This window comes from Hyperolius riggenbachi, chromosome 1 (assembly GCF_040937935.1).
Source record: "Hyperolius riggenbachi isolate aHypRig1 chromosome 1, aHypRig1.pri, whole genome shotgun sequence".
NCBI lineage: Eukaryota > Metazoa > Chordata > Amphibia > Anura > Hyperoliidae > Hyperolius > Hyperolius riggenbachi.
This window is the reverse complement of record NC_090646.1, coordinates 333,010,624-333,298,981: the sequence shown is the minus strand read 5'-3', so window position 1 is coordinate 333,298,981 and position 288,358 is coordinate 333,010,624. Positions and strand designations below refer to the sequence as shown.

Genomic DNA, 288,358 nt, shown 5'->3' with positions numbered 1-288,358 from the left:
TTATATACACTGACATACAGAGGAGAAATATTCTTTAGCAAAAATAAATGTAATTAGATGCCTCAACTGTTACTGAGGAGGCTTTCCCAGGCATCCTGGCTAAATTGATAAGATCAATATCAACAGGACTCTACTGCTATAACAATGAACCTGGGTACAGTAATATACAGTACTGCTCTGTTCACTGTGTATATAGGTAATGTGAAACAGTCCCACCATAAAACTTTCCTTTATTAAAGCAGACCCAAACTAAAAAAAAATTTAATTCAAAATATTTAGTTGCACCACTCTGACAAATAGAAAGATAAATAAACACTCCTTCAAGCCTATGAGCATTTCAGTGCATGCTTTTCACCCTTCTCTTTCCATAACTAGGGTTATACAGGTGGCAGCCATTAGCAATTCCTCCATTGCCAGATACTACCTACTCCAGCATTTTGCCGGATTCTGTCCCGGCAATTTGAAAGGAAGGGAGGGGTTTCTCCAATAAATGTAAAATATTTTATATTTGTCATCATGCAGCTGAAAAAAGGCTGCTATTTATTATTATAATTTAGAAAATACATTTTATTTCTGAAATCTTGTATTTTTAATTTGGGTCCACTTTACCTGCAAAGCATTCCTTTATTGAAAAAGGTACTGTCTAAATTAAAATCAGATCTAAATCCATAATGCTTGTGTTATGTAAAATAAACAATACAATTTCTCTGCATGGAATTGTTTGTTTACTGTTTTTACAGTGTAATTGGTAAAAAAAACAGTGTAAAGGTGGCCACTAACAGTCCAATTTCTAGCAAAAAAACATTCGAGCGATCATAAATTCTGATCGGATTGGTTGTAAATAATCTCCATTGGTGGACACAATCGATTATGAACGATTGAAAAAAATGTCGCACGAATGAATTTTCATCTAACCAAAATTTGAATTTTCTTGTTGCTTGTGATAGATAGGAAGCAAAGATTGGTTCGTTGATGGTGTAGTGAACGACGTATTACAATATTTCACTTCCTATCAGAATTTCTGATCGCTCTAACTATTTTTCACCAACAATTGGACCGTTAGTGGCCACCTTAAGAGTTGACCTTTTAAAACATATTTTTTATTTCTTCAACCATAGTGGATAGTAATGAGCAAAGAGAAATCCCAAGAATGTAGGGATCCCATCATCCCTGTTTGTGAGCTTGCTATGGCTATCATCAGTGGGTGACAGTCTTGCAAGGAGGGAGGGAGCAAAGTACAGTACCATGCCCTAGTCCTTCAGACACCCAATGTGGTGTTAATGGTGCCCAGTAATGAAATAATGCAGTTTCATGGTGCTGTCTAGCTGTCCCGATAGTAAGGGAATCAGAGGAGCATGCATATCTAAGCTAATGTGTATATGCATTTTCTGCATGTACACATTAGCATAAATCTGCAGTGTTTCTTACTTCCTGATTCATGGAAGCAGACATATTGTTAACATCCTGTGCTTTCAAATGAGCTTATCTGCCACCTTTGCATGGCAGTAATGTGACACGGGGAGAAACAAAATTACAACTTGTGATTAGAAATAAATGAGAGCGAATTAGACAGGCCAAACTCTCTACATACAGGGTGCATTTCTGTATGTTTTCCTTCTCTCCTGTGTAAGAGTTCAGATCCACTTTAATTGCAATCTTAATTAAAGAAATGTAATGACTTGCAGGCATCCTCTTTTGATACTGGGCCTCAGCTGTTGTAATCTTGCCCTCCCTGCCTTTGTTTATACTCTTGGTCAGATGATGATACAACATAATGATTCAACTGGCCTGGCCTTGGCAGGAAAATCAAATAAGCCACACCCAGGGCTGTATCACATTTTATTTGGATTTTACTGGAATAGCGCCACAACGTTTTTTGTTAAATGCACCCCAAACATGACACATTTGAGATTGGAAATATGAAACAGGGCATTGATATGCTCATGATAATTAACTTGATGAAGGGGACAAGCCCATCATGCAATGAGTATTTTACTGGAGTATGTAAATAAATAATTTTGCTGAAAATTGATCAGCATTTTCTTGTGTCTGCCTGGAGACGGTAAGTCCCCCACTACCTCCTCACTTTTAAACGTTTTAGATCTTTTTATCCTTCTGACGCCTCTGTATCCATGCAATGAGCCTTCAGCAGCTAATCAGCGGGCAGTGCCTAATAGGTTTATGGAATCCTATCTAGGAAGAGCCATGTATTTGCACACAGGCTCCATACATCATTTGTGTGGGGAGAGGTGCTCTAAACCAGGGTGTCTCAACTCAGTTTTTGAGTACCACCAGTGCAGGTTTTGCAGAAAACCACAAACATTCACAGGTGAGGTAAATAGTGTATCAGCAGAGGTGATGTATTACCTCCGTGGATTTCCACAAAACATGGACTGTTGGGGTATTTTAGGACTGAGTTGAGAAACCCTGCTCTAAACCACTGTTACGGGTCATTACTGTGTGCTCTGGGGCATATTGTACTGAAGTTAAAACATATTATTAGCTGCATGGAATAGAACATTTAACAGAGTTTGCCTGACACTAACATTGTCACTACGGTGGTCTTAAAAATGTACTACTCTTTTAGTTTTTATAATGTTGTTGTTATTATAGTTTAAATACTAATAATTTAAATACCAAAACTTCCCAATGGTTTCCCATTTTTTAAAAACAGACTGTAGTCACTGTGACAAGTTTGTGTTACTGTGGTATAAACAGGGTCGGATTTCTGGGAAGGTCACAGAGGCCACGGCCTAGGGCGATAAAAATCAGCAGGGCGCAGGACTTGGAGAGATAAGAGGTCACATGTCAAAGTAAATCACCTCTCCTGCTTTGCTTTGGTCTGCCTGAATTCCAGAGATCCCTGCATCTCTCTCACTTGTGCAAAGTGTGTGTTATGCCAGTCACTCAGCATCTGCTGTCGCCTGTATGATGACAGGGGACAAACAATCTGCGGTGAGAAGAAAAATATATGGGCTCAAGTAGCAGAACTCTTGAGTTCCGATTAGTTTTTTTCATGCAGTACGCATTCACGGGCAGGAATTAGCAGCTCTCCCCTCTCCCTGACTGATGGTTTATTACTAGTAGGTCAGTGCTGTTAAAGACCTCAGATCTGTTAATTTTATGGCTTTTTTTTTCTCCTAGAGAATGACAACAACATTATTTGTGTGAGTTTAACTCTTTCCTGGCTTTTTTTTTGCCAGCAAAGTACTGTGTTAGCCATCAATGAAAGTAGGATGTTTTGAAACAGAATGACAACTGTGTTACATTTATTTATATTTACAAAACAATCAATGCATCTCCTGCTGACTGTATTTATAAAGCTGTGTGCCTAACATCTTGTATACAATAACAAAGTCTGAAGATGGCTCATTAACCAAAGGCTCACTGTTTTTCTTTTGGTTAGCCAATAAAAAGTGTTATTCTGATACAAAACTTCCTGCTGACTGATTTTAAGATCTATCTTAAGTGCTAAATTGTCACTGTGTAAAGTACACCTGAGCTTATGCTGGGTACACACAATGCAATTTTCTGACAGATTTACTGTCAGATCGACTATTTCCAACATGTCCGATCTGCTTTCCAATCAATTTTCTGAATGATTTTTCATAGAAGTGAACAGCAAATTGATTGAACAATTGAAATCAGTTCAAACATGATGGAAATAATCGACCTGACAGTAAATCTGTCAGAAAATTGCATCATGTGTATATAGCATTACACTACGTATATGCCAGTGTGTGTAGTGTCGGATCCTTCTACTTACCTGTCTTCTGTTTTGGATGGGCTTCTCTGCATTGTGCTGCACTGTCCCCTATTTGTGGCGCTGACGGCAGCAAGTAGCACAGAGGACAAAGAAGCAGCGATGTCCACTGGGGCTCCCTGTGATTTTGCACTCCTGTATGCATGTGCACAGGAGCCGAGGGAGTGTTATGGGTATGTGTACTTGACAAGTGCTGCTCATACATGAGCATCATTTCTGAAGTATGCAAGCCCAGAACACTATCGCCTGCTGTGCATGCAGACAGGAGAGCAAAATTACATGGAGTGGATAGAGCATGCACTGCTTCTTTGTTGAACAGGGCAAAGCAGCAAAACAGAGGAGGGCCCATTCAAACTAGTCTGAATTGGACAGAATGGGGAGGGCGGTTGGTGACAGCCGGCCTAGGGCGCTGGAAAGTACAAATCCGGCCCTGGGTATAAAAACAAACAAATAACCCCTAGATGTTATGTAACACATTCCTCACTAATTACAAGGGACTGCCAGTTTTCTTGTGACAACAGTCCAGGAGCAATGAGTAGCTAAATGAGATGGCCAATTAGAGGCACTGTTTATCTGAAAGGCAGGGGGAGACTGCTGTGAAACTTGGGATCATAGCAGTCTCCTATGGAGGTTACATTGTACATAAATAGAAGGTTTTTAGACCCCACTACTGATGTATATTTCATAAAGATATCATCAAATTGTAATCCATTAATGTGTCATGAACTATGTCACATGCAGGCCACAGATGATTTCTGGTTGAACTTGATGGACAGATGTATTTTTTCAACCAAACTAATTATGCAACAGCAATCTTGGTTCTAACCCTAAGCTTAGTGACTAAACTTTGTTAAATGTTAACTAACTGAATGGATAACAGGAATGTTTTTTTTGTTTTGTTTGATGGGTAACCTGTGGGGAGACTGACTGAGAGGAGAAGCATTTGAGGGAAAACAAAAGAGTCGAGCAGCTGAGTTCAAGATGGACTCTAATGGTCCAAGTCAATGCAATTGAATACTACAGAGCAGGATGCTGCAATATTCTGATTGGGGAATGGAAAGGATGTGCAATAACATTCTTGTCAGGAAGGTACAGATACATGAGATGTTTTTTAGATGAAGATAATAGTGATTGTAATGTGAGGTTTGAATAAGAGTTACAGTTCTGGTCAAAAGTTTGGCAGTCACAAAATTTTGAGTTTTGCAAACTTTGCTGCTTATAAACATTTCACAAGCTGCAAAGATTTTATTGGCAAATATATTGAATTTATGTAAAGATCCAATATTTATAGCGCTGACCCTTATTCATATCTTCTGAAATTAATTTTGGCATGCTGAATATCAGCTTTGTAATTTGTATAAAATCATTTTGTATAAAATCCTTTGTGGGATTCTGCACGACCCCCCACTTTTTGAGACATGACCACAGGTTTTCAATGGGATTAAAATCTGAGGAGTTTCCTGGCCTCAACTCCAAACTTTTTATGGGGTGGTTAGCACAGTGGGGAATTAGTAATAAAGGATGCAAATTATGATGCACACTATTAAGAGCAAGTTGATGAAGCTAGGTTTTTCAGTTGTGACAAAGTTACCACAGCTGCTGCTATTTGCAGGAACAAAAATTGTGAGTGAGCCCACTCCCTTGGATAAGAAGCACTGGACATACACTGGATCGACTCAGAATGTTTCACTGTTAGCACCACGCAGGATTCATGGTAGTATTTTCCGTTTCTTTTCCAGACAATGATTTTCTTAGATGTCCCAGTCGGAGAGGGGATTCATCAGTGAAGAAAACTGTGCACCAGTCTTGTGCTGTTCAGTTCTTGTACTACCTGCAAAATTGAATTCTGTTAGTTTTCTTTGAAATAAGCAGTTTCTTTTCTGTCCTTGTCCAAAAGCTTTCATTTCACTGTGCATGCAGATGCACTTACACCCACCTGCTGCCAATATTGAGCAATCTTTGCACTGGCGCAAATATTGCACTTTTTGTTTTGTTCATTGAGTTTAAGACAAGGGGCCATATGCAATTCACTTTTTCACTCAGATAATATTTTCACAACTTGTAAATAAAGTGCATTTTACACCACCAGCAAGCACACAAATACTCAAAATCATTTTGCCAGTACTTTTTCACCTCCTTTTTGTACTTTTTTGAAAGCAAAGTGCTAAAGAGTTATTTTAAATTGAAGATGAAAAATTATCTCCTAGGAGAAAGTTCAGGAGAAAAAGTGAACTGCATATGGCCCAATGAGGGAATACGAAAAAGGAGAATTTAGATAGCCAGAGACTCAAAAAGTTAAAACACAGAGGTCAGGAACAAAGATGCTACAGCGTTCTATTGAACTACGTGAGGAGGGGAGAGGCTCTGGCGTGTCCCCCGGCTATCTCCACATCAACTTTTCCCTGTGACAGGGAGACGTCCCTGACAGGGTAGGAAACCAGGTTGCTATCTGGACTCACTTTCTGTGGTGACTCAGCCACCTAGCCCGGATTCTTTGCTGCAACACTACTACAGTGCACCCAGGAGGGTGCTGGTAAGCAATAGCATAACCCCATTTTGGATTACAATCATACCATGTCCATAAATTTGAATCATGAACTGTTACCTGCCGCTTAAGCTGTGCATAGTGATCGTGCTGGATGAGTATTTGTGCCATCATTATTGGAGAGACTGAGAAATTTCATCAGTATCAGTGAATTGAATGATAGCGTTTTGCTTCTTTAGTCTGCATGCAGGAACTGTGCTACACGCCATAATATGAACTTCTCCAGCTAGATGCTATATAGTATGTTGTTTTGCTGACAACACCAAGAACTTCATTAGGCAGGCCTGCCTTATAAGAGCTCTGAGGGTAGAAGGCAGGGAGGTTTACCTGTGGTGGTTTCTCTCCCATGTCAGGGGTATTGCTTGTGGGTAGTGTTGGGGCTTGAGTCCTGGGTCTGTTTATGGGGGGATTGCACTTTGGGGCACACACCGCACTGTCTTTTATAGATTATTTAGTAAAAAATGGATTTATACTTTTGCAATTACGGGTTTTTGAACTTTTTTCATTAGTGTCATAGTGTGCTTAGCACACAATTGTATGTGGATTTTTTAACAAAGATGCATTGTCATGCTTATCAGTACTTATCAGGTGCAGGCAGAGAAAAAGGCCCAATTATTTAGAAACCCCTTTTGTGCAGCCCTGCATAAGCCATGTGTAGTTTGGTTTTTGGAGGGCTTTCAATTTCATTCTTCATGCATTGTTCAAATGTCTATTTTTTGGCACTCTAAACATAAGCTAGCTCCCAAGTTTCATTGTCATTGCATACTGCATACTTTTGTATTTTTCATCCAAGACTGTTGTTTCAGCAGTTAAAGCGGATCTGAGATGAAAAACGAACTATAACAAGTAACTTGTCTATATATCTTATCTAAAGTTTAGATAGTTCACACAGCAAATCTAGCTGCAAACAGCTTTAATAGAATATGATTATTTCTTCCTGTGATACAATGACAATAGCCATGTTGTTTGTAAACATTACACAGAGGCAGCTTATCTGCATCTTGAGCACTCAGCCTGTGAAAAAACCTAATCCCCCCTCCTCCTCCCTCCTCCCCTCTGCCTCTGAAATCTCTGGCTGGTAATACCTCCCCCTCCTCCTGCCCAGACTGAGCTCCCATGAGCCCTTGCTACTGTCTGAAAATGCCTTGGCTCTCTGAAAACCTGTAGGCCTGGCTTGTTTAGTTTATAGGGAATTAGAGTATTAAAACAAAAACAAAATAGTATTTGGCTTGAGGAATGCCCTATAAACAATAGGAAAGGGACACAATTATGCAATGAGTAAAAGTTCATATCGGATCCACTTTAAGTAATTTCACATATATTCAAGGATACAAAGACAGCTCTAACATGAGCTTTATTATTATCTATGTGTATCTATCTGTATATACACTGGGCACCTGGCACTTTCCCCCTGGCAAAGCTCCTTTATAAGGGGTGAAACATGTTGTGTGGGTTTACAGCACTAGCATTTTGCATGCGATAGCAACTTTACCTCTCACCAGAGTCAGGATGTATCACAGCTTGGCTGGGCATACATTCAAACACCACTTTAGCTTGACAGTACCCAGACCCAGTAACAACATTTCCTGTACTATAAAACCATATACTACAATACATTTATAGAACCAAAGATCCAGAGCTAATCAAGTTGTTTATTTCTCAAAAAAAGATCAAAAACTGTGAAATATCATGCAAAGATTACAATAAATTAAAATATTGCTGCAATGGATGACACATTCCTCCATCCACACCAATCGTACCACTGAGCTTGGCTAGACTGATTGTGTGGTATTATATGGGGGGGGGGGGGGGAACCACAGACAACAGTAGGTGTTCCTTATTACTGTCAGTCCCGGTGTCAGTAGATGTACCACTCCAAACAGACCAGTAAGCAACAGTCTTGATTGCGGCTGCAGACCACAATACAGACATTGAATAGAAGCGACCTTGACTAGTGGCATGACACAGCCCAGATTGCACTGGGTTACCTGAGACAATTGCATGAAGTATGGGAAGTTCAATGCGCTTTGATTCCTATGGGAGAAAAGCGCTTTACAAATGTTATTGTATTATTGTATTGTATTCATTGGTTTCTCTATTCATTTACACAAATGCAAAAAACAAATTTTGGACAGAAACGTATGCTCTAAGAATTGCCCCAGAGTGCTTTGCATATGTAAGTATAATACTAATTAGAGATACATCCCAACTTTATAAATTAAATTCCTCCATCACAGATAAAATTATTTTCATATACAGTACAACTAAGTGGAAGGATCTTCTGCTATATTTAGAAGTAAGACGCCATTTAATCAGAATTATTGCTTTTTCTCACCTTGTAACCATTAAAATTACTTTCTTTTTCACTCAAACACAAAGACATTTGCACATTACATGCAGACTTTATTCAGTTCATTAGGAAAGAATTGCCCTGATTTTCCTTAATCAATGAAAACTTAATTGTGGTTATAGTCTTACTAATATTGGATATTTTATTTTAAATTCAGAAGCCAAATTTGTATAACCATGGTGTCAACAGATATTATTCACTTTAACCACTTCCTGCAAAACATCCTATTTGTCCACCTTAAGTGCAAATAGGTGCAACTATTCCGCTAAAGCACATGTGCATGCTCATGCACTAGTGCATGCATCTGAATCCTTCAGCCCATGGCAAGAAGTGGTTAAATATTCACAACTTCCTTCTAATATATGTGTCGGCTGCTGCTCCTCCAGTGTCAGTGGCCTGTCTGCGGCATCCCACTTGCTCACTGCTCCTCCGGTATAGCAGTGGCTATTCTCCGTTTCCAGCTACGTGCACTTCCTCCCAGCAGTAAGCGTAATGATGTCAGACCTGCTAGCTCCATTATTTATTTATGGAAAGTGCAGCAGGATTAACATTGGTGAACTATTACTGAATTTGACTGCAGCGAACTCACTCAGATTTTTTGTTTGGCTATTTGATTTTTTGTTTTTCAATTATCACTGTATTGTTGGCGCGGACATTCTCTATATACAGCTTCTAATATATGATCATATCTTATATTGAGGCATGCATAAATCACATAGTGTGAAAACAGGAAGATTGAGATTCCTAATTTAATCTTGCATTTGATGCCAATTTCATCAACCCTAACTTTTCTCAAGCTATCCAAAACTAATGTTTAAAACACTAGTCATTAAAAGGTTTATATAAATTAGAACATTTGCTGCACAGTGAAGAAAATATTAATTATTTTAAAATAATATGCCAGCAAATGACTTACATCTTTCTACATTCTTGGCATTTGATCAAGATGAGCGTTTAGTCCAAGGTGACTTGAATTTAATAATACTTCTTTTTCAACCAGTACTTGATTTATTAGCTCTTTCTGCACTTATTAAATTATATCTATGAAATAGATACAGTTAAATGAGACTAGACTGCATTGTGCAGAAGAACTATGCTGGAATAATGTTCTACAAAAATGAGTAAAAAATGAATATGAAATTAAAATGTTATTTGAAAGACAGTTACAATTTTTTACATGAGCATATGTCTCATTGAACATAACTGAAATTCTCACCACTAACTGGCTCAACTACTGTCCTAAATGCCACATTACTTTGGGCCTTCATTAGAAGGCCTTTTGACATTTAATACTTTTATTTATTAAAAACATTAGTAAAAGAAAAAGATTCCAGTTTAGTTCAGTTCTGTTCCATTCTTACACTAATAATGAGTATATCAATCATCACTTCCCAGGTGAGAACATATTATTATACTAATGATGACAAATGCATCTTTTTACATTGGCTTTATTTGCACCAACTACTGAGGAAATCCAAATTCCCATTTCCAAAATTATGCTACTAGAGAGAGGTACATATCTAAAAATCTTTAGTTTGGTTGCTCCCTTTACTTAAAGCGGAATATAACCCTGCATTTCAACTTTGCTCTAAAACATTATTTACAGCATATTATATGCAACCAGCATTTTTTTTTACTAGACTAGCATTGGAAGGGTTACACACAGAGCTTTAAAGTTCTGTGGAGAGAACTGCAGACGCATCCGAAAGCTTACATAGATACATTTAACTAAACAGAATGTAACAAGTGAGGAATGTTACATACTCTTTGGCTGTCCTTCAGCTCCCGCACAGTCGGAAAGAGTGAGTCACATTCCACAGTTTTTACATTCTGTTTAGTTACCGTATTTTTCGGACTATAAGACGCACTTTTTCTTCCCCAAAAGAGGGGGGAAAAAGTTGGTGCGTCTTATAGTCCGAATGTACCTGTGCCAAGTGGGGATTTCGTGCTCCATCGATCGGATCTCCATTATGGTGGAGCCGCGGCTTGTCCAGTAAGATGGGGAGGCGTAGGAGTCTCGGCAGACCATCTCATCTGCTGCAGAGACCCAGCAGTTCATTCGGATTTTCATTTTGATGGCCCAGCTTGATGAGCGCTGATGTGTCCCCGCGGCTACTGCAAAAGCACCCCCGCCATTTCAGAATGGTCTCGCTGCGGGTCCGGACTTCCGCAAAAAAGATGTGACACACTTCTGCCCAGCTCCGTGAGGGTCTACACATGCAGCGCTGCGGGTCCGTACTTCCGCAAACAAGATGTGACACACTTCTGCCCAGCCCCGTGAGGGTCTACAGATGCAGCGCTGCGGGTCCGGACTTCTGCAAACACATTGCCACACACTTCTTTCCAGCTCTATGAGTGACTGCACATGCCGCTGATTGGCTTCCGATAGCCCTGCCGGCGGGACGAAGGCACTGCTTTTGAACCAATCACAATCCCCCTTCCACGGAAGGGGGATTGTGATTGGTTCAGGAGCGGTGCCTACGTGACGTCAGCAGGGCTATCAGCGCCAATCAGCGGCATGTGCACTTAGTCATTCATAGAGCTGGAAAGAAGTGTGTGACAATGTGTTTGCGGAAGTCCGGACCCACAGCGCTGCATCTGTAGACCCTCACGGAGCTGGGCAGAAGTGTGTCACATCTTGTTTGCGGAAGTCCGGACCCGCAGCGCTGCATGTGTAGACCCTCATGGAGCTGGGCAGAAGTGTGTCACATCTTGTTTGCGGAAGTCTGGACCCGCAGTGAGACCATTCTGAAATGGCGGGGGTGCTTTTGCAGTGGCCGCAGGGACACATCAGCGCTCATCAAGCCGGACAGACGATCTCAGAGGCTTTTTCCTCCTCCCCTCGTGCAAGACAGAAACTCCATCTCCTGGAGACCCTAAGCACCAGAGAGCAGCATGAAGCACTGCATCATGGGACTGGGCCACCAAGCTGGTGAGGGGGTCTGCACGGGGGTGCTGGGCATATGTCTTGGGGAAGGGGCTGTGCTGCTAATCTGCAAATTTCACTGCTCAGCACAATCTAGAGAGATTTACAGGAGGTGGCAGTGGTACATCAGGAGTTTATATTTAGATTTATATTGTTGCACTGTTCTGTTTTGTTCTGTTTTCACAGTACAAGTTTATCTTTGGTTTTACATTGTTACACCTTATTGGGGTTTTTTCACTTGATGCTGCTATTTGTGTCTGAAGCTCCACAAGGTGCTCCTGGACCATGGACGCACCAGGTTTAGTATATTTTATTTTTCTTTGATTTTGTCCCTCTAAACCTAGGTGCGTCTTATAGTCCGGAGCGTCTTATAGTCCAAAAAATACGGTAAATGTATCTATCTAAGCTTCGGATGCATCTGCAGTTCTCTCCACCAAACTTTAAAACTCTGTGTGTAACCCTTCCAATGCTGGTCTAGTAAAAAAAAAAATGCTGGTTGCATATAATATGCTGTAAATAATGTTTTAGAGCAAAGTTGAAATTCAGGGTTATATTCCGCTTTAATGCAAATATTTTATGGAAACTTGTATTTGTCAATAGGTTTTTAATGGATTTTAAAATAAAAAAACATACAGTAAAGTATTGCATAACATATAAGAAAACATACAATAAAGTATTGCATAACATATAAGAAAACATACAATAAAGTATTGCATAACATATAAGAAAACATACAATAAAGTATTGCATAACATACAGTAAATAACATTTAAGGAAGTCCAACCGACCATAAGATAAATCTTACAACCTTCAAAAACATTAGCGGCCATAATAGAGGCTCAACATAAGTTAATTAGTCTCATATAGTAATACTCAAGCAACATGTGAAATGGTGAAATTGAGTATACATGAGCAGAAAAATAATCCTTAACAAATTAGGATGAATGTTGTGGGTGTAAATGAGTCACCGGCCTGAAAACCAAAGCCAATCCTCTATCCCTATGTGGTTCTATGTGTATTGTGGGGTTGTTAATAGAGGTACAAGGATAATGGTGAATTTTGAACCCTGAATTGAACCACTCGGTTGGACTAGAAAACTGGAACAGAAAAAAAAAAGGAAGCGGGGAATGCACAGGTAGTGCGAATAACCATATTTACATGGGATGTCACATTGAGGTAATATTGGGGTGTTTTTTTAAGCTTAAGTCTCCATGTGGTCTTGGCCAAGAGAAGAGAAAGAAATAAGGAGGAGGGAAGAAAGAAAGGAAATAGATGAAGAGAAGAGGGGGGGGGGGGGGGAGATAGAGCAGTTGCAAATTTCTCTATATTGGTGTAGAGCTATATAGTTTGGGTATGTCAGAAGCACAATGAGGTCATATACTCCACTTGAAAAAACTGGACCCTTCCAATGGGTGCTTTAGGATATTAAGATAGCGAAGGTGAAGAGAGTGTGTGATAGTAATTATCATATAACGGAGACCAACTTTTTTCGAAAAGTTGTCTCTTGTCTTCTAAAATGGCCTTCATTTTGTCGTAGAACATATAGGGCCATATGCAATTCTCTTTTTCACCTGAGTTTTCTCCTAGGAGATAATTTTTCATCTTTGATTTTAAATAACTTTGCAGTACCTTTCAATTAAAAAAGTACCAAAAAGTTGCAGAAAAACTACCATCAAAATTATTTTGAGCATTTTCTTGCCTTCTGGGGGCTTAAAATGCATTTTACTGACTAGTTTAAAAATATCAGCAAGGAGAAAACTCAGGTGAAAAAGTGAATTGCATATGGGCCATAGTGTCCTAATTTTTGTTTGACCATCTCAAAATGTATGGATGGAGAGCCCCAAGCACACGCAATGGTCTGGTGGCAGTGAAAATATAAGAGGTCAGTAGGTATTGTGAGTTAGTGAGGCATGGGGGTTTGTAGTTAAGAAGGGCATATTCTGGGATTTGGGGGTATGTGAGCCAGATACTGTATAAATCATTTGGTACATCCTGTGCCAAAGTCTACGTGCTTTTGGACATATCGTCCACAGCCACGAAAATAATTATCAGATTTTTGGATATTGAATTTAGGTAGCTTATCAGGCGTAAGGTACCAACGCATTCAAATTGTATAGTTTATCTCTACTACGTTAGAGCATAGAAAGCTTTTAGGAATGTGTGACCATATACTTTGAAGATCTTCCAAGTCGAACTCAAGCTTCAAATCCAGTTCCCACTCTTTAACATAACTTGGTTTAGTGAATGTTGTAGGAACTATTATATATCAGGGTGATAGTGCCAGGTCCTAAAGGGTCCCGGTGACATTTATTCTAAAAAAATGGTCTTAGTGAGACAGGAGTCTACCTGTTTCACTAGTTTTTGAACAAAATTTTTAATTTGCAAGTATCAAAATATTTCAGAGGTTGGTAGCGAGCGCATATCTGTATGGAAACTTTTAAATACACTAAATTATATTAAAAAGAAACCATAGAAGGTGTCAAAGTATATTTAAGTCATTTATCTCTTAATTCTCCAAAATTAGATGATTTATATGTAAAAATTACAGCTGAAAATTATACAGTATAGTATGTACATATTTTCCAGTGGTCCATTTACAGTTCATAACTTTAGCAAGCTTAAAGGAAACCAGAGCTGAGATACGGAAAGATACGTAGAGGGCACACTTCTTTTTCACAGACTGGCCGCAACTGGCTGAAGTTACGGTACCCGGTACCGAAGAGGAAGACTGAGGATGGCGGCGTGGCAGTGATCCATGCGCATAGAGCTGGAGGAAGCCCCAGGTAGGTATGTACAAAATATATATATTATATATATTATCTCAGCTCTGGTACACTTTAAGGCATGAATACTTACTTTCAGGTTAATAATGTGCTTTCTGTGTTAGTAATGATAAATGTGTGTCTATGAAATGCTGGTACATAAGCTTATTTAACCACTTCACGACCGCCCCCAGCCGATGGGCGGCGGCAAAGTCCGGGCCCAAACGACCGCAATACGCCCATCGGCAGGGGCGGCTGCGGGAGTGGTTATGCGGCGATCGCGTCATTCGTGACGCGATCAGCCGCCGGGGACTGGCTCCGCCCACCGCTCGTAGTAACCCGCCGGCCGTTCGGAAGCGCCGGCGGGTTACTAGCACCCGGATCGCCGCACTTACATTGTATAATAGGCTTTGTAATGTATACAAAGCCTATTATACTGGCTGCCTCCGGCCCTGGTGGTCCCAGTGTCCGAGGGACCACCATGGCAGGCTGCAGCCACCCTAGTCTGCACCCAAGCACACTGATTTCCCTCCCCCTGCCCCCTGATCGCCCACAGCACCCCTCAGACCCCCCCCTGCCCACCCCCCAGACCACTGTTTGCACCCAGTCACCCCCCTAATCACCCATCAATCACTCCCTGTCACTATCTGTCAACGCTATTTTTTTTTTATCCCCCCCCCTGCCCACTGCCCCCTCCTGATCACCCCCCCACCCCTCAGATTCTCCCCAGACCCCCCCCCAGACCCCTCCCCCCGTGTACTGTATGCATCTATCCCCCCTGATCACCTGTCAATCACCTGTCAATCACCCGTCAATCACCCGTCAATCACCAGTCAATCACCCCCTGTCTCTGCTACCCATCAATCAGCCCCTAACCTGCCCCTTGCGGGCAATCTGATCACCCACCCACACCAATAGATCGCCCGCAGATCCGACATCAGATCACCTCCCAAATCCATTGTTTACATCTATTCTCTACTCTAAACACCCACTAATTACCCATCAATCACCTATCAATCACCCCCTATCACCACCTGTCACTGTTACCCATCAGATTAGACCCTAATCTACCCCTTGCGGGCACCCAATCACCCGCCCACACGCTCAGATTGCCCTCAGACCCCCCTTTATCAATTCGCCAGTGCAATATTTACATCTGTTATTCCCTGTAATAACCCACTGATCACCTGTCAATCACCTATCAATCACCCCCTGTCACTGCCACCCATCAATCACCCCCTGTCACTGCCACCCATCAATCAGCCCCTAACCTGCCCCTTGCGGGCAATCTGATCACCCACCCACACCAATAGATCGCCCGCAGATCCGACATCAGATCACCTCCCAAATCCATTGTTTACATCTATTCTCTCCTCTAAACACCCACTAATTACCCATCAATCACCACCTGTCACTGTTATCCATCAGATTAGACCCTAATCTACCCCTTGCGGGCACCCAATCACCCGCCCACATGCTCAGATTGCCCTCAGACCCCCCTTTATCAATTCGCCAGTGCAATATTTACATCTGTTATTCCCTGTAATAACCCACTGATCACCTGTCAATCACCTATCAATCACCCCCTGTCACTGCCACCCATCAATCACCCCCTGTCACTGCCACCCATCAATCAGCCCCTAACCTGCCCCTTGCGGGCAATCTGATCACCCACCCACACCAATAGATCGCCCGCAGATCCGACATCAGATCACCTCCCAAATCCATTGTTTACATCTATTCTCTCCTCTAAACACCCACTAATTACCCATCAATCACCTATCAATTACCCCCTATCACCACCTGTCACTGTTACCCATCAGATTAGACCCTAATCTACCCCTTGCGGGCACCCAATCACCCGCCCACACGCTCAGATTGCCCTCAGACCCCCCTTTATCAATTCGCCAGTGCAATATTTACATCTGTTATTCCCTGTAATAACCCACTGATCACCTGTCAATCACCTATCAATCACCCCCTGTCACTGCCACCCATCAATCACCCCCTGTCACTGCCACCCATCAATCAGCCCCTAACCTGCCCCTTGCGGGCAATCTGATCACCCACCCACACCAATAGATCGCCCGCAGATCCGACATCAGATCACCTCCCAAGTGCAGTGTTTACATCTCTTCTCTCCTCTAAACACCCACTAATTACCCATCAATCACCCCCTATCACCACCTGTCACGGTTACCCATCAGATTAGACCCTAATCTGCCCCTTGCGGGCACCCAATCACCCGCCCACACCTCAGAACGTCCTCAGACCCCAGCCCTGATCACCTCGCTAGTGCATTGCTTGCATCTATTTCCCCCCTCTAATCACACCTTGAGACACCCATCAATCACCTCCTGTCACCCCCTAGCACACCTACCCATCAGATCAGGCCCTAATTTGCCCCGTGTGGGCTCCTGATCACTCGGCCAAACCCTCAGGTCCCCCTCAGACCCCCTTCCGATCACCTCCCCAGTGCATTGATTGCATCTATTTTCCCCTCTAACCGCCCCCTGAGACACCCATCAATCACCTCCTGTCACCCCCTAGCATTCCTATCCATCAGATCAGGCCCAAAACATCCTGTCATCTAAGAGGCCACCCTGCTTATGACCGGTTCCACAAAATTTGCCCCCTCATAGACCACCTGTCATCAAAATTTGCAGATGCTTATACCCCTGATCAGTCATTTTGAGAAATTTGGTTTCCAGACTACTCACAGTTTTGGGCCCGTAAAATGCCAGGGCAGTATAGGAACCCCACAAGTGACCCCATTTTAGAAAGAAGACACCCCAAGGTATTCTGTTAGGTGTATGATGAGTTCATAGAAGATTTTATTTTTTGTCACAAGTTAGCGGAAATTGATATGTATTGTTTTTTTTTTCACAAAGTGTCATTTTCCGCTAACTTGTGACAAAAAAAAAATCTTCTATGAACTCACCATACTCCTAACAGAATACCTTGGGGTGTCTTCTTTCTAAAATGGGGTCACTTGTGGGGTTCCTATACTGCCCTGGCATTTAAGGGGCCCTAAACCGTGAGCAGTAGTCTAGAATCCAAAGGCCTCAAAATGACCTGTGAATAGGACGTTAGGCCCCTTAGCGCACCTAGGTTGCAAAAAAGTGTCACACATGTGGTATAGCCGTACTCAGAAGAAGTAGTATATTGTGTTTTGGGGTGTATTTTTACACATACCCATGCTGGGTGGGAGAAATCTCTCTGTAAAAGGACAATTGTGTGTAAAAAAAAATCAAACAATTGCCATTTACAGAGATATTTCTCCCACCCAGCATGGGTATGTGTAAAAATACACCCCAAAACACATTATACTACTTCTCCTGAGTACGGCGGTACCACATGTGTGGCACTTTTTTGCACCCTAAGTGCGCTAAGAGGCCCAAAGTCCAATGAGTACCTTTAGGATTTCACAGGTCATTTTGCGACATTTGGTTTCAAGACTACTCCTCACGGTTTAGGGCCCCTAAAATGCCAGGGCAGTATAGGAACCCCACAAATGACCCCATTTTAGAAAGAAGACACCCCAAGGTATTCCGTTAGGAGTATGGTGAGTTCATAGAAGATTTTATGTTTTGTCATAAGTTAGCGGAAAATGACACTTTGTGAAAAAAAACAATTAAAATCAATTTCCGCTAACTTGTGACAAAAAAAAAATCTTCTATGAACTCACCATCCTCCTAACGGAATACCTTGGGGTGTCTTCTTTCTAAAATGGGGTAATTTGTGGGGTTCCTATACTGTCCTGGCATTTTAGGGGCCCTAAACCGCGAGGAGTAGTCTTGAAACGAAATTTCTCAAAATGACCTGTGAAATCCTAAAGGTACTCATTGAACTTTGGGCCCCTTAGCGCAGTTAGGGTGCAAAAAAGTGCCACACATGTGGTATTGCCGTACTCAGGAGAAGTAGTATAATGTGTTTTGGGGTGTATTTTTCCACATACCCATGCTGAGTGGCAGAAATATCTCTATAAATAGACAATTGTGTGTAAAAAAAATAAAACAATTGTCATTTATGGAGATATTTCTCCCACCCAGCATGGGTATGTGTAAAAATACACCCCAAAACACATTATACTACTTCTCCTGAGTACGGCAATACCACATGTGTGGCACTTTTTTGCAGCCTAACTGCGCTAAGGGGCCAAAAGTCCAATGAGCATCTTTAGGCTTTACAGGGGTGCTTACAATTAGGCACCTCCCAAAATGCCAGGACAGTGAACACACCCCACAAATGACCCCATTTTGGAAAGTAGACACTTCAAGGTATTCAGAGAGGAGCATAGTGAGTCTGTGGCAGATTTCATTTTTTTTTGTTGCAAGTTAGAAGAAATGGAAACTTTTTTTTTTTCTTTTTTTTGTCAGAAAGTGTCATTTTCCGCTAACTTGTGACAAAAATAAAATCTTCTATGAACTCACCATGCGTCTCACTGAATACTTTGGGATGTCTTCTTTCCAAAATGGGGTCATTTGGGGGGTATTTGTACTATCCTGGAATTTTAGCCCCTCATGAAACCTGACAGGTGCGCAGAAAAGTCAGAGATGCTTGAAAATGGGAAAATTCACTTTTGGCACCATAGTTTGTAAACGCTATAACTTTTACCCAAACCAATAAATATACACTGAATGGGTTTTTTTTTATCAAAAACATGTTTGTCCACATTTTTCGCGCTGCAAGTATACAGAAATTTTACTTTATTTGAAAAATGTCAGCACAGAAAGTTAAAAAAATCATTTTTTTGCCAAAATTCATGTCTTTTTTGATGAATATAATAAAAAGTAAAACTCGCAGGAGCAATCAAATAGCATCAAAAGAAAGCTGTATTAGTGACAAAAAAAGGAGGTAAAATTCATTTAGGTGGTAGGTTGTATGACCGAGCATTAAACCGTGAAAGCTGCAGTGGTCTGAATAGAGAAAAAGGCTCTGGTCCTTAAGGGGCGAAAAGACTGTGGTCCTCAAGTGGTTAATGCAATCTTCAAAATACAGTCACATTTGGTGTAGATTATGATCTGGTTAGTTTGTTATTTTACATGGTTGCTATTGTGATTATTGTTATTAGTAATATGTGGTTTAAGCAGGAAATTGGTATTTCATGTTTCTCTTTTTCCTTTTGCAATACTGGAAACAGATGATACTGAGGCATTACCCTTACAGAATTGCTAAGAATATAGAATATATGGAAGTACATGTTAAGTGAAACAGTAATATAGGAAATTGCATATTTGAAAGAATATCTAACTTTATTAAGTCAATTTTGTTAACTTTTTTTTGCTACCTAAATCCATTAATTCTGAAAATAAGAAAAATATTTATTTTAAAACTAGGATGATAGGTTCATAATTCATTCAAGGAATTCAGTGACCAGAACAAATGTCCTGTCAAATGTGTATAATGCAACACCAAAAATTTTTTAAAAAAAGGTCAGCCTAAAACATGTAGATCTAAAAAATAACAGCTCTTAAAGGAAACTCCCATGGCTTCCTGACTGGATCCTGTAGGCTTTTGTCTGTAGACAGAGGCAATCAATTACTACCTCATTGGCAAAAGGCCACCTTTTTTTTTTTACTGCAAACAAGGTAAAGAGGAAATATGAGTTCAATAGATGCCATTCTGTCTAGGACAATTACAGATTTCAAGAAGATCAGAGGGATTATGTTTCCATTCTTTGAAGATCTAAAATAAAAGTCCTAGGAAGACAAGAGTTACTTCTTCTGATAAGATGAATGCTAAGCTGCATGTATAAGATGGTATATCCTAACGTCATAAAACCACCTAGGGACCAACGGGTTATATGGACCTTTCCCATCACTCTCTTGGCCCTGGTGTTGCAAATTCACTACAACAACCTGATTCCTAGGACCTTTTGTTCTTTCAGAGGTGAGAGATTTGCTTCTCACAGAAGGTGAGGTACCTCCAAGGATGGCCAAGGGTAAAGCGTATGGGTAAAGTGTATGGAAGTAGTTCAACTCATATTTCCACTCCGATAATACAGGGTTCTTGAAATTAGATATGGAAGAAGTCCAACCCATATTTCCATGCCATTAGAACAGCTTAAGTCATCCAGAGCTGATTCTGTGACAAGTTAGATACAGTCTTTTCTGGTGTGAAGAAACTGTTGGGCTACCTGGTGCATGTATCATTTTATTAACAGTACCTGTAAGTTCCATGGTAATTTGGTTTGATGGTTTGTGTGCCTTGTAGGTGGCCTAACCGATTCCATGCATATTAGGGTCATCCTGTGGACATTATTAAGGGACCTAACTATAGACCAGTGATGAGCGAAAATGCCAATATTCTTTTTGCATTCATTTTCATGAAAATAATATTAAATTAGATTTTTGAGCAAAAGAGCCATTGAAAATAAGGTTTGTTATTTTTTGTGTTTTCACGCTTTTCATGAATTTTCTCAGTAAAAATATAGATTTTTCACAGTAAACATGTTTGCTGTAAAAATATAATTTTTCCACCTTTTTGCAGTAAAATTAAAATTTTTCATACAAGCTACAAGCTATTTTTGTGAAAATGTTCTCAAAATCTAAAATTGCATTTTCGATGCGAACATGGCTTTACTGAAAATTTGCAAGCAACACTGCTATATACCCCCAACTACTAGCCTTCCCTCTCTCCGATACAAAGGTTCATAACCAGATCAGGTGTTTTTGTGGCTACACTTGTTTTGGATTTAAAGAGAACCCGAGGTGGGTTTGAAGAATATTATCTGCATACAGAGGCTGGATCTGCCTATACAGCCCAGCCTCTGTTGCTATCCCAAACCCCCCTAAGGTCCCCCTGCACTCTGCAATCCCTCATAAATCACAGCCACGCTGCTGACAAACAGCTTGTCAGAGCTGGCTATGTTTATCTCTATAGTGTCAGTCTGCTGCTCTCCCCGCCTCCTGCAGAACTCCAGTCCCCGCCTGCATCCCTTCCCTCCCTGCTGATTGGAGGGAAGGGATGGGGCAGGAATCGGAGCTATGCAGGAGGCGGGGAAGCAGCTGAGACTGACACTACAGATGTAAACACAGCCTCACAGCGAGGCTGTGATTTATGAGGGATTGCAGAGTGCAGGGGGACCTTAGGGGGGTTTGGGATAGCAACAGAGGCTGGACTGTATAGGCAGATCCAGCCTCTGTATGCAGATAACATTCTTTAAACACACCTCGGGTTCTCTTTAAAGATCATGATTAATTTTATAGACTAATCATCAAATAGAATTTTCTTACATGCCCCTTCAGACATTTTATTTCTACAAAAATCAATCAAGATTTGTTGGTCAAGATTTTGTTTGCTCTTTCTATACAATCAAACATTTTATTGATTAGTAAAAAAAAAAAAAAAAAACTATTTGGTTGTATCATGCATGGCCTCTTTTAGGGCCCATACACCGACCCATTTCAGCCTTTGATCGATTGATCGATTTAATCAATCAGAAATAGATTGCCGGTTGATCGATCGATTTGCATCCGATTTCGATCGATTTCGATCGATTTGATCTATCTGACAGTATGGAAAATCTAGGTTGATCTGCTGCTGGCAGCAGATCGATGGCCCATAGAGTTGCATTGGATCTATTGGTCCAATAATGCATTTAGATCAATTTTCACTCTGAAATCTATTGGAAATCTCTTCCTAGTGTGTGGCACAAATCAGATAAATTCCTGTCAGATTCGACTTGACAGGCATCTGACAGAAATCTATCTGATGTTCGAATCTGCTGTAAATCTATAAGTGTATGGCCACCTTTAAAGTTGTCTGAAAGAGTTGTATCTGCCTGGCTGTATATTTTGAGCTAGGTTTTAAGCGAGGCTCTATCTAGTGGTGGCTGACAGTATTACATACTGTGATAACTTTTACAAATCTTCTAGTTCCCTAAAAATTCAAGTACATGAGGAGTGACATAATTGGCCAAATTGAATGTGTTTATCCGGGTTTACTATACAAGGCATTACTTCCATATACTTTTAATTTAGCATGGCCAGGATGTTACTATACCCAAAATTGTATTATATCAGAATTTACTATGATAAGATATACCGTGAAAAGAGGAGTCTATTTTTTTCTGAGGAAAAAAACGATGTATATCCAGTATCACTAAGGTGTTATAAATAGTGGTATAGCTAAAATATCAAAACTGTTCTAGTCCATAAGGGGAAAACAGGTCAAGATGAAAAGTGTAGAATGCTAAAAAAAAATTGAGTGGGTTATACTTATTTTGTGTATTCCTATTAGTTACTTAAATTATTGAAGCTTTCAGTCACATTATGGGACCAATAAATGGCTTGAAAAAGACAAAGGGGTGAGTTCTTGCTGGACTGTTAGTGGAAAAGTTACGATCTGCATACGAATAGATGCCTCTGGAGCTAATGATCATCATAACATGGAACTTTTACTGAAGGTAATAGTCAGTATTGCTGCCAGTACAATCGCCTCTCATTACCAGGGCTTTTTGTGTTTTGAATGGTTTAACACTTTCTCCAGTCTTAGGTGTTCTATAGTTTACAGGTCTGACACAAGTCCTTTTTGCTAACTCTTGCATAAGTACTTGGAGGTCTAGAACAACCAAATTTTGCCCAGATGTGTAAGTAATGAGGCACAGGTGGGAGATCATCTAAACAGCTGAACAACTTAATTAGCATGCTTGACAAAACAAGAGTTCTTTCACAACTGGTAATCCATACCATTTCTGAGAAACAGAGCAATGAGCTCTACAATCCTTCACTTTTAGACAGGAAAAGAGCAAGAGTGAGTCTCAACTCAGGCACTAGTGAGATTTTCCCTAACATGTGATAAGTGTTTTGTTCAGTCATCCTGCACATACTGTCATCATGTACTCTGAGACCCAAGTGTCTACATCCAGTCCAGCATGAGATTAACCTCTTGATGACTGCAGTGTTAAACCCCCTAGTGACCAGGCCATTTTTTTTTAAAAACAGGCCACTGCAGCTTTAAGGCCAAGCTGCAGGGCCGCACAACGCAGCACACAAGTGATCCACCCCCCCTCCCTCCCTTTTCTCCCCATATGTTTATTTTTTATTTATTTATTGTTTTTATTTTAATAAATATTACTATTTTTACTATTATTTTTTCCCTTCCCTCCCTCCTTCCCTCCCTGCTGCCGGCCAATCATGGCGATCGGCTGTCATAGGCTTCTGCCTATGAGAGACCATCACTCTCTGGTGTCCTACGGCTGTCCCCAGTACAGCGCTGCTGCAGATCACAGTGCTGTACAATGTAATTAGACGGCTCCGCTCCGCCCACCTACAGGAGATGTGTGCGCAGACTGCGCGTGATCTCCTGCACTGCAAGCCCCAAGGACCTTACGCCGAACGGCTTTAGGCGGTCCTGGGGCTGCCACCGTGGCCACGCCCATCGGCGTGACATGGTCGACAAGCAGTTAAGGGGAAAAAGGAGCAATTAGCTAATACAGGCTGTTTGACTTGTTACTCCAATGTCTCAGAGTTTGGCAATCCCTTTTCCAGTGTCTTTAGGTTGTTGAAGCGCATAGGTCTGGCTCAGCTGAAGAGTACAAGGAGGCCAGGTACACCCTGAAAAGAGAGCTGCGATCAGCAAAGAGGGCCTACTCCGAGAAGCTGGGGCTCTGCCTCCAGTCTAACAACACACGGGAAGTATGGAAGGGCCTGAGGGCAGCCACGAACTTCAAACCAGCTTCTCAGCCGGTGACCCCAAGCCTTCAACTGGCGGAGGAGCTCAATGAGTTCTACTGCAGGTTCGAGCGACAACCTGGCCAGCGCACAGACCAAACAGCCACGGCCAAGGTGACCCCCTCCTCGGGGGAATCCGGCACCCTGGCACCTGCTGCCGTCCATGAAGCTGAGGTACTCCGGCTACTCCGCAAGCTAAATCCCAGGAAGTCTTCTGGCCCCGACGGGGTGTCGTCGATCTGCTTGAGAACTTGTGCTGAACAGCTAGCCCCTGTGCTCTCCTCCTTATACACCCAGTCACTATTGGAGGGCACAGTCCCCTCCTGTTTTAAGCGATCCATAATCGTACCAGTCCCCAAAAAACCAGGCAGCACCGAGCACAACAACTTCCGACCGGTGGCCCTGACCTCTAACATCATGAAGCTCCTCGAGCGGCTGGTCCTTGCTCACCTGAAGAAGTTCACTGACGCCCACCTGGACCCACTCCAATTCGCATATAGGGCAAACAGATCCGTGGAGGACGCCATAAATGCTTGCATGGCATACGTCTCGGAGCACCTAGACAACCCTGCCTCCTACGGTAGGATCCTGTTCCTGGACTTTAGCTCAGCGTTCAACACGATCTGTCCAGATATCCTGCTCTCTAATCTGACACAGCTCGGAGTAGACCCCACCCTTCGGGCATGGATCAAACACTTCCTGACAAACAGAACGCAACAGGTGAGGCTGGGAAACTGCTATTCCAGCGTCAGAACCACCAATACAGGGGCTCCACAAGGCTGCGTCCTGTCACCTCTACTGTTCTCTCTCTATACAAACAATTGTATCTCGTCCGCTGACTCTGTGAAGGTCATCAAATTTGCGGGCGATACCACCATAATCGGCCTAATTGGCAGCAACGGAGAACAGGAATACCGCGGCGAAGTCAAGAGCATCTGCAACTGGTGCGGGGACAACAACCTGGTACTCAACACAGCTAAGACAGTTGAATTAGTCGTTGACTTCAGGAGGAACCCTCCCCCCCCCCACATCCATCCTCATTGGGGGAAATGAAGTCTCCAGGGTGTCATCTGTACGGTTTCTAGGCACGACCCTTACAAACAACCTGAAATGGGGACAAAACACCATCAGAATTCAGAAGAAATCTCAGCAGAGGCTATTCTTCCTGCGCCAACTGAAGCGATTCGGCATGCCCCGGAAACTGCTCACCAGCTTCTATTCCGCCACCATAGAATCCATCCTCTGCTCCTCAGTCATTGTCTGGTACGCGGGTGCAACTGCCAGTGACAAACTCAAACTGCAGAGGGTCATATCTGACGCAGAGAAGATCATCGGGTCTCCTCTTCCACCTCTTGATCTCCTTCACTCCGCCAGGATGATGAAGAGAGCCACAATGATCTCCCGGGACCCCTCCCACCCAGGCAGTCGCTACTTCGAAATCCTCCCGCGGGGCCACCGCTACAGAACATTAACATCCAAAACCACCAGGCGGGAGAACTCCTTCTACCCCCAAGCGGTTCGGCTGCTTAACGCCAACCTTCCCCGTCGAGGCCTGCCTACTAGCATGCCCTAGCGCCAGCATCCGTCGTCTGCCTGCCCTGCTTCCCAATGCTCCTGGGAATGTTATACGTAAAGGACATATCTATACCTCTACTGAAGTTTTTGCTACCTATATAAATTGGTACTTGTATGTGTTTTCGTGTCTGTCCTCATACTATGTCTATGCCATGTGTACCATAAGCAATTCCGAGTATGGCCCTGCCGTACTTGGCGAAATTAAGTGATTCTGATTCTGATTGTACAAACAGGAAACTGGTTCCATGTTCATGCTGTTCACTAGCCATGTGCTGAAGCCTTGGCAGAGATAATCTCCATTTGCACATGCACATCTTGTTTCCTTGTTCCAGAGACTTTAGCTTTGGAAAAGAATTATGCGCAGCTCAACAATTTCTAATAATATAATGCTAATAGTTTCTTTCTGGCCACACAGAAAGACACATGGTCCAATTTTTGTGGCAAGAAACACAAATTAAGAACTTTTTAAGCGTTTATATTATCAGTGAGATGGTGCCAACAAGATATGCCAGTTCCTGAAAATCCTCATTGCAATAACCAACATATAACTTATGTCAAGCAAAAGGAGATCCCCACGATGTCCACAAAAGACAAGTAACTTTATTATGGACGTATTCAAATCACCACATCATGCATGATGTGGTGATTTGGATACGTCCATAATAAAGTGTCTTGTCTTTTGTGGACATCGTGCGGACCTCCTTTTGCTTGACGTTTACCTTTGGATTGGCTGTCCTGGTCTTGGCACTGTCCTGGACGGAGTGAGCGGTTTCTCCCACTTCTTTGCACATATAACTTATGTGTTGAATGAGTTGGAATTAAGCCAATATCGTATGGGGCACTTGCTAGCGACAAATCTCATGCATTCTGCTTCAGTTAGGCCACTTTCACAGTCAGCGGATCTCTTGCATCAGTCATCTGTTACTCACTCTGGGACTCTTTAAGTGTCATGGGTTAAGGATAGGCACCACCATGGGGCGTTAAGGCTAGGTGCCAAGGAGGGGTTAAGGTTAGGGTTAGTATTAGGGTAATGGTTATAGTCTAATAGCAGCTACATCCACTGCATTTTGTAAATCGAATCACACTCATTAGCTACAAACAGGCATCCTTTTATAAACAAAATCACATTTATTGGTCATATCTGGTGCCCTTTTATAAATGAAATCACATTTATTGGCTATATCTGGCTCCCTTTTATAAACAAAATTAAGTTTATCGGCTAAATCACAGGCCCTTTTATAAATGAAATCACATTTATTGGCTATATCTGGTGCCCTTTTATAAACAAAATCACATATATATCGGCTATATCCAGCACCCTTCTATAAACAAAGTCATGTTTATCAGCTACTTCTGGCGCCCTTTTATAAAATAAATCATGTTTATTGGCTATATGCGGCACCCTTTTATAACCAAATTCACATTTATCACCTTTATTTTCCAGGCACCCCTTTCAAATGAATGCGGACAGGCCATGTCTTACAGTGTGCTTCATCTGTTTGTATTCTTTGATTTCGATAAAAGCTTAAATGTAAAAAAAAGAACTCCGCAATGCACTAAATACATAATATATATATATATACTTCAAGTTATATCAGATATCGCAGTTCATTTTAAAATATCTCTTTCACTTCTCAGTTAATTTTAAAAGATTAATAAAAACAGCCTTCCTTTTTCCTAAACAAAACTGAATGCATTGGCCTGAGTGTAAATGTAGTTTCACAAGGTGTTTCTACAGCTCCTAACATATTAACAGAAATAAATAAATGCTGCTATGTAGAAGATACTATTGATACCGAAGGTGACTTTTTATCTAGATCTGTCAGTCAAAAAACCTTCCTCAGTAAGTATCTCTCCAACTACAGCAATTCCTAAGCATACGTTAGCGGACTAGAGAGATTTTGAAAGTCTAATTAAATTCTGATTGGCTGATTAACTATTTGTGTTAACAGGCAATTGAATAGGTGTACCTGTGAAACTTCAGAAGGACACAACATTTTCATAGATATAATTTACAAATGTAATTCTACAGAAAAAGTAAGTAAAAAAAAAACCTGTTGTAATGTTTCCTATTTCTTCTGCATACAGCTCTATATCCATCAAAATGTCAACTGCTATAATGCTTCTAATATATACACTTAGTTACAATCACAGTCCATGCATGATTTAAAAATAATAGTGGCAGGATCCCCAAGATTATAATGTTTTAATGCATGCAAGTTAATAAAATACTGCTCATACATAAAAGAACAGTGGATTCCTACCTTGGATCTGATACAATTCCCACGCACTGTCAAAATCAAAGGATTTCTCAATTGGTTGTCTCAATTGTCACAGCACTGGGAACCCATTTGGACTCCCCACCCACTCCTAGGCTTTTCTCTCTAAATTAGATCATAATTTTAGACGCAGGAATGCAAGGTTTCCAGGCCAAATTCAGGGCATATGAGCGAGTTACTCATTACCTGCTTTACTCAGATGAGAAGTCATCTTACTTATCTTATCTATATCAAGAATGATTCTTAGAATTCCTTTAAAAAAAAAATACTTTTCTTCATAAAATCTAACAAACATGTAGCTTTCTCTCAGCCTCTTTAACCCCTTCACTCCTATGCCAACTGGAATAGCCAGAATGGCTCAGCCAGAAAGTGTGGGGCTCCACCATCTGAACTATACCATCCCACATGATCCTTGATAGGAGGAACACTGCAGGAAAGGGGCATAAATCTTTTGCATATCCTGCAAAGACCCTGACCATGTCGTGGACCAGTGTCTCATATCCACCTCGGTGTTTTAGAGGTGGGGGTAACTACATTACAAAAATGCTTCTGAACAGTGGTCAGTGCATAGACCGATAGGAAACCATGATGGCAAATTCAAAGAGGCTTTTGCAAGGGTTCCTAGAATAGCTGCAATTGTAAACTATAAACAACCCCAATAAAAAGCATCTTTGACTATGACTCCCATTGGTTTGTTTTAATCTGATCAATAGGAATCATCCTCAGGGAGGATTCTCATTGGTTCTGTTTCAAAAATTTTTATTATTTTCAAAATTTTGGAGAGAGACAAAAGTATATACACAGGTATACATGTCAAATTGTACAGTCAAACAGAATCTTCAACAATGTAGGTGCCTATAACAGAATTGTATAGTGAGTATGAAATCGCTTGAGACTTGCCAGTGGCCACACATCAAATATGTAAAAAGTTTAAATTTTTAGTGATTCTATACTCGAGGGGGTGCACCTGCTGTAGGCTAATATCAGACAGCGGGATCCTGGGTTCCCAAGAGTAGACTAGGGTGAACAAGAGAAAAAAAAGGGGCGGGACCAGGAAGAGAAAAGAAGGAAGAAAAGGGAGAAGAAGAAGAGAAGACAGAGAGACTGAGTCTACCAAGGTCTATTCTAAATGATACGGTACAACACCTTAGTTTAATTCCATGTACCTTCTCCAAGGATTCCATGTTTCCTGATATTTGTCCATCTTATCATCTAATATAGCTGCCAGGTGTTCTTGTATCATGAAAGTTGTCACTCTTTGCTTGATTTCTCCAAATGGCACTAATTGAGTTTTCCATGCTCGTGCTATTGTCTGAGTCACGGCCACAAAGATAAAATGGGTCAATACCCTCTGTGGTTTTCGGAGGGAGTCTATTTTACCGTGCAATAAGGCTATCCAAGGGTCTCTAGGGATTGTTTTATGGAACAAGGTCTGAAGCATTCTAAAGACCCTTGACCATAGCCTCGAGAGCATGGTACATGACCAGAACATATGTAACATATCACCCTTATTTCCACATCCTCGGAAGCATGAGCCTCCATTTGTTCCAGGCAGATGGGCCAGTCTTGCTGGTACCCAGTACCACCTTAGAAGGACTTTATAAGATGATTCTATTATTGCTAAATTGAGTGATAGCTTGGGGATTGTATTCCATGCCCCCTCCCACTCTTCTTTTGACCTTTCTCCCTTCAGGTCCGATTCCCATTTATTCATATAACCATGGCGGAAGGATGGTGGTGGGTCTGTTAAAATTGAATAAAGATCCGATATAATCCCTTTCATAAAGGGATTGTGCATACAGAAGTTCTCGAACCTGGTTAATGTTACACGAAATTGAGTCTGAGATGGAAGAAGGGAGGAAAGCCAATGTCTGAGTTGTATGTAGCGAAATTTTTCTACAGGAGGGATCTGGTATCTCTCCTGCAGATCTCCCCAAGAGAGAATTCCTGAGCCTCCTAGTAGTGACCTAACCTGTTCCAGTCCGTGTTCCCTCCACCATTTAAAGCCATATGGATCTTCATAACCAGGAGTGAACAAGGGATTGTTTATGAATGACATCAGGGGCCGAGAAGGTGACATCAGGCCTTTTGAAAAACGTATAGAATCCCATACTGATAGATAGTGTTGTAACACTATTCCAAGAGATTTAGGTCTAGATTGCTTAGGCAGCCATAAGGGGGTTTGGATTGATTGTGGAGATGCTGCCGGGATTTCAAGTAGTATCCAAGCTGGCATTTTAGGGCCTTTGTAAAGGTCAATTAGGTGAGTTAGTTGAGCTGCTTGATAGTAACTGCTTAAGTTGGGAACTCCTAGACCTCCCTTGGTCCTGTGAATATACATAGTAGACTTGGAAATCCTGGAGTGGGAGTTATTCCATATAAATTTAAATAGCTTTGACTGTAACATACGTATAAAGTGGGGGGGGACACGGACTGGTAACATTCTAAAGTAATATAAGATCTTTGGAAGTAGGGTCATTTTAATAGCATTTATCCGGCCCAGCCACGAGAGATTGTAAGAAGACCACTGTGCCAGGTATTGCGAAATTCGTTTGGCAAGGGGGTAATAGTTATGCTGAAATAATGTTTCATAATTGGCCATCAGGTTTATTCCTAAATATTCCATTGAGGTATTGGACCATGTGAATTGGAACTTAGCTTTAATGTGTTGACAAGTATCAAGGCTCAATGTAATATTGAGGAGTTGTGACTTTTGAGAGTTCACCTTCAGGCCTGAGATTTGGGAGAATTTGGACAGTACTGAAAGCAATTCTGGGATGGAGGTGGTGGGTTCCGTGATAAACAAAAGGAGATCATCAGCAAATAAGTTTAGTTTATGCTTGACTCCCGCCATCTCCACCCCTTGAATGTCCTGATTCTGCCGTATGGCTATTGCCAGGGGTTCTATCGCCAAGATAAATAATACAGGTGATAGTGGGCACCCTTGACGGGTTCCTCTTGTTATATTAAAAATAGGAGAGGAGTATCCTGCATACTGTACAGTTGCCTTCGGCTCTGAATATAGAACTTTTATCCAAGTTATGAAAGGGTCACCTAGCCCCCATCTTTCAAGTACTTTGAACAGGTAATTCCAGGACACTGTGTCGAATGCTTTATATATATCTAAGGATAGACACAGGCCTGGAATTTTCCTCCTTTGTAGTAGCTCAATTACCTCAACCGCTCTAAGTGTGGCGTCCGTGGCCTGTCGTCCTGGTACAAAGCCAACTTGGTCGTTATGTATAATATCACCTAAAAACACATTAATTCTGGTAACTAATATTTTCCCAAGAAGCTTATTATCAATGTTAAGGAGGGATATTGGCCTAAATTGTTGGATCTCCAGCCCGTCAGCGTCTGATTTGGGTATCATTGAAATATCTGCTTGGAGGGAGTATGTGTTTGGTATTAGGCCTCTTTTGTATGCATTAAAAAGAGAGACCAATAAAGGGCTCAGGGCAGCCGAGAATTTTTTGTAAAACAATCCCGAGAACCCATCAGGGCCTGGTGTCTTTGAAGGTTTTATAGATTTTATGGCTGTCTGCACCTCCTCCAAGGAGATATCTCTACCTAGCATTTCTGCCAAATCTGAAGAGATACGCGGAAGAGAAATTCCATTTAAAAATGTATCGGTTTCATCTATATTGGGGTCTCCTTGGGTACCATATAGTCCTTTCAAGAAGTCATGAAAGCCTGTCACTATTTTGGAAGGGTCTGAGGAGATCTGTCCATTAGGTAGACGAACTGACAATGTAGGAGGTTTGTATATTTTGTTTTTAAGCTTATTAGCCAGCAGGGTGTGCGATTTATTAGCCCAGCGATAGTATCTGTGCCGTTGCCAGCGTAATTGTTTTTCGGCTGCGTCAGTTAGTTTCAGGTCTAATTGGGTTCTAAGTTGGTCTCTTTCTAGTTTTAATGCTGGGGTCGGGTTGGCTTTCCAGTCAGACTCAGTCGTTTCTAATTTACTGGTTAGTTCTAGGATGTCTTTTTGGCGTTGTCGCTTTTTATGTGAAGCTAGACCAATAACCCGTCCTCTGATTGTTACTTTCAATGCTTCCCATAAAGAAATGGGGGATGTAACCGAGTCCTGGTTGTCGTCTATGTATTCCTGGATATAAGTGTGGAGTTTCTCAAATATGTCTTTATCTGAAAGAAGGGAGTCATTCATACGCCACTTATAACTGGCTCTCTTTGGCACTAGGGACGATAGATGTATTGAGACTGGGTTATGGTCAGACCAGGGTACTGTTAAGATCCTTGCTTTAGACACATTAGGTAGATAATGTTGCTGAAGAAAAAAATGGTCTATTCTACAAAAACTGCCATGAGGATTTGAAAAAAAGGTATAGTCTCGTGTTGTGGGGTTTAGCTCTCTCTATACATCAAAGAGATTTTCCGAACGAAAAAGAGTGTTAATTGCGGAAGGGTTGGGGATCCCTGGCTGTTGTGTGGGGGCAAGACGTTCGTTTGGTTTGGATCTGTCGAGGAGGTCATTCAGAACTGCATTAGTATCTCCGCATAAAATCAACATTCCCTCACGGTGATGTCCTATAACCTGCATGAGATGGGAAAGGAACCTTTCTTGGAAAGTGTTTGGAGCATAATAAGAGGCTATAGTCACCTTAACGTCGTGCAGTGTCCCTACTAACAGTACATATCTTCCAGTTGGGTCGGCTATTTGCTTTATGCATTTAAAGGGCAACCCCCTACGAAAGGCTATTGTGACCCCTCTAACCTTTTCTCTAACGCAGGAGTTAAAAACCAGCGGGTAATGGAAGCTGAGGTAGGAAGGACGGGAGGAAACCGAGAACCTGGTCTCCTGAAGGCAGACTACATCTGCTTTACAGGATTTATAGTATTTGAAGGCCTTAGCTCTTTTCTGAGGGGAGTTGAAGCCTTGGACGTTGTGGGAAATAATTATTAGATTTTCTGCGTTAGTTGTCAAGGCCATGGCAATGGTTAATGATGGGGTATCTTGAGATGCGTACCAGGAATACAGACCATTGCTCCCTTGGGTAGATCAGTCTAAGGACAGAACAAGTGAAAGAGATAGGAAGAAGGAAGAGAAGAAAAGAAAGTAAGAGCCAAGAATGCAAGAAGAGCATTAGAGGTTGTGTCCCCCTGGACGGAGACCAAACAGGGGGAGACAATGTTGGATCTTGTCTCGGTCGGGCCTGTGTTCGATGAACACAAACCGCCGAAAGCGCAGCTGACAAAGTCAGGTGCCAGGCCATCAAAAAGTGGCAGGGGGTCTAGCGGCCCCCTCCGGCCGCTTAGTTTACCGTCTAAGCTTCTAAAATAACTAATTTCTCGTCACAGTTTTAAACCCACATAGTTACAACACAATGGGAGGTTCTCTCCTTTAGTAGTTGGAATAAACTTCAGTCTTCTGTTAGGCCCAAATTCCTGTACTGTGTAAACTATTAAAGTGAAAACATAACCTATAATCATTGTTAAGCAATATGAACTCCAGTATAAGAAAGTCCGTAATTATTTGGTATTTTTCTATTCGCCTGTAGGAAAAAAAGGTTAGTGGAGCTATAAGTAACAGTCCGGGGAGTGTTTATAAACTCGTTTCAACCACAGCCATAAGAGGCAACATTTCACTATCTTAAAATATAAAGGGTCCGTCAGGAACTTAGACCATAGTTTGTTAGACCTTAGCTGCACTGTAAGCAAGAAAAACGTGATAAAAAATAATAAAAAAAGTATTTAACAAGAGCAAGAACAACAGTTGAGCCAAGGTTCTAGAGTGGGACCCAGCAGCATGGGCCCGTTGCAGACAACAAAGGATAGTCCTGAATATCACCCTGGGTCGGACATTCTGGAAGGAGAAGGAGAGCTTCTTCGCCGTCTAGATGTTGTGCGGCGCGCCTTTACAGTTTCCCATATTGGCGCCGAACGTGTGGAATGCTGACTATGGGCAGGAGAACTTGCTGGGGATCCTGCTGGCAGGGCCAGATTCAATAATTCAAATTTCTTTTGGGCTTCCTCCGGGGTAGCAATGGCTATTTGCCTTGAGTTGTGAGTAAATAGCAGCTTAAAGGGGAAGCCCCACTTGTACTTGATGTTGTGCGCCATTAAAATTTGAAGAAAGGGCTTCATAGCTCGACGGCGTTGTACCGTGGCCGGAGCTAAGTCAGTAAAGATCTGGTATTGGTAGTTTTGAAAGGTAAGATCTGGTTTATCTCTTGCTGCCCGTAGGAGAGCTTCCTTAGTATTGTAAAAGGTCAGTTTCACGATAATGTCCCGGGGAGGGCCTTCAGCTTTGACTGAGGTGAGTGCTCTGTGAATGCGATCAAATTCAAGCCTATCAATAGGGATTGCCGGGTCTAACTCCTGAAATAGAGCCGTTATTGTGGATGTGAGGTCGGTAACCGACTCAGGGATACCCCTGATCCTAAGATTGCCACGGCGTGCCCTATTTTCAAAGTCTTCTAGTTTTATTTGCATTGTCTCAAAGTCCTGGTCGTGTGCTTCCAGCGCTACACCCGTTGTGTCCATGCGTTGCTCAAGGTCTGTTATCCGAGAGCCTAGCTCACGGATCTCTTTTTTGAGCTGGGTAGTTATTTTGGTAGAGGCCTCATCCAGCTTGCGGTGGAGGAGTTGCTCTATTTTGCCCAGTAAGGCCTGGTCTCGGGAGTCTGGGTCAGCCATACCTTTATTGGAAGCTGTCTGCCTGCGTTTTCCTTTAGCCGTCGGGCGGAGAGAAGAAGCGCTGCTGTCGTCAGAGGCCGGAGCTGGTGAGGCCTCACGCTGTTTTTCACCCGGCGCCATCTTGGGTTCTCCGCGGCGGTAAGAAGAGGAAAGTGTGGCGTGTGTTCGGTTGGAAGTTCGCCCTCTGCGACCTCCCATGCAGGCTCGGGGGTGTATCGGAGCTCCAGTGAGGCTCGTCTGGTGAGGGTTATTGCACTGCGGCGAGAGGGATCTCGGCTAAAGCGGCCGGAGGGTGCAGAGTGGAGTTAGATAGCGGCCATCTTCCTCGGCTGCTAGCCACGCCCCCGGATTCTCATTGGTTCAATCAAAGCACAAGTGGTGAAAACTGTCTATGTCTGGGATTCCTATAGCCTGTTGTGGCTTTAGTCTAGCGGAGAACAGTGCATTAGCTGAGGTTTCTTCTGTGGTGTCACTAGTGCAGTAGTAACTCCCACTGATGTGAGCAGGTATTGATGGTGGTCAGCTGGTTCTGAAGGTTCAGGGGTATTACACAGTGGGGTGTGGCAGGCAATCTTCCAATCAAGATTGTTGAAGAAAGAAATAAGAAAACAGGAGAAAGTGCTTAGACATAATGTTAAGGTAGTAAAATAAATAACCTTCAAAGTGTCTGTTATCTCATGGAATTGTATTAGACACCTTGTATTACTGCAAATTATAACTCTGGAAATGTAAGGTAAGATCATTCTTAAAGCAGAAGAAATAAAAATAAACAAAAACATGAATTATTGAAATTAATTATCAATACCTAGTCCAAAAAACTACAGTAAATCTGCTGATAGACTGGAGGTCTATCTTCAAAAACGTTCCAAATATATTCCTAACTACCTCATATTATATTATACAGAACTTACTGTATCTTACTCCTAAGAATGTATTTTACACCAAAGCGTGATATGGGGTCTGAGACCTGACCCAAGATGACCTAGATATAATAGGGTAGGATCAGGGTGATCTCCTAAACATGTTGTGGTGACGTCCTATATTATTTAGATACTGGAAATGTATACTTGATTTATTAAATAATGTTTTCTAGGCTAATATTGTTAGAGGTGAACTCACATGTATTTTGGGGCAGGAGTTGCAGTCAGCATCTGATCAATATACTGAAAGGGTTGTAGCTCGACCTCTATTTCAGCCAGAAAATAATTGCTACTGCATTTGAAGGACAATTCTCCACTATCTACCGAAGACTGGATATCTTCTAGAAAGGAAAATCTCAAACATAAATTAATTTAAAACAGATTAATTGGTCATGTGTCCGGTTTCTTTTCTTTTAATTCTTGTTCTGATCTGTTGATATATCATAATCTCTATTTTTGTGATTATGAAATAACTATAAAATGTGTTGTCAAATATGACTGGTAGTCTTATGGTCTGACTCTGCACTATTTATTCACTTCTGGCTACATTACTGTATCGGATTTGATTTTATTGTATCTGACCTCAACAATTTTTTTTAATCTTTCAATAAAAGTGGTTTGATAAAAATAATTAAAAAAAATAAAAACTCTGTTCAATGTGAAAGGTATGTGTTTATGTATACATGTGGAGATGAATTAAAAGATGCCAATTTCCAGCAGCAGTGTCAACTTGGTAGAAACTGTCATATCCCCCTTCTCAAGAGATGCATGTTATCTGAACGTAATGCTGGGAATACACGGTACGTTTGTACTGCTCAATCGAGCCATTAGATGGCTCGATTGATCATTTCCAACATGTCCGATGTCAGACTTAAAGTGACTTTATGGCAATTATAAACTGTTAAATCTAAATTATATAAAATAAAACTCACAAGAAGATACCGGGACTCCAAATCTCAGAACACTCAGTGTGACTCATTTAGGTTGGCAGTTAAGCCCCATCCTTTCTTCGGTTGGTTCCACAACTTGAATCTCAAAAGTTTTGTTGTGGTTTATCACTGTGATGGTTACCAACAAACAATCCAGGATTTCTGGAAGGGGTGAGGATGATTACACAAAGTGTGACCGTTTAGCATCATGCTATACAATTTCTCAGAGTGTCTTGATATTCAGTCCTCCATCACATGCTTTGAGTTATAAATCTAAGTTATGCAAGATGCACTAATGCACAAGAAGCAACTTCTATCAGATTAATGGGTCGAGTCGATAATTTCTGACATGTCCAATCTGCTCCGAGGATGCATTTCCAGATTATGACTGCACAAAATTGAACCTGCTATCAATCAGGAGCAGATCAGTCATGTAAGAAATTATCAATTTGTTCAGTTGATCTGACAGGAAGCTGCATCCGTGTACTGTACCAGCCTTTAGAGGTGATCCAATTAACATGTTGCATACATACATCAAAGGACATTATACAAACTTATCAGATGAACTTTTTGTCCCTAGCTTGTGCAACGAACTATGGGACATGATGTGTGTATGGATGAAAAAGTTTTTGTCATCTATTTAAAAATGTAATCTTTACAGTAAGAGTAGTTAAAATGTGATATAATTTATCACAGAAAGTAGTTATGGCAAATTCAAAATCTGCATTGGAAGGGGTCTTTGCTACTTTCCTTGCATTGAAGGATATCCATGGATATAATTACTAGATAATTCCCTGGGGTGTTGATCCAGGGATCTGCCACCCGGAGTTAGGAAGGGCATTTTTCCCTTTAGATCTAATTGGTCCAAGTCTTGTAAGGATTTTTTACCTTCTGCTGGATCAACTGGGATATGTGATGGTGAGGCAGGTAATTTTGGTTCCAGCGGGCATTCAGTAAAATGGCCGCCGCATAGATAGCAATATTAATTGCAGCTCTAGCGGTGCTGTGTAATTTAGGTGCTGGCATAACCTTGTAAATGGCAATTATAGATGTCACAGATATTGGCAGAGGGAGTGTTTTAGTAGCGGAAAGTGGCACTGATATAGGCGGAGGGATCGGCAGGGGGTAGGTTAGTGTTAGGAAGAGGTGGAGGGAGGGTTACTGTGAAAAGAGATTTAGGTTAGGAGATAATTGAACAGACTCATCAGTTTACCTCACCAGAGTGTGTTTAATAAAAATCACTCTGTACAGCCAGTGCTCAAGTGTTCACAGTATGCACCAATTCACAATAGAACATGACATTCATAGGGCTTCAAGAATATTACTTATGTATCAGGAGCAAGCAAAGTTACAACCAAGACCTGTTTTGGGCAGAGCCCTCCCTCACATCTGAGGAAGGCTCCAGCTGAAACGTGGCGTGGTTGTAACTCTGCTTGCTTCTAATACAGTACATAAGCATTACTGCTGAAGCTCTTTGAATACCATGTTCTTTTTGTGAATTAGGTTTGCTGATTTTAGAATATTAGTAAAAATGACCGATATTCTACCATCGGAATTAGTCACTTCCCAATAGTAGAATATTGGTAACTTTACCAATATTCTACGAGCAGCTTTTTCAGATGCCCAAAGACTGTGTCTTTTTTCAGCCAGACTAACTATATGAGTATCCCTTAAAGAGGAACTGTAACATAAAAAGATCCCCTGGGGGGTACTCACCTCGGGTGGGGGAAGCCTCCGGATCCTAATGAGGCTTCCCACGCCGTCCTCCATCCGTCAGGGGTCTCGCTGCAGCCCTCCGTGGAGTCCGGGCAGCGGTGACGTCAATATTTACCTTCCTGGCTCCTGCGCAGGCGCTCTGACGGCTGTCGGCTCCGAACTACACGGAAATACCCGATCGCCGTCGGGTCCGCTCTACTGCGCAGGCGCAAGTTTCCTGCGCCTGCGCAGTAGAGCGGACCCGAATGAGATCGGGTATTTCCGTGTAGTTCGGAATGGAAAGCCGCCACAGCGCCCCCGCTGGAGCCAGCAAAGGTAAATATTGAAATGACAGTCGGCACAGTCGCCGGCTGTTCGGAGGGCTGCGGAGAGACCCCCGTGGGACAGAGGACGGCGTGGGAAGCCTCATTAGGATCCGGAGGCTTCCCCCACCCGAGGTGAGTACCCCCCAGGGGATCTTTTGAATGTTACAGAGTCTCTTTAAAATGTGGCAATATTTGTAAAATATGTTGATTTGTAGGTTGAGAAACGACTTTTGAAATGGATATTCTGAAAAACTGTCCAGCAAAAATGTAAAAAAAGAAAAAAAGTTAGCCATCAGAAATTCAGGTATGTTGTGCACAAGTATGTGTATGGGACATACATAAATCTCTCCGGCAAATAGTTGATGTCTCCAGACTTCAATCCATTAATAGATTAGCATACAACTGTAAACTGTGCGTTTTGTAGTCGGTTCACAACAATGTGAACCAGAGCCATGTGATCTCAGCAGCCAAAAAGTTACAGTAGATCTCGGCACAGCTGTCATCTATGCTTCCAGCCACCATTGAAAATCTACTGAATGAGCATTTTTAAGCTCTGCCTCTCAGTTGATGTTTTATAAACATCCAAGTTAATCCAAACCATATGGATTTTATTTATAGTTTCCATGCATTCTTCTGGGATAATTAAAACCACAGGTTCAATCAGTCAAATTCTCTTGCACAAATGGGATGGATAAAGAAAATAAGGTTAAAATAAAACAAAATCTTCAGTAAAGTGCATGACAGAAAAGACAATCTGTCCATTCATTTCTGCCTTATGGCTCCACACATATAATGACAGATTATTTTGTTAATCAGCTCATGTGTTAGGCCTAAAAATTGTGAAATACGCCAGGAATTAATTAAATTAACACCTTATTAGGCAAATTCAATTAATCGTGTACTGCAAAATGGTCAAGCCTTTTGTTCTTCCAATAAACTCTCTAGTCACTAAGATCTTTAATGTGATATGAAATACATCCATCTTCAAAGTCACCAACTCACAAGGCATTTTAATTACAATTTCTAGTTCACCGCTACCTCAGGTTTGACAAGGCGAGGATCTTGATTGTGCTTCTCTGCACTGTGATTCGCTGGTGTACATCAATATTTAGTGCACAGGAGGACAAATATCACTACCAGATGTGGGAGGAGCAGATTACACTGTGGAAGTGATGGTAGAGGCCTGAGTAGCTAATCTCTCATACTACATGGGAGATGTAAAATTGAAAGACAATTGGCCAATCCAAATGGAATGTATATACTGTACACCCTAAATTATCTTTTCTTTATTACAGTAGCTCAACAGTAAAATAAACGGTAATTCATTAATAAAATCAGGATTACAGAGTACAACAAGGCTTTTAAGCAGGAAGAACAAATATACTGTACATGCACACCTACTCAGGACTTACCAATCAGAATCAAAGTTAACTGGAGCAGATTTATCACAACCAAAAGAAAATAAAAACCAGCACACATCAATTGTTTCACTTTTGCAATAGATTTCCCTCCATTTTGCATGCACTTGTGTTGATAAATCTGCCTCATTTTCTTGTATCTGTCTGATAAAATCCTGTATTTAATCATTCTTAGCATATGCAGCAAAAACATACCTGTGTGTGTTAGATGGCTGTACATGCAGCTACACTGTCTGCCAGCAGATCTTGTCACATGTGGCATGTGGTTCTCTATCTGCCAGGTGCTTCTCTGCTCCTGTCCTTTCAAATATCCCCAGTCACTAACAGACAGAGCTTTCCTATCACACCTTTTCCTGTAACAGAGCATGCCCCAGTGATTTCTGGCCATCTAGGAAAAACACATCTTCAATCTCACGCTGGCATGTTCCCAGTTATATGCACTTATATGGGGGGGAGGGGAGGTCTCAACTATAGAGCAGGAAGGAGTCTGTTGGCATTAAAGATGAGAAGTAAAAAAAACTCAGCAAGACAGTATTCTGGTGTCAGCATTCATTACACATTTTGGGAAGACAAAAGATACAGAATTATTTTAAGCTTGTTTTGACTACCCGCGACCTGACCTGCACCCGTAGATCCGCTTCCCACATCTGACTCGCACCCGCACACCCGCTACCCGCTAAAGCTTATTGAGATGGGAGGTGCTAAAAGTCTGTATCCACACTGTTCATGTTAACCCTTTGCACACTCAAAACCATACACACAATTACCTTGCTTTATTATTTTATTTTTTTCACAGACATCAGTAAAAACATCCCGGTATTGTAACATATGAATTGCTGGTTTTAAAACAAAAACTACAGTAATTTCCTTATAAAGATCAGCTGCAAAAATTGTTTTCTAACCAGCTCCCAAAATAGGAGCTGATCAGAAGGAAGAGCAGTGACGAAGCTGATGAGCATGATCAAGTTACTGCATGTTTTTTAAAGGACCAATGTGTATTTTAAAGTGCACCAGAGCTGAAGCTCAGGTCAAAAAGGAAAAACTTACCAAAGAAGAGGGAACCCTCTGGATCCTGTAGAGGCTACCTGCAGCATCCTCCAGTCCCCCGTTGCCACTTGTGGACTCCCCAAAGATTTCTGACAAGGGCTTGTCGGAAATCTGATCAGAACCACACTTCTCTTCAAGCATGAGTGCGGCCATACTGCACCTGCACAAGTATGGCCACGCCTGCACAGTAAGCCAGAGCCACTTGTGCATGAGAGGCTCTGTGCTACTCTGCAGTCAAGGCTGTGTTGGCACTTGAAGAGGAGCATGGCCAGGATCTTCTGGAGGGTCCCAGCAAGCGGCGGCAGGAGAGGCCTGAGAAGCCTCTATAGAATCCAGAGGCTTGTATCCTCTTAGGCAAATATTTCCTTTTTGACCTGAGCTTCAGCTTTGGTGTAATTTAAAATGCAAAGCATGGGTTCTCAAACACGTGCAGTAATTTTGATTATGATTATCAGTCTTGTCACTGCTCTTCCTTCCCTTCCATCTAACCAGCTCCTATTTTGTGATGCGGTTGATCATGATAAGCAAATTCGGCTCAGGTTAACATTAACCTCCTGAGCGGTATGGACGAGCTCAGCTCGTCCATCACCGCCGGAGGCTGCCGCTCAGGCCCTGCTGGGCCGATTTTTATCAAATAAAGTGCAGCACACGCAGCCGGCACTTTGCCAGCCGCGTGTGCTGCCTGATCGCCGCCGCTCTGCGGCGATTCGCCACGAGCAGCGGCGAAAGAGGGCCCCCCTAGCCGCCTGAGCCCTGCGCAGCCGGAACAAAAAGTTCCGGCCAGCGCTAAGGGCTGGATCGGAGGCGGCTGACGTCAGGACGTCGGCTGACGTCCATGACGTCACTCCACTCGTCGCCATGGCGACGATCTAAGCAAAACAAGGAAGGCCGCTCATTGCGGCCTTCCTTGTTTATTATGGGCGCCGGAGGCGATCGGAAGAACGCCTCCGGAGCGCCCTCTAGTGGGCTTTCATGCAGCCAACTTTCAGTTGGCTGCATGAAATAGTTTTTTTTTAATTTAAAAAAAACCCTCCCGCAGCCTCCCTGGCGATCTTATCAGAACGCCAGGGTGGTTAAAGACTCTGGGCACTATACAATTCCAGGAGAAATAGACACACTGCATATCTTCTTTCTACCTGACATCACACACATGCAAATGTAATAGCCTCAAACAGACATGGCCTTGGGTGATACAGGGGAGATGCTGGCCAATTTCTGAGCAAGATGCTCTGTGTAGAGCTGTCTTCAGTACCAGACACCACTTCTTCTCTTAGTGTTTTGCTTTTATTTTAGATATTTTAAATATTTATTTTTAAAATTACATATCACCCCACCGTAAGCCTTTTTAGGGTGGGGTGATTTGTTCAGAATTGTGAGGTGGTATGACCAGAATGGCTGAGCTGGATAGAGTGGGACTCTACATGGTCTAATGGTTGGGAACAGCTGTGCAAGATAAGGGCATAAATCCATTCCCTGTCATAAAAATCCCATTTGTTCATATCAAGTACAAGGAACTCATGCTTGGATAGGTAGAAGACAACAACCCACATGCATGTGGATGTAGTTCCCTGGGGGGTGGAATCTGGGGGACCACTTTAATAATGACACCTCCCACTCCCTACATGATTAAAAAGGGAAAGGGGTAATTGTTGACCTCCAACCTATTTAGAACAAAGGGTTAAACGTGTATTAAAAGTGTTTGAACTGAAAGTGATATTGAAGAGAAATAGAAAAAAAACTTGGCTGGGGTCACACATAAAATTAGTACAGTTCCTGTCCTTTCCTGTCAGTTTTCCTCAGTTTGAATCAGTTTTCTATCAGTTTTCTATGGCTGGGTTCACACATGCAATATGTTTAGTTCCAGTCCTGTCAGTTTTGTATCAAATTTTTATGGTTAAGTTCACACATACAATGTATACAGTTCCATTCCTGTCCATTAAAACTGATAGAAAACTGAGGCAAAGTGACAGGACAGGGCAGGACTGGAATCAAACTTTACTCATATGGTGTGAACCCAGTCTGAGAAGAGCTAAAGCCTAGCAAGCAATATGGCAGTGCCATCCTTTTCATATTGTTTTCTGAAATAAGGTTGTAAATTGCAGTTGTTGCTATATTGAAGTAAATATTCCTACACTGCAACAAAATATTCACATATGTAAAATAAATGTAAAAAGTAAGTATTTGCAAATATTTTTGAACTAAGTTTTCTAGTTGGCTTTATGACAAGATGAAAGATTCCATCTAAAAATCCTTGATGAATTTATTTTGAAAATATATTAGTTTTGACTGTTAAATTGCATGATGGGTTCACACAATTTCAGTCATAAAGAAGTGAAAACAAAATATGTTTTTTAAGGTGAAAGGCAACATAATTTCTGATTGCCTCATAGATTTGTATGTGATTGCCCTCTATTGCTAGCAAAATACATGGGATAGAAGAATATTCCAGATATGTGTGGTATTGCTTGAAGAGAAAGTACAAAGTACAAAGTACCTCACCTGAAGTAAATCTCTGTTGCTATGGAAGCACAAGCACACCAATAAGATATGAATTATGATTATTAATAAAATGAGTAAATCTTGCCTGAAGGAGGGTAGCTCTTGATTACAGCAATTACTACAGCTCGTGCAGGGAAGGTGTGTTTCATGATGACAGGCTGTGCAGACTTCATTACTCACGTACAAGCAGCTGCCATTCTATACAGTCATCTCTAGTTGGCACTGAGAGAAGAGGGAACCCACCTTTGATTCATGTCAAGGGCAGAAGTTTTGAAACCTGTGCTTCTGAATGAAAACAAACATGCCTAGAGGTTATTCTTCCATACTAATTTACTATATGTAATGGCATAAAGTGGTTGCAGCCTTGTCTTGGAAAAAAGACAGCAGTAATCTTAGTATTTATGATGTGAGAACTCGCATGAGAACGTATTACGGCCAACACAGTTTTCCAGGAAATATTATTATGCAAAAATGTAATAGGATAGCTGCTGTATCTACAGTAGGGATAAACACATTTGTATTGGCAGCTTTGTTTTGGAAATTAAGATCAAGAGGTAGTTGTTATGGCTTTCCCACATATGTGAGTCATTGCTTAGCAATAGTTTCCTTGTATATCCATCATCCTGTTGCTTTGTAATTTGTCTGATACCGGCAGGAGAAAGTTCAATCAAGCTGGTTTGTTTTTAGCAACATAACATCATGGATAGATCAGTGATGCAAAATGTTACCCAACATGGTCTCCCTATGCCAAAAACACGTTTTGTTCCACTTTGAAGGATTAAGTGTTTAAATCAATAACTGTCATGGTGTAATTATGGTTCTAGCAATTATTGTTATGAGTTTGCACCTATTTCTCTATCGTATGCTACAATCAAAACTTCTATAATAGTACATTCATCTAATGTTAAATACAGATTGTTATTTTTCCAATGCTCATTATTACATGTATTCAAACTATTTGGCTCAAAGTGTTACATGCTTTCCATATTGGTTTAAGCATGCAGCTTTATGGTGTGCCACCAAGGAGAAATATGAGACAGTAATATTTTTCCCAACTATTCAATAAGAAGTCTACGTGAATAAATAATGCAATATTAGGGAAACTGTGTTTACCTGGAGGGAGGTGCATACATTTTCCCAACTCCCATGGTGAATCTTCAAGTACATGGTGCTAAATGGAAATCCAGGATTTCGAATCGCTAGACTCACTTCATGACACTTTTGCATTTTGGGAGGGAAAAGGGGTGGAAAACAAAAGTAGAGAAGGAGGAGCGCTCCATAGTGTAAAACCGCTTTATTAAACAACTTGCGCAAAATAAAAATTCACTTACTAGATGCAAGTGGATACAAGCATGTAATTAGGCTTTGCAGCCTTAAAATCCCTCCTTGGTGGGTGCACTACAAACTGCTGTGGCCATCGGAGTTGTGTGGATTGGATGGAGAGTGACCCTAGTTGCTCCCCCAAGGAATAAATATGGGCTGGTGGCGTTATTACGTGTTTCATAACGAAGGCGTGGAACGCCGAAATGCGTAATAACGCCACCAGCACACGCTTATTCCTTGGGGGAGCAACTAGGGTCGCTCTCCATCCAATCCTCACAACTCCGATGGCCACGGCAGTTTGTAGTGCACCCACCAAGGAAGGATTTTAAGGCTGCAAAGCCTGATTACATGCTTGTATCCACTTGCATCTAGTAAGTGAATTTTTATTTTGCGCAAGTTGTTTTAATAAAGCGGTTTTACACTATGGAGCGCTCCTCCTTCTCTACTTTTGTTTTCCTGACCAAGCCTTTCTGACAGCCGGGCTTCAAAGGATCAGCTAAAGTGTGACCGATCTCAGCCACCCTTGATCACCGCCCTCGCAGCGCAAGATTTCACATCCTTTTCGTTCCAAAAGGGGTGGAAAGCCTAGGCAACCTACTAGACCTTGAACATCAGAGGTGGTACACCCCACAGGAACTTAGGTATAAATATAATATCTCAGCGAAACACTATCTCACGCTGGCCCAGATTAGATCCTATGTACATAGTCATTTACGAGATATTCGCTCCATTGCTAAACTATTAGAATGTGACACCTTTGTTAAACCAGGTCAAGAGAAGAAATCCCTATCTGTGATTCAATCAGACAAGCATGCAGCTAATCTTGCCAGATCTGACAATAATGTCAGAAACACCTGATCTGCTGCATGCTTATTCAGGGTCTATGGCTAAAGGTATTAGAGGCAGAGGATCAGCAGGACAGCCAGGCAACTGCTATTGCTTAAAAGGAAATAAATATATCAGCCTCCATATCCATCTTGCTTCAGTTGCCCTTTAAATATAAGATTAGTCCTACAGGGTATGTGGGGGCATGTCCGAAGTGTGGCCTTCAGGGCGCAGATATATCTGTGAGGGGGTTATTATTGTTGTTCACACAATCAATAATAATCAAATGCAGATGTAAGCTTAGGCCTGTATAATCTGCAAAAATCTATGGAAATCCATGTTTTGCAACCATTTTAAAATTTTAATAAAATTTTGTTAAAAAAATGCAATACTTCCATGGTGTAAGGATTGTAGTGGGCACAGCATGGGATAGTTCCTCAGCTGCCTCCTTTTCTCTGTTTGGTTGTTGGTACAAGGTTGATTTACTAAGGGAAGCAAACAGTAAAGAACATAAATGGCCCAGCAGACCTGCACTGGATTTCTTTTTTGTTTTAATTATCGGCTATCAGGTGGTAAAAGTCAGGAGTCGCCACTACAGTCACATCGTAAGGTTTGTTGCAAATGTCGACACATGACTGGACTGGTTCCACAATATCTTATTTTTAAAAAAACCTTCAGTATCCCCCTACCAGAATCAACACAACCCAGGCAATCATCACAGCTTTCTGTCTAGGGGGCTGTAGCCACAGACAAATCAAAGAGCCACTCTCTCCCCTATGTTGAAGTTAAGTACCTGCAATGGGCATGTGAGTGTCAGAACTGGACCGTGAAGCAATGGAGAATGCGGTCTGGTCTCGTGAATCACATATTCTTTAGCCTCTACATCTTAATCCCATCAGGCATCTTTGGGATGTGGTTGAGAAACAAGTGCCTCCCCCACCCCTCAGAACTTACAGTACTCTTGAGGAACACGGTGTTAAACTCCCCTAGTGACCAGGCCATTTTTACTTAATTGGGCCACTGCAGCTTTAATGCCAAGCTGCAGGGCTGCACAACACAGCACACAAGTGATTCCCCCCTCCTTTCCCCCCCCCCCACCAACAGAGCTCTCTGTTGGTGGGGTCTGATCGCCCCCACATTGTTTTTTATTAAATAAATATTTATGTTATTTATTTTTAATTAAATTTTACTATTTTTTTTTTCCATTCCCGTCCCTTGATCCCCCCGCTCAGCCAGCCAATCACGCAATCGGCTGTCATAGGCTTCAGCCTATGAGAGCCGATCGCTCTCCTGGGGGCCAGGGGAACAGCCGTGTCACACGGTTGTCACCAGTACAGCGCTGCAGATCGCAGTGCTGTACAGAGTAATTAGACGGCGAAACCGCTGTCTAACAGTCTCCCGAGCGGCGATCGCCGCTCGAAGACTGAAGGCGGGGCAGAGCTCCGCCCCCCAACCAGGAGATGCACGCGATCTCCTGCTAGCCCCATAGAAGACCGTTCACGCCAATCGGTGTGAAGCTGTCCTGTGGCTGCCGCTCCGCTCACGCTAATTGGTGTGGAGCAGTCGGCAAGTAGTTTTACAGCTAATGTCTGGGTGCCTGATACCATAAAACAGTAAAATAAACCTTCTAAAGTCTTATGGAGTCCAGGCTTTGACAGGTCAGAGATGTTTTAAAGATTCAAGGGTATATACAAAGTGTCAGTTAGGTGATTATAATGTTTTTGATGGATAATGTATATCAACGTAGATGGGACCAAATTGATAAATGTGTTATAACTAGAGCTGGTGAAATGTTTTCACTTTTATGCATGTATGTTAATGTTTTAGCAAACTTCATTGTCACTATTCAAACACTTTAATGCAGACTGTTTTTGTGGTAGAGAATATTTGTGCTTTCCAGGTATGTTACCGCAGTGTGGATGTAATGTATTGCTACAATGTCAGTGCAAACGGTGTTCAGTGCTGAAGGTAATAGATCTCCACTGACAGTTGTTTTTTCTCCTTTATACAAAAAAACCCAAATTCCCTCATCTTGGCCACAGCATATAAGACCTGGGGGAATTAGGGTTCGTTTTCCCTGTGCAGGCGTGTGTCTTGTGAGATGCACTCCGGCACTTGCTGTATACATCCAGATCCCTCTAGATATGCCATGCATGGGTATAGGGATTAGAGATGGCCCGAACGGTTCACTGGCGAACTTCGGTGGTTCACGATCGCGGAGAACCGCAAACTTTTCCGGAAGTTCGGTTCGCTCCCATAGTGCATCATGAGGGTCAACTTTGACCCTCTACATCACAGTCAGCAGGCACATTGTAGCCAATTAGGCTACACTCCCTCCTGGAACCCCACCCCCCTTATAAAAGGCAGGCAGCAACAGGCATTGGACTCACTCGTGTGCCTGCAGTAATTAGAGAAGGGAGAGCTGCTGCAGATTCTCATAGGGAAAGCTTAGTTAGGCTCTTGTAGGCTTGTTAGCTTGCTTCTTGCTGATTCTTATTGCTAAAAAAGCACCTCTCAACAGCTCTTTTGAGAGCTAATCTTGTTCTTGTGATCTATTTTTTTTTTGTGTGTGTGGCCCACTTGCATTATATACAGCCCTGTCAGTCAGTCGCAGCTGGCCTTTGGCCCCTTGGTGGCATAATTACTACTGTGCCAGGTGCACATTGTAATACCCATCACTGCATATACATACTACCTGTTGTTCACTTCAGTGCACCCACCTACCTACGTGAGCGCACGCAGTGTCACTGTGCCTGTCCGGTACCTGTCTGTGTATGACAGGTGCCCATATAATACCTATCACTGTATATACCTATCTGTTGTCCACAGTGCACCCACCTACCTACGTGAGTGCATGCAGTGTGATATACCAATCCGTGCATACCTGTTAACTGCACCTGTGTGACTGACTGCACATTGTATTAGTCAAGTCAGTGCAGATCTTTCACTTCATCCCCCCCAATATGGACAAAACAAAGGGCAGAGACAGGCCACCTGGCAGGGCTGTTCGAGGTCGCGCTGTCATGATCTCGTGCGGTCCTCGACCAAAGTACAGTGTTCAGAAGAAGGCACGTGCCATCAACCCCCAATATTGTCAGGACGTAGTTGACTATTTAACACAGAACACCACATCTTTCTCAGCTTCCGCACGGAAGCGTGACATATCTTCCTCCTCCTACTCTGATTCTGGCACCCCACTTAACACTCAGTCGGCTGCCACCATCAAAGTGCCATCACCCCAGTGCTCAGCGGTGTGGACATTTTTTTGTATGTCTGCCTCAGATGAGAGCAATGCCATCTGTACTATCTGCCACCAAAAATTATTGAGCTGTTGAAAGGCCAAGACCCGCGTAGCGACAACTACCTTACGAAGGCACCTGATTACAAAGCACAAACTGCAATGGGATGACCACCTGAGAAAAAGCAGCACACAAAAGCAAAGCCACACACCGCAGTGGAAGATACCAGGACACAATTTTTTCTCAAAAAAAGGCGATACCTAAACTGTACCGTAATGTTGAAAGGCAAGTGGTGACATCTCTGGCACACAGCGTTGGGTCAAGGGTCCATCTGACCATGGATGCCTGGTCTGCAAAGTATGCTCAGGCCTGCCCGAAGACTAAGTCAGTTCCCACACACAGCATCTCTGCCTGCATGCCGTGTGACTGCCTGCCCGCCCCAAGACTAAGTCGCTCCCCACACAGCACCTCTGCCCGCAGGCCGATTGACTGCCTTCTCCTCCACCACCAAAAAAGTCCAGGACTCCAGGTGGATTCCTGAATTTTTTTACTAATTTTTCTGGTGCGTGCACATGCCTGCCTAATTTTTCTGGCTGCACTGCAGCTGCAACAACAAAACAAAAGGCATGTACATGTGCCAATTCCCCTTCGTGATCATTACCTTGCCGCGGTGAAGGAGCTTGCGTATCACAATCAAACAAACAACAAACAAACACAGAACATTTATATCGCGCTTTTCTCCTGGCGGACTCAAAGCGCCAGAGCTGCAGCCACTGGGACGCGCTCTATGGGCAGTCGTAGTGTTAGGGAGACTTGCCCAAGGTCTCCTACTGAATAGGTGCTGGCTTACTGAACAGACAGAGCAGAGATTCGAACCCAGGTCGCCTGTATCAGAGGCAGAGCCCTTAACCATTAATCTATCCAGCCACAATGAAGCAATGACCGCCAGCTGTGAGTGTCTCGGGGGGGGGGGGGGGGTGCACATGCCTGCCTAATTTTTCTGGCTGCACTGCAGCTGCAACAACAAAACAAAAGGCATGTACATGTGCCAATTCCCCTTCGTGATCATTACCTTGCCGCGGTGAAGGAGCTTGCGTATCACAATCAAACAAACAACAAACAAACACAGAACATTTATATCGCGCTTTTCTCCTGGCGGACTCAAAGCGCCAGAGCTGCAGCCACTGGGACGCGCTCTATGGGCAGTCGTAGTGTTAGGGAGACTTGCCCAAGGTCTCCTACTGAATAGGTGCTGGCTTACTGAACAGACAGAGCAGAGATTCGAACCCAGGTCGCCTGTATCAGAGGCAGAGCCCTTAACCATTACACTATCCAGCCACAATGAAGCAATGACCGCCAGCTGTGTCTCGGGGGGGGGGGGGGGTGGACATCCAAGTTAATAAGGTCGTTGCTTCATTGTGGACAGACCAAATTTGATCAGCTGGACAGTCACTGTTGTTCTATCATTGAGCTACCACAGCCCGGCGACCATATGGGCTTGAAAACCGACACGGCCTGTACTCTCGCCATGGTGCACACCAGTCCAGCACGGCCGTCGCAACACAAACAGCTGTTTGCGGTGCGTTGCACAGTGAGTTTGGTGTGTCAGTGTGAAGCAGTACTCTAATTACACTCCCTAATTGATGTATACACATGCAAGATGTTTTTAAGCACTTTAGGCCTGCAATTTAGTATTCAATGTGATTTCTGCCCTTAAAACGCTGCTTTGCGTCAAATCCAGATTTTTCCCCGGGACTTTTGGCATCTATCCCACTCCTCCATGCCCCCCTCCAGGTGTTAGACCCCTTGAGACATCTTTTCCATCACTTTTGTGGCCAGCATAAGTGTTTCTAGTTTTCAAAGTTGGCCCCCCTCATTGAAGTCTATTGCGGTTCTCAAAAGTTTGCACAGAATTTCGTGAAAGTCGGAGGTTCGGGCCATCTCTAATAGGGGTTCACATCTCAATCAGATGGCACCCTACTGATTTCAATAGGCTGCATTTCCCCACCTGAATTTGCATGTGAGGAAACACAGTGAATGGCCCCTAGTTTTAATGAGACTTTAAAGAAAGAAGTTGTTGGGTGAGGTCAGCTTTATAGCGTTGTCTTTTAATCCACCTATAAATTAGAGCAATTACATGCAGAAAAAGTAATAAACAAAATTGATAAATTTTGATTTTAATGATCATACCAATTTTCATGAAATAGTTTGCACGTACTAGAAATCATTTCTTTACACAAATATATCAAAGGTGTTTTAGATGCTACCAAATAGCAATTTGTTTTATTTTTTATTAGATAAAATGTAACCTCAAAGAAATGAAGATCACATATTGCTGTTAACACTGGATTTGGTTTTCTTGCTGTGGTCAAATGTTACATCAAATGCTGAAAAGGAAGACAAGTCTCATGATTTATTTTTTTTGGTTGCACTGGACAATGCCACAATGTTTCCTGTTAACCCTGCTGTGGATCATAAATGATTATTATAAACACTATATGGAGATGGGCACAGACAGCCATACTAACCCAAGTATACCACTTTTTCAGTCTATGAATTTTCAGTAAAAAGCATTGAAAGTGGTAAGCAGACCAAAGGCTGTGCATACATGTCACAATTCTGCTACAGGTATAGTGTTAAAACACCGAGCAAAATGATGAAGTGCTTTCAGAGTAAACAGATAGCCAAGGTCAGAAACTATCATTTACTTTTTGTAAAGGTATGGAACTATCTTCCCATCTTCCTTACATTGCTTGAAGGTAATAATAAGATGGTAATGGTAACAGAAGCTGACTAAAAGTAGGCATACAATATGCAAGTTTTATAAAATAGATTAGACATAACATTCAATATAAGCATGATATCTAACGAAAATCTAACACAAAATAGGGCTATATTGATCAATGTTTATATGTTTTATCGATTTAGCATTAACTAAACATTTCCTCTCTTTATTGCACTGAGGGTATCAAGCCATACAAAGTTATTGGCAGTGTGATGAGTAGAGCTACTGGAGCTGAGTGCCGGTGCTGGTCTCTCACAGGTACACCACTCCTGTGTTAAGCAAATGCCAAGAAACACCCACAGAGACCGCACTCAGAAAGCTGTTTAATCACTGTATTGAAAAAATCAGAGCGAAAAGAGGCACACAACGTTTCGGGCGTAGCCCTTTCTCAGGGTCCTCACCTGAGGAAGGGCTACGCCCGAAACGTTGTGTGCCTCTGTTCGCTCTGATTTTTTCAATACAGTGATTGAATAGCTTCCTGAGTGCGGTCTCTGTGTGTGTTTCTGATCAGTAGAGATGGTCAATGAGATGCAAAAAAATCTGAGATGATGCAGGATTATACAAATTTGATGTGCACATTAAGGCAGCTTTAAAATGGAGATTCGACTGATCCATGTTCAAGCTGCAAAAATTTGCATACAGAATGTACCGAATCCTGCATCATCTTGGAACTATTTACATCGCATTGACCATCCCTAGTGATTATTATTCAGAACAAGGTATAAAACAATCAGTATTTCCCGAACAAACTTGGTTCAGGGTTATATCAGTTGTACTTAATGCCAAGTACATGTTGTAAGGATTGTGGCTGGCTTAACATATTACATTGGTGCAGTTAAGGCATACTCCATCAATCTGTTATTGAATGGATTGTGAGCTACAACTGTAATCCAACCACAGGATAAGGACCAAGACTTAAAAGCTGTAAATCAACATATTAAAGATATTCATCAAGCATTGACATAGAAAACAGTCAACCTCAGCTTATTTCCTGATAGTTTAAAGAAAATATCATTTTAATCCTTTGGTTTCATTAAAACATAACAAACTGATAACAAGAACATGTAAACGTATAAAATAAAATCTTAAGATCATAAAAAATTAAAATTCTTTGAGCATGAAAAATAGGGCAAATATACAAACTTAAATAAGCATTAAAATAATTTTCCTAGTGAAAGCAATGCAAACAAACAGTTCTATGAAAGACAGTCTTCTATTAGACTATTTGGTCACGTCCAGCGATAGTTACGGTAGTGGATTGTGACGCAGGCTGTAGGGAATCACATATCTTCATCTTTCCTGGAGTCTCTTCTCTTGGAACAAAGCTCGCCAGCATCAGGATCTCAATAGTAGAAGTTAAAAGTCCTCTTCATAGCGATGCTCAAGTTTCGCTGCTGCTTTGCGTAGAGTCCTCAGCTCTGCTTCCTTTGTGTCCTCCTGCCCGACTAAAATAAGATGCTATAACTTATCACCTGGTAGAACCTGTAAGCATAGAAAATATCTTCAAAGTACTTTTCAGTTTCAAACACAAAAACTACTACTGTCATTGGTGGTGGCCATGCATGAATTGAGCTATGAAACATAATGACCTTACTAAGGTAATCTATCTATCTATCTATCTATCTATCTATCTATCTATCTATCTATCTCTCTGTCTATCTATATATCTATCTATTTTTCTATCTCTCTATCTGTCTGTCTGTCTGTCTGTCTGTCTATTATAATGTATCTCTGTCTGTCTGTCTGTCTATTATAATGTATCTCTGTCTGTCTGTCTGTGGTGTTAAATCATTAATCCTAATTCACCTTACTTATTTTTCACCTGAACTATAAGGCAAGAGAATAAATGTAATACAAAAACAGATAAAGAGAGATAAAGCATAAGTTAAGACATATAAAGAAAGATAAAACAAGAATTAATATGAATAAGTATAGATAAATTATGAATTAAAGGGAACCTGAGGTAAGAGGGATATGGAGGCTGCCATATTTATTTTCTGGTAAACAATGCCAGTTGCCCGGCAGCCGTGTTGATCTTCTGGCATAAGTAGTATCTAAATCAAAACCCTGGAACAAGCATTAGGCTAATCCAGTAAAACCTGAGTCAGCTGAATCAGAGTACCTGATCTGCATATGCTTGTTCAGGTTCTATGGCTAAAAGTATTAGCGACACAGGATCAGGAGGACAGCCAGGCAACTGGTATTGTTTAAAAGGAAATAAATATGGTAGCTTCCATGTTCCTCTCACTTCAGGTTCCCTTTAGGTCAGAGAGGGAGAAATTAATCATGAGTTACAACAGATAAGGAACGATACATCATGGGGTTAACAGATAGGGGAGTATATTACCTATGTACCAGTACAATTAACAGGTAGCACATTGAAACACTTTATGCAATAATGTGCATAATTCCCAATATACAGTTGTTGCTGCACATATAACTCGGTTGAGTATTTAACCCTGTATGGCTAGCACTGCATCTCAACACAGGCTTATCTTCTTGTTTTCTTCCTGCCTACTTAGTGTGTAATAAAGAATTTAACCCATCGCATCCCATGCATGGTGAAAATTATTTCTTACTGCAGGCAAGGCAGGATGATGAGAGGTATGCATGACTTTAAAAAAAATGAAGAATATGTGTGAAGGGTTGAATGCTTTACTACAAACTGGACATGGATGAACTACTTGAGTGCACCCACAGTATTATTCACAAAGAGTTATTCCCTCAGCAGTTAAGCGAGGAGATAGGTGGTGTTGGGTGAGTGGCTGTGTGCTGAGAAGTAAAAGTTGTTCTGTATCTATGGAATGCCCTCCCTGCCAGCTTTTTAAATGAATCATGGATCACATGACTATTTTTCTTTCCATTTCCCTGGAAAGGCTGCATAAAATAGGATAATGGCACAGACCCCTTTTCATCGTTACTATGAAATATCTGGGAGGGTGAACTAGGACTTTAACCCTTTCCCTGCCAGTCAATTTGTCCTAAATACAAATATCTACTAGCGAAGCAGTTTTTAGACATTTTACATGAAATAGGACATATTATATATGTATCGTTTTTTCGGTATTGAATTGGGCTTGGGGGCTGAAACAAAATTGTGTACTTTTTCTGGAGATATAACACATTTTTTATTGAAATATGTAAAAAAAAAGTTCAATAAAAAATAAAATATTTTACTGTTGTGTTTTCTTTTTCAACGAAAAATTCCATGGTGGCTGGATAGTGTAATGGTAAGAGGAAATAGATGCCCCCAGTACAGGTAGCCAGGTATAGGTGCCGCCAATACAGGTAGACAGGTATAGGTACAGTCAGTATAGGTAGCCAGGTATAGGTGCTGCAAGTACAGGTAGCCAGATATAGGTGCAGTCAGTATAGGTAGCCAGGAATAGGTGCCCCAGTTTAGATAACAGGTGTAGGTGCCCCAATATAGGTAGTAGGTATAGGTGCCCCCAGTGTAGGTAACATGTATAGGTGCCACTGTGGGGAGGGGGCCAGCATCATCCTCCTCATGGGCCTCCCCCCTGTGGCTCCCTACAGTGCTAGTGTGCAGCGGTGTGGTGTGTACTTAACTTACCTGCTCGCTCTCTCCATGTGATGTGTCCTTGCCAGCAGCAGGCTCCTCTCTGGCCACCCGATTACGTGTCATGCAGGAAACAGGAAGAAGAGAGGAGACGACTTCTGGCAGGGGGCACATGGCATGGAGCGAGTGATCGGATGAGTAATTACACACTGACTGCTGCTCCAGCTCTGCAGGGAAGCACAGGAGGGGGGCCCATGTGGAGGGAGGAAGGAATTATGTCGGCCCCTCTCCCCACTGCTTCCTGGGGGACAAATTGACAAAAAACATACTAGGTACGTTGTTGGCAGTTGGAGCCCTTGCCTGCCAAAATGTACCTAGTACATTCTTGGCAGGGAAAGGGTTAATAAAAGTTTCCTTCTTAAAACTGAAGCCTAGGCAGACAGATAAATACAAAGCTGACAGTAGATTAGATACATACAGCAGCCATAATAATCAACTCTGTGCCTCCAACAGCTGAGCAGAATGGTTGAAATTAAATCTATAAGCTATTCTGCTGAACACACAGTGTAATTAAGCAGTAAAAAGAGGGGTCATCATTCTTTCTAACTGGGCCATGTGACATTGGTAACTTGCCATTACGGTAGTTGCTGTGACTTGGTGCGATAACATCATAGATGAGACATGGCTGAAGTGGCTGCTGTACAATGAAGGAGATTGTGACCCACATTGCAGCTCTCCTCATCCTAAGTGATCAGGGGATTACATAAACTGATGAAGATAAACATATATGTGTAGGATTTATTTATTGACATAACTGTATGAATTATTTTATATTGCATGGCGTTCTGGAGCTATGTTATTCCAGTGTACAGTTTTCACAAGAAGATCTAAATAAGCCAATGTGGGCCAGCTGTAACTTCTATTCCTGGCACCAATTTTTCACACGCCTCCAAAACTTTCTCCCTGATGCCCAGTAAATCCAGCTGCAAGTTTCTGTTGTCAACTGACTCTTTGTGTAACATGCTCATGGGATCTGTGAAAGATGTACAATGCTTTCAAGTACTCACTAAGCCAAATAGTCCTCTGGACAAGATTGGGGCATCCTCTGGAAAAGGTTGAATGCTTGTGTCTATGACTATATCTATTAATCTGTCATTTATATCCTTTGAATTACTGATTAACATGGAGATTCAAACAAAAATGATTCTTTATTTTTTTTATTAGTACGCCAAAGGTGTGTTGGGCGCTGGGAGAGCCGGACTGCTCTGCTTCTGCCACTAAACCCCCCCAGCAGCATTAAATACTATTCCCCCTCCGAGTCATCACAACTCAGAGGGAGGTGTAATTCGGGGTCCAGCGATTGCTAGAGCCCTGCATTACTCTTAAACACCCTGTGCAGCATACCATTGCTGCTATGGGGCGCCTAGCTTTGGTGCCTGCCCCTGAGCGCCGTGCACCAAAACCACCTGCTTCAAGGGGGGATTCTGAATGGCTAAATGTGTACTTTTTAGGTGGTGTGAATGCAACAAATGAGATAGAAAAGTATTATTAACTGATCGAAAAAAAAACATAACTCAGGATGGACTAAATGGTAGTATTTCCATGTATCAGGGCAGTCCCATATCACATGAAAAAAAAATTGGCAACCATCTATCCAGTCCAAATCAGCTATAGTTTCCAGAGTTTGATGGGTCAAAGTTTTGTTCCTTCATGGGAGAGATGTAGCATCTAAGGAGGCGCATGAGAACCACCAATTTATCCTTTGCAGCTACCAATCTAGAATTTTAGAGTATTTTCCACATGTGTAGGAATGTCTACCTGCCATTTTGCTAAATCCCCTTCAGTTTTCTCAGACCTTGCCCTCCCTGACAGCTTTTTTTTAATGAAAGCTTAACGAAGTGTTTGGTAAAATACCGAAATGATATGTGTAAAGCAATTTCTTCATCAATACAGTGTCACTAGCTAAGTAGAGGGCTATGTTTCAGTTTGGAAGATCAAACTCACGTTTTATATCATTAAATGTTTTTAAAGCATTATTCTAAACTATACTCCATAATATAGTTATACTGTAATCAGCCCATAGTTTTGGATCTGACATTGTAAATAAGTATGGAAAGGTTTAATTGAACCATAAAGGGTTACATGGACCTGACTTCAAATTTACTTTAGTAAATTTTCCCAACACCATCACAGATGGAAGCATTGGAGTCATTGCCCTGGATGGGATAAAGGCAAAGGAATTGCGACACATGTAGGCAGCATGTTCACCTATAAGAGGCAAAGTCAAAGTCTGGCAGGCTATACATTTCTGTTTCAACATTTGAATAATTGGCTCTAGATAAAGTTTGTGCCAATACTAGACCAGAGATTCCATTTCAAATTGCTTTCAAATGTCTCCAAAATCTATCACCTCTGTAATTTGGTCCCCAGGTTCCAGGTATGATCCATCCTGTAATAATTACTCTGCATGTGAAGCTATTCTACCTTCCACTCTCATGTGCAAGTTTTCTCATGGATTCGACCCCTCCTCTAGAACTATCTTTCACACCACGTCCACCATGTCCTGAATCTTGAAACTGTCAATTGTACCTTTTAAATAGCACATCAATAAAATCGCTTTTTGCCCATCTCCAAAATATGATTCTCAATTCTATTTCCAAGCAGCAAAGTCATGATAACATAATATCTAAATAACTATTAAAAAGTAACCCTCATTACCCCCCAGCTAATTACCTTACTTTTAAAAAATACCTCTTCAAACAAACAGTTAATTTCTCATGGTCATTATCCAGATATGTATTAACACAAAATAACCTGTTGCTCCTTCAGCTCCAGTTGTGGTACCTCGCCTAGTGTTTCTAACCCACTCTCCTCCTAAATGTAAGCAAGCATCTAAGCTCAGGACCTCCCATATTATTTCTTGCTGTAATAATAGTTCTACCTAAGCATGTACCAACATTGTTGGATTGCATTATACTATATACCACATATTTATCTTTTTATTCAACTGTATTGCTGGAGGTTCTTTCTTTGTATACATATGGACTATTAGCACTTTATAAATACAAAGTGGTAATAATAATTGTATTGGGGTGGGGGGCTGTTGCGCACCAATGAGAAGTGCTTGCGGCACCCACTTTGAGAAACACTGGCTTTTAAAGGGGAACTATGGTTAAATAGCTGCTTATAATATCATTTAATATAAAATATGTGCAATTGTAGCAATGTTTAAGACGTATATTGTGGCTGAATAAAAGTCTTATTTCAATGTTACATTACCCTTAGTTAGTGATGGAGTCGCGTCAGCAGAGGAAACTATCTGATGCCAAATCAGCACATTCCATTGGGCAGTAGGAGGCAGTGTATCAGCTGTGTGAGCTGCTGTTGTAATCCCCCCATTTGATGTTTCGAGAGAGGATTCCTCCAACTCCTAACGGCTCACTCGAGCAGTTTTACTACTCATCTAAGTCACTGTATGTCTCAGGACATTGACATTGATATTATAAGCAGTTATTTAACCATAGTGCCCCTTTAATCTAGTGTTGTCTACATTGCACATTGTACAGTGCTACTAAATATGATGGTGATTTATAAATAAAAACAAAATAATAATAACAATAGCTCTGAAATGTTCTTGGTACATACAAAAAAAAAACATTCTATCTATGGCTCACTGAAGAAGACACGTTTTAAAGCTCCATATTCTTTAAATTGACTGTCTCGCTGAAACATGCACATCTTATTCACCACGCAATAGTCCAGATGATGTTTCTCTTTTTACTGTTTTCTTTTTTTCCCAGAACTCATGTGGTCTTTACCATCTGTATCCTAGAGTCTGCTTTTCTCTCTCTCTCTTTCCACTTGATACATTTAGCAGTGGAATCCCGGGTGGTGTTAAGCAAGTGTGACATGGTAAGTAAATTAGCCATGTGAAATAAGACATGCTATTAATCACAGGAAATCATTGTCCTTGGAGTCCTCTGAAAAGTATCGAGTATTACTAAATATTATACTAATGTTTCGAGAGTTTCACACTGGAAAACACAGAATACAGAAAACATATGATTGTTTGGAACAGATTTACAATTCTTAATTACAAATAAGTCTGGGGCCACTTTGTTGCTTTTGTAACTGTCAACTGCAAATAGACCTTTTTGAGATAGATTTGTTTTAAAAGAGCAGGTTCACTTAACTCTGTTATAACATTTAATATGACATCACAAGAGACATATAAACACATTAGATACTGTGCAGGGAATGGCTTGTAAAATGCTGTATACATTTCTACTTTCAACAAAGTACATCAAAAACACTTTTTACAGAGATGGAGGAGAGATGGAAATGGACTGCTGGAATGCAGAAATGAGCAGGCTGGTGTAGTAATCTTTGAAAAAAAATAATACAGTAATGCCATACTGTAATAATGTACTATTGCAGTATGCGGTATACTGATCCCTACCTATTTTATTTAAATATTAAAGGAAAACCCGCACCAAAAAAAAAAAAAAAAAAAGTTGCCACTGAGACAAACAGCACTATTGGGTTCCACTAATACTTACCTAGCCTGATGTTCACCACCTCTGTTATGATCTGCTCCAATGCTTCAGTATGCATGTCAGTTTTCACTTACTGGCCCATATGCAATAAACTTTTTCTCCTAGGAGATCATTTTCAACTTCTCTTTAAAATACATTTTCAGTACTTTGTCATTTTAAAAAAGTACCAAAAAGTAGGTTCAAATGTACAATCAAAATTATTTTGAGTATTTTTTGGTTTGCTGGTGGTTTAAAATGCATTATATTGTCAAGGTGTGAAAATAGATGAAAACTCAGAAGAAAAAGTTAATTGCATACTATACTACACTATATGATACTCAACTAATCACTAGGGGCTGATTTAATTACTGGCATTAAAAGTATTGCTGTATCACACAGTTTAACATCACTTTCTTCTGAGCTAAGAGGAAGCCCAGCAAAAGTACAAGAAATTATACACATAGAGCCAGTTTTAGACTTTTTACTGCCTGAGGCAACCACGTGAGGATGCACCCCTCCCCCCCACCCCCGATTTGGAAAGATTGCATGATCGCACAGCACCCAACAATTTGCAAAGCATGTTATAACCGCGGTGCAACCAAACCGCCCTCAGTATAGTTAGGTAGGCAGCCAGCCAGGTAACGGTGCCCCCTGTATAGGAAGCCAGGTATAGTTGCCCCCCAGTATAGGTTAGCCTGGTATAGGTGGCCAGATATTGGTGCCCCCAGTATAGATAACCAGTTATAGTTGCCCCAGTATAGATAGCCAGGTACAGTTGCCCCCAGTATAGGTAGCCATGTATAAGTGCCCCCAGTATAGCTGCCCCAGTATAGATAGCCAGGTATAGTTGCCCCAGTATAGGTAGCCAGGTATAAGTGCCACCAGTATAGCTGCCCCAGTATAGATAGCCAGGTAAAGTTGCCCCCAGTATAGCGGGCCAGGTAGAAGTGTCACCAGTATAAACTGCTCATCTATGCCTTCATCATCTCCCACCTTGATTACTGTAACTCCCTCCTTTCTGGCCTCCCCTTGAAATGCACTGCCCCCTTCAATCAGTGATGAACGTGGCTGCAAGACTCATCAATTTTTCACACTGCTCCACATCCACATCTCCCCTCTGTAACTCCCTGCACTGGCTCCCTATCCGTTTCAGGATAAGTTTCAAGATTCTATGCCTGGCGTATAAATCTGTGCACCAAACCTGCTCTACCTACATCTCGGAGCTTGTTCACAGGTATACACCTGGTCGCCCCCTCTGATCCTCCAATGACATTCACCTCATTGCCCCATGCATTTCCCACTACCATGCCCGCCTGCAGATTTTCTCAAGAGCCGCCCCCACCCTCTGGAATGCCCTTCCACCGCCCATCAGACTTGCTCCCTCCTTCAACACATTCAAGCAAGCCCTCAAAACACACCTCTTTAAGATGGCCTACCCACCCCCTCACAGTAACTCTCTACTGAATATTTATTTCACAGCCCCATCTAGTGTTTCCACCCCACCCCTTTAGATTGGAAGCCTCTGGCAGGGTTCTCCCTTACCTAGTGTAATCTACAGGATCATGTGCTCCTATCCTACAGCCTGTACTTGTATTACTGGGCCTACCTAACCAGTCCATATCGCATGATCATGTATTTTGTACAATTTGCCTTGTACAACTTTGTTTTATGTTGTATAACCTTGTTATGTCTGTCATCCTTGTATCATTGTATATATTTATTGTCCAGTGCTGTGTAATATGTTGGCGCTTTATAAATACAATAAATAATAATAATAGCCAGGTATAGTTGCCTCCAATGTAGGTTAGCCAGGTAGGTGCCCCCAGTATAGGTAATCAGGTATAGGTGCCCACAATATAGGAAGCCAGGTATGGTTACCCCCTGTATAGGTAGCCAGCCTGACCTCCCCTCTCTCTTCCTGGCCAACACTTGTGCGTACCTGATTCTTTTGTAATCGTTGTAGGGGATTTCAATTATGCTAACCTAAATAGACAAAGACAAGACAAATAACATTTATATTGCGCTTTTCTCCTTGCGGACTCAAAGCGCCAGAGCAGAGCAGCAGCCACTAGGGCGCGCTCTATTGGCAGTAGCAGTGTAAGGGAGACTTGCCAAAGGTCTCCTACTGAATTAGTGCTGGCTTACTGAACAGGCAGAGCCGAGATTCGAACCCTGGTCTCCTGTGTCAGAGGCAGAGCCCTTAACCATTACACCATCAGCCAACTAAATAGAGAACTTCCTAAATGTAGACAACACACCACAAGTGCAACTAGAGAAGGTAAAACACTTAATCACTGTTACACAATGACTAAAGTGGTCTGAAAGTCAGCATTTCTACTTTGCTCTAAAAGATTCCTTACAGCTTCAAAGCTACTATCCCAGAAAAAAAATTCTATCAGAAAATCACTGAAATAGTTAAACAAAGCACTTTGTCCTGCTATTCAGCTTCAAATACGCAGTATCTTTGTTTACATTCCAATGTTGTAACATTGTGTGTAAACACAGTGTAATAACTGAAAAGGAGCTCTCTGTGAAGCTCTCTCTCATTAGAAGATTTTAATATATAATAAAAAGCAGTTGGAATAAAATGCAATGACAGCTTTCAGGGCAAGATAAACTACACTTTGGAAACTTGTTATTTGTAGACAGACAATATTACTTGTCCACAAAAGCAAATATGATAACTGTATGAGTAATACAAAGGAGGAAAACACATTTTTATTGAATGTTATGTCAGAGTTTCAGACCACTTTAAGGACTTGTAGGACTCTGATACAGCCCATCCCAACATACAAAGACTAAAAACTGCCAAACCTGTAGTGTCCTTAGTTAAGATATGGACTAGCGAAGCAGTGGAAAAGCTACAGAGCTGCTTTGAGTAAACAGATTGGAACATATTCAGAGAATCCACTACTGATCTAGATGAATACACTGATGCTGTGACATCATATATTACCTTTTGCAAAGAGACCTGCATCCCCACCAAAAAATGTATTAGGTACAACAATGATGAATCCTGATTTACATTGCAACTTAGGAAGCTGTGGCTCGACAAAGAAATGACACCATACAGGTGATAAAGTCCTCTACAAAGCAGCTAGATGCGAACTGCAAAAGGGCATAGGTGAATCTAAAAACACAATTTTAAAAAAGACTTAAAGAAAAATGTACTACAATGGACTCTTCTACAGTATGGAAATCTCTTTAGGAGATCATCAATTACAATCATAAAGTCCCACAATCAGTACACAACCTGCAGCTTGGAAATGAGCTAAATACATTCTACAGTAATTTTTTTTTTCTTTTTCGAACTCAGCTCTGTATCTATGTTACCAGACTCAGCAAATAGGCTTCATCGTAAACCTCTTTATGTCTGGTAAATCAGTTTGCATCATAGTTCGACATTCTTTATATACTTTATTTTATTTTGTCTAAATATGGTAAATGCATATTAAAGTTACAAAAATATAGACAAACCAAAACACAGATATTCTTATTCAACCCAACCCACTTGTACAAACCGACACATAGCCCCCCCTCCCCATACATCCTACTACACATACAAACCCATCTGTACCTTCATATACCCATAAATACAAACTCATATACCCACATTCAAACATACTGTTCAAATCATTCCCCCCTGACACCCAAACTTCACATCATTCACTATACTCCTCGTCAGCCCGTATTACTTATATTCTGTATGGGTACTAATCCCAACAAAAACCCAGTCTGCACGATCCGGCCCCGGCGTAACCCGGCCCCACCCCTATCCACGACCCACCCAGATCCGACACACCCAACCAGGACCCAGTCCTGCGCAAAAGGGCATATGTGAATCTAAAAACACAATTTTAAAAAAGACTTGAAGAAAAATGTACTACAATGGACTCTTCTACAGTATGGAAATCTCTTTAGGAGATCATCAATTACAATCATAAAGTCCCACAATCAGTACACAACCTGCAGCTTGGAAATGAGCTAAATACATTCTACAGTAAATTTGACAATAAATGTCCTACATACCGAGACGACCCACAGGATTTGCATCTCTTTACCAACACGTAGACAACACTTCCTAAATCTGAGCACTCCAGACAGTCAATGTCTCCTCCCCCTGCTATGCCTCAGCACCCTCTATCAGTATGCAAATTAGAGGTAAAGGAAAACAAAAATTAGAAAGGCAGATGGTCCAGACTCTGTGTGTGCAACATGTTTAAAATTATATGCTGACCAGCTAGCCACTGTGTTCACAGACATTTTCGAGACATCTCTGGAACTCTCAATGGTTCCTGCCTGTTTTGAACACTCAACCCTTGTTCAAGTAAAGATCTTAAAAAAAAAATCAAAACTTGCATGTCTCAATGACTATAGGCCAGTTGCCTTTACATCATTGGTCATGCAAGCTTTTGAAAAATGATCATGGCCTATCTGAACTCCATCACAGATCCCCTGCTGGACTCTCTGCAATTTGCTTTTAAATCTAAAAGTTCAGGAGAGGATGCTGTAAACATGTATTATTTACTAGAACATCTGGACTTCCCAGGAAACCATGCCAGGATTTTATTTGTGGATTTCAGCTCTGTGTTTAATACCACAATACCATCGCTGTTATACAGCAAGCTCTTCCATCTAAGCATACCTGATCCCATCTGCAAATGGATAACCATCTTCTTGACCCACAGGAGACAGCAGGTTAGGCTGGTGAAGCATATCTAAAGCTCTTTGACAGTCAGCACTGGAGCACCTCAGGGGTGTGAGCTTTCCCCACTGCTTTATTCACTCTACACCAATGACTGCATCTCCACAGATCCATCTGTTAAGGTTCTGAAGTTTTCAGATTACAAAACAGTAGTTGGCCTCATACAAAATGGGGATGAGTTTGCATACAGGCATGTTGTGGGGCAGCTTTCTTCCTGGTGTAGCAGCAACAAATTAATGCTCTTAAGACCACGGAGATGATAACTGACTAAGAGCCCGTTTCCACTAGAGCGAATTTGCATGTGTTTCCTGCATGCAGATTCGCATAGACAATACAAGTGGATGGGACTGTTTCCACTTGTCAGGATTTCTGAGCGTTTTTCTGTGCAGAAAAAATCTGCACAGCAGAGCCATCAGAATTAGCATACCGCTATGCGATTCGCATACAATGTATTTAATAGGAAATTCGTATGCGGTTTTGGTATGCGAATTTTCATGCGAATTCGCATACGATTTCACATAGAAACAATGGAAAAGCACACAGGCACTGCCATGGTTAAATTCGCATACATAGTCATCCATGCGAAATCGTATGCAAATTCGCATACAACCGCATGCGAAAATTCGCATCCGCATGCAAATTTTTTCCGCAACAACTCCCAACCGCATAAGTGGAAACGGGCCCTAAGACATTTTTATATGTTTATACATAATACATTTTCTTTAATATCATAGTGACCAAAACCTTCTAAATACATTGTGTAGAACTATTTGAACAACAGAGCTGAGTAAAAATAAATATTATAAAAAACTATACAGCTTCATAATCTCCACATGAAGACCATTTCCACATTATGTTACCTCAGTTAAAAAGGACTATAAATGAGTATAGTAGATGTTGGTGGCTATGGCACTTGATAAAATATATACTTAAGCTGTTTATACACCCATTGCACTTGTCATCTGCAGGTATCGGGGTTCAATCTTTTGGGTGACTGTTTGGGGCTGAGTGCCATACAGACATGTTACTAAGCTACAGCCTAATGGTACATTCTGTTGCAAAAGAAGGGCAAGTGGGACTATGGCACAGCTTCCAGCAGCCGGGGCAAGATGTGGAACAATGTGCCTAGTCGAGATAATCTGGCACTCCAGATGTTTCAGCGATGCATCGAGGCAGAGATGCCCTGATGCATCACATTTTTGGCAGATGTCACTGGCCCACCTCCACGGCCAAGAATATGCTAGTGTGTGTACTAGCCGTTTACCTTTTAGGTATTGAGAAAAAAGCTTACACGGACTGCAATTCTGGTAGCATTTTTTTTCAGCTAAACCGATAAAACCACTGTTTCAAGGAAAGCCAATCAATCTATTATGTGACTTTCGCTCCTAAGCATCCCATTAAGGGGAATCTGAAGTGAGAGACATATGGTGGTTGCCATATTTATTTCCTTCTACACAATACCATATGCCTTGACATCCTGCTGATCTCTCTGGCTGTAGTAGTGTCTGAATCAAACACCTGAAACACGCATGCAGCTAATCTTGTCAGACTTCAGTCACAAACATCTGCTCTGCATGCTTGTCACAGTCTAAAAAAAGTATTAGAGGTAGAGGAACAGCAGGACAGCCATGCAATTTGCATTGTTTGATAGAAAACAAAAATATCAGTCTGCATATTGCTCTGACTTAAAATGAGCTTTAAACATAGAGATTTGACGACAGTGGTTGACTTTGTCTAACTACATACTTAAGAGTAAGCCAATATCCAATAGCTTTAGCCTTCCAAAACAGCAAAAAAGTCAAGAATACCAATAAGCTGACCTCATCAATGGCTCCCCCAAAGCCCCCTGTGTTGAGCAACTTTAAGCATTTCTTTAACTACCTAACGACCACGTCATGCCAATGGGCGTAAACACGGCGGCAGCCCCAGGACCACCTAACGGCAATTAGAGTCAGGTCCTGGGGCCGGCTACTGCAGGAGATCGCACGCAGGCTGCACGCGCATTTCCTGCTTGGGGGGCGGATCTCCGTCCCGCCTTCAGTCTCCAAATTGTTAGATGGCAAAACCGCTATCTTTCTAGTAAGTACAGTGCTGCGACCTGCAGCAGTGCTGTACTGGGGACAGCCGTGTGACATGGCTGTCCCCTCCATACACTGGGGAGTGATCAGCTGTCATAGGCTGAAGCCTATGACAGCTGATCATGGTGACTGGTTGGCGGGGGGGGGGGGGGGGAGGGAGCAGGGACACAGAAACGAGAAAATAGTAAATTTTATTTAAAAATCACCCCAAACATTTAAAAATATTTATTTAAAAAAATAGACATGGGGGGGCATCAGACTCAGAGCTCTCTGTTGGTGGGGAGAAAAGGGGGGTGGGAATCACTTGTGTGCTTTGTTGTGCGGCCCTGCAGCTTGGCCTTAAAGCTGCAGTGGCCCATTTAGTTAAAATTGGCCTGGTCTTTAGGGGGTAAGCATGAGGATTAAGAAGCTACAGGGGAAATGTAAGGACTGCAACTGGCATTAGCAGAAGTAACTATACCAGGGGTGGGTAATGTTTTCCTTGATCGAGTCACATTTCTGTAGAATGCGGCACGCTACTACTATATCCCTCTTCCTCACTCCAAAATAGAACTCCAGGGAATGATTGGGTGTAACTCCAAAGGCGAGCTCCATGCTGGTACATACAGATTGCAAATGTTACCCTTTAAAACACGGAAGTGTTGCTTTAGTTCTATGCTTCGGGTTTTGTCCTGCTGGAAGGTGAGCCTCCATCCCAGTCTCAAATCACTGGCAGGTTACACAGGTTTTGCTCAAGAATATCCCTATATTTAGCATGATCTATCTTCCACAGACTCAGACCAGTTTCCCAGTCCCTGCTGCTGAAAAACATCCCCATAGCATGATGCTGCCACCATCATGTTTTACATGTAGCGATGGTGTTCTTGGGGTAATGGGATGTGTTGGGTTTGCGCCATAGAAAGCGTTTTCCTTGGTGGCCAAAATGTTTAATTTTAGCCTCATCTGATCAGAGCACCTTCCTTCGACCATTAGGGGTGTTGCCCAGTTGACCTTTGGCAAACTCAAAATGTGCCTTCTTATTTTTTTTCTTTAACGTTAAGCAATGGCTTACTTCCTAACCACTTTTTCAAAAGGCCGCAGCCCTATGGAGTGTATAGCACAATATGGTCCAATAGACAGATACTCTAGGCTCTGGTGTGGAACTCTGCAACTGTATTAGTAGAGGGAGGGTTCTGTGTGAAAGTAGGGTTAAGTTAACCACTTCCCAACCGCCGTATTGACAATTGGCGGCCGGGAAGTGGACCCCGCAAGGACCGCCGTATTGACAAATGGCGGCGGTCCTTGTAGGGGCATGGGCGGAGCGATCGCGTCATCCGTGACGCGATCCTCCGCCGGCGCCTGTCTCCGCTCACCTGCCGTAACATCCCGCCGGCCATACGGAAGCGCCGGCGGGATGTTAACCCGACGATCGCCGCATACAAAGTGTATAATACACTTTGTAATGTTTACAAAGTGTATTATACAGGCTGCCTCCTGCCCTGGTGGTCCCAGTGTCCGAGGGACCACCAGGGCAGGCTGCAGCCACCCTATGTCGCACCCAAGCACACTGATTTCTCCCCCCCCCCTGCCCCAGATCGCCCACAGCACCCCTCAGACCCCCCTGCCCACCCCCCAGACCCCAGTTTGCACCCAATCACCCCCCTAATCACCCATCAATCACTCCCTGTCACTATCTGTCAACGCTATTTTTTTTACCCCCCCCACCCCTCAGATTCTCCCCAGACCCCCCCCCCAGACCCCCCCTGTGTACTGTATGCATCTATCCCCCCTGATCACCTGTCAATCACCTGTCAATCACCTGTCAATCACCCATCAATCAGCCATCAATCACCCCCTGTCACTGTCACCCATCAATCAGCCCCTAACCTGCCCCTTGCGGGCAATCTGATCACCCACCCACACCGATAGATCGCCCGCAGATCCGACATCAGATCACCACCCAAGCGCAGTGTTTACATCTATTCTCTCCTCTAAACACCCACTAATTACCCATCGATCACCCATCAATCACCCCCTATCACCACCTGTCACTGTTACCCATCAGATCAGACCCTAATCTGCCCCTTGCGGGCACCCAATCACCCGCCTACACGCTCGCCCTCAGACCCCCCCTTATCAATTCGCCAGGGCATTATTTACATCTGTCCTTCCCTGTAATAACCCACTGATCACCTGTCAATCACCCATCAATCGCCCCCTGTCACTGCCACCCATCAATCACCCCCTGTCAATGCCACCCATCAATCAGCCCCTAACCTGCCCCTTGCGGGCAATCTGATCACCCACCCACACCAATAGATCGCCCGCAGATCCGACATCAGATCACCACCCAAGCGCAGTGTTTACATCTATTGTCTCCTCTAAACACCCACTAATTACCCATCAATCACCCCCTATCACCACCTGTCACTGTTACCCATCAGATCAGACCCTAATCTGCCCCTTGCGGGCACCCAATCACCCGCCTACACGCTCAGATTGCCCTCAGACCCCCCCTTATCAATTCGCCAGGGCATTATTTACATCTGTCCTTCCCTGTAATAACCCACTGATCACCTGTCAATCACCTGTCAATCACCCATCAATCACCCCCTGTCACTGCCACCCATCAATCACCCCCTGTCACTGCCACCCATCAATCAGCCCCTAACCTGCCCCTTGCGGGCAATCTGATCACCCACCCACACCAATAGATCGCCCGCAGATCCGACATCAGATCACCTCCTAAGTGCAGTGTTTACATCTGTTCTCTCCTCCAAACACCCACTAATTACCCATCAATCACCCCCTGTCACTGCTACCCATCAGATTAGACCCCTATCTGCCCCTAGGGCACTCAATCACCCGCCCATACCCTCAGAACGCCCTCAGACCCCAGCCCTGATCACCTCGCCAGTGCATTGCTTGCATCTATTCCCCCCTCTAATCACACCTTGAGACACCCATCAATCACCTCCTGTCACCCCCTAGCACACCTACCCATCAGATCAGGCCCTAATTTGCCCCGTGTGGGCTCCTGATCACTCGGCCAAACCCTCAGATCCCCCTCAGACCCCCTTCCGATCACCTCCCCAGTGCATTGATTGCATCTATTTTCCCTTCTAACCACCCCCTGAGACACCCATCAATCACCTCCTGTCACCCCCTAGCACTCCTATCCATCAGATCAGGCGCAATACAACTTGTCATCTAAAAGGCCACCCTGCTTATGACCGGTTCCACAAAATTCGCCCCCTCATAGACCACCTGTCATCAAAATTTTCAGATGCTTATACCCCTGAACAGTCATTTTGAGACATTTGGTTTCCAGACTACTCACCGTTTTGGGCCCGTAAAATGCCAGGGCGGTATAGGAACCCCACAAACTGACCCCATTTTAGAAAAAAGACACCCCAATGTATTCTGTTAGGTGTATGACGAGTTCATAGAAGATTTTATTTTTTGTCAAAAGTTAGCGGAAATTGATTTTTGTTTTTTTTTCACAAAGTGTCATGTTTCACTAACTTGTGACAAAAAATAAAATCTTCTATGAACTCGCCATACACCTAACGGAATACCTTGGGGTGTCTTCTTTCTAAAATGGGGTCACTTGTGGGGTTCCTATACTGCCCTGGCATTTTAGGGGCCCTAAACCGTGAGTAGTAGTCTAGAAAACAAATGCCTCAAAATGACCTGTGATTAGGACGTTGGGCCCCTTAGCGCACCTAGGCTGCAAAAAAGTGTCACACATGTGGTATCGCCGTACTCAGGAGAAGTAGTATAATGTGTTTTGGGGTGTATTTTTACACATACCCATGCTGGGTGGGAGAAATCTCTCTGTAAATGGACAATTGTGTGTAAAAAAATCAAACAATTGTCATTTACAAAGATATTTCTCCCACCCAGCATGGGTATGTGTAAAAATACACCCCAAAACACATTATACTACTTCTCCTGAGTACGGCGGTACCACATATGTGGCACTTTTTTACACCCTAAGTACGCTAAGAGGAAAAGAGCCTAAACCCCTGTGTTGGACAGAGGGAGCGATCTTGACAATACTGTGCAAGTCTGTGTAGTTGTCATCGAAGGGTGCTGCTCTCTTGGGTGCCACTCTAGGTGGTATATAATCTGCAGTAGACAGTGGGATGTGGGGGGATGGGTGGAAAAACAAGGGGTGGGGGAGAGCGCACTCAGGTTGTCATTCAATAAAAATGGCCAGCCGGCCGTGGAATATTCTCACCTGGATCTGTGGCTGACTGTCCCATACGGGGTGGCCAGCAGAAAGGTTTTGTCCCACTTGGACCGGGGACCAAGTCTTGGCAGAAGTCCTCCTCCACAAGGCGTGAAGACGATAGCCTCCTTCAGAGCTGTAGTAGCAGGCTGCTGTTCTGGTATATTTTCCACCTAGCCTGAGTGCTGTGATGCCACTATAGGCGGCTGCACTGTCAGGCAGTCGTGGGTGGATTAAGAAATTTGAGTTTAAGCGATTTGCCAGTGCAAGTGTATGCAAGTAGGAAATAGACGGCGGCTGCCGTGTGAATCAAAAGTAAAAACTTTTATTGTAGCTAAGCAACGCGTTTCAGAGGGCTCAACCCTCTTTCATCAGGCTAAAATATTGTTACAATTGAGATGGGTTTATATACTAAGCACTCTTCATTGATTGGTGTGACATGGAGTGGGAGATTATCCAATCCCACGTCAGTATGCTGATATGCTGGTGGACCATGACGCATTGTAGTTAAAATGAAGTCGCTGTGAGGGCCCTTTTCCACCAGCGCGTTTTACAATAGCTACGGTTTGCTTTTCAACATAGGAATCGCGGTAGGTCATTTCCACTACCGCGATTCGTTTTTGCCGAGGAGGACTTCTACCAAGACTTGGTCCCCGGTCCAAGTGGGACAAAGCCTTTCTGCTGGCCACCCCGTATGGGACAGTCAGCCACAGATCCAGGTGAGAATATTCCACGGCCGGCTGGCCATTTTTATTGAATGACAACCTGAGTGCGCTCTCCCCCACCCCTTGTTTTTCCACCCATCCCCCCACATCCCACTGTCTACTGCTAAGTACGCTAAGGGGCCCAAAGTCCAATGAGTACCTTTAGGATTTCACAGGTCATTTTGCAACATTGTTGGTTTCAAGACTACTCCTCACGGTTTAGGGCCCCTAAAATGCCAGGGCAGTATGGGAACCCCACAAATGACCCCATTCTAGAAAGAAGACACCCAAAGGTATTCCGTTAGGAGTATGGTGAGTTCATAGAAGATTTTATTTTTTGTCACAAGTTAGCGGAAAATGACACTTTGTGAAAAAAAAATTAAAATCAATTTCCGCTAACTTGTGACAAAAAAATAAAAACTTCTATGAACTCACCATACTCTTAACGGAATACCTTGGGGTGTCTTCTTTCTAAAATGGGGTCATTAGTGGGGTTCCAATACTGCCCTGGCATTTTAGGGGCCCTAAACCGTGAGGAGTAGTCTTGAAACAAAAATGACCTGTGAAATCCTAAAGGTACTCAATGGACTTTGGGCCCCTTAGCGCAGTTAGGCTGCAAAAAAATGCCAATCATGTGGTATCGCCATACTCGGGAGAAGTAGTTTAATGTGTTTTGGGGTGTATTTTTATACATACCCATGCTGGGTGGGAGAAATACCTCTGTAAATGACAATCTTTTGATTTTTTTACACACAATTGTCCATTTACAGAGTTATTTCTCCCACCCAGCATGGGTATGTGTAAAAATACACCCCAAAACACATTGTACTACTTCTCCCGAGTACGGCGATACCACATGTGTGGCACTTTTTTGCACCCTAACTGCGCTAAGGGGCCCAAAGTCCAATGAGTACCTTTAGGATTTCACAGGTCATTTTGAGAAATTTCGTTTCAAGACTACTCCTCACGGTTTAGGGCCCCTAAAATGCCAGGACAGTATAGGAACCCCACAAATGACTCCATTTTAGAAAGAAGACACCCCAAGGTATTCTGTTAGTAGTACGGTGAGTTCATAGAAGATTTTATTTTTTGTCACAAGTTAGCGGAAATTGATTTTTATTGTTTTTTTTTTCACAAAGTGTCATTTCCCGCTAACTTGTGACAAAAAATAAAATCTTCTATTAACTCACCGTACTACTAACGGAATACCTTGGGGTGTCTTCTTTCTAAAATGGGGTCATTTGTGGGGTTCCTATACTGTCCTGGCATTTTAGGGGCCCTAAACCGTGAGGAGTAGTCTTGAAACGAAATTTCTCAAGATGACCTGTGAAATCCTAAAGGTACTCCTTGGACTTTGGGCCCCTTAGCGCAGTTAGGGTGCAAAAAAATTCCACACATGTGGTATCGCCGTACTCAGGAGAAGTAGTATAATGTGTTTTGGGGTGTATTTTTACACATACCCATGCTGAGTGGGAGAAAGATCTCTGTAAATGGACAATTGTGTGTAAAAAAAATTAAAAAATTGTCATTTACAGAGATATTTCTCCCACCCAGCATCGGTATGTGTAAAAATACACCCCAAAACACATTATACTACTTGTCCTGAGTATGGCAATACCACATGTGTGGCACTTTTTTGCAGCCTAACTGCGCTAAGGGGCCCAAAGTCCAATGAGCACCTTTAGGCTTTACAGGGGTGCTTACAAATTAGCACCCCCCAAAATGCGAGGACAGTAAACACACCCCACAAATGACCCCATTTTGGAAAGTAGACACTTCAAGGTATTCAGAGAGGGGCATGGTGAGTCCGTGGCAGATTTCATTTTTTTTTGTTGCAAGTTAGAAGAAATGGAAACTTTTTTTTCTTGTCACAAAGTGTCATTTTCCGCTTACTTGTGACAAAAATTAATATCTTCTATGAACTCACTATGCCTCTCGGTGAATACTTTGGGATGTCTTCTTTCCAAAATGGGGTCATTTGGGGGGTATTTATACTATCCTGGAATTCTAGCCCCTCATGAAACATGTCAGGTGGTCAGAAAAGTCATAGATGCTTGAAAATGGGAAAATTCACTTTTTGCACCATAGTTTGTAAACGCTATAACTTTTACCCAAACCAATAAATATACACTGAATGGGTTTTTTTTAATCAAAAACATGTTTGTCCACATTTTTCGCGCTGCATGTATACAGAAATTTTACTTTATTTGCATGTATACAGAAATTTTACTTTATTTGAAAAATGTCAGCACAGAAAGTTAAAAAAATCATTTTTTTGCCAAAATTCATGTCTTTTTTGATGAATATAATAAAAAGTAAAAATCGCAGGAGCAATCAAATAGCACCAAAAGAAAGCTTTATTAGTGACAAGAAAAGGAGCCAAAATTAATTTAGGTGGTAGGTTGTATGAGCGAGCAATAAACCGTGAAAGCTGCAGTGGTCTGAATGGAAAAAAAGTGTCCGGTCTTTAAGGGGGGTAAAGCCCACGGTCCTCAAGTGGTTAAATCATAGTTAAAGAGACACTGAAGCGAAAAAAAATTATGATATTATGATTTGTATGTGTAGTACAGCTGAGAAATAAAACATTAAGATCAGATACATCAGTTTAATTGTTTCCAGTACAGGAAGAGTTAAGAAACTCCAGTTGTTATCTCTATGCAAAAAAGCTATTAAGCTCTACGACTTTCAAAGTCGTGGAGAGGGCTGTTATCTGACTTTTATTATCTCAAGTGTTATTTAACTATTTACTTTTTCTCTGCCAGAGGAGAGGTCATTAGTTCACAGACTGCTCTGAAATAATCATTTTGAATGCTGAGTGTTGTGTAATCTGCACATATTATAGAATGATGCAATGTTAGAAAAAACACTATATACCTGAAAATAAAAATATGAGAATATTTTCTTTGCTGCTAAACTTCTAGTAATTATTCATAGTACACAACCAATTCATTATATCATATTTTTTTCGCTTCAGTGTCTCTTTAAAGATTTTGCTATTGGAAATAAAGTGTAAACGAGGCAGCGCGGGAAGGGAGGGGGGGGGGGGGCAGATGGGAAACAGAGGCATTTTCTCTGGTCCATGACATGCCTCTGTGTCCCCTATGCACCACTCTCTGCCCCCCTTCCTCGTGCCACACTGTTACCCCCGAAATTGCCAGCATGCAGCTTGTTGGAAATTTTGAGAGAGGAAGGTGCGACCCTTGCAGGAGAGGCACTCCTGTAAAATGTCCACTCTGGGCATTGGGAACACCTCCATCCTTAATGGCCTTTCACTGCCTATCCCCTGTCTAACTTCTGCCCATTTCCTGCCTGTCTGAGCTCTGTGCTTCTCAGATGAGAGCACTGAGTTCTGAATGCAGTGTTAAAATCCTTGACCTCTGAAACGAAAAGTAAGCTTTAGGGGAGTTTGCTACATGATCTGGCTTTCCCCCCGGATCAGGTAGTATGTTTTTTATTTTAAAAAAAGCTGGCTTGGGTTCTCTTTAAAGGAAAACGAGGTAAAGAGTTAAATCTGTCTCTACTTACCTGGAGCTTCTTCCAGTTTCTTGAAGTCTTCTGAGTCCCTTGCTGCTGCTTTGGTGCTCCCTGATGTGGCGAGGGCGAGCCTGTATGGCTCGCCCTCACCCGTGCATGCACAGAAGCACCAATATTCTACTAGCGGCATTCCCTTCTGCCCTTTTTCCAGGTGACTTTATTACATGGGTCTGCTGTGGTGCCTCTCTGATTAATGCCCACCTTGTCCGGTCTGTGAGTTTTGGTGGGTGACCCTCTATTGGCAGGTTTGCTGTGATACCATGTTCTTTCCATTTGAAGATGATAGATTTGATGGTCCTCCGGGGGATATCCAAAGCTTTGGAAAGAAAATGTTATAACCCAACTCTGACTTGTACATCAACTTTGTCCCTGACTTGTTTGAAGAGCTTCTTGGTCTTTCATGGTGTGATGCCTCTTGCTTAGGTGTTGAAACCTCTGGGGCATTTCTGAAAAGGTGTGTTTAAACTGACAGATCATGTGACACTTAGATTGCACACAGGTGGACTTCATTTCACTAATTATGTGACTTTTGAAGGTAATTGGTGGCACCAGGACTTTTTAGGGGCTTCATGCCAAAGGGGGTGAATTCATATGCATATGCCAATTTTAAGTTTTTTAATCATTTTATATACTTTTTTTTTATTTCACTTTACCAACTTCCTACTATTTTGTTTATCCATCACATAAACATAAAAAAGTTAAGAAGCATTACAATTATAGGTTAGAATGTAACAAACTAGGTACAAAGCCAAGGGGGTTGAATACATTTGCAAGGCACTGTAGGTCTCCTATAGGTATCAATTCTATCACAAAAAAGAGGTTTATTCTCCATTTAGAGAGCAGGAACATGGATATGCAGTTCATTATGTTATGCTTCTGTGGGCAAATATGCATCTAGTCATGCTCATTTATAGCACATATACAGGCTAAAGACAGAGCTATCCACTCTGCTTTCACACAGCTGTTTTAAACTTGCTAGCGCTTGTCACTACAAGATACAGAAATCATGAGTTTTATAGAGCAAGTCCACTACAGTTATTCTAGCTCAAAAACAGACATTCATATACATTATTTACAGTAATCAGTTACTTTGATATGCTATATCAAACATTAATGTTCACAATCCCTATTTATCTGATGTAATAAGCTGAATTCATAATATAAAAAAGAATACGATAGTCACATCTTGTTATAATTCTTGTTATAATTTTTCCTCATTCAAGGTAACTGAAAGGATAAATTCCCCTCATGTATTGCATAATCATTATTAAAAGTAGATTATTACAAAGGTATTAAAACCTCTGTGGAGGTTGGTAATTAATGTAAAGACCTCTACCAGAAACTACATGGTCATGCACTTTGATCATTAACTGGTGTGCATATACAGTGTAAACTTAAAAATAAAACAATTCCTGTCCCAAAGCATCTTGGTTTGTGTCTGTAACATACACTACACTACACTACATTACATACACTTTCTTCCAATAGTCGACAGCATCCCTAAAACTGAAATATGATCATCCCTCTTTAAAAAAAACTCATACAATAATTCAAAATCATGCAGCAGCAACATTCTGAAAAGATACAAGGGGCTAAATGCATTTGACATTTTTCCTGAGTTTTCTCCTAGGGTATATTCTCACAATAAAATAAAATGCCTTTTAAACCACCAGCAAGCAAAAAAATACTCAAAATAATTTTGGTAGTACTTTTAAACCAACTTTTAGGTTATTTTTAAATTGTAAAATGCTTAATAGTTATTTTAAGAGAATATGAAAATTGTCTCCTAGGAGATAACTCAGGAGAAAAAGTAAATTGCATACGGCCCAAGGTGTTTTTCAAACTGACAAGTGAATGAGTGCTCCAATTTAAAATGGATTTGAACCCCCATTTATTATTGTAATAAAAACATTCTCCAGTCACAACTGTGTTAGCGTATGTTTTTTTTCCAGCTTGCCACAAGGCGGCACTGGTTGCCCTCAAGTTGTACTGTTTTTGTTTTTTTTTCATCTTCCTCACTCTGAAGGCTTGTAAACAGTGTGTTTTTCAGCCATGGAGAACTAAAAGAAGGCATGGCTAAATCTGTAAATTGGATTTCTTTAACAGCTTGCGTATGGGCCGTCTCTGTCGCCTTAACCTCTTGAGGACCACAGTGCTAAACCCCTTTAGTGACCATGGCATTTTTAGTAAAATAGGCCACTGCAGCTTTAAGGCCAAGCTGCAGTGCCGCACAACACAGCACACAAGTGATCCCCCCCCCCCCTTTTCTCCCCACCAACAGAGCTTCCTGTTGGTGGGGTCTGATCGCTCCCCCCCATGGTTATTAATTTTTTTTACAAATATTTTTTTTTTTATAAAAATACCTGTTGCTTTAAATTGTATCCCTCCCTTCCTCCCTCCTCCCAGCCGGCCAATCATGGCAATCGGCTGTCATATGCTTCTGCCTATTAGAGCCGATCGCTCTCTTGTCCCCCAGGGGAACAGCCGTGTCACTCGGCTGTCCCCAGTACAGTGCTGCTGATCGCAGCGCTGTACATGTAAATACACATTGGTTTCGCCATGTAACAGTCTTCCGAGCGGCGATCGCCGCTCGGAGACTGAAGGCGTACCGGAGCTCCGCCCACCAAGCGGGAGATCTCCTGCAAACTGTTGCCACAGGACTTTACGCCAATCAGGGTTAGCATGTCCTGGGGCTGCCGCTGCGGCTACGGCCATTGGCGTGACGCGGTTGGCAAGCGGTTAAGGATCAGAGACTGCTGGTACCAAAAAACGTCTCCTATCGATATATCGCCGTACAGACCCACCACTCTCACCATTCACACCACTCTCCCAGATGGCTTAGTATTAGTAATTTGTGTACCACTATTGCCATTGTTTCTGTAATGCTAACCCCCCCAGCCTATACCCTAACACTTACCCCTCCTACCTATGCCTAACATTAACCACAACAGTACATATAGCACCAACCCCCTCCCCCACCTACACCTAACTCGAACTTCCTCTACCTATGCCTAACTCTAACCCTCCCCTTTTACCTAAACCTAACACTATACACCAGTGCCATAACCAATAACAATAGTTGGCTATACATGTAGTCGATACTGTTAGTTGGCTTTATGTGCAACACAACTATTCTGGAACTTGTCTATGTAACAGATCTTCTTTATGAAAATACTGCGCTCCACTGGAGAAAAAGCTCACACCACCAAAGTCAAGGAATGGCAATTACCAAAGGTTCACTCCACCTTGATCAGTAATACTCAAGTTCAATCACTGCGCATACTTCAATCCCTGTAAGGTCATAAAAACATATAGTGCTTAATATTGTTTGCATCAGGCTATATCTAACACCCCGTGCTGCACACCAGGGGGTAGTGCCACCACCTTACAGGGGAAATGTAACAGGTCCCCCCTCCGTGCCCGCACTCACCGGAAGAGCGTCTTGCTCAATTGCGTGTCAGATCAAACTGCTTTGCCAGCCAAAGAGATTCAAGCAGGTGATAAAAGCACATCCATTTATTGGCTTAAAAGCATCCGCAGGCTTACAGTTGCAAGGACACAAGTTTCGGCTCCACCGCGGAAGATCTAGAGCCACTCGCTCCCACTGCTTGTCCTGCTTCCGGATTACGTCAGTGCCCGGGGCGGAGTTGGAGGAGCGCACTGACGTAATCCGGAAGCAGGACAAGCAGTGGGAGCGAGTGGCTCTAGATCTTCCGCGGTGGAGCCGAAACTTGTGTCCTTGGAACTGTAAGCCTGCGGATGCTTTTAATCCAATAAATGGATGTGCTTTTATCACCTGCTTGAATCTCTTTGGCTGGCAAAGCAGTTTGATCTGATACGCAATTGAGCAAGATGCTCTTCCGGTGAGTGCGGGCACGGAGGGGGGACCTGTTACATTTCCCCTGTAAGGTGGTGGCACTACCCCCTGGTGTGCAGCACGGTGTGTTAGATATAGCCTGATGCAAACAATATTTGGCACTATATGTTTTTATGACCTTACAGGGATTGAAGTATGCGCAGTGATTGAACTTGAGTGTCTATGTAACAGGCAAACTCCAGCAATGATTGTCATCTCCCCTACACAGCCAACCTGGAGTTTAGCTATACAGTATAATCAATTGTGGTCTATTGTGGTGCTTAATTTCCCTAGCACAAGCGGCTCCAAAATTACCCATCCCGCTGCTACGTACCTCTTACCAGGTATGCCATATGACTGCCTATTAGCTGTACTACCCTTTGTACTTTTCAAGTAAATATCTGTATAGTTTGTGTGTGCACTGCATCTGTAAAGTGCTATGGATTATGCAGGCACTATATAAATCTATAAAAATAATACATGACTGTGACCAAAAGCTATTCAAATGCAAATAGAATAGGGGATTCAATTTTTATTTCACTCAGTGGTTTTGTAATGCTGGGGGGGTCATACTTTCTGACCACCCAGCGCAACAAGGCTAAGATCTGGATAATGGAAGAGGCTCCACAGATGGACACCAGAGTAATGAACAAGGGAGCAAGATTGCCCAGAGCAAATGCAGCTCTGGGCCGCCTATCAGGCTAGATGCTATGTGATACAATACACAACAGACGTAGTCGGTAACAGGCTCAGGTCATACATGTTAATTCAGATGTCAGTCGTATTGGAAGGATTAGGCAGATTTGTAGTTGAGAGGCAGGCAAAGGTCGGTACACAATACAATATTACAATAATACAATACTGACTGACTAGAGTACATATATATCGTGCTGATGCGCACTATATGAAATGTAGCTCTCAAATAACTCACTAGCTAAAGCACAAGTAATGATAATTAACAAGACAGACAACAGACAGACAGATGGAATGCTCAGCCAATCTAGTTGCTGTTTCAGCGACGGCAACATTCACACTGAGATAGACAAGACTAACAGGTAGGAGCAAACTAATGGCAACTGCTGCTATAGTTCGTCCTCAAGAACAAGGCTAGAAGGAATACTACCAGTCACCAACGTGGTGCTGGCAGAATCTAAATATCAGGATCAGAAGGACTTCACTGACCCCCGCAGGTCAGCAAACATCCAGCAGACATGACATTACAGAGCAAGGCATTATACATTTACAATAACAACTTTCACAGCATAGACCCAACAACAACTCAGAGAGCTGAACGCTATGTCGGGCGGGGTCAGAAATGGGAGGCAGACTTTTATGCTGGCATCAGCCAATGGATGCAAGCATGCAAATTACCACACAGCTGAATGGTAATCACTCAATCCTGAGCTGGCTTGATTACCATTTGCTAGCTGGCTGTGCATGCAAAGGACTACAATAAGAAATACGTGCAGCATTATGTAACAACATGCATGCAGGAAATCCAGGGCTATCTGGCCGCAGCTCAGCTGCAACAAGCAATTGGTGGAATGGTGACAGCATCCTGAGCTGCCCAGAACTGCAGAGCGATTGCAAATGACAATGAGACTTATTGCGAATGCACAACCGAATGCAAGCAGATAAGCCAGAACTGTCTGTTTGCAGCTCCACTGCAACGGACAGAATACACTACAGGAGGGATCCTTACAGGTTTGCAAATCAATTAATAATTAGTTGTTTTTTATTTCTGGATTTTTGGTTGACATTCTGTCTCTTTTGATTAAAATGAAAATACCATAAAAACTACAAACAGTTTATTTCTTTGTAAGGGTGTAAACTTACAAATTAAGCAGGGGATCAGATAATGATTTCCCCCACTGTAGTAGTGTCTCAGTACACTAATAAGGAACGCAAAGGCTAACAGATACATGTGGTACTCTAAGATGTTTAACAATCTTCAGCTTTCTTCACCAGCATCAAAAGTGGGCATTCAGCACATGTTCCTAACATATACTAGGCATCCCTGTGAATTCAGTACTGGGAAGACTTATTTACGTGAACTATCAGAACACACAAGCACTCAGTAAAGTTTATTGGCTTCTCCTGCCTCAAATTTTGCTTGCAACATCTGTGCCAGATACTGCAGGCCCATTAACTTTCATTGCATCCTCAGACAGACCTTTCTCCCTGCTGAGAAAATATGCTAACGTCTTGTGGAATGCCATCAGAAGTAACACAGGTGCTGGATATGCTTCTGCATCCTGTACACAACAGGCCTAGATGAGATGAACAACACTAGTGGCAAGAAGTTTCATGAATTATTTTTAACTTTCTGCTTTTTGAAATTTTTACACATCACACAGCTGTCACCTATCTGCATGGGGGGAGGGGGCACGAGGAGAAGATGGACAATGCACAGAGGTATGTGAATCCAACATTAACATATTTCTGTGCTTACCTTAGGTATCCTAGCCTCAGTTCAGGAATACTTTAAGGTTCAACACCAGTAGAGAACATGGAAGACCATAACTAATGTCTCAAATTTGAACTGGATTTTGAAAAACATTTTTGCAAAAAATGTGCATTTCACACCTATTTTATATCTGAGCATTAAATGGTTGCTTAAAGGTTAATTAATTAATCATAATACAACCACAGTGAGAACCTTTTCCTTATGAAATCCAGGTTTACCTATAATCATCAGAGATAGGGTATTGCTGTGGGTGCATGCATGAGGCTGCAATAGCTGAAATCTACTTCATGTACCTTTCAGCCGTTCTCACTATGGTCTGATATGACAAACTTTTCCAGCCTAATAGCTGTCACTTTTTAAAAATCCAGTTACTTATGTTCCCCAGTGTCCGCCACGGCTGTCCAATCCTAGTCAAGTGGTATGTGTGATGGCACTGTTATCCGCTGAGAAGAACACTATATAAAGGAGAGTTATTTGTGTAGCTGCCTAACATACCAGTAACTCAAGCCTTTACAATGTTATAAAAGCATGTATATTATGGGGTATTCCTCTCAGAGAAGGCCTTGTGAGTTTATAGGCAGCAATTAAGGCATGGTATGTATCAGAAATCTGAAAGCAAAATATACAAGACATTTTTAAAAGGTGAAATAGCTCTCCCACAACCATAAACGGCACTTCTCACCAGCAATAACTTAGTGAATTTGGCATAACATCAGGTTCCCACAGCAACAAACAGGTACATGAATTGGCTTTCTAAATATGACATTTTATTCATGCAATAAAAGTATATAGTGCTTTAGGTTGTATTCAGAGTATACATGTCCCAGAATGGTCACTAAAGCTTCACATTTCACAATTCAATTTAAGTCTAAGCTGATTTAAAAATAAGTAAAAGATAACAAAGGCTGACAAGGAAAATCTTGCTTATGCATTAACAGCAGTGCAGTATTGAAAACAGTTGTTTCTGAATTAAGTCCATTTAATGAACTTGTTTCAAATGTGTGTACATTCGTTATTTTAATTTTTGCAAAATTACATTTTTATATCTGCTATACATACGATACTAGTCATCAGTAGATGAAGATGTTGCTGGTCTTTCATCGTGATTTGGTCCCTTGATACCAAAGGTACTAAACCTGGTACCTCATCCTGGTTTGGTACCTTTTTACATTGAATCATGAATGATGTCCCTTTTTATTTTATTTTTTTAAATATTCTTTATTTAACAAATTTTGATAACATATAACACACAGTCACATACTATGTATAAAAGCAAGGAACATAGGCAATGGTCAACTGACAGTGCCGACCTGATAATAGTTGCATCACAGTATGGACAAAAGACAGGCATAAGTTTATCCTTATGAAATAGATCAGGCAGAGAGCAAGTGTATTAGCTACACCAGTAACCAAAAAACCACATGGCTGCCCCCATGTGTACTCAGGTGGGACCTCTAACCTATGCTCCCCATAGGGGAAAATTCGAAACTTGGGTGGGTCCGGGGCCCTAAGGGAACACACTCCCAGACCCTGCCTTTTATTAAGAAAAAGTAAGACCTAGAGGTTCAAGCTACATGGTGAAACATTTTAGCCTGAAGGGAGACAGAAGGGATTACATCCCTCTGGCCCGGAGCTTCTCCACTTATACAATACAAGTAACAGAAGAGACGAAGAAAGTCTCTAGAGAGGGGAAGAATAGGAGAAAAAAGAGAAGACAAAGAGAATAAGGAAACAGGAGTGTAAACTCGCAGCCATTTAAAAGTCAGTAGGGTAGTGTGCGAAAACCTCTGTGAAGGGCGGGGAGGGGGGAAGAGAGAGCAGGGCCCATGAAGCTTTTCGTCTGAATACGTCTCAATGCCCACGTATGCCAACCCCCCGATTTTTATTGAATAAAAGGATTAACCAGTCCCTCTAGTGTGTGTGTATTGTGCGAACTCATCTGTTTCCTCGTATTCATGCCAGGGGGCCCATGTACGGCTAAACTGCTCCTCCCTATCATGAATGGACTGGGTAAGGTTCTCCATCCTTTTGAGATGTTGCACCTCCAGTAGCCACTCCTGGACTGAAGGCGCGGATGTAGATTTCCAGTGCCGGGCAATGAGCAGCCTAGCAGCATTTATCAAGTGTTTGGATAATGATTTTTTATATCTGCTCAAGCTTCTGGGGGTGTTGTGTAACAGATAGTATGATGGATCCATAGAGGGTTCTACTCCAGTAATCTTGGACATTATTGTCTTCACAGACTCCCAATATGTGGAGAGGCTTGGGCAGCTCCAAAAAATATGTAGGAACGTCCCCATCTGTAGCCCGCATCTCCAGCAAAGGGGGCTTACTGAGGGAAATATTTTATTGAGTTTATCGGGCGTACGGTACCATTGTGAGAATAGCTTGTAGCCTGATTCCTGTATATGAGCAGCCACAGATGTCTTTTGGGCAAGAATAGTCACCTTTTGCCATTGGGAGCCAGAGAAAACAGTGCCCAATGTCTCCTCCCACCTAGAACGCAAATATAAAGCAGATTCTCCATAGGAGGATAACATCAAATAAATCTGGGATATGCTTCTGGTGATATAGCCTTCACCAGAACATAGTGCCTCGAATTGTGATAGATTACGGGAAAGTTGTTGTCTAGATCCCAGACTCAAGAGGAAGTGTCTAAATTGTAGTAGGGGCCAGCCATCTAGTAAAGGGTTTTTCCTCTGAGCCCTAAGAGGACCCAAATCCAGCCATCTCCCGTCTTTCAGCAATTGACCCGCTCTTAAGGTTTGGCTCCCTCGCCAGTGTAAGTATGCTCTCTTGCACATACCTGGAGGGAATCCAGGATTATCTAATATTGGTATTAAGGGCGAAGGGAACTCAGACAAAAGGCCCTTCTTGTTGTATTTAGTGAATAGGTGCAATGTGTGAGAGACCAAAGGGTATGTGATGCCCAATACAACGGCCCTATCTGGGGCCCATGCCAGATGTTTCAGTGAAGGGTGCGATAGATCATGTTCCATTGTGACCCATTGTTTGAGAGAGTCATGCCTGTGCCAGTCCACAATCCGCACCAGAGTCGCCGCTGCATGGTAGAACTGTAGATTGGGGATGGCCAGTCCTCCTCTCTCCTTGGGGAGAATGGATACGGAGTATCTCAGTCTCGGGGGCTTACTCTGCCAGATGAAACGTTGGAAACATTGTCTAATTTCTTTAAAATAGGTAGCCGGCACTGCCACAGGAAGGGTCTGGAACATGTAAAGGAAACGAGGGAGCAGGTTCATTTTTATTATATTAATACGCCCGAACCAAGAAAATTTAGAGACATCCCATCGCTGTAAGTCTGTTTTTACCCTAGCTAAGAGCGGCTTATAATTAAGCTGTAATATATCGTCGGGGTTACTAGGAATTTTAGTGCCAAGGTATGTTAAGGCCCGGGCTGACCATCTAAATGGAAAGTTCACTTCCAGCCTCTGTTGGAGTTCCGGGTCTATATTGATATTCAGCGCCTCGCACTTGCTGAGATTAATTTTGAAGTTAGACAGTTCACCATATCTATCAAATTCTTTCAGTAGGTTTGGTAGGGAAATATGGGGGCTGGTCACATAAAAAAGCAAATCATCTGCATAGGCAGCGATTTTATGTTCTGCAGATGGCAGATGGAGGCCACAGATATCGCCATTAGCGCGTATAGTCCTTAAAAGAGGTTCTAGGGTGAGGGCAAATATGAAAGGGGAGAGCGGGCAGCCCTGGCGAGTTCCGTTTGTGATAGGGAACGGATCTGACATTTCGCCATTAATTTTGATACGTGCTGAGGGTTTTGAGTATAAGGCCATAATATATGAAAGCATGGATTGGGGTAATCCGATATGCTTTAAGGTGTTCTGGATAAAGTCCCACTGGACCCGGTCAAAGGCCTTCTCCGCATCCGTGGAAAGAAGCATCATCGGTGAGCCCTTTGACCGAGCCCAGTGTATCGCCCCCAGTGTCCGTATCGTGTTATCCCTAGCTTCACGTGTTGGGATGAAACCGACCTGGTCGTAATGGACCAGTTTTCCCATGAAGGGGGACAATCTGTTTGCTATGATCTTCGCGAATAGCTTGAGGTCAATATTCAGCAGGGAGATAGGGCGATAGTTAGAACAAAGCGAGGCGTCTTTACCTGCTTTATGAATGACTGTAATATGTGAGAGCAGCATATCATTCGGGAAGGACGTGGGGTTGGTTTCATCAGAGAGTGAGTTGTAGGCTTTCAGTAGGTATGGGAGTAGTAAGTCCGGGTAATGCTTATAGTAGTCAAGCGGGAACCCATCGGGGCCTGGGGCTTTGCCAGTGGGAGTTTGGGAAATTGCTATTTTTAGCTCTTCAATAGAAATAGGGTCTGCGATTTCCTTAATCTCATCCTCTGACAGTGCCGGCATCTGGGACTGGGTTAAGTAATCTTTTAGTTTGGATAACTGTGTAGCTCGGGGGGACCCGGGGGACTCCACCGAGATATTGTACAGAGTTGCATAGAATTTTTTAAAGATTCTAGCTATAGAGGCTGTCCTATGGTGTTTGACTGAGGCAGAGTCGTTGATATGTGGGATGTAATTTGCAGCTTGTTGCTTTCTCAGGGCCCTAGCCAGTAGGGTACTACATTTATTTCCATACTCGTAGTAATATCTTTTGCAGCGTTGTGCAGCATGTCGTGCCCTGGAGAATAGTAAGCTCTTCAGTTTCTCCCTTTCGGTTTTCAAAGCATCCAAGACTCCACTAGGAGGAGAGTTTCTATGAAGCAGCTCCAACCTACGTAGTTCTAAGAGAGATTTTTCTATTGCTTCATTCTGCGCCCGTTTCTTCCTACTCCCCTCCTGGATAAGGATTCCCCTGATAACACATTTATGTGCTGCCCAAAGTGACATTGGTGACATATCTTCTGTGTTATTGGTATTGAAATACCGCTCAATGGCGCCTCTTACTCTCCCGCTCACCTCCCTATCTTTTAATAGAGATGTGTTTAGGCGCCAATTCATTGGACCCCTCCTCTTCTCCAGAATAGAGAAAGATATTGTTGCAGCCGCATGATCCGAAATTGTTCTCGTACAGATGTCTGCCTCAACAATCTCTGATAGCAGGTTGTGTGAGGAGAAAATGTAATCAATACGCGAATAAAGATTATGGGGATGTGAGAAAAAGGTATATTCGCGACTAGACGGGTTCAGAATACGCCACGGGTCTACTAACTGACGTGCCTGAAGCGCTAATTTACATCTCTGGATGAGTCTATGTGGGATGGTGGATCTACCAGTGGAGGAGTCCAATGAAGGGTCCAGCGCCACATTCAGATCTCCGCCTATGATCACACTGCCTTCAGCGAAAGCGTCAAGTTCAGTTAGGAACTTCTCAAGAAATGTATACTGTCCCGAATTTGGGGCGTAGAAAGTGCCAAGTGTCACTTTTCTTTGATTGAGTATGCCCTTTAATAGGTGGAACCGCCCCCCCGGGTCTGAGAACTGCTGAATTTGGGTTAGGCAGACCTGTCTAGAGAGAATGATTGCCACACCTTTCGTCTTGGTGTCAGGGGAATTACTTAGGAAAACCTGTGGAAATCTTGAATTACCAAATCTGGGGTGATCTGTACCTCTAAAGTGTGTTTCCTGGAGGAACGCTACCTGTATTCTGGACCTGTGTAATTCAGAAAGAAGGGCTGAACGTTTTTCGGGGATGTTTAGCCCATGGACATTGAGCGTCATAGTCTTAAGTGATGCCATAGTCCCCCCATCTCCCCCGCCCCCCCCGCCCAACACTCCACTCCCTGGCAACGAGCACACTCAGAAAAGAAAGGATAGGAAAAAGCACAAAAAAGGAAAAGGAAACATTTTGGGGTAAATGCCCCAACGAGTATGGAACTTGGAGTATAAGCTCCAACAACCATACCACCCATGTTAGGTCAGACCATCGTCCCATCGACAGGGAGGATGACTTTCTGACGCCGACCATAACGGGGAAAGGGAGGAGAAGGTCCATACTCACCCAGACCACTCTTCCCTCACCCCCGGCCACGAGTCATTATAGAGCACAATCAATACTAAACCATATTATTATTCTTATTGTGATAATTAGGAAAAATCCACTCTGCATGTCGGAGCCCCCACAAATGTAGCCGGGCGTCCATCAACAGTACCCGTAACTAACCCGCTTTAGTCTCCCCTGCTCCTCCTTCTCGGATAGCCCCATGTTCCTGATCTCATTTGGTCTTTCTGCCCCCCCGACGCAGATGAGGAGTAAGCTACGTGTATTCTTATGATTTCTCCCTCCCCCAGCAGGAACAAGAGGCAGGTAATTAAGAGGAAGATCTAACCGCCTCCCAAAGCTCCCCAGCTCCCGTTTGCCTGATTAAAACAGACAAACCTGCTAATAGAGAGTGGGAGATATATCGCCACAAGGGGGAGGGTAGTGCGATATGCTATGTGAAAACGTGTAACTCTAAGGCTATGGCACAGGAAAGAAGGCTGTTAGTCGCGACGTGCTCTAATACTCGCTTAGAGTTCTCCCCTGGCTCAGCCCGAGGGACACGTCACATCATCTAATAGCAGTGCATCCCAGTAGGAAGCATACACCCAAGGTAGGACTGTAGCAAATCCCGGCAGAGCTGAGATATTAAACTTTTGCCGACGAGTGCCACAGATATCACCACCCACGTATGCATATATATATATATATATATATATATATATATATATATATACCCCCACTCCCAAACGAAAGCACCCATATATACATACAGACACCATAACTGCAAATATCACCTAAAGTAAAAATACATCTTGAAAGAGCTGTAGCTACTGAGAAGAGCCGCCGACGGGGCTCCTGTGGAAATCCGCTGAGTAATAAGTTCATAGAACCCATGATATAGAGTACACATTCTCTAATGAGGAACAGGGCAAATATAGTCAATATGACTTAAACCTTAGAGGGCTATGGGGAGGCAGTAGCTGCGGGCCCCGTCACAGGGCTACCTCCCACAGAAGGGCATCCCACCATGCGCTCTCCCCACCCAACACCAGCGTAACATTACAGCAATACCCTCCGGGAAAAATATGCTCCATCTAACCGAGATGCATAGGCATGGTAGTAGGGGCACCACGTCCCCCCGGATAAAGCAAAATTGGTCCCAGAGGGCATACCGCAGAACTGTATTGGGTTCAAAAACCTCTGCACGGGGAAAGGGAGGGCCAGCGCAGGGGGCCTGAGAATCGAGTTGTAATATAATAGCGGGGGACCCTCGGGGCACAGTTGCAGAGGGGGGCCTCCTAGGAGGCCTTCGGTGAGATAATGAAGTAGATCCTCGAGGAATTATCCTATGGGAAGGCAACCGCTGGGGGGGAGATCCCCTTAGGGGGAAAGTACTTGCATAGTATCAGGCGAGCCTGTCACGAGGGCTCTGGCTATTGAAGCATATGATGTCCCTTTTTAGATACTGTAGGACTGCTTGCTCAGCCCATACTTCACCTCCCACTGCTGTCCCACTACTTACAGCATAGAAATGTTCTGTGCTCCTGATCCCATCGACACATTAAGCCTACTGTATAGGAAGGAATAGCAACCTCTGAACATGTTTATCTAAATTGCAGCTGATTTCTCCCACATCACACAGCAGCACTGCAGTACACAAATTCGTACCCTGCTATTGTGGCGTGTAGTGAAGGAGTTTCTGCACTGTTGCTGTATTGTGATGTGGAAAGAAGAGGAGAGTGGCCTTCTGAGCTCTAGGAACATAAGTACAGTAATGTGATGTATAAGGTTTATAATGGCTACAATAATTTTTTAAACATACTGCCAGAGTTACACAGGGAAGATGGAAGAAATCCAGGCAGCTTTCACACTGTTTGCAGAAAGAAGAAGCAGGGATGAGGTGATAAAGATAGCACTGGAGAATGGCTGGAGATGACCAGGCAATAGCACTGTACTAGAAACTACAGCTGGAAGGTTTTTCCTTCCCAGCTTTGTACAACTGGAAGTGTTTACATACAGTCATTGCAGCGTTCACTTAAAATGCGGCAAAATGTCTTTGATTTTCGGGATGCAAACATATTTTTACATCCTTTGGTGGCAAATTACACCCGAAACAGACAATATGGGCAAAAAAAATAGCCGTCGCCAGTGGCAACTGTACAAAGTAGCGGTGGCAGAGTTCCACTACAGTTTCACTTTTGTCAAAAACATGGAAAATATGAAAATGGACAAATATTTTTAATTTTAAAGAAATATTAACATTTTTATATGTAATAAGGGTTTTTCACAATATGTAAGTAGAAAAAAAACAAAGTCTTGTTAAAGTAATACCTTTTAATGGCTAACTGATAGAGTTGTATTATGCAAGCTTTCGGGGATCTAGTCCCCTTCTTTAGGCACATTTCCAGATGTTAAAACGTACAGAGAGAAAGATTTCCAGACACCAGTTGAGTTGCAAAGCACACCACACTTTATTTCATCCCACCATAACACAGCTACAGCAAATGGCGGCCTGACAGCTGTTATACAAGAACGCTTGCTTCCTCAGAGACCTTGGTCTCTGAGAAAGCAAGTGTTCTTGCAAAACGTCTGTCAGTCTGCCATTTGCTTTTGCTCTGTCTTTTATGGTGGGATGAAATAAAGTGTGGTGTGCTTTGCAACTCAACTGGTGCCTGGAAATCTTCCTCTCTCTACGTTTGAATGTGACTACTAATCCGGAGGCACAGTGAGTGAACATATACCCCCCCCCCCCCCTGAAGGTCAGCACACCATCTTGTGCCAATCCACTACCCTCTCTACAGTGCTGATTTCCAGATGTTAGCTGAAGTAAAACAATTATGCAGGTAAATAGTAAACACAAAGCTGGCAGTTGTGCTGTCTTTTTACCTGCATCAGTGTATTAGTTTAGCTAACATCTGGAAATATCCCTGAAGAAGGGGACTAGATCCCAGAAAGCTTTCATAATTTAACTTTATCAGTAAGCCATTAAAAGGTATTACTTTTGCAGGACCTTGTTTTTTTCTACCTACATAATTTGTTTGGCTAACACGGTACAGAAACATTTTTACTACTCACAATATGCGGGTGATTTACTAAACAACTGCAAAGAAAAGAAAGTGTATTCACTTTAGTAACGCATTCCCATGTGCGTAATTCAAAAGTAATGAGGACATAGCTGAACATGGCTGGATGTGTGTATTGAACATAACTACTTTGTGCTGCTCTTCATTGTACATCTTATTTAATAGTCATGCCCAGTTTGTGAGTAGAGTCATTTCCAGAGAGAACTAACAAAACTGTTTTATAATATATAACAATAGAAAGGTCCTGACACATCTGTACTAGAGAGATTAACTTGTCTTTTCAGCAAAAATGAGAATATGGGAAAGAGCATCTTGCAAGCCTATGAGGTTTCAGTGCATTTTGTATTTAATCCTCACACTAATCCTTTGAAGCCTTTCAGCAACTCCAAAGATCACATTCCCCTACTAAGGATACTAATAGGTTTTGTCAGCTAAAAGAAACCCAAGTGAATGGCATAACATGAAATATACATTTTGACATACTCTACTTTTTGGATCCTTTTGCCCCGGAGGATTTCAAAACTTTAATAGCTATGGTGTCATTGCATTTTCATTTGCATGACATACTGACTGCTGACTTGAAAACATACAACACAGATAATCACAGTGCCAGCGGCACAGGTAACACAACGCACAGACTCACATTTAGGTGTCATTCATGGCGTGAGAATACAAAATGTCACATTTACATGAACATATCTGCTACATTCAAGAATTAGTGATACACTTGTACAGATGTGGTGCGGTGTGGAGAGTACTGTGGAAAACACCGTGGAGACAAAATGCCAGTCTTTAGCTTTGCATATACTTACAATTGAATATTTTGCAAAAAGTGGCTTTACCTGTACAAAAATCTCTTTTCATGTAGTTCGTCAGTTGTTATTTAAGACCTCACTATCCTTCCACAGTATGCAGTGTTAGGAAATCCAAAACTCTATAGTCTGCTTTGGGATGCACAAATATTACTGCAAACAGGGCCAGTATGCTCAACGTAGACCAAGTGAATGCCGTCTTTCTTTATGCCAGCTTGAAAGCAACTTAGAGACTTGCCTAATCACCAAATATTTGTTGGCAAACATCATAATATTGATGCAAAAGACTCTGACAAGACAGAACTAGTAGCTCCAAGTACCTACTAGTAGCATGGATGCCACTTAAAGTCCCCCTGAACTGAGAGGGGGTCTGATTTCACTAGGTGCCACTGTGTGAATGGTGCTGTGACATATGCCACTCCACCATTTTCTCAGTCCAGTGCCCCCAGGGGTTCCGGTTCTAGTCAGCCAAAATCTTCTACTGACTGGAACATCGAATTTGGGCAGGGAGCAAATGGCAGTTATCCTCCCTAGGAATACCCCCTTGTACCATCATACATTTAAGACCTGTTAAAAAAAAACACTAGAGCATAACCGACCTACTACGGTTTCTGTCACTGTCTTTTCCCTGTCAGCTCTCCCGTTCCGCCGCCGTGTCCTTTCGTATCTGCCAGCATTTTCACACCTATGGCGATGACCCAGAAGAAAACCAGAAGTACTTTCAAGTCAGCACCATAGTAGTGAAAATGCCGACAGATTGGAGAAGACAGGGCAGCAGAACAGGAGAGCTGACAGGGCGGAAAAGACAGTGAAGGAAACCCCGGAGTAGGAGAGTGAGGCTGTATTTTGTTTTTACAGGTCTTAAAAGTACGGTACAGGAGTACTTTAAGGAACAAAATAGTGGAGGGGTAATTTGTCAGGAGGGAAGAACAGGAAGGGGTTGAAGAAAGTGTGAGAAGGGAAGAAAGGATGATGAGAAGGTGGGAAGATGAGAAGATTTAGAGGGAAGGGGAAGGACTCTTGACTCTTGTCTTCTCTGGACTTTGTAGTTGGGTTGGTCAATCAGTTGTGACCATGGGCTTGATTCACAAAGCGGTGCTAACAGTTAGCACGATGGTGTAAAGCCCTTTATCACGCCTAAAATCAGTTTAGGCGTGATAAGTTTAGGTGTGATAAGTTTAGGCGTGATAAGTTTAGGTGTGATAAGTTTAGGCGTGATAACTATAGCACCAACTGGGTTAGCACCACAGTGCACAGCTGATCAAAAGTGTTGTGCTAGCAAAGTCTGGTGCACTTCGCATAGAGTTTAATGGTGCTGCTTTGCATGCAGGACTTTGCGCGCGATCTCAACTTATCTACACTTATCAGGCCTAAACTGGCTTTTCACCAGCATGGTGCAATGGTTATCATGCCTAAAGTCTCTAACTGTGTTAGCACTGCTTTGTGAATCGAACCCATGTGACAGTCAAAGTAGGAAGAACAATAGATTCCAGATTACATTTCCAGCAATGCTGCAGGAGGAGGCAGCAATTTGTAGTTCACAGGAAGTAGGTGGTGAGCAAGTAAGACCTCAGCTCTGCTAATATGAAAAAACAAGATGATAGGTTTTAAGCTTGTATGGATAGATATGTACAGAAAAACACTGGGGTCTATCATCTTCACTGGTTGTCATGATTGCTTTAAGAATTTTCCATGTTCAATTTTGCGTTTAGGTGGGCATTAAAAATGCTGACGCCATCCTCTGGGTCCCGGTTAAATGTCATATCATGTGATCAGGATCCAAAAGTGGATGTCAACACAGCAGAGTAGAGGAAGAAGAGGAGAGCTGACTCAGCGCCCAGAAGAGGTTAGTATGAAAGCGTTCCCTGTGCTTGTTCTACATGGGCTGCCAGGCTGGGAGAGACACAGGAGTAGGAGAAAAAATGTCACAAAGAAGATACAGAGAACATCCGGCACTGTAGCAATAGAGGCTTCATTTATTCCAGACTGTGCTCAAAAAATGGAATGCATACAGCAAACAGTTCAAAATCAAGAACAATACAGTCCTACCATGGGTGTAGAGTTGGCAGTGGGCGCAGGGTGTGATAGGGCAGCCTGACGGCCGTTTCGCACGGCGGTGCTTCTTCTAAGGCTTAACCACGCCGGCACATAGTGTAAACCAGGTTTATATTTCCTGGTTGCAGTGGGCGGTAGGCGGACCAAAGTTTGCGTCACGCGTCCCCGCCTACTGGTGCTCAGCTGGGCCTATGGTTCACGCAGCCGCGACTAGGGGCGTGAATAGGAGGTCGCGTTAACAGGACGCGTTACGCATCAACTGTGGCCAATGGGATTCATGGCCATGCAGAGTCACGCTGCTCGTTCACTGGCTTCCGCCGAATGACGTCGGCGTGACGCACAATGTAAACAAAGGCTGGTGTTTTCCCCAGCCAATCAGCGTGACATCTGATGCGCTAAGCATCATGATAGGCTTGCTAGAAAATGAAGTGATGAAACGTGAATAGTGATAGGTGCCAAGATTGAGTGTTGAATTAAAATAGAAAAGGATGAAAGGAAAATAGTAGATGAAGTTAAAAGATGCAAGAAAAAGAAGCAAGTCTTGCAACATGGATTGGGAGACGTGTCGTCTTCAGCAAAGCCTCTCCATGGAGGCCTTGCATCTGCCGACACTTAATAGATCTGGAGAGAAGGGGAAACGTATGCAAGTATAGCCAACCATCATATGGGTACTACTATTGAAAATCACCTGAATAGATTCATTAGGATGAGTTTTGATTAAGACATATTACATTGCACTATCAATTTCAAGTGAAATAAACAATCTGGTACCATTCATATCATGAAGTAGCTTAACTTAGAAGTCACCCAAACCTATAAATATCACGATTTCCAAGTAAGTGTTTCCATTCAGAAACTAATTCAAGAAGGTCTTTTTTCCCCTGTAGTCCTCATCCAATTAGGGTTCTAGGAAGCATGCAAGATCATTGTGGTCATTAAACCCCAGAGGTCCCATTGCTCCACTTCTTATTATAATTAGGGATTCCCTCTGTAGAAGGAGACGTGCCCGGTCCCCACCCCTTGGTGGGATATTAACCTGAGTGAGTCCACAAAATTTAAGGACTGCAGGGTCACTGCTGGCATGCTCGTTACGTACATGCTCGATTAACCTTGGGGCACCCTTCCCATTATCAATGGAGCGCCAGTGCTCCTGGATTCTTTCTTTTAAAGGACGGGTGGTTTTACCCACATAGAAGCGGCCGCAGGGGCACCACAGAGCGTAGACTACATAGGGAGTAATACAGGTAATAAGTTCCCGTACGGTCCAATCAAATGAACCAAAACGGTATAAAATACCAGTTTTCATATATTGACAATGGGAACAATGTCTACACCTGTGGTTGCCCTTTGGTCGTCCTCTCTGCAGCCAGTTCTCCACCCTTTTGGTTTTGAATTCACTATTTGTGACCGCATCCCCAATAGTGGGTGATCGTCTGAAAGCAATTAACGGGGACGCAGGCAGGATCTCCTTCAAGACCGGGTCCCTAATGAGTAAAGACCAGTTTTTCTCTATGACCCTCCTAACTTGAGGGGCCATGTGTGTGAACGCAAATGTAAATGGAATGGCATTTTCTGACTTAGATTCGCCAGGGCCCCACAAAAGATCCTTTCTTTTTTTGTTCTTTGCCCTATTGAAGGCTTCGTTTACATCTTTTTCAATGTACCCTCTTCTCAGTAACCTCTGTTTCAGCTCCATACCCTGGAGCAAAAAATCTTCATAATTTGTATTGTTTCTCCTTAATCGGAGGAATTGCCCGTAGGGTATGGAGCCTACTACTGGTGTGTTGAGTCATCCTGAGCACGCAGCTAAGAGAATGGGTGTCATATAAGTCCATCCTGTCTTTTCTAGTGGACAATCTCTCCAGGTAGTGCCGACCACTTTGCTGCTTTTCTACATTGTTTTGAGTAGGAGAAAAAATGCAGCACTGCAGCGCGAACAAGAGAATTTAAATGAGAAAGGGAAAAGGTTAAAGATACCCAGTATTCTCATTTCTTTTGTCTCATTGGCTAATAACTTTGCACAAAGTAGGAAATGTTTTGCTCCCTTCTCTACTCTGCAGCATTGTTAGGTTTACTGTAATTAAGCAATTATTCCATGAGTAATATGTTTGCGCTTTATAAATACAAAAAATAAATGAGGAAGAGGAATCCTTACATCCATCTCAGCTACAGATGACAGCAATACAATGTAACTGTAACGATCGGTGTCAGCACGCAGAGAGGATCTCATTATTGGTGATCTGCAGTATCACCAAGAATACAGATCTATACCTGATTATGGATGATCTGCAGAATCACCAATAATACAGATATAGTGCTAACCTCTGGACACCTCTAGATATATATAGTGAGTGTTTGGTGTAACAGTATGAATTTGAGCAACCCACCTGATGAACAGGTGACCCAAAGCAGTACAGAAGACACTGCTATGGAGGGTACAGAAACCTTCCAGCAGCCTGAGACTCTCCAAGGGGTGGAGTCAGGCTGAAGGTAGGAAGGACCAGAGAGTGAGTGACACCTGAAGGTGGATGTCACTGACTGATCTTGGAGACTATCTCTTAAGTGGAGAGAGATAGCTCTCGAGGTCGGGCAAGCCAGGTCGGCAACACACAGACAGATAAAGTACAAAGACAGAAAGCTGATTCGGTATCCAAGTCAGGCAGGGTTTGGCAACCTGATATCAGATATGTGTGGTACCGAATCAGAAAGCAGAGGGATAGTCAGGAAAGCAACAGGTCATAACAAATAGAAAACAATGCCTAGTCTTGGGTGTGAGGTCCGTGGTCTCTACACCCTGGAACTAATCTGATGTATAACAGAATGATAATACAAGTTCCCTAGTCATGGGTGTGAGTTCTGTGGTCTCTACACCCTGGAACTAGTCTGAAGTATAACATAATGATAATACAAGTTCCCTAGTCTTGGGTGTGAGGTCCGTGGTCTCTACACCCTGGAACTAGTCTGAAGAATAACAGAATGATAATACAAGTTCCCTAGTCTTGGGTGTGAGGTCCGTGGTCTCTACACCCTGGAACTAGTCTGACGTATAACAGAATGATAATACAAGAAATCTGGCTCAGTGTGAATTCCCAGGTCCTCCTGGTTCAAACACACTGTTGGATCTGACTAAGGTCTGAGTGCTTCCACGTAGTGATCGCAACGGCAGACAATTTGAGAGTGGCCAGCAGTAACCATATATAGAGCAGTGCTCTCTGGCGCCACCCTGAAGTGATCAACCAATGGTTACCAGCTCTGAGGTCAGCTGACCGGCCTGGTCAGCTGATCCCCCCTTGACCATCATAAAAGTTCTGCCTTTCAGCATGCGCGCGCGTATTCCTAAACCTGTGTGAACTAACAGGCTCAGCCACACTAGCTGCACGCTGCTGCGTGCAAACCGCCGCGCTGGACGCGGAACCAGCCGCCCTGCTGTCAGTACATACGCCGGCTTTTCCGTGTTCTGCCATGTCACTAGATGCACGCTTCCAGAGTAATTAGAGGTATGTCAGTGTACAGCAGCTTATTAAAATACTTGAGGGCCCTTTCACACTGGGCCAATGCAGTACTTTTACCGCACCCCACCACAGCCTAATGTTTGTCTATGGGGTAGTTCATACTACCCATGTTGTGATCCGCTGCGCCAGAAGTGCCCTATCTAAGGCCCACCGATACCTACATTATTGTGCGGATCCTGCGGCGACCTGCGACGGCCTGGAAGTTATGTAAATCTATGGCAACGCATTGTATTTAAAAAATCTGCTGCAGTTTATCGCGAAGCGCATGTGCAAAAGCGTATTTTAGCAATACGCTTCCTTGCATGTCATCGGTTGGCCAACAGGAAGTGTGCCTCACTTCCTGCTTGACCGGATGCCAGACAGGGATTACTGCATACTAACGCGGTAATACCCGAAGGCCTTTTTTGTGCAGTGTGGCCCCGGCACACCGCACCGCTGCCACCAGCCAGTAGTCTGGAGCTGGCCTGAACAATATGTAGATTATGTAATCGGGATTGTTTTTTGTTTTCTTTGTCTTAGGGAAAGTGGAGCTATGCTTTTAGCTAAAATGCCTCATACCATCCAGCACTTTGCTCTGAAACATACATGACACACAGGCTCCCTAAAAGAATACTTAAAATGGCGATTCTCTTTCCCACAACCCATTTATGTTCCCTAAAGATTCTAAGGCAGTGGCAACAAGGATTGTTTTTGGTTTCCGACTGGGATATGCAAATCTGTTTTGATCAGAAGTTGCTGTGTTTTCTCCATTCTGTCTGCCTGCATTGGTTGCCTCTTCTCAACAAACCCACTTTCTAAACCTTAGCCTTAATATCTCCTCATAACAAAATCGTATGTCTTGATGCTTAAAGGTACAGACTAACCAGCAAGGTCATGGTGACCCAGAACTCATTGGAGTGTGTAAGGGACTACAATGGTCCTAAAAGCCCCCTTACTAAGATGTTAAGAAAAACAAAAGTTTGCTTTCCTAAAACAGAAAGAATTTGTGATAATTCAGGTTGGAGTGAGCTTGAGATGTCTCCCAGGGCATCACTGCTGAATATATGCAAATTAACCATTGTACCCTTAGAAGCTAAACACACCTCCAGAACCACTGGAATGCAATTATGTGTCAGCTTGTTAATTTGTTCAGAGCCATAATAATCCAACATGCATACAGATAATAATTCAACATGCATACAAATGTTGTACACAGTTGGATTCCTCATACAAAAGACTGAGCTTGCTGCCTGCATGCAGTTTTGTTCCCTTTCCTTTACCTGGACCACCCTCTTTTGACACCTAGCTAGCCCTGCGACCCTTCCCACTAGCCATCTGATCCCCCGCCCTGTCATGTGCCCTGTCTCCTATGCTATCGCACGGCTCTCGGGGCTTCTTGACCAGGGCAGGGCCCAATCGGGATTGCCTGCCCTTCCATTTTACCAAACCTATGACAAAAAACGCTGTGACACCAGTTGGGGAAAAACGGCCACAACTTTGTTAAATTTTAGTTAACAATTGTATAAAAGCCCGCGCTCTGGAAGTCCCTTGACAAATGCCTCTGATTCTTTCCTTGATGTAATGCTTTCCTTGATTTGATGCTTAAAGATGACCTCTTCTCTAATGAAATATTCCTTTGCAACATCTATCCTTTAGCCTTCTTTAAGAATTCCCCTTTCCTATACCCCAAAAGTTTAATGGACATTCCTCTGAGTATATTGAAATCCCATCAAGACTTGTGTCTTTGCATTTTCCTTACATGAATGTCTGCTCTATCTTACAAGTCAGAACAATACAGAGTGAAGTCACAGCACTATTCTGTCAATTCACAAATGGCCAACACCATGATGATCCCAGAGAATGACTGAAAACAATAACATAAGATTTTTTTGGGAAAAAAAGATAAAGTGTACCTTACCTACCTGGTTCCGTGTTTTGTGTGATTTCTGCAGCCAAACTCTCCACTGGTCGTATAACTTGATGCTTAGGTTAGAGCAGCCATATGCATGTTTCTTGACCCAACCGAAGAATTGTTTCAGCTCCCGTCTTAAGGTAGAATTCTGCTCCCCACTCTTGGGATCACATACTCCAGTGATTCTTTCTGATAATAATCCAAATTATATTATTATCAATACACAATACTACCAAAAAAATTGAAATATGTTTCTTTATTGATGATTTACTCTTCTTCATAGACTGACATATTTTTAAGTACTTTTCATAACTAAGACATGCAAGCTTTAGGTTTAGGTTCCTTTTTCAATAATTTGGACCACGAAGAGAGTGTGGATAGTGATAGTGTAACCAAGTGCAAAATAAAGTGAAATACTTAAAAGAGGTAATGACAGGATTCAGTAAGAGCTTCTGGTGCATTTGCTTATGACCCGCGATTATGCAGCAATTGACAAAGCGCTAGGATGGTGGAATCCTATGGGGTGATTTCATTAATGTGGTGCAATTTTTATGAAATCTCAAACACTGCAGCATTTATTTTAGCAATTGTGCTTGAAAGATTGCAGAAAAAAATAGTTAATGCCTTTAAAATTGCATGCTAAAATGTGAACAAAAATTACAATTGCTAACCCTTTGATTAGTGATTTCTAGTGAAACATGGCACTTATGCTCCATTTCCTGGTTCAGGGGATGATGCACTGATGGGTTCATGTCAACTCTGCTATCAGGGACAGTGTAAGACATTTTTTTTATGTTATTGCAGAGTGCAACACCAAGGGCTGGAAGTGATATGGTGGTGGTGGACCTTACCTTCCCTTGTTTCAGGTTTTCAGTATTTGAACACACTGGATTCCTGGCCATATTGTTGAAGCCATTTCCCAGCAATTCAATGCAAATCCCCAGGTGTATAAGGAGCAGAGTCCTGAACATTTCTCAGTCAGTCCTTGAGGCTGTCATGTGACCTACACGTAATATCCTAAGCAATAGTTAACACTCCCACCCTTAGCCAAAGTCAGATTGGTATCCATGGAAGTGTTTCTCTGTGCAGCTTTCAATGGTGCATTTCTGTGCTAGGTTACTAATGATCAGGATAAAAAAGAAAGAAGGGAAGCTGGAAATTTGGGTGCATACAGCAAATTGAAAATTTGGGTGCCGCCATTGCCACCAACGTTATTTATTGGATGTTGGGCTCCGAAACAGAAATGTGGGCACCCGTAAAAATGCTATCATTTTAAACTATGTGCCTGTAAATTAACAACGGCTCTCTCCAACATTGCCACTTCTTTTTCTGTATGGAAAGTTATCCTATCAAACCTCGGTAAACTGCACCTTTCTCCGTTTTTTCTCCTTTTTCAGTGTAAATGTTCACCACTGCTCCATGTTTTACTTATCCTCTGCTACATTTTCAGTATACAGGAATCAATCTGAAGAAGGCTTCATAGCCAAAAGCTTACTGCTTTTTTTTCTATAAAAATGGTAGCATCCTGATTCAAAATGTCTTACTTTTTCAGTGTAAATAATACAAATAATTCAAATATATGCCATATTTCTGTACTATATGGCTAAATTATTCAGCTATATTACTGGAACATTTTGTTCTTTAATTACCTACTTTTATATCAGCCAAGTGTATTTCTGTATTATATTAAAATTACATTTTGAACACGATAAAACGATACAGACTCCCACATTTCTCAGGTGGGCTCCAACTTTCCCACTGTTTACCAGCTGCAGAATTTGCATAAATGAATCCGTAAAACAAGTGCTTCATTTGCTATGCTTGGAAGACTGGAGGAAACACTGGGCCCCACTGCGAAATTTAGGAGCCTGCATAATTATTTAATTGATGCAATTTTGCAGTATAACCCGAGGCTGTGATAACATTAAAGTAAATGTATTAAGCCTATTCTCGATGTTTAAAGGCCTAAAACATTAATTGTATGACAAACACTGCGTCAAATGTACTGTCACACTATAGTTAATCTGCACCATAATGTACGGTATTGTATATCTCTCACCGTTAAATTATGCCATAAAGCTGCCACACTTTCGGGAAATGTGGGCACATGTTAAACATGATAAAATGATGCAGGCGCTGAAATTTCTCAGGGGGGCACCAGTGACATGTAATTCTTTGGTGCTGATCCAAATTTCAAAGAAATAAGCTGTCTGGCACCACTCCAAATCACAAGAAACCACTTTGTTATCAAGGCTGCTTCAAACTGACATCTCAGTATATATAATTGTTTAGTACAATTAGCGGACAAATACAAGTACTTTGTTGCAGTACTTCAAAACTGTTTAAAGTACTTCAAAAATGTTTAATAAATAACGTACGTATGTAACAATATTAACGACGGATAATAGACTTTTGAAGAAACCTGCAAAATAATGGTTTATGCAGATGTGAGAGTTATCGCCGGCTACATGCGCTCAAATTTCCTTGCGCCTTTTTTTGATGTACACGAAGGAAGGTTATGTTATTTAATGGGGGTTGCAAAAACAATTTTAAGTTAGGGGTACCTATGAAAATATTGCTGCAGAATTGTCATTAATTGCATCGATTTGACACACAATATGGTATTATAATGTTTCTTTAAAAAAATGTGAATGTGTGTGTCTATACGCTGAATTTAAGCAAAAAGAACAGTTACAATATAGCAACAGTTTTAGACATTCCCTTCATAAAGCCAGGGTCAGCAATGCCAAAACTCCATAAAACTGTATTGCATTTAGCTCCTAAGCAGATATTTCATCCCAGTATCTGGACTGGGAACACTAGTCACTTATCTGTATATATATATATATATATATATATATATATATATATATATATATATATATATATATATATACAGGCACACGCACTTTTAATAACTTGTCATGGGATTTAGTAGAGCTATTTTCTTCAAATCCTGTTTATATCTAGGATTATAAAAAACAGAGAATAATAACATGGAGATCAGTTAATAAATAAGAAACAAAGGGCTGTTGAAATCTGCTGGCACCAGATAAGGTATAAAAAACAAGAGGTATTTCCCCACTGGGAAATAATTTTGAAAACTGGCGTTTTTGCAAGAACACCAGGTGTTGGAGCCTAGTTAAGACATTCTTGACTAGGATAAAGAGCAGTCTGTACACTATTAAGTGTTCAGCCAACACAGGCAAAACCCTATCTGCTCCAAATATCGTCATCACTTGACAGTATGTAAGATAACCACATGCCATAAGAGTATGTCAATGTTACTGTCATGAAAAATTCAGCCAGGCTGTCGTCTAGCAAATTAGACTTGTGAACGTAAATATTAATTGGCAGATATAGTAAATGGGTTATTTTTAGGTATGTGCTTGTTGTGAATGTCAAATGAAATTTTAAAATTACAGAAATATTCCTTTAATCCAGTTGGGTATTAGAAATGAATGCCTTTACTCTGGATTAAAAAACATTGAATTTTGTAGTATGTGAAGGGCATGTTTAATAGGAATTTGCTTCCTTTTACTGCTTCCATAAGAAAATGAAGGAAGAATTGTTTTGCTTGTAGGAGGACACGAAAATGGTGAATACTAACCACTTCTTGGTGTAGATGCAGCAGTTGGATTGCTCCAGTCGCTCCAGATGCCTGCCTTTTTAGATCCATAAATCCCAAATGGGTTACATCGGACCTGGACAAAGTATACAGTTCCTGGTTTTAATCCAGCAAGGCGACAGGAAGTCTGGTTGCCCACATCATCTACCACCTGGATAATGTAAACATAGCATGCATTTAAGAAGAAGAAAAAACATGTTTGTCACATAAAATTTAGGGTGCTAAAATAGATGAATGCATAATGGAAAATAATCTAGGTGTCCTTGTATAGATTATAGACTTAAAAAAAACACACAGTGCTAGTTTGCAATTACCATATTGTTGTATGTATTAAAAAAAGACTTGATACAATGGAAATACGTTATTTTGCCCTCATCGAATTCATTACTATAACAACCTACATCTTGAAATCCAGATCGTTTTTCATTCACAAAAAAATAATATTCTGTTGCTGATCTCTTGCTTTGTCTTGACAATCCCAGCTATGTCCTGGCTACTACCTGATACATCTACTGGACTATGTGGTTACCTGTAGCTGACATCTGCCAGTTTGATCTTGCCCACCATGTAAGCCCTGTTGGGAGATGCATCTTGGTACCTGTCAGCAGTGCTAGATCCTCACCTATCAGAGGCTCTGTAAAAGACCTTTCAGGCTCTTAGACTCTGCCACTTAATTAATGCAGTACCAATAACACAGGCTATCTCCTGACAGTATTCTCAGATGAGTTTCCCAGTGTCAGATAGATTTCCAAGAACCTAGGGAGAAAGATTGCTGGTAAACAAGACATTGTAAAATATTTCAAAATGAATTCCAAGACCTTGGGCTTCCTTCAGTCTACATTCAACAACAAATGTCTTAAAATATATGTAGCTGGGGGCATAACAATATGGAAGTCCCTGCAACCACAGAAGGGCCCAGATCTGTGAGAGGGGGTAAGCTACTTATTCTCTCTCGCTCTAATAAAGAGATCTATCCTCCAGATCAGGTGGCCAAACATCTTATGGATGGGGGATCATGATGGCCACCCTTATTTTACCATATAACCCCTGGCAGATGGATCTCTAAGCTATGGGAGTCACCAAGGGTAGATGAGGAAGGGGTAGGGGGTCATCAAAGTTTTGCCAGGGGGTGAACAGTAGTTATGCCCCTGAATGTGGCACTGTTGCTTTTTTTTCTCTACTTTGGCAACTTTGCAGTCCAGTAAAGGGCACGTAGAAGAGTGCTTCAACTAAGGACAAAGAAAAGGGGCAAGTAATGATCTGCATGCTTCTATGTCAATGGATAACACATGAGTTTATGTATCCACTGAAAAAAATTCAAAAGAAATACTTCTGTCTATTTGAAGATTTTACTGGATCTAAGTCTATATGATGACTCACAAAAGTACTGGAAAACATCCTCATCACTAATACAACTTGTAGGCAAATGCACACAACATTTTTTGTGGAGAAGACAAAAAATTACACAGGTTACTTTCAGTCACTAAGGGACCATTAAATTAGTTGGACGAGAAAGTACAAATGCAGCATGTCATTGTACTTTTGATTTAAAAAACATAAATCAACCAGGCAATGGAACATATAGATAAAATTCTGTGGTTTAGGAAGCCATTGTGATTTGAGTGCTGTAACATTAAAATGCTGTAACAGAAACAGGTAACTAGCACAACAGCCTGATAATTTACATTGAAGGAGAGATCAAGTCAGTTTTGTTTCTGAAATAGAGGCAAGGAACAACACCATTAAGGTCCTGTGCCTTGTCAAGTGCCTGAACACCATGAAAGTAGAAGTTTACTAATATCCACATACACAGAAAGGACATTTGCCAGGGTCGCTTGGGGCTATATGAAAGCAGAAAAATGTGTAAAAATATATTGCATAGAATTCTGACTTTATACGTAGAGCCCAAAGCAATAGTGAAGCCAAATTGTTTGGTGTCTGCACCATTCATACTTGGAGATGGTACCCATCAGGTTTGTCCTTTTTCATGATCATACTTATTTTAACTTTAGAACCTTTCATTCGATATATACATCAAAACAATATTATAACATAGATTAAAGTGAGGAATAAGGGGTACACCATTTCTGCAGAAGACAATGTTCTATTCTTTGTCACTGTCGCAATCAACTCCATCCCAAACCTCCAAATCAGAGAATATGAATGTCTCCCTCTTCTCAGACCCAGTTACAACCAGAACACCTTTCATTGGGCTATGAAAGCATTGATGTATGTGGGCATTAAGTTAGCCAAAAGACAACACAAATATATTCAGATTAAACTTTCATGCTATCTTAGAGGAAATTAAAAAGGATTTACAAAAAAAAGGCAAGGCACATTGTATCAATTTCATTTTATGTTTGGGTGGCAGGTATATATTTTAAACACATATGGCATGTATCCTAATAAAAATCTTTGATTGGTGCTGTAAAAGCAAAAATAAACAATGGTTACCCCTGGAAGTAGATAGCATTGGGCAAGGTTGGATAAGCAAGACCAATGTCACAACAGACTAGTGAGAAATGCTTTATAAGCAAAGATACCATACAGGTTTTCAGATAGACTGCAAATAAAACAAAATGTCATCTTTAACCAGCCTACTTAGAGGCTTAAAAGTCTATTTGGACTTTGGATCTAGTCTAGAACCTACATTCTTAAACAATACTCAACATAAAAAAAAACGATTGCTGATATTTTTTTCATGAATAAATAATTTTGGGACACAACTGATATACAAAATATTCCCCTTTGGATCATTTTCAAATTATTTGTCTAGTATTCTAGTATTAAACCAAAGAATATAGTATGTCTTATTTGTGCGCTCTGCACAAATCAGACATACTATATTCTTTATATATAATGCCTTGCACATAGAGCTGAAATCTATATAAGAAAGGGAATACAATACTGAACAGGAGCAAAAACAAATAGAGAATATTCATCATGACGCAAAGGGTCTCTAAACACTAGCATACAGAAAAAAGCTATAAAATATTACCACAATGCTCAGAAGTGTTGGAGATGCAATAATGTTGACCATACTTGGTGAGCCTGTCCCATAATCAAATGATTTTTGGAAAGACATAAACAGATGGTCTAAAAACATAAGCATAAGATATACCGTTTGATAAACTGAAAGTATTTGCTTACCACTGTCGTGCAAATCTTGAATTTTAAAATACTTGTAAACACATACAAATAAGAAGTATGTTTCTTCCAGAGTAAAATGAGCCATACATTATTTTCTCCTATATTGCTTTCACTTCCAGTAAGTAGTAGAAATCTGACATTACTTACAGGTTTTGGGCTAGTTCATCTCTCCATAAGAGATACTCAGCATGGCCTTAATTCTTTATAAAGACAATCCCTGGAAAAGATTTATACAAAGATACTGGCCAGCCTCTCTGCTCACTGTACACTTTTTTGGCAGTTGGACGGAGCGACTGCCTTTCACTAAGTGCTTTTGAAAATAAAGAAAACCCTGAGAATCCCCATGAGGAGATGGTGTAGTCTAAAACCTATTGGTTCTGTCAGATTTCTACTACTTACTGTAAGTGACAGCAACATAGGAGAAAAGTGATTTATGGCATTTTACTCTGTAAGAAATGTACTTCTTATCTGTGTATGCTGTACATACATGTAATCATGTAAGTAAGATGCTGCTTACTGTACACTTTTTTGGCATTTGGAGAGAGAAACTGCCTTACATAATACACATATATTGTATATCTTTTGTTATTTTACTACAAGGTTAATTTGACATAATAAAACACTGTAACAGTTCTGTACTGTAATGAAAAGTTATTTAACTTCAGAATTATACTCCACCTTTTTGCATATATATGAGACATATCAGATGTTGCATTTAAAGGACCACTATCGCAAAAAATAGTAAAATATAAAATACATGTAAACACATACAAATAATATTTTTTGTTTCCAGAGTAAAATGAGCCATATTTTACTTTTCTCCTATGTTGCTGTCACTTACAATAGGTAGTAGAAATCTGACAGAACTGACAAGTTTTAGACTAGTATATCGCCTCATGGGGATTCTAAGCATGGCCTTTATTCTTTACAAACACTTCTTGAAAGGGATTTATACAAAGATGCTGACCAGCCTCCCTGTTCACTGCACATTTCTTTGGCAGTTGGGCAGTGCCAACTGCCATTCACTGAGTGCTTTTGAAATTAAAGATAACCCTCAGAATCCCTTATGAGGAGATTGGCTAGTCCAAAACATGTTTGTTCTGTCAGATTTATTCTGCCTATTGTAAGTGACAGCAGCATAGGAGAAAATTAATTTATGGTTCATTTTACTCTGGAAGAAACCTGCTTCTTATTTGTATGTGTTTACATGTATTATAAATTTGACGATATTCGCGATATTGGTCCTTTACTTAGATGATGAAAACAATGCACATGAAGAAAAGGGTATTATAAAAAGGAATCACCCCCCAAAATTGTTACAATTATACGCTTCTAATTAGCACCTTAAGAAAGTATTCAAATCAATGACAATAACAGAGTTTAAAGTATCTAAATATGAAGGAGTATAGGCTTTGGCTGTAGTATCCAGGCCACCCAACTTTTCCTTTAAAAATTATATGTTGTTTAAAATCCTAAATTTAAAAAAGAATCAGACTGGCCAATATTTGTCACAATTTTTTTCCTTTATTACAAATTTTAAAAAGCTGTTTTGCAGAATAAGTAACCGTTTTATCCACTTTTTGGGACCAGATTAACCTCCCCGGCGTTCTATTGAGATCGCCAGGGAGGCTGCAGGAGGGTTTTTTTTTTATTAAAAAAAAACTATTTCATGCAGCCAACTGAAAGTTGGCTGCATGAAAGCCCACTAGAGGGCGCTCCGGAGGCGTTCTTCCGATCGCCTCCGGCGCCCAGAATAAACAAGGAAGGCCGCAATGAGCAGCCTTCCTTGTTTGGCTTTCCTCGTCGCCATGGCGACGAGCGGAGTGACGTCATGGACGTCAGCCGACGTCCTGACGTCAGCCGCCTCCGATCCAGCCCTTAGCGCTGGCCGGAACTGATTGGTCCGGCTGCGCAGGGCTCGGGCGGCTGGGGGGACCCTCTTTCGCCGCTGCTCGCGGCGGATCGCCGCAGAGCGGCGGCAATCAGGCAGCACACGCGGCTGGCAAAGTGCCGGCTGCGTGTGCTGCTTTTTATTTGAAGAAAATCGGCCCAGCAGGGCCTGAGCGGCAGCCTCCGGCGGTGATGGACGAGCTGAGCTCGTCCATACCGCTCAGGAGGTTAAGAAAGCTGAAGATATCAAACATCGGGGGAAAAAAATCTAAACCGTTGATTTCTAAGCAAAATCTGGCTGTGAGTTTGACAACCTGCAGGACGTATTCACAAAATAAAGGCGCCAGGAAATGGCCAGTAATAGAATATTAGTGACATTTACCAATATTCATCTATTTTACAGTGGTAATTTTGATAGTAAAATATTGGTAAATGTTACCAATGTCTTACTATAGCTAAACCCTACTTTCACACAGAACCCTCCCCTCCAATGCCTAACCCCAACCACCTCCCATGCCGATTTCTAACTCTAACCACTGCCCCTGCCAATGCCTTATCCTAACTCAACTCCACCCTCTCCTAATGCCTAACCTTAAAACCTCCCTTCCTGAACCCTACATTTAGTTGCCTCCTGCAAACCCTCTTCCTGATGCCTAGCCTTAACCTCCCCCCCACACACACACCAAATACAGAGCAAAAAAACCAAAAATATGTAAAACTATTGAAAATCTGTCTAATGTGCACGTCAAGGAAAGGTAACAATTCTCAACCCATGCACTAGGGGTCACGAAGATCCAAGAACAACGTAAGCCATCGTTACTTTTAATCCACAAAAGGGAAGCAGGAAAAAAGGGCACCGATGGCTAGTGGACAAAAAGGGCGCCGCCATAGACTCTAATACATTTTTCGGTAATACGGCGTCCACAGTAGAAAAAAGGACGCCCAATAAATAACGTTAACAGCATTAGAATATTAAAGTTTTTGAAGTATGTTTTTGAAGCTAGTAACATTATAGTTTTGTCATATTAGTTTGTTTGTATGTACAGATTTTACATTATCAAAGATATTATCATTTGTATGTGTGTAAGGGTGTTTCTGCAGGGGGAGTGGTTAAGGTTAGGCACCACTGTGGTTGTGGTTAGGGTTAGGCACCACCTGGAGGTGGTTAGGGGTAAGCACAACCAGGGGGGTGGTTAGGGTTTGGTACCACCGGGGGGGTTAGGGTTAGACACCACTGGGGGGTGGTTAGGGTTAGGCATCACTGGGGGTGGTTAGGGTTATGCACCACCGGGGAGTGGTTAGGATTAGGCACCACCAGGGGAGTGGTTAGGTTTAGGCAACTCCAGAGGAGGGTTCTGTGTGAGAGTAGGGTTTGGTTAAGCTGTATTGCTTAATTACGTACGATGTTTAAGGTAATATTTTTTCGTATCTCGTGTCTGTTTTAAAATGATATTTATCGTTAACCAATTTCATTAACAATGTTTATCCTCATTGAGATTTCGTTATCTAGCCAGGCCCTTTTTTCCTGGCACCCTTTTTTCATGTACGCCACAAAACAGAGTCGGCAGCAGTTAATTAAATGTACATCCAAATGAAAAGGATAAATAGTTAACACATATCAGACCTCAGACATGTCATATATAGCTTTGTACAAGTCAAAGTGTACATTTCACTATTGTGTTTTAATGAGCATATTTTGTACTCTAAATGATGGAAAATGTCTAGAAAACCTGAACAGTACTGCTTATAGAAATACCATGTGGTATGTGGGGTGAAAACTTACAACCATATAAAATGTTGTAAAGGTTAGTAGCTAAGCATGCCATCAAACTTTCCTCACCTTCCACTCTGAACTATCTTCAACTCTGTATCGAATCTGGTATTTTGCTTGAAAAAGAAAGTCCTTCAAAGCAGGAGGTGAACTCCATCGAACACTCAGTTGATCTTCTAAGTCTCCAACACGACTAACATAGACATCTGAAGGTGGATCTGTGGTAACTGCATAAATATTTAGGACACGGTTACATGTCTAACTTGCATCAACTTCTGTAAAGTTCAGTGTTTCATTATTTTACTAAAATGTCCATGTATTGTACAATTAAGTCAAAAGACAAACTTAAATTATACTTAAAGTTGTTTAATAATACTGTATGTTTTCAATTCCAGATCCATTTATTCACGTTGATGTGTAGAAAAAATATACATTCTATATTCTAAATGTCCTTCTTTGCATTGAAGGGCATCTATGGCTATTAGTAGGTAATTTCCTAGGAAGATGACCGAGGGACTTTTATCTGATTGCCATCTGGAGTTGGGAAGGATTTTTTTCCCTAATTGGTGCAAGCCTTGTATTTTTTTTTGTACCTCTCCTGTATCAACTGAGACATGTGAAGGTGCAGGACAATGTTGTACATATAAATATATACAGTAATATATGTAAACTTGCTGAAGTTTTCTTTTAATCAAACTATGTAAGTATGACTTAGGTATACTGGTTGGTAACAAGTTAAGCAACCAACTACAATGCCAAGCAGTAGTTAAAGTTAATAACATTTTAGCATGCATAGCATGGGAAGTAAAATCAAAAGATACTAGTATACTACTCGCTCTGTATAAAACACTTGTGAGGCCACATCTTGAGTGTGGGACATAGTTTTGGGCACCACACTATAGGTAGGACATTGACCTTTTTGGAACAGGTACGAAAACATGCCACTAGATTATTCAGTGAGATAAAACATCTCACCAAGAAAGGTTGGACAAACTGGGCTTATTGAGTTTGGAAAAAGGATGACTGAGAGGTGACCTGATTAACCTGTGTAATACATCCATGGGCAATTTAAAAGCTTGGCAGATTAGCTTTTTATCCCAAAGCATGTACCATGGACTATGCATGAAAAAAAAGATTTTATTGTAGGAATATTGTACCACAGGAATTAGTTATGGCAAATCCTATACTTGCCTTTAAAAAGGGTTTGGGTGCTTTCTTAACATTGAAGGGAATGCAAAGCTATGACTGCTAGATAAAGGAAGATGATACCATGATCCAGTCAGGGGGGTGATTTTTGAGGTTGAACTGGATTGACACATGTCTTTTTCAACCTAGACAACTATGAAAAAAAATTTAGTGGGAAAAATCCTAATATTATGTACATTACCTACCTCTCAAACTTCCAAAAACTAGAATGCTCAAAAAACAATTTTGTATTCTTTGCAATTTCATTAACCTCCCTGGCGGTAAGCCCGAGCTGAGGTCGGGCTATGCCGCGCAGGAGGATTTCTCCGGCTCTATTGGGGCGATTCGCCCCATTCAAAGTGCTGTGCGCGCAGCCAGCACTTTGCTAGCCGCGCGCACAGCTTGATCGCCCGCACGCAGCGGTGAAAGAGGGCCCCCCGCCGCCAGAGCCCTGTGCTGCCCGGACCAATGAGTTCCGGGCAGCGCTATGGGCTGGATCGGGTGCGCCTGACGTCAGGACGTCGGCTGACGTCCATGACGTCATTCCGATCGTCGCCATGGCGACAGGAGAATCCAAACAGGGGAACGCGTTATATACGCGCTCCCCTGTTTGCTATTAGTGCCGGCGACGATTGCACTAGAGGGACACATGCACCCTCTAGTGGTGTTTCATGTAGCGACCACTCTGGTAGCTTTACATGAAACAAAAAAAAAAATTAAAAAAAAAAGGATTTTTGCCCATTTGAAAAAAAAAAATTAACCACCAGGGAGGTTAATTTCATAAATTATTAAATATGTGTACCAAAAGTATTTGTATCTATAAAGTAGTATATATTATTATAGGAACACAATGAAACATGATCTATTACAACCTTATCTATTACAAAACGTATTACTAAATGTTGTCCTACATATTGCTGAGTTCATAGGAGTTGGCCTTATAAGTCACCATTTGCATAAGGGATTGGTTAATTTATTTGCATTCCTGCTTTTATTTTGTTATTTTCTTCTGTTTACTTGCATAATCCTGCATTTGTGGAATAACTCCATGTCTATTTATGTAACCCCTGAGAAAGGCTGAGAAAAGGCAAAGCATAATAAAGACGACTTTATTATAATAGTGTTACATTTCTGAGCAAATTGTGCAATAACAGCAATTCTGGACAAATGCCAACAGTCAGTATGCTTATTAAAGCTTTGGCTGTGATAATAAGCAAAGTCTGTCACTTAGAGTATTTGTGTGTACTTTCTTTTTATGTGTAAATCCAGTGCACCCATATTGCTGGTTTAAAACTTTGCTAGTCCATGAATTGGTTATGTGGCCGCTACAGCATGAAATTTGCTTGAGCTCGTTTCCTTCTTCACTTAGTAAATATATGCATGGAAGGAGAATTTTTTTTTAAGACTTGAGTCTGGTGACTGCCCCAATGAAGAGGACAGGCAGGGCTCACATGGGGGGTGGAGGAGGGCGAGTGAGCAGCTGGAACTAGAGTCAGGTTTTCATCTGACTTATTGGTTGGAAATGCCAAGTAATCAAAATATGACATCTCAGGACATTTGTACAAAAATTCCATTATCTTTCAGATACCAGTATGATTAGGCATGTACACATTGCCAAAGGGACCTTAGAAGTGTCTTCAAACGGAACCTAAGATTGTGGATTACAAATAAAATATACATATGTGTGGCTTCCTCAACCCCCCATGGCCTGATCACTCCCATGCTGTCTTCTTCTGCCTCTCCATTTGCCCACAATAGGCCCCGGAAAGTCCTCTGGTACGGGGCAAACTGCACATGCGCAGCCTTGCTGTGCATGTGCTCCCATTGTGTTCATGTCACCAGGAGTGTGCCTGGCCGGACTGCGCATGCGCCATCTGGGCTCGACTGGAGGATTTTCTGGGGCCAGTTGTGGGCGAATGGAAAGGCAGAAGAGGACTGCATGGAAGCAATCAGGTCAGGGGGAGGGGGCGCGAAGGAAGCCCCAGGTACGTATATTTTCTTTATAATCACCCATCTCAGGTACACTTTAAACAAACTATATCTACTGAAATGAATATAAAAAAGATAATTTTACTTTTAACTAAAGTGAAAATGTCACTGCAAATTTGCTTTCATGTGAAATGCCACTTCAAGTTTTCCACTAAACAAATGCAAGTATTGTTAAATAGAAACCCGAGACTTCTAAAATAAATATAAAAACATAATACATTTTAATGTAGTATATTTTATTTAAATGAAATAAAAATGATGTAAGATTACAAATAGAGCCAGCCTATCCATGCTTTTGAAGGTTTTCTCCCCTCTCCCTCCCATCCTCCCAAGCTTGCCTATACTTGCCCACCCAACCTGAAACTTACCCTTATACCTACCAGGACATCTGCAAGTTTCAGAGGTGAGTATAGAGGGGGTTTGAGGAGGTGACAACACATTGTGACAGTTGTTGGATATAGTTTAAAAGAAATTAATTGAATTGTGCCTAGAGTTGACACTTTTATAAGTATACCTAGTTGTAATCACAAACTGGTAAAACTGTAACAGGGAAAGGATGCATATTTATCAATTTAGAAAGAATTTGTTATGTGAGTAATTTGGGTAAGCAGTATGCTGTGTCAAGAACGTCTGCATATTAGACATTCATTAGACATTAGATTTGTGCTTAATAAAGCAGGGGTGCTCCCCTGGGAAACGCGTCGCAATGAAGTTTTTAAACACAGCCTTTGCATATCATTGCGGCTAACACCACCTTGCTTTGCTAGCTGTTTTTATCTCCTACTACACTCATAGCCAGGGAATCAGGCTCGTACCGGCCGAGGCAGAAAAACGTTTACACGCTCACTGCAGGGTGTTCCAAATAACCACCGTGGAATCCCGATAGGTTCACCATCCAAGACCGTGAGGATATCCATGCAAGCCAGGTCCTCAGCATAAGAGGGACACAAGTGTGACAGCTGGCAAACCTATACAGGTTTCTCCAGCCTCCACAACCAGGTGAGACCTTTCCTAAAGGGCCTAGAGCCCTCACCTACTAGTATCACAGTGTGCATTTTTTCTCCTTTCTGTCTCCATAATTAGACATTAATATTAGATGTCAAGAACATCTGCATACTACTTTGTTTATCAAAGTATAAGCATTATCTGTAATGTATCTTACCCACATCAAGTATGTCCAGGGTTATTATATCAGAGGTGATGGAACCCAGTCTGTTTGAAGCTTCCACCCAGATCTCATAGGGTGTGAAAAGTGCAAGATCCTTAGGGATGTGGCAGGAATACTGGCCCATTGTGTGATACTCCTGACATGTATTATCTCTGCCATACCATCTGGAACATAAACAGTCTGCTAGATTAATCTAGTAACATTTATAATCAACCCTCATATTTACATTTGAATGTCTGACTCCATGTCACTAACATTCATCCTTTAAGTTACAGCTAAATATGAACAACAAAATCGCTTGCTTATGAATATGGATGGATGCATACAGAGTCTGCTATAAACACTACTTGTAATATTCATTATATATAAGATATTATCTTTACATTTACATATGAGATTTTTTCTTTTAGTGTTTCCTATTAGTTAAATATGATGCTGTCAGTGAAAACATCTTAATTACTATAACGCTACACAATGTAAAAACTGATGCATAGTTAAACCTTTCTTTATGGATGTATTATTAGTAAATTGTTATGCTTATAGTCTACAGTATTTATTTCCATGTGAAGTAAATACATGCAAAAAGCTTAAATAAATCTCTCTTCTAAGAAACAACAACATGACAATTTCTTGAGAAAGAATTTCCTAATAACACAGTACCTGAGTTTGTATTTCAGAGTATAGTTAGTATGAAGGTAGGTCTCCCCTTCACTACCCGGAACCCACTTGCAGGTGAGATCTTTCATGTTCTTTGACCAGCAGGTGATATTGGTTGGTTTTTCTGGAGGTACTAAAGCACAGAATAAAAAAAAAAACGAACGCCTTGTTAGAAAGAAAACACGTTCAGTTCCTGTGTACATTATTTTCATAGTAATAAAAAAAGCTAACACAGACAATGAAAAACTGCAAATTAGGTGTTGTGATCTTCTTCTGAAAGGCATGGGGCATGACCTAGGAAATACTATAGCTGCAGGATCAACTTTGCAGTCAAGGAACTACTATCAGAAGAAGAGGAGTAATAGGAATCTGCATATTTCTTTAACCATTTAAGGACAACAAGATGCATTAAAACATCCTTTTTGCCCTTAAAGGAGTCATCAGGGGGCTTTAAGAACAATAAGTGCTACTTACCCGGGGCTTTGTCCAGCCCCAAGCTCCCAGCATGTCCCTCGCTGCAGCTCCGCGGTGAGCCATTCACCTGTAAAGCTTCCTGGTCCCCGGCGATGACGTCAGGCCGACTTGGAGGTCGGCCTGTACTGCACCTGTGCGAGCTGCGCTGTCAATCACCTCCACATGGACCAGAGTGTATTGCGCAGGTGCAGTAGTTCTGCGTCTGCGCAGTACTTTCCGGTCCACATGGCGGTGATTGACAGTGCCGCTTGCGCAAGCGCAGTACAGGCTGACCTCCAAGTCGGCATGACGTCATCGCCAGGAAGCTTCACAGGTGAACGGCTCACAGCGGAGCTGCAGCGAGGGACATGCTGGGAGCTTGGGGCTGGACGAAGCCCCGGGTAAGTAGCACTTATTGTTCTTAAAAGCCCCTGATGACTCCTTTAACGGGAACAGGATATTTTTAGTGTGCCTCTGCCGTGAACCCAAACTGCTGTGATTGGTGAACGGGAACATGTGATTTCCCAGAGCCAATCAGCATGCCTATAAGGGTATGAGTATGGCTTCAAGTAGAAGCCAATGATCATTCTTGTTCCTGTGAGCTTTGAACACTGTACTATTCTGTACACACAGAATAGTGTTTGTGGAAACATCAAGTGGTAAAAAAAAATACATTAAAAATACACATTTTACACTATGGGCTTGATTTACTAAGACAAATAGAGATGGCCTGAACGGTTCGTCTGCGAACGGTTCCAGGCGAACTTTTGGTGGTTCGCGTTTGTTCCCATTCATTGATTCCCAGGCTAACGGGGCTGGCACAGGATCGCGCAGCAGCCCAGCAGCAGCAGAATGGACGTGCAGGGGGTAAGGCTATGGCACAGTGAGGGGGTGGGGCTGGGAAACAGGGGGCTTTAAGAACAATAAGTGCTACTTACCCGGGGCTTTGTACAGCCCCAAGCTCTCAGCATGTCGCTCGCTGCAGCTCCGCGGTGAGCCATTCACCTGTAAAGCTTCCTGGTCCCCGGCGATGACGTCAGGCCGACTTGGAGGTCGGCCTGTACTGCACCTGTGCGAGCTGCGCTGTCAATCACCTCCACATGGACCAGAGTGTATTGCGCAGGTGCAGTAGTTCTGCGTCTGCGCAGTACTTTCCGGTCCACATGGCGGTGATTGACAGTGCCGCTTGCGCAAGCGCAGTACAGGCCGACCTCCAAGTCGGCATGACGTCATCGCCAGGAAGCTTCACAGGTGAACGGCTCACAGCGGAGCTGCAGCGAGGGACATGCTGGGAGCTTGGGGCTGGACGAAGCCCCGGGTAAGTAGCACTTATTGTTCTTAAAAGCCCCTGATGACTCCTTTAACGGGAACAGGATATTTTTAGTGTGCCTCTGCCGTGAACCCAAACTGCTGTGATTGGTGAACGGGAACATGTGATTTCCCAGAGCCAATCAGCATACCTATAAGGGTATGAGTATGGCTTCAAGTAGAAGCCAATGATCATTCTTGTTCCTGTGAGCTTTGAACACTGTACTATTCTGTACACACAGAATAGTGTTTGTGGAAACATCAAGTGGTAAAAAAAAATACATTAAAAATACACATTTTACACTATGGGCTTGATTTACTAAGACAAATAGAGATGGCCTGAACGGTTCGTCTGCGAACGGTTCCAGGCGAACTTTTGGTGGTTCGCGTTTGTTCGCGTATGTTCCCATTCATTGATTCCCAGGCTAACTGGGCTGGCACAGGATCGCGCAGCAGCCCAGCAGCAGCAGAATGGACGTGCAGGGGGTAAGGCTATGGTACAGTGAGGGGGTGGGGCTGGGAAACAGGGGGCTTTAAGAACAATAAGTGCTACTTACCCGGGGCTTTGTCCAGCCCCAAGCTCCCAGCATGTCCCTCGCTGCAGCTCCGCGGTGAGCCATTCACCTGTAAAGCTTCCTGGTCCCCGGCGATGACGTCAGGCCGACTTGGAGGTCGGCCTGTACTGCACCTGTGCGAGCTGCGCTGTCAATCACCTCCACATGGACCAGAGTGTATTGCGCAGGTGCAGTAGTTCTGCGTCTGCGCAGTACTTTCCGGTCCACATGGCGGTGATTGACAGTGCCGCTTGCGCAAGCGCAGTACAGGCCGACCTCCAAGTCGGCATGACGTCATCGCCAGGAAGCTTCACAGGTGAACAGCTCACAGCGGAGCTGCAGCGAGGGACATGCTGGGAGCTTGGGGCTGGACGAAGCCCCGGGTAAGTAGCACTTATTGTTCTTAAAAGCCCCTGATGACTCCTTTAACGGGAACAGGATATTTTTAGTGTGCCTCTGCCGTGAACCCAAACTGCTGTGATTGGTGAACGGGAACATGTGATTTCCCAGAGCCAATCAGCATGCCTATAAGGGTATGAGTATGGCTTCAAGTAGAAGCCAATGATCATTCTTGTTCCTGTGAGCTTTGAACACTGTACTATTCTGTACACACAGAATAGTGTTTGTGGAAACATCAAGTGGTAAAAAAAAATACATTAAAAATACACATTTTACACTATGGGCTTGATTTACTAAGACAAATAGAGATGGCCTGAACGGTTCGTCTGCGAACGGTTCCAGGCGAACTTTTGGTGGTTCGCGTTTGTTCGCGTATGTTCCCATTCATTGATTCCCAGGCTAACGGGGCTGGCACAGGATCGCGCAGCAGCCCAGCAGCAGCAGAATGGACGTGCAGGGGGTAAGGCTATGGCACAGTGAGGGGGTGGGGCTGGGAAACAGGGGGCTTTAAGAACAATAAGTGCTACTTACCCGGGGCTTTGTCCAGCCCCAAGCTCCCAGCATGTCCCTCGCTGCAGCTCCGCGGTGAGCCATTCACCTGTAAAGCTTCCTGGTCCCCGGCGATGACGTCAGGCCGACTTGGAGGTCGGCCTGTACTGCACCTGTGCGAGCTGCGCTGTCAATCACCTCCACATGGACCAGAGTGTATTGCGCAGGTGCAGTAGTTCTGCGTCTGCGCAGTACTTTCCGGTCCACATGGCGGTGATTGACAGTGCCGCTTGCGCCAGCGCAGTACAGGCCGACCTCCAAGTCGGCATGACGTCATCGCCAGGAAGCTTCACAGGTGAACGGCTCACAGCGGAGCTGCAGCGAGGGACATGCTGGGAGCTTGGGGCTGGACGAAGCCCCGGGTAAGTAGCACTTATTGTTCTTAAAAGCCCCTGATGACTCCTTTAACGGGAACAGGATATTTTTAGTGTGCCTCTGCCGTGAACCCAAACTGCTGTGATTGGTGAACGGGAACATGTGATTTCCCAGAGCCAATCAGCATGCCTATAAGGGTATGAGTATGGCTTCAAGTAGAAGCCAATGATCATTCTTGTTCCTGTGAGCTTTGAACACTGTACTATTCTGTACACACAGAATAGTGTTTGTGGAAACATCAAGTGGTAAAAAAAAATACATTAAAAATACACATTTTACACTATGGGCTTGATTTACTAAGACAAATAGAGATGGCCTGAACGGTTCGTCTGCGAACGGTTCCAGGCGAACTTTTGGTGGTTCGCGTTTGTTCGCGTATGTTCCCATTCATTGATTCCCAGGCTAACGGGGCTGGCACAGGATCGCGCAGCAGCCCAGCAGCAGCAGAATGGACGTGCAGGGGGTAAGGCTATGGCACAGTGAGGGGGTGGGGCTGGGAAACAGGGGGCTTTAAGAACAATAAGTGCTACTTACCCGGGGCTTTGTCCAGCCCCAAGCTCCCAGCATGTCCCTCGCTGCAGCTCCGCGGTGAGCCATTCACCTGTAAAGCTTCCTGGTCCCCGGCGATGATGTCAGGCCGACTTGGAGGTCGGCCTGTACTGCACCTGTGCGAGCTGCGCTGTCAATCACCTCCACATGGACCAGAGTGTATTGCGCAGGTGCAGTAGTTCTGCGTCTGCGCAGTACTTTCCGGTCCACATGGCGGTGATTGACAGTGCCGCTTGCGCAAGCGCAGTACAGGCCGACCTCCAAGTCGGCATGACGTCATCGCCAGGAAGCTTCACAGGTGAACGGCTCACAGCGGAGCTGCAGCGAGGGACATGCTGGGAGCTTGGGGCTGGACGAAGCCCCGGGTAAGTAGCACTTATTGTTCTTAAAAGCCCCTGATGACTCCTTTAACGGGAACAGGATATTTTTAGTGTGCCTCTGCCGTGAACCCAAACTGCTGTGATTGGTGAACGGGAACATGTGATTTCCCAGAGCCAATCAGCATGCCTATAAGGGTATGAGTATGGCTTCAAGTAGAAGCCAATGATCATTCTTGTTCCTGTGAGCTTTGAACACTGTACTATTCTGTACACACAGAATAGTGTTTGTGGAAACATCAAGTGGTAAAAAAAAATACATTAAAAATACACATTTTACACTATGGGCTTGATTTACTAAGACAAATAGAGATGGCCTGAACGGTTCGTCTGCGAACGGTTCCAGGCGAACTTTTGGTGGTTCGCGTTTGTTCCCATTCATTGATTCCCAGGCTAACGGGGCTGGCACAGGATCGCGCAGCAGCCCAGCAGCAGCAGAATGGACGTGCAGGGGGTAAGGCTATGGCACAGTGAGGGGGTGGGGCTGGGAAACAGGGGGCTTTAAGAACAATAAGTGCTACTTACCCGGGGCTTTGTCCAGCCCCAAGCTCCCAGCATGTCCCTCGCTGCAGCTCCGCGGTGAGCCATTCACCTGTAAAGCTTCCTGGTCCCCGGCGATGACGTCAGGCCGACTTGGAGGTCGGCCTGTACTGCACCTGTGCGAGCTGCGCTGTCAATCACCTCGACATGGACCAGAGTGTATTGCGCAGGTGCAGTAGTTCTGCGTCTGTGCAGTACTTTCCGGTCCACATGGCGGTGATTGACAGTGCCGCTTGCGCAAGCGCAGTACAGGCCGACCTCCAAGTCGGCATGACGTCATCGCCAGGAAGCTTCACAGGTGAACGGCTCACAGCGGAGCTGCAGCGAGGGACATGCTGGGAGCTTGGGGCTGGACGAAGCCCCGGGTAAGTAGCACTTATTGTTCTTAAAAGCCCCTGATGACTCCTTTAACGGGAACAGGATATTTTTAGTGTGCCTCTGCCGTGAACCCAAACTGCTGTGATTGGTGAACGGGAACATGTGATTTCCCAGAGCCAATCAGCATGCCTATAAGGGTATGAGTATGGCTTCAAGTAGAAGCCAATGATCATTCTTGTTCCTGTGAGCTTTGAACACTGTACTATTCTGTACACACAGAATAGTGTTTGTGGAAACATCAAGTGGTAAAAAAAATACATTAAAAATACACATTTTACACTATGGGCTTGATTTACTAAGACAAATAGAGATGGCCTGAACGGTTCGTCTGCGAACGGTTCCAGGCGAACTTTTGGTGGTTCGCGTTTGTTCGCGTATGTTCCCATTCATTGATTCCCAGGCTAACGGGCTGGCACAGGATCGCGCAGCAGCCCAGCAGCAGCAGAATGGACGTGCAGGGGGTAAGGCTATGGCACAGTGAGGGGGTGGGGCTGGGAAACAGGGGGCTTTAAGAACAATAAGTGCTACTTACCCGGGGCTTTGTCCAGCCCCAAGCTCCCAGCATGTCCCTCGCTGCAGCTCCGCGGTGAGCCATTCACCTGTAAAGCTTCCTGGTCCCCGGCGATGACGTCAGGCCGACTTGGAGGTCGGCCTGTACTGCACCTGTGCGAGCTGCGCTGTCAATCACCTCCACATGGACCAGAGTGTATTGCGCAGGTGCAGTAGTTCTGCGTCTGCGCAGTACTTTCCGGTCCACATGGCGGTGATTGACAGTGCCGCTTGCGCAAGCGCAGTACAGGCCGACCTCCAAGTCGGCATGACGTCATCGCCAGGAAGCTTCACAGGTGAACGGCTCACAGCGGAGCTGCAGCGAGGGACATGCTGGGAGCTTGGGGCTGGACGAAGCCCCGGGTAAGTAGCACTTATTGTTCTTAAAAGCCCCTGATGACTCCTTTAACGGGAACAGGATATTTTTAGTGTGCCTCTGCCGTGAACCCAAACTGCTGTGATTGGTGAACGGGAACATGTGATTTCCCAGAGCCAATCAGCATGCCTATAAGGGTATGAGTATGGCTTCAAGTAGAAGCCAATGATCATTCTTGTTCCTGTGAGCTTTGAACACTGTACTATTCTGTACACACAGAATAGTGTTTGTGGAAACATCAAGTGGTAAAAAAAAATACATTAAAAATACACATTTTACACTATGAGCTTGATTTACTAAGACAAATAGAGATGGCCTGAACGGTTCGTCTGCGAACGGTTCCAGGCGAACTTTTGGTGGTTCGCGTTTGTTCGCGTATGTTCCCATTCATTGATTCCCAGGCTAACGGGGCTGGCACAGGATCGCGCAGCAGCCCAGCAGCAGCAGAATGGACGTGCAGGGGGTAAGGCTATGGCACAGTGAGGGGGTGGGGCTGGGAAACAGGGGGCTTTAAGAACAATAAGTGCTACTTACCCGGGGCTTTGTCCAGCCCCAAGCTCCCAGCATGTCCCTCGCTGCAGCTCCGCGGTGAGCCATTCACCTGTAAAGCTTCCTGGTCCCCGGCGATGACGTCAGGCCGACTTGGAGGTCGGCCTGTACTGCACCTGTGCGAGCTGCGCTGTCAATCACCTCCACATGGACCAGAGTGTATTGCGCAGGTGCAGTAGTTCTGCGTCTGCGCAGTACTTTCCGGTCCACATGGCGGTGATTGACAGTGCCGCTTGCGCAAGCGCAGTACAGGCCGACCTCCGAGTCGGCATGACGTCATCGCCAGGAAGCTTCACAGGTGAACGGCTCACAGCGGAGCTGCAGCGAGGGACATGCTGGGAGCTTGGGGCTGGACGAAGCCCCGGGTAAGTAGCACTTATTGTTCTTAAAAGCCCCTGATGACTCCTTTAACGGGAACAGGATATTTTTAGTGTGCCTCTGCCGTGAACCCAAACTGCTGTGATTGGTGAACGGGAACATGTGATTTCCCAGAGCCAATCAGCATGCCTATAAGGGTATGAGTATGGCTTCAAGTAGAAGCCAATGATCATTCTTGTTCCTGTGAGCTTTGAACACTGTACTATTCTGTACACACAGAATAGTGTTTGTGGAAACATCAAGTGGTAAAAAAAAATACATTAAAAATACACATTTTACACTATGGGCTTGATTTACTAAGACAAATAGAGATGGCCTGAACGGTTCGTCTGCGAACGGTTCCAGGCGAACTTTTGGTGGTTCGCGTTTGTTCGCGTATGTTCCCATTCATTGATTCCCAGGCTAACGGGGCTGGCACAGGATCGCGCAGCAGCCCAGCAGCAGCAGAATGGACGTGCAGGGGGTAAGGCTATGGCACAGTGAGGGGGTGGGGCTGGGAAACAGGGGGCTTTAAGAACAATAAGTGCTACTTACCCGGGGCTTTGTCCAGCCCCAAGCTCCCAGCATGTCCCTCGCTGCAGCTCCGCGGTGAGCCATTCACCTGTAAAGCTTCCTGGTCCCCGGCGATGATGTCAGGCCGACTTGGAGGTCGGCCTGTACTGCACCTGTGCGAGCTGCGCTGTCAATCACCTCCACATGGACCAGAGTGTATTGCGCAGGTGCAGTAGTTCTGCGTCTGCGCAGTACTTTCCGGTCCACATGGCGGTGATTGACAGTGCCGCTTGCGCAAGCGCAGTACAGGCCGACCTCCAAGTCGGCATGACGTCATCGCCAGGAAGCTTCACAGGTGAACGGCTCACAGCGGAGCTGCAGCGAGGGACATGCTGGGAGCTTGGGGCTGGACGAAGCCCCGGGTAAGTAGCACTTATTGTTCTTAAAAGCCCCTGATGACTCCTTTAACGGGAACAGGATATTTTTAGTGTGCCTCTGCCGTGAACCCAAACTGCTGTGATTGGTGAACAGGAACATGTGATTTCCCAGAGCCAATCAGCATGCCTATAAGGGTATGAGTATGGCTTCAAGTAGAAGCCAATGATCATTCTTGTTCCTGTGAGCTTTGAACACTGTACTATTCTGTACACACAGAATAGTGTTTGTGGAAACATCAAGTGGTAAAAAAAAATACATTAAAAATACACATTTTACACTATGGGCTTGATTTACTAAGACAAATAGAGATGGCCTGAACGGTTCGTCTGCGAACGGTTCCAGGCGAACTTTTGGTGGTTCGCGTTTGTTCACGTATGTTCCCATTCATTGATTCCCAGGCTAACGGGGCTGGCACAGGATCGCGCAGCAGCCCAGCAGCAGCAGAATGGACGTGCAGGGGGTAAGGCTATGGCACAGTGAGGGGGTGGGGCTGGGAAACAGGGGGCTTTAAGAACAATAAGTGCTACTTACCCGGGGCTTTGTCCAGCCCCAAGCTCCCAGCATGTCCCTCGCTGCAGCTCCGCGGTGAGCCATTCACCTGTAAAGCTTCCTGGTCCCCGGCGATGACGTCAGGCCGACTTGGAGGTCGGCCTGTACTGCACCTGTGCGAGCTGCGCTGTCAATCACCTCCACATGGACCAGAGTGTATTGCGCAGGTGCAGTAGTTCTGCGTCTGCGCAGTACTTTCCGGTCCACATGGCGGTGATTGACAGTGCCGCTTGCGCAAGCGCAGTACAGGCCGACCTCCGAGTCGGCATGACGTCATCGCCAGGAAGCTTCACAGGTGAACGGCTCACAGCGGAGCTGCAGCGAGGGACATGCTGGGAGCTTGGGGCTGGACGAAGCCCCGGGTAAGTAGCACTTATTGTTCTTAAAAGCCCCTGATGACTGCTTTAACAGGAACAGGATATTTTTAGTGTGCCTCTGCCGTGAACCCAAACTGCTGTGATTGGTGAACGGGAACATGTGATTTCCCAGAGCCAATCAGCATGCCTATAAGGGTATGAGTATGGCTTCAAGTAGAAGCCAATGATCATTCTTGTTCCTGTGAGCTTTGAACACTGTACTATTCTGTACACACAGAATAGTGTTTGTGGAAACATCAAGTGGTAAAAAAAAATACATTAAAAATACACATTTTACACTATGGGCTTGATTTACTAAGACAAATAGAGATGGCCTGAACGGTTCGTCTGCGAACGGTTCCAGGCGAACTTTTGGTGGTTCGCGTTTGTTCGCGTATGTTCCCATTCATTGATTCCCAGGCTAACGGGGCTGGCACAGGATCGCGCAGCAGCCCAGCAGCAGCAGAATGGACGTGCAGGGGGTAAGGCTATGGCACAGTGAGGGGGTGGGGCTGGGAAACAGGGGGCTTTAAGAACAATAAGTGCTACTTACCCGGGGCTTTGTCCAGCCCCAAGCTCCCAGCATGTCCCTCGCTGCAGCTCCGCGGTGAGCCATTCACCTGTAAAGCTTCCTGGTCCCCGGCGATGACGTCAGGCCGACTTGGAGGTCGGCCTGTACTGCACCTGTGCGAGCTGCGCTGTCAATCACCTCCACATGGACCAGAGTGTATTGCGCAGGTGCAGTAGTTCTGCGTCTGCGCAGTACTTTCCGGTCCACATGGCGGTGATTGACAGTGCCGCTTGCGCAAGCGCAGTACAGGCCGACCTCCGAGTCGGCATGACGTCATCGCCAGGAAGCTTCACAGGTGAACGGCTCACAGCGGAGCTGCAGCGAGGGACATGCTGGGAGCTTGGGGCTGGACGAAGCCCCGGGTAAGTAGCACTTATTGTTCTTAAAAGCCCCTGATGACTCCTTTAACGGGAACAGGATATTTTTAGTGTGCCTCTGCCGTGAACCCAAACTGCTGTGATTGGTGAACGGGAACATGTGATTTCCCAGAGCCAATCAGCATGCCTATAAGGGTATGAGTATGGCTTCAAGTAGAAGCCAATGATCATTCTTGTTCCTGTGAGCTTTGAACACTGTACTATTCTGTACACACAGAATAGTGTTTGTGGAAACATCAAGTGGTAAAAAAAAATACATTAAAAATACACATTTTACACTATGGGCTTGATTTACTAAGACAAATAGAGATGGCCTGAACGGTTCGTCTGCGAACGGTTCCAGGCGAACTTTTGGTGGTTCGCGTTTGTTCGCGTATGTTCCCATTCATTGATTCCCAGGCTAACGGGGCTGGCACAGGATCGCGCAGCAGCCCAGCAGCAGCAGAATGGACGTGCAGGGGGTAAGGCTATGGCACAGTGAGGGGGTGGGGCTGGGAAACAGGGGGCTTTAAGAACAATAAGTGCTACTTACCCGGGGCTTTGTCCAGCCCCAAGCTCCCAGCATGTCCCTCGCTGCAGCTCCGCGGTGAGCCATTCACCTGTAAAGCTTCCTGGTCCCCGACGATGACGTCAGGCCGACTTGGAGGTCAGCCTGTACTGCACCTGTGCGAGCTGCGCTGTCAATCACCTCCACATGGACCAGAGTGTATTGTGCAGGTGCAGTAGTTCTGCGTCTGCGCAGTACTTTCCGGTCCACATGGCGGTGATTGACAGTGCCGCTTGCGCAAGCGCAGTACAGGCCGACCTCCGAGTCGGCATGACGTCATCGCCAGGAAGCTTCACAGGTGAACGGCTCACAGCGGAGCTGCAGCGAGGGACATGCTGGGAGCTTGGGGCTGGATGAAGCCCTGGGTAAGTAGCACTTATTGTTCTTAAAAGCCCCTGATGACTGCTTTAACAGGAACAGGATATTTTTAGTGTGCCTCTGCCGTGAACCCAAACTGCTGTGATTGGTGAACGGGAACATGTGATTTCCCAGAGCCAATCAGCATGCCTATAAGGGTATGAGTATGGCTTCAAGTAGAAGCCAATGATCATTCTTGTTCCTGTGAGCTTTGAACACTGTACTATTCTGTACACACAGAATAGTGTTTGTGGAAACATCAAGTGGTAAAAAAAAATACATTAAAAATACACATTTTACACTATGGGCTTGATTTACTAAGACAAATAGAGATGGCCTGAACGGTTCGTCTGCGAACGGTTCCAGGCGAACTTTTGGTGGTTCGCGTTTGTTCGCGTATGTTCCCATTCATTGATTCCCAGGCTAACGGGGCTGGCACAGGATCGCGCAGCAGCCCAGCAGCAGCAGAATGGACGTGCAGGGGGTAAGGCTATGGCACAGTGAGGGGGTGGGGCTGGGAAACAGGGGGCTTTAAGAACAATAAGTGCTACTTACCCGGGGCTTTGTCCAGCCCCAAGCTCCCAGCATGTCCCTCGCTGCAGCTCCGCGGTGAGCCATTCACCTGTAAAGCTTCCTGGTCCCCGGCGATGACGTCAGGCCGACTTGGAGGTCGGCCTGTACTGCACCTGTGCGAGCTGCGCTGTCAATCACCTCCACATGGACCAGAGTGTATTGCGCAGGTGCAGTAGTTCTGCGTCTGCGCAGTACTTTCCGGTCCACATGGCGGTGATTGACAGTGCCGCTTGCGCAAGCGCAGTACAGGCCGACCTCCGAGTCGGCATGACGTCATCGCCAGGAAGCTTCACAGGTGAACGGCTCACAGCGGAGCTGCAGCGAGGGACATGCTGGGAGCTTGGGGCTGGACGAAGCCCCGGGTAAGTAGCACTTATTGTTCTTAAAAGCCCCTGATGACTCCTTTAACGGGAACAGGATATTTTTAGTGTGCCTCTGCCGTGAACCCAAACTGCTGTGATTGGTGAACGGGAACATGTGATTTCCCAGAGCCAATCAGCATGCCTATAAGGGTATGAGTATGGCTTCAAGTAGAAGCCAATGATCATTCTTGTTCCTGTGAGCTTTGAACACTGTACTATTCTGTACACACAGAATAGTGTTTGTGGAAACATCAAGTGGTAAAAAAAAATACATTAAAAATACACATTTTACACTATGGGCTTGATTTACTAAGACAAATAGAGATGGCCTGAACGGTTCGTCTGCGAACGGTTCCAGGCGAACTTTTGGTGGTTCGCGTTTGTTCGCGTATGTTCCCATTCATTGATTCCCAGGCTAACGGGGCTGGCACAGGATCGCGCAGCAGCCCAGCAGCAGCAGAATGGACGTGCAGGGGGTAAGGCTATGGCACAGTGAGGGGGTGGGGCTGGGAAACAGGGGGCTTTAAGAACAATAAGTGCTACTTACCCGGGGCTTTGTCCAGCCCCAAGCTCCCAGCATGTCCCTCGCTGCAGCTCCGCGGTGAGCCATTCACCTGTAAAGCTTCCTGGTCCCCGGCGATGACGTCAGGCCGACTTGGAGGTCGGCCTGTACTGCACCTGTGCGAGCTGCGCTGTCAATCACCTCCACATGGACCAGAGTGTATTGCGCAGGTGCAGTAGTTCTGCGTCTGCGCAGTACTTTCCGGTCCACATGGCGGTGATTGACAGTGCCGCTTGCGCAAGCGCAGTACAGGCTGACCTCCGAGTCGGCATGACGTCATCGCCAGGAAGCTTCACAGGTGAACGGCTCACAGCGGAGCTGCAGCGAGGGACATGCTGGGAGCTTGGGGCTGGACGAAGCCCCGGGTAAGTAGCACTTATTGTTCTTAAAAGCCCCTGATGACTCCTTTAACGGGAACAGGATATTTTTAGTGTGCCTCTGCCGTGAACCCAAACTGCTGTGATTGGTGAACGGGAACATGTGATTTCCCAGAGCCAATCAGCATGCCTATAAGGGTATGAGTATGGCTTCAAGTAGAAGCCAATGATCATTCTTGTTCCTGTGAGCTTTGAACACTGTACTATTCTGTACACACAGAATAGTGTTTGTGGAAACATCAAGTGGTAAAAAAAAATACATTAAAAATACACATTTTACACTATGGGCTTGATTTACTAAGACAAATAGAGATGGCCTGAACGGTTCGTCTGCGAACGGTTCCAGGCGAACTTTTGGTGGTTCGCGTTTGTTCGCGTATGTTCCCATTCATTGATTCCCAGGCTAACGGGGCTGGCACAGGATCGCGCAGCAGCCCAGCAGCAGCAGAATGAACGTGCAGGGGGTAAGGCTATGGCACAGTGAGGGGGTGGGGCTGGGAAACAGGGGGCTTTAAGAACAATAAGTGCTACTTACCCGGGGCTTTGTCCAGCCCCAAGCTCCCAGCATGTCCCTCGCTGCAGCTCCGCGGTGAGCCATTCACCTGTAAAGCTTCCTGGTCCCCGGCGATGACGTCAGGCCGACTTGGAGGTCGGCCTGTACTGCACCTGTGCGAGCTGCGCTGTCAATCACCTCCACATGGACCAGAGTGTATTGCGCAGGTGCAGTAGTTCTGCGTCTGCGCAGTACTTTCCGGTCCACATGGCGGTGATTGACAGTGCCGCTTGCGCAAGCGCAGTACAGGCCGACCTCCAAGTCGGCATGACGTCATCGCCAGGAAGCTTCACAGGTGAACGGCTCACAGCGGAGCTGCAGCGAGGGACATGCTGGGAGCTTGGGGCTGGACGAAGCCCCGGGTAAGTAGCACTTATTGTTCTTAAAAGCCCCTGATGACTCCTTTAACGGGAACAGGATATTTTTAGTGTGCCTCTGCCGTGAACCCAAACTGCTGTGATTGGTGAACGGGAACATGTGATTTCCCAGAGCCAATCAGCATGCCTATAAGGGTATGAGTATGGCTTCAAGTAGAAGCCAATGATCATTCTTGTTCCTGTGAGCTTTGAACACTGTACTATTCTGTACACACAGAATAGTGTTTGTGGAAACATCAAGTGGTAAAAAAAAATACATTAAAAATACACATTTTACACTATGGGCTTGATTTACTAAGACAAATAGAGATGGCCTGAACGGTTCGTCTGCGAACGGTTCCAGGCGAACTTTTGGTGGTTCGCGTTTGTTCGCGTATGTTCCCATTCATTGATTCCCAGGCTAACGGGGCTGGCACAGGATCGCGCAGCAGCCCAGCAGCAGCAGAATGGACGTGCAGGGGGTAAGGCTATGGCACAGTGAGGGGGTGGGGCTGGGAAACAGGTGTAAACACAAGTGTGAATGAACCTCATCACATCCATTCGGCTAAAATGGTTAAAGTGATTGGACCCGCAGAGGCGCAGGGCAGAACAAGTGGAGCTCTCGTCATTGCCAACTAGCAGGCATTAGTTTGTAGAGCTCGCTATGCTACTCTGATAAGGTGTGTTAACTCTGATAAGGTGTGTTAAAACTCTGATAAGACATGCCATGTGTCTTAGTGAACCAAGCCCTTTATAAATTAAATCAAAATAAATTAGCCCTTCCTCCCCCCCTCCCCCCATAGCTACCAAAATAAAACACTTGTAAAAAAAAATACATAATAGATACATTAGGGTCTATTCTTTTTTTGTTTTGTTTTGTTACTATGTATGTCATGAGGGTATATTACAGTTATTTTGGCAAATAAGGGCTTGTAATTAAAAATTGGGTACAAAAAAAAACACAAAACAGAAAAATACACCTTTATTTCAAAGTAGTATATTGTTGCCATACACTGTACTAGGGGTATAATTAAAACATTGTAATAACCAGTACAAATAGGCAAAAAAAAAGTGTGGGTTTCATTTACAATAGCTTTGTTTATTTTATAACTATAGGAGATGCAATTGGAGAAAAGGTGTATTTTTTTTCCTTGTTTTCCCTTTAAAATGAATAGAAAGTTAAGTAATGACTGAAAACAAAAATAGCTCTCAAATAGTCTAATTTGTGGGGGTAAAAAAACAAGGTATACATAATTTTGCATAGTAGGTGCTATACTAAATACTGTAAAAAAAAACAAAAAACCTCATAAGAGAAAGAAACTCAATATTTCTGAACAGGGGCATGCAAAACACTAATAATGCTATGGGTTTCTATAAACATCACTTGATTTAAAAGCAAAACTAAATTTTATGAAATATTCTTTGAGTTTTAATTTCTATTATTTATCTCTCCTGCACAGCCTGTGCAGCCAAAATATCACTTCCAGGTGCAGGCAGCATGGCAAATACAGAAACACTAGTCTGGATGATTACAAGTTGGAATATTACTAACTTTGACATTAGGGCCTAATCACACAAGGGCCCTTATCCAAGTAACTTTTTCTCATGTGTTTTCTCCAAGCAGATACTTTTTTTGTCTAATCTAAAATTAACTCTTTAGCATTTAACAATTGTAAAAGTACTAAAAAGTAGGTAAACATGTATAAATTATACTTTTTTTTATAATCTTAAAATATCACCTAGAAGAAAGCTTAGGAAAAAAAGTATATTGGATCGGGCCCAATGTATGTTCCATAACATGTACAAAATAACACACATTTTACAACATGTAATGTGTACCTTCTGATGTGCATGTCTTGATACACCTTCAGTCACTTTCATTATAATAACATGCATGATGTGCTATAAAATGTGCACAGCAGTGCCTTCAAATTATGATGTGTGTTAAAATGCACACAGTATGAGTAGTCCTTTGCCATGCATTTGCATAAAAACTCAATGCAGTGGTAGTTAGCAGCATCCCTAACTGCAGGCACCCATGAGTCTGATACCCAGTAAATCCTATCCTGGTAGCATAGAAGAAAAACCGAGGTGCCAAGAGAGTAAAAATAATGCCAATCTTAAAACCATATAAAATGTGGGTGGCAAGGGTGGACTCACCTACCCAACAATCAACACAACCACTTTATATGGTATAAATGAAATGTAATTAATACTCCAAAAAAACAATATGCAACGCCTTTCACAGGTCCCAAGCCCGCTTCCTCAGGCAAAAATCACAGATAGGAGTAACCACAAGGTTATGTGTGCTGGTGTAGCACCTCTGTCACAGACCGATAGCCTTCACCACTGTAATTACAGGGAAGTATTGTGATAAGCTCAGAAAATTCTTGACTTGTTGGACTTTTTTCAGCTTACAAAGTTTGGCAACAATTTTATTTTTAGTAAGTTAATTTTACTAAAATAAGATAAGACCCATCTGACATACAGGCACATTTCTCTATATGAAAATATTTTAATACAATATGTATACACAAGTGATGAAAGACATTCTTCTATCCTGGGGTTTTTACAGAGAAAGTTTTAATCCCTTGTCATAGCACACTGACAAAATGGTATTCTATCTAGTTTGATCTATGTCGATATAAACACAAGAAGAGGTGACTTCACACTACCCTGTGTCCTTATTACAAAGTTCATTACATGTGCAGGATTGCATTGTATCATTAAATGAGGTCTTATAAACTAAACTATCATCATTATTCAACTTAATGTCAAAGCGGCAGAAATTGATACATCAAATGCGTTAAACTGTGTTACACTTATTTAAATTTAACTATTTGCTGTTTTATAAATCACACAAACTGTACTTTTTATATATTTTCCATAGAAATGTTGCAATAAAAGCATTCCAATTTCTGATCTGTGGCCTCACTTCTGTTATTTCAAATAACAGTGCTTTCAGTCAACAATTCCCATTCAGTTAAAGAAAATAACGAAATAAAAACATTATTTTCCACTATAAGTTAGAGATATCATTTTATAATTCTGTTAAATAGCCACATAAGGTGATATATGCCTTACTTTATCAAACTTGATAGATATGGTCTAACCATTAGCACCTCAAGGAGCAAAGTACATAGTACAGGGAAGCAAAAATATTTGTCACATGGCTTGAGTGCCATGTTGGTACATATTGGTATGCAGTGGTTGGTTTGAGAGCCTGCTAAAGTTATCGGCAGACTGTGGATACTGTTTTGAATTGGATAATTTTGAAGGTGAACTGACAATAGAAGAGGAGTATTGCTTGGGTTACTGTTTACAGCAAGAATACAATTACAATTAATATTGAGAGGGGGTTGTTTTAGATGTTAGTGTTAGAAGAAAAAACAGAGAAAGGAGGAGCGCTCCATAGTGTGTTACCTTTTTATAAATAAAAATGCTCAAGAAGACATACACGTACTAGATACAAATAAAAGACAAGAATCTGGTTTGGCGTAAAGCCCAGTAGAATACGTCCCACCGAAGGAACAACCTGGAGACTGCAGTGGCTGGCAGCAGTGGGGGGTCCAGATGGAACGGTGACCCGAGGTGTCCTCACGGGGTAATCGTTTGCAGGAGATGTCAAGACGCGTTTCAGCGTATCCACGTCTTCGTCAGTAAATGTTCTCAGTAAATTACCCCTTGAGGACACCTCGGGCCACCGTTCCATCTGGATCCCCACTGCTGCTGGCCACTGCAGTCTACAGGTTGTTCCTTTGGTGGGACGTATTCTACTGGGCTTTACGCCAAACCAGATGCTTGTCTTTAATTTTTATCTAGTAATTGTATGTTTTTTTGCTCATTTTTATTTATTAAAAGGTAACACACTACGAAGCGCTCCTCCTTTCTCTGTTTTTTCTCTACCAGTACACTTACAGCCGAGTGCTGAGGAGGTGCTAGTGTGTGTTTATACACCTGTGTGGTTGTACACTGATCCTTGAGCTTCTGCAGCAAAAGATTTCCCATCTTTAGTGTTAGAAGAATAAAGTTAGGCCTCAGAAAGAATTAAATATCAGGAGCAAATGTTAGAGCTAGGTGTCAAGAAGTGGTTAATGTTAGAAGCAAGAGTTAGGGTTAGGGGTCATAAAGTGGTTAAAGTTAGACGGAGATTATAGTTAGGCATCAGGAAGGAGATTTATCATTAGTTGAGAGGATAGGGTTAGAGGTCACATAGTGAAATAAGTGTTTGGAGGATCAAACAGAGATAGGAGACTGATGAGGGACATCCGCTAAACCACTAATGAATATGCCATTATAAACCCAAAATAGCAGGGTATCACCAAATTGATTTGCCAAAATTGTCAAAAGCCAGTGCCCTAACTAAACACACTGAATCTAACTATACCTTTTCTACATTAGCAATATCAACGAATAAAAAAAAGTTTACCATTTCACTTATATTGTCTAATTCACGGACTAGTTATCTCAGGGTCGGTATTTTGCATGTTCCCCAGTTATGTAGTGTGAGTGTCTTAGCTACGTTTAGGATGTGTCTCACCACTGACTGTTTATAGGACTTCATACTCCTATTATTAAGGTGTAAGAGGAAGAATTGTTGGGCGAATGAGAAGTCTCTCAGTTACATTTTTTGAATGGACTTCCAGGATATTTTTCATCTACAATATTACTATTCCTCTTTTTTTGTATGATAATTAATAGTAATGAGAACATTAATAATCCTGTTAGTAACTCTGCATTAGTATTCTGTGACAATCTGCATACTGCATTCATAATTTTATCAAATGAACACATATTCAAAATATCGGTACATAGCTAATATATGAGCAAAATTCCAATAATTGTGTGCATGTCTGTCATCAAATTCTATCTTAGAACTGTTTTTGTAGTGAGATATTTCATCTGCTATGATGACCTAGGAACCTGGGACAGCACAGTCTGCATTCACATGGTGTACTGAGGATGCTATGTTCTTACATTATATACTTGTTGTACTCCAAGGATAATTTGTTTGCAAAAAAGTATTATGTCAAAAGACAAAGGGACACATTAAAGGAATGGATTATGTCCATGGAGTCTCAGTACAGTTTATTTTTTAAAACTTAACACAATTTCCTATAGAAGTAGTACAAATAGAAATTGGCTGAGAGAACAAATACAGAGTGTGCAAAATAGCATTTTACAATAGAGACATATTTTTTCCTCTCCTTCAAAATTAACACTTTGCTGAACCGCCAACATGAAACAACCGAGTGTACATTTCCTAATTCACCCAACAGAAAATGAAAATGTATTTTCCTGCAAAAAGGTATGAAACATTGAATTATATAGCTGTTCAACAGCAAATTGGATGCATTTATAACTATTTCCACTAGTTCTGCATCAGTTTTTGTGCATCCAGATTTCTGGATACAGGCTACCAATCATTGTATGGGAAACGGATGCATGATGCAGAAATCTGCAACATGCCACCCATAATTTTTCTGCATCAGAAAAATTGCGTTTAGCGGTAATGGCCCCATAGGCATTCATTGGAGTCAGCTTTTCTGCACCCAGAAATAATCTGTGTGTAGTAGAAACAGGCCCTTCAATGGAATCTTAAATCAGATAGAAGCCCCAGGTAAGTAAAACTGCCTTTTTTCATCTGACTTAAGTATCCCTTTAAGGTGGCCATACATGATTCAGTGTTTAGTTTGTTTGTTTGTTTTTTTCCAGAGAAATCTAAATGATTTTTCAACATGATTGAATCATTTGAAAAATTAAACCAATCTCCCATACACTTATGAACACTTTTTCTGAATACTTTTTTTTAAAGATATTAAATCAAAACATAATAAAATAAATAATTATATTTTTCTGTTTTTTTTTCAACATCTGAATTTTTAAAATTTTTATAAAGAAAAAAAAACACACTGAAAAATCCATCTTTTTTCTCAATTGAGAAAAATATATTTTTTCAAATTTATTGAACAATCATTCTTGTAAGAAAAAGCTGGAAAATTGATCAAACTGATTGTATTGTGTATGACCACCTTAAGAGTATGATTTTTAACATCCAGTCATGCATAATGGAAGTCTCTTTCTACATAAATGTCCTTGTATATGACAATGTTTAAAAACAATGCTTAATCTTTGGGCAAAATGAAAGCTATTAGACTAGTAAAGACAAAAAGCACAGGGACACCGGGAGCCCGATATCGAGTATTAACGTTGTGTGAGATGGTCTATAAAAGACGAAATATACTCACAATTCTGGGTTGCTGTTTAGGCAACCACCATCAGAACATGTGGAGAAGTACCGTCTCCACTCGGCCTTGTCCGGTCGCTGCTCCCAAAAAGGTACTACTATAATAAGCTTACAGTAAGTATACCCCCACGTAGTGGGGTGTTAATAAGTATCTAAACACTGTAGGAGGCGCCCTTAGTCTCGTTAAAACATATAAAAACAATTCATAAATAAGCGTAGTGTGTCTTACCTGTTATGAAGGCTCGTACACACGTAATTCAAAAGAACAAGAATGGCGCTCAGGCTAAAACATTTCACTTCTTATCAAAAACAATTAAAAACATGATCCAACAATACATGTATAAATTCATAAAATACGTATACACACATAGATACATATATACATATTCAATCTCTCTAGTACCTAAAAGTCATAAATAACTAATACATAGATGTCTGTACACGAACTTCATCATTAAAATTTTAATGATTCTTGTTCTTTTTCTTAAAGCACTTTATTTGACCGGAGGAAGCGACTTGTGGTCGCGAAATGCGTTGTCTAGCTTTTAGTGCTATAAAATAAACCCAATTTATATGAATTACGTGTGTACGAGCCTTCATAACAGGTAAGACACACTACGCTTATTTATGTTTTAACGAGACTAAAATGAAAGCTAACCTGTAAACAGAAAATCCTTTATTCACGTCTCAATGAATGCTCCCCATGGTCTACTCTGAGCCCCTTTTGTCACCTGACTCCTCTGTGAATCTTAAGAGTATTTGCTGCATCTTTAGCGATGTCTGCCACTTCTGGTTCCAAAAATGCAAGTAGATAGCAACAATGTCAACCAAAACTGCTTCCCTTTCCCTTAGAACCAGCTGGGATGAAATGTTGCTACCATCTTAGAAAATGTGATTGAAGGATCTTCTTCACTGCTGTTATAGTGGCACCACCTGCCCTTTAAAGAAAGGAAAATTCAAGGACCACTTGGCATCTTCCCGAGGAGGTGTGCTTTTCTTCCAATGGGTTTATTATAGCAAAAATGCACAGATTTCTGCTTTAAATTTGTATAGGTCCATTTAAACCTCATCCTTTTAGTATGGAAATGTTGCTCCATGTTTAAATCACAACAGATTTTAAGATCAGGCATGGCAGGAAACAACAGGTTATTTTTTCATGTCGTAACTTCAATTCAGGTCCAAAAGTCATGCACAGTATACCTTACACATAAAAAAAAAATTAACTAAGAGCTTGAAAATATGCTTTATTGAAAGAAAGGTACAACACAGAAATCATATTTTTCTTATGTCCTAGATTGTGATCCAGGTCAAAATGAGTGATGATGAGTGTTCCAATAATTGAATTCCATCTAAGGAATGTGGCAATCACTGTAATCTAGCAGGGCCTTCGGCAAATCGTCATCTGTCAATCTTTCAATTTACTTAAGAAGACCTCTGTCGCTTTCCCATTGCAACACTGAGCCAGATATATCGGCATCAGTGCATCAGAATTTACCACCTTCTTTCCCACAGCCTACTCGTTCTTCAGTCTAGACTAATGGAAAACCTTTTCAGCAAATTAAAATAAGCCCAAGCAAAAAAAAATGTCCAATAGGTTTACGATGGCAAGAGGAAGATTCTGATTGTGCTGGCTAGCTTTGCAGCATCCTACTATGATGCCCAGGACCAAGGAACTCCACCTTCTATGAGCCTTAGAGAGTGGTAAATATACAGGGTGGCTATTGGAAATGTCATCAACTTTTCCTTTTCTTTTCTTTTTTTCTTTTTTTTCTTTGATTTATAATTAGGTACATGCAATACAACACAAAGTTATAATTTAGGACTGCAATCCACTATTAATTTACTATACAGTATGTGTCTATATGCAGTTTCTATAGTCATATGTGCATCTGGAAAGACTACAGGCCTGCAATACTGACCATAATCTGCTTATGCATGTGTCACATATTCTGACTGCATAATTTTTACTATGTAACTTCCAGATAAAAATGGTCAGAAATGTTACATTTAGATAATTTTCTTGTTCTGCAGGAAGCTGAATTCCTGTGGACAGATCCAGAACTTTACACAGGGCTAAGCAGGTTATGCAACTAAAATTCATAGCATGACAGCTGGTTAATTAATCAAGCTGACAGGTATCAACAATTACCCTACCTAATATAATTAGTCCTAAGCAACACAGGCATTTCACAACATATAACATGTTCATTGCCAAAAAGCAATTAAAACGTTTTGCAATGTTACCTAATACAGTAATTGCTAACAGTGATAATCTGCTTTAAATAGAATGCCCCTTTATTCTGATTTTTTTCTCTTTCTTACTCTGGAGATTACTCTGCTTATCTGTCTTTCTTCGGCGCCTAACCCACCGACACCACTCCAGGAACTTTTCAAAGTAGGCACACAAGCAAGTTAATAGCAAGACAAGATCAGTACTGGAAACATGCAGTGGCCTCCTAAAAATTAGGTTCAGGTGCCTTGACATCAGTAGTGGCTCAGTGATATATAGTAGTAGCAGTAGAATATTGTACCATGGTAGTTTTTAGTAAAAGCAGGAAGTTTTGATTCAGCATGATATTGTGCCTGTATAGAGCAATAAATGTGGTAGAATGACTCTTGCTCTTCATCCACAAACACTGTTGTAATGAAAGCCCATCTTCAGCAGAAAGTTGTTCTTTGTGTGGGCCTGGGACATCTGGCTTTTGTCACCAAACTGCTCTTCTTCAGAAATATCTAAAAGAGAAAAAGAGAATTCACTCTTGGCTACCTTTAGCAGAACAGCCCTTCGTCTATAGGAAAATATTTTCAGCAATTGGGTTTAGTCTTAGGATGGTACAGACAGCATTTTAATTCATACATATCTTTACATTTAAGCCTACAGCCTTAATAATATTATAAATGTATTTACTTGCTGAGACTATCAGTCACAAGGGTTGATATGTACTAAATTTCATGTTGATGAAGATTAGGTGTGAAGGACTAAGAAGGCAGGGCTGTGACAACTGTATAACTGCACACACAACAAACAATGGTCTCAATTCACTAAGGTTAACTCCTGTCTTTAATAACTCTTCTGAGCTGTTTTACAGTTATCACCATGGTGATATAATTATGATAACTGTAAAACAGCTCTGAAAAGTTAATAAAGACAGGAGTTAACCTTAGTGAATTGAAGCTTATGTTAGTTGTTCAATTTACCATAACTTTGACCCTGTAGTGAAAGGGATATGGGGGTTGCCACAAGTTTGGCTTTAGAAACATTGGCAGTTGGCTGACTGTCCTGCTCATGTGTTTGCTTCAATAGTACCTGAAATACTATCGGTTTAATTGGGTAAAACATAGACTTCAAATTCAGAATTAAGCCAGTGAGGCCTACAGGCTTTATACACAAAAGAACATTTACAAGATTACCTGCTTCATATTCTGGATCCAACATCATTTATATGGTTCTGGAGCCCTTCTGCCATGTGTCTGAGATAGGTTATAGGAGATAGCTTCCTGGTGTGGCTTCTGGAGGGGGTATAGGTCCACTGGGTCAGACTTGTCACTTATCTTTCTTCATGGTTGCTGTTTGTTCTTCAGATCGTGTTATGAACCTTGTCATCTACCTTTCCCTCCTCTCATGTTTGATGTATGCTCATTTGGGATTTTTCAAGTTAAAAATACACTGAAGTATTTTAAATTACAAAAGAAAAATAAGGGATACTAGGGCTACATCAAATTGAAGCACATGCTAGAGAGAACTCTTCTAATGGTTCTTAATGGCATTGCTGTTTTTCATACTGTGTTATTGAGGTTCACGCTTCTAAAAATTCATGTGCGATTGGAAAATTTGTAAAAAAACAAACAAACATGGTTGCTGCAGATGTAATGTACTGCAATGACATTTTATTGTATTTCTGATTTCATGCACATTGGATGTGTGAATTATCTCCATTTAAAATTCAGATAGCAGGTTTGATTTTTCTCGTATGCAATGTGTGATTCGGGTTTCAATGAAAAAATAAAAATAAATCAATGAGAATGCAGAGAAAAATGTTTTTGCATTAAAAATCACCTGCAATTTGGATGTTGATTAGAAGTATTTTTCATGTAAGTTGGCTTAATTGGTATTCATACAGAAATCGCATTGGGATTTTTCACTTACAAACACATGCACACAAAAAAAAAAATCTTGCAAACAAGAATAAAAAATTCTCAAATCTAGAATTGTGCATGCAAAAATCACATTCTTTTTTCGTAATGATAAGTAAGAATCCTCCCTGGTGCAGATTTTCTTAAAGATAAAGTAAGATCTTTTAGCCTCTACCTCTTAGCAATTTGGGTCTAAAAATGTTCAAAGCTCACTACAATTATTTTTTAAAACCAGTAGAACTAATCTCATGTGGTCCTCATCTTTCAGTGATCATGAAACAGTACCTATCTCGCCAACCACTCCTATCGCCATATTATTATTATTAGTAGTAATCGTAGTAATATGCTTCATAGTAGCAGAGTACCCAGCAAGCTCATGATGAACCCTAACTCCTAGGAGTGTGTAAGGGCTAAAATGGACCAAAAAGCCCTCTTAATAAACTGCTATGGAAAACAAAGGTTTAGCTTCTTAAAACATAAAGAATTTGCGATAATTCAGGTTGGAGTGAGTTCTGAGATGTCTCCCAGTGCATCACTGCTGAATATTCATATTATCCCTTGTTGTCCCTGTAAGCTAAACACACCACCAGAACCGCTGGAATGCAATGATGTGTCAGCTTGTTAAATATACAGAGCCACAATAATCCAACATGCATACAGACTGTTTCGGATTGGTTGATCCTCATCAGTGCATGGCATTTTTGTTCTTTATAGTAGCAGTGATAGAATATTTTCAGAATTAAGAAATTCGATACATACTAAGCTGCTAAAATGTTATAATCTACAATAACATAAAACAAACAGGATAGTGCCTAAAACTATCAAAGAAGAAAATTACCAGGGGACTTTTGTACTACAGCTGTATTGCAATCTGAACCAATACAATTATTACAAGCTCCAACCTGGCTTACACTTTTAATTGAATCAAGCCAGCAAACGTATAAACCATAAAGATGGCATTTTAACATTCAAGCCTGGGACATGATGCCCATTATTACTTGCTAAATCTGTGATTCTTTTGAACTTTGATTTCCCAGCTGAATAGACAGACACTTAAACGAAAGCTAAACTCAAGGTAAACAGCATCTTACACAGCTGAAATACTTAAATAAAATTACTTAAAATACTTAAAAATACTTTTTTCACGATTGTGAAAAATTGCAAAATGTAAAATACATGTGCACACACATGTCTAAAAAGTACATTTCTGCCAGAGTAACAAGCAATATAAATTATTTTAAAACATTTTCTTTACGCCTATATTGCTGTTGTTTTACAGTAGGTAGCAAAAATCTGACACATGTGGCAGATTTTGAAATAGTCCTCAGCATGGGGGAATTTCAGTATATCCTTTATGCTTTGCAAAAACACTCCCTGGAAAGGATCTATACAAAGATGCTGACCAGCCTCTCTGGTCACTTGCACACTAGTTTAGACTGAGCAACTGTCATTCAGTAAGTACTTTTGAAAAAACAAAACCTGAGATTCACCCCATGAAGAGATGGTCTAGTTCAAAACCTGTCAGATCTGTCAGATCTGTCCAACGTACTGTAAGTGACAGCAACATTGGAAACAAATACATTTATATTGACTTTTAATCTGGAACAAGCGTACATTGATGATGTTTGCTGTCTCCAGCCCTAGGGGAGAACCGCAAATGCAGCCGACTCCAGAAGCTCCATGTAGCGGCTGGGAAAACTCGATTGCCAACAGTATTTGACTAAAAGATGGCAAACAAAAGATGAACATTTCCATTCATCTCAATTATGCGGCAGTGGAACCCTGGTGTTAAATTCAGGGACAATTGTCTGTACCAGGACTAACTTCCCTTTTTAAAGATTGGTAATTCTGTCAGTGAAGTCCCTTGATTTACACAGCCAAGTTACAAAATTTAGACCAGAAGGTTCCAAGCATTATCACAGGTACACTCCCAATCTTTACTAGTTCTCACCTCTAAGTTAGAATAGTACTAAGTACTAAGAGTTAGCACCATTGGCAGCTTTGAAATCAATCAGGTGAATCACATGATATGTGCGAAAAGAGATAAACAGCCTTCAAAGCCAAACTGACACAGCCTGTCCCACACAAAGTGCTACAGAAATATGTTATCGCTCCATACAAAATTAGTAACTTTTGAACTCAGCATTTAGTGTACCTAACCTTCAAATGTTATGACTGTATGTCTAACTGTAAAACCTCAGCCATGCTCTAGTGCAGCTGTTAAACATTTTCATTATCCTTGTTTTTTAAAATAAATAATCTGCACCCTGTAACATTTAGTTTATTTTGCCTGTGGTTGTTAATGGAAAGCCTAGTGAAAGATTTTTTTTTTTACTATGATATGTAACTGAATGCAAATGCTGTTATTTGTTACTTAAGGAAATATTTGGCTTTAGGAGTTCTAAGGACAGATAAACAGAGATCCATTAAATTATCTATTAGGGTATATGCTTCATCATATCAAATTGCTATAAATGTCCCATTATTTTTACGATCTTATTATTGTGACATAACCTTGCGACCACTGCTATATTTAAAGGTTAAGACATCTTGTTCTTGAATGACATTTTTTTCCTCTGTCTAATTTATGCGGCTTTACGTCTACCTGATAAGGATAACATGGAAGACTGTAGGAAACTTTATATTTATATCTTTGTATACAAAATAAAATAAACTGAACTTCAAAAAAATAATAGGCCATCCAACCAGTTTACCATGACTGTGTTTTCTAAGCCTGTGAATCAGACATACATCCAACATATAGACATGAGCCTGCCAGGATTCTCCCGTCTTTGCTGTGACACACCAGGTTATCTCCTGACTGCTGTTTGGATCCATTCACGTTCTTCAAGATCACACTCAGGACTGTGCTGTTCAGGATCTTATACTGATCTGCTGGAAGCCGTTTGCCATTAAGGGTCCAAAACAGGTCTTCGGCTTTCAAGCTTAAATCAGAATCCACTAAGCAAGCTGCAGTTAGTGATGATCCTATCATTAAGATTGGGTCTTGTGGGGTTATTACAGCAGGATCTGTAGAAAAAATGGGAATACATGTCATAAAACAGGACTGGGAAAATCTTGTAGGGAATTCACAGAACATTTGTCATCCAGAAAGTAATAGCCATTTGCTTTTATCTAACTCACAAGGTATTCTTTATTTGTAATTTAAATTGCATATGTCAGGGTAATCTCTACTCTCCCTGCACCGCTTGTCGTGTGACTGCAGAACATGAGTAACTGTTTGTTCAGCAGCATTAGCATAAAGCCCCTCCCCCATTCCTTTAACCCATAGGTGAGGAGTGTGATACTACTACAGCAAAGGGACTGAAAACCTTGTGACAATATTATAATAATAAATGCTTAAAAAAGGCAATTAGGTGGGAAAATAATCAAAAGATACATTGTGTCAAAAATAAAATAAATAACATTTACTTAATTTATTAAATGAAAACAGCTGTAACTGCCTGGATGATCCTTATTCATGCACTAATTAAGTAGTTTAGAATAAACCTAATGTGAGAGTATGATGGAGGCAGCCATACATATACCCTTTTAAACAATAACAGTTGCCTGGCAGTCCTGTTGATCTTCTGGCATCATTAATATTGAGTCAAAACCCTAAAAACTAGGATGAAACTAATCCAATCAGACTTGAGTCTGAGCATCTGATTTGCTTGCTTGCTCAAGGTCTATGGCTAAAAGTATATAAGACACAGTATCAGGAAGTAAGCCAGGCAACTTGAATTGTTTAAAAGAAAAATAAATATGGCAGCCTCCATGTCACTCCCTTTAAGGAGAATATGGCTGTGTCAGTACGCACATAATTAACGTATTTATAAGTTACAGGTAGAGTAATCCATCTCGAACAATGCTGTTATTTCAAGAACAGTATGTACATGTGCACTTTTGAATTTTATCCTCTTGGAGCACAAATTGTCTTGGGATTCAATTCCTTTTGACAGTTTTATCATTTTGTATGTATAAAATCTCTTTGATTTGTCTGAGGCTTTTGGGTTCTGTTTTGGTAGCATCTGAATAGGTTTAAAGTAAGTACAAATACATGTATAGAATTTGAAGTCTATATGATAACTGGTTCAAATACAATAATAATATCCAAAGCATTTGTAAAGCGCTTTTCTCCCATCGGACTCAAATCGCAAAGAAATGTCTCAGTTCAATACAAAGTTGCAAGGTGGACTGTGTTACAGAAGAACTAGTCAAGTGTTGGTAAATGCCAGACCAAACAGATGGCTTTTCAGTTTGGACTTAAATGCTTCCAGGGATGGAGATGTCCGAATTGGGTGTGGCAAGCAGTTCCAAAGTGTAGGTGCAGCATGACGGAAGGATCTGTCTCCAATGGTTTTGAGATGGACTCTAAAGGTGACCAAATTATTAGATCATCTTGATCTAAGATCGTGAGAGGTGTGATTCAGTTGTAACAGATTATACAGGTATCCAGTGCCCAAAATTGTGCAAAAATTTGAAAGTCAATAAGCCAATCTTAAATAAAATTCTCAATTTAATTAGTAGCCAGTGAAATGATGTATTAGTTCAGCCTCCTATGTTTAAATTATATTATAGTTATAGTAAACTTGCATGAATTAGCAGTAAATCGGTACATTTTTTGCAATAAAGCCATTTAACATACATGCCTGGTTTCATCTTGTGACTTAATTTTTAAGTAGAGATGACAATGCAATTTTACTGAAAAGAAAGCTGTTCACAAACCTCTCCCTATCCTATTATCACCCGTACATGAAACAGTCAGAGAGGAACTGACTGAGAGGGAGCAATAGCCAGTTTTTCGATGTGAACACTGATTACCTGAACTCTTTCATCCCCTCTCTCTGCTAACAGGTTAACTTTTTGTAACCAGCACTGCAGCTACATCTCAGTCTATTAATAAACATCTGCTGAGCTGTATTGCTGACATGCAATAAATATTTCAGCAACATAGGGAGGATCTGGACAGTGAGGACTTCTCACTAGTTTGGAACATCTGAACATCCATTCTACTGCCAGCTCCATGCTTGCTGAAGGGATCTCTGGGTTGCATGACTGACTTTCCAAAGGAAATGTATCTGGAATGGCTGTATCAAAAAGGAAAATTGTGTGAGTAATGGTTTGGCCCTTTATTTATCTTTGATGACAGTGAAAAATCTGGGAGGGTAAACTAGGACTTTAAAGAGTAGAACTAAAATGAGATATAACTGGCAAAGTTGCAATCAAAACAGAAATGAATGCATGAAATGTAAAGGGTTAGCACTACAGCCGGGAGACTATAATTTTTTTAATTAGTTTAAAATGAGGGCTTACCAACCTTTGTATACTTTAACAATTCAAAAATATGTCAATCTAAAGTGTAAAATTTAAAAAACCCTTATTCTAAGTATAAACATAGTGCAGGTCAAACAAAACTAAATATAAATAATGTATGCCTTATGCTAAAAATAATACAGGGAATTTTATGTCATTCGGCATGGTTCTTTCTTCCCAGAAAACTATGAATAACACTGCAAGAACAAATCTAAAATGATTCTTATCAATGCATAAATGAATAATCAGTGTCAGATCACACTCATGCTTCACAAAGTTCTTGCACTGTGAAGACGGAAAGTCCTATAAGGATCATAAAAATGTCAAGCATCTTAACCTCTTGAAGACTGCAGTGCTAAACCCCCCTAAAGACCAGGGCAATTTTTAGTAAATTGGCGACTGCAGCTTTAAGTCCAAGCTGCAGGACCGCACAACACAGCACACAAGTGATTCCCCTCCCCCTTCTTTTTCTCCCCTCTGATCTCCCCCCCCCTTCCAGTTGTTAGTTTTTCTGATCCCCCCCCCCCCCCCAGTACAGCGCTACTGAAGATTGCAGCGCTGTACATGTAAATAGATGGCGGTTACGACGTCTAACAGTCTCCCAAGTGGGGATTGCCGCTTGGAGACTGCCACCAAGCAGGAGATGCAAGCACAGCCTGCGATCTCCTGCAAAACAGAGCCCCAGGACTTGACGCCAATTGGCGTTAGGCGGTCCTGGGGCTGCCGCAGTGGCCACGCCCATTGGCGTGGGGCGGCAGGTAGTTAAGCAAAAACCGCATCAATAATCCAAAGTCAGAATCAGTATCATCTAAGCACCATTATAATATTGTATAATCTAATTCAGGCATATATGTAATAGCTAGATCAGTACAAATACAGTATCTGTATTATACTGTGTGTGTGCGCGTGTGTGTGTAAGAATATACTATAATTTTGATAGGACTTTTTCTCTTACTTTTTGGTACTTTTTAACCGCAGAGTGCTGAACAGTTATTTTAAATTGTGCCTCAGAAGAAGCTCGTTTTTGAGCGAAACGGTCGTCAGGCGGACCGCTACTCCCACATTGCCCCACAGCAGCTACAGGACAGGGTATGAATTGAATTGTCTATATGAATATTTATCATGGATTTATGCATGATTTGAAATACTGAAGCAATAAATGACAGATGAATGGACCTATGAACATAGTGCCGGATGGTTTATCTTTCAGTGCATCATATTCCTTACCATTCATTCACCATAACGGAAAAGTGTACTTATAACATAATGATATTAAACCATTACCAAATCATTCTTTAGGCCATAATAATGCATTACAAATGGGTTCTTATTATACATGAATATGAAATAACATGATGAGACAAATCACACATTTTGTTTGATTCATGCAAGTTTTTTTTAAATAAGTCAATTTACACAGATATTTTGAGGATGCTGGGATGTTTGGAGAAGCAATATTACACAAGGCATGAAGGTCTAGTCTCTCATGAATGTACATTGTATTCTGTTTACCAAGATTCACTAACATTTTGTACTTTGCACAGCTCTGACCTAATGGTTGGATGCTTGCTTGGATGCTTGCACTACATTACAAGATTCTGAGTACAATATCATCTGTAATGTGATCTGTCTTAATAAACCCAGCTGGAATAAACAAAAGAAAGTCCCATCATGTACACAGTTGTGCAAAAGGTGTGCAACACTCCCTTACCTACATATTTAAAAATAAATTGAATAATAAATTAACAAGGTAATGGAAGACAGAAACAGCTACAAAAATCACATAAATTAATTATTTCATAACCTACAAAAATGTATACAATAAAAATGAAGTGTATGTATTCAAAACTTATTTAGGGACCTATAGATAAAGGTGGGAAAATACCCTGTAGAATTAATGGCACGCTTCTGGAGATTTGCTGATTAATATATTCATAAAATAGAGGCTCAGCATAAATGATGGTAAACTTTATAGGGTTCACCACTTTGAAAAGTACACCAGGTTTTTGCAAATTGTCTTCCTTATAAACCAGTGATCGGCTGAATACTGTTACAACAATGTGAAAAGTATTATTATTATTATTATTACTGTTATTCATATTAACATTATAATTTGGTCAATCCTTGGCTGCAATTTAAATCAGTGAAGTCTCTCTTTATTTCTGTCTGAGGCTCCATTCAAGTTGGAGAGGCACTTAGGTATGATTACAGCAGGCGACCAAAACACTGACTACAGTGAATTGCTTTTTAAAAGTGAATCAAAGATTGCATTATTTATAATTTTCCCACCTAGTGTTTATTTTTAAAATATTCTATCATTTTTTCACAAATTTATTTAATGTCTCAATAGCAAGAAGCAGATCATAGTTAACATGACCAAACACACAATTACAGAAAAATAATACATGGCACTGTATGACTGGAGAGTCATTATTTTTAATAACCAGGTCACACCTTTTGGGTATTATATGGACTAGTTTCTTCAAGTCGACAGAAGTTACACAGTGAATTAACCGTTTAATTAACTTTTGTATATTGGCTGCCTCTTTGATATTTCTGCACTATGTTTCCACTGCAGATTCTCACTTGGGTACCCATCAGGCAGCTGGGCAGGCCAGGTAATACAATGAACACATCTGGTTTTATAGCAGTCCAGCAGAACCTCTGCTCAATAGTAAGATGTGCTGTTATCCTGCTACACAAAATCATGGTATGGGAATAAATCAGCAGCACAGGTGAGCAATTTATTGTTTAGGATTTAATACCAATATACTTTTGTGCATTCATTGTGCCATCAATAAAATTCAATCTCCCAACAGCACATTCAGCCATTCATGCAATTTAACACTCTTTTGGCAAACTATGGCATTGCAGCAATGAAAAGAAGAATTCATAACTAAGTAACACATTTACCTAGTCAGCTGTTGACCAAGGTCGATGTTGCTTAGCCAAAGCAGTCTCCTGTCAACCAGACAAACAATAGCACCCTTAGCTTGCAGTGCATGCTGCTATGGTGGGGTGCATTTGTAAACAAGCAGTCCACATATCGTTTGAGAAGCAAGATCTGTAATGCACTATAATTTCATTATTAGACAGGATTTTTATGATTAAATTATAAATATACATATCCATTCAAATGGAATTTCAGACACAACTTATACAGTATTTTTGTATGTTAGTTTTGAGTGAGGAAAAGTTAGAAGCTTAGTTAAGTGTTTATTGCTATATGGGCTCCCCTTGAACAAGTTTTCCCTCACTTCTCTCCCAACAGGTCCAGACAGATGAAGGTCGACCTTCTCTCTGCCTGTACCTCTCTCCATTTTTGTATTGCCTTGAAACAGTTTTTAACGACTTTGGAATAAATGCTATGTTTTAGCCAGATGTGCACTACCGCTTTCTTTTCTCTGCAATCAATGTACAGTGAGTATACGTGGGAAGTTGCACTCAGGCTGCAATAGCTACGGTCCTGTGCATAATTTCTTTACTATTGACAAAAATGTTTATTAAACAAAAAATAAACAATGGAGGGGCGATCAGACCCCATCAACAGAGAGCTCTGCTAGTGGGGGGAAAAGGGGGGGAAATCACTCATGTGCTGTGTTGTGTGGCCCTGTAGCTTGGCCTTAAAGCTGCAGTGGCCAATTAAGAGAAAATTGGCCTGGTCTTTAGGGGGGTTTAACACTCATTCCACCAAGATGGCGCTGTAGCAAGACGCCATGGCACACTGGGCTCCGGCTCTTCTTCTTCTATTTCCCTTCTACCCTGGGATCCACCCGTTCTTCTTTGCGGGATGGATTCCTCTCCACCAGGGGACACAGGCAGGCCAGGCACCGGTCACCGGAGCGCTGCCAGCGGTCACGAGTAACCGCTCATTCTGGGATGGAGCCGCCACCCACGTGGCTGGCCGCGGACCCCCACGCACGCCCGCCTCCTGCTCCACCCTTCAGCAGCCGCCGCTGCCAGCAACCCGGGACGCCCAGCTAACATGCCTGGGACGTAGGCAGGCCGGGTGCCGAACATCAGCAGCGGGCCAGCAGTCGCGAGAAGCCGCTCGGTTTTGTGATCAGGCCGCCACCCACGTGGCTGGCTGCAGACACCCGTGCACACCGGCCCACTCTCCAGCGAGCCACCGCCAGTAACCCAGCGACCCAGGACAAAGCGACACGGGCAGGCCAGGTGCCAGTTACTGGAGAGCCAGTGTCCCCCTCCTGCTCCACTCCCCAGTGGGAGCCGCTCTGCGTGCGAAGCCATGGAGGAGCCGCCTGCCTGCTCTGGGAGCCGCCGCTGCCTTGTAGCACAGGCAGCGGGTCTAGGAGCAGTCATGGAGGCCCGGGCTGCCTCTGTTGCCCTGCCGGGACACATCTGCCGGGTCAGGGGGGCTAGCGCCCTGCTGCTGCCGCCATGGATGAAGGCACAGCAACGGACAACCATCATCAGCTCCTGCGGATCATCTGCTGTGAGGGGGCCCATAGGCCAGGTGCTAATTTTGCTATTTTGCAGGTCTGCATCGGGAGTTGCGGGGCTGGGACTGTTGGGGACCATGTGGACTGATAACATCCATGGGGACGAAGGGACTCTGTGTCTATCTCTCACTATATGAGGGGGGTCTGGAGGGCTGCAGAGCAGTGAGCGCCGCTCAGATTGGGGCAGGCAGCTCCACTCGACATAGCCCTTGGACAGACCCCTCTGGCCTCTCCTGTCTTTCTCTCGTCAATGTGCAATGTGTACTATGTACGGAATGCTTAATGTCTGTCTACTGTAATTGTTTTTAACTTATGTAATGCTAACGTTTGTCTACTGTACCATCACTGACCCTGCTTGTGCCAAAAATAATTCCGGGTACAACTCACCATTGTACTTGGCGAAATAAATGATTCTGATTCTGATTCTGATGTAACTTTGTGGTACACCATAATGTATATGCTGATAACCATGGATCCTTATTGAGGATCAAAGTTGACCAATGAGATTCTAATAATTTGGCGTGGATGTACATTTTTTATTCATGCAAATTCACCAGCCATCAGCTATTATATTTAATGGGTTCAATCACAAGCGGCATGGATTTTCAGAAAATTAATATATCATTTTTATAATTTGCTTGACCTGATTTCAGGTAGCTGTGTGTGAATGGTCTCCAATCCTTTTGGTGTAGAAATGCAATATCTTTACACAGTTTTCCCTTGTCTTCATTTGTTCATTATCCTAAATTGATATATTCACAATTTTACAGATCACATGTAAATATATACATACTGGTGGGTTGTGGCTTTTTTTAAATGTAGTAAGTGTTAACACTTATTATCTTACGTACATGAATACTTTCATTAATAACATGTATATATATATATATATATATATATATATATATATATAATATATATAATTTGTACATGGTTTTACAAGGAGATGATTACAAGCATAAATATTGTTTTCTACATGCATTTTCACTGTTTATTTAGCTTATAAATTTAGATGTATGCTTGTGTGCTATGTTCTGTCTATCCTTTAATATCCTTACATTTTTATAAATGTACTGTGTTATTTTGCGGCTTAGCCTGCCATCTGTTGGTGTTATAAAATGCTTGCATGCAGAGAAATCATTTTTATACTAACAATGATTTGGTCTAGTACAGACAAGGTACTCTATAATCTGTGATTGTTACAACCTGCATGATCTGGAAATAAAATAAGTAAGAACCCCAATACAGAATTCCATGTTGTTCTTTGACCAACAAAATATACATTTTATATTAACACTGATGCAACACTGAGTTTTATGCTATTTGTCATAGTGAGAGCTCTGGTTGTCATTGGGCAGGTTATCCTAGGCTTGGATATATGATAGATTTCACAAGGTCTATTATGGGAATTAATGATATAACTTTTTTCACTAATCTTTGATTGAAGTAAATAATTTATTTCTTTTATGCAACCAAGGAACCATCAATAGTAATATTGGCAATAGTCTGACTTTGATTATCATATCACATAACAGCTGTAACATTTTACTCTGATAAGAGTCCACAGGCTTCACCAGACTTCAATAGTGCTACATGGCACAACAATGTTTAATGCCTCTGGTCTATCATATCATATACTATAATAGGTATAATTTTCCTAAAATAAAATTAAATATGAATTTGACTTTTTAAAAAAACATATGGTATTTGCATTAATTCAGCTTTACGTGAGCATGAAAAATCTCCAATCGTTTTAGGAGTTCTTGGGCAAAGCTCCTTGACACTGCATGGTGGCCTACTGAGCATGCCCTTACTTGCCATTAAAGTGAACCAGAGACGAAGCACCCTTGTGTATTTTACCATAGAAATCAGTGGGAACATTAGAGAAAACATTTACCATGCTCTCTGTTCCATCCTCACTGCTAAAAGTGTCTGTTATCTAGCTGAGATAAGAATCCCGGACTGAGCATTGAGTCTGGCTTTGCTATAATGACTCAGCTATAATGATTCCTGAGCACAGCCAGCAGGGGGCAGGCTTGGACTTGAAGACAGCAAAGAACACAGTCTCAGCTATAATTATTCTGTAGCAAAGCTAGACCGACTGCTTAGTCGGGATTCTTATCTTAGAGGTGATAACAGGCAAATTAAACAGAGAACAATGTAACAAAGAGCAGATTAGGTGTTTACTGTCATGTTCCCATTGATTTATAAGGTAAAATACATGAGGTTGCTTCATCTCTGGTTCTCTTTAAGCACTATACAATTGTTAGCATTATTATTAGGATTTTTATCACTTCTGAATATGCAAATCATCCTTTTGTTCCCTGAAAGCCATACACTACTTATAAATGTTTATACTGTACTCTTACAGTTAACAACAACAAAATGTAATACAAAACAGTATTGTATATGTTGTATATGGAAACAACTTTGCTTGTATCTCTGAAATGTTGTAGCACGAGTCATTTGTAAGTAGGGGACTGTCTGTATAATGGAGCTTACAGGATTTTTTGCCAAAAGCACCACATTACCTTTGTATTGTACAATCCAATAGTGCCACATGGCTCTTCTATTGTACAGTAGGTGTAGTTAAATTAATACATTGGCCTCTATTCATAAAGCATTCCTGCATGCAGTAATGCTCAAAACAGTTGACTTTGCCGACCATTTAGCAAAGTGTCCATTCATAAAAGCTGTTTCCGCATGAAAAGCTACAATTCCTGAGCAGTGCGGGAAATTACCGCCTTGTGTGGAGATTATCACAACACATGTCACTGAAGGTTAATTCATAAAGATTAGAGCAGGCGGAATGGGAACGGAGAACACCTACTGTTTAGAAAAGGAGAAAAGCCAGCGATAACAGGCAAGATAATAGGCAAGCTAATGTGGACAGACCTCCCAGGCAGCTGTAGTGAGAGCAGAACAAAAAAGGCATCCTGGAATACCAAGGCTGTGTTTTTTAACCCCTTGGGTACCTGTTTTCAGATATATTTCACATCAGAAAGCCTGCATGTGTAACATTTCTTGAAGTTCTTCTAAGCTGCAGCAATTAAATAGATTGTTTAGAATGACTATTAGACAGATGCAGCGCAGATTCAGGGAAAGGAGAGGCGATTTAAAAAAAAAAATGCACATGTAAAGGGATGCTGGGGTTGCCTCCTTTATACTAACTCTGTCTCTGCACAGAGAAAATGTATCAACTCAGCAGCAATGCCAGTTTAGTGTGGAAATTCCCCGACCTATTATCGCAAGTGTAAACTTTTTTATGAATTAGCACACAAAAGTCTAAAATACCGATACAGTATTTTCCCTCCAAGATTTTTTTTTCCTCGCAAATGTTTTATGCATAGAGCCCATTGTGAGTTCGTATGTGAGGAACCCGTGGATCTCACTATCAGGCTACAGATGAATTTTAACATTTTAACATTTACAGTTACTTTAGTTCCACCTTCTGGAAGTGGGTCTTTATGTCTTTCAGGCCATGCGTCTCCACTTGTAAAGCAATGAACATGTATTTATATCTATAGATCACAATATTAAAGATTCCAAAGCTCTAGGCGCCACACTGGAATCCTCTTTCTCTGTTCGTAAAATCAAAAGCAGTTAAACTGCTCAGCTTGCTTGACTTTACAAGACAAGGTCACAGTTCTGAATAAAACAGCCATGTCAAGAAATTGCCTTATATGGAGTGTAATTTAATTTGGCTCAAATAGCAAATGTCCTTCAAAATAAGGTAACTGCATAGCCGGTGTTCTCCATGTTTATTTTTATGCTGATTTTACAGCACCATTTCATGCTTAGAAATTTCAGACAAATTGTGAGGGGGAAAACATTTTATCCCATTTAACAAAGTAAAACAACATGTATTTTCTCATTTGTTTGCAAGATAAATAAGGCAAACCTATATGATGATGTTATGGACTAATAATGAAGTAGTAGGGCAAATGAAATGGGATGACTTACACGAGACATTCTTAGGTACATTTGCCTTGGCAAGCCTTATAACCAGGATTGGATTTGCCAATAGATACAATAGGTGTATGCCTAATGCCTACTTGCACCCTATCAGGAGGCATATCTTTTTCTAGAAACTCCACACCCAGACACCAAATAGTAACAGTTTCAGAAGAAGAATAAAGTCAACAACACAGACATAACTTGCTAAAAAGACTTTTAGGCTCTTTCTTACTAAACCCTCTTTTGCTCATTTCTGTAAATGCGTGAGTTTTCCAAATCGCATATACAGACAGTGCTATTTGCCTGAAAAAAATCATGTTAACTTTCACACTCAGTAGTTGCATTTGCAACGTGTTTTTAAAATGCACGGTATGTTGTATTTCCGACAGATTCTGTGCACTGGCTCATTTAACTGAATGGGGTCGGAACCCATACATAAAATGTGTACAAAAAAGGGCTTGGAGTAGTGGTAATCTTTAACAAACCTGGTCCCCTCCATGCTTAAACTTTTCTGGCAGTGTGGATGTTCTGGGCAAGCTTTTGTACTCTATATCGCTGGTTTTGTATATAGTGCTTGAAGGGCCCAATGTAAAATTCACAGTGGGACCCATGTCACCTTAGCTATGCTCCTACTTCCATGTAAAGTAGTGTGAGCATGATCTGGCTGTACAGAGCAGCAGTATGTACTAAATGGAGAGGAAATTAGAGATGATGGGCAAGCCACGAAAGAGCACCATGCTGAGGCATGGATTACTAAACATCATTGTTTGGTAGCTGTACACATTCTTACTTCATACTTCACCCAACACCTTGCAAAATTGTCTTAGCCACGTTTTTTCTCGTGTGTGTGTGTATGAGTCCTTAACTAAGTGCAGGAGTCTTTAGCTAGTCAATGCAGCATTAAAAATCGATCATTTCAACCCCCTAGCATATTTCTGGCATTTCACAATGTTGACCTGTATGGTCTAACATGGTGCACTAAAGAGTAAAGCTGGCAGCTACATTTGTGTAACCTTTCACAATATACTATACCATCTATCTTAGACAATACTTCAATTTTCTTCTTTGCGCCCTTTGAAAATCACCCACAACCTCAATGCAGTGTACCCAACTACATAATAAATTGTACTCCTTATTCTAGTTTTAGTGTTAGATTTATTGATTTATATATTGAGCAATTCTATACTCCTAATAAAATAAACTTAACAGTCATACTTTAGGTCTGTTTTTACAATTAGTGTTGGGGTGTAGCAGTAGTAAAGAAATGCTGCCAGGATTTAAAAAAATAATAATATGTATATCTATCAATCTATCTATCTATCTATCTATCTATCTATCTATCTATCTATCTATCTATCTATCTATCTATCTATATATTTATTTATTTTTTAAACTAGATGATATTTGGTTGTCACTCCTCCACTCTCTAGCTACAGCATTGAAGTTCATGTTTGGTTGCATAAATGAAGCTCTCCATTTAACTCCTCCTCTATTTAATGTTATCCTACTCTTTCCTTTACTCTCATCTGACCTCCTGGCCTCTTGTAAAAAAAATAAAGGCTTGTGGGGCATTTGGCTAAATCATTTAGAAGATCCCAGCTTTTTAACCCCTGCATTCTTTCATTGCTATAGCTACACATAAAGAATTAATTCTACCTAAAAAGGACTTCAACTAGTTACATAGTTATCTAGTTACATAGTTATCATGTGTGTCCATTGAGTTCTTGATCCTCACTGAACCACAGTCAACAGGAAAGAAAATCCACAAAAGGCAGATATTCTCTAAAGTACCACCTTCCCATATCTATGACCTGTATACAGTAGCTGTGGATGCCCTTCAACATAGGGACTAGGTATGGGCTGGTTCACACTATGCATGCTTATCTAAGGGCAAGTGATTTGAAATGTGCTTTCTAATGTAATGCTACATGTGATTTTTTTTTTAATCAAATCACTAAAGGGAGAACACACACATAACATTGCATTAGCAAGCACATTTCAAATAGCTGGTGCATAGAAAAGAGCTCTTAGTGAACCAGCCCTATAGAATTTGCCATAGCTACCTCCTATGGTAAGATGTTCCACATCTTAACCATCCTAAGTGTAAAGGACCCTTTTCTAAGCTAGTGGTAGAATCTTCTTTTCTAATCATTTCAAAAATATTTTTATTTGGAACTTATAAATGTTAGAATCATTACAGTCATTTTTTTGTGTTCATTACTTTGGAGCGCCATCCATAGGTTTTAAAGCTGGTATAGATCTTGTGAAAAGAAAAGCTTTTCTATTCACTGGTGCAGTAAATAAATAGCTAACATTACAAAAGCAAAGTATTCAAACTTGTTAGCTGAACTGGGTCCTATTATTCTGCGTGGAACCATTTTAACTTTACCACATTGCAGCAAAACAAGACTAACAAAGCTTCCCAGTCAAGCCAGCAGGAGGAGCTGTGAACATATATTTGTGGCGTTTTTGATGTTATATTTTTGATGTTTTTAACACTAGAGCAAATAAGTCTTAAGTGAAAAGAATGCTATACATTTTATAAAAATCTTAGTCCAGGCACAGATTGAACATTATTTTTAATTATACTGAAAAAGTATTGTTAAAAGCAAGAAAGGTTTTTGCAAAACAGAAAAGGAAGCTACCAGCTTAATCATTTCATTGTTAACTGATAACTGCCTGCTCCCACCTGCTCAGCCTGGAGCTCTCTTCCTGAAGTCACATGGGCATGAAGGGAAGGGAGCGATTGCTCAGTTATCTAAAGTCATGTCTCTCTAAAGATTAGATATAGATAAACAGCCTACCATCGCTTTAAGGCAGGTACACAAATACAGCGAAATTTGTACGGCAGCCGGCAGGGATTGGGACTCAATCCTTCAGGCAACAGTTTGGGCAGTTTTGTACAGATGCATTGCTAGTGTACCTGTAGGCTAGCGACACATTCTGTTGCTATGGAGGGGGAAAGAGAGCTGACAGAGTGGAGCACAACACAGCGGGTGTGGAAAGGGAAAGAACAATGTCATCAACTGCTGACTCATTGAGTGGGGTCGGGCTGTTGTACCTATGTTAAATTCTCAGTTGAGGCAGCCCCCACTGCCTAAGCCAAGAACCACTGTACATGTGCATGCAGCTTTAGGCTTTTGTATCTACTACTTGACTTTTAGTGCTTCCTTTTAGCTTACAGATAATCCCATGTCTGTCTACAAAGTGAAAAAAAAATACAAGACAAATAACATTTATATCGCGCTTTTCTCCTGGCAGACTTAAAGCGCCAGAGCTGCAGCCACTAGGATGCGCTCTATAGGCAGTAGCAGTATTAGGGAGACTTGCCTACTGAATAGGTGCTGGCTTACTGAACAGGCAGAGCCGAGATTCGATCCCTGGCCTCCTGTGTCAGAGGCAGTGCCCTTAACCATTACACCATCCAGCCATGACATCTTCGAGTGCATCGCCGGGGAAGAATCCCGCCTGACTCATTACTACAAGCACTCCACCATCACCTCCCGGGAGATGCAGACCACCTTCCGCCTGCTTCTGCCAGGAGAGCTGGCCAAGCACGCGATGTCCGAGTGCACCAAGGCCGTCACCAAGTACATCAGCTCCAAGTAACAGTGCCTGCCCGGATACTAAGCACAGACGCAAACAGTAATTTAGCATCTATAGCTCAAACATATATATATTATAAAAATTGCATATATACAGTAAGATGGGATATCTACCAATAAACTTCTAGTCTCACCCACTATAATATTATGCAAAAAAAATAGTAAAGTGTGGGGAGCCACAAAGTTAGCAAGTGAAAAAATTCCTTTTATTAATAATTCATATATAATTTAGAAAGCGCATGATTAGCAACCCTCCCATCCCTTCCCAATAAACGGAGTCCCCTATATTAGGACTGGCACCTGTATGATAAATTCGAGTGCACTGCAATTTATCAGACAGGTGCCTGTCTTAATATAGGAGGCTCAGTTTATTGGTTTTTAATGGGATGGGAGGGTTGCCAATCATGCGCTTACTAAATTATGTATGAGTTGTTAATAAAATGAATTTTTTCACTTGCTAACTTCGTGGCTCCCCCCACTTTACTATTATTTATAACAAATGTAATGAAGCAGATCACTAGGGCCAAACTGCATCATTTTGAATACTAGTTTAGCCTATTGAATCTACGGCAGATGCAAAGGATTTTGTGACTGTGAAGACAGGCCCTCCTCACTCAGGGAGTTGAGCTTTGGACAACTTTTGGTCACAAACTGTAGTGCTAGTTCACAGTGCTCAGTTGGGATGCAGGAAAATTCTGCATGACAACTCACTGCCCACACAATTCTATCGGTCTGTTTACAGGACGGATTGGGTTATTCTAACTCACTGCATGCAGACTTTGCATTAAAGAGGGAACATTTGCATTAAAGAGTACTCGGGTACAAAATTAGATACTTGCCTAAAGAGAGGGATACATCAGGATCCTATTGAGGCTTCCCTCCCTGCTCTGATGTTCCCCATCGCTGAGCATGGCCCCCAGAAGATTAGCAACAAGACATTGACGCTAATCATATCATGCAGCTCTTCTTCCTCCAGCGTGGCCATGCTGAGCCCACCTGCGCATGCACAGTAAGCCGAGGTACTGGTCATGCTTATAATTGCTGGAGTAGTTACTGGGGTAAAGCACATAATTGCTGGATTTTTTTATGAGGGTGGGAGGGATCAAATTATGGTTGCACTTGTTATTGGTGGAATATGAGCATGTTGAAGAGAGGCATTGGCGAGTTGAGCACTTACTATATATATTGAGTGTGGCAAAATGACTGCACTTATTTGAGGGACAGAAGTGAAATGATGGGAGCTCATATGTGGAAAAGAACACTGCAGCACATTTACACAGGTGGTGCCTGGGAAGGAGCATTACTAAACCAGAGACATTACCAGGTGGGTTGATTGCTTGACTCCACCCTTGCCATGAGGAGGGTCTTGAGAAACAACATTTAGAAAGTAGGGCAACTAATAATATTTTGTATATGTAAAAAGTATAGATTATTCAAGCTGTTAAACTCCTAAACTAGATAAGAATACTTCATATGCTTTAAGAACTTCAAGATTATGTCCTTGTGATTTGTAATATATTTGAAATTATGCTATGGGATACATTTTTAGTATGCATATAATAGAAAACAGAATAATACTGACAGAACAGTATTGTGTATCATAATAATTGTAGCTATGCAGCATTTGCATTTCACATGTGAAATGAATTAAAAAGCTAACTCAAAGTCAGATGAGGGTTTATAAGATAAAGGGCCTGAATTACAAAAGCCTTAATAAGCATCGATCTACCGCAATATGAAGGAAAATCCAGTTTACAGCATAAGTAAGAAGAAAGTCCGCTGGCGCACATCCTGACATTGCTTTTAGGTTAACAATCATTGCTGTAAGCTGGTAATTCTCAGGGTGATGAGTGCAGTGATCGCCATCAAAGAGGAGGCTAAGCTGCTTTATAAGGAGGTATTCTCTACATAACACATGCTAAAAGACATAATTATAACCTCAAATACATTTTCATTGCACAAGTAAGTATTTGTGTGAAAATGTATGGTCATGGATGCTAAAAACATGGTTTTTTTCAAATGCATTGAAGTCACTGGGGATAAGCAAATGCATTTTCAAGAAACTTTACAATTTCTGAAAAATTGCTAACATTCCATTATATTTTGATGAATAGATTGAGTCATTTTTATGATAGTGGGTTGTTCCCTTTATGTAAGACCCACCTTCCTCTTTTTCAACTGTGTCTTTGGGCTTTTTTTGAGGTGGTGGTGTGGTCTATACTTATACTATAACCTATGCTATGGTTAAGGACCACTGTATGTTCGAAACAATTGGTGTTTGTTTTCTTACCTGATTGATTTGATTTAAAGCGTAACTGTCAGGCATAAAATCAAAAATCAACTCTTTATTTTTATCTGGTAATTAAGTAATAAGAATGTGTGATGATTTGCTCAGCTGCCTGTGCAGGCAGGCAGCCTTTTGACCATTGTGTAGGTTTGCATGCTGCAGGACTCTGGAAAGAAGAGCTTTTGTCAGTTTTGCAGCTTGTGCTTGCTGAGGAATTTGCATACGTTGTCATGCAAATTGCCTGGCCACATTCATTGGAGGCATGTACTATAAGTACTATGCCTTTCCCACAATGCTTGGCTGGTCATAAGGATTTCGTCCTATGTAACACTCCTGGTGGGGTGTCAGCCTTACTCTCTGTTTGAAGATCAGCTTAGAGTAATTCCTGAATCTGCGCTAGGCAGGTTTTCCCTAGTGCAGTTAGGATTGTTTATCTGTTTGTTTGTTCTGTTGCCATTGTCCTGTCCCAACGGTGGTCGACAGGAAATGGTTCTGATCTCTGTTCTTGGAGTATAGCTGGTGCAGCGGTTGCTACCAGCTATCTCTTCTGATCTGTCTCTTTGGATCGCGCTAGCCACTTTTCGCTAGCGCTGTGGATCCTTCTGTTCTGTCTCCTGGGATCGCGCTAGCCACTTTTCGCTAACGCTGTGGATCCTTCTGTTCTGTCTTCCTGGATCGCGCTAGCCACTTTCGCTAGTGCTGTGGATCCTATCTCTCGCTTGTCCCTGTTTTCGTGTGTCTGTCTTGTCTGCTACGATCGCTTGCTGGAGGCTCGGTGAGGTAACCGTTAAGCAAGCGCTCGCGTCCTCTGTTTCATGTTTGTCTGTTAATGGTTAGTTAGGCGTGCTTGTCTCTATTGTGCTTATCACGTGGAGACTGCGCATAACCGCGTGCACTGTTGCGAATGAGTGCGGTGTTCGCAGTTAGCTAGCGTTTGTTATTTTCCGTATCTCCTCATTGTATTATTTGCTGTGCCTTTGCTAACCTCGTATTCTGTTCTGATCTGCCTTGTGTCACTTCTGGCAATCGCCTTTCTTGCGGTTGTGTTTCTGTTTCGTATCTGCTGTTGTGTGTGCGCGGTCGCGGGGTGGCGACTAGATTGGCGCACGCACATACAACCTGTCCCTTTGCTCGTTCTCATTCGCAATCGCTTCTCTTGCAATTGCGTTCTGCGATTCGTACAATTCCTGTCTGGCATTTGTCGAGGTACAGAGGATTGGTTCCTCTGCACTCTCCAGTGCCATCTGCCGACAGGAATTTCCCTCTACAGGTGCGTAGCACCTTTTGCTGGGTGCCTGCAATTATACGCTTGTGGAGGACTTCCGCCATATCAGCGCACGCGTTGTGCGCTGCTCACGGAGAAAGTTCCACAATTGTTACAGAATGCTAATCAGGCAATCCAAAAGTTAAAAATCACTATTACTTTTCTTGTCCATAAAAAATCATTCCCCAGTTTCCCTGGCTCTTATTTGGTACATCTGCTGCACAAAGGAAGTTGCAGGGCATGCTGGGGTTTCCTTCATTCTTCTTTACTTTCCCCTCAGACTTAACTAATGCAGCCTGATTGGCTGAAGCCTCTTCCCCTTCTGTTTCCCCCTCCTCCCCACATCTTCCCCCTCTGTTCCTCTCCGATTGGCCAATATTTCTCATGCTGAGAAGCTGCAGAGTCACACAATGACAATGCATTTTCTATTGCAGAGCTGGGTGGGGGTGTCTGAAGACTGGGAGGAGGGCAGCCAATGCAAACACAGACCAAGTAAGGGAGGAAATCATGTCAGGATTGGCTTCACGATACACAGAGGCAAGATTTTTTTAATATAGAAAAATCGCTAAACTCTAAATGTGCATAGTGTAATATATATGTTATGTAAGAAGAGCAAGTATTTATCTACTTATATATGTGTTGTTGTTTCTTCTGAGTTAGTATGGCTGACAGGATTGCTTAGACTACATTGGACATGTGCAGAACCTACTTTCTTTCTCCAGTCACAGTATAGTGCAAAAAGGGTTTTTGTACACTGTTCTCTATTCAGACGAAGAAGACATAAGAGTAAAGACTGGTACACACTTTCAATTATGATTGGTCTATCATTGTCCAATTTTACCACTTCCATGTAATATGAGAGCTATCCTGCATAATAAGTTCATAGTTTAAAATCTGTTGGCCCTCATGTTACATGGAGGTTGTAAAATTGGTCAGTCATTGGCCAATAAAAATTGTATGTGTGTACCAGACTTTAGCGAGATGTTTCTACCAATCTGTACCTTCTAATAACCATCAAATTCCTCCTGTTGTTCTTGAATGCACAGTTAGTGTATCAGTGTAACAGCTTAGTGGAGATGGGTTCAGCAGTTCTATAGTGCACTCCCAGTCACCTATATACAGTAATCTGAGAACTTCGGTACACTGTCAGGGGCATAACTAGAACTCTGTGAGGGCCCCAATAAAATCTGGATTCCACCTCCCCTTCCAAAAATAAAATTCCCTAACTATCATACAAACAGCCATATAAGACATAACAAAATAGATCAGATTATGTACAGTTGTCAATAACAGTCACCTCTAGCAATTTCTTTAAACCTAAATTCATAATTAAGAGGCATTTACTTATAATAACATAGTTGGACAGTATGTCCCTTAAACAGAATCTGCACTCTAAAATTCTTATAATAACAAGCATACCATTCTATTCATTATGTTCTCCTGGGCCCCTCTGTGCTGTTTCTGCCACTCCCTGCTGCAATCCTGGCTAGTAATTTTAGCAGTTTTAGGCAGTGTTTACAAACAAAAGACATGGCTTCTAACCAGCATGTGATAGGCTGAGAGAATCTTAGTCTGTGACTCATACAGAGCCTGGAGGGGGTTTGGAGAGGGTGTGTATAACTTCTATCCTATCACAAGCAGAGCAGCACATTCCTGCCTGAGTGCCTGAGCTGACAAAGCTGACAAATGAAAGAAGATTAGATTATATAACAGAGATAATACAGCCACCCGTGCAACTAGGAAAGGCTGCAGTAAGACAGACCACATTAGAACATGTATAGGAAATTATAGGATAGAAGAAATAAGGCTGAACATTTTGTTACAGAGTCTTTTTAAGCACCATAATTAAGCAGGCATATCTCCCAAATAATGTGAGTAAGCAGGCATGTCCCCCAAATAATGTAATTAAGAAGGCATAACCCCAAATAATGTAAGTGGGCAAGCATGACGCCCAAAATAGTAAAAGTAGGCAGGCATCACTTTTCCACAGTTCAGTTACACTTTTAACAGATGAGATGGTGATTTTAGCAGTGGTTCACTATTGGAGACAAAGTGTTATCAGTACATCATTGTAATAGATTGCGGAAAAGCCACCGCGCGGACTGGCAGCGAGGGGACTGGTTCCGCATTCGGCTCAGCGGTTTGCACGCGGCGGCATGCGTCTGATGTGGCTGGGTCTTCTAGTGCACACAGGTTGAGGAATACACGCGCGCGCGCGGAGAGGCGGAACCTTTAGGACAAACGGAGAGGGATCAGCTGACCAGGTTGGTCAGCTGATCTCAGAGCGGGCGGCTATTGGTTGATCAGCGCTGGGTGGCGCCAGGGAGCGCCGCTCTATATATAGTTATTGCTGGTCAGTCTCAAGTTGTCTGCCGTTGCGAACACTTACGTGAAAGCACTCAGACCATAGTCAGATCCCACAGTGTGTTAGAACTAGGAGGACCTGGGAATTCACACTGAGCCAGATTACCACTGTATTACTACTGTGTTATACTTCAGACTAGTTCCAGGGTGTTGAGACCACGGACCTCACACCCAAGACTAGGGACACTGTGTTACTACTGTGTTATACTTCAGACTAGTTCCAGGGTGTTGAGACCACGGACCTCACACCCAAGACTAGGGACACTGTGTTACTACTGTGTTATACTTCAGACTAGTTCCAGGGTGTTGGGACCACGGACCTCACACCCAAGGCTAGGGACACTGTGTTACTATTGTGTTATACTTCAGACTAGTTCCAGGGTGTCGAGACTACGGACCTCACACCCAAGACTAGGCCTTATTTGTTACCTGTTATGGCCATTTGCTCTGTTGACCTCACTCTTGCTTTCTGATTCGGTACCTCAGCACATCTGCTTTCCTGTTGCCAAACTCTGCCTGTCCCCGGTTACTGAATCAGTCTACTGTCTCTGTACTTTATCTGCCCGTGTGTTGCCGACCTAGCCTGCCTGACCTTGCGAGCCATCAATCTCTTTAGAGAGATAGGCCTCCCTGCTATTCAGCCTGGGGCTCCATCCCCTTGGAAGTCTCAGGCTGCTGGCAGGTCTTCATACTTCCCAGAGGAAGGTATTCCTCATACTGCCAAGGGCCGCCTGCTCAAACGGATTACATATCCCGGCATGCAGTGCAGCAGCCGCGGACATGCAACATCACCATTCAACCTGCAGTTCTGTGGCACAGGAAGCAGCAAGATGGATGCTCTCATATAGACAGGGGCTATGGAGCAGCCCCCCACAGCTAAGTAAATGCACACTGCCACTGCAAAATTCCACATCATTTGTGAACCTCCCTTAGGGGAGGTTAGTTTTATATAATGGCTAAATTCGGTGCTTGGGTCCCTTCAAGTATAATGTCAGTGATAGCATTCATTCAGGAGCTACAAGTAATTTTTAAAAATTGTATCCAAACCATTAAACTAACATTTTCATTTTGCATCTTGTACAATCTGTGCTTTTTTAATCCAAATCATGGGCAAGACAACTATCTTCTGCCTCACAATAATCTTTTGAATGTTTTAATACCAATTTTTCCTGCAAAATATTTCCAGCATATGAGAATTACTGAACAGTAGGGAACTCAGTATGTACTTGTAATTTTAATAAGGCCCCATGATCTATGACTTTTTCTGCCCTGACAAATCGGAAAAGTAAAAACAACAGGCTCAGCGAGCAGGATCTGTATTTTGTATTTCAAAGTGCCAGGAATCAGCAAGTCTGGAAATTAACTGGCTTCAGACCTTTACCATATTCATTAAAATACCCTTTTCAACTTTAGAAGAATCAGCCTGAGGCAGAAATGAATATATCCTCTTCTGACAAAGTTTGAAATAATAATAGCCTTGAAGTGTTCATCCATATGTCTGTCAAACATTCAACAGCAGTTACCATCTCAAAACATCCCAAAGCGTATTAAAAACTGGAATACACATGTGTGGACCCCACTCTGCTGAGGTTTTAAGTCAAGGATAGGCCTAATTACCTGCCTGCTGCTGTCACCTCTTTACATTTCAATGGGACAGTCCAATTGTATAGCAAAACACTTTTAACTACCCTGCCTGCGGGATAATCGTCTCAATTTAGCTGCAATTAGTATTGTTAGGGAGGTGTAATTAACCTTGACAGTATGAGAACTTGTATGAGATGGACAGCTGAAATAACTCAAATTTAAATAACTCAGCTAGTAGTGTGTTGGGAGTAGATGAATATGGCCGTCCATTGCCAATGCACATGAGGACTGATACTAATACTACTCAAATATTTAAGAACAGTTTTCAAGATTCAGCATACAAGTCAAAACATATATAGTGCTGAAAAATGTATAATATAAAGACCAGCCATGTACACATTCTCATAAAGCATTCCTTTGACAAATAAACCAATTTATGAACAATTGCCCTGAATAAAAAAGTTGTTATGGATGATCTAGAATGACAAAAAGAAGCGGTCACTTACCAGTGGACTGCTGTGGGAAGAGGAGGCCCCAAATCTTTACTTATTTCCAATACAGGAGCTTCTCCTACTGTGGGTGAATAATAAGATTCAACCAATCTGATCAGCATTTCTCAAGAACAAGAGATATGTTACTGTTTGGACACACCCACACACATTCAGCTGTTCCCCAATCTGCCACAAATGTCCTTTTGGCTGCTACCTAACTTTATTTATTCAGTCTAAAGGAGTCCATACATTATGAGACATTCCTCTGCAGATTTGTCACTGTGACTGAAGCTTGTCAAAGCTTGTTGCTCCCAATCGACCAACATTACTGACAGTGCCTTGCTGCACGATGAGGAGGGGGGGGGGGCAAAGCAGGTCACTTTGGCACATGTGCAGAGTATTATTCCAGCGAAGTGCTCTCACACTCCTCTTCAGCTGGTGCACTCCTTCCTCTCTGCTGTCATTATCTCCCGGTGCCAGTAGTGACTCCATGAATCAGTGGTGTATGTCTGCATGCAAGTGCATACATGCCGCCAGTACAATACGGCACTGGGGGATGATAGCAGCACAGAGGAAGGAACACACCAGCTGGCTGAATGAGAGCGCTTTGCTGCGCTAATACTCTGCATAGGGCCCCAAAGACAGCAGCATTTAATGGATAGATGCCTCTCTATCAGATGTCGATCAGAGAGGAATCTATCTGTTGAGGACATCCAGAGAAAGAATGCCAGTGTATGGCAAGCTTAATCTGAGAAGTTTCAGTCAGCAATACATATTCCATTTGCAAGTCATCACAAGAAAGAGGTTTGTAGATGAGAAAAAAAAGCTGCCACAAAAGATATATTATAGAGCACTTGCTGCAAGTTTCATTTTCCTGGACGTTACTGGACAATCATGTCCTGATAAAGTTATACTGCATATTTTTAAGGATGAGAAAAAATGGATGGTGTGAAGCTAGGTCATTCACTGTTTGACTAATAACTAAAATGATCAAATTACCATGTAATTCTCTGTAATTTTACGCATGTTACTCGATGTTGAAAGATAGACTGAATTGTACTTAAGCTGTAATAAATAACACATTTTAAGAATTAAACTGAAACATACCATGCAATATACACATAAAACTGTCAGAAAAGCAGCAGCATTTGGCCCTGCACATATACTTGCGCCCTTATTTAATCCTGAAAATCAGATTTACTTTTTCAAACACTGTGGAAGCAGGTCCATCCTCCGTTTATGTAACTGAATACCCAAAGTGAAGGTCAGCGCAGGACAGGAAACTTATCCCTTACACTTTCCTGTCTTGATTTGATCTACTACTAGCTTTGAAAGTTCACCGAAGGGGATGGAAAAAGCCTACTGCAGTGAAATAGGTTGCGAGGAGAGGTATCGCCACTGGCAAATAAATCACTTATGTTACTTCTACTTGGCTTTGATCAGACTAATAAGCATTGGAATGTCTTAAAGGATATGGATGCATAATTATTTTTATATAGTTTTACTAACATATGTTTATAGAGGATGCCGTTATATATGTGCGCTTCAAGTAGTGACCACAAACACACTATAGGTTGAACATAGATGTCAGAGAGTGAACGACTGTACAGGTATGATGTAAACACAATTTAAGTCATTCTGATGCTCAATCAACATTAAAGTTAGATTGCCTGTGTATTCACATTACAGTGCCTATCATCTCATATCCTATCATCTCATATCTATCATCATTTTTACTGTTCTCTCAAGTTATAATTTTATTACACAGGGCAGAAACTTGCCTATCCAGTGCATGCACTTTTTTGTTACAATTATAATCACTATATTGTAATCAAAAACCAGTTCAGCGCTCAACAGGTATTACACATAATCCTTCTCAATGAAACCTCTCACAGTTCCTATATTTGATCACCAGCCAGTCCATAGTCCATAGGCACACCAGTGCTTGTAAGGAGAACAAAGTCTTTATAGCTTGATGCTAATAAGTTTTAGAATCTTCATACACTCCCAATAGAGAAACAATATACGCTCACCAGATTCCGTGGCTAATCCTTTCAGATCAGCAAAACAGCGTGTTTGGCCTTGCCAGTTCTCATCAATCACATCCGCTCCAGCGATGCCCCTCGGATATCCGAATATATGCAGAGAAAAATGAACAGCAATAGCATAATACTGTTTGAAAGCTGTATAGTTAAAAAATTGCCACCAGTGCTCCCAATTTCCAATTCAAATTCAAAACACCACGTGTGCCTCCACCTCACGGATACACAAGCCTCTCACCAGATGCGAGCGCCGACCCGCAGCAGACCAGCACAACAGCGTTTTTCTATATCAGTGGTGTCGTTTCCTCCAGATAAAAACTCCTAGAGCTCAAATAAGGTTGTACATAGCGTAATTCCGTTTTATTTAATACATAAGTAAAAGTAGTGCACTTACAATTTCCATCTAAAATATGCGCATGTAAAATTAAGAACAGGATCCTTCAGCGTCTCGCCGGCTCCTCAGGCTCCGCCCAACTAGTTTCGTCACTTGACTCATCAGGGGCTTGGCTCAAGCCCCTGATGAGTCAAGTGACGAAACTAGTTGGGCGGAGCCTGAGGAGCCGGCGAGACGCTGAAGGATCCTGTTCTTAATTTTACATGCGCATATTTTAGATGGAAATTGTAAGTGCACTACTTTTACTTATGTATTAAATAAAACGGAATTACGCTATGTACAACCTTATTTGAGCTCTAGGAGTTTTTATCTGGAGGAAACGACACCACTGATATAGAAAAACGCTGTTGTGCTGGTCTGTTGCGGGTCGGCGCTCGCATCTGGTGAGAGGCTTGTGTATCCGTGAGGTGGAGGCACACGTGGTGTTTTGAATTTGAATTGGAAATTGGGAGCACTGGTGGCAATTTTTTAACTATACAGCTTTCAAACAGTATTATGCTATTGCTGTTCATTTTTCTCTGCATATATTCGGATATCCGAGGGGCATCGCTGGAGCGGATGTGATTGATGAGAACTGGCAAGGCCAAACACGCTGTTTTGCTGATCTGAAAGGATTAGCCACGGAATCTGGTGAGCGTATATTGTTTCTCTATTGGGAGTGTATGAAGATTCTAAAACTTATTAGCATCAAGCTATAAAGACTTTGTTCTCCTTACAAGCACTGGTGTGCCTATGGACTATGGACTGGCTGGTGATCAAATATAGGAACTGTGAGAGGTTTCATTGAGAAGGATTATGTGTAATACCTGTTGAGCGCTGAACTGGTTTTTGATTACAATATAATTTTGAGTGTAGCACGCACTGTTTTTCAGGGAGCGACCCAGGGAGATATTGGATAGGATTCTAGGAGCCAGAAAGTGGAGAATAACCATAGAGGAGCGCACGATATTATTAAGAAATTATAATCACTAGTAGGTAAACCAAACTGGAATCATTTATCAGAGGTCTACTGCTAAAAAGCTGGCAATAATGAGTGAACTCTCACTTCTCCATCACTGAAAAGAGGGCATAGGTAATAGTGTTGGGCGAACAGTGTTCGCCACTGTTCGGGTTCTGCAGAACATCACCCTGTTCGGGTGATGTTCGAGTTCGGCCGAACACCTGACGGTGCTCGGCCAAACCGTTCGGCCATATGGCCGAACTAAGAGCGCATGGCCGAACGTTCCCCGAACGTTCGGCTAGCGCTGTGATTGGCCGAACGGGTCACGTGGTTCGGACCCGAACGCGCTCTGATTGGCCGAACTGTCACGTGGTTCGGGTAAATAAATACCCGAACCACGTCATATCTCCGCCATTTGTCTGTGGGTTTAGCTTTGGGTAGGCAGGCAGGGTAGTTCGCGCTCCAGCCACGCTAGCCAGGGTCCCCCCCAGTCATTGTGTGTCGCTGCTGGGAATAGTAGTACACCGCTCGCTCAGCATTCTGTTTACTGCCACTCTGTGTACCTCGCTCAGCCACACTATATAGCATTCTGTTTACTGCCACTCTGTGTCTGCTGGGAATAGTAGTACACCGCTTGCACAGCCACACTATATAGCATTCTGTTTACTGCCACTCTGTGTACCTCGCTCAGCCACACTATATAGCATTCTGTTTACTGCCACTCTGTGTCTGCTGGGAATAGTGGTACACCGCTCGCTCAGCCACACTATATAGCATTCTGTTCACTGTTCTGTGTCTGCTTGGAATAGTGGTACACCGCTCGTTCAGCCACACTATATAGCATTCTGTGTACTGTTCTGTGTCTGCTGGGAACAGTAGTACACCGCTCGCTCAGCCACACTATATAGCATTCTGTGTACTGTTCTGTGTCTGCTGGGAACAGTAGTACACCGCTCGCTCAGCCACACTATATAGCATTCTGTTCACTGTTCTGTGTCTGCTGGGAATAGTGGTACACCGCTCGCTCAGCCACACTATATAGCATTCTGTTCACTGTTCTGTGTCTGCTGGGAATAGTGGTACACCGCTCGCTCAGCCACACTATATAGCATTCTGTTCACTGTTCTGTGTCTGCTGGGAATAGTGGTACACCGCTCGCTCAGCCACACTATATAGCATTCTGTTCACTGTTCTGTGTCTGCTGGGAATAGTGGTACACCGCTCGCTCAGCCACACTATATAGCATTCTGTTTACTGTTCTGTGTCTGCTGGGAATAGTGGTACACCGCTCGCTCAGCCACACTATATAGCATTCTGTTCACTGTTCTGTGTCTGCTGGGAATAGTGGTACACCGCTCGCTCAGCCACACTATATAGCATTCTGTTCACTGTTCTGTGTCTGCTGGGAACAGTAGTACACCGCTCGTTCAGCCACACTATATAGCATTCTGTGTACTGTTCTGTGTCTGCTGGGAACAGTAGTACACCGCTCGTTCAGCCACACTATATAGCATTCTGTGTACTGTTCTGTGTCTGCTGGGAACAGTAGTACACCGCTCGTTCAGCCACACTATATAGCATTCTGTTCACTGTTCTGTGTCTGCTGGGAATAGTGGTACACCGCTCGCTCAGCCACACTATATAGCATTCTGTTCACTGTTCTGTGTCTGCTGGGAATAGTGGTACACCGCTCACCCGTCACTGTATAGCATTGTGCTCTGTGTCGCTGCTGGGAATAGTGGTACTGTATAGCATTTCTGTACTGCCACTGTACTGCTGCCAGTCAGCGTGTACTGTAAGGATAAGTGAAATGAGGAAGAAATCCGGTGAAAGAGGGAGGGGCAAGGGAAGAGGTGTTTCCCCTGACGGTTCACGTACAGGCCACAGGGGAGCACCCAAGAAAACCCACTCAATACCACCCATGTTGTCCAGGACAACAACCCTCACAAATCCAAAAGAACAGGACCAGATAATTACTTGGATGACCTCTCAAGCGTCCAGCAGTGGGTTAAGCAGCACCAGCACATCACGCACGAGGTCCGAGTCCTCAGCCAGTTACAAGGAGCCAGTGGGCACAAAGCTGACACAACCGGCAGCGACACCACGCACACAACTGCCAGATAACCAGTCCGATGAATTACCTCAGGACACAATGGGGTATTCGCAGGAGCTATTCCCAGCCCAACAAACTTCCACCTTTCAAAGGTCAATGGAGGAACAGCCAGAAATGTTGTGCCTGGATTCACAACCGTTAACTGTGGGAAATGTACCGCGCACTGAAATACGAGGCGAGTCCGAAGAGGACTCGGAAACCCAAATCCCAGAGCAATTTGGGCAGGAGGGGTTGCAATTGCAGGAGGTCGGCCGACAAGATCTGGAAGACGACGTTGGAGTGTGCTGCGCAGAGGTTGTTGTGGGGAGCTCTACTCCACGGCGGTGGCCCACAATGACATATGACGAGTTTGAGGAGATGGAAGAGGAGGGTATGGACAATGTGGACAGAGACCCAGATTTTGTTTGTGAACGAGAACATCGCCGTCGTAGCAGCAGCACAGATGAGTCTGTTGAAGAACACACTGCTGCACGAGTTCGCCTTGTGCCACAAGGTAGGCGGCGCGCAATTTCAGGCACCACAAGCGTGGAAGTTCAAGTGAGAGGCAAAAGAGGAGCAAACAGAAATCGCCAGCAAGGAGGCAGGTGCTCCAAAGTCTGGGCTTTCTTTGAAGACTGCACTGAGGATGTTACCATGGCGATTTGCAAGGTGTGCAAGACCCGCCTGAGCAGGGGGAAAAATATTAACAACCTCTCCACCACCAGCATGAGCCGTCACATGCTATCCAAACATCCCACTCTTTGGGCAAACGCGTCAGGACAGGGTACCAGAAACAACACTGCCTCCCTTGGGTTCACCAGACCCGCCTCAGCAGCAGCAGTAGCCCAGCCATTGCGTGGTTCACAACATTCACAAACATCAGACGACGCTGACACTGTCACTTTCCGGAGTAGTGCTCTTGAGGTCTCCCAGTGTTCATCAAACACAACAACCAACAGCCCTTCCGTGTGCAGCGCTACGGTTCAGTTGTCTGTGTCGGAGATGTTTGAGCGCAAGAGGAAATTGCCAGCAAATGACCCCCGGGCCGTGGCAGTAACAGCCAGCATAGCCAAGCTTCTGGCCTGCGAAATGCTGCCATATCGATTGGTGGAGACAAACAGCTTCAAGGGCATGATGTCAGTGGCCATCCCACGTTACGTGGTTCCCAGCCGCTACCACTTTGCACGCTCTGCAGTGCCTGAGTTGCATGAGCACGTGGTCAGCAAAATAACCCGAAGCTTGAAGAATGCCGTTGCCTGCAAGGTTCACCTCACCACTGACACCTGGACGAGTGCGTTCGGCCAGGGTCGATACATCTCCCTTACCGCGCACTGGGTGAACCTTGTGGAGCCTGGCAGCGATTCCTCACCTGCTACGGCACGGGTGTTGCCCACGCCACAAACAGCTGCACCGCCGTCCCTCCCACTGGATAACAGCAGCACCTACCTCTCTGACTCCTTCTCCTCCAACGCATCTCAAAGCTGTACCTCATCCGGAAACGCTAACCCAGCAGCAGTAGGATCGTGGAAGCAGTGCAGCACAGCTGTTGGCATGCGTCAGCAAGCGTTGCTGAAGCTAATCTGCCTTGGGGATAAGCAGCACACAGGGGAGGAAATTTGGAGGGGAATAAAGGAACAGACGGATTTGTGGCTGGCACCGCTGGACCTGAAACCGGGCATGGTTGTGTGTGATAATGGGAGTAATCTCATTCGCGCTTTAAGGTTGGCTAAGCTGACACACATCCCTTGCCTGGCGCACGTGATGAACCTAGTAGTTCAGCGGTTCCTGAGGACATACCCAGGCGTGCCCGATCTGCTGTTGAAGGTGCGTCGAGTGTCCAAACATTGTAGAAATTCCAGTACTGCTTCGGGGGCACTCGCCAAGATGCAGGAGCGCTTCAATCTCCCCCACCATCGCTTGCTGTGTGATGTCCCTACGCGCTGGAATTCTACGCTGCACATGCTAGCCCGCTTTTGCGAGCAGAAGAGTGCAGTGGTCCAGTACATGACGGCGCAGTACCGAGGCGCATCCGGCCAGCTGCCAAGCTTCTGTGGATCCGATTGGGCCAACATGTTGGACCTCTGCCAAGTCCTCCAAAATTTTGAGCAATCCACGTTGCTTGTGAGCAGTGACAACTCTTCAGTCAGCATTACCATACCACTGCTGTGTTTACTGAAGAGGTCGATGTTAAAAATCAAGGAAACAGCTGTCATGATGCAACTGGGGGAATCTGAAGGAGAAAACGATCAGCGTGATGGTACCAACATCAGGCCATCCGCCTCAGGGAACGCTGGCCCCAGCAGCTATGACGAAGAAGAGGAGGAGGAACAGCTGGAGTTGGAGCAGGAATTTCATGCCACCACTGACGAGGGCCAGAGCGGTGCACGTTGGACTTCCACAATTCAACGCGAATGGTCAGCAGAAGCAGACCAGGAGGAAGGTGACGACTATGATGCATCACAACAACTATCACAACGCTCACAAGAGGATGATGAGGATTCTGGTAGGACTCTGGCACACATGGCTCAATTCATGCTAGACTGCATTGAACGTGACCCACGCATTGTGCGCATTCTGGACAACACCAATTACTGGGTTTATACCCTTCTGGATCCACGGTACAAACACAATGTTCCAAAACTGCTTGAAGAAAGAGTCAGACAGGTCAAAATGGAAGAATACCAGCAGGCCCTTGTGGAGACTTTAGAGAGGAGATTGACATCCTCCCCCTCCTCTAGCCAGTTGTACGCAGACAGACTGACTTCCGCAAACCCAGGACGACCAGGAGGGCAGCAAACAACGCAAGCCGCAGCTAGTACCCAAAAGGGAATGGTATCGGCAGTGTCCTTGGAGTGGGAAAATTTTCTGACACCCATGCAGCCGCAGCCCACTGAACAGCAAGCGTGCAGATCCACCTCCAACACCGATCGCCTGGAGAAGATGGTCAAGGACTACATGTCAGATGGCGTAGCTGTGTCGAACCATCCATCTGCACCCTTCAACTATTGGGTATCGAAGCTAGACACCTGGCACGAACTGGCAATGTACGCAATAGAGGTGCTGGCTTGCCCGGCAGCCAGCGTTATGTCGGAACGCTGTTTCAGTGCTGCCGGAGGCATCGTCACAGATCGGCGTATCCGCCTCTCTACAGACAATGCAGACCGTCTGACTCAAATTAAAATGAATCAATCCTGGATTGGAAATGACTACGCAACACTCCAGGACCCCAACCAAGTAACATGACCAATGAACATCTGGGATGGTGTTGCGTTTCCGGGCCCTGTTTATTGAACCTCTCATCTGTATTACATTTATGACTGCATGGCGGCAAAAAGCATTGCTGCTATATCCGCACGCTTTTTGTCCACATGCAAGGCCTGGGTTGTTGTGTCTCACAAAGCGTGGCCTTCTCCTCCTGCGCCTGCTCCTGTTCCATCACGTCTGCTGCTGCTGGGTTAGCGTTGCCGCGTGGTCCCTGTTTATTGAACCACTTATCTTTATTACATTTATGACTGCATGGCGGTACAAAGCATGCTATCCGCACGCTTCTTGCCCTCATGCAAGGCCTGGGTTGTTGTGTCTCACAAAGCGTGGCCTTCTCCTCCTGCGCCTCCTCCTGTTCCATCACGTCTGCTGCTGCTGGGTTAGCGTTGCCGCGTGGTCCCTGTTTATTGAACCACTTATCTTTATTACATTTATGACTGCATGGCCGTACAAAGCCTGCTATCCGCACGCTTCTTGCCCTCATGCAAGGCCTGGGTTGTTGTGTCTCACAAAGCGTGGCCTTCTCCTCCTGCGCCTGCTCCTGTTCCATCACGTCTGCTGCTGCTGGGTTAGCGTTGCCGCGTGGTCCCTGTTTATTGAACCACTTATCTTTATTACATTTATGACTGCATGGCGGTACAAAGCCTGCTATCCGCACGCTTCTTGCCCTCATGCAAGGCCTGGGTTGTTGTGTCTCACAAAGCGTGGCCTTCTCCTCCTGCGCCTGCTCCTGTTCCATCACGTCTGCTGCTGCTGGGTTAGCGTTGCCGCGTGGTCCCTGTTTATTGAACCACTTATCTTTATTACATTTATGACTGCATGGCGGTACAAAGCCTGCTATCCGCACGCTTCTTGCCCTCATGCAAGGCCGGGGTTGTTGTGTCTCACAAAGCGTGGCCTTCTTCTCCTCCTGCGCCACCCTCCTCCTGTTCCATCACGTGTGCTGCTGCTGGGTTAGCGTTACCGGTCCCTTTTCCTGGAACCTCTTATATGTATTACATTTATGACTGCATGCCGACAAAAAACATGTTACCTGTGCAAAGAAAACAGACATTTCCCGCATTTAAAAGACAGTTTTCCCTTTGAAACTTTAAAATCGATTTTCTCAAAAACTATAAGCTCTTTTTGCTAATTTTTTTTTCCTCTTGTACCCACTCCCAAGGTGCACATACCCTGCAAATTTGGGGTATGTAGCATGTAAGGAGGCTTTACAAACCACAAAAGTTCGGGTCCCCATTGACTTCCATTATGTTCGGAGTTCGGGTCGAACACCCGAACATCGCGGCCATGTTCGGCCTGTTCGGCCCGAACCCGAACATCTAGATGTTCGCCCAACACTAATAGGTAACAAGACAACAAACTGTGTTTTTTGGCTGATTTCTCCTGACAAGAAAGTAACCTTAACTAGAAGTTGGCAGCTCACACTTGAGAAATACAATCTCAGCTGTTACTAACATCATCAGTGTACAGACCTGTTGCTACAAATGTTCATTAATGTTTATGAATTAAACATGGAACCAAAGGTCATGTGTTCCTGTTCCTGTACAGCCACTGCCAAATTTGGTGGCAGAACATTAATATTACTATTGCACAAGCCATTTCAAGAACTCTTTGCTAGAAACTTGAGCAACCAAACCGTGTGGAATTGCATCCCACAGACCTTGTGTAATAGGCCTAAAGACAGAAGAACTGATTCACAGGGCAGAGCACTGTTTACTAGGAAGGAATGACACATAAATAACAGAAGTGTGTGAGTAGAAATAACGAAGTAGAATTATTTGTGAGTAAAAAAAAAAAGGTCTCTTGATACATTTCAGTGTTTCTGGAAAATACTCAATAAAGAGTTTGTGCACCACATGTGATACTTTTACTTGCACTAGCAGCACTTTTCTGAAGGAATAACTAATTCAGTGCCTGGTCTAATATGCTGCAATGTAGCACATGCCAATGTACAGGTTTATAATACATCTATGCACAACTAGCCTCTACCGATAAATCCTGTTCTTGTCTGTGCTAAATTGTGATATCCTGCAACTGCTGTACAACAAACCCTATACAACAATAAAATGGCTTCTAGGTGTCTAATGGCAGCTATTTATAGAAGCAGGGGAATTTGAGTTCCCAATTTATGTGTGAAGTTGGGTTCTGCCTTAGAGCCCAATGCAAAATTGTGGCTCAGTGGTGCCAGGTGCTTGGTTTGGGCCACAGCATTCAGATATTATATAGCTGAGCACCAGTTAACTGTTTAATTGATTATATTATGCCATACACTTGCAAAACCTGTGGCCTAGTACTACATGTGTGCTTAAGATCTAATGCCAACACCACATGTAAAGATACTGCTACATACGGCCAGGAAACCTTATAAACCAATGCATTTAATAACTACATAAACTTTGAATTCAAGATGTCAGACAGTCTAAATTCCTCAATTCCCTGTGATTTTGTATCTCTACTAGTTTCAGTCTACCTAAAAAGCTTCATAGAGTGTAGCTGCATCAGTGTATTAGTCAGGATTGCTGTAATATGTAAGTAGTGTGTGTCTGTGTTCTTCTTATGTCCTGGATTACCTCTCTGCTCTGCTGGAATTCTCTGCCATGCTCTTCACAGATAAGTGTATGCAGATGGAGATAAAATGACATATCAGTGCTATGGATCACACACTTATCTAGGAAGAATGAGGCCATGGAATTTCAGCTCAACACAGAACTAGTGCTAGTCACAGGCACCTGCATTGTAGTTTCACCAGAACAGTGACACTAATTCCTTCCTTTAAACACAACAGTAGGCATTCCCCACAGCACTCAAATCCCACAAATATCACGGCAGCTGAACATGATGACATTTTGCATAATCCCAGGAAAGAAGCAGTGCCTCCAATAAACCCTGCATGAGCAGTAACATGAATCTCCACTTAAAAAAAAATAAAATGTTACCAGTTACATAGTTACATGATTATCAAGGTAAAATACAGATGTGTCCATTAAGTTCAGCCTTTTGAACCTCACTGCAGTGATGAGCGAAAATGCCAAAATTAGTTTCGCCGAATTCTCAAAGAATTTTTGCCTAATTTCATTTCAACAGGCGAATTTTCGATCGCATTTTTTCGCCTTAATTTTCACCTAATGCTCATCATTTTCGCGTTACTTGCGTATTATTGCGGACATTTTTCCACATAAGGGCATTAAGCGTCCGCATACAGAGACGTTTCTTGCGCATTATTGCGGACATTTTTCTGCATAAAGGCATAAGCGTCCGCATAGAATGAATTTCCATGTGGATTATTGCGGACATTTTTCCGCATAAGGGCATAAGCGTCCGCATACAATGAATTTCCATGCGGATTATTGCAGACATTCTTCCGCATAAGCGTCCGCATACAATTTTCGATGCTGGTCGAAAATGCGAATATTTTTAAAGATTTTGGCGAAAATTCGCTGAATTCGAAAACGGGATTTTCAATGCGAAAATGACTTAGGCGAAATTTTGCAAGCAACACTGTCAATCCAAAGGGGGAAAAAGCCACAAGGGCAGAAGTAATCTCCCTGACTGGATCGAGCTATTACATTCCCACACCTAGCAAGCATAGCAGTGGATGCCCTTTAAGGAACACATCCAAGCCCCTTCTAAATACAAGTATAGAATCATCATATCTACTTCCTGTGGTAGTATATTACACATGTTATCCACTCCTACTTTGAAGAACCCCCTCTCTAAACAGGTGGTAAAATCTCCTATCCTTCATGTGCTTTCTTATTGCCCGTAGATGTATTTACAAATTCTAACTAGGTCATCTCTAAATCATCTCTTTTCCAAGCTGAAAAGGACCTTTTTGTCTGACCCTATTGTTCTTCTACTCACCCTGCCTGCACCTTGCCTTCGGCAATCATTCCACCTTCATAGCAACAGAATGCATCACTAGTCTGCGAGGTTAGTGACACATCTGTACACAACTTGGTCTTGAACTGTTGTTAAAGCAATCAAGTCCCAATCTCTGTGGGCCAAAATGCAAAATGGTCGGCACCACCACAGGTAATTATATAAAAGTGTATTTTATTAATACATGGTAAAAGTAAGGCTGTGCAACCACAATACTGAATAAAATGAACTCACACTAGGGTTTCTATAAGAAGGTGTTGTGAAGCGACCAATCAGACTACACCTTGAGGGAAGACAATCAGAGAGCTCAAAGGAATGGTCGGATTTGTTAGGGAACAGAATGTTCTTGCCAAAGGCCCAATCCTTTAAGAATGGCGGCCTGCAAAATCAATCACAGACTCATCATGGTGACACCATCAACTCATGTTCATTAAATCCACCCCTGTCAGTAAAGGCCACAGTGAACACTTCAACAAGTGGTGGTAATCATTCTCTTTTTCTTAAAGGGCCCTTAAGAGCTGTTTAGGATTAATGTAAGCCAGTTTTGCTAAAACTTTATTTATTTTCCTGTCTTATTTATTTTTTCTCCTTGTTGAATGCGATGTACAGATGGCATTTCTCAACCAAACAAACTATGTAACTATGTAAAATCACTTATGATCTCTAGTCCAGTGAGATTTTTTGGCAGATAGATGGCTCAATGGATAATTTCCGACAGGTCCGATCTGATTTTGATCAATTTTCTGATCGATTTTCTCATTGAAGTGAATGAAAATTGATCAGAAAACGATCTGAAAATTGAGCAGAAAAACTATCGGGCAGTAAATCTGCCGAAAAAACTCATTGTGTATTCCCAGCATAATGCATTGCATGTAGGGTTGCAACGGTATGAAAATTCACGGTATGATAACCGTCCAAAAAAATACCACGGTATGACGGTATTACGGTAATACGGTATTACGCAATTATTCTTATTACAATTACCCTTATAAAAATGAGAAAAGGTCAAAGTTGAAAAAACTCTTCTTTATTAAACCCTTAAGGTCCTCCTGTCATGCTTGAAATATTTACTCTTCTAAATGTCAAAAAACCAACAATACCAAAAGTAAATCTCAATCCAAAACTGCCAACAGAGCAATTTGATATTTTGTTGGCTGTCATTCTCCCCGTGTCACATGACTGCCTATGGCTGAGAGGGCAGATAATAAGGCCATTTGAAAGCACAGTAGGTTAATATGTCTGCTTCCATGAATCAGGAAGTAGAAACAGTGCAGATTTATTTTAGGATTTGTATCAGCTGTAACAAAGAAAGAAATACTGTTGCATATCTTTTTGAGCAGAGAGGACGTTTTGAGTTCAGGTCCACTTTAAAAATGCTTGTGGTGTACTTTACTATACACGAAGCATAGTGAAAGTTTTATACATACCTGGGGCTTCCTCCAGCCCCATTCGCACGGATCCCTCCCACGCCGCCATCTTCAGCCATTTCTATCGCTGGTACTGAGTCCCGTAAGTTCAGCCAGTCACGGCCAGTCTGAGCATGCGCAGTGCGCTCTCTACAGTGGAGAATAATACTACGCAGGTGTAGTACTATTTTCTACCAGAGACTGAGGGAGCACACTGCGCATGCATAAAACTGGCCATGAATGGCCAAAGTTACAGGACCCGATACTAAAGAGGAAGAAGACTGAGGTCAGCAGTGTGGGAGGGATCCGTGCACAGGATGGGGCTGGAGGAAGCCCCAGTTATGTATAAAAGTTTCAGTATGCTGCGTCTTTGGTTTCCTTTAAAGGATACCAGAGCTGAAAAATATAATGCAAATGAGGGAGCGGACATGTATTAGGTGCAGTCCTGGGCTGAGCCACAGCAGAGGATTTCTTTAAAAAGTAGGGGAACAGAGGAGAACAGGGGGAGTGGTGGGCAGGAGGACTCATGACACATCACACAGACACACGTACATCAGGCAGACATCAAACACACACACATCCATCACACAGACACACGCATCAGGCAGACATCCATCCAGTGTTGCCAATTCATCCCTTTAATTACTGACACATATGAATTATACAGGTTTTGTGGCTAGGTAAATGCAGTTAAGACACTGATTAGGTGCAAATAGCCCCAGAACCTGTATAACTTAGATGTGTCAGTAATTAAAGGGATGAGTTGGCAACACTGCATCCATCCATCAGGCAGACATAACTCAGACATCACACACACATACATCAGGCACTCAGACATCACACACACACATACATCAGGCAGACACACATACATCAGGCAGACACATCACACACACATGCCATACATATACACACTGGCTGCATTCAAACACAGCACCTCTCCTACAGCAGCACTGCTTATCTGCTGTCATAGCTTCAGCACCTCCACGTGCAGTGTGTGTCTCTCTCTCTCCTTCTCCAGGGTGGCAGTGCTCATTTTCATGAGGGAGGAGCACTGGACATTCCTTTGAACACTGAACTGTGTTATGTTGGCTCTGCAGTCGGGGGAGGCAGGTGGCTGCATGCATCAAGCAGGAGGGAGAACGGGCAGTAGCCTAATCGCATTTAGTGTATTTATTTAGATAGGAATGACAATGAAAAGAACACAAGCAGATACATTGCCGGGAAAAAAATGCTCTGTATGTGCTCCAGCCATGGCTGCGTCATCACAGGACGCGCATCACCACCCAGCGCCTGCACACGTCGGCAAGCCTCCCACAATCAGAAACTAGCTTTGGGAGCTTGCCTTCGTAACAGAGGGAGACAGAGAGCAGGACAATGCCGGGGCGGTGGCGGGGGATACGGAAATGCAGCCTAAACAGGTATTTCCTAAAAGTGCATGGTATGATTACCGTGCATTGTAAAACCGTGGTATACCGTAATACCGGTAAACCGCGGCAACCCTAATTGCATGTAATGTATTGCATTTTACTCTACTCAGTATTTGGTAAGACTCAAAACATGTTAATTTGCTTAACACAGTTTTGTGCATACACCCCATTCTTACATATAGTAAGGCTTGGTTCACACATGAAACCAGAGCAGGGACAAGGTCCTCCATCACCCAAGGAATAGACCCCAAAGTGCGCCCCTCCATCCCTGCCACTGCAGCCATCACACACTGATTGCTATTAGACTAAGAGGCGCCACAGGGCCCACAGTCTCCCCAACACCTTAATATGTAGTTATCTGGCTTGCAGTCACTGCCATGTATCCCCTTTTCTTATTTCTTTCTGCTTCAAACACAATTAGGAATGACAGCTGAATGAATTCTGCGCCCCTCTTACACTGCGCCCTGAGGCTGGAGCCTCTCCAGCCTATGCCTCGGCCCGGCCCTGCATGAAACTGTACATTTCCAGTCCAGTCAAGCTATGTCCTGTCCTTTCAGTTTTGCATCAGTTTTCTATCAGTTTTACCTTACAGGATTGGAACTGTACACCTTGTATGCGAAAGCACACACAAACAAAACTGAAAGGACAGGACTGGACTTGATAGGAAATGTACAGATTTATTTGTAAAACAAGCCATAAAAAAACTGATGCTAGCTGTCAGAAACTGACAGGACAGGACTGGACATCTTTTATGTGTGAACCCAGCCTAAGAAAGGAAAAAACAAAATGCAGACTTCCTTTCAGAGTTATAATGTAAGAATTATAAATCCTACAATCTACAAAACTGAGAACATTCAATCCCAAACTAGATGGTGTCATTTCTGAAGAAACCACATGATGTTGACTTGAATACGCTTTAGATATCATGCCCAGTCACCCCTTGTGCAGAGAGAGTATATAAAGTCTGGGGAAACTGGTTTAAAACAGTAAGGATTAAAGCAGATCAAATGTTACCATTGAATTTAATGAAAAAATCTGATTGGCTGTTTTTAGCTCCATCCACTTTTAAAATTTGAATCGCCGCCACCCAGTGACTGAAGGTACCAAGTTTGAAGTCCCTTCCATTAACAGTGAAAGAATGTCAGAAATGTATATATTGTCATTGAATATCAACAGGTAACATTTGATTGTCTGTTTTAAGCTCCGTCCAGTTTTTTTAATTTTAATCCCAGTCACCCAGTCATGGTCTGAAGCAAGTTTGGGGCCTCTGGCTTTAAATCTGTGAGACTGGCAGTATTTGAAAGTTTTACATTGAAGTCTATAGCTGAAATATGATTGGCTGTTTGTGACTCGACCCACTTTTCCTACATTTTGACCGCAGCCACCCAGTGAGTAATTGTGCTGAGTTTGGAACACTTGGCCTTTGAAATGTGATGATAGTAGTAGTTTATCTTTTTTCATTAAGGTCAATGGCTGAAATCTGGTTGTTGTTTTCCCACCCCTTTTTTTTCTAACGGTGAACCACAGTCACCCAGTGACTTAACACATTTAACATGCAAAAATAGCAACAGTTTTCTTTTTTTTTCTATTGAAAATCAGAGTGACATGTAATTGGTTGTTTATGGCTCCACCCAATTTTAATAACCTTGAAGTAGAAACACCCAATGACCACATTTGTGATATTTGAAGTCCATGACATCAATCCCATATAAATCAATCAAGGAAATCTGATCGGTTGTGTTTGGCTCCACCCACTTTTCTGAATCGAAAACCCCAGTCCTCCAGTGAACAACTGCGCCAAGTTGAGGACCCTGCCATTTATAGTCTAAGAGTGGAGGCAGTTGAACATTTTCCCATTTAAACAAATGCCTGAAATTTGATTGCCTGTTGTAGACTCCTCCCACTTTTAATACATTTTAACCCCAGTAACACAGTGACCCGCGGTGCCAAGTTTGGGTGCTCTGGCTTAAATTCTGTGAGAATGAAAGCCTTTTACATTTTATCATGGAAGTCAATAGGGAACATTTGATTGGTTGTTTGTGGCTCCAATCACTTTTTTGAGTCCCCAAAATGTGACAGAATTTTTAAGTTGACCTCATGACTAAGTGACTCAAGTTTGGTGATATTAACTTCAAAGCTGTGCTAGTGGCAAAAGTTTAAAATTTTCCAGTGAAAGTCTAAGGGAAAAAATAGGGTCTTTGGTTGGGCTGCCCCAGGGGCATGGAGGGTGGGGTCGCTTAACAAAGCACATGCAACCTATTTGAGTATGTGCCAAACAAGTGTGCAAAGGTTCATAACTGTGGGAGGAGTAGCGTACTGAAAAGCGCTTTTTTCATTGGCAGTTGGTAGCTCCGCCCACTTTGGGGTGCTTCCCCCAAAATACAACTTTTTATTCGGGTTGACACCAACAATATGTGGTCCGAGTTTGGAGAGTGTAGCTTCAAAACTGTACGAGAGGTAGCAATTTGACAATTTTCAGGTGGGATCACTTGTTAAAGCACAAGAATGTATTTCACTATAAGTTGCAGAAGTGTGGAAAGTTTGGTGCTTGTACAGCTAAAACAGTCGGAGGAGTAGCATATAGAAAATGGGGGCGTTGAAGAATAAGCTGGAAGAATAATAAGCTGACTTTATTGAAGAACAATATGTTGGTCTTTCAAGCCCACATAACTATCACTCCTTATATCTATACATATTTTAACTTATCAAAGTGGACTTGAACTCTTGCACAGGATAGAAGAAAAACATAGAGATATGCACCCTGTATGTACTATATATAGAAAGTTTAGCCTGTCTAATAAAGAAAGGCTAGAGACAGCTCTGCTTCTCTTCAGCATCTTGTTTAGTACGGTGACGCTACTCTCAAACTCTCAAACTCTGTGCAGTCAAATGGGTATGGCAACTTTTTTAGTGCTGTGTGAGGAAAATTCTTGCAAATTAATGCTAATAAACTCTATCACATATGTTTCTTGAACTAGGCCTGATCCAAGCAGGCTGAAGATATATAATAGGCCTAACGATACTCATTCTGCTAAAAAGAAGTTTATGAATGTGTTTTGTCACTGAACTTTTTATCCTTATGATTCAATACAAATATTTCTTAAAAAGAACTTGATTGGTGTCTGAAGAATTTCTTTCCAGTTTAAGTGTTCTGGAGGTGTTACACATCTATTGTCCAAAAAAAATTGTGCATGTTTGCTTTGTGCATTGCACAAATGCAGAGAGCAAAGCCAGGCATGGTGGAAATTAAAATTAATGAAAGGGTACATGCTTTCCCCAGGAATACATGGGGTCCATTCTGCATATTCACTAAATAACTCCCTCCAGCTATGGGAAACAGTGTGGTGGAGGACCTAGTATGAATCAGTCCTCCTTTTTTTTGCAGTCATAGTGATAATCCAATGTTAAACGTTTATATTCTGCATCTTTATTTCCCTCTGTCGTGAGCGCTTCATTCAGGTAGGTTAATGTGCTCACAGCTGTAGGGAATGCCATATATGAACACACCCAATCCAGTTTTAGCTAGGTGTCGCAGAGGAGAGATAGAACAAAGAAAAGGGTAGCCAGTATCTGCTAATGTGTGTAAAAATATTTGCAATATTTACACTCTTCTTTAAGGATTTTTTATTTTCCCCCCAAAATGTGGAGTTATACTTTACAATTTTAGCTGTAAATAGCAACAAAGATATTACCTTGAAAAATGTTTGACAGCACTATTGTATTTAAAAGTTCCTCTTCTACCATTATGTCCCCTTGTGCGAGTATATGATGTACATGAGTGTGGTCATTTCAGAAATGAGTTCTTCTTATTGCTAGAAACATACACTGTAACAGTGTAACAGAGGTAATTTCAGGGGTAAAGTTAACATTCAGGGTTACCAGGTTAATCAATGGAAGAGATGTGTTAAAACCACCAACGAAAACTGTGTTGCAAATTGAGATAACAGAGTTTAAGCAATTACATTACTATAAGGTCACTTTATGTGGGCTTGCAAGGGGAATCCACTCATGCCAAAATAAAATGTGTTGGCGATGGCTTCTCCACTGATGTGTGATGTGTAATAAAGTGTGCAGTACCAGTCCCAACTCCCTATGGTGTCTTAGTAACTTAGTGACTGCAGGCCAGATGCTGAAGTGCTTGTGCATGCTAAATTACGACTCTGCATGTACAGTATATGTATAAGCATATGTTCTGATTGATATGCACAGGTATACTTTCTGATGTAGGTATAGTTTCTTTTATTAATTTATATCATATTCCATAGAACTGTACATAGTACAAAACATACAATAGGGGGGAGCATAGATTCATTAACTGTTCAACACACAGTGCAATAAAGACATCCTGCAACACAATTAAAAATACATACCGTTGATGTGTAGTTTGAAAACACCATCAATACTGGTGCATGTTCTTTTGATAAAATATACAAAAACAGGGAACACTAAGGGGAAGTCCTTGCCCTTGTGAGCTTACAATCTAGAGAGTAGACAAGGAGTGAGGAGGAGACACTAGGGTTTATAAAGGTTCAGAAAGCTTTGGGCTGTGTGCTTGGAATCCAGACTGCCAGACCTGCAAGCACACCTGCTCATGCCATAAGCCGACTATTGCCTTTACTCTACAATTTACGGGAACCATTTGACAACCACATTTGAAGGGGACAAAGTTCAAAGTAACCAAGAATGAAAGATTTACCAGCCCACTAGCAGCTTGTTGTCAAACTGTTGTTGATTTGCTATTTCAAGCACGTGCATCATAGATTTTAGAGGGCATCCTGTCTGTTATCTGTATTTTCCTTCTATGTGTACAGAAGCTGTGTGTATGTTTTGTAGTTGATATGTTATTAAAGTTATATAGTAGTAGGTCAGTGTGTAGCAAGCACCCACAGTGGGAAATTGATGTGCTGTGACTTGTATTGCCTCTGCACCCTCCGGCACCTCAACGTCTTCTCCACAGTCAAGTCAGCACCATCCAAACTGTTCAAGCTCTTTAATTGATAAAAAGGTAGCATAACAAGCATAACAGCTGTTATGCTTGTTATGCTACCTTTTTATCAATAAAAGAGCTTGAACAGTTTGGATGGTGCTGACTTGACTGTGGATTAAAGTTATATAGTGAACAGAAGATGATGGGAACTAAATAAATCAGTGATATTAATATGAACTTCTGTTGGTGAACATATTTCCTAAGGTGGCCAAACACTGGTCAATTTTTAGAATCGCTATCTGGCCGACTTGATCATTTGATCACATCTGCTAGAAATCGATGCAGCTAAAGATTCCCGATCAATCAATTTTTAGCTGATATCAATCACTTTGGCTGGATGCACCAGATGGAAGATTTGGCTTGATTGGCAGTGGATAAGGAGCAGCATTTTATTCCATGAGCAGCTAGCAGCATTTTATTCCATGACAAGCGACATGTGGTGTACACAGCAAAGCTTACACTCATTTGTCCACCGGTGCGCTCTCTCCGGTGTCTTCTCTCCCGGGATGCCTGTGTTACATTGCAAATGCTAGAGGCAAAACAGCCAAGGCCTCTAGTGGTCATGTAAGGTATGTGCCCCAGTGCCCCTAGTGTTTGGCCTCTAGTATTTGTCCCGGGACACAGGGGTACCTGGGCAAGAAGATACAGGGTGGAGAGCACGGCAGTACCACGGAGAGCACGGAGAGGTGGGGGACGACCCGGGAACTGTCCCAAGGCTCATACTGGCCATTCTGGTCAGTGGATGCGATGAGTGGCACACAAAGGGTGCTGGTGGTGGCCATCTCTGTCGTTTGAAGCAATCTATCTGCTGAAGCCAATTTATGGGAGCTGAAGGAACGTTGAAGTTTATTCTGTGGACTTTTTTAAGGGAGTTTTTAAGAAGTGGTCTCTGACATGCATTTATGTTATCTGAATATCAACCTGAATTGTGATTTGTAACAGGTTTAACAGTGTCAATATACGCCATAAGCGCCACCTCTTGGAATTAAAGTAAGCTCTGCTGCCCCATACACTATGCAAGGCCCTGGGAGGGGTTTGTTTGATCTGTGACAAATGTTACTTTTACTCAGTTCAGTTATGTTTGGTACTTGGCTGGTTTCACAAAATGCAAACCAATAGGATCCATTCACATCAGTTTGCTTCCTGGTTTTTGTAGAGATTTGGCAACACTTGCATGACTGCAGTGAGATGTGGGTCTGGCTTTTCAGACAAAAAAGCTTGCTGCTATCAATTTATGAATCTCTCAAGTCAACTGCCTACTTGAGGCTGCATTGAAATGCATTATACATCACAGTGTAATCCGCACAATAAATCTATCACCCTGCAACCTGTCTTGCACAGTGCAATTTCATAAAGTTGCTCATATAAATATTTATTTCTACACTTTTTTGCAACCTACACAACTTTCGCAAATCCCTTGAATATCATTGTAAACATACCTTGACAACAAGCACCCACAAACACTACAAATTCAGAACAAATTAAATTAAGTCAACATTCGTAAGCCAGAACAAATTCATCAGAGAAGTATAATATATAAGTAGGTAGTAACTTGCATTGTAAGTATACATGCAATCCAACACAAGTGCATGGATAAATGTCAGCTCTGATCTGTATATTATTGATCTACTGGAGGACTTAATTGTAGTAAATACCATACTATACTATACCATACTATAGTAAACCAACTATAGTTGGTTGGACTTGCATTTTAATGCGTGTTAAAACATTGTAAACAAAAAAAATTACAGTTCAATCTCATAAATGTTTGCTAGTGCTGTTGCTACCATTCTTACCAAAAACACTCTACAGTACAACAGAATGTATCGGCATTGGAGTGACTCTAAATTTCAAGCTCATCTTGCCCTTCATTCTAACATACAGATGCTATAGGAATATGGGTGCATTATGTACATGATTTGGTTTGCATCTCCGTCTTTAAACAGAACCTGAAGTGAGAGGTATATGGAGGCTACCATATTTATTTCCTTTTAAGCAATGCCAGTTGCCTAGCTATCTTGCTGATCCTCTGCCTCTAATACTTCTAGCCACAGACCATGAACAAGCATGAAGCAGATGTGGTGTTTCTGATATTATTGTCGGATCTGACAAGATTAGCTGCCTGCTGGTTTCTGGTGTGATTTAGACACTGCTGTAGCTAAATAGATAAGCAGGACTGCCAGGCAACTGGTATTGTTTAAAAGGAAAAAAATATGGCAGCCTTCATATTCTTCTCGCTTCAGGTTCCCTTTAACTTTTTTAAATTGCTAATTGAATAAAATCATATAATGCAGTTATACAAAACAGAGTATCTATTTTCTAGCTTTTACTGGGTGGATGTCTATCATGGCAAATGACCAACCTTGGCTTAGCTATAACATTGCATGTTTGCAATTGTGGAATTTTTCTTGTTTAATACATACATATACATGCCATGCAAACATATTCATATACTCTCCAAATCTACTGTATATACCATATATAAAGCAAAGACTTCATAGCAAAGCTATGTTATTGTTAACTCATTTTCTGACATGAAAGTACCATATAGATTCCGTTATTTTGGTTAGGCTAGGATTTAAACATCACATATTGTTGTAATTTAAAGTTGATTAGAGTGCTTTCATTGTACTCTGGCTGAACATAATTATAACAAGGCACCTAGAGACTGAAATGAGTACAATCAAGAGAATTGCTACAGAAGGTAAAACAAAACAGAATTTTCCAATCCTATGTATTAAAGAAGTTTAAATTTACTTAGAGTCTTTCATGTTTATTTTTAAATCGTAAACTATCAAATTCACATATTTAAAAAAAAAAAGTAAAATAGCAGTCGAATGGGAGTTTTTTAACCAATGTAGTAAAACATCATCTCAAAGCTGAACTGAGACTCATAACATGTCCTACACTTGCCAAGAGGTGTTCTTTATGAAAACTGAAGAAGAAAAGTAGTTCCAAAGGACCGCACCACATCCATCAAAATTACACAAAAATAGCCTGTAATTGATATATTGCATGAACAGACATGTTCATAAATTAATAATATACAGGTAGTCCCCGGTTAACGAACAAGATAGGGACTGTGGGTTCGTTCTTAACCTGAATCTGTTCTTAAGTCAGAACACTGTGCCATCTCTGTCCCCTGTACCTCTTCTGTGCCCCCCCCCTGTGCCTCCAGTGTCCCCTCTGTGTCACCTCTGCCCCCTGTACCTGCTTATACAAGGTTAAAAGCCATTTTTTCTTTGATTTTTTTTAAATCAGTTTTCTCAAAAACTACAAGTCCAATTTGAAAAAAAATATTTTTACTTGTTTCCATGGAAACACAGAATCAAAGCCATTTGTATTAGTGGGTCGTTCATAGATCGGGCGTTTCGTAAACTCGGGGACTATCTGTACTTAATAATATTGAGTATAAATTAATAAATACAGCTCTTTCAAATCATCCAATACAGCTTTAATGATAAATCCAAGGGCAGAACACAAAGTGCCAGTGCAAATGAATAACCATAAATTAATAATTGCAGAAGTATAATCAATCTGAATTCTGAAAGTGCTGATAGTGCCTGTGCAAATGAATGTAGTCTGGAAAGTGCAAATGCCAAATACTCATAGAATTAAAGAATGGTCCTACGAGCAAACAGGGTAAAGGATGGCGAACCAAGGAAGGAAAAGTGAAGGAGACCCGGGCCCATATGCAATTCACTTTTTCTCCATAGTTTTCTCCTAGGTGATATTTTTAAACTTATCAATGAAAAAAAACAGCCACAAGGGCTCATATGCAATTCAATTTTTCACCTTAGTTTTCCCCAAGGAGATAATTTTCATATTGTATTCAAAATAACTTTTCAGCACTCTGCAAATGAAAAAGTAACAAAATGTATGTGTAAGGCTTCTTGCACACTGCAACTGATTCCGTTTCAGATTCCGCTTTTTAATCAGTTTTTACATCCGATTCAGATTCCGATTTGCAGTGTGCAGGGAGCAAACTGCAAATCAGAATCTGAATCTGATGTAAAAACTGATTAAAAAGCGGAATCTGAATCTGAATCAGTTGCAGTGTGCAAGAGGCCTTAGAGTACTATCAAAATTATTTTGAGTATTTTCTTGCTTGCTGGTGGTTTAAAATACATTGTATTCACGTTTAAAAATATCACCTAGGAGAAAACTCAGGAGAAAATATAATTGCATATGGCCTAAGGTTTGTTAAGTGCACAGTGAACATGCTCTTACTGGCTGAGAAGGAGAAGAGGGGAGATCGAGTGCCATCCGCACAAGACACCTCCGTGCGCTCTACCCCTGGGTTTATTATTTAAACTATATTGTTGGATGACTTGAACAAGCTGTATTTATTAATGTATACTCAATATTAAGTATTTTTTCCACACTTGCCTATTGAGTTTTTAATGGTGTTTTAATCATGTCTGTTTGTGCAATATATCAATTAAAGGCTATTTTTGTGTAATTTAGAAGGATGTAATTTTGATGGATGTGGTGCGGTCCTTTGGATCTACTTTCTTCTTCAAATTTCATATTGACATTTTCGGATCCTTTCTGCACACATAGGGCCATATCCTATTCAAGGTGATAAGTAGCTTGCAGATGCGAGCTACTTATCACCTTGCCATCGCGCGAGGATTACCGGCAAATCCTATTGCCCATATCCTTCGCGCGATGGCCAATCGTTAGGGAGCATTACTCAGGCGAAAGCCTGAGCGATGCTCCCTTTTACCGAGCGATGGGGAGTGAGGTTTACGCTGTGGTGCTGTCCATCAGCACCACGGCCTCACTCCCCACACATGCGCACTCGCCCGCCGCCATCTTCCGCCGCTGCATCTGGGGGTCTCCTTTAATAAGGAGACCCCCAGAGCTCTCCGTCAGGTCGCCGCAGAATTTAGAAGCCCCCGCGCAGCTCTGCACCAGCACCCCTGCTGGCATACATACCGCCGCAGATCACCCGCCGCCTCTCGCCGCAAAATCCGTTGCGTAATTACAGTGTATCTAACACTGTAATTACTGTCGGCATAGAAGGAGCCCGGGCAAAGCATCTTTGAATCTGCAGCCTGGGCTCCCCCCCATTGGTCCGCTGTCTGAGCCATTTTATTGGTTTAGACAGCGGACCAATGGGGAGCCCAGGCTGCAGATTCAAAGATGCTTTGCCCGGGCTCCTTCTATGCCGACAGTAATTACAGTGTTAGATACACTGTAATTACGCAACGGATTTTGCGGCGAGAGGCGGCGGGTGATCTGCGGCGGTATGTATGCCAGCAGGGGTGCCGGTGCAGAGCTGCGCGGGGGCTTCTAAATTCTGCGGCGACCCGACGGAGAGCTCTGGGGGTCTCCTTATTAAAGGAGACCCCCAGATGCAGCGGCGACGACGTGCGTTAGCTAGTTTAGACCTGCTTTTTGCAGGTCTAAGCTAACGCTCATGTCTGCCGGGAAGCATCGCTTCCCGGAGACATGATAAGGGCAATTGGATTCGGTGTTAAGAACTCGCTGGGCGATTATATCGCCCAAGCGAGTTCTTTTCCGCCTGGGGGGGTCTAAAGTTTAATTAGATTAGGCGATGCCCCCATCGCCTAAGTTAAGAACTCGCCAGTGCTTAGCGCTGGCGAGTTCAGCAATAGAATATGGCCCATAATCCTATAACTTATATTTTTTTATAGCCTGACTTGTGATGGTGCTTCCCCTATTTTTTTCACTAGAGGTGTCCTTTAAATTAGATATTTCAGGAAAATTAGTTAAAGAGGAACTTAATCTTAAAATTTAAAACACATACAAATAAGAAGTACATTTCTTCCTAAATAAAATGAGCCATAAATTACTTCTCTCCTAGTTGCTGGCATTTACAGTAAGTAGTAGAAATCTGACATTACCGTCAGATTTTGGGCTAGTCCATCTCTCGGTAGGGGATTCTCAGCCTGGCCTTTATTCTTTATAAAGACACTCCCTGAAAATGATTTATACAAAGATGCTGGCCAGCCTCCCTGCTCACCATACACTTTTTTGGCAGTTGGACGGAACAACTGTCATTCACTAAGTGCATTTTAAAAATAAGGAAATTCCTGTGAACCCCCCCCCCCCATGAGGAGATGGGCTAGTCCAAAACCTGTCGCTTCTGTCAGATTTCTACTACCCACTGTAAGTGACAGCAACATAGGAGAAAAGTAATTTATGGCTCATTTTACTCTGGAAGAAACATACTTCTTAATTGTATACGTTTACATATATTTTAAGATTTTTGCGACAGAGGTCCTATAAAGAACAACTGAAGTGAGAGGGATATGGGGGCTGCCATGTCCAGTTTCCATTGCAATACTAAACACATTATAATTAGTGCGTTATGCAACTGACCACTGTGAACATAGCCTGAAGGGTTTAAAAGAAAAGCCACCTCTCAAGAAAGGCTACATTGAATTAGACTTAGCCCTGCCAAAATGCACCTTCACAATTTTGAAGCCAAATGGAAAAAGGAGATATGAAGGTTGTAGCATCCAAGTGAGGGTATTTCTCTGCTGCAGGGACTGAGTCAAGTAGTGGGGAAAAATACTCTCAAATTCTCAATGAAAACCTGCTGCTCTCTGTCAGGACATTGTCAATGGGAGGAAGGTTCCTCTTCCTACATGACAATGGCCCAAAACAAGAGGTGATAGAAGTTATATTGCTAAGTAATCTAATCATACCATAGTCCAAAATCCATAGGTGTTCACTGGAGCAAAAGCCAATTTATACAGCCTTTATTCAGGGTGAAAACAAAAATATGAGACAGAGGCCCATATACAATTCATTTTTTTCTCTTGAGTTTTCTCCTAGGTGACATTTTCCCATCTTGTCATAACATGCTTTATAAACCACCAGCAAACAAGAAAATACTCAAAATAATTTTGATACCACTTTTTCAGTTACTTTAATGTGCTTTTTGGAATTGTACAATGCTTAAAAGTTATTTTAGAGATAATGGGCCATATGCAATTCAGTTTTTCACCTGAGTTTTCTCCTAGGTGATATTTTGAAACTTGTCAATAAAATGCGTTTTAAACCCCCAGCAAGCAAAAAAATACTCAAAATAATTTTGATAGTACCTTTTCTCCTACTTTGTGGTACTTTTTCCTTTGCAAATTGCTGAAAACGTATTCTAAATTGAAGATGAAAAATTATCTCCTAGGAGAAAAGTCAGGTGAAAAAGTGAATTGCATATGGCCCAGGATCAGCATTGTCACCTAGGAGAAAAAGTTAATTGCATATGTCAGTTGGGAGATATATTTCAGTTGGTAGATATAGCAATGGATTAACCTCTATTGAACCATTACATGCTAATTTAAGCTTTTGGCAAAAGGTACATTGAGACTCCAGCCTATTAACAACTGCTAAATGCTTGTCCTGAGAGGCCATTGATTTATGTCCACCACCATGAAAACTTACTTGCTGTGTCTTCACCTTGGTAAGCTTTTCCTACCTAGATACATCCACAGTAAAGCTGTAATGAAGTACATCTATTACAGTCATTTACTTAGCAGACCTGCATCTGGTGGATGTGGTCACTCCTCCTTTCTGGTGAGTCATGCATTCATCATGTGGTGATTTCACTAAACACTCAGATTTTCATATCAGCAGTCTGTGGGCCATATGCAATTTTCTTTTCCACCTGAGTTTTCTCCTAGGAGATAATTTTTCATCTTCAATTTTAAATAACTTTACAGCACATTTCAACTAAAAAAGTACCAAAAAGTAGGTGAAAAGGTACTATCAAAATTATTTTGAGCATTATCTTGCTTTCCGGAAGTTTAAAAGGCATTTTATTCATGAGTTTAAAAATATCACCTGTGAGAAAACTCAGGAGAAAAAGTGAATTGCATATAGCCCTGTGTGTCTGAAATCACATGAAGAGACAACAAGACTTCCCAGAAGATAGGGAGTCAGGAAAGATCACTAGGGGCAACCAGAAGGCACTGCGCTGTTCAGTTAACTACTGCTAGCCTATCAATGAATTTCACAGCATCTCTCCTAGATATATATAAAAAAGGGAGGAAAACTAATTTTCTCAGGATTTAAAGAGGAACTTAAACCAAGGTTTGAACTTTATCCCAATAAGTAGCTGATACCCTCTTTCCTATGAGAAATCATTACCTTTTTTTGTAATAGATCATCAGGGGGGGCCTGTGAAGCTGATATTGTGATAAAACCCCTCCCACAGTGTGATGTCATGACCATGGTCATGGCATTTTCTGTTCTGTGAACCTTGTTGCATTGTGGGAAATAACAGCTGTTCCCAACTGCCAAGCAACCAGTAGCTCTGTGTATATGTATATCAATAAAAAAAATAGTAGTCGGGTTTTGGGTGCATTGTTAGTGGGGGGGTTTTTGTCTGCCAGTAGTAAGGATGTTGACGTGCAGGCTCATTGTTCATCAAGCAACATTAACGAATTACACTGTGAATAGCAATCATTTCCTGATCTCTCTTCTATTTTTTACTTTTCACTTTTTAATATATTCATTTATTTTTTTCCCCCCTACTATTTTTCAGCAAAGGTCCCCTTTAAGAGTGCATTCCTCTCCTTGATCCATTAAATGTTGTCTTCCTATTTGTGGTATTCTATTTTATATTGGTACTCTGTTGCATATATGTATTTATTATTAATCTATTTATTTTTTGAATTCTAGTACCTATTATTATGTGTGTCAAATATTCAGTTATTCTATACACCACTCAGAAAGCTAGTGACCCTACTATACAAGTTCTTGTTCATGAGAAAACAAAACATTTTCTCAGTGTGTCACAGCGGAGCTATGCCACACTTCCAAATCAAATCAAATCAAAGATAGCTTTATTGGCATGACCAAGATTCATACAGGTATTGCCAAAGCAAGGGGAAAAAGGGGGACATGGGAGGGGGTGGGGTAGGGGGACAATGGCTAAGCAGTCTGTGGACATTTTTAGGTTTACAGTTCCGTTATGCTCCTCTCAGTCTCCTTAGCGGGGAAGGGGTTACATTTGTACCAAGTAGAGTGGAACAAATGTAAGCCAGATCATAACCAAGAACTTCTGTGTACAAAGGACTCCAAGGTTGATTTGAGCAGTATAGACAGACTTCCATGTGTACAACACAGTTTTGATTTCTAGGATCTCTGTGGCAGTTTAAAATATGAACAAGTTGAATATAAGAGTGTAAGTATAACGAAAACGTCAAGCTTACAAAAAAAAATGATCATAGATACCTACTAGTCCTGATTCTGATCATAAGATAAAACCATCATTATTTAAGAATATTCTGAAACAAGCATAATATTTTTCTTAAATACATTATAACAGAACAGGATTATTCAGAATCAGAAATTAGGGCAAATAACTATATAGTCAATCACTGGCACAATAATATAAAAGGCACGCAGACATTTATTTCTGAACTTGTTTGCCGAAACAGAGGTGGGCATTTGGATATAGTGTTCACTGTGTAAGTGAGTGGAATTAAGGGAAAAATATGAAGAGGTACCAATGGTAAGTTATTTCTTAAACTTAGCTCCTAAGCAACTCTTTGGGTGGTTCATTGGTGGAGAAGACTAGCCAAGAGCTGTAAAGTGAAATTGTGTTTCTAATAATCATTGACAGAGGATTGTTTTAAATAAACTAGCCAATCTTCACTTTGTTTCACAATACAGGAGATCATATAAAAGCCCACTTCTTTTACTTTACAATTCGTATATGGGGATACAAAGAAAGGGAGCAGTATTTTCCTAAAGATCATACAGTAAAAATTTCTAGCAGGATATCAAACAGCAAAAAGAGTGCAAAGACAAAGATTATAATCTAAAAACAAAAGCAATGGACTTTCTACAAAAGTCTAAAATATAATAAATATATGAATCTACAAAAATACATATTTAAAAGTGACACCACACAGTGTATACAGGCCACAAGATGTGTCTGCACTAGCTCTTACAATGCTAAACAATGAAGTGTGGAAAGAGTAAGCACACAAAAGAAGTATCACTATAGTATCACTATTATAACTAAATTACCGTAAGAAATAGCAACCTGCCCTGAATCCTATAATAATATATTTATGCCACTGGTATTTTGTTAGGATAACTGGTTTGCCAGGTACAGAAGCATGAAAACTGCAAGGAAAAAATAAAGGACAAAAAAACATAAATCACTTGTATGGAATTGCATTGTTGAATAATTTGCATTTAAAAAAAGAAAAATCAAGGAATTTGACCTAAAATACCCTGCATTGCATGTCTTTTCTCAGTGTCATAGTCTCAATGTCAGAAACTAAATATCATGTCCTATTTATGCATCAAGTATTCTGTTTTTTATCCCAATGCATATTAGTGAAATATAACTTTTTCGACTTTAAATGTCCTGATACTAAAAAAAATAATAATTTAAAAACAAAATATTGCAAATTACAAAAATGACATATAACATATCAGACCAGAACCCATATTTCTAGAATGGAGTAAAAATAAACTAGCAAAAGGAAGCACTATTCTAAAAAGATCAACTGTGTGTTGTGCATCTGGAATCTTGTTGAAAACTGCCAGCAAGTGTTACAAATAATCACAAATCTACTTTTTTTCTCAGTCCATGAGTTATGTTGCGACAGGCTAAAATATTGCACTGCAAAGATAAAAGAAGGGATCCCAGTGAAGCTTCCTGTGTACATATTATTTGCCTGTAGCTTTAGGGCTGCCTTTTTTATATGTCTTTTCCCCGTCCCTCTTGTTCCGCAATTCCTTTTTTATAACAAGCTGCCTGTAGCATTTAATCATTATTAAGTTCTCACTTAGTAACACATATCAAATCACTCTAGACTGAAAGAAACACCTTGAGTATTTATGTCAAAAGTCTAATGTCTTTATAACAAAACCTGATTAATTGCTGATGTTTGTACAGACAATACCTTCAAACAGAGCACTAAAATAAAAAAAGTGTTTAGAAAATTAAAAAAGGGAAACACACACACAAAAAGAGAAGGCATTTAAAACCTAAAAATGGACAGTCTTATAGAGTCTTTAAGGGTGTTCTATATTTTAAAAAAAAGTAGTATTATTTTAATATTGCAATTTTTTTATATTTGAATATTGTAACAACGTTTTCTAAGAAAGCAAACATTTTCATTCATCCCTTAACTTATTTCAAGCACCAGATTCAGCTAGTGAAGGTATTTATGCTATACAGGACAGTAGGAGAGAAAAACACAGTATCTAAAACACAAGAATGTGCATATATATTATATATTTTATGACATTTTTGAGAATGTAAAAATTGCTATGCATATAACAGACTCTGATACTGAAGTATAGACAGAATAAAGGAACTTTAGAATGAAATATCTATGACACAGTGATGCAATCTGCATTCTTATGATTATTACTTTATGTTATTTTACATTTTAAATTATTTTAATTGTTGATGTTTTTACTACTATCATTATATTCCTGCAATTTTTAATTATATTACATCATCAATACCATTGCTATTACAAATTGTTGTGCTAATGTCTCTGTTAAATTATATGAAACACTGTCAATTGTACATTTCAGTACAATACATTCTAGGCAAAAAAAAAAACACACACAAAAAAAAAACAGCAAAATATTTACAATTTACTTATGGAGAATACTATAAAAACACATATGCCAGATAAATGTTCACCTAAAATGATATAGTTGCATTGCTAATGTATATTGTAGATAATTAACTTTTTATCCTTCAATGTTTATTTGTATTCTAATATATCTAAAAATAAATCAAAGTCTTAAATAATCAATAAATAAAGTCTTAATCATCTCTGTTGTAACAAACTTCAACACTTCCATACAATTGTCAAGATTTCTTGTACATGGGCAGCACGGTGGTGTAGGGGTTAGCGCTCTCACCTTGCAGCTCTGGGTCCCCGGTTCGAATCCCAGCCAGGTCAACATCTGCAAGGAGTTTGTATGTTCTCCCCGTGTCTGTGTGGGGTTTCTCCGGGCACTCCGGTTTCCTCCCACATCCCAAAAACATATAGGTAAGTTAATTGGCTTCCCCCTAAATTGGCCCTAGACTATGATACATGTACTACACGATACATACATAGACATATGACTATGGTAGGGACTAGATCGTGAGCCCTTCTGAGGGACAGTTAGTGACAAAACAATGTACTCTGTATATTATGTTGCATAATATGTTGGCGCTATATAAATACTTAAATAAATAAAATAAATACATTTTCATGGTAGGGACATTAAAATAAGGTTATGGCGGGGTTTGAACTTTTTCATGAATATTAGTGACTTGACTATATACTCTGTAAAGTGCTGCAGAAGATGTCAGCAGTATATAAATAACCAGTTATAATTATAATATTGATATTTTAAGGGCATTTCCAAAAGAGACTAATTTCTATGTGTGCATTTCTTTACCAAATTCCTATTTAACACATATAAAGAAGTTAGTTTAACCTGATAGATATTTGAATTAGTAAACATGATATATGTTACAGAAAATCTACAGGTATGCTTAAGGCTGGTTTCACACCAGGACGTTGCGTTGTAGGGGACGTTATGGTCACATAACGTGCCCCTAACGCAACGCCTGGTGCTCCCTGCTTTGGACGTCAGAGTGAGCCGCGTTGTGCAGCTCACTCTGGCGTCCGTGATGCCGTGATGCGTACTCTTGTGCGCATGCGGCATCACGTGGTCCCGCCGGCCAATCGCTGCACAGAGCGGCCGCTCCAGGAAGTAAACACTGCACGTCACTGAGTGCAGTGAATATGAATTAGCCATGTGCCTGGCCGCTCTCCGCTCCTCCCCAACGTTACTGAGCATGTGCAAGCAGTCTAACGCGGCTCTGCCGCTTAGAAGGTACTGCATGCAGTACGTTGTCTGGTGGTGCAGCGTTACTCTGTAACGCAACGTGGGCACTGTGAACAGCCCATTGATTTTTCATTGCTGTGCGGTGGGGTGCGTTACAGGCTGCTCTAACGTGCGCCTGTAACGTCCCACTGTGAAACCAGCCTTAATGTTGATGATGATAATGATGATGATGGTGACAATAATCTCAACCATCATCAATTACTACAATCATCATCCCAAAATGAATGAAAGTAATCATTACTTGCCCAAACAACTCAATATAAACCAGACAGTATTACTGCATATTCAACATTAATGCTAGATTTTGAAGCTCTAAATCCATTTATCAAATGAATCATATCACAAAAAGCCAAGGGTGAGAATCTCTAAATCTGAACAACAGGATGGTAGGCCTACGAAACAACTGGTCCTAAAGTCTTTTGCTTCATTCATTAAGTTTCTGCAGTAAATATATAGTATGAATGACAACTGGATAGTGATGTAGCCAATAGTGATGTTCTATCTAGTCTCAGTATTGCATTTATGGTACCTGTATTTGAGCATCAGGTGTATTTAATCTTTCTAAACTGGTACAAACAAAACAAGAAGACTTTTGAACATTACAACCAAGTATTGACAGCAACTATGCTTTTTTACACCACTGTTGCTAGAAACTAAAATAATTACATAGTTTGGTTGAAAAAAGAAATCCGTCCATCAGGTTCAACCAGGAAAAAAAAGGAAGCAGGATGTTCCCCAGCCTCTCCTATGCCAGGATGAAATAAAAAAAATAATAAATTAATACATAAAGACCATTTGGGTAGGTATCGAAAGGACACATTCACAGTGTTGCGTTGCAATGCAGTATAACATCCGCTCTGTAATGCGGCTTACTACACTGCAATTCACCACCTATGTGATGAAAGTGCGGTTGGTGCATTGGAATACAACTGGGTGTGGCATGGTAATGCACTGCATGCAGTGTGCTACTGCAAAATGTGGGCGCTAACGATTACAGTGAAGCATACTTATCATTGACTTCACTGTATGCAACACAATGCTTGTGTATATGCGGCACCACTTTCCCAATCCATTGTGTTGCATACCTGCTATCGCAGGGAGCGCACCACAATGATCAATGTGAACAAGGCCTAAAACTCTTCATTGACTTAGAATGCAGAAATGATTTACAATCATTTTCCTTAACAAAAATGTCAAGGAAAATGTTTTAAAAAGATCCCTGCATGTATAAAATACATTCCCACAGTAGAGCACTGCAGCCATCACCATCAGTATGGCAATGGTTGAGAATACCTATGTAAATTACTGAACCGTCTTCATGGGCTCCATGCATTTGATGTGTAGACCTATTTTTGCTTAGTTTTAAGGAATCACCAGTTCCTGCTTTAAAGAGACACTGAAGCGAAAAAAAATTATGATATAATGATTTGTATGTGTAGTACAGCTAAGAAATAAAGCATTAGGAGCAGAGACATAAGTGTAACATTTGTTTCCAGTACAGGAAGAGTTAAGAAACTCCAGTTGTTATCTATGCAAATAGCCATTGAGTTCTACGACTTTGAAAGTCGCAGAGAGCTTTGACTTCTGATTAGGGTATCTCAACTGTATTGTGTTTTTCTTTAGCAGAGAACAGTTCAGGACAGGTCAAACGTTCATTGCCTGTTCTGTAAAAACATTGAAAATGCTGAGTAATGTGTAAATTGCAATGTTATAAAAAAAAAAGCTGTATAACTGAAAATAAAAATATAAGAATATTTTTTTTGCTACCAATGTTCTAGTAATTACACCTACTACACAACCAATTCATGATATCATACATTTTTTTTTCGCTTCAGTGTCTCTTTAAGTGAAATGAAGATGGGTAATACAGAGCTAGAGAAGGATTTAGGATGGAGCTTTAGCATAATTTTTAAATATTAACACCAGATTTCTGGCATTCCAAGCAGGCATCTATTTTCTTGGGGGATCTTTATGGTAGTGATCACTTACTTGAAAGAAACATTTGTCAATAGTTGTGGCATTTGTGCGAAAGAACAAAATACACTATTGTAATTGAATTACTAGACAATTATCTATCCTTCACATGGAGAAGGTACGCTAATGCTGGGTTCGTTTTTTAGCTGATTAGATAGTTTGATAGATAATTTCCGACATGTCCGATCTCCCTTTCGATTCTGTGGCCGCTCGTTGTCTGATAGAACTGAATGGAAAAAGACAAGAAAAACTAACGCAAGATAAGAGAATCGACTGCAGAATCAAGCGGCAAAAACGATTGAGACCAGAAACGAACCGTGTATTCCAAGCATAATATCCCTGTAACTATCAAAGACGTTACCTCTGTGGGGGAAAGCAACGCAGCTGCTTTCACACCTGATGTCACCTCAGGGGGGACAGGAATCTCTCTTGCACAGCAGCTTAAATCCACACGCCTGCGCATGGAGCAAAAGGACCTTTATGGGCGGAGGAGACAGATCAGCTTACATTGTGGTCTGCTGACTTCCTCCTGTCAATCTACCTTGCAGGCTGGCTCAGCCCCTCAGGCGGGGCTGCTTGAATCTGCTTTCAGTATTTAAACCAGGAATTGTTACTCTGTCCTTGTCTGTTGTCGTGAATGCTTGTGTGTCAGCGCTCAGACCTTTAGATTAGGATATTGCTATTGCTCTGTTATCTGTCAGATTAGATCCCAGGTGTGATGCCAAGGATTTCACACCTAGATTAGGATATTGCTATTACTCTGTTATACTTTAGACCAGTTCCAGGGGGTTGAGACCAAGGACCTCACCCCCAAGCTTAGGATTGCTGTGTGATCGTTCTGTTATACTTTAGACTAGTCCCAGGGGGTTGAGACCGAGGATCTCACCCCCAAGCTCAGGATTGTTGTGGCATTGCTCTGTTATACTTTAGACCAGTTCCAGGAGGTTGAGACCAAGGACCTCACCCCCAAGATTAGGATTGTTGTCTCAGGATTGTTGTCTCATTGCTCTGTTATACTTTAGACCAGTTCCAGGGGGTTGAGACCAAGGACCTCACCCCCAAGTTTAGGATTGTTGTCTCATTGCTCTGTTGTACTTTAGACCAGTTCCAGGGGGTTGAGACCAAGGACCTCATCCCCAAGCTTAGGATATTGCTACTCTGTTATTGCTATTTGTTTGGACTAGTTCCCGGGTGTTGACGCTACGGATTTCACACCCAGACTAGGTTATTGCTTCTGTATTGATCTCCTGTGTATGACTCTTAGCTATTACTCTGACCTTGATCCTGTCTTCTGTTCCTGTACTTTCGCCTATCTGCCTACCTGTTGCTGAATCTCTGCCTGATTACCGACTATTCTCTTGCTTCACGATCCTGTACTGATACTTACCTCTTGCCGAACCCTCCCTGTCTGACCATTCTACTCGCCAGTGGGCCCTCACCACTGGTGAGGTGTTAACTGCGCCAGCTCTGCTAGGATATAGTTAGTCCTAATTACCTGCTCATTAGGTACCTGTTGTTTTAGTATTACTGTATCTCGTAGGCTGCAGTTCAGTATGACTCACCCGCACCTCGGGTGTTCATTTGCCTGCAGTATAGTCTGCATCACCCGCTCCTCAAGAGATTCAGTCTCTTCAGTATTGTTTCCCCAGCTTGCTGGAGGTTGTACGTTAGTACACACGAAGTGTACTGTTTATACCTCACCAGCCCCTCTGGTGAGGTCTCTTTAAAGCATTATAGTGACGGTTACACCAATCACTACACACTCTGCTCTCAGTCTTGCTATACTGGCATTATTGGTGAGTCTGCGGATCACACATAATCGAGTATAGCGTCTGCATTCTTGGTGATTCCGCAGATCACCAATAATCAGACGTGTGAGGTGTGGCACTTAATCGTCACAATCCCTTTACTAGATACCATATTACACAGTCCTGGGCTTAACAAGCTTCTTACCTGACTAATGCAGACTATTATCATTATTAATAATAATGTGTAATTATATGGCCAATTTGGGGAAGGAACAGATGCTGTTGTAACAATTCTGCTTATTTGTACTGCAAAGAAAACGCTAAGTTTACTAAGTATGACAAAGTCATTAGTCTCTATCACAGTGGCTGATGCATTTAATTATTTGTGACTAGTAATTTAGCCCGATCCAGTAATGGGTGCTAGGCCGCGCTGCGCATGTACCGCCCTGCACATGGTTGTGGCCCTCCTCCCACCCATGCACGGAGTGGTCCTCCACATGCACACTACCCCAGCCGGCACACATGAGCAGAAGTGGACATAGACACCTGCCATTTTACAAAATACGGTAGATGCTATATGATGCTGCAACATCTTAATAAATTCAGTCATTTGATCTTGAAACTTTGGAATCCATTAATAGTATTCCAAACCATTCACGTCCTGTCTACTATAATGTAAAATAATTTCTGATTGCTGATCAACACTTTTCCAACATTTTATATACAATGATTGCCTCGTGCTATTCTATATAAAACTGCAGTACAAACCATAAGCTGTATTCATGTAAGTCATTGCTATCTGCAACATACAAAATAGAGCAAACCGAGAGCCCAATATGGTGTAGTATGTTGTTAGAAAAGGGTATATAATTGGTGAGAAAAGATATACTCACAAACATGGGTTACCATTCAGGCAACCACTATAAAGGCAGGTGAGGAGATTAGACCTGTCCTCACTCAGGGTTAAGAAGTCGCTCTCTGTAGACAGGAAAAACAAAGGGGTGGTTCTCCCCTCCACCAGGGGTGGACACAATATCAATATAATAGACAGAGGCGCCAGCAGGATAAAAATGGATAAAATTGTTAAAAATTGCTTGGTGGAAGTGGTGGGCTTACCCCCAGAAAGCAGACACGAAATACTGTCTGAATAATAACAATCACATTTATTATACGGTACCCCAGAGGTGCAACGCGTTTCGCAGGCCGAGCCCGCTTCATCAGGCAATAAATGGGGATAACAGTAAATCGGCAGTGACAGGTTTAGCGCCTCAGCGCCCCTGAGGCGCTATACCTGTCATTGCACTGTGGTGACTCGTGGTGGGACTCATAGTGTTGTCCGGATCATGAACGAATCGTTCATTTGATCTGGATCTTTTTTGTGAGTCGAATCATCCGGATCATCACAATGAAAGATTCGGTTCACAGTGGATGTCTTTCTGGAAGAAATAGGAACATACAGAATGTACAGTGCAGGGAAAGTCCTGTCCTGCTAGTCATTTAACCCAGTCTGCTTCCCTAGAAAAATGATCCAAATGATTCGGTTCAAAGATTCAGATCTTTTCAATGATCCGATTCGAATGATCCGAATCCTTAAAAAAATCAAGACTTCCCATCACTATCCTGGAGCGGCTGCATTGAGAGCCGCATAACGCTGCTCAACCTGACATCCAGCTTCAACACCACCATGCTTTGCGTTAGGGGTACGTTATGTGACCTTAACGTTTCTTAAAATGCAACGTCTTGGTGGGTAAGTAGCCTTAAAGTTGCATGCAAGCAAGAATTATTAGTATCCTGTTGACAATCTTAAGTCAGAAGAGATTAGAATCACAGGAAATTGTTTTTTAAAAAGATCACTCGATAGAATCTAGCAGTGCATGGTTCTGGCTTGCTTCAACTGCAACTGAAGGATTTAATGAAAATTGTTAGTATAAGGCATGTTGCCCAGCCGCCTTTAAAAAAAGGCTAAGTCCCATTTCTATGATGGCATAACACTTTGAAATAGAACTGGAAACAATATTACACTTATGTCTCTGCTCCTAATGTTTAATTTCTCAGCTGTACTACACATACAAATAATTATAGTATAATTTTTGTTTACTCTTCAGTGTCTCTTTAAGACTAGAGAGCTAAACAGCTGAACAGGTGAAGGGAAGTTTGTTCCATTTCAACATTTCTGTATAGAAAGTGTTGCCAACCATTCATCAAACGTCACGGAAAATAATGGACATAAACTATTTTACTTGTGGGCTGGTTCTTTGATGAGATGACAATTGATAACTCCTATGATTTTATATTGCAGTTTATCATTTTTATCCCAAAAATGTTTCATTAATTCAGTGAAGGAGCATACTTTTGCACCTTTTGAATTTAATCATGTAATTTTTTATTATTATTATTACTAACCAAGGGCTTGATTCACAAAAGCGTGATAACTGATATCACAGCTGTGTTACCACGTGATGTGACGCTGACACGTGTGAAGGTTTGTGCGCATAAAGGCTTACGTCCATGTGCTAACGAAGGCGTAAGAAATATTCTGATTTAACAAACTTTGCAACTTTGTTTTTATAGGAGCTTCTATTTATTCATATGCCTTCTCTTCTATTAGTTCCTACTGATTCTCTGGTCTAGAACTAGTATGTTGAGCTAGAGCTCTGATTTTATTAGCTGCGTGCTTGTTTCATGTGTAACTCCAGTACTATTGAAGCCAAAAGATGACACAAAAGCTGTACACTTATCATTAAAAAAAAAGAAAAGAAAGAAAGAAAGATGGCAACTGCCTATTTCTTTCACTTCAGGTTTCTTTGAATGTTTCCTTTGAATAATGTAAGTTAAGGTCTTTGCTTTAAGTTGTCAATGTATCTTTCCCAACTGACATGTGAAGTCATTTGATAAGCCAGTACAAAAAAGAAAATAAGGAAGGCAGCAACCCACAGCAATCTATCCTCTGACACATTTCATCAGTTTATAGCAGTTACAATTATGAAAGTTGATTGAAAGTTATGGAATGTTGCATTGGTGAATTATTATTTGACTACAAATTAGTATAAGTTTTAAAGTTGTCCAGACAGATATTAATAAATGCAGTTGATTGGAACTGGCTTTCTTGTGAAATATATTGTAATTCTGTCCTACCTGTCCCACGATTCAAAAAGCCCAACAACCATAAGCAGCTTTAGGCCCTGTGTAGCAATCTTAAAGCAAACCTCAAACAAAGAGTTGTAAGGTGGCTGCCATAATGATTTCCTTTTAAACAAAACCAGTTGCCTGGCGGTCCTGCTGATTATTCTGGGATTAGCAGTGTTTGAATGACCCACCTAAAACAAGAATGCAGCTATTCTTGTCAGATCTGACTATAATGATCTATGCTGATCCTGATCTGCATATGCTATGTTCAGGGTCTAGGGCTAAAAGTTTTTAGAGGCAGAGGATCAGCAGGATAGTCAGGCAATTTGCATTGTTTAAAAAAATAAATATGACAGCCTCCAAACCCCTTTCAGTCCAGGTGTCTCCTTTCCCCCTCTCAAACTTACTTGTTAGCCAGTGCCATTTAACAACCTACTGATTATAATTTTGTACCCTACTACATCAATTTATCATTCTAAATCTAGGAGTTCTATTCATAGATTAGACATTTAAGAGAATAAAAGAATCCAAAGAAAATATTTTGTAAAATTTTTTGACGTTTGGATTTTTATCGAGCAAACGTTGGTTGGTTATGTCCATTCATTATCGATCTAAATAGATGCTCGACGTGTTTCTGTTGTATAATATCAAATTAACATATACCCGTATTGGTGATGGCTCTCACTATACATCAATTGTATGTAGTTGTACTCGTGTTGCTGGATGACCTGATTGTACTATGTGTTGAACTGCTCATGTATCTGTGGTCCCTGCTATTGCCTGTATTGCACTTTGTACAGTGCTATGGAAGATGTTGCATCAATAAAAAAAAATTACAATAAAACAATACTTTGTACTGCCCTAACCAACACAAAGCTAGCAGTGGGTTCCAATCAATATTTAATCACAGTTTTCCTGAAATCTGGTAATCATAAAGTATAGTAATGTGTTAAAATGATAGTTTATTTCTAATCAAGTTTTAATCAGGAAAGGGTCAATTGTAACTAATGTCAAGCAGACACATTCATTCTCATGGTATATGCCTACTGATAGCTTGATCTGACTCACAGTAGTGACCTGCTCGTGTGTGTAGGAATGCACAAAGCTGCAAGAATCAGGAACATAATTTTTAAGCTTCTGAATTTGCATTTGCTGTTCCTACATTATTATTATTATTATTATTATTATCTATTGGATTGATATAGCGCCAACATATTACACAGCGCTGTACAATAAATAGGATTACAGACAATGATAACAGGGGTGACAGCACAATACAGGTAATAGACAATAGATACAACAATACAGGTAATAAGCAATGAGATACACAACACAATGCAGATAGTAGTACAATGCCAGATCATACACTGGAGTGGTGGTGGTAAAAATACAAGTTCCAAATTCTGGGTAAAGTGCACACAGTCAAGTATGATACACAAGGGGAGAGGGCCCTGCCAAAGGCTTACAATCTAGAGGTAGGGGTTGGTGAGACGAAAGGAGGGGGTGCAACAAGAAGTTCTTGGCAGAAAGGATTAGGGCAGTGTTGAGTTGATGTAGGCCTCCTTGAAGAAGTGAGTTTTGAGTGTTTTTTTGAAGGTGTTGAAAGTGGGAGCGAGCCTGATGGGCAGTGGAAGAGAGTTCCACAGGATGGGGCAGCTCTGGTGAAGTCCTGCAGTCGTGCATGGGAGTGCGAGATGCATGGGGTGGTTAAGAGGACGTTGTTGGAGGAGCAAAGTGGGTGGCCAGGTGTATATCTGCTGACCAGGTCAGAGATGTAGGTTGGGAAGGACTTGTGTAGGGATTTGTATGCCAAACATAGGATCTTGAAGCCGATTCTGAAGCAAATTGGAAGCCAATGAAGGGATTTGCGTAGGTGAGTTGTGGAGACAGAGCGGTGGGAGGAGTAGATGAGTCTGGCTGCTGCGTTCATGATGGATTGTAGGGGGGCGATGCGGTTTTGAGGAAGGCCTGACAGGAGGGAGTTGCAGTAGTCCAGGCGGGAGATGATGAGGGCATGGACAAGGAGTTTGGCAGTGTCTGGGGCCAGATCTTGGAGATGTTGCGTAAATGGAAATATCAGGCCCTAGCTACGGTCAGGAAAGGCCAGATCTTGGAAATGTTGCGTAAATGGAAATAGCAGGCCCTAGCTACGGTTTGGATGTGGGAGGTGAAGGAGAGGGCTGAGTCCAGGGTGACACCCAGGCAGCGGGCTTGTGTGGTTGGAGGAATGATTGTGCCATTGACAGTGACATAGAGGTCTGTGGGGGGTAAAACAGCACGGGGCGGGAAGATTAGGAGTTCAGTCTTATCCAGGATTAATTTTAGGAACCTGGCTGACATCCAGGATGAAATAGCCGAGAGGCCAGAGGATACCTTCTCCATGGTGGGGGTGGAGAGGTCAGTGGTATGGAGGTAAATCTGGGTGTCATCTGCATATAGTTGATAGTTGAAACCCAGAGAGGAGATGAGTTTTCCGATGGAGGCGATGTAAATGGAGAACAGCAGGGGACCAAGAACAGAGCCTTGGGGGACCCCAACTGAAAGTGGGATGGAGGTTGAGGAGGAACCATTGAAGGAGGTCTTGAAGGAGCGATTTGAGAGGTAGGAGGAGAACCATGCTAGGGCAAGGTCTTGGATACCCACAGATTGCAGGGACTGGAGAATCAGGGAGTGATCAACACTGTTGAATGCTGATGAGAGGTCTAGGAGGAGAAGGATAGTGTATTTTCCTTTGGCCTTGGCAAGCGTGAGGTAATTGACGACTTTGATGAGGGCAGTCTCGGTGGAGTGGGCTGGCCGGAATCCTGATTGTAGGGGGTCAAACAGGGAGTTGGATTCAAGGTATTGGGTCATGCGTTGGTGGGCTAGACGCTCCAGGAGTTTAGATGCAAAAGGGAGTAAGGAGATAGGGCAGTAGCTGGATGGAAGTGAGGGGTCTAGTAAGGGTTTTTTAAGTAGGGGAAGTACAGTGGCCTGTTTAAAGTCAGAGGGGAAGGTGCCCATGGAGAGGGAGAGGTTAAACAGAGAGGTAAGGACAGGAGCCAGAACAGGGAAGTGAGGATGGAGGCAGTTGGATGGCCCAGGGTCTAGGGGGCTGGAGGTGGCAGGAGAAGTGGCTAGGAGACGGCTGACTTCATCCTCTGTGGTAGGAGTAAAGGCGGTGAGTGGTGGGTGGGGTGGGGGAGAGGTATTGGTGGGAGAGGAAGAAGTGGTGGAGTGGAGGCATGAGATTTCCCGTCGGATGCTGTCTATTTTGTCAGTAAAGTGGGTGGACAGATCAGTGGCTGAGAGGGCGGAGGTGGGGGAGGAGTGGTGGGGTTAGGGAGGGAGTTGAAGGTGGTGAAGAGGGGCCAAGGGTTGGAGGCCTGGGATCCAATCAGGGCAGCAAAGTATTTTTGTTTAGCATCAGTTAATGCAGAATAGAACAGCTGCAGGTTGGCCTTGTACTCCAAGAAGTCGGAGTTGAGGCGGGATTTCCTCCATTTACGTTCATAGGCGCGTGTCTGTTTTTGGAGGTTGCGAGTGTGTGCATTGTGCCAGGGCTGGGGGTTGATGGGACGGCTGGGGCAAAATGTGGGGGGTGCAGCAATGTCTAGGGCTGCTGAAAGGGCCTGGTTGTATTTGGCCACAGCTTGGTTTGGGCAGGTAAAGTTGGGGAGGGTGGATGTGAGGGAGTGGAGGGGTTGGCTAGTGCAGTTGGGTCTAGGTTACGCAGATCTCTCTGCCAACGACCTGAGGGTAGTGGAGGGTGGGGGGAGCATGATGGGGAGATCGAGAATGTGAGAAGATGATGGTCGGAGAGGGGGAAGGGTGTGATGTCCAGGTTGGGGAGGGTGACGGATTTCGAGAGAATCAGGTCAAGAGTGTGGCCAGCGTGGTGGGTGGGGGAATTGGTGTGTTGGGTGAGGCCAAGGGAAGTAGTGAGGGATAGCAGTTGAGAGGCTTCGGGGAGTAAGGACTGTTCATGGGGATGTTGAAGTCCCCAAGTATGATGGTGGGGAGGTCAGAGGAGAGGATGTGTGGGAGCCAAGAGGCCAGGTTGTCCAGGAATTGTTTAGTGGAGGTGGATGGGGGGCAGTAAAGGACTGCGATGACTGCCGGAAAGGGGATGGTAGAGGCGGATAACGTGTCTCAAAGGAGGTAAAGTTTAAAGAAGGGGGTGGCGTGAGGACACGGAAAGTGCAGGATGGGGAGAGGAGCAGACCCACCCCTCCCCTGGACCTGTTTTCTGGTCTGGGGTGTGACTGAGGTGAAGCCCCCCCCATAGGAGAGGGCCGCTGCTGCAGCAGAGTCAGAGGGGGTAAGCCATGTCTCTGTGAGGGCAAAGAGGGTGAGGGAGTTGGAGAGGAAAAGGTCATGGATTTCAGTGAGTTTATTACGGACTGATCTAGCATTCCAGAGGCACAATAGAGAGGGGTGGTGTGCTTGTGAGAGGTCTGGATGGGAATAAGGGTGGAGAGGGAGTGAATATGGGTGCGGGAAGGAACTGTGAGGGGGGTGGAGACGTGTTTACAGTGAGGTGTATAGGAAGTCAGTGATGGAGTGGTATGGGAGTTGCGTGGGGGTGGATGGCAAAATGGGAGGCTAGAGTTAGATAAGGTGACCTTAGTGAGGACTAGGTGGTGAAGGAGCAGGTGGAGGAAGAGCATGTTGCAATATGTAGGTAGTGAAAGAAGAGGAGGAAAGGGCGTGCAGAAAGGTGGAGGAGTCATGGAGTTTGAGAGTAGGGAGGGATTGTCTGTGTAGGCCGAGATGTTTTAGCAGTGCTTAAAGTTATAAATAATGCAAATACCTCAGTGACTGCTTAATGCTGCGGTATTGCTAGTGAATTCTGGTAAATTCGATTAGTAAAATCCTTAAACCGGAATGCTTTAAGGAACTTAAAACACGAGCCGACAATCGTCAAAGCCAACTACATAAAAAAATGTTCGATTTAGCCTAAAACCGTAACTAATGTTTAGATACAAATTCAGTGTTATTACTGTGCCTCAAAATTATGCATGTTTTTTTCACCCTCACAGTATTCAGAGAGTTAATAACAGCCACATGTCCTTAAACACCACAGACGTGTTAAACAAGACTACTTTGTATGGGACATTAATGCTAAAGCAAAACAAACATATTTCCTAATAAGACAAAGGGACAGAATAATGTTATTTTACTTAATGAGCAAGAACAGATTGCTTCACCATGTGGATCTGTTTATGAGATTACAGTACACTGAAGAGAACAGCTAATGATCACCTAATTTATTCTTAAATGCCAGGAAATAATCCAATGCTATTTGATGGCATGATACCTTCTGTACATTTAAAGGTGGGAGTAATGACCTACCCCACATCTGTCATTAATATGATTGGTTATAGCCATCACACATCCCAGGAGTCATAGCAGGGACTATTGCTTGCTCAATGGCGCAGTGAAGGAGCAGGTGAGCACAAGGTTTATGGTGGATAGAAAGTGCATTCTAAAAACAAGTAATAAACAAAGCAAAATTTGCCAAAAAAAAGAGAAAAAGAAGAAGCTTTTATTTCACCCATTTATTTACTTTGCTACTGTCAGTACAACTAGCTCTCGCTTCTTAGCCCTCTTTTGTGCATTTAGTGGTGTGCCAGCCACTAGGGATGAACAAGAATGCCTCTGGAAGTCTTGCAAAAATGTTCTCAAGATGTTCCGCAAATTTTCATCCAAGCTAATTCGTGAATTCCATTAAAGTCAAGGTGCTGACTTTAGTCTAGGTTCACAGTGGTCATTTGCATAACGCCCACATTATAATGTGTGAACTGCAATGGAGAGTGGACATAAACTTTAATACAAAGCCTGCATGTCGCGAGTTAGAATTATGCAATAAGTTACAATGCAGTAGTGTGAACAGGCTCATAGAACTGTATGGGCAGTGAGTTGACATGCAGAATTATCCTGCAATGCAACTGAGCACTGTGAACTAGGACTAAAGATTAATAGTAATGTACCTATACATGCTAGAACCACCAAATGTGCTAGGTATGTGTAGGAGAACAGTGGCAACAGGGTGAAAAAGTTCCAAACAATCTTTTACTTTCTCAGAAAATCGTAAAAGTGACAGTAGGCAAATTGGATTTTCGCATTATGGACACATACAGAAGAAGGCAGCAAAAACATTAGGCCATGGAACCGGGTTCTGAGATTGAGAAACGGTGGTGCACTTATAGCAGTCTCTGTCGTCAAAACAGCAGGAGACCGTACTTCTAGCTGGCTGATGTGTAGAATGAAAGCCACCCATAAAGTTGTCTAGTAGTAGTGCAGTGACATTAGGCCCAAGGATGGAGGACCTGAGATGGTGCCTGAAAAATGAATGTACAATTTTTTTAACACCTGTCTAGTGCAATCACTTCATGTTGAACACTATCCAACATGTTAGTGTCTTAAACAGTGAAATAAATGAAAGTTAAATATTGTCTGGTGTGATCACTGCTGGGGCAACATTATACAACACATCAATGGCTTGAACAGTGAAATAAATGAATAAACAATATTTTTTCAGCACCTGCCAGAAGTGAAATGTTTGAAATGATAACCTGTAGATCGCTAAAAGCCACAATATGTAAAAGTAATTCACCCTGAATGAAAATGTGAAAATTGAATTAAATTCAGGTGATTTTTATTTGGTGGGTAACAGACACAGTATAACACAACTGTTATATTGGACTTGTACAGTAAGTAAATACTACTAAAGCAGTATAAAATAACTACTAGGAATTACAGTTCTCTATATTGGTAGTACAATACAGTGTGACCCTGCAGTAATACAGTGTCAAACCAATTTATACACACTCTTTTACCTTAGCTACTCAGCACAGCAGCACTCAAGGAATACTATAGCTTACAGTTCTCACAGTACCAGGCACAGTGCACAGCTAGAAGCTGGGGAACTACAGGAACCTTGTTGTAAATTGTAACTAAGCACACTCAGCTCTAACCTATGTAAATTTGCAGTGAAAGAATTCCATAGCTGACAGCTCTATTCACAGTACAAGGCACAGTGTACAGTTGCAAGCTGGAGGACTATGGGTATCGTACTGTAAATTATAACAAAGCACACACAGTTCTACCCTATGTAAATCTGCACTGAATGAATCCTATAGCTGACAGTTCTTCTCACAGTACTATTATTATTATTTAGTATTTATATAGCGCCGACATATTACGCAGCGCTGTACAGTGTGTATATATATATCTTGTCACTACTAGGTACAGAGTACAGTTACAAGGTATATTTTTAAGGAACAGATAAACTTTCTTTTCACACAAAATAGAAAACCTCATACATTGAGCTGACAAAAAGCAAGATTCAGGAAAAATTCATTTTTGTTTCATTTAGACATGAAAAATGATTTCAAAGGATGGTTAACTGCCTTGCGACCGTCTAACACAGAGTGGCTCCCCCAGGACTGCCTAACGATTGGCGTCAAGAGCAGTGGGCAGAGATTAGCTACGGATGAGTTACGGAGGTCCGCTACATAAACAGCCTGCCAGCCGAGATTGGAGCTGGCAGGCTGTTAGAGAAAAAAAAATGTTATTTTAGTTTAGTTTTAAGAAATATTTCAAACCACTACATACAGTATATACTTGGGGTGTGACCAAAAGAGGTCTATTTATAAATATATGTGAATAGTGTGACCTCATGACCAACTGAAGGATCTCCTTACAGATTCAGAAATTCCATATGAAATACCGCAGCTTTAGAAACCAATCAGATGTGTGTGTACATTGGGGGCAGTAAGCCCAGTACAAGTGCTTTAAATAAATATGGCTGAGAACCAACAGGCATGCGCCATTTATATACAGTACTTGGTTTCAATAGATGAGAACCTTCACACTGAAACAATGCACTTATATCAAGCAATAGGTATACACCACGTAACATAGGCCATTGTCTATTTTTTAGAAATTAGGAAATGTCATTAGGTTTATATAAACAAGAAATGCCACCTGCAGGGCAGTGAAATAGCTTTTCTAAAATGTTCCCTTACGGTGCGTACACACATCCAATTTTGATTTGCCAATTTTACCACCTCCATGCAGTTTGATAGATTACCTACATTATCAGTTCATAGTATTCAAAATATGTTGGCCCTTACACTACATGGAAGTGGTAACAAATTGCATGTGTGTATATGCACCCTTACTTTGAAATGTATGCTGGGTAAGGTATCTCATACAATGTTTTTACACACTGCCCACTATTTTGTCTTTTTAAATTGTAGGTTCAGTATTTAAATGGAAGCAAAAGTTGTTATTATTTTAAATTCTTGCCTAAATTAGCTGTATGCCAAAGAGGATCGAAATTTTAGGCTCCCAATAAACCAACATAAATCTGACTTCAACAATAGTTGGACAAATCTGTTAAATTTCAAGTTTGTGACTTTTGAATACATAAGTTGAAATTAAACACGAAATTCAAATTTGAGAGGTTCACATGATGTGAGGTCTATTAGACATCCACATCTGGTTCAAAGGACCCCATCACATTCATACTCCATTTTAAATCTGTAAAAGTATAGCTGTAGGCATAGCACAATATTTGTTCTGGCATGGTACTTAGCTTATGATTAGTTACCTCTGAGGGATAAAACACGAATGACTTTGTTCAATTATCTTGTCAGTTAGTGTGTCAGTACTTGAAATCCTCTGCACTCAGTTTTTTCCTTGTTTGTTTAAATCTTACAGGAGCAGAAAGTAATGACTATATCAAGACCAGCATGCAAACATCCACATAAAAGCGTAGACTTTTATTTGCATCTTGTTAACAGGTATACTGAATTTACAAATTCAAGGGGGTTGTAACATCCAAATAGTTAGTGCCCCAAAAATACATGTAAACCTACCTTTTTTCCTAAAATAGGTTGCTATATGTCACCAATTTATTTTTTCTTATTATCTGGTCTGGGTGCCTTTGCCTAACTGCAGGAACTGGGGGTGGACAGGAACGCTCCACGCGTGGCGAGGTCCACGTGACCACTTCGTCCACTTGTGGAGCGTTCCTGTCCGGCCCCATCACCTGGATTTATCACTGCCTCACTTTATCACATGCTGGAGATGCTTGCCGGTGTAGAATATATTTACTGCAGCTTAATCTATTTGTATACTTGCCATATCTCATACTTATTCACTTTACCACTACTGATCTCATACCTATGCACTTTATCACTATTGATCTTGCTATGAGCATATGTCTTCTGCCTTCCACTATTATGGTTTGATCTCATGTACTTTCTCTGTGCACACTGCACTTTCATGATTATCAGATACTTGTCACTTTATTACTGACCCGTGTCTCCATCTTATGTTTGGGGCTCAATTTGAGCCTCAGGCTAAGTGTTTAGGCAGTGCAGGCTATTCATTAACCCTTCGTGGTGTGGCATTATTTGAATTCTGTTTGACATTATCATGTGTTTAAACAACATTTGTCTGGTTTTCAATTGATTTTATTCGTGTTTTTGCTGCATTTTAAATAAATATTACTATTTTTCATACCTCTATATGGTGGTGCAGTGAAAATATACAGTTTGCTTTGTTTCTTGGATCCTGAATCGCAGAAGTGTGAGCAGTGATTTTACTGTACTATTCGCGGTAAAATCACCCACGATTCATAGTGTGAATGAGCCCTCAGAGTTTTAGTTATAAATAAATTCAGTAATTTGTACATTCATGAAAAAATGTAAAAAAATTATAACGAAGGACCCACAAACAAAGTTAATATTGTGTGACATAGCAATATGGTTGTGGCACACAGATCCATGTCTTCAAAGCCTATGTCATTGCCATAGCGCCTACTAAGTATCAGTGTGCCACCACAGATTGCATTTAAGATGTATCCTCCCATTTGGCTGATTTCAGTTTCTGGAGCTCCTAGCATTTTTTGTCCATCCACTAATAAAACCATCATGTGAAGGTCTTTGCTGTTCCATTTCATCTGGTCTCCATGGGCCTGATGCACAAAAGGCCGGATATCTTGCCATATGCAGGCAGCACATGGTAGCATCACTGATTCTAATGCCAGGGGAGTACTGCCTGTTAAGGTGGGCATTAATGATAGAATCTCCTTAAAGATCGACCATATGATCGATGGATCGGGTACTGTTAATGGTGGCGATCGACAACAAATGATTGTTCTATCGATTGTTTGAACCAAATTTCGGAACAATTCTTTTAGTTTGATCGGATTGCTTATTATTTTTCCTGCAGTTGGTGGGCCCGAACAATCACTTCTGATCAATTACAACAATTGGATCAGATGGTTGATAGTTTGGGAAGAACTTGAAAAGAATTGTGAACTGAATAGACATTTTTTTAATTATTTTTACATGCTCACAATAGAATTTAATAAAAGCTATGAACAACTATTTTTGACAATTTCATCCATTTGTTGCCCATTCTGTGAGGATTGGCAACAGGTAGTATTGCATCTTAAAGTGGTCTAACACCCAGCATTTCAACTTTGCTTTAAAAGATTGCTTACAGCTTAGAAACTATTATGCCAGATTTTTTTTAGCAGAAATTCACTGAATTGATTAAACATGACATTTTAGTGCTGTATTTAGCTAGAAATCCTCCTCCGTGCTTAGGTTTAGTTACAAATGTATCTATTTACAATGTAATAAACAAACACCTCACTGAGAGAACAAAGAGGACTTCCCCGGCAGGCTTTTCAGAGGTCTATTTGCATTCCAAACAAAGATACATTTGTAACTAAAGCTAAGCACGGATGCGGATTCCTAGTTAAATCCAACACTAAAATGTCATGTTTAACCCATTCAGTGAATTTCTGCTTAAAAAAAATCTGGCATAATAGATTCTAAGCTGTAAACAATCTTTTAAAGCAAAGTTGTAATGCTGGGTGTTAAACCGCTTTAATGCTAGTAAATGAGTCACCATGTTTATAAAAGAATAAAGTAGTCACATGATGCCAGATAAAAGAATCAAATATTTCCATGACTCCAGATAAAAGAATTAAGTAGTCACATGCCTCCAGATAATTCATCAAGTACCCACATGCCCCCCAAGAAAAATATTAAGTAATCACAAGCATTCTGATACAATAATTAAGAAGTCACACACCTCCAGTTAAAATAATCAAGTAGCTAGGAGCCTCATGATAAACTAATTAAAGAGCCAGGTGCATCAAAATCAAATAATTAAATTAGCCAAGCACATCCTATACACATAAATGAAGAAGCCATGTTCCCTGGATAACAGAATTAATCTGGTCTGAGTGGCAGGGAGGCACGGGACAGGTATGGCAGAACAGTGGCAGGCATGGTGCCCATGGTGTTGTGGCACCCATGGCACTAGTCATGCCTGCACAACTCTAGATATGCCACTGTGTGCAAGTATGTGCAGCACTTTGCTCTCCTCTGGCAGGTGCATGCATGGAGTTTGGTGAATGCATTTCCATATGTGTGGTACACACAAATTCACACCAAAGCATCTTTTCTCACCCACGAGGACTTATTACTTCCTCAAAGGTAAATAGCATAGAAAACAATTTGACAAGAGATGGCACACACCCACAGGTGCATCTAGCAGTCCATTCCCCCAACATGCTTCATTCACAGGGTGCGCACACAGGAATAAGGCTCAACCAATGGAATAGAAAGCACTCAAACACAATTTAAAATTTAAGAGTTACAGATTTCTTCTACCTACTCTAAGAGACAGCAAGATGGGAGAAAAGTAATTTATGGCTCATTTTACACTGGAAGAAATGTACTTCTTATTTGTATATGTTTACATGTATTTTAAATGTTATAATTTTTGCAATAGTGGTCCTTTAAGCATGGCCCAAAACATATATCTCTTTGTTCAAGCATATCTTACCTATCAGTAGAGATGACCTTAATTTGAAAATGAGCCAATAAAGCCAAGTAGCTGCTAATCAATAAGCAATCAGGAGGTTAATTAACCACTGGAGAGGTATGTGATCAGTTTGATCAAGTGATAGATTTTTATCGCACCGATCTGCTGTGATCACTTCCTACTTTAGCACTCGATTGTAACTAGCAAATCAGCACCTTGCACATCTATCAGCTGATGCAGCTGACCCCACTGCACACATACAACATTAATCATATCAAGTAGTTGGAAGTCTTAAAGTACATAGCAGCCAGAGCAAGATTTGTTTATGTGTGCCTCAGTTGCTTCATAAAATGCCTAGTGGAAGCAACTTGATAAAAGTAATATGCTTTGTTATAGGCTTCCCAATCATTCTAATGGAAAACCTGTACAGAAAGTAGCTAACTTACTATTAAGCCCTACAGTCAGAACAGCCAAAGTTAGTATAAACGGAATGCAGTCTAGCTGGAAGGATGCTGTTGTACTTATATTTTTACTTGCATTTGATGCCACGTGATACTGCTTGTGCTCCTGGCTCCCAGTGTTTCCTTCAGTACCCTTAGTAACTGGAGAAAGCACCAATAAAGTAATGAGCATAAAGATGGTCATACATGCATCAGTTTGTGACTGATGTTTGATCATACTTCTTCCCTTGTAATAAAAGCTTCATATAACCTCTGCTTTGGTTGATGGCTCTTACTTTTACTCAATTAAGACAACTTTATCCTGTTTGGATTATCAATAGCGATGCTCAATGTGCTGCACATAATTCTGAGTTGATGCAGGATTAGGCAAATTGTGTATTCAAATTAACCACTTGAGGACCGCAGTGTTAAAAGGATACTGAGCAGTGCAGAAACTATGGAAAGATGCATATCATTTTAAAGCTCTCTTTCTCCTCTTTCCAATAATATATAAACCGCCACCCTACGCCTTTTAGTTTTCTCTATTTTAGCGATCGAAATTGCTGTGGCCGTGATTTCAATCGCTAAAATAGAGAAAACTAAAAGGCGTAGGGTGACGATTTAGGGGTCGCCAGAAAGAGGAGAAAGAGAGCTTTAAAGGGATATCCATCTTTCCATAGTTACATTGTATTACACAGGGCGACTTTTTCCTAAAGCCAGCAGCTCCATTCTGCTGAATTCTGCTCAGAGTCCCTTTAAACCCCCCTAAAGACTAGGCTATTTTTTGCTAAATTGGCCACTGCAGCTTTAAGGCCTCACTGCAGGGCCGCACAACTCAGCACACAAGTGATTCCCCCCCCCTTTCTCCCCAGCAACAGAGCTATCTGTTGGTGGGGTCTGATCGCTCCCCCAGTGTTAAATATTTATGTTATTATTTTGTTAATTAACCTTACTATTTATGTTTTGTTTTTTTTAAAAAAAAACCTCCCTCCCCCCAGCCAGCCAATCACGGCGATCGGCTGTCATAGGCTTCAGCCTATGAGAGCCGATTGCACTCCTGTGTCCCAGGGACGCAGCCATGTCACACGGCTGTCCCCAGTACAGCGCTGCCTTACATCGCATCGCTGTACTATATTAATTGATGTCTAACAGTCTCCTAGCGGCCATCGCCATCCAAGCAGGGATGTGTGTGCATTAGCATGCGCGATCTCCTGCAAAACAGGCCTGCAGGACCTTACGCCGATCGGCGTTAGACGGTCCTGGAGCTGTCACGACGGCCACGCCCCTTGGCGTGACGCGGTCGGCAAGTAGTTAATTATTATAAATACAATAAATAAATAAATCCTCAATTAGCAGCACAAATTCTAAATTAAGTAAAGTAGAACACTTGGTTACTCTGCCTTTTTTTCCCCCAATGTATCCATTACTACAAATTGATCTTCTGTTATCACCACCAGCAAGACTACAAAACCAGGAAGGCCCCCTTATCTATATGTTGTGACCAGAACCCAAAGCCCAACCACTTTGGGTTCTGGCAGGCCAATATGGAAAATGGCCGACTACTGCGGCCAGTACAGGATATACTGACTTTTTCTGGACTGTCCAGAACGCAACATAACTAAATGTGGCTGGCCAAATCCCAAAGTGCCTTCCCTGCTGCCCTTTTACTGCTGCCTTCTGCTCCCTGGCCTGATCAACCACTGGGATTTGACAGATAATGAGAAGACTGCAGCTGGCAGCTGTGAAGGCAGCTCCAGGGGTTCTGTGTGCAGAACAGAGAGGCAATGTGAGAAGCTGCAGCCGGCAGCTGTGAAATTCAGGTCCTGCTGTGTGTACAGAACGGGCGGCACAAAACGGGGAAAGCGGGGAGCAGTAAGGGGTGGTGGGGAAGGCACTTTGGGAATTGTCTGACCACATTTAGTCATGTTACATTCTGGCCGGCCAAAGTCTGAAAAAACGTATTTATTACCTGTATTGGCCTCATCAGCCGTCCATTTCCTGTATTAGCTAGAAACCAAAGTGGCCAGACTTCGGGTCCTGGCCATAATATAAATATCATGAGGGTGAGCATACAACTGTATAACAAACACACATAACCATTACCTGTGCCAGATAGCAAAAGTCTGAAATGGGAAATGCAGTCAGATGGATCTGTTTTGCAACTACATAATGTCATATACAATAGCAAGTCACACATGGGCTTAACAATCACACCTGCAACCCCTGCCATCACAGGGGGGCCCAGAGGCTGGCTCCCGATCACATGACCCACATAGGGTTCGGAGACCAAGGGGGGCCCTGCTATCTTTTTTTGCAGGGGGGTCCTATTAACCTCCTTAGCGGTAACCCCGTGTGTGATACGGGGTAAGCCGCCGGAGGGTGCCGCTCAGGCCCTGCTGGGCCGATTTAAATATTTTTTTTTTGCTGGACGCAGCTAGCACTTTGCTAGCTGCGCCAGCACCCCGATCGCCACCGCCGCGAGCCCGATCGCCGCTATCCGGTGCGGCGCGCGCCCCCCCCAGACCCTGTGCGCTGCCTGGCCAATCAGTGCCAGGCAGCGCCGAGGGTTGGATCCGGAGTCCCAATGACGTCCCGACGTCGGTGACGTCATCCCGCCCCGTCGCCATGGCGACGGGGGAAGCCCTCCAGGAAATCCTGTTCTTTGAACGGGATTTCCTGATCGGAGATCACCGAAGGCAATCGAAGCGGGCGGGGGGATGCCGCTGAGCAGCGGCTATCATGTAGCGAGCCCTGGGCTCGCTACATGATTTAAAAAAAAAAATTTAAAACTGCTGCGCTGCCCCCTGGCGGTATTTTTCATACCGCCAAGGGGGTTAAGTCTAGTTACGCCCCTGATGAGCAAGTGTTGAAAATTAGCAATAATAAAGCCTTGCTTTCACACCAAAATCACAATTTTCCTTCAGGTCTCCATCCTAAAGGCAATCTCCATTTTCACGGTTTATAATTAAAAACTACAGAATACAAGTTAATTGTGCTGAAGGCTGACAGGTACACTTCATTTGCATATGCATTACTCGGTAATAATTCTCTATTTAACTTTACAACAGTGGACCCCTTGGGCGTCTGCTTCTGCTGAAGCTATAGTTATGTCCTTGCTTGTTTTGCATATAGAGGGGTAGTTTAGGGAGGAAACATAGTGTACGGTAAAGTTATTGTATGTTTTCATGTCTGTTTATTAGGTGCTGAATTTAGATAAGGAAAATGTTGAGCACCAAAGATAAATATCAACATTGTGCATAATAAAGTGATGTAATTGCTTGATGCATGGTATTGTTGTTACCTAAATGTTATTCAGCCTTAACAGCAAAAGCAAATCATTTCTTAAAGTGGACCTGAATTCTTGCACAGGACAGAAGGAAAACATAGAGAAATGCACTCTGTATGTATTTAGATAGTTTAGCCTGTCTAATTCCCCCTCATTTGTGTCTAATCACACGTTGTAATGTGATCTCTCCCCTGTGTCACATGATTGCCACGGCAGAGATGGCAGATAAGTTTATTTAAAAGCACAGGCTGTTAACAATATGTCTGCTTCCATGAATCAGGAAGCAGAAACAAAGCAGATTTATTTTAGGATTTGTATCAGGTGTAACAAAGAAATGTGTTTTGTTTAAAGGTTATTATGCTGTGGCTTATCTTTTAGGCCTCTTTCACAGTGGGGCGTTGCGTTTGATGTGACATTAAAGTTGCACAACGTGCCCCTAACACAGCGCATGTAGGTTATAAAATTGGACGTTATTTTGCATAGCGTTATGTGTTTCTTGGTGCGCCGTTTTCGTTGCATACTGATGGAACGAAAATGGCGCATGCGTTAAATTAAAAAAAAAAAAGTTACTGAGCATGTGCAACTCACATAACGCAGCAAATGTATTGCTAGACGCACAGCATGCAGCACCCTCTAAATATTGCTACACGTTACACACAACGCAACGTGTGCACTGTGAATGTCGCACAGACTTTGTATTGCTGTGCGTTAGTCTGCGTTGGAACATTTTCTAACATGCAAATTTAACGTCGCACTATGAAAGAGGCCTTAGGGTAAAAAGGACCTCTTAGTTCAGTCCGCTTTAAATATTATTTATTTCATTGCCACTTATACGACTCAATCTTTTGTGTGCTAGCTTCCAATGAGGTTTTATTTTTCTATAATGTAGTAAGTAAAGAGATGAGCTGCAATGTGGAATACTATAGAACCCCATACAGCAGGTGAGATGGGTTGTAACATTTATGAATATCATTTGCCTGACTGTACAGTTCATTCCTGCTGACATCACCAATCTGCACCTAGCCTTCATCTAGTGCCAGCATCGCCAGGCATGTCACACACGTTCCAGCATGCAGACTCTTTTTATCCCTGAATGAATTGAGCTGTCAATGACTAAACACATGTAAAGACACTAACTGACATTGGTGTGCATCTCTGTTCTAAACAATTTAACAAGCAAATGCATGATTGGCTATTACTTATACAAGTATATGATGAGTATATGATGCAACTAAATTGTTTTGATAAACAAGCTCTGTAGAGCTGCACTATTGCAATCAGGGCCGCGCCTGGGCGGGTGCTGCGGGTGCATTGCACCCAGGCGCCTTGCTCTGACAGGTGCCGGTGGGTCTGGCGGAAGGAAGGACGGGCAGAAGAAGTCCTCCTATCATCTCCCCACTCCCAGCAACACAGCTGCGCAGCCCAATCGAGAAACAGGCAGCCGGGGGGGAGGAGCCGATGACGTGCAGCCACAGCTCAGTGTGGGAGACTGCTGCGGCTGCCCGCTCGACCCGACCCGTGGACAGATCACAAGCGCCAGCGCTGCCAGCAGACAGCACAGTGAATGCCCGCAGCCGCAGCCCGCTCCTCCTAGTGCCGTCGTGGTCACACAGCCTGGTGCTGCCAGAGGAGACAGACGGAGGAGGAGGACAGACAGGCTGACTGAGCCAGGCCCTGCAGTGTGTGAGTGCCGCCGATATCCTCCTCCAGAGGCAGATCCACTGCCTATATCCTCCTCCTTCCTCCTCCACCCAGACCCAGAGACTCAGGTGAGTGAATTGCTGTGCTGCCTGCCAATAATATTGCATTTGTGGGGAAAATCTGCTGCCAATAAGATTGCATTTGTGGGGAAATCGACTGCTGCCAATAACATTGCATTTGTGGGGAAATCGACTGATGCCAATATCATTGCATTTGTGGGTAAAACGACTGCTGCCAATAAGATTGCATTTGTGGGGAAATCGACTTCTGCCAAGAAGATTGCATTTGTGGGGAAATCTGCTGCCAATTCTCATTGCATTTGTGGAGAAATCTGCTGCCAATAAGATTGCATTTGTGGGGAAATCGACTTCTGCCAATAACATTGCATTTGTGGGGAAATCGAATGCTGCCAATAAGATTGCATTTGTGGGGAAATCGACTTCTGCCAATAAGATTGCATTTGTAGGGAAATCGACTTCTGCCAATAAGATTGCATTTGTGGGGAAATCTGCTGCCATTAAGATTGCATTTGTGGGTAAATCTGCTGCTGCCAATAACATTGCATTTGTGGGGAAATCGACTGCTGCCAATAAGATTGCATTTGTGGGGAAATCGACTTCTGCCAATAAGATTGCATTTGTGGGGAAATCTGCTGCCAATTCTCATTGCATTTGTGGAGAAATCTGCTGCCAATAAGATTGCATTTGTGGGGAAATCTGCTGCCAATAAGATTGCATTTGTGGGGAAATCGACTTCTGCCAATAAGATTGAAATTTTTTTGGTATGAAAAAGGTTTTCTTTGTTTTGAACATGGTAATGTCTGTCTAGTCAGTTTATTTATCTTTAGATTGGAAAATGGATTGAGTCATTGCTATGCATGGAAGAGGGGTAGGAATGGGGTATCACATGCATGCGTAAAGAGGTGGAAGGTGTGGGTGTGATTAGGCAGGACATGGGTGTGGTTATGTGGTTGGGCGCGGTTAATTTAACCACTCCCATAGGCGCCAGAGAAAATCTTGCACCCAGGTGCCAGGCACCCCAGGCTCACCCCTGATTGCAGTGCCCACTCCCATGAGCAATATTTTGCAATGCAAAGTAAAATGATATTCCCATTACCTCCAGACTTGAGTAAATATGAAATGTCTGCGTGGGGTTTTTTTGTGGCGCAGGGAGAAGCTGAAAGACGGCACACTCTGCTCTAGGTAATCCTGGGGAATATAACAAATATGTATTTCTGTACTGGTTTCCTAATCTCTTCCTTTCTGCACGTAATTCGGGCTCCGGCTATTGCCAGCACCCAGATTACACAGTCAGCACTGATAACGTTACGGCCTATGGCAGCGCCCAAATCCTGTGATATAATAGACTTTGTATCTTCTCATTAAGTGTAACTGTTTTCAGGATGCATACTTCAAGTGGTGATTGTGCATTGCAAGGCTTAGGGCCTGTTTCCACTACACGCAGATTCTGGATGCAGAAAAACTGACTCCAATGAATGCCTAAGGGCCTGTTTCCACTAAACGCGATTTTTCTGATGCAGATTTCCCATAGGCATTCATTGGAGTCAGTTTTCTGCATCCAGAATCCACATGTAGTGGAAACAGGCCCACAACTGCAACAGACAACCTCAGAATAACCAATGTTGGGCAACAAGTTTATGTTGTCACCTGGTCAGTCCCCATTTCCCATAGACTAAGCTAGGATCATGCCATGAGCATATGAAGAGTGTGTGTCATGGATAAACAACTTTGTGTGTGTGTGTTTGGATAGCTTCCTAATGTCTGGCCATCATCTACTGCCAGATTTACACCACTCCCTGTTACACCAGGAGGAACAACTTCGTTTCTGGGAGCTCATTTCTTTGTTCCTTTTCTGGGAGCTGATTTCTTTGTTCCTAAGACTCACCATGCAATAAATCACTGGAAATTCCTCGTCATCAGTCTAAGCTGTTTTATTATTCCATGGAATCTGGATAGAGATTTCTACAGTGATATATTGGTGGTGCTATTCGATAAATACTAAAGCTCCAACCATTCATTCACAGGACTAAAATTACACATATGGCACCTATGACAGAATAGTTTAGTATTTTAAAAATCCACAGAACCAACAGATTCCGTCACAGTTCCCAGCATACGTATGTTTTACACCTCTTCAGTAATATAGTCTGCAATGAAAAGTGTTTAAAAGAAACAGTAACCATCATCTAAGTTTGTTTTTTCCTACTGTAGATAGCTCTACAGAACATAATTTCATTTCATTTAAATAAATGAGTTATCCTGGCCCGTATCTCACCCAGCTCCTGGGCTTTAATTGTGGTCATGTATAAGGAGTATGCTATTTATTTAATTATATAAAAGTATACCATGCATTAAAGATGAAGACTCATTTATCACTGTGTAATAAACAAAAAGCTAAAAGATTTCATGCAAAACTAAAGCAGCATACAAACCGCAGATGACTGTTACATGAATATGAGAATTAATGATAAGACAGGGCAATTATCTGATGTCTGTATGGGCACCCTACAAGTCTGTGAGCTGACTGTGCTTAGGGAAATAGCCTAGTTTCTGCAGTCTTATTGAGAAATTTAGGTTCATGTTTCCTCTAAAGCAATTAGCCTTCAGCTGAGCCATATTTCCATATTCCCAGCAGCACTAAGGTTGATCAGATCATTCTGGGAGTCTGACCCACTTTGCATATCTTTATAATCAGTGAACTATGAATCCTGTCACAGAAAGCGCCATTTGCACTAGTCATGGTTTCTCATATCCAGACGTACATGGAGATATCCTGAGACATGGAGATACTACTTTGCCTTCCCCAAGCTGCCCTGGGATTTGTGGGGTACAGTAACAATGAAAAACAAAACTTGCCTCCGCCCGGCGGATCGCTCGGAAACAGCCGTATCAGTCCGCCGACAGACTGTACACACGCCAGACTGTCGCTGGAACGCCCACCCAGCGGGAGGTGACGACGGACCCGTCGTTGCCTCCAGTCCGGCGTGTGTACGGACCTATATGCTAAGAAGCCAAACCCAGGAGGCAGAAATGAAGATTAACAAATCACAGATTCTAGCAGATTATCCAGTTAGCTAGCAGCTGTGTTAATTGTTCTGTGACTTGATTGCCTCACCTTTTTTTTTCCTTCTTGATGAAGTGAATTTGCATGTTATAAGAATTTTTTGCTCATCACTAATGGGGATGGATTTTACTGTAAGGCAACTCCAGACTGGAAATCACAGTCACATCTGTGCATCATACAGCATGGTAAAAACATGCAAAGTTACCCACTACCCTGCAGAATGTAGGCTCGAGGGAGGAGGGACATCATCCTAGTGTCTCTTGTTTCTGCTGTATTCTGTCATATGAACATCTACGTTGGTTATGTCTGAAACCACACATAAAATATATATGTTTTGTATGTGTATTGCTGGATGTCCTGATTGTATAGTGCCTTGAACTTCTCATGTATCTATGCTCCCCACTATTTGTTTCGTACTATGTACAGCACTATGGAAGATGTTAGCGCTATATAAATAAAAAATAATAATAAAGTTAGATTAACAAAGATGGTTACTGGGTATAATACAGATTTTCATTAAAGAAACACACCAGAGGGCCCATTCACACTTGTCAAAGGCAAAATGGTAGTGCTTAGCTCTACTGTTTTGCACCGGTGATTTTACTGCGATTAGCGTGGTAAAATCACTGTACACTCTCACGATTCAGAGCGATTGCAATCAGCGCTTTTATAAGCACTGTATCACAATCTCTCGAGAATCACGCGAAAATGCTGCAGGTAACACGTTTTGCGATTGCCATTAATCAGGAAACACCTGCGATCGGCAGCAATTGCGGTAGTGAGATCACCACTGCCATAGGGTCACAATTGCACTAGTGCTTCGGCGATTAGTGGAGATCACCCGCTAATCACCCAAGTGTGAATGATCCCTAAGAGAAACGAAATTGCAAGAGCAAAATATAAGACGGAAGAAACGCTCACTATTCTGTGTAGGTAGTAATGCAAAGTACTGCATGGCCACATGCAGTGCCGTCTGCTGAAACACTGATCCTGTTCCTTACATTGATTGGAGCTGTGCATTAAAGTGAACCTAAAGCCAGTTAAAAAAAATGAGATTAACTCACCTGGGGCTTCCCTCAGCCCCCTGCAGCCGATCGGTGCCCTCGCAGCTCCGGTCCGATGCCTCTGGACCCGCCGGCGACGACTTCCGTTTTCGCCGTCACCGGCCGCCAGGCATGGGAACGCGAGTGATTGTTCGCGTTCCCAGCCTGTATATCGCCCCCTATGCTGCTATTGCGGCCAGGAGGTCGCAATAGCAGCATAGGGGGCGATATACAGGCTGGGAACGCGAACAATCACTCGCGTTTCCATGCCTGTCGGCCGGTGACGGCCAAACCGGAAGTGTTCGCCGGCGGGTCCAGAGGCATCGGACCGGAGCTGCGAGGGCACCGATCGGCTGCAGGGGGCTGAGGGAAGCCCCAGGTGAGTTCATCTCATTTTTTTTAACTGGCTTTAGGTTCACTTTAAGGTACATCCACATTATGTGCATTGCTTAACAAATGCTGTAGAAATGCATGTGTTATTTGATAGCATAGTCAATTGCTATGAAACACAATTTTTCCTGTGTTATCCAGAATTGTACTGTAGACATTGCATTAGGATAATGTGGTCCATTGCAACACAGAGATATGAACATATCGATATAAACATATGGGCAGTACGTTAGCATGCGGTAATGTAAACAATAATAATGTGAAAGCAGCCTTAATGGACACAAGAGCCCAAATGAAGATGAGAAACTGAGAAAGGATGGGGGGGGGGGATCAGGCATGTATGATGAGCTGTCCTGATGCTCAATGCTCCACCCATTCTCCTTTCTGCCCCCTCCAGTACCTGTAATTGCTCTCCGGCCCCATCTTCTGGTCAGCTGGGCCGTGCATCAGTGCGCCTGCGCTGGACGGGCTGCACGCATACTAAAGCACACAACTGCGGCCAGGAGTACTCTGTGCATGTGCAGATCTCTCCTACCCGTCCGCGGTTACATGCTGTAGTACGCATGCAGCCCGTCCAGCGCATTTTGTCTTATATTTTGGTCTTGCAATTTAGTTTCTCTGCAGGTCCATTCACACTGCTGTGCTTCTTTGCATTCATGCTGTGCTTCTTTGCAGCCTTGATAACAGTACCCTGTGAACTCTGTGTAGAGTTTTGCCTCCCTGTCCAGAAGCTCTCCCCCTGGTGCACTTGTATTTGGTAGCACAGGGGAGGTGACTTTCTTCCTCATTTTCAACACCTGCACTATTCTATTGACTGGCAGCAGTCTTTGACACTTACAGTTCCAGCCTTTGCTAGAAGCAAAGTGGAATGATTATGTTTTATATGAAAACAAAGTAATCAAACTGGAAAAAATGATTTGCCATTAATCATTGCAATACAGAGTGCATAACTGAGAAAATGCAGCTTTTCTCAACAAAAGTAGTATTTCCCATTAATATGTATGTAGTTGCGCTGTGTCTTTGCACTTTTTAAAACTATAACTGTAATAAATTCACTAACAAATTGTACATGGAACTACCGTGCGTTACTTTTATCGTGCAACATCATGTAAAATTAAGTCCACAATGCACTCAGCCACGATCACAAAAGTATTTTATGCAAATCAATGTGTTATCTAATGCATTTATTAGTTACATGTGTTAACTTTTGCTTTAGTTACATCCAAGCACAATTTTGTAAAAAGTGTATGCACTGTAATATGAAAAAATAACGGGCCTTGCAATAAAGACATAGTAATCTTTATATAAAGCCAGGCAATGGCATTACAGAACATGCGTGCGTTCAACCTAGATTATTATTATTATTTTGTACTTCCATAACACTGCCGTCTCCCGCAGTGATTTACAGAGTTTATAGTCATGTAACTAAAGGTGTGTACACACATCCAATCTTGATTGACTAATTTACCATGTCCGTGTAGTATGAGAGCTTACCTACACAGTCTGTTCATAGCATTCAAATCTATGGCCCTCAGTTTATATATGGAGGTGGTAAAAATGACCAATCAAGATTGGATGTGTGTACACACCTTAAGTGACATGACTACTGTATATACTCTGTAAATCACTGTGGGAGATGCCAGTGTTATGGAAGTACAAAACAATAAGAATAATCTAGGTTGAATGCACAAATGTTCTGTAATGCTGGCTTTATACACAGTTTATTATGTCTTTAATGCAAGGCACATTATTTTTTCATATTACGGTTTAGTGTCATTTAGAGATGCTCTCTATCTAATCAATCTAACCTACATGTGCGTGAGCTGCTTTGTACCTCACTCTCTGCAAGTGTAAATCAGCTCTATGAAGATAAAAACAGCAAAAGAGAATCCCCCTCGTGGATTAAGGTGCTTATTCAAAGGCTCACAGACCTATTAGGACCTTCCACCACAGCTGCCATACCATAGTTGGCCAATCCTCTGACATGCTAGCTCAGCTGAGGTGCATACACCTGGAGACAGGAAGTGAATCTGTAAAGCAAGCCTGCCCAGAAATTTGGAGGAAAGTAATAGATGAAGGGGAGTCAGCAGAATATTAAGCACCACAACAGAGGTAAAAGCACAGCAGCAAAGGAATTTACCTATAAAGGTGGATGCCCAGTTATCCTGCTGAGGCCTGACATTTACACAGCACAGGAGGACAACAACCGCTTTTCAAACAACCACCCACCTGCATAAATCTGCCATGGCTACGTCCCTAACAGCAGCTGGAAGTTAATACATCGAGTTATTGAATTCCAGTCTTTATATTTGGCAAGAGTGCACTTATACAGTGTAGAAGTTGTTTTTTTTTTTTACTGACTGGCATGCTTATTATGTTTGCAGTAGGGGCAGCCATAAAGATGTGACTATATGTAGGTGCTTACATTTGTCAGGCACTTATACAGAGGGAGTCTGACGTCAGTCCCCTTTCTCTTTTCATAACCGTTTCATTTTTTTTATACCATCAGTCATCATAAAATTCATCATCATATTTATTTCAGAAAAAAAGGAACGTCTGTAAAGGAGAGACCTCACATACAGCTCTAGTCTAGTTGCTATGTGGAGCACTGTCACAGGACAAACAGGCAAAAGGCAGTATGGGTAAATGGAAAATATAACAGTGCTCCAACTTATGCCCTATACCTTTATTAGTAAAACATCCAACAACTAAAAGAACAGTAAGCAAAGCTAGAAGGCCTATAGAGATAATTCAAAATTCACCTTTATGTTACCAAAGCTTACTGCACAGAGCAGATTAGCATTATTCTTTCTATAGCAATAACATTGAATAAGGAGCAGTCTGCATGCCCTGCACAGTTTGTTAAAGCGTTCTACCGTGCTTGTTGTCAAGAAGCCAAACTAGCAATAGACATGAAATAGAACATTGAATCTAATAACTATTCCTTTAATCTACATAGGAACATGACAAGGTTCATGAAAAATACATATTTATTAGTTGAACTCCTTTATCTGGTGCTCATCATATTTAGCAATTCATTTGCTATAGTTAAGAGCTTCATTTAGTTTATTATTAAACAGATATTGTATAGGAAAGGGGAAAGTAATACCAGTTATTGAATGCATTATTTTATGTCCCAGTCCCCATGGGTCAGAAGAGAATGAAATATTCCCCACCACCTCTTACCAAATTTGTTAAAACTGGATGTTTATAATGTATATTTGATTTGACTTCAATTTATAGTCATGATTTCCCAGGCATATAGAATTCCACAACAAAATGAGTTTTGGATTATTACACATGACACCTGTCACATTTATATACATGTAGGCGATGCTGATATACTTAAAGCACCACTATCACTAACATTTGTAAGATGTAAAACACATGTAAAAACAAACATATAAGATGTACATTTCACCCTGAGTAAAAAACACTATAAATTACTTTTTTTCTTATTTTGCTGTTGCTTACGGTTAGCAGTAACAATCTGACAGATTTGACAGGTTTTAGACCAGTCCATCTCCTCATGGGGTATTCTCAGCATTTCATCCATTATATACAAAAGTATTTCTTGTAAGGTCTAGTTCACAGTGCTCAGTTGCGTTGCAGAATAATTCTGCAGGCCAACTTACTGCCCATACAGTTATATGGGGCTGCTCACAATATTGTGTTTTAACTGAGTGCGTTACTAGCTGCATGCAGGCTTTGTAATATGCAAGTCTCTATTGCTATTCACACTTATTATAACGTGTGCATTTAGTAACTGACCTAGCCTAAAAGATCTATGCTAACATAGGAGCCAGCATGCCTTCTCCTTGCACACTATTTTGGCAGCTGGACTGAGTAACTGCCATTTAGTAAGTGCTTTTGAAAATAAAGAAAACCCAGGGAATCCCCTATGAGGAAATGGACTAGTCCAAAACCTCTCAGATCTTAAACACCTACTGTAAGCAAAAGTGACATAGGAACAAAATAATATATAAATATAGTGAATTTTATTCTGGACCAAAGGTAAATTTTATACATATGAATTTAAAATTTTACAATTTTTCACAATAGTGGTCCTTTAAGGGGAGTATTTTCATGCTGGTCAATCAAACCTTTGCTACTGTCAAATATTTAATCAGGCTGAAAATAAAGATTTGTTTTCATTCATCTAAATTAATCAGCTTTTTGCAATGCATACAGCTTTTCAGGGCTACAGCACTATTATCAATGACTGCTATGTTTTGTAACACCAGCGAGTCACTGGTTTTCATTGAACCACTGTACAGAAATAGGCAAATATTCACAAACACGTGCTCATGACTTGTGTGTGATGTGAGTGGGTGTACATATGTATATATATATATATATATATATATATACATATATATATATATTCTTTTCAAAGTGCAGAATGACATTATTGAAGACCATGTGAGGTTCTTTATTATTATTATTATTATTATTATTATTATTATTATTGTAGATAAGCATGAAAATTAAATGCTATTGAATTGGGGGGGGGGGGGGGATAACCCATAAAAACCTGTAAGAAAAAATAGCTACAGTTGCAACTAACATTCCTTTTATAGAAATTCCATTATTTTTTTTTGTAGCCATTTGTGGCTAATCTATTCAACTGCTACAAGTACTACAATGAGCATTGGTGGTAATTGTGAAACATGCAAAACTGTGCATTAGAGAAGCAATTCAGGATAAAAGTGCTATTAATATTTTTCTACTTGTTAATATTACTTTTTAGATACATTTGTCATATTAGGATTGCTATATATAATATATGCATTTTTAAATCATACAGTTTGTGATGGGTTAATTATGACAGCCAAACTAAAGAGATACAGGTAGGTAAGTTACAAAAAACAAAACTGGAGAGAATGTTTAACAGATTTCGTGAAACGTTGCTAATGCCCCTTGAGGACTGACGTTAATACGGTTATTGATTTGAAAAGGTGATGATTTAGCACGTGCATTAATCTAGTTATAACACCTTTTTTCGATACCCAAAGAGTTTCATACTGATAAAGGTAACTAATGGGAAGTCTAACTGTATAGTAATTAGGTCAGAATGCTTCAACTCTTGGAAGATTGCTTTTCTACCTTACATGCTTATTCACTAGAATGCCTTACCTTTGCTTATCAGGCATTAGTAAAGGTACCCACAGACATTAAATGACAATCATCCAAGTCTCCCCATTTCTACTAGATCACATGATTATCTCATTTCTATGGTCTTCTAGCCAGAAAATCTCACGGGAAATAATATTTGCATTTGTTGAGACCCAATTATAATTGCTGTTGATTTCTTCAATCAAGCTATCAACAGAGGTGTCTGAACCTTCTCCCCCTATTGTTGTTCCCAAAATGAACATAACGGTCACCCAATAAACATGCCCCAGGGTGACCAGATCATATCTGCACATCTTCCCCTTTCATTTACAACCAGATTTTGAAGTTGCCTACAAACTTCCAGTGCACTCACCTGAGGTACAACAAATAAAGTAAAGTACTAGTACTATGTGTGGCTACTTTCACAAAATGCTTGTTCCCATCAGACTTCCATAACATTGTAAAAAATCAACCTAGCAGGATAACATGTTTTCTTTTACAAATAATGAGAGAATAAAGCTTAGAAGCACATTGTGCTTATATGAGGTATGTGTCTGTAGATACTTACAATATTATTTCTATCTACTACACCGAGTGAACTATGTGATTTATACTATGCAAAGCTTAGCTAATACCATAGTTAACATTAAGGTCAAAGTTTAATACTTAGAAATTAGGTGGGAGGAAAGCTTGAGAAAGATTGATTTTACTGTAGACTACATGATTTTACCTATAATCAATGGAGGCCATATATTCGCAATGGCTTTTCTTTATTTGCTTCATCTAGCAGCCAATGGACTATAATAAATAACATACGATTTGCAATCCCATCTGGTGCCACTTTGGACCTGAAGAAAAAATATCTTTAATTTGGAAAAAGCATCCTACTTCTGTTCAGTTTTTTTCTTGTATTGTGAGCTTTGTGCAGCTTTCCTAATGATGAAACAAGGTAATTTAGAAACAGGGAGATGGTTTTAACAAGCACAAGATGTTTTTAACACGTACAATTCTATGTGACCCCAGGTCTGCTTTGTTACACTGATTTTATTACAGTTTCTTGGTCACTGAATGGCACAGACCAGACCACTTGTTAAAGTGAAAAAAATCAGAGCACTTCCAGCAGTCTGTACTTTCAGTCAGTATAAACATTGAGTTGAAAATTAAATTATAGTCTTTTTCAGCATTCATTAATACGGATGCTGGCCAAAATCAGAACGTAGTCAAGCCGAATTGCTGGTTCAGATTTACAAAGTGAAGGTTCTTCCAGCTTTATTAAATTTCCTTTAATCTGTAATGTTAAAACGCACAGGGCTTTCTGGGTCCCTAGCAGGCCTTGTCCCCAGGCAAGTAACATAGAAACACTGAGGCAGCAATGTAAATTGCTTAATTAAGGTGAAATTTAGAAATTCTCCAAAAATTCACGAACCCCCAAAATAAAAAAGTCTCGTATTATTGGCGACCCGCAAACAACTATAGATCCTTACTGAGAACATACTACTAAATTACAATGTACCATTTGTGCGCATCAATGAACAGAACTTCACTAAATGAACAGAACTATGGTGCAAGCTATTAAGAGGTAACCAATATTTTCCATGGAGACTTAGAAGAAAAAGTAATATTTATCAGCAGCGAATCTACAATAAATAAAACTAATCATCAGTTTCACCAATAACCTACACCTGCCACTGATTAGGTTATGGACACCGCACAATACTATACTGCATTCCAGAACACTCAAATTTTTTTGTTGTTGTTTTTTTTACCTAAAATGACTATAGGAAAATTGTGTTGAGTGTTATGACTGTGCAGCTTTCCCAAACAATGGCACATCGATCGGTAAAACCCAACTGCACGCCTACATTTTCAGTTTAAGCCTGTTTTTCTACATTGCTCTCAAAGTTTTGCAAAATAAATTACTTCTTGTATGAACTTTATATGTAAATATTACCTTATAATTCATGTCTTAAATAGTTAAGCCATTTTTAAGAGGAAAAATAGAGGTATATTTATAGCTCCTGGCCACGCAGTAAATATACAGAGACTCTCAACTGACACACTGTAAACACATAACGTGAATATAATGCCTACCGATTGGACATATAGATGTATGTGTGCACATGCATACTGTACACAAGCAATACTACTGTGTTGGCTTCTGGCTCTTCTTCACCTATACACAGTAGGCTTTCAGTATGACTCAGCCTTTCATATGTGCAACTTTTAGTTGTGAACTTTCCCAGACTGCAGAATGAGCATCAGGCAACCTTAGCTTTCTCTGGTGCTCTGTTGATATTGCTTCGGTTTTACATATAAATTTCTAACATATTTTGCCCAGAACCAGATCCTCTAGCTCTGATGTGTTAATAGTAACAAGATGATAACCCAACCAAGCATTATCATTTCTTAAAGGAAGCTCAGCAGTTTCAAACACATATATACAATGGTCACAACTTACCGCAGTATGCCAAGATGTAGACTTTTTACAAAACCACTGCAAATCAGCTCCAGTCTACATTACCAAAACTCTTAGTAAGCATGAATAAAATGGAACATTCCCTGGTAGCATGCAACAGAACAGTAGCCAGAAAATGCTTCTGGATGCCACATATGCTTCATTTACAAAAAAAAAGTTTGTTACAAAATGATAAATGAAGATACAGTTCCTAGCTGCACATTATATATATATATATATATATATATATATATATATATATATATATATATATATATATATATATATATATATATATTTATAAAAGGTGGCACATTGTCACATGTATGACCCAATATCTCCATTTAAAATATACATAGTTTAATGCATGCGCTGCGCGATCTACGTTCACATAATAATGCAAATGAGAGATTTACGCATTTAAAAGAAAGCATGTCATAAACATGCATTGTGAATTTCATCCACTTGCAAGTGCTTTAGAAGTGAGTGATGCTTAGAGATGCTCCAAGAACCTGCTATGTGTCAGATGTAAAGGATGAGTGGAGAATTAATGAATGAAGGCATGTGCAGCACTGGGAATTGGTATCAAATTCTCAAGCAGCTCTATTTGCATCTCATCATCCTAGTCCATGCTTCTTAAAGGAAAAACCTTTCCTGTGTATTTGCAACAAATATGTCCCTGCAGGCAACAACTTACCCCTTTTAGCGAGAAGCTCTAGGAAGATTACATTTTCTGCTTTCTTCAAGCAAGTCAAATCAGGAATTCACACAAAAATCTCCATGTTATTTTTTTTCCTGCAGACCTCCTCTACATCCCCTGCACATATTTACCTCAGCTGCAAAAGTTTTATTGTACACAGAGCAAATGCACTTTTTCTTCTGGGCACACATGATCCTGCCTTTGATAACTAAAGGGCAAATCCTACAGCTTTGTATATTTTCACTATCCTTTACAACAATAACTTCTGCTTGTGTTTTAGAGGCACAGCGGAAACCCTGGCAATCCTCAGGCAGAAGGATTTATGTGGATGTACCTTTTTCAATTTATGAAGGTCTGTTCAACAACTGCATTGCCTTCATCTGTTCTAAGCTTCACTTAACAGCTGAGAGCAGTACCACTACTGTTTATATTTACAGTCTTGTTTCCGCTGCTTTCATCTCTATCTCCAGTTTATGATGGCAGTATGGCAGTTTATTAGCCATATTTATTTGAAAGCATTAATACAATGCAAAACACCTTTCTGCCTATGTTCAAAATATAATAGTGATTCATATCAGAGAATCATGAACAATCAGAGCTAGATGTGCTAGTAAACTAGTAATCTGTCAGGCAAATGATAGAAAAAAAAAGCTATCTGACAAAGCCATTCCTCTATCTTTGGATAATTAGTAACTCAGAAAAGGAAAGTGATTACTTTTATCTGTTTAGATAATTGTATGGTTATAGTTAAGTCTAATGCTGATAAGAGTACATAGAAAGCTCAAAACTGCCACTTCGCTGTATGAATATAGAGTCGCTGCTCTTAAACGACTGTTAAACCTGTGCATGCAGTTACCTAACAGACATACGAAGAATATTACTTACGAGTCAAGGAGCTCACAATTAACATGGATATCCATAGGAGCACTAAAGCGATCATATTTCAAGGCTTTTTAAATCCACTTGAGCACTTTAAAAAAATTCCACCTTGAATCTTGTAAATTCCAGAAGTTTTTTCCTCTTGTAGGTACTGCTGTAGGGAAGTCGCTTGTCTATGATGTTTTATTATAAGACAGACTTTTCAGTTTGTGCAACAGAAGCAAGTGAAGCATGTATAAAGGAAACAGACAGCTTGCAGGTTAAGGAAAACCCTTTTGCAAGTCTGAGCAACTGAGAACTGACAAGCTAAATATGCCTGTAGTCCCATTCATTTCCCCGCCTACAAGGGTTGCCAAAATTACCAAGCCCTACAGAACTAGAGAAGGGATTCTTTACTATTCCATCGCTGCACTCCTTTTTGTCATTCTGCCCCCCATCTCCACCCCCCCCCCCCTTTATTCTGTATGTCTGCTGACATTTCCTGAGTTTTTTTTCCCTTTATACTCAAGCTACGTAAAAAGAGAATCAGATGTGAGTCATGGTTAGGCATCGTCTGAACTGCTAAATGAGGTCAATCAGAACATCAATGCTACTGCCAATATGTGTCATCAATAGAATACTGAAAGGTCAGTGCAGCAAAAACTTATATTTTAGTGTGTAGTGCATGTTGGAGAGTTAAACCATCTAACAGTTTCTTCTGTATCCCAGGAACTTCTGGAGTGATATGTTTGTGCTTGTTTTCTCAGCTTTGCACACCTGCAAAAGCTTTTACAAGGTTCACATTCTCATCCCAATCAGCTATACAGGCAGGCATATGTGAAAACAGCATATATCTAACCTCCACTTAAAAATGAAGTATCACTTTTGGATGGAGTAGTACCTGAAATTCACTAATCTGTCAGCATTATGACAGCAGTCATGTTTCATATAGTTATTTCCAGCTGCAAAACCAGGCACCGGTGCTGCATACATTTAAAAAAGGCTTCTGGTAATGGCGTATGTATTAGTGAGCTAGTTGGTGAGCTAGGCACAGGATGAGCCAAATGAAAGCTCACCCTGCTGCCACTCAAATCCTCAGCGGCGTTAAAAACTATTTCCTCTCCAAGTTGTTGCAGCCTGGAGGGAGCTTTAATTTGGGATCCGGCAATCGCTGGAACCTCACATTACCCTTATGCGCATTGTTGCTATAGCGCCACCTAGTTTTGGTGCTCAGCACTGAACGATGTATGCCAAAACAACCTGCTCTGCAATAATTTCCGCGTCGGATCATGCCGATAGTTGAATATTGGATAATGCAACTATACAGCCGCAATTTACATTGCGGTCTATGGCATCACACAAATTTCCAATCCAACCATGTGCCCAAATTAATTGCTTCGCTGATGCTGAAGGACAATGTTTACATGATAGAACCCACACTTATCCAGAAAATATTATTTTTTCTAGGTTGTCTCATTGTTACTGCTCCTTGGATATGATGTACAAGACCTGTCCCCTCTCCCAATGTTATTACTTCCTTGCCCTTGTATTGGTCTGGATGGCATGACAGAATTGCTAGACCAGCCAAGGAGACCACATTGGTCAACAAAAAAGTTAGAAAAAAAGTTTGCCAAAACCACAACCAATATTGAAAAGGTGATTTATCAGACCACATTGTTCCCTTATATGTCCTGTGCAATGTTGTCATCATGTGCTTGGATACAAGTAAGAGTAAGAGAGGGGGAGAGAGCCTAAAAAACAACAACATTGGGGCAGCTCATTCCCTCTTCAATGGAACAATAAACATCAAGTATCTCTTTGGACAAATGAACAGATTAACCTGTAAGGAAAAACCACATACTCCCCTTCCCTATAAAGCGCCCGCTGGTAGCTGGTCCTCCTTTTTTTTTTACTCTGTAAGTCTCTTCTCCCCCAAGAACTACTGTGAGTGTTCTGGAAGCGTCACTTCTCCTGACCATCTCCTGCACAGCTTCTGGTCTCAGGAAAATGAGAGAAGTAATGGATCTGTCACTCAAAGCCCCTCCCCCTACCTCTTTATGATGCCTGTTACCGGGAAGGGAGGGGGGGGGGCTGGGGAGGGGGTGGGATCTGGTGACTCTCTTAAAAGAGTCATCAGTGATCACAGTAGTGCTGAGGGAAAAGTGACCAGCAGAGTAACGTAGAAGAGAACAACAGACCAACAAGATCTTTAGTACAAAGATGAGTATGTGTTTTGTTCCCCAAAAGTTTTTTCTCTATGCCTGGAGTTTTGCTTCAGTTGCATTTGTCATAGCTTACTCACTCCTGGTACTAACATTGAAAATATTACATTTAAAAAGGACCCGAGGTGAGAGGGATATGGAGGCTGACATGTTTGTTTCCTTTTAAATAATGCACACTACCTGGCTGTCCTGCTGATCCTCTTCCTCTAATACTTTAAGCCGTAGACCCTGAACAAACAAGCAGATCAGATGTCTATGACAAATCTGGCAAGATTAGCTGCATACTTGCAGGGACGGATCTAGGGGGGGCAGGCGGGTATCTTGGCCAAGGCGCAGTTTGTTGAATTCTTAAAAAGGCGGCAAATATTGGATGGGGAATGGCAGTTTAGGCGCCAAAACCTGATCTTTAGGCGCCAAAACCTGACCTTTAGGTGCCAAAACTGGATGGGGAGTGGCAGTTTAGGCGCCAAAACCTGACCTTTAGGCGCCAAAACCTGACCTTGCCCCAGGCGCAACTTAGTCTAGATCCGTCCCTGCATACTTGTGTCAGGTGTGTGATTTAGACCAGAAAGATCAGCAGAACTTCCAGGCAACTGGTATTGTTTAAAAGGAAATAAATATGGCACCTTCCATAGGTCTCACACCTTGGGTTCCTTATAAAGGTTACATAAGGCAATTCCAAAAAATCTGATTTACTCACCTGTGGCTTCCTCCAACCCCTGGAAGCCTATGTGTCCCTCATTGCAGCTCTACTCTCAGGCAGTCTCTCGGGGTCCCCTCCATAGCAGCCGCCCACCCAGCCAGATCAGTGAGCTCTGCACATGCACGAGTGTGTGGCCGCGCTGCTACGACTGGGCTGCTGCATTCTGCGCAGGCATAGACATACTGCGCTTGTGCAGAACGCTCCCAGCTACAGGTGCACGACCGGTAGCAGCGTGGCCGAGCACTCACACATATGCCGTGGCCTCCAACCTGACCGAGTCGGCAGCTGCCTAGGAGCGGACCTAAAGATACTGTCTGAGAGCGAAGCTGTGGCGAGGGACACATAGGCTTCCAGGAACAGGAGGAAGCACCAGGTAAGTAAATCTGTTTTTTTTTTTCAATTGCCTTATGTATCCATTAACATCATATCATAAAACATGTTAGGGAATAGATTATTATTATTTATTATCATTTAATACTTACATAGCGCAGACATCTTCCACAGCACATTACAGAGTACATATCATAGTCATATGTCCATCCTAGTCTAGGGTCTATTTAGGAGGAAACCCAATTAACTTCTCTGTATGTTTTTGGGATGTGGGGGGAAACAGGAGTGTCCAGAGGAAACCCACACACCATGCTGCACTATTGTGATCTCCTCAGTAAGTGGACATCTATTTTTATTCATAATAATAGATGTCACTTAATATTATAAGTTTGACTTGGCTGTGGCAATACAAGCAAAGACTAAATTGTAAAATTATGTTCTTTTAAATTTTAACATATTGCATAGTAAGCGAAAGTGGGTGTGTAATATTTTTCTTAACAGTTATTTTAACAAATTTGTATTAGTTTTAAATAAGGTAAATATGAAAGATAGCTTTTGAATATTTCATGTGTATCATTTGCAGCCAGCAGGCGGAGATCTAAACAGTTTTGAAAGCTTGTGCAGAACAAATTACTCAGAAGGATAAACCCCTCCCTCCTCTCTCCCAGTCAAGTTAAAAGATACTGTAACTATAGAACATATAATCATTCAAGCACTGTAAGAACAGCAAAATTAAGTCTTCATTGTACTTTGTGTCTAAAAAGCTTAGAGAAGAATTTCAATATTTAACAGCTCACCAAAAAATTGCACCTATGTCATTGTGCCCCAGTTAAAACATCCACAACCAATCGTTTACATAAAGCTACCATAATATCAATTCAAAAATATAAAACAAACTTGTTTATATTTTAATCAGAACATCGATTACACATACAAATTAAAATGGCATCTTACTTGTATATATCTCTTAGTTACAGTCTACATATTGCAAGATCACTTTAGTTGACAGACCAAATACTGCAGTGTTGTATCGACTCCCTAAAGCAGCTGAAGTATTAGAAAAGTACACAGGGGGCCATATGCAATTCGAGGAGATAAGAAGTTTAAAACAAGCAAGCTTCTTATCTTCTCACATCGCTCAGGATTTACCAGCAAATTCAATTGCCAGTTTCACCTGAGTGATGTCCTTGCGTAAAGGAGCATGACTAGGTATTCGCTGAGCGATGCTCCTGTGTAAGTGAGCAATGTGGAGCGAGGCATTTGGAGCTGTCCTTCAGCACCATAGCACTGCAGCCTCACTCCCCCGGGAAATGCACGCGCATCTGTTGCAAGAGCCAGCCTTTGTTCTTACCTGCCGTCCGTTGCCTCCTGCCGCTCGATGCTACCGTGGGACCTGCTGGGACCTTCGACAAAAAACATACCTTCATTGTTTCCATCTCGCCGCATGTCCCACACCGCTCCTCCGCTCATTCTTCTGCCATCTCTGTCAGTGTTCTCGAAGCCCAGCAAAGCCTCTTTGAGTCTCCCGCTGGGGCTCCTTATTTGTCCACTTGGTGGCCCAATGAGAATCATCCTGCTAGGTGGAGGTTAATGTTAGGTATTGGAAAGGGAGAGGTTAGTGTTAGGCATTAGGGGCATGTTAGTGTTAGGCACTGGAAAGGGGCAGGTTAGTGTTAGGCACTGGAAAGGGGCAAGTTAGTGTTAGGCATTAGAGAGGGGGAGGTTACTGTTAGGTATTGTAGAGGAGCATGGGCGGCGCCAGGGGGATGCTTTGGGTTGCTGAAGCACCCCTTAAAATTGTCCAAGCACCCCCTGAGCACCGGCAGCGGCAGCCACTCGCTGCCCTGCTCTCACTCCTATCTGCAGTGCTACAAGAAAATGGCTGTCGATGTCCACAAATACGGACATCGGCGGCCATTCTCTTGTAGCACTACAGAGGGAGAGGAGGCGGGGAGAAGCACAGAAGATGAGGTGGTGGGAACAGGCATAGAAGTAGCATCCGCCAGCTCAGAAGGATGCACGAGCGGCTGCCGCAGGAGCGGAAGGGGCGAGCAGGCTGGGGCAGCAATACTACTTACACTGGGGCAGCTATACTACCTATGCTGGGGCAGCTATACTACCTACACTGGGGCAACTGTACTACCTACACTGGAACTACCTACACTGGAGCAGCTGTACTACCTACACTGGGGCAGCTGTATTACCTGCGCTGCTACACTGGGGCAACTGTACTACCTACACTGGGGCTGCTGTACTACCTACACTGGGGCTGCTGTACTACCTACACTGGGACTACCTACGCTGGGGCAGCTGTACTACCTACACTGGGGCAGCTGTACTGCCTACACTGGGACGGCTGTACTACCTGCACTGGGGCTGCTGTACTACCTACACTGAGACTACCTACACTGGGGCAGCTGTACTACCTACGCTGGGGCAGCTGTACTGCCTACGCTGGGGCAGCTATACTACCTACACTGGGGCTACTGTACTACCTACACTGGGACTACCTACACTGGGGCAGCTGTACTACCTACGCTGGGGCAGCTGTACTACCTACACTGGGGCAGCTATACTACCTACACTGGGGCTACTGTACTACCTACACTGGGGCTACTGTACTACCTACACTGGGGCTACTGTACTACCTACACTGGGGCAGCAATACTATTTACACTGGGGCTACTGTACTACCTACACTGGGGCTACTGTACTACCTACACTGGGGCAGCTGTACTACCTACGCTGGGGCAGCTGTACTACCTACACTGGGGTAACTGTAATACCTACACTGGGGCAGCTGTACTACCTACACTGGGACTACCTATGCTGGGTCAGCTGTACTACCTACACTGGGGCAGTTGTACTACCTACACTGGTACTACCTACAATGGGGCAGCTATACTACCTATACTGGGGCAGCAATACTACCTACGCTGGGGCAGCTATACTACCTATGCTTGGGCAGCTATACTACCCAGTGCTGGGCCGAAATTACGCATTAGCGTAATTACGCATCGTAATTCACTACAAATGCACCGTAAGCGTTACGTGTAAGGTTACGGTATTACGCGTAATTAATTACGCGTAGACCGTGGGTTACGTTTTACGCGTAACAAATTACGCGTAAGACAGTAAACTCCCATTGAAATTACACAGTCTGCCGTAATCGCGTAATATTACGCTCCCGTATAATATAAAAAAGCCGCCGACTTTAAGGGTTAATAGCAAAGCCCCCTTAAGTGCTAAGAGCCTCAAATTTGGAGAATATATTAAGGAGATCAGAAGGAATAAGAGGAAAAAAAATTTTTTCAAAAAGACTTTATAGTTTTTGAGAAAATCGATGTTAAAGTTTCAAAGGAAAAATAGATACATTTAAAAACCCGCCGACTTTAACAGTTAATAGCAAAGCCTGCTTAAAATTTAGAAACACCAAATTTACAGGGTATATTAAGGGGATCAGTGGGAATAAGAGGAAAAATTTTTTTTTCAAAAAGACCTTATAGTTTTTGAGAAAATCGATTTTTAAGTTTCAAGGGCAAAAATGTCTTTTAAATGCGGAAAATGTCAGTTTTTTTTGCACAGGTAACAATAGTGTTTTATTTTCATAGATTCCCCCAAGTGGGAAGAGTTTTACTTACTTCGTTCTGAGTGTGGGAAATATTAAAAAAAAAACGACGTGGGGTCCCCCCTCCCAGACCTCTTTAACCCCTTGTCCCCCATGCAGACTGGGATAGCCAGAATGCGGAGCACCGGCCGCGTGGGGCTCCGCACCCTGACTATACCAGCCCGCATGGTCCATGGATTGGGGGGTCTCGGAAGGGGAGGGGCAGCCAAGCTTTCCCCTCCCCCTCCGAGCCCTTGTCCAATCCAAGGACAAGGGGCTCTTCTCCACCTCCGATGGGCGGTGGAGGTGGAGGCCGCGATTTCCTGGGGGGGAGGTTCATGGTGGCATCTGGGAGTCCCCTTTAAAAAGGGGTCCCCCAGATGCCCACCCCCCCTCCCAGGAGAAATGAGTATAGAGGTACTTGTACCCCTTACCCATTTCCTTTAAGAGTTAAAAGTAAATAAACACACAGACACTTTGAAAAAGTATTTTAATTGAACAAAAAACATAACCACGAAAAAAGTCCTTTAATATTCTTAATTAACCATTAATACTTACCTGTCCCTTTAAAAGCCAGTTCCCACGCAATATCCTCGGAAATATACTAATCAGTTACAATGTAACAAAGCTATTACAATGTAACAACTTTGTTACTTTGTAACACCACCGCACCCGACGTCACTCGCCGCCACCGCCGCGTCTGCGCTGACCCGACAGAGCTCTGAGCTATATAGCTCAGAGCTCCCTAAGCATCTTTGTATTTGGGCTCCAAGGAGCCCCATTGGTCCTTAGCAGACCAATGGGGTTCCTTTAAATCAGAAGGAACCCCATTGGTCTGCTAAGGACCAATGGGGCTCCTTGGAGCCCAAATACAAAGATGCTAAGAGAGCTCTGAGCTATATAGCTCAGAGCTCTGTCGGGTCAGTGCGGGACGCCAAGTCCCCGCCGCCTCCCGCTGTCAGCCCCGCCCACATCTGTCACCCACATGTCACCCACATGTGGGTGACATGTGGGTGACATGTGGAAGAGGCGGGGAGGACAGCGGGAGGCGGCGGGGACTTAGCGTCCCGCACGGACCCGACAGAGCTCTGAGCTATATAGCTCAGAGCTCTCTTAGCATCTTTGTATTTGGGCTCCAAGGAGCCCCATTGGTCCTTAGCAGACCAATGGGGTTCCTTCTGATTTAAAGGAACCCCATTGGTCTGCTAAGGACCAATGGGGCTCCTTGGAGCCCAAATACAAAGATGCTTAGGGAGCTCTGAGCTATATAGCTCAGAGCTCTGTCGGGTCAGCGCAGACGCGGCGGTGGCGGCGAGTGACGTCGGGTGCGGTGGTGTTACAAAGTAACAAAGTTGTTACATTGTAATAGCTTTGTTACATTGTAACTGATTAGTATATTTCCGAGGATATTGCGTGGGAACTGGCTTTTAAAGGGACAGGTAAGTATTAATGGTTAATTAAGAATATTAAAGGACTTTTTTCGTGGTTATGTTTTTTGTTCAATTAAAATACTTTTTCAAAGTGTCTGTGTGTTTATTTACTTTTAACTCTTAAAGGAAATGGGTAAGGGGTACAAGTACCTCTATACTCATTTCTCCTGGGAGGGGGGGTGGGCATCTGGGGGACCCCTTTTTAAAGGGGACTCCCAGATGCCACCATGAACCTCCCCCCCAGGAAATCGCGGCCTCCACCTCCACCGCCCATCGGAGGTGGAGAAGAGCCCCTTGTCCTTGGATTGGACAAGGGCTCGGAGGGGGAGGGGAAAGCTTGGCTGCCCCTCCCCTTCCGAGACCCCCCAATCCATGGACCATGCGGGCTGGTATAGTCAGGGTGCGGAGCCCCACGCGGCCGGTGCTCCGCATTCTGGCTATCCCAGTCTGCATGGGGGACAAGGGGTTAAAGAGGTCTGGGAGGGGGGACCCCACGTCGTTTTTTTTTTAATATTTCCCACACTCAGAACGAAGTAAGTAAAACTCTTCCCACTTGGGGGAATCTATGAAAATAAAACACTATTGTTACCTGTGCAAAAAAAACTGACATTTTCCGCATTTAAAAGACATTTTTGCCCTTGAAACTTAAAAATCGATTTTCTCAAAAACTATAAGGTCTTTTTGAAAAAAAAAATTTTCCTCTTATTCCCACTGATCCCCTTAATATACCCTGTAAATTTGGTGTTTCTAAATTTTAAGCAGGCTTTGCTATTAACCGTTAAAGTCGGCGGGTTTTTAAATGTATCTATTTTTCCTTTGAAACTTTAACATCGATTTTCTCAAAAACTATAAGGTCTTTTTGAAAAAAAAAATTTCCCTCTTATTCCTTCTGATCTCCTTAATATATTCTCCAAATTTGAGGCTCTTAGCACTTAAGGGGGCTTTGCTATTAACCCTTAAAGTCGGCGGCTACCTAACATTGATCCATGCGTCAACTTTTCCGCTTGGCAGCATGACCTTACGCATTAATTGCTAGTAGGAATTTACGCGTAAGCCTATAACGTAACAACTTGAATTACGGTATTCTTACGCGTAATTGCGTAAGGGCAATGCGTAATTACAGGCATGTACCGAAATTGAATGTCTATGCCGTAAGCGTAATTTCGTAATGCGTAATAGCGTAAAATTACGCGTAATGATCCGTAAGCGTAGCTTTTTCCATTACGATCAGCACTGATACTACCTATGCTGGGGCAGCTATACTACCTATTCTAGGGCAGTTATACTACCTATACTGGGGCAGCTATACTACTTATACTGGGGAACTATACTACCTATACTGGGGCAACTTTATTACCTATACACGCCCACTAGACCCGCCCCATAGACACACCCCTTTTGATCACACCCTTGTTTTTGGCCATGCCCCCTGATTTAGTTCACAGCCACCCCTAGAAAAGATCCAGCACCTGCATCACCCCCCAAATTTTTTTCCTGGAGCCACCGCTGTAGAGGAGGAAGGTTAGAGTGAGGCACAAGCTAAGGGGAAGGTTAGTTTAAGGGTGAGGAGAGTTCCTGTACATTAATGCCTCCACCTCTCCTCTGTCTTACACTATCCATCCCCCTAGCCTATGCCTCACACTAACCTTACTCTTCTACAATGCCTAACATTAAAGAGGAACTTTATTTGAATATAATGATGAGTAAAATGGCTGATTTTTAACAGCACAACAAATTAGTCAATATTTGCACATTGTAAATTATTTCGTCACCCTGATATTTTTAAGATGGCCATTAACTATACAATCTCGATCATTTCTGATCGCTGTGGAAATCATTCAAGAATGATCAGTCATGCCCATTAACGACCTCTTCAATGGGTCTCTTCTCTTCCATCAGCAATGTGTAGAGAAGAAATGGCTGTTAGATATCATGCCAGGTGGAAGAGACCAAGTAAAGAGGAGATCCCAATCCATATGTTTAGTCATGCTGACAGATGAGGAGCTGACAGATATGCAAAAGTGTCATTTGTCAGCATTTTTTATATAAAACATATTATGGATAAAGGTATACTGCTATTATATATCCAATTATAGGTGTGGCAAAAAAGGTATGTGTTAACTTCAGAAGGAGATCAATCAACTTATACACAGATACAGCAATACTGTCCCTAAACCAAAAAATGAATCCATCTTCCATAAAATATGAGCAGGGCCGGGCCGAGGCATAGGCTGGAGAGGCTCCAGCCTCAGGGCGCAGTGTAGGAGGGGACGCACAATTCATTCAGCTGTCATTCCTAATTGTGTTTGAAGCAGAAAGGAATAAGAAAAGGATATACATGGAAGTGACTACAAGCCATATAACTAGAGATTAAGGTGTTGGGGGCCCTGGGGTGCCTCTTAGTCTAATAGCAATCAGTGTGTGACGGCTGGGGTGGAGGGATGGAGGGGCGCACTTTGGTGTCTCAGCCTTGGGTGCTGGAGGACCTTCTCCCGGCTCTGAATATGAGTAACAAAAGCTTCTGTACTGTGCAACTAAATACTCCTAAAGAAAGGTGGGAGTTATGGACAAACTATGCACTGCTGCCAAATCAATTTCACAATAAGCTAAATCATTCCAGAATATACACAGGGTTTGGTTTGATTAACTTTTTTTAGGCCACCGCCTCCCTTCTAATGTGCTCAGCGCTGCTTTTGATGTTCCAACTCTTCCACCTTCCCAGCGGAAGTTCAGGTTAAGAAGGGGGAAGTGTCAGAAGATGAAGAGCGGTGTGCAGTGTATCAGAAGGAAGGTGATGGCTTGGCGAGTTAACCCCTGCTTACACATTCTGATTCCCATCACACTCTGGGAAGATTTCAGCTTTTGCTAAATTGATCTCGCTCATCCATATAAAGGTGGCCACACACGATACAATAAAATGATCCGATCTTACCGCAATTTGATAAATATGATCGGATGTCCCTCAAAAAATCGAAAGCTTTTTTTTTTTCATTCGACTGAAAAATCTGATTGGATTTCCAGTTTTTTTACATTTTTGTTGGTCCGGAATGCTGGAAATTTTTCTTAAATTTTACTTAAGATTGTATGGTATGTGTTAGGTTGTCAATTTATTAATATACACACAATAGCAATATTCTCAGAGTTTCCAAGCATTTTTATCATAATTGGGGAGAAATTGAACATATGTGTGTGGTACATTGGTCATATTTTTGAAATGTTACAATCAGTCAGAAAAATTGATTGCAATTCTTAAATTGAATTGAATATTGAATATGGTATATACTCGAGTATAAGCCGAGATTTTGGGTCCAAAAAAGTGGAACAAAAGTGGGGGTCTCGGCTTATACTCGAGTCCCCTCCCCTCCAGTGCATATCATCCATGTCCCCTTAGTGCCCCGAGTACCCCTGAGTGCCTCCTTGTCCCTCGCCATGTGTTTTGGCTGATTCCGAAATCAGCCCAGAGCCACGTGCATCTTTGTCATCCCGCTAATCTCTCCCCCGAGTCTCTCCCTTGAGCCAAAGCGGATCGATATGCGCTCTTACCGGTAAAGAGTCCGATCGTTATGCATACCAGACCACGCTGGATGTAGGAGTCTCCTGTATATGATGCCCCTAGTGGCGCCTTTAATTACTCCCACTGCTGCAGGACGTCATAGACAGGAGACGCTTACATCCAGCGTGGCCCGGTGAGTGAACACCGTGCGGGACCTCTATTCATAACGATTGGACTCTGCACTGGTAAGAGAGCAAATCTGTCTGCTCTGGCTTGGGGGAGACACTCAAGGGAGAGAATCGGGGGGGGGGGGGGGTGACAAAGATGCACGTGGCACAGCACCCACAAATTGTATCAGACTCAGCCGGAAAACACATGACGGGGACAAGGAGGCACTTTGGGGCACTAAGGGGACATAGATGATATGCGCTGCAGCCAGAGATCAGTGGTGCTTGCATACATTGTAGCCGTTACATTAATCCACATGCTTTTGGCGGGGGACGAGGAGGCACTTAGGTTTGAGTGATCACTGAGATCTGGAGGGGGTAAGAATATCGTGGGGTGGGGGGGGGGGGAGATTAGCTCCACTATATACTAACCTTGCATTCAGCCAGTCACTGTCAGACTGAGAGATGGTGGTAATATTACACAGGTCTAGGAAATAATGTGCTAAATAGAGAATTTGGGCACCAGCAGCCGGCTGGTATTATTGCTATCTGACGATTTTATGCTGCTTTTCCCATGTATGGTTGTGGCCGGTCGTGGTTGTGAGTGGTGTGGTTATGGCATTTCCCACCCCGGCTTATACTCGGGACAATCAATTTTTCATATATTTTAAGGTAAAAGTTGGGGGGGGGTCGGCCTATACTCGGGTTGGCTTATACTCAAGTATATATGGTATTTAAAACATTGTACAGGTAGTCCCCAGTTAATGAACGAGATAGGGACTGTAGGGTCGTTCTTAACCTGAATCCATGCTTAAGTCGGAACGCTGTGCCTTCTCTGTCCCCTGTGCTTCCAGTGTCCCCCCTCTGTGTCATCTCTGCCTCCCTTTGTGTCTCTTTGTGCCTCCTGTGCCCCCTTTCCTAATGCAGAGTATGCGCAGCAGAAGCGATTACAAGTCTCACCTATTCCATGGCGGCTCCGGGCCAATCAGCGGCATCCTCTCTCCCTTCACCATTCCTCCCAGCGGCTTCACTAGTACCATCGCGTAATGACGCAATCAGAAGGAGCCGTGGGGTCTCCTTTTGATTGTGTCATTACGCGACACTAGGGAAGCCACTGGGAAGAGCATTGAGGGGAGAGAGGACGCTGCTGATTGGCCCGGAGCCACCATGGAATAGGTGAGACTTGTAATCACTTCTGCTGCGCATACTCTGCATTGGGAAAGGGGGCACAAGAGGTAGTCCCCGGGCTGTGTGACGTCATCACGGCGGGTCAGCGGGCGTTCGTATCGGCGGGTCGTTCGTAAGTTGGGCGTTCGTAACCCAGGGACTACCTGTATGGTATGTGGCCACCTTCTGACTTAAAATTAGAATATATCAGTAATCATCGTTTGTTCCACTATTTATGGACTTGATACACTAACTTTCAGTAAAGCTGCCAGACGCAGGTAGCACACATCAATTTTACTGGCAAGAAAGTAACAAACATTGCAAAATTAGGGAAACCTACATCACCTGGGTAGCCCACGAGTTGCTATGGTAACACGCATTACGCTACTTACCCAATGAGCATACAATGCATTACCCTAGCATTAATATTGGTAAAATTGCTGTGCACCCCCTGAGCACAGCAACTTTACAGAAATCTGACTTAACTAAGCATACAATGAACAAAACTAATCAGAATAACCACAACAAAAATTAGGATAAGTATAGCAAAATGGTCTAAGCACAAGCAACCCCTTTGTTTTGTAAAAAGAAAAAAAAAATAGCTGAAAGAATATAAATGTAATAGATGGTATTGCTGTCGTTAAATGACAAGAGATTGACATGAAAAAATAATTTCATCTATCCTTCAATCAGACGCAGTTCAGGAAAGGGGTTTTGAAAAGCTTACATGCAACATACTGAAAGCCACTCCCTCTGCTTTATAGTGGTGAAGAGTAATCTTAATTTATGACTGCAAGATACAGCTTAAAGGATACCAGAGCGTGTCTTCCGGTCGGCTTGGTCGTGCATCAGTGCGACTGCATTGGCCGGGGCTACACGCGTACTACAGCACACAACCGCACCCAGGAGCGCTCTGTGTATGCACATGATGTCATCATGATGTCACATGCATGTGCAGAGCGCTCCCAGCCATGGTTGCGTGCTGTAGTACACGTGCAGCCCGGCCTGCGCAGGCGCACTGATGCGCGATCAAGCCGAACAGAAGACGGGGCCGGAGTGCAATTACAGGTACTGGAGGGGGAAGAAAGGAGAATGGGGGAGCGGTGAGCATCACAACAGCTCACCATACATGCCTGCTCCCTCCGTTACTCATCTTCATTTGGGCTCTGGTATCCTTTAACAGTAGGTAGTAAACATTTCTCCATTCAAAATGAATAAGATGTACAAATACCTGTGTCTTTTCATCATACTTACCAAAGTAGTAGTGATGTGTCTCTAAAATGTTTTGACCTTTTCCTTTGGTTGCTAGATAATATCCGCTGCACAAAGCCTTGAAGTGCTACCCTTGGGAGAACCCTCTCAGGTTTCCTCTGGGCATTCCAGTTTCCTTCCACATACCAAAAACATACAGACAGGTTAATCCCCCTCTGCCCCCCCCCCCCCCCCCACACACACACACACACATACACAAATAGCCTTAGATTGCAATAGGAAGATGAACATAAGACAATGTTATGACTATGGCAGGCATTAGATTGATAAATACCCTGAAGGACACTATACACACTATGTAAAGTGCTGAAGATGTCTGTGTTATATAAATACATAATTATATGTAGTCCAATGCATGAGTAGTAAGGTACAGATGGTCTGGTCTCAGATATTTTTAAGGTTTTTTAATATTAGGAGCATGACACATTTAAGTTATCTAATAAAAAAAAAGTTACCTAGTCCTGAAATTGAAAGGCAAAGTAACTTAAAGTTTAGCAAAATATTTAGTTTTACAATATAAAAATGCACACTTACTGCTGCAACAGAACACAGATGGTCAAGTCCTTACCACAGACAGCCTGCAGCTTTCCCATACTTGCCCTCATCCACATCCCTTCCCAGGGTGAACTAGACTTTGAACAAACATTTTCCCTTGTTTAGATTGTAATTTTGTATTTTAATGTGGTGTTACAGGTCACATTAAAGTGGACTCAAAGCGCTCAAGAGCCACCTCACTGGGACGCGCTCAAGAGGCCACCCTGCAGTGTTAGGGAGTCTTGCCTTGAACTCCTTACTGAATAGGTACTGACTCTAGCCAGGATTATAACCCTGGTCTCCCATCTCTACTTAAAAAAAAAAAGTCCAGGCAGAAAAAAAATGTAAAGTAAGTCAACATTGTCATGTGTATCTCAGCTTCTGACACCAGTAATTAATGGTAGCTAAATTTTCTACAATGTTGTCAGATTTGCTGTTCATCCTGGAAGCTGAGTACGGTATATGGAATGCAGTGGATAGGGCCTTTTGAGCCGGAGCTTAGCAACTCAACCCAGAGAACATTTTTGTGACTGCAACAGACTGAAAATCTTGATCTATTTCCAATTCTGAAGCAGATGCAGATTCCTCCCGTTGCCTGCAAGCACAATCCCTTTTTCTAGGTGATGGCATTTGATTGAAAGACGGGAACTGTAGTCATCATGGGACCAGATCAGTTATTATTTTCCATAGTTATGTGGTTGCTCAATTACATATTAAATGTTTTGCAATAAATTAGGTACCAATAGATGCCTTTCTTCTTTGCTCCTCACTTCTTTGCTTCTCTCAGGTAACTCCCTGACTGGTACCTTACAGAATTGTTACCCGGAATATACGGTACTTATGCTCATGTGTGATTGACTACTCCTTTACCAGTCAAACTACGTTGGGATGCTTGGAAAGCATGTCTATCCTGAAAAAGGGGTATCATAGGTGTATACACGCTAAACATGTATTATTCTCATCACTCACAGGCAGGTCAATGTATTATCAGGTGAACTTTAAAGATATGCATTTTAAAATAATTTATATCCATCTTCTGTAGTGCAATAAAGTGTAATTGTGCCTTAAAAGTAGCATAACATTAGTCCCTAATCAATAATTCAATGTACTAGCATTACTTATTTTGCACTAGTTTTAAGGTACAGGCAGTACAGCACAGTACAGTAAAAGTTGTTACGCTGTGCTGCTGATAGTAAACTATCTGCATTATGTGCTGATCTCTGCTTCAGTAATGTTTTGAAGCTATAAATACTGCTTTTACTGACCTTCTTAACCCATAAGCATATCTCTGTTGAAGCACATATGCAAACATTGGATACAGATTTACAGGCTGGTACACATGATGCAATTCCTGTCAGATCGACGGGTCGATAAATAACTTCTGGCATGTTCGCTCTGTTCCTGATCAAGAAAAGGATCAATTTTCAGATCAGCACTGCAAAAACAATCAAGCTTGTTCTCAAACAGGAGCAGATCAGACATACAGGAAATTATCTATCAACCTGCTGTCAATATGACAGGAAAATTGCATGATGTGAATCAGCCTTTAGGTTCTTTTCTCCTGGTTCATTAAACATTGACTGAAAAATTTGGTATTTTAGACTGAAAGCAAAATCAGTAAAACAGGTATCCTCCATTACTGATTGGAGATTAATTTTTAGGTTTTTTTTTTTTTTTTTTTTTTTAAGTACAATAACACTGTAACATTTTTTTTAAACGTTTCATGTTAAAGGAATTTAACCTAATAACCATTAGTGATTTAGTAATAGCATAAAAGGTCAGTTACTTACAAAGACCAAAGTGTCATGGTCGCAGTGGTTTAATGAGTTAAAGTAATATAAATTCTGGGACCACTGTGAACAAATTGTTTTGGATCCCAGGAGTGACAAAACAAACACAAATAGTCACAAAATACTTCCTGAATCTTCTCAGTGCTGCAATATCAAAGCTTCAGAACAGGCCAAATTCACTAAAGCATAAGGTATTATTTGCTTGCATGATAATTCCTTCCTGAGTAAAATTAGCTTAAATCTAAATATAATATGTTTGGCAATCTACTTTTCTTTGCAACATTACCTGACTTCAAACACTGTTATCTTAATGGAGAAAATAACATCTTTCTTGAAGATCAATTGGGTATCAGTCTGGGGTCAAAGGTAATCTGAAAAAACAAGCTTTGAGTTGCATGCATCAAAGATTGTATACATGTATTTAATTCTGTGGTATACAGAATAGCTTGCCACTGTTACTAAACAGATAAGGATCTTAGAAATATAAAGTACAGAGAAGTGTAGTTAAATACCGTTTTCTTAATTTCAACTTCTTTTTTTATTGTTATATTACTGTAAAGCTTTAACTATCCTACTCATATAAAATAACTGTGCAACCGAGGGCAAGTATTGGGCAGCCACCAGGTAAGTCATCCCCCTTGTTTGTCTGGCGTTGTGCAAAACTGTTCAAGAATATTTCCACTGTAGAGCAGTCATGATACTGCAACTCCCATACATAATGACAAACAAGACAAGACAAGACAAATAACATTTATATTGCGCTTTTCTCCTTGCGGACTCAAAGCGCCAGAGCAGAGCAGCAGCCACTAAGGCGCGCTCTATTGGCAGTAGCAGTGTAAGGGAGACTTGCCAAAGGTCTCCTACTGAATTAGTGCTGGCTTACTGAACAGGCAGAGCCGAGATTCAAACCCTGGTCGCCTGTGTCAGAGGCAGAACCCTTAACCATTACACCATCAGCCAACTGCGACAATAATGTCTCAGTTTTCTTTAAATATAGAGACAGGTACTCTGCGGACTTACATACTTTGGTTGAAAATATTTTGCTATAATATACTATAGTAACTGTAAATCTTTCGGCATGAATGTACTAGCACTGGACTTTCAACAATTCCTAATCCTAACTTTACCCTATAAAATGACTGCTTATATTTGTCTGCTGAACCATCGATAAATCTAATTTCAGTCCAACAGTTTACGCTAACACAAAGTGATATTGCTTTGCTGAGGCTTTGGCTAATACTACCTGAGACCTTATCACCAAACTCTATTAACTCTTACATGACATGATCTTTCTAACCACTGAAATGTTTTCAGGAATGAGGGAGTGCTGATAATTTGAGCTCTTTGACTACCTCATGAAGATGACCTAGTGCAAATGGCCATTTTTCCAAACCATAACATTGCAAAACTCCTTTACCTGGATCAAAGAGTTGATAGTCTCTTAGTTGACTTTTAAGTCTGGCTTGCTTAAAAGCCCGTATACTGTAGACTTATAAAGAAAAAGGTATGCATTTGCAGTTACTGGTACAACACTGCTTCACAACTCTTAGGCCTCGTTCACATGATTTAGCGCAGATAGCCATGTGATCGGAATGCAACGCATACGATCGCACACCATCCGCGGTGCTATGCACTGCCCTGCTGATCTCATTCACTATAGTGAATGGGTCAGCGCTGCGATTTCTGAAAAATGCATGTAGCAGTACGATAGCACATCCCATTACTGCGCAGCACATATGATGGGAACAGCAGAAGTGCTGTCTATATACTTCTACCATTCTTGCGTGTCGCACACTACACGCGCTACTGAAATGTGCACGGCAGCGCGTATAGTGGGAACGAGGCCTTACTCTGAACATCTGAGCTTGTCAGTAAACCGGCAGGGTAAGGCCCCTTTTACACTTAATCAGTTGCTCTCAGTTAAACTGAAAGAAAACTGATTTTGAAGGTATTGCCCATGTTTTCCTATGGCACAGTTCCCACTATACGCGTTTTAACTGAAATCTTTTTCACAATGCATTGCTATGGAAAAAAACGCGTACTAACGCACTAAAGAGAACCTGATCCGAAAATAAAAAGTCAAAATAACCATACCCATGTCAAACATATGTCCTGTGTAGTCTACTCCTCAATCTCTTTCTCCTTTCCTGCGTCCCATTTGTCCACTGTGATCAATGTATTTTTCCTTCCTCTATTTTAAAAATGGCTATTACCCCATAACAGCTTCCTGGTCAGCACACTGTTAAACTGTAATATCACCCACTTGAGCCATAGGGAAACATGGACATTACCTTGCACATTCAGTTATAACTCACAGCTGCTGATATATAACTGTCAGCAACTAGTATATTTCAGTTCTGACAAAGTATTGTCATAACTGGAAGGGGTCACTGTAATAAGAAAATGGTGAGCCTCTGAGAGGAAATCATAGTGAGGTTAGTATGTAATATTCATTTGCAGCTACGTCATGTCTTTATTTTAAATAATTTTCCTCACTTCAGGTTCCCTTTAAGTGTAAAAGGGACCTAAGCCCTCCTCTTTGTTAGACTAGTGGCCTTCTTCTCCAAAACATAACATCTCTTTAGTTTGTTCTTTGTGCCAAAAGTCCTAGCTGGCATAGACTATTGTGTACAATACATCATTTACCACAGCCTTAAACCTTTGGGGAAGGGGAGTAGCTGCCACTGCAGTAAATACAGCTACGCAGGAAGAGATCTGTATAACTGTTCAAATCCCCCTTTTTTACACACTGCACATGCACACATGTAGGCATTTGCACAGAGTTAAAACAAAACAAAAGAAGAAGAAGAAGAGCATCTTGCCATCATGCTGATGTTTTTTTTTCTGAAAAATAATTTAGGTACCTGGTCACCAAGGCAGGGCAATGTCTGGCAAGGAACAAGTAAACGCATACTCTCGTGCATGATTCCCTGTTTATTTCAATGGAGCTGATTATGATAATAGAGAGCAGAGAGCTGTAGCAAGTTGTGTTTCTCTACACACCTTGGGCAGGATACAGTAATATTCCACTTGGTTACAGTGTACCCAGAGCAAATTAACCTGACGGTTTGCACCAGGTAATCTGTTGATTTAGTAAATCAGGCCCTAAGTATCATTTTATATTCTATTTTACGCAAAAAGGTCGATGCAGCCAATGTTAAATGATGATTTCATTATAATATATTTTAGTTATAAAAAGGCATATGTGTATCAATGGAAATGCTAGAAATAACTCAGTTAATGAAATCTAATAGACTGCTCTTTTTCCCAATATTTCCTAGATACTCCTTTGTTTTTTCAATGTTTCACTTAACCTCTTGCCGACCGTGTCACGCCGATGGGCGTGGCCGCGGCGGCAGCCTCAGGGCCACGTAACGCCGATCGGCGTAAAGTCCTGGGGCCAGCTAATGCAGGAGATCGCGCACAGGCTGCGTGCGCATCTCCTGTCTGGGGGGCGGAGCTCCGCCCTGCCTTCAGTCTCCGAGCGGCGATCGCCGCTCGGGAGACTGTTAGACGGCGTGATCGCCGTCTATTTATATGTACAGCGCTGCGATCGGCAGCAGCGCTGTACTGGGGACAGCCGTGTGAGATGGCTGTCCCCCTAGGGGACAAGAGAGAGATCGGCTCTCATAGGCAGAAGCCTATGACAGCCGATCGCCATGATTGGCCGGCTGGAGGGAGGGAGGGATAAAATTTAAAGGAATAGCAATTTTTATTAAAAAAAAACCAATAAAAAGATTTGTAAAACAAAATATAAACACAGGGGGAGCGATCAGACCCCACCAACAGAGAGCTCTGTTGGTGGGGAGAAAAGGGGGGAATAATCACTTGTGTGCTGTGTTGTGCGGCCCTGCAGCTTGGCCTTTAACCCATTCGCGTTCCGTCGTTTTCACTTGAGAAATGTTCACCTCCCATTCATTAGCCTATAACTTTATCACTACTTATCACAATGAACTGATCTATATCTTGTTTTTTCCGCCACCAATTAGGCTTTCTTTGGGGGGGTACATTTTGCTAAGAGCCACTTTACTGTAAATGCATTTTAACAGGAAGAATAAGAAAAAAACGGAAAAAAATCATTATTTCTCAGTTTTCAGCCATTATAGTTTTAAAATAATACATGCCTCCATAATTAAAACTCACGTATTGTATTTGCCCATATGTCCCGGTTATTACACCGTTAAAATTATGTCCCTATCACAATGTATGGCGACAATATTTTATTTGGAAATAAAGGTGCATTTTTTCCGTTTTGCATCTATCACTATTTACAAGTTTAAAATAAAAAAAATATAGAAATATTTCATCTTTACATTGATATTTAAAAAGTTTAGACCCTTAGGTAAATATTTACATGTTTTTTTTTATTGTAATGTTGTTGTTTTTTTATATTAAACATTTTATTTGGGTATTTTGGGGAGGGTGGGATGTAAAGTATAGTTTTATAATGTAATTGTGTGTTGTTTTTAATTTTTTTTAATTTTAGTTGTAGTTTTACTTTTTTAGTTGTAGTTTTACTTTTTGGCCACAAGATGGCAGCCATGAGTTTGTTTACATGACGTCACTCTAAGCGTAACACACGCTTGAAGTGACGCATCGGGGAGGGAACGGCCAGAAAAAGCACAGCTTCCGAGAGAAGCTGTCGCTTTTTCAGTGGGGGAGAGGAATCAGTGATCGGGCACCATAGCCCGATACATTGATTCCGTGGCTACCGAATCCGCGGCCGGTAGTTTCTACGTCCAGGAACCAAGATAGGTTAAGCTGCAGTGGCCTATTTCACTAAAAATGGCCTGGTCACTAGGGGGGTTTAGCACTGCAGTCATCAAGAGGTTAAATACGGATTTCCCGAATCCTCACCTATTTATTGTTATTCATTTTATGCAACAGTTATCAGGTTTCTTTATAAATATCAGTGAAATATCAGTGAAAGTTCCATGTGATCAGCTGATATTAAGAAATAGATTTCTTCATTTCTTTACCAATAATCATATGTGCTTCATAACTTAGATGGCCACTGGGGTTGCCTTTGATTTTAGTTAAACACAATATACTTTGTTCCTGGGTTTTGTCTGTCACTTCCAGTAACTTTTTACTAAAAGAATGTGATTCCAGTCATTCAACGGATCATAAAAGTTAAGTATTTCTGAGTATCGCAGCAAAGTACTTTACATAGTATCTCATATACAACAGACTTCACTTAATGTTACATAAGGAAAATCCATTTAATCCTACAAAGAAAATGTATTTAAAAATTTTGCTAAATTTCTTCTAACAAAATTAAGGGATCTAGCCATGCAACAAAGAGAAATTAAAGCAAACCTCTGGATCTAGACAGCTTCCATGCTGTTATTTGTACTTCAACAGGAACTCCCCTTCCCCACATACACTCTGAAGCAGCAGTTTATATGGATTGTATAACAGTTAATGTTTTGTGGTTCAGTGTACTTTAACTTGCTCCTGAGTTATCATTTCTGCTTGCTGCGCTCACACTCGCCTCTAGTTAGATACAGCCACTTCTTGATAATAGTACAGCTCTTTATTTTATTCAGAGCCAGGATCAGAAAGTGGTGCCTGGCTGCTCTTTTGAGAATAAGTTATTTATATGTTGCGGTATGACTGACCTGTTGCCATACTTCAATCATACTGGTGGTGCCATACTTTATAACAATAACTAGATGGCGCTGCTACTACGTCTCTGAGAAATACTTTCAAAAATACGAAAAAAATGGGTTCCACTTCCCACCTGCTGCTGCCTAATTGACGTGGGTTAACCCCTACTCCCACCAATTAATTGCTCCACAAATTTAAATTCTATAGGCGCGCTGGTGATAAAAATATATTCATATAAATCACTCTATAGCAGATAAAACAACACCTTTATTGTAAAGCAAGGACAATATCAACATGCCTGACCCACTAATCACTCTGCACGTACACTCATACATGGGAGTACAAATGGCGTCCTGCAAAAAGTGATGATATATATATATATATATATGTATATATATATATATATATATATATATATATATATATATATATATACACATATATGTACGCTATCACAAAAATATGTATGCCCCAAGTAAAAAATGATAAAATAGTGTCTTTAAATAGACTCACAACATTCTATATCCGAGCAATAAGCTAAAAGATATGTCTAGGATTAATAAAGTCTCTCCAACAAACTCCCAGTTCCACTTTATGGCTACAGGAAGAATGGATTCCAGCTTTCCTGCATAAAACAATGTCTCCAGTCCTCTATTTCATACCACGGATATGTAGCTGATAGAGTGGAGGGTAATGCCTTAAATCAATAAGGAGCGTATATCACCTGTCGTTTCTCCGCTATGGCTCCGCTAACTTTGCCTCCGCCAGATCGCCGTCATACAGGATAGCATGAATCAGATACCCGACCTTCCGGCTACAACGTCACAACTCTCACTCCTCCACAGTCTCGCGAGAGTACCTCTGTGATGTCGTATCGCCACTCCCAGCCAGTGTATGACACTATGCGTTCTAGCTAGGTTCAAGATCCGGGTTTCCTGCGTTCCACAGGCGTCTGTAGTATTTCCTTATTCGCCGGAGATTATAAAGGAAAATATGAACTTATCCAGTGTATTCCTTCAGATGATAATAAGACCTCCTGGTTAGATACCTTAGTAGTCTATAGGGCGCCCCTTCAGACTCACTTTGATTGACATGTTTCGACAACGTCACTTGTCTTCATCAGAATCAGTATCTATAGACTACTGAGGTATCTAACCAGGAGGTCTTATTATCATCTGAAGGAATACACTGGATAAGTTCATATTATCCTTTATAATCTCTGGCGAACAAGGAAATACTACAGACGCCTGTGGAACGCAGGAAACCCGGATCTTGAACCTAGCTGGAACGCATAGTGTCATACACTCGCGAGACTGTGGAGGAGTGAGAGTTGTGACGTTGTAGCCGGAAGGTCGGGTATCTGATTCATGCTATCCTGTATGACGGCGATCTGGCGGAGGCAAAGTTAGAGGAGCCATAGCGGAGAAACGACAGGTGATATACACTCCTTATTGATTTAAGGCATTACCCTCCACTCTATCAGCTACATATCCGTGGTATGAAATAGAGGACTGGAGACATTGTTTTATGCAAGAAAGCTGGAATCCATTCTTCCTGTAGCCATAAAGTGGAACTGGGAGTTTTTTGGAGAGACTTTATTCCTCCTAGATATATCTTTTAGCTTATTGCTCGGATATAGAATGTTGTGAGTCTATTTAGAGACACTATTTTATCATTTTTTACTTGTGGCATACATATTTTTGTGATAGCGCACATATATGTGTATATATATATATATATATATATACACACTTTTATCATCACTTTTTGCAGGACGCCATTTGTACTCCCATGTATGAGTGTACTTGCAGAGTGATTAGTGGGTAAGGCATGTTGATATTGTCCTTGCTTTACAATAAAGGTGCCATACTTTAGGTTGAACATTCCCAATTCCAGTTGTGCCCTTGTCACTAACTTGTTCTCCCCCAGTGTGCAGCTTCAGTGCTTTCCCTAGGCACTATTTTCCCTACATAAGATACTGCTTAAGGTGGATCTGAGATGAAAAACTAACTATAACAAGCAACTTGTCTACATATCTTATCTAAAGTTTAGATAGTTTACACAGTAAATCTAGCTGCAAACAGCTTCAACAGTATTATTATTATTTTTTATTTATATAGCGGCAACATCTTCTGTAGAACTGTACATAATACAAAACAAATAATGGGGAACAAATATACATAGGAAATTCAAGACACTGTACAGTCATGACATTCAATAGTAGAAACACAAATGCATACACAGTTAATTTGTAGTTTGAGATATCTCGAAAGTTGGTACATGGGCATATGTTACATTACAGCAGTATGAGAAACACTAGGAGGAGGTCCCTGCCCTTGCAAGCTTACACTGTTGAGGTATATGATTATTTCTTCCTTTGATCAAATGAGAGCAGCCATATTCTGCTTGTCAACATTACACAGGCAAGCTGCTCTGCATCTCCACCCCTCAGCCTGTGAAAACTCCACTCCCCTCTCCGCCCCATGCCCCTGAAATCTCGCGCATGCTTCAGCAAAAGCCTCCTCCTCCCCAGGCTGAGCTCCCATAAGCACTTGCAGCATGGGACTCAGAATGCCTAAGCGCTGGAGGAGATGGTGGCATGGATACATTCATTTCTATGCAATTAGGTAATAAATAAAATAAAAAAAAGCATTTGGGGTGAAGAATGCCCAATTAACTATATGTAGGGGCATACAAATGAAGGCAGCAAAGGTTTGTCTCGGATCCACTTTAAGCCCATTTCAAACACATTTTGTAATCTAGATATGGGCTGTGTGGAAAATGGCTACAAAATTATTTGAAAGTTTTACTGCTGTCTGTGCCCCCATCTGGGAGAATGGCCTTCCTTTTTCATTATAAGAAGGGGATACATCACTACAACAAAGACAGAAACAGCAAAATTTAAAGCCATTTGAAGGCCTGGGACCCACTACAAGCACTTTATGGCAATCTCAAAGTGCCCATGATTTACCAAATTGCGGCGGTGCTGCGATTTCACTGAGATTCCCAGAGTGATCACGATTTGGCTACTGTAGCCACTGATGCGATTAAAGATGAGGGCAAGTCTGATGGCTAGTGGGAGCGAGTGCCAGAGAGTAGGGGCAGCCCTAGTCGTGCAATCATACATGTGAGTGAGATATGCAAGGTGCGAACCGGTGCAGGTCATTGGAGGATCAGAGGGGGAGGGCTGGGGTGTGCCTGTGGACAAGATCAGAGATTTAGGTTGGGCAGGTCCTGTGCACCGATTTGTAGGTCAAGCACAGAATTTTTAAGTTGATCCTGAAGCAGATGGGGAGCCAGTTAATGTGTAGTTTGGCTTAAAAGAGAGGAGTTGGGGAGGCGGAGATGGGAGGAGTTGATCAGTCTGGCTGCTGCATTCATTACCAATTGAAGGGGGCAATACGATTAGAGGGGAGGTCTGAAAAAAGGGAATTACAATAGTCTAGGTGGGAGATGACAAGGGCATGGATGAGGAGTTTGTTGGTGTCAGTGGACAGGAGCAGATCCTGGAGATGTTGCGAAGGGGAAGTTGCAGGATCGGGCAATACTTTGGATGTGAGGTGCAAAGGAAAGTGCAGAGTCCAGGGTGACACCTAGGCAGCAGGCTTGGAAGGTAGTGTGGATGGTAGTGTTGTCGATAGTGATGTGCATATCTGGGAGGGGTGCAGCTGTGCAGATAAAGATAAAAAGGAAAATAATTACAAAAATGAAAAATGTTGTTTAAAAAATGTAATTAAAAATGTGAGTTTGTGTATATATGAAGGCTAGCCTATCAGGATGAAACAGAGTTAGACAGTACATTTGCTGTGATTCATTGGAAATGTATTCTGTACTATGGGTACTTCCCACGGTTGTCTGACTGAGTTCTCATACTGGAAAAAAACTGGCAATGAGCTGTCTGTTATATTTCAGTATATTGGATTTTGTCTTATTAAGCAATGCTGACCTTCAGCAAATCATTTAAGAGGTCATGCAACCATGACATATTTTATCATATTTAAATGATATTCCCAGGACAATCAATATCAGGAAATGGTTATGCCTATGAGAATGTTAAAAATGAATGTGTCTATGAACAAACAGAAACAACATTTAGATTTAACTAATCTGTTATGACTAGAGCACTAGTTGTAAACAACTGCCATATGCATATGTACATTTTTGCAGAAGCCTTTTAGATCTTTTACTCTTTACGCTCCATGGTCCAACATCAGAAGCATTCTCCATGGCTCCTGGTGTCAGACCACATCTGACAAGGAGCATTCAGGCTTCTGCTACCCACGCCACAATCAGATCTAGTCTAGACACAGTATCAGGGCCCACTGCTAAATATATTTGCATACTTTGCTGTTTGCAGTTTTCCGTCCTACATCTAGGTGGAGAATCCCTCTCACCAATAGGAGAGCAGCTTTTATATAGAGATGGCCCGAACGGTTTGCCGGCGAACAGTTCCAGGTAAACTTTAGGTGGTTCGCCTTCGCCGGCGAAGGCGAACTTTCCCGGAAGTTCAATTCGCCCCATAATGCTCTATGAGGGTCAACTTTGACCCTCTACATCACAGTTAGCAGGCACATTGTAGCCAATCAGGCTACACTCAGCCCTGGAGCCACTCCCCACCTTATATAAGGCAGGCTCCGGCGGCCATTACACTCACTCGTGTGCCTGCTATAGTCAGAATAGGGTGAGCTGCTGCAGATTGTTTCTACTAGGAAAAGATTAGTTAGGCTCTTGGCTTGTTAGCTTGCTCCTGGCTGAATCTTATTGCTTTAATAGCACCCATCAACAGCTCTTTTCAGAGCTAATCCTGTTTGTGTGATCTATTATTTTTTCTTCTGTGTGTCAAACTGACACTTGTGTTGCATAGACAGCCTTGATAATTCATACTGTGTGTGTGCCACTGCCAGCAGCCCAGCACATTCAGTGACTACCTGTGTGTGTGACAGGGAGCTGCACATTGTAATACCCAGTACTGCATATACCTAGTACCTGTTGTGTTTAGGTAACCCACCTCATCACTGCATACACCTACCTTTGTGTTCAGTGAACCAATCTCACTGCATATACCTACCTTTGTGCTGAGTGAACCCACCTCACTGCATATACCTACCTTTGTGTTGAGTGAACCCACCCCACTGCATATACCTACCTTTGTGCTGAGTGAACCCACCTCACTGCATCTAACTACCTTTTGTGTTAAGTGAACCCACTTCACTGCATATACCTACCTTTGTGTTGAGTTAACCCACCTCACTGCATATACCTACCTTTGTGTTGAGTGAACCCACCTCACTGCATATACCTACCTTTGTGTTGAGTGAACCCACCTCACTGCATATACCTACCTTTGTGTTCAGTGAACCCACCTCACTGCATCTAACTACCTTTTGTGTTGAGTGAACCCACCTCACTGCATCTAACTACCTTTTGTGTTCAGCGGACCCACCTCACTGCATCTAACTACCTTTTGTGTTCATTGAACCCACATCACTGCATCTAACTACCTTTTGTGTTCAGTGAACCCACCTCACTGCATCTGACTACCTTTTGTGTTGAGTGAACCCACCTCACTGCATATACCTACCTTTGTGTTCAGTGAACTCATCTCACTGCATATAACTACCTTTTGTGTTCATTGAACCCACCTCACTGCATCTAACTACCTTTTGTTTTCAGTGAACACTGTTGTGTTGAGTTAACCCACCTCACTGCATCTAACTACCTTTTGTGTTCAGTGAACCCACCTCACTGCATATAACTACCTTTTGTGTTCATTGAACCCACCTCACTGCATATACCTAGCTGTTGTGTTGAGTGAACCCACCTCACTGCATCTAACTACCTTTTGTGTTCAGTAAACCCACCTCACTGCATATACCTACCTTTGTGTTCAGTGAACCCACCTCACTGCATATAACTACCTTTTGTGTTCATTGAACCCACCTCACTGCATCGAACTACCTTTTGTGTTCAGTGAACCCACCTCACTTCATCTAACTACCTTTTGTGTTCAGTGAACCCACCTCACTACATCTAACTACCTTTTGTGTTCAGTGAACCCACCTCACTGCATATACCTACCTTTGTGTTCAGTGAACCCATCTCACTGCATATAACTACCTTTTGTGTTGAGTGAACCCACCTCACTGCATATACCTACCGCCGGCTATATGAGTGTCTCGGGTGGGGGTGGAACACCAAAGATAATAAGGTCGTTGCTTAATTGTGGTCAGACCAAATTTGATCAGCTGGACAGTCACTGTTCTGTCATTCAGCTACATCAGCCGGGCGACCATATGGGCTGTAAAGCCACCATCACCTGCACTCTCGTCATGGTGCGCACCAGTCCAGCATGGCCGTCACTACACAAACGGCTGTTTGCAGTCACTGCATACCTTTCACTGCATCTGTGACTGCACATTGTATTATACCTGGCAGTCAGTGCTTACCATTCACTTGAATGGATGGCAGACTTGCCCTCCATAACTGATTCTCGTTAAAGGATTTAAAGTAGATTCATTACATTAGGGCCTCAAAAGCCTCAAAAGTCCTGTATTGTTATTTTTGGTCACTACCTCGAGGCGGGCATGCCATGCCTGCTGCCCTCCTTGCCTGGATGTGTGGTAGTAGCCGCCGTTTGTTAGGCTACAACTTCGGACCGGAATCACACCAGGAAGGATTCCCCGGCCATTACCCATGGTCAGTGGTCACAATGACAGGCTTGACCTCCATAATAGATTCTCGTTGCAGGTACTGAACAGCAAGTAAAAAATGTAATGTAAAAAAAATAGATGTAAGCTTTAACAATGGTAGAGAAAGAACCATTGAAAGTTGATAAGGCAGACAGACATTACCTAACCAGACATCACTGAGTGAGGAAGAGCAATCCTCGCCATGGTGCGCAGCAGTCCACCACTGCCGTCACTACATGAACAGCTGTTAGCGGTGTGTTACACAGTGAGTTTGGGGTGTCAGTGTGAAGCAGTACTCTAATTACACTCCCTGATTGATGTATACACGTGCACGACGTTTTAAAGAACTTTAGGCCTGTAATTTAGCATTAAATGTGATTTCTGCCCTTAAAACGCTGCTTTGCGTCAAATCCAGATTTTTCCCCGGGACTTTTGGCATGTATCCCACTCCGCCACTTGGGGGTCCAGGTGTTAGACACCTTGAAACATCTTTTCCATCACTTTTCTGGCCAGCATAAGTGTTTCTAGTTTTCCAAGTTCACCTCCCCATTGAAGTCTATTGCGGTCGCGAACCTTCCGCGGAAGTTCGCGAACCAAAAATCGGAGGTTCGCGACATATCTACTTTTACTGTGCAGATTTTGTAGCCAATGAGAGAAAGTCTTAGCTCAGAGAACAGAGAACGTGCTAGAAACTGGGAGAGTGAGCCTGAGCTGAGAGATCTGAGGGGTTACAGTTTTCCACACACAGAACTGAACTGTCTGGGGAGATAAAGGGAAAAAAGCCATCTTCCAGCTGCTGCTCTTCTGAGTAAAGCCCCTTGTGGATTACAAATACTGTTTTATAAATGAGCACCAACTGCTGGCCTACTACTTAGATTAGCATTGGCCAATGTTTAGGGAAATAAGCTTAAATGTTTATCTGAGTTTTATTATAACAGACCATTTATACATTTGTCATTTATAGCGCATTTAACGATTTACTGTGATTTTTGGGATTTGACATCTCTGGAATTTCGGTTGCTTCTTTGTGCCAAAATCTTTCCAGAGACATTGGAGGTGTAATTTTCTATTGCATTCCTTTGCAAGCAACTGTTGGTATCCCATTATTGCCATAACTGTGAGTTCAGATGCTATGACCTATCTGTTAGACATATTGGTAGAAGGTATAATGTTAATGTTATATTTATTATTACTCGGTCTCCGAATCCAATAAAATTGCTTAGCATTATACTGCTGATTTATGTGTATCACCAGAGTTGGACAAGAGCAGGACCCATCTAACACAGCTACATCTACGGATTTACTACACAGATGACAATCAGATAACATCCCTGGATCAACACTGTCAGGAAATACCTAGTGAATATAGCCATGGATGTCCTTCAATGCAAGAAAAGGATCCAACCATCCAAATATCCCCCTTTAAACGAAGATATAAAATTTGCCAAAACTATTTCCTGAAGTTATCTCTCAGCTATTCCTAGATCAGCTGTGCCCAACCTAAGGCCCGCGGGCCATTTGTGGCCCGCGAGGCCAGTTTATGTGGCCCGCGCGACGGTGTCCTGCAGAGGGAGAGGATCGGGTGGTATTGTTACAGACCGTTATACTAGTATCGGCACTCGGCAAGTAAGTAGTCCCGCGCATACACCCGCGTGTGCTGCGTATTCAGCCCCGGGTAGCGCTGGGATAGTTAGAAAGCCTTGCTCATTGGTTACTGCAGGAACCTTCCTCCAATAGGAATCAGGCTGATTCCTATTGGAGGAAGGTTCCTGCAGTAACCAATGAGCAAGGCTTTCTAACTATCCCAGCGCTACCCGGGGCTGAATACGCAGCACACGCGGGTGTATGCGCGGGACTACTTACTTGCCGAGTGCCGATACTAGTATAACGGTCTGTAACAATACCACCCGATCCTCTCCCTCCGCGGGCAGCCTCCGTCCTCAGCCTATAATTACTACGGCGCAATACCACCCTATCCTCTCCTCCTCCGCAGGACACCGCAGGCAGCCTCCTCAGCCCCACACAGAGCCGACAGCCCCCTCAGGCCCACACAGAGCCGACAGCCCCCTCAGCCCCACACAGAGCTGACAGCCTCCTCAGCCCCACACAGAGCGGACAGCCTCCTCAGCCCCACACAAAGCTGACAACCCCCTCAGCCCCACACAGAGCCGACAGCCCCCTCAGGCCCACACAGAGCCGACAGCCCCCTCAGGCCCACACAGAGCCGACAGCCCCCTCAGCCCCACACAGAGCTGACAGCCCCCTCAGCCCCACACAGACACAAACTTCTCATTAAGAAAATGTGCATCAAATGGTGAGTACAACAATTCTTATATTGTCGTTTTCTTTCCATTTCCAACACCATGTTAACTGTTACTAGAAAAACGTTAAAAGTTTTACATCGAAATTTTGTATGCATGTGTTCCGGCCCTCGAGATTTTTCTTGATTTGAAGTTCGGCCCTCGGGCCAAAAAAGGTTGAGCACCACTGTCCTAGATGAATTAACATATTTTGTACAGATACATTAGGTAGTTCTTCATATTACATAGAAATGGTAAGATTGTACAAGCAAGATCGTAATATTGATGGGCGTATTCTTTAGTCTGTAGCTACATTTGTGATGACTAGAGAATATCACATATTTCCTGGACAGTGATGCAGTTGAAAGTACAGGACTTCTACGGCTATTTGCACATGAGGAGCTATAGATGGATTGCAATAAAAGGGAAAGCGGCATGCTCATAGCTAGGCATCATGCTACATTGGTCATTTCTCAAACACAAGATGTGCAGTTGTGCAGTGCCAGGCCAAGCACAGATTTTTTTTCAGAACATTGTGCATGGTAAAAAGTAGTTCTTAAAAAAACAAAACAAAAAAAAAACAAAACACCAGTTTACTTACAGTAATATATAGGGGCTGCTGTCCTTTATTTGATGAACGATTTATCATTTGCATAATCATTTTTGAGAATCCCTCTCTATCCAGGGATTGTTGTTTTAATTGTGTTATAAAACTATTAGTGGACACTTCTGAATCCAAAATAAAGAAATATCATTTTTGAACTATATACAATCCATGCAACTTTACTATACGATCTTTAATAGCACCTTCTTTCTTGTTTGCTTCAGCAGTAGAACAATTCTCCAAGCCAAATATAAAGTAACTTCTTCATTCCTAAGATGAGGTGGCCACCGCATCATTCTATAAAATAGAAAAATATCTTCTGAAAAAAGCAGGTTTTCAGGGGTCCCAACATTTTCAATATGAAACTCCTATGTTTTAACCACTCCAAGGTTTTTTCCCCTTAAACACCAGAGCAATAGCGCTCCTTCCATTCATTCGCCTATAACTGTATTACTACTTAACACAATGAAACAATCTATACCTTGTTTTGGTTTTTTTTGCCACCAATTAGGTTTTCTTTGTTTGGAAAATTTTACTAAGAATTATTTTATTCTAACTGCATTTTAATGGGAATAATTTCAATTTTCGACCATTATAGTTTTAAAATAATACATGCAACCATAATTAAAAGCCACACATTTTATTTGCCCATTTGTCTCGGTTATTCCAACATCCATCACTATTTACAAGCCAATGATTTAAAAAAACAACAGTAATATACCCTCTTGACATACATATTAAAAAAGTTAAGTCCCTAAGGTAACTATTTATGCTTTTTTTTATGTTACTTTATTTTTTTAACACAAAACACCCTGGGTACTATGAGAGAGTGTGGGAGGGAAATCCTTAATTTTAAATGTAAATATGTGACTTTTTATTTAAAAAATGTTATGTAGTTGTAATTTTACTATTTGATCACAAGATGTCCTTGTGTATTCCTTTCTGTTGTGTACTATTATTAAGCTAAACAGGAAGCAATGCGTGGACGCGTAACTATCGGCTTTCGTAAATGACGTACCATCTCATTGAACACCGGCGTTCATTCAAACGGGGACTTGGATTAATGAATGGGAACGGTTTCCATTCATTTATCCCACTCTCCTGATCTGCAGCAAGAGCGAACATGGGGGGGCGTTGGGGGCTGGGCAAGCAGGAGGGCACGGCGGAAAGGGAGGAGTATCTACGTCCCTGCAAGGTAAAGTAGATACTCGTGCCGGGGAGGGAAAGTGGTTAAAGATGTAAATAATATATCACATCCTTTTCCAAAATACCTTTATTGTGCCTTAGAAAAAGTGGTTATTTATTAATTTCAGTAGTGGTACTATGCTCCTTTCTTTGGTTATAGTTTGTTATATTAATAATGTCTTTGGAGAGACTGTCCAAAAGTACCAGTTTTCTGTTTTTTTGTTCTATTTGTACAGTAATGGATCTGATTTTATATGCTAGTATATTCAGACTTGTAAAACTGTTACAAAAAGAAACCCACAAATTATATTAAGTTCCTAAGCATGTCGATGAGGAGACAGAGGAATGTCAGACCAAACTATAACTGCTACAGGTAAGTGAGTTCAAACAAATAACAGTTGGAAGATTGAATTTACAGCCATTGACACATAACATATTTTAGGAGGTCAAGATGTCTGTCTTCATAGTTCTTTATGGACAGGTGTATTTTATATACAGACAAGTGCATTTAAAACTGATATTTGTCTGCACATGCCTGTGAATGTTTCATGTACATGCATATGTAAAGTACAGTATGTAACTCAAAATCACATACATTAAATTTATAGGAAAAAGTTTTTTTTGTTTTCACAGTACTGCGTCCAATGTTTACATATAAAACAGAAAGAAACATAAATACATAAAAAGAATAACTTGAATAAGTGTCAGCAGCATTATTGCAAACTGGGACAACCCATCCTTTTTTCCCTGACTATAAATAAATGGTCACCTTTAATGTTTTCTAGTTCACTTCCTTTAAGCAACAATTAATTATTTGATTCTCCTATGTCACCACCTCTCCTGGCAAGCTGTTACAGACAGCATTCCAGTCCAGTCCTTTATCTGTAGGTGGGACTTAATCTCAATGCTGTATAAAATGTAGGTTACGCTTTTTTTGGCAGACAGCTACACAAAGTTGTATTTCTGTTAAGTAATCCTAGCCTGAAGCACTAATGAAGATGGAGGGATGGGATTACCTTGCTGTAAACCCTTGGAACTCTGCACATTAAGATATTTGACATTTTGACATATTCTTCTTTAAAACACCTATTTATTTTTTCTAAAAAAAAAACAACAAATAGACAGTTTGGGAGTGCATCTGGGCCACAAAATGTTATTAAATGGAAAAGTCTTCCAAGGATCTACCAACTCACCTCAAAACAAGATTACAAGGAGCTCAGAAATGATACCACTGATTTAATCCTCAGTCAAAAAAATAGAGGAAAATTTCCTTAGGGAGTACTTTGGACAGAAGAGTGGTATTTTGGACGACTTAAGATTTGTTAAGTAACAAGACACAGCTAGCAAAATTATTCTTCCTAATCTTACCGTACCTTTACTTCATGATATGTGTGGATGTCTCACCCCTCGCGAAAGACAAAAATAGCTTTTGGAAGAGTGTGTGTTTTTAAACACAGAGGCTTTAACATTAATTGAAAAAATACTGGTATACTTTCATAACAAAAGAGTTTAAAATAAAGAAGCTGTTAAACAAAAGTTAGCTGTTTTCGGTTTATCTGGAGGTCAGCAACTATTTACCTGGGAAAATAGTAAGGCACCCTCACATTAGAAGAAGTCTATGCAAATGTGCTCATTTTGTAAGCATCTCCTCTTGTCTGTGGCCACTACCTCCTCTATATCATGCAGATTAACACCACAGCTCATGAGGCTGAACACTATTAATAGCTATGGCAGGTCTCTGCAAATGTACTTTATTGTTATTTACTGCCTACTTGCTTTCTGTAACAGTGAATTTTCAAACTTTCTCTTCTTAGCTTCAGATTTGACGTAAAGTTGTTATGCATTATTATTATTATTATTTATTGTATTTATAAAGCGCCAACATATTACGCAGCGCTGGACAATAAATATATACAATGATACAAGGATGACAGACATAGGGTTATACACATAGAGCAAAGTTATACATGCAAATTGTACAAAATACATGATCATGCAATATGGGCTGGTTAGGTAGGCCCAGTAATACAAGTACAGGCTGTAATAGGACAGGAGCACTTGATCCTGTAGATTACACTAGGGAGTGGAGGACCCTGCCAGAGGCTTACAATCTAAAGGGAGGGGTGGAAACACTAGGTGGGGCTGTTAAATATTCCTTAGAGAGTTACTGTGTGGTAGGAGGTGGGTAGGCCATCATAAAGAGGTGGGTTTTGAGGGCTTGCTTGAATGTGTTGAAAGAGGGAGCAAGTCTGATGGGTGGTGGAAGGGCATTCCAGAGGGTGGGGGCAGCTCTTGAGAAATCCTGCAGGCGGGCATGGGAGTGTGAAATGCGTGGGGTGGTGAGGCGAAGGTCGTACGAGGAATGGAGGGGGCGACCTGGTGTATACCTGTGAACAAGCTCCGAGATGTAGGTAGAGCAGGTTTTGTGCACAGATTTATACGCCAGGCATAGAATCTTAAAACTTATCCTGAAACGGATAGGGAGCCAGTGCAGGGATTCACAAAGGGGAGATGTGGATGCAGAGCGGTGCGAAGAATGGATGAGTCTTGCAGTCGCGTTCATCACTGATTGAAGGGGGCAGTGCGTTTCAGGGGGAGGCCAGAAAGGAGGGAGTTACAGTAATCAAGGCGGGAGATGATGAGGGCATGGATGAGCAGTTTGGTCGTGTCTGGGGTTAAGAAGGGGCGGATCTTGGAGATATTACGGAGGTGGAAATTGCAGGCTCTGGTGATGTTTTGGATGTGTGGGATGAAGGAGAGGTCAGAGTCCAAGGTGACACCCAGAAAGCAGGCCTGGGAGGTAGGGAGAATGGTTGTGTTGTCGATTGTGAGGTGGAAATCTGGGAGGGGTGCAGCAGCATGGGGTGGAAAGATCAGGAGCTCAGTTTTGTCTAGGTTAAGCTTTAGGAACCTAGCTGACATCCAGGAGGAAATTGCTGAGAGATACGAGGAGACCTTGTTTATGGTGGTGGATGAGAGATCGGGGGTATGGCGGTAAATCTGAGTGTCATCTGCATAAAGGTGGTAATTGAAGCCCAGGGAGGAGATAAGCTTGCCAATTGAGGAAGTGTATATGGAGAAAAGAAGGGAGCCTAGAACAGAGCCCTGGGGGACCCCAACTGAGAGGGGGGCAGGGGTTGAAGAGGAGCCATTGAAGGAAGTGGTGAAGGAGCGATTGGATAGGTAGGAGGAGATCCAGGCCAAGGCAAGACCATGGATGCCCATGGACTGTAGTGATTGGAGGAGGAGGGAGTGGTCAACAGTGTCAAATGCTGCAGAGAGGTCAAGGAGGAGCAGGATGGAATAACTGCCTTTGGCCCTGGCAAGGGTAAGGTCGTTGACCACCTTGGCGAGGGCTGTTTCAGTTGAGTGTGCAGGTCGGAATCCAGACTGTAGGGGGTCAAGTAGGGTATTGGTATTGATGTATTGGGTAATGCGTTGGTGGACTAGGCGTTTGAGGAGTTTAGAAGCATAGGGAAGGAGGGAGATTGGGCGGTAGTTTGAGGGTAGGGATGGGTCGAGTGAGGGTTTTTTCAGCAGGGGTAGTACAGTGGCCTGTTTGAATGCTTTGGGGAAAATGTCTGTGGAAAGGGACAGATTGAACAAGGAGGTGAGGACTGGGGCCAGGTCAGGGAAGTGGGGACGAAGAGTATTCGCAGGTACCGGATCACAGGGAGAGGATGTGTGTGTGGGGGGGGGGGGGAAGCCACTAGCAGCAGGATGACTTCATCAATGGTGGCAGGAGCAAAAGAGGCAAGGGGTGGATGAGACAGGGGAGCAGCTGGGGGGGAAGGCAAGGGGACAACCTGAGAGGTGTTGGGAAGGGAGGGATGGAGGAGGGAAATTTCATTGCGTATTGTTGCAATTTTAGTGGTGAAGTTGTTGGCAAAGTCGTTGGCTGAGAGGGAGGAGCTTGGAGGGGGAGGAGTGGGGTTGAGGAGGGAATTGAAGGTAGCAAAAAGCTGTCGAGGGTTGGAAGCTTGGGTTCCAATCAGTGCTGCAAAGTACATTTGTTTAGCCTCAGAGAGGGCAGTGTGGAAGAGTAACAGTTTGGCCTTGTAATTTAGGAAGTCAGAATTGAGATGTGATTTCCTCCATTTCCGTTCGGCTGCTCAAGTTTCTTTCCTGAGGTTACGTGTGTGGGTGTTGTGCCAGGGTTGGGGGGGTTGTTAGGGCGGAAGATTGAGGGGGCAGCTTGATCTAAAGCAGATGAGAGGGCAAGGTTATATTGTGCAGCCGCTTCATTGGGGCATGTTAGGGGGGGTAGGTGGGAGGAGAGGGAGAGAAGGGGACTTGCTAGGACATTTGGGCTGAGATTACGTAGGTCTCTGCCATCGACCAGGCTGAGGGGTGGGGAGAGAAGTTGTTGGTGGGGAGATGGTGAAGGTGAGGAGGTGATGGTCAGAGATAGGGAAAGGTGCGATGTCCAGGTTGCTGAGGGAGGTGGACTTTGAGAATATGAGGTCAGGAGTATGACCAGCGCGGTGGGTGGCGGAATTTGTGTGCTGAGAGAGACCAAGGGATTTGGTGAGGGTGAGTAGCTGCTTGGCAGCAGTGGAGATAGGCTCATCGATAGGTAAGTCGAAATCCCCGAGTATGATGGTGGGGAAGTCAGATGACAGGATGTGGGGGAGCCAGGAGGCCAGATTGTCCAGGAAGAGTGAAGTTGGAGCAGATGGGGGGTGATATAGGTGGCAATGATGGCTGGGAGAGGTTGGTACAGGCGGATTACATGGGCCTCAAAGGATGAGAAGTGCAGGGAAGGGGGCGGTGATAGGACCCGGAAGGTGCAGGATGCGGAAAGAAGCAGGCCCACTCCTCCTCCAGACCTGTTGTCAGGTCTGGGGGTGTGACTGAGATGCAGTCCCCCATAGGAGAAAGCAGCGGCTGCGGTACAGTCAGAGGGGGTGAGCCATGTCTCTGTGAGGGCGAGGAAGGTGAGGGATTTGGAGAGGAAGAGCTCATGGATGGATGTGAGCTTGTTGCGGACAGATCTGGCATTCCATAGACCACAAAACAGAGGGAGAGAGTGCCTGGGGGTTGTATGGATGGGAATGAGATTATTATGGTGTGGTCTGTGGAAGCAAGAGGAGTGTGGAGGGGCTGGAAGGGGGGTGGCTGGGAGTTTAGGGACCAGTGGGGGTCTAGGGATGGGTGGGTAGAGGATGGAGGGAGAAAGTACTGGGACCAGCTGGAGAAGCAGGTGGAGGAATAGCATGTGGTAGTGGTGGAGGGGTGGCAAAGGGTTGGTAGGAATATGGTGGGTGAAGTGTGGGTGAGCCAGGGAAAAGACAGGGGGGAAGGGGTACATTACGTTGTGTGGTGAGGAGGCTGGCAGTGGTTTGGACAGAGGTAGGTGTGTAGAGAATGGTGGAAGATGGAGTAGGAGAGAGGAAGAAATGTGTGTAAGGTTTGGATAGTGATCAGGAATGCAGGTGAGGCTAAGATTGAGGAAGTTACCTTGGTGTAAAGCTGATTTCTGCTGAATTGCTGTTGAATTCTGGTAAATTCTGGTTAATTTCCACCCTTAGAAGACGACCCGAAGTCGGCCGACCCGACTACCACACCTCCTGATATACACACAGCATCAGAGCAAATGAGTAATCAGGATGGTCTGGCAGACAATTTACAATTAAGCAGGGGGCAGGGCCCCTAGAGTCTCCTGCAAGTCAAACAAGCTTATAGGTGTTACAACTTTGTTTGAAATTACAGACAGGCCAGCAGTGTGAAACAAAAGCCAGAATTTCAATAGCAAGTAGTAAATTACAATGTAAATATGTTGCTTAGGTGCTACTAATATGAAAAGCAGAGCAGGACAGCAGAAATGAGCCACATGCAATAGATTAGAGATGAAACATACACAGCAGATGGATGCAGTAGGAATCGGTTTCAAATTGAGTGCAGGTCAGATTAGAGATGAAACATACACAACAGATGGATGCAGTAGGAATCGGTTTCAAATTGCAAGTTACCAAGACTTAACAATTAATTCATCAGACAAAAAAAAACAAACCCCAGCCTGGCTCTAGACCAGCCATTCCTAAAGTGGGTCCTGAGAATTTTAAATACCAACACCATTACTAAAAAATTGTAATTTTTTAAAATGTAAATAAAAGTACAATGTACTGATCTGCAATTAATTAAAACTGTATATGTAATTCAAAAATAGTACAAAGATGCCACCTCATATGTTGAAATTCAGAAATTGTATTGTTTCATACAACAGTATACTCAATTTTGGATGTGATGCCAACAGCACATTGAAAACATCTCATAATTTATTAGGATAATGGACAACAGGTCAGTGTCGTGACATACAGATAAGTTAATTGGCTTTCTCTTAAATTGGCCCTAGGCTATCATACATACACTCAACAATACATACATAGACATATGACTATGGTTGAGACTAGATTGTGAGTCCCTCTGAAGTGACAGGACAATATACTCTGTACAGCGCTGCGTAATATGTCGACGCTATATAAATACTAAAATAAATAAATAAAATTTAAAAAAAGGGTCAAACCCAAAAATTTGTTTTGTAAAGTCATGATCTTTGCCACCTTGGGAAACTCGGCATTAAAAACTAAATAGTGTCAGGAACACTTTAAAAAAAACATTGCCAGTGGGCATAGTGCTTTACCATGCAAATAAGAAATTAAAAATAAACATGATCTATTCTAGAAATACCTCACTTTATGTGGACTGAGGTAAAGTGAAAAACTGTCCTGTTATCTGCTAAATCAAAACTTAGTGTGTGGATACACTGTTTTGATGCAAAATATGATGCCATCCAGACAAGATCTTTTTCAAGAAGGGCTGTGCTGATTTCACAAACACAATACCATACTGCATTTAATACAACAGTATAGCACAATAATAAAAGGGCCCAGGTACTAAAATGGCCAGTCCAGATGTCAGATGGTTGGCACAATAGAACATACTTGGTGGTCTGGATGGTATAATGGTTAAGGGCTCTGCCTCTGACACAGCAGACCAGGGTTCAAATCTCGGCTCTGCCTGTTCAGTAAGCCAGCACCTATTCAGTAGGAGACCTTAGGCAAGTTTCCCTAACACTGCTACTGCCTATAGAGCGCGACCTAGTGGCTGCAGCTCTGGCACTTTGAGTCCGCCAGGAGAAAAGCGCGATATAAATGTTATTTGTCTTGTCTTGTCTTATTTAGATGCTTTCAAATTTTGGTCAAGGGTAGCCAAGCTAATATCTTTGATATTTAAGTCCAGGTTTAGGAAAGACTCTAAGATTATCCTCTTGGGTCTTAAAGCTGATAAAACAAAATACCCTAAGCATAGACTCATACAGCATATAGCTATAACTGCTAATGTATACCTAGCCTCTCAATGGTATAAACCTCAGCTTAGCATTACCCCTGTGATTATTGACAGGAAGCAGCAATCAAAAAAGATCAATTCCATCATCCTGGATAAACGTATTCATTATAAAACTTAGGGTCCTAGGACTAACCAAAGAAGTGATTTAGCTGATGAGTACATTGCTGAATACATAAGAGTCTACTTTATCTTAGTGTTTTAATATAAGTGGAGATTATTCAACAGTGCTACATTCCTTTAATCTCCTTTATCAGTCTGGTTACTCATAACCTCTCAGTTTTGTTATTAGTTTTAGTTGTTTGGTTATGTTTCAGACCAGAGCCAAATTCTCCATAAGTCACTATAGGCACGTGCCTATAGATGCCTTATGTAGGAGAAGGCTGCACCCTCCCAGTCCAGACATGCCGTCACTGTAGTATTCACCTCCAGTAGCATCAGCGGACCTGTGCATCGGCAGACTGGCCAGTACGCCCGTGCCCCAGTAGCCAGCACATTCTCCCACCCAGTCCTGCCGCGTCACAAAGAGGTACAATTGCTTCTTTGCTGTGCGATTCCTGACTCCCAATGACATCTCAGCTGACAGCGCACCGGCTCGGCTATTCACTTATCCCTGCGGGTGTTCACTGTCCTTCCTGCTCGCATCACTCATGCTCGCTCTGCCCCTCACCATGCTTGCAAGGGAAGAGGCGGAGCGAGCATGAGTGATGCGAGCAGGAAGGACAGCTGAGATGTTACTGGGAGTCAGGACCCTCACAGTAAGCAATAATGTATTGGGAAGGCAGCCCCCAGGGCTGGAATCGGGCTCGCCTTTATGCTCAGAAGGATGCCCTTCCTCACTGCAGGAAGCATCCCTGCTTTGCCTAACAAACAGGGATAGCAGCACAGTTGGTGGCAGGCAGATCCAGCTCTGCTTACTTAAATTTGCTGATTGATGAATGTAAAATGCATAGAGATCATACTTGCAGGTTTATGCATTGTCATAAATGCACATACTGAAGGTGGAGAGTGAGTGGTGAGTGCAGGGAAATGAATGGATGCTGAGCTGTTTTGGGGGGCACATATACATGCAAAACGGCCATCCTTGCACTCACCGCTCAACTATCCACCTCCGTATATGTGCATTTAAGACAATGCACAAACCTGCAAGCTTGAACTCTGTGCACTTTATGTTCATGAATAAATAAATTTCAGTGAAGCAGTGCCAGCTTATTCCTCTCCTCAGCTTTGGGGGGGGGGGGGGTGAATCCAAATTTTGCTTCAAGACCCAGAAATCAGTAGCTATGCTGCTGCTCCAATCCTTACAATGGACATATCCCTATTCTCCGATCTCTCTGTTGCAGATATATGGTGGTGGCACTCACCCACTGTTCTGGTAGCGGCTAGTCTGCATTGCACTGGAAACATTCTTCTGTAGTGTCTTTAAGGGTTCTCATTTGATGAAGTAATCAGGCGAGGACCCTTTAAAAATGCAGTGCCGTGGGTGCAGAGCAGAGCTGCCACTAGCAAGATGGAGTGTGAGTGTCACTGCCTGCATAATATATCTGCATCAGAGGGAGGGGAGTGGAGCCTGGAGACATGTGCATTGGAAGAAGAGGAGTACAGCACAGGGACGCAACCCTTCAAGGGCAGAGGGAGGGTAGCCCAGGGGCTACTAGACTGCCAGGGATATTGGGGGCTCCCTGCCCTCAGTCTAATCCCTGCCTCTCATCACTGACCTTAGGAGCTTGCAGTTTAATCCCCACCTGAGCTCGCACTTTAATCCCCACACCTCAGGTGGTTACAGTGTAATCCCCATCTGATATCATTGACATTAGGAGTAGGGATGGTTAATGAGATGCAAATCATTTTAAGTTAATGCAGCATTATGCAAATGTATGCAGCTTGAAAGATGAACCAATGAAATCCTGCTGAGGTAAAAATAGATTGGTCCATATTCAAGCTGCATCAATTTGCATACAAAATTTGCATAATACTGCATCAATTAAAAATGATTTGCATCTCATTGACCATCCCTACTTAGGAGCTTACACCTTAACCACTTCCCAACTGAGGGGTTTTACCCCCTGACCACCAGAGCAATTTTCACCTTTCAGCGCTCCTTCCATTCATTTGTCTATAATTTTATCATTACTTATCGCAATGAAATGAACTATATCTTGTTTTTTTCGCCACCAATTAGGCTTTCTTTAGGTGGGACATTATGCCAAGAATAATTTTATTCTAAATGTGTTTTAATGGGAAAATAGGAAAAAATGTGGGAAAAAATTTATTATTTTTCAGTTTTCGGCCTTTATAGTTTTTAAATAATGCATGCTACTGTAATTAAAACCCATTAAATGTATATGCCTATTTATCCCGGTTATAAAACCGTTTAAATTATGTCCCTATCACAATGTTTGCCGCCAATATTTTAATTGGAAATAAAGGTGCATTTTTTTCAGTTTTGCGTCCATCCCTAATTACAAGCCCATAGTTTATAAAGTAACAGTGTTATACCCTCTTGACATAAATATTTAAAAAGTTCAGTCCCTAAGGTAACTATTTATGTATTTTTTTTAAATTGTAAATTTTTTATTTTTTTTTAATTACAAAAAAAAAAAAAAATGGGGAGTGTGGGAGGTAAGGAGTTAATTTTTTTGTGTAAAACTAGTTTATTTGTGTGTAAAAAATGCTTAGGGTGTAGTTTTACTATTTGGCCACAAGATGGCAACAGTAACTTTTTGTTTCATGCGACCTGCAAGCGTCCTTCCGGATGCTTGCAGGAAGTAGAAAGAGGCTGGGAGTTTGTTATTGCTCACAATGATCGCGCTGCTCAGCCGAGCGGCAGTGGATCATTGCGGGGCTTAGATCAACGAACGGGAATGGATTTTCCCGTTCGTTGATCTCTGGGCGAGCGGGCGGCGGCGTGTTTACTAGCGGCTGGCGGCGTGTTTACGAGCGGGAGCGCGGGCAGCGGCGGGAGTGCGCAAAGTACGGATTTCTCCGTCCCTGGGGGTTAAAGGATGGAAAAAGGGACGGAGAAATCCGTACGGGTGGGGGTAGAGTGGTTAATATCCTTATTTCATGTCACCATTGATGACATTTCAGTAATTAAAGTATAAGACCCTAAGGATAGTTAGTGACATAAGGCAGAAATTAGAGTTCAGAATATTTTACTTGGGAGTGTGGTCTGTGCTGAAGGGTGTGGCTTAGGGCGCCAGAATGCCTGTGCCTACAGGCTCCTGAGTTGTAAATCCGGCCCTGTTTCAAACTATGATGTGCAACAAGCTATACTTAGTGGAAATGTAATAAGTTCCCCTATGTGGGCGATATGTGTAATCTCCTATTTTCACCACCATCTGTATCCACTGTACTCTTCATAGAAGGTTGTCCATGTGCATCTTGTATGATGTATGGTTTCTACATAATTGAAACATTTAAAACTAAAATGGACTGTCCAAAGTTCAGACCTGTTATCCACTGAAAAAACATACAATTCTTTCTGAAGCAAAACATAAAACAAAGGAGCTTCCAAGCTGTTAAATAGCTGAAATCCTATAACTAGCACGCATGGGACAACGACTCAATTTCCAAACTACCATAACTGGTCTGTTCATTTCCCAAATGGTTACTGTGTGTTGTTAAAAGCAGAGGTCCTGCAACACAGTGGTAAACATACCCAGGAGGTGCTTGCAGGAGTCTGTTAGTTGGGCAGCAGAAAAACCTTGGGGAAAATGAGTCCTCCAGACTCTCGTCAAGCAAAATAAAAGACTGCAAGCAACATTAAGAGAAGCCTTCTTTTAACAGAAGCCATACTGCAATCAAAGAAACAGTGGCGTGCAGAGTCCATCTATTTCGCCGGGTTCTAAGAGTCGCATAAACACGCTAGCAGCGCATAACGTCTGACGTCAGATGCTATGCGCCGCTAGCGTGTATGCGGAACCCGGTGAGATGGACGGACACCGCGTGGAGGCTAACACCAGACAGGTAATGTATAAATACACACACAGGGGGGCACATTTATACATTGCGGCGGAGATTTCGTCATTTTATCGCTTGTTCCAAAATCGTTCGCTGCGCACCCGACCAATCAACTTCGACTCGACATTTTGTAGCATGTGTGATCACCATGAGACCAATTTATGTCCCGAAATTGGTCGCTTTGTCAGTCGAGCATGCACTTGGTGACACGGATTTTCATCCAATTGGATTATAATAATCGAATTGGATGGTCGACCGGCCTCCAAGTCGTCTGATGTATGGCCATCTTAAGGCAGTCTTAGCCTCCCCCCCTCCTCCCTTCCGTTATAGCAGTATCAGGCAGACTTTGTGTCTCTGTGTCGAATGGGCACAGTCGAGCCGGATGTAGGCATGGACTCCCCTATCATTGCTGGGACCTCTGTCCCTCTTTATCAGCACACAAGCTCCTTTTAGGCTTTTAGGCAAAGAAGAAGTGGTTGCCAATATGCAGTGGTTGGTAAGCATTAGTAGGTGCGAAATTGCAGTAAGTGCCAAGGTGCTGTGGGTGCCCGGATGCAGTGAGTGGTAAGATGCAAAGGTCCGGTTTGTACTAACTTGCAGTGGGTGTTGAGATACCAAAGTACAGTCTGTGTCACTGGGGTCACTGTGAGTGTTGGAGGAGGAAGAGGTCAGTGTGGGTGCTGGGGGAGGGAGAAGTCAATGTGGATTCTGGGTGTTGGGAGAGGTCACTGTGGGTGCTGCTTTTGGGATGGGAAGATGCCTGTGGGTGCTGCTGGGGACAGGAGGGGTGCCCCTGGGGGAGGGAAAGGTCACTATAGGTGCTGGGGGAGAGCTAGGTCAGTGTGGGTGCCAGGGGGGGGGGGTCACTGTGGCTGCTGGGGGAGGGAGAGGTCAGTGAGCGTGCTGGGGAAGGTATATGCCAGTGTGGGTGCTAGAGATGGAGAGTTCACTGCGAGTGCTAGGTGGAGGGAGAGGTCACTGTGGGTGCTAGATGGAGGAAGAGGTCACTGTGGATGCTGGGGGAGGTAGAAGTCTCAGTGGGTGCTGCTTTTAGGGAGAACATCTTACTTGCTACCACACAGCTAACGGAATGGCCACACTTGATTCCTGTCTGGAGCCTCTTCCAAATTGTCCCAGGTGGGAGCAGTGCTTCCCAAGGGTGGGCAATGCTTATCGCAGTTGGGGGCAGAGCTTTATTTGCACGACCAAAGGGGCCTTTTTTATTGAAAATTTTAAGAAGGGGGTGCCTGGGTACCCAGAAGCAGCCTCCATATCCCTTCAGAAACATAGATTCAAGGCATTAAAGTGTACCTGAAGTGAATTTTAAAATTTTGAAATGAGACTGGATCCATGCAGTACAGTGGAAATTCGCACATTCCTTTTAAAGGGACCCTGAGGTGGGAGGGATACTGGGGTTGGATATATCTTTTTAACCCTTTTCCTGCTAAGCATATACCCCAAACATGTTGGCTAGGAAAGGCTTTAACTGCCAACAACGTACGCTGTATGTTATTGGCAGATTGTCTCCCCAGGAAGCAGCGGGGAGGGGGACCCACATCATTTCTCCCTCCCTACACATGGGCCCCCCTCCTTTGCCTCCCTGTGTGGCCTGAGGAGCAGTCGAGTTGTAACTACTCACCCGATCGCTTGCTCCATACCGCATGTCCTCCACCACCAGCATGTCCTCTCTCTACTTTCTGTATGAAGCATGATAACATACGCACCATACAGCATCGAGCAGCCAGAGAGGTGCCTGCAGCCATTGGAGACACACTGCATGGAGCAAGCTATTGTTTGAGTAGTTGCAACCTGCACCGCTGTTTAGGCCACACAGGGAGGCCACAGGAGGGGGACACATGTGGAGGGAGGGAGGATGACGTTGGCCCCCCTCCCCGCAGTGGCCCCTATCCCTGCTAACTATACTGGGGCTCCTATACCTACTACCTATGCTGGGGCAACTATACCTGCTACCTATACCTACTACCTATACTGGGGGTACCTATACCTGTGACCTATATTGGGCTACCTATACCTGTTACCTATACTTGGTCATCTATACCTGTTACCTATACTGGGGCACCTATTCCTGGCTATCTATACTGGCTGCACCTATAACTGGATAACTGTACCGGCTATTTTTTTTACTCACTTTTTTTTTAACACATTTTCCTCAAAATCTCCAGAACAAGTACAACATTTTGTTTCAGTGTTCAAGCCCAATTTGTTACGGAAAAAAAACAATATATAATATTTCCTATTACATGTAGGTTTTCTTCTCAAAAATCCTAAGTAAACCTAATGAGTGCAAAATTTCTAAAAACTGCTCGGCAGTAGATGTTTGCGTTTAGGACAAATTGTCTGGCAGTGCAAGGGTTAAACAATGCAAATTGCCTGGCTGCCATAGACCCAGTGCAAGCATGCAGATTAGGTGCTTTGACTGACAGGTGTGTTTTAAGTGTGTGATTCAGGCACTACTGATGCCAGAAAGATCAGCAGGACTGCCATGCAACTGGTATTGTTTAAAGGGAATCTGAAGTGAAAATAATCATATGAGATAATGATTTGTATGTGTAGTACAGCTAAGAAATAGAACATTAGTAGCAAAGATATGAGTCTCATATTGTTTCAAGTACAGGTAGAGTTAAGAAACTTCACTTCCCATCTATGCAAAAAAGCTTCCCTCTCTTTAGTCAGAGAGCAGTGCTATTTTCGGACGCACTTATACATCAAAGAAATAATGAAAGACAACTTTATATAAGATTTCACAGCAGGTAAGTTCAAATGGTCATTAGCTTTGCTCGGTTTCATAGTTTAATAATTGCAGTTTACAAACTACACTCTGCATTCTAGAAAATGATGCAATGTTGTAAAAAAAAAAAAAAAAAAAGCTATATAACTGGAAATAAAAACATGAGGCTATTTTCTATGCCACTAATGTTCTATCAATTACCCATACTACACAAACAATTTATTATACCGTACTGTAAAAAAATGTTTCACTTTAGTGTCACTTTAACAGGAAATAAATATGGCAACCTCTAAATGCCTCTAACCTGAGGTTCCCTTTAAAGAGTATATATGTTATATGTTAGTACTTTGAAGTAATCAGCTCAGGAAAGTTCTGGGCAAACATGAACAACACAGCAGTTGCCTGAAGCCAGGCTCATATGCAGTGCCAACTTCCATCCCTCTCAGCCTACAGTGTGACAATCCCTGCACACTTTCTTCTATTATTAACCTGGCACTGTATCTGTCACGCTTGGAGGTGTATTCTCCACGGTCAGCTCGTGATGCATAAGCTGACGTGAAGGAGGTACACACACCAGCACAAGGAATCAGGATATCCCCAGTTTAGTGGAGGGGAGGACTGACTCCAACAGGAGATTGTGACGCACAGAGCCGGTGCAGATCTGACAGCCACAAACAATGCTTTCGCTATAACGTCTCAGCGCAAAGTAGCGCTGAGCGCACAAACCAGAACTGAGGAGATCAGGACAGGTAAACAGAATGAACGCTTGCTAAACTAGCCACTACTTAGTGACAGCAAGCGTCCACAATAACACAGACTGGAATGAGGCAGCCAATGCGTTGCGGCGATGGCGTGCCTCACAAAGACAGGACAGGATAGTCAGGAAATAGCAGGATCAAGATAGATGAACGTAACACAGATAAATATACAATAAGTATGATTTCCTAGCGTATTACAATTACAGCTATCAATGAAACTATTTGTAACGTCTGACTAACATATGTATATATCGGCAATGAACCGATATATGACATAAGCAGGAACTCTGACTAAGGCTGGAGTAATACAGGGAACAGGACTCAGAAGGATTCGCTATCTCTTCGCAGAGATGAACGCAATCCACAAACAGGACCAGGAACAGGATAACTAGCTCAGCGTGCTGGAACGCTGACTAACAGAACATAGGATATAAACAGTTCGTGTACGTATATATCAGCGACACTGATGTATCAACGTAACACGAATACAAGGAAAATAATAAAATGCGCAAGTATGCGTATATATTGGCGATGAACCAATATATGACACAAGACAAGCAGAGTAACAACTTCTAGAACAAGAGCAGAACTAGGAGGACTCGCTGACCCCTTCGCAGGAGTCAGCGCAGTCCACACGGACTAGGAACGAGGTGGGGCACGGGCAGAGTAACAGACAGAATCTGAGACTATGGTAGCCCATCAAGCATTGCAGGAAGCAGTTCTTTATACTGAGGTCATCCAATGGGAGCAGACCTGCAGATTCCCACACAAGTGAATGGTAATTAATCACAGGCTGACAGCAGGAAAAGGCAGACAATGATATGCAGCCTGCAGGAAAGGGATTGCCCCTCCATTGCAGCAGACAATGTTTGTTTACACAAAAGCATATTAAACTGTCATTAACTTCAGAGCGACTGCAGATGGAATCAGCAACTAGTTTAAGTGCAAACCAAACTATGCAAGAAAATGCATGTAATGACATCAGAACTGCTTGGGTTACAATACCACTGCAGCCAGCAGTAAACGCTGCAGACATGATCATAACAGTATCCAGGTCAAGTTCCAGCAATGATGGATTCAGATGAAATGGGTCCTAGGCAAGGTAGTAGGTTTGGCTCTTCCTGGTGGACCTTTTGGCAATCTGAGGTGGTAGAGAGGACAGAGAATGGTGCATTTGGGCCCCCTAACATTCACTAGGCCCCATGCACCTGCCTCGGTTGCCTTGTGGATGATCTTTCTATGAGTTCCAGGCAACTGTTTCAATGGATCGGTTTAACGGGAGCTTTCCTAAGAAGACTACGCCACTAAACTAACAAGGATGAAAAAATGTTTCAGGAGAAAAGTTATTAAAGAGACTCTGTAACAAAAATTGCATCCTGTTTTTTATCATCCTACAAGTTCCAAAACCCATTCTAATGTGCTCTGGCTTACTGCAGCACTTTCTACTATCACCATTTCTGTAATAAATCAGCTTATCTCTCCCCTGTAGGACTTGTCGTCCTGTGTCTGGAAGGCTGCCAAGTTCTTCAGTGTTGTGGTTCTACTATGCTCTCCCCCCTCCAGGCCCCTCTATGCACACTGCCTGTGTGTTATTTAGATTAGGGCAGCTTCTCTCTGCTCTCTTATCTTTTACAAGCTGGATAAATCATCCTCTGAGCTGGCTGGGCTTTCACATACTGAGGAATTATAGACAAGGGCAGAGCTGTTTGCAGCAAGAAACGAGCAGCCTGACACTTCAGTGCATGAGAGCTGCAGGGGACAGAAGGTAAACACACAAATGATCTCTTGAGATTCAAAAGGAAGGGTGTATACAGCCTGCTTGTGTATAGATGTATTTTCTATGTGTGGACATACTGTACATCAACCTACTTCCTGTTTTGGTGGCCATTTTGTTTGTTTATAAACAAACTTTTCAAAACTGTTTTTAACCACTTTTAATGCGGCGGGGAGCGGCGAAATTGTGACAGAGGGGAATAGGAGATGTCCCCTAACGCACTGGTATGTTTACTTTTGTGCGATTTTAACAATACAGATTCTCTTTAAAGGCACTCCACCATGTGGGTCCTGCCTTATTATAAGACATTAGATGTCACTTCAGGTACACTGAACAGTGTTTGGATGTTTGGGTATAAGAGGAGGACAAAAAGCTTTTTACAATTCCTAAATTCAGTTATGTTATTAAGCAGCTCATAAATCATGAATGAATTGGACAGAAAAAAAAAAAGATCAATAAATGATTCTACGTATATCATTGTGTTTCATATTCCCAGAAGCACATAAAGGACAAATGCAAAAGTATTAAGGACGAGGTCCAGAGGCGCCAAAAAGAGTAAAAACAATGCTAAGATTAAAAATTGGGGGGAGACGTACTCACCACCCATCCAACAGACCAAGAACCAATATAAAACACAATGTTCAGTCGAAAAATCGGCAATTTATTGGTGCTCCTAGGTGCTATGCGTTTCACGGGATTATCCCGCTTCCTCAGGCAATCAAACAGGAGCACAAGCAATTGGGGGTCTGGAAACAGCTCAGCGCCTACTTTTTACTCTTTTTGGCGCCTCTGGACCTCGTCCTTATTACATAATCCACCTATGGTGGCAAGGAATCTTCCTACTTTCTATCTACAGAGAGCGACATCTTATACCTGAGTGGGGTCAGGTTCTAATTCTCCCCACTGGCATATGGAGTGGTTGCCTAGGGGCAACCCGTGTTTGTGAGTATAACTTTTTTCAATTAACTCATTTTTGACTGTTTTGAAATACCGCACCATTTGGGCTCTCGGTCTTTTGTTTTTGTTTTTGAAGTGCAATGCAAAAGTATCTTCAAATATTATTAAAAACTTTGTGGCTGAGTATTATAACACTTCCCAATCAGGGAATTAAACATTCTGAAGGTGCCCAGTCATCCCTAACACGTTTGGAAGAGGCAGACTGTGAAGATATATATATATAACCATTGGAGGAGGAATCTGAAGATCACAACAATACCGTTTTGACTATTGTCAGACCACCTGATGCAGCATTGGCAGTGGTGGGTTGGGTTCAGGTGATGATGGCAGCATTGATGATGATGATGATGATGATGGAGCAGGTATGAATTATGAGACAAAGGAGGGAAATAAGACAAACATAAGGAACAAAGGTTAAATTGATGGGATGCAGAAAAGCTTCACACGTAAGCAGCTGTAAACCCACCCCTACTGCTGCTGCCTCTGCAGGTGTTAGTTATGAGTGTCTGCAGAGCACTGGCTCCAATACACAGAAATTTCAGATGTTCAGCTCATTTGTTTTCTGCTATGTGTGCAACCAACACCTGGCTTCATCTGGTAAAAAGGGACATCAAAGTAAGGTTGACGCCTTATTAGCCTTTTACAACATCACTTCATACCACAATTTTGCCTTGTGTGCTTCCTTTAACTCCACTTCACACTTTGTTAACTTTTAGGGTGCTGGTACTGGGACACATTAGCTTTGACTGCTTCAATACCACTTATAATTACCAGTCCTATTACAGTAACTAGGGTCCAGTATAAAGGAGGAAGTGTGTGCCACCTACCATAAGGATCTGGATCCCTGAGTTTTCAAGCCTTTCAGTTACCAAGATTCAGTGGTAAGCTAACTATCCTGACTGCGAAACTGAAGTTCATGTGTGCTGAAGTGAAATGTTTCCCCAAAAGTGTTTTATATATTGCAAAAGCAACATACAGTGAAATGGCAGTCTTTAAGCCTGTCTCATAACATCCCACATCACGGGGTCTTTGAAGCTTAGTTGAACCCACCTGGTCAGACACAAATGGAGAAGGACAGTCATAGACTTGCTGCAGCAAAGGTACAAGATGAATACCCAAAATGGGAGGGAAGTATGAAGTTGCAAGGAACAAGTTACTCTTTGTCTACAGTAAAGAGAATCTGAACATGCTGCCTAAATCCTCATGCACTGTCATGGAAAATATCTACAGCAAAGTCCCTATTATCCGGCACCCACGGGGATCAACGGATGCTTGATAAGTGTGCTTTATGGTTGCTTGAGACTGAATATTAAAAATAAGCCTAGTTAATACAGTACAATCCCCGACTCTGTATACATATCATGAACGCTGTATTAAAAGGAAAATATCGAATAACATGTGTTTGAGTTTGAGAGAGTTCCTGAAGTGCTGGTAAATAATAATGTATACATTTCATTTGCTTATCTCTTTTGTTTACTGTAACAAATTCCTTTCACTCTGAACTGTCGGTAGAAGAGCAGAGAAAATGTAACTTGTTTTAGGCCCCGTTCACATTGCACGCGTTGCCGTCCGGATTTTGGCAATGTGTGCAGGGGGAAGACACGGACGACATCAGAAAGTGCATGCACTGTCTGATGTTCACACTACATGCATTCCGGACCAGTGCGGTCCGCAAACGCATGCTGCATGCATTTTTTCCCGAAACGCGCGGCTGACCCATTCACTGCAGTGAATAGGTATCAGCCACGTAACACATGCAAACGCAGATGGCGTGTGTTCGTACGCGTTGCATTCCGATCGCACGCCCATCTGTGTTTCGTACTATGAACGGGGCCTTATATATTTATGTGTGACTTAACAGCTTTTCATACTTTTTTTGCTTTCAGGGAAAAATACTCTGTAGTCTGATATGCAAAAAACGAAACACTGGCTGTGCATTGAAGCAGACACCCCTTTGCAAATGATATTTCCCAATACAGCTAAATCCTACACACAATGAATTAAAGCTTTTATCTCTGATATTTAACATGAAAAGTAGGAAAATGTTTACACAGCTACTTAGACATTATTTGTACATTGTCACTTTAGAACACTTGAGTATTGATAGTGTTCCTTTAAATATTAAATATACAGTAATTGAAAGTATATTAACCTTGTGCGGGCCACTGCCGAAGATTTGTTCTGGTTGGGTTGAGACTTCTGGTTAGTTGAGTTCTGGATAACTGGGACTCTGCTGTACATGCTAAACATTAATGACCATGCATGTTTATTTTTGGAGGAAGCCTACTATAAGTCATGGACAGGGGCTAGTGGCAAGATCAGTTGGAAAGAGCATCACTATAGACTTCAATGTTATTTGCCGCGATTAGTGTCTATAATCGGTGAAAAGGTCGTCCATTATTTTATATCGACAATATCATGTTTATAACAGCTATATCATGGAAATGTATGCGGTTACAGTAAAGGACCTGATTTTAATTATGCTTACACTATATATGCCCTTAATATAATAACAGCTATATTTTTACAACTACATTTTGGCCTCATTAGTTGTTATACCTTTTCAATATTGGACCTGCAAAGATCAATGTGAATATCGTTTATATCTTTGTCATTAAATGCGGCTACAACATCATGGAGAATACTGGTTATATTTTTCAAAAATTGCGGCAACAATGATCTCACTGAATACCGTTTATATCTTTGACTAAAATGCGGCTACAACAATCACACCAAATACAGATTATGTCCTTCATAAATTGCGGCTACAACAATCTTACTGAATACCTTGGTTAAGGTTAGGTACTGCCATAAGGAGTTAAGGGTAGTTAACAGGGGAGGGGGCTAGGGTTAGGCACTGCCATGGCGGGGTTAAGGTTAGGCCCCACCATGGGGGAGGGGTTAAGGTTAGGCACCATCATGTGGAGGTTAAGATTAGGTACCACCATGGGGGGATAAAGGTGATTTAAAGAATTGGTCACTAGGGGTATTAAGGTTAGAGTTAGGATTAGGGTTATATTCTAATAGTGGGTACATCCAGTGCATTTTGTAAACTGAATCATATTAATTGGCCACAAACAGGTGCCTTTTTCTAAACGAAATCATGATTATAAGCTTCACCTGGCCCCTTTTTATGAACAAAATCACCCATATCTGGCACCTTTTATAAACTTACAGTAATCACGTTTATCGCCTATGTCCCATGCCCTTTTAGAAACAAAA

At 42.2% G+C, this 288,358-nt stretch overlaps 1 protein-coding gene and 1 long non-coding RNA gene across 7 annotated transcripts; one reads left to right on the top strand and one right to left on the bottom strand.

The window, feature by feature from the left end:
• Nucleotides 1-52,568: 52,568 nt before the first annotated feature.
• On the bottom strand, nt 52,569-234,860 carry CRLF1 (cytokine receptor like factor 1). 6 transcript variants are annotated; one of them, XM_068233911.1, is made up of 8 exons: nt 234,513-234,860; nt 140,853-141,131; nt 113,920-114,049; nt 113,254-113,423; nt 108,987-109,144; nt 102,089-102,257; nt 98,485-98,667; nt 52,569-52,985 (listed from the first exon to the last, which is right to left on the bottom strand). In XM_068233911.1, exons 1-8 carry the CDS (start codon nt 234,565-234,567, stop codon nt 52,897-52,899), a joined length of 1,233 nt encoding a protein of 410 aa, XP_068090012.1. In that variant the 5' UTR covers nt 234,568-234,860; the 3' UTR covers nt 52,569-52,896. The 6 variants fall into 6 exon arrangements, with proteins under 6 accessions (XP_068090012.1, XP_068090013.1, XP_068090017.1 ...); XM_068233912.1 differs by having other exon boundaries at nt 98,489-98,667; XM_068233914.1 differs by having other exon boundaries at nt 52,898-53,022.
• Nucleotides 58,869-102,393, top strand: LOC137510553 (uncharacterized). The gene is made up of 3 exons (XR_011020504.1): nt 58,869-58,972; nt 92,733-92,866; nt 102,062-102,393. It is a non-coding gene; the product is annotated as an uncharacterized lncRNA (long non-coding RNA).
• Nucleotides 234,861-288,358: the final 53,498 nt, after the last annotated feature.

Bases quoted from the DNA above. Each gene is read 5' to 3' on its own strand.
- CRLF1 (XM_068233911.1), bottom strand. From the start codon at position 234,567: ATGATCGCTTTAGTGCTCCTATGGATATCCATGTTAATTGTGAGCTCC. The intron at 109,145-113,253 runs GTAAGATACATT...ATATTTATGCAG, and splicing joins CCTGGACATACTTGATGTGG to TTACCACAGATCCACCTTCA. The intron at 102,258-108,986 runs GTGAGGAAAGTT...TACATTATCCAG, and splicing joins AAGATAGTTCAGAGTGGAAG to GTGGTAGATGATGTGGGCAA.